Here is a 208,411-nt window from a genome sequence, read left to right as displayed (position 1 = left end):
TAACGTGATCTTTTCCTTCGTTAGGCACAGCTCATCTGACTTTCAAGTACGTACACGCTGTTGTGTTGGAAAACCCAAGTTCATAGCATTGATTCATTTTTCAAATTCTGAGCATTCAAATATTTGCACGTATGATCCATAATTTCTTCACTGACTAATTTTAGCAATACCGAAAATGAATGAATCTGGAAACTGTACTGGTATTTGAAACTTTGAAAATGTACTACTTTCTCTGTAAGTTTCCATATGAAGAGACCTTGGTGATTGAAGCTTTGAAAATATATCAAACACTTAACTACTGATAAAGAAGAATTTTTTTTAAAAATAGCGTCAAAAACAGAAGAAATGGAAAGAATTTCAAACAAGATTCAGAAACAGTATTGACCCCAAAGTGTGGAATTCAAGTTCCTCGAATCATGTTACAGGTATCGAATATCAGAATAGCTTTGGAATTTAGTTGTATTACTGATGAGAGTAGGTAAGCAAGTCTTAAGGTTTGAGTAAGATATGCAATAGGATCAGCACTTAGGGTATGTTCGTGAACGTAACCTAACATGTCATGCATTATCCACACAAAAATAAGTAACTCACCACCTATGTAGGACAACAGGGGTGTAATAAAACAAGGTCATCACACCCTATGTGGGTGAGTGGGAGATGTAATAAAACAATGATTATGCACTAATCCTTGTTTTATGGCACTACACAAATCCTTGTTTTAAGGCACTAATCCTTGTTTTAGTGCACTACCAAACTAAGCACTAGTGCATGTTTTATGCTCTCTTGAGATGAGCTAAAACAACTCCTATAAATAGATGGAGTGTGTGCAAGTGAAAAAATGATGAGAAGCATTAGTGCATACTCTCTAAGTTGGTGTGTGTGAGACAAGAAGTGTGAGTGCATATCAAAGAGTTGTAGTGAGTTTTACACCCACAAAGAGAGAAACCTCATATCTCCCTAAACACTCTCCTTTAGGCAATTCACCAAGAGCCTTGGTCTTGGGTACGTGGAATCAATGGAGTAACTTTCATAGCCAATCCAACGACCTTGGAGACGAGGAACGTGTAGAATCTTGTTGGCGTGTTCGTGATGTGGAAGCATCTCGGCGGGCTAGTAATTGCAAGCGGTTTTTCACTTGGAATCTTCCGCAAGGTATGCAGTACCTTATTCCGAATATATATTAACGATAATTAACAGTGGTATCAGAGCTTGTATGCTTGCTTTTCGCCATGTTGAATGATGCATGAGAATGTGTTTTTTCTTCCACAAGAACTACCATGAAAGCATGAACCAAGAAACTTCGTTTTTTGTTTGATTGTTTTTTTGATGTTTTCTTTTCATGAAGTATGTTCCTCTATGTGATGAGAACTTGCCTTTAATTTTTTGTACAAATTAAAGGAGTGGTTTAGGAGAAAAACTAAAACCAAAGAGCATGAAAAACAGTTTTTTTTTGAGTTTTTGAGAGCATGTTTGTATGCTGTTAAATTGTTTTTCTCTGCTGTTTCTTTGCCTTAGCATATTCTCTGTTGCATGAGCTTTCCAATGATATATCATATGCGTCATTTGGATGCATAACGAAGGAGATAGAGGTCTCCAAAGATGGCCAAATGATCATGAAAATCTGGAAATTTTTTCTGGAAATTTCAGCAAGATGAATAGTGTTCTTCGTGAACAGTGTTCTTTGTGAACACATCCTCTTTGAAGGCGCGTGAGAGCACGTATGCCCTTTGTAGAGCTTCATCTTAGACATACGGAATCCAATCGTGGACTCCTCCCGTCTATTTTCTAAAAATCATTTGGCTAAAGTATCACTTGGAATAAATGAATAATTGTTTGTTTATGAAGTTGCAACATAATGACATGTCATTTAGAAACTAAATATGTTATTAAGTTGTTCATATTTAGCATGCCAAAATATGGACTTAGGATTGGTTGAGTTAATTTATGGGTCATACTGGTGGAATTGACTACCCAAAAATGTGTGATGTCTAGGCAAGTTTTTAAGGAAACACCTTTGGTGTTTAAGAGGAAATGGTATTTAAGCGAGTTCATCTCCACCACTACTCCCGAAACTTACCTGGTCACATTTTTTCGGTGGACTTTCATTGGTTAACCTATTAAATGGATTCCCAATTTTAGATCTATGAGAGGCCATGCGCTTTTATGAAACTGCGCAAACTTTTGTTTGGTTGGAAACTTTGTGTTTTCTAAGTAGAAATTTGTTTAAAAGTAATTGAAAATGTTTATTTAGACTTGCTTTTTTGGGTGATGATTATAAGCATAGCAAATTTTCGAGTCCAAATTTGTAAGGAAGGATAATTCTTTTCAATTTATTTTTGAAACAAATAGAAATGTGCAAAACGCTAATACTAAAGTCAATCCTTGTGTTCTATAGATAATGGCCACAAAAAATGTTGTTGCTGACCTAAATAAGGGAGACAAACTTGAGGGTACCAACTATGATATTTGGCATAGGAAAATTCAATATCTCTTGAATGAGCAGGAGTTATTGGAAACATTAACCAATTCAATGGTCGAACCTGAGGCTGGGCAAACGGCCCAACATCGCCGTGATCTTGAAGCTTATCAGACTTGGTTCAAAAAGGATCGTTGTGCGCGCTTTACTATGCTAAGCAGCATGCACAATGATCTTATTGGGGGATATGAAAGCTACCCTACTGCCAAGGCTTTATGGGATCAACTAAAGTTTGATTTTGGTGGTACGTCCACCACTCGACTTAGAAGTTTAGTCCTGAAGTTTGAGGTATACCGCAAAAATCCTAAGCACACGATTCATGAGCACTTAAGGGTGCTTTCTAGCATGATACGTGACTTAAAGGCTGCAGGAAATACCCTCACTGATGAGCAGCAAGTGCAGGCAGTCATCAGATCCCTGCCAGATTCATGGAGCTCCATGAAACAAATCATGACACATAATGAGAATATCAAGAACTTTTCTGATATTTCTCGTCATGTTGAGCTAGAATCGGAGCGCCAAGAGGCGACCAATGCTACTGTCCTTTTCGCCCAGGGTGGCGCGTCTAAGACTAAAGGGTCTAAGCGTAAAGGAAAAGGAAAGACAGATAAGCAGGATGGGGCAAACAAGCTTGCACCAAAGGATGACAACAAAACCAAGCGCCGTCGGGGCAAGCGTGGTGGGAAGAAAGACTTATCCAAAGTCAAATGCTATAACTGTGATAAGAAGGGTCACTTCGCTCGTGATTGTACTGAGCCGAAGAAGGTATCTTTCTTAACTAAACCTTCCCACATATATGTATGTGAACATGTTTTAGTTGCTAATACATCCTCTGGGTGGATTGTAGATACGGGAGCAACCAAACATGTGACTCGAGATCGAGGAGGTTTTTTGGATTATCGACGAATTCCAAAGGGCACCTCTGGTGTGTTCATGGGTGATGGAAGCCATATAGAAGCTTTGGGAGTTGGTTCATATCAACTTCAGATGCGCAATGGGCGCACATTGCTCCTCAATAATGTGCTCTACGTTCCTGGAATTCAGCATAATCTATTTTCAGTTTTAGAGTGTTTGCGTGATGGATATTGTTTTAAGTTTTCTTCTTCTGGTTTGGATGTGTTATTGGATGGTACAATTGTTGGTCATGGTTTTTTAAGGAATAATTTCTTTTATTTGGATTTGAATGATTCCGATTACTCATCTTCTTATATAGCTTATGCTGATGTACATGTTGATTCTGCAACTTGGCATGCTAGACTAGGACATATAGGACGTGACAGGATGACAAGGTTAGCTAGAGAAGGTCTTTTAGGCTCACTCGCTAAAGTTGACCTACCTATATGTGAATGTTGTCTGGCTGGTAAAGCTATAAGAAAGCCTTTTGGTAAGGCTAAGAGAGCTACTCAACCGCTAGAGTTAGTTCACTTGGACATTTGTGGACCTATGAGTGTGAAGGCACGTCATGGCGCCTCTTATTTTCTCACATTTATTGATGATTACACGCGATATGGTTATGTCTATCTGATCGCTCACCGCTATGAAGCCTTGGATTGTTTCAAGCGTTTTATAGCTGAGGTTGAGAATCAGACAGAGAAGAGTTTAAAGGCTCTTCGCACAGACCGCGGACGCGAGTACTTATCTGAACAGTTTAAAGAACTATGTGAAAATAAGGGGATACGCAGACAACTTACTGTTCCTTATACACCGCAACAAAATGGTGTTGCGGAAAGAAGGAATAGAACTTTATTAGACATGGTTAGGTCTATGATGGCGCAAGCTAATCTCCCAATTTCGTTTTGGGGAGATGCAATATTAACTGCTGCCTACATTCTTAACCGAGTGCCTTCCCAATCAGTCACTTCAACCCCTTACGAATTATGGAAAGGCGAAAAGCCCAATTTGGGGGATTTGCGCCCTTGGGGATCAGCTGGTTTTGTTCATAATACTTTTCACAAGCATGGAAAGCTTGGCCCTCGAGGTAAATAACATATCTTCATAAGGTATTGCGAGCACTCGAAAGGCTATGTGATGTATGGTGAACATGCTGATGGAGGAATGACTGAAATAGATTCCCGAAATGTGAATTTCATAGAGAATGATTTTCCTAGCATTGGTGATGCCCAAAAGAATCTTGACCTCCATGAGTTGGAAGGAAGTGAAGATATTTCACAATCTTTAAGCGAGGATGGGGAATTGACTCCTAATCCAGTAATCGCTAAAGAAAGTGACAATGATCTGCAACCTAGTGGGAGTATACCAAAGGATGGTACACCACTAGAAACTCAAGATTTAATGGTGCGCAAGAGCAAACGAGGAAATATTCCCCGTCGATTTTTTGAAATTGAAGGGGAAACTTTCTTGTGTACTCCAATAGATGAAGAAGAGCCTGCTTCTTATAAGGAAGCGCTATCATCTTTAGCTAGTAAAGAGTGGATGACTGCTATGCAAGATGAGATAAGCTCAATGGACAAAAACAAGGTCTGGGAGTTAGTTGACCTTCCGCCTGGGCGCAAGACCGTTGGAAACAAATGGGTCTTGAAAATCAAACGCAAAGCGGACGGTTCAATTGACAAGTACAAGGCACGTCTTGTGGCGAAAGGCTATACTCAAAGAGAGGGTATAGACTATGATGATACTTTCTCCCCTGTGGTGAGATTTGCATCTATTCGCCTAATCCTAGCTATTGTCGCACAAAAGGATTTGAACCTTTTCCAAATGGATGTTAAGACTGCATTTCTCAATGGAGATCTAGACGAAGAGATCTATATGGATCAACCAATGGGTTTTGAGGTCAAAGGACAAGAGCGCAAAGTTTGCCGTCTCAAACGTTCTATTTATGGTCTCAAACAGGCGTCTAGACAGTGGAACATTAGATTTCATACCTCAATCATCTCCTTTGGTTTTGAGATGGTTGAAGAAGACCACTGTGTGTATCTAAAACGATCCAAGGAAAATGTTCAGATTCTTTCATTGTATGTTGATGACATTCTCATAGCAGGAAATGACATGGATTCCATTGTGGCCACTAAGAAGTGGTTGTCCGCAAAGTTTGAAATGAAGGACATGGGTGAGGCAAATTATGTGCTAGGAGTGAAAATCATAAGAGACCGTTCAAAAGGACTTCTCGGTTTGTCTCAAGAGACTTACATTAAGAAGATACTTGAACGTTTTCGTATGCATCACTCCAAACCCATAGACACACCAATGGAAAAAGGATGTGTCCTAACCCTCGACCAATGTCCTAAAAATGATGAGGAAAGAAACCAAATGACCAAAGTTCCTTATGCATCTGCGATAGGAAGTCTAATGTACGCTATGTTGTGTACACGGCCAGACATCTGTCATGCAGTTGGTATGGTGAGCCGTTATCAAAGTAACCCTGGACCTGCTCATTGGAAAGCAGTAAAGAGAATTTTTCGATATCTGCAAGGTACCGCTGATCTTGTCTTATGCTACCATGGTGGCGATTTGAGACTTAGAGGTTACAGCGATGCAGATTGGGCCAATGACAGAGATGAACGTAAATCCACCTCTGGTTATGCTTTTATACTTGGAGGTGGAGCTATCTCTTGGTGTAGCAAGAAACAGTCTTGCATAGCCCTATCCACAATGGAGTCGGAATATGTTGCTTGCTCAGCAGCAGTTCAGGAAGCTGTTTGGTTAAGAAGATTCTTGCAACGACTAAACTATACAGCCAAAACCTGTGAGGCAGTACTTGTTTACTCAGATAGTACATCTGCTTTGGCATATGTAAAGGATCCGAAATACCATGGAAAATCCAAACACATAGATGTCAGATATCACTATATCAGACAGAGGGTAGCACAAGGAGAGGTTATATTAAAGCATATCTCAAGTGGCAATATGGTTGCTGATCCTCTCACTAAACCCATTGCTAGAGATGTGTTCCTTTCTCATATTAGGAGTATGGGACTACGAAGGTTTTAATATACCTATTTTGTAATTGACTTTATTATTAATGCAATGTTAATCGTTTTTTCCATGGTACTTGTTCTAGAATGATTGATATGGTTTTTGCACAAAGATTTGTCACCAGGCTTGAGTCAGCCCACTCACATGGGAGATTCACCTTGGCGCTGAGATAGCGAGCAAGATGAGACATTTGTGTTATGTTCTAAAATGCTTAGACAACATATTATGACGAATATGTATATCTGCGCCCAAGTAGGCAGCAAGATAAAACACTTCTCTAAATGTCGCCTTAGTTGGAGCTAAGATGAGACCTTGAAAAAGGAAAGAGGTCGATCATAGAAAATTGCCATAAAATCTATAAAGCCTGTATTGAGCCGAATGAGAGATTCCAGACAGGCGCCGAGAGGGTGACTGAGACTAGAACTCAAGTTAGACATTTTCTGTAATGTCTAGACTAAGATTCGTATGACGTATGTCCAATTCTTGGACAAGTGACATGCTCATTTTATGAGAATACGTCATAGCATACATTTTATACTGTATGTGCTAGATGCGATCGAGAGTGGGAGCGATGAATGAATCCCTGCTTCATCACTATGTGAGCCACTTGGATCATTAATTAAGATCCTAAAAATGTACCCTTAGTTGACTTTAGCCTATGTCATGAAGAGGATGCTTGATGTTGCTACTTTAGCTTGTTTCCCTAGGATCAATTATAAGGTCTCAAGGAGCATGTCTAAGAAAGCAGTTAAGTCTAGTTGGATTGATATAAGCGCTTAAGGAAGACTGTTCGACAATACACCATGTTTTTGTGACTCATAGCTGGCCAGCGTCCATGTCATATTTGTTGTTGACATGTCATGAGTACAAAACATATTTGGGGTGAAGCACTGCTTTTATGAGGGGTTAAGAGTGCTGATACCGGTGTAGTCTGAATAAGTCTGGGGTATGTACGAGATGATTTCAAATGATGCACTTTTATTAGTTTGGTGATGACTTAATAAAATGTGCTCTTGTAGCTATACGTTTTTTTCTCGCAAGGTCGCACGACCCATTTCCTGTATGAGAAGAAGAGTGTATACAAGAGGTTTAAGATGATTATGAGGTTATCACACCCTATGTGGGTGAGTGGGAGATGTAATAAAACAAGGTCATCACACCCTATGTGGGTGAGTGGGAGATGTAATAAAACAATGATTATGCACTAATCCTTGTTTTATGGCACTACACAAATCCTTGTTTTAAGGCACTAATCCTTGTTTTAGTGCACTACCAAACTAAGCACTAGTGCATGTTTTATGCTCTCTTGAGATGAGCTAAAACAACTCCTATAAATAGATGGAGTGTGTGCAAGTGAAAAAATGATGAGAAGCATTAGTGCATACTCTCTAAGTTGGTGTGTGTGAGACAAGAAGTGTGAGTGCATATCAAAGAGTTGTAGTGAGTTTTACACCCACAAAGAGAGAAACCTCATATCTCCCTAAACACTCTCCTTTAGGCAATTCACCAAGAGCCTTGGTCTTGGGTACGTGGAATCAATGGAGTAACTTTCATAGCCAATCCAACGACCTTGGAGACGAGGAACGTGTAGAATCTTGTTGGCGTGTTCGTGACGTGGAAGCATCTCGGCGGGCTAGTAATTGCAAGCGGTTTTTCACTTGGAATCTTCCGCAAGGTATGCAGTACCTTATTCCGAATATATATTAACGATAATTAACAAGGGGAAATAGATCTCAAGTACCTACACAACATCTTCCACACCAGCTCTTCCTTTCGACTTATGGCCTCTTGAAAACCTATCAAAGCAAAGTAACAATAAAAGTCAATTTGCATACAACAGACATGGCATTGACATAGCCAGTATATTGGATTATAAAAGAGTTAACTCACAATGCACACAACAAGTAAAAGTTAAAATCTAAAACTAATCAAAGAGGAACGCCAAAAGAGAAGCGTATGTATGGTAGTGATTTTAAACGTCTATAGGTGATTACAAAGGGACGTTATGAGCAATTTGGAAGTGACTGTACTGTTTAGTTGCTGCTGATTATCACTAATCTTCCCCACAGATGGGGAGAACAAAGAATTCCAACGGTTGTTATTGAAAATTGGCCCAAATTGTATTGTTTAATTAATTGTGTAATGGCCACTTTATTATTGTTGTTTGCTAGCTTTCTTCATTTGTCATGCCGTGGGCTTTTCAAATGGGCAAATTATGGCACATGCCATCTTTGTTAAAAGGCTGGAGACAGAGATGGAGTGGGTGCCAGCACTTAAGTGATCTACACCTAAAGCAATTGGAGTCCAATTTGGTGGGCACGTGCGGCTACTTTTGTGGCTAGCTTTGTTTAGGCATTCGGTGGCTTTGCAGATGGGAATGCAAAGTTGATTGGCAGACAGTGGAAAAGCAAAGGCTGGCTGCGCTGTTTCACTGTGTGCATGTGGGTTTGTGTCTGCAGCAAAGTCAAGAAAGAGGAGCGGCTGGCTTCTTTCTCCAATGTGTGGAAGAATACACGAGTCCCACAGAAACTTAACAAAATAGAAAATTTCATATAATAAATGGTTACATTCCTAATAACATCGATGTCTTTTGTATAAAGCCCCACACCTGCTAAATAGGTGGTTAAGTTGGGGACAATATCGATATTGCTAGTGGTGGGCCAAGAGTCCGTCCCTTTGAATTCTTAACATAGTATCAGAGCAGGTCGGATGATGTTGTGTAGATTCAGCTGCACCAAAATGAATTCAGCTGCATCCTCAACTTGTGATACTCGCAAGTGCACGAGCCGTTTGGTAGTATAGCATATGTAAGTGCGAGGTCGATCCCACGAGGATTGGTGATTGAATGATCCAATTCATTTCCCTACACAAAATAGAAATGAAAAAGAAAGGAAATAAATACAACAAGAAAGAAAGAAAATAACTAACTCAAGCAGATAAGTTCCCAAGTTCAATTAGATTAATGGATTGATTCTAGCTAAAGTATGATTAAGCCATGGTGTGTGGTCATAACCTTGTGTTCCTAATTCCCTAATTTGATCATTTGTTGTCTAACCTAAAATTAAGCATTAGGAACCCATTAAGCATAGAAGAACAATTTAAACAACCAAGCATGTATCTAATCCCTGTTGTCGAATGTCCATACATACTCTTCCTATTCATAGTTCAATTCGAATTAAAGCATGGTGTATACTCTTAATTCAAACCAAGATAGCTAACATGCAAGCCTAAATGGTGATCAATCATTCAAACAAGCATATTAACTTATAAGCATAATGAATAAGAACAAAAACCATAATTGAAACTTGGAAACTAATCAAACTTGAAACTAAAGAAAAGAATTTACATAACAAAGAAAAAATAAACTACAACTAAGAAGCAAAAGGAAAGCTAGAATTGAGAACTAGAAAGCCAAATTAAGAGAATTTGAGGGAGAGAAGGGAAGGGAGCTCTAGAGAAGTGTTTGAGAGCTCCCCCCCTTGGGGTGTGTTTACAAGCTCAGAGAACTTCCCTATTTATAGGTCTAGGGGAAGTGAAAATCTGAATTCAATATGGCTAATGCATACAACACTTGTTTTATAAAATCTGAAATGGTTGATGCACTTGTATTAGAAAATCTAATTTGGGTGATGCACTTGTATTAGCAAATCTTGAATTGGTTGATGCACTTCACCAATAGATCCCACCAGCAGCCCTAGCTCATCTTCATGTCACCATGACCAAGCATCCAACCAGCACATGCTGAGGTCAGCATGACCAGCAACTTCAAGGGCTTACAACTTGGGCTTCTCTTAATCAAATTAGGACTTTAAGCACTCGAAATTGAAGTTCAGAATGTCTTCTTTCCAGCCATATGTTATTTGGGCCAATCCAAGGTCGGAGCAAGAAGTTAAGGCCGAAACAAATTGCTAACTCATTTTCCGCGCTGATAAGATCCATCCTGAGCATGGTTCTGTGTTTGCTAGGTAACGGACTCCAGATTTATCCAATGGGGCTGAATTTTGGATATGTTATAGTACACACCAATTGGAACAACTTTCATGAAGAATGTGGCCTCATTCGAGCTATGTAGGTTGTTGAAACAAAGCTTGCAATATGACCTACGGAACTGGACTGGCAGGGGGCTGTAGCCAAAATGAGTTTGTCTTTAAGCTCTTCATCCATTCATCCAAATTAGGCCTTGACATGCTTGAATTGCATGAATTATGCTCTCTTACTCTTTTTGCCTACAAAACACACAAAGAGAGGCAAATAACATAGAAATCTAGGAAACTAAGCAAAAGAAGTAAGTAAATAGGGCATGTATATGTATGAAATTATGAGCTTAACACACCCCCAAACTTAGATTTTGCTAGTCCTCGAGCAAAACAAAATAAAAACAAATAAAAACAAAAAAATAAATAAATAAATAAAAACAAAACAAGAAGTTAACTAGACCACTTTCGTAGGTAACTCGATTGCATTGAGCGTATGCAACAAGCCTTTAAACCTCTAGGCATCCCTAGTAGGAGGAGTTGTGTCTCCTGAGGGTTTAACAGATACGATACCCACAAACGTTTTACTGAGTCTACAAAACAAAATGGTTAGAAAAATTAACTTTGAAATCAACTAATGAAAATGAAAGAAAACTTTAGTCATACCTCCAACACCATAGAATTGCCAAGATAGGTGATCAATCAGTGTGTACAAGTGGAAGCTATAGCTCAAAGGCACACGGTTTCAAAGCAAGCACACTCAAACCTTGAATAGAGAACATGCTTCGACTCTAATTCTCACACATAACACTCAATCACTCAGAACCTATGGTTTAATTCTCTCAAGAAAGCATAAGTGAGTGTATGAAATAGAAGCACAAATTTGGTTAGATCTCATGAAAGGAATCAAATACTAAGAAAATAGATACACATATACATACCAGCACCCATGAATACATCCTCAAAGATCAGCTAGGTCTTTCACAAGGTTGTAATGAAAGGCTAAGGTTTAGGGGAAATGGAAGAATTGGAAGGAAAAACAAGTAACTTAAGAACATACCAAGGTTGCATTCTTCATTAATCTGCAAGGTATCATTGATTTAGAATGGCATGGCTGCAAACTTCATGGTTTCACCTGGCATGGACTTTATTTTTCACACTTAGATCATATCGACACACTTTCTCTTTATCTTTCTTATTTGCTGATTTGATCTGCATCTTCTTTAACTTCATTGCACAGATTCACATCATCTTTCATTTAGGCACATGGCAGCAACTTCCTTGCTTCAAACTTTATCTTGGCACACCTTGGTATATTTCTAAGCTATAGGGTATGGCTACAATAGGTCAAGTATCTCAGATTGAGATACAAAGGTAGGGAAATGATGAGGGTGATAGAAGAAAAAGGCTTTAAGTGTTTGGCTTCAAGAGGGCTAATGGAACACACATATGGGTAGGGTGAAAAGAAAGCACATAGAATGGTTATACACACATAGCCTAGCATCACTTCAATGAGTTCATTCATGAATGAGAGCAAGCACATGATATCTGCAAAAGAGAATCATCCGTAGTATTCAATCAAAATGAAATGATGAGATCAATTAGAGTGAATTGAAGAAAATAAGTATGGATGAGAAATAGAACATTTTAAACCCTCTCAAGAAAGCAATTAGGCTCGATATAGCTCACTAGGGTAGTCTCCACTATTTTCCTTCAAGAATTTGAGCATGGTACTTTAGCCACCAGAATTCTAAGAGCAAAAGCTTTGTGAAGTGCAAAATTCTGATATGAAAACCTCAAATAGCAGCTCCATAGCATTGATTGTATGAAATTCTTAAAAAAAAATTAGTGACAAGAGAACGAAAATTGAAAACACAAATGGATAAGAAAATTGAAATTGAAAACCTTCCCCCCAGACCTGAATTGAACATTGTCCTCAATGTTAAAGCAAAGTAAAGATGACTGAGAACATGTAAATGATAAGGGGAAAAGTTAAGAAGAAGGTTTAGAAAGAAAAAAAAATGAATATATAAGCAACTCACGGATGACCAATTTAAGGGCCTCAGAAAACACAACCAGGGGATCCGGGAAGGTTGGAGGGGTCACAATGGTCCCGCTTAAAACCCAAACTTCTTAGACACCGAAGGTGTCGCCTAAAGAACTCCTAGACACTGTATTGACGGAAGTGCTCACTGGAGTTACCATAAGTCAGCTCATATGAAAAATCTTTTTAAATTTTTAAATTTTTTATTTTTTTAAATTTTTATAAAAAAAGAAACAGAAATTTAAAATAATAACAAGTAAAGAGAAAGGATTGAAATGCTCCCCCTTGAAGCGATTAGGTCGAGCATGGATGCACTTGGAGGTCGCGACTTCTCCCACTGCTCCACACTTCCCATTCTTATGATTGAGGTTGTCATCTCTCTCCATTTATTATTGAGCTATAATAAATTGCTAAAACAAACACACAAACTTGAAATGGAATTAAAAGGATTAGGAAATAAAAACTAAAATGAAAAGGAAAATCAACACACGTTCAATTCCATGCTTCAAAGCAACAAGCACCAATGGGTTGTGTAAGCTGGGACTTAAACCCAGTTCTCTTGCTTGTTGGGCAATTGTCCTTTTCTGTTGGACTACAAACACAACTTGTCCATTAACGTCATTAACTTTAAAACAAGAAATTGTCCAGTTATATACAAAAAATATAAAAAATCAAAAGTAGGAAAAGCAAATCGAATCAAACAATGTTACCGATCCCCGGCAACGGCGCCAAAAACTTGTTGTGTAGATTCAGCTGCACCAAAATGGATTCAGCTGCATCCTCAACTTGTGATACTCGCAAGTGCACGAGCCGTTTGGTAGTATAGCATATGTAAGTGCGAGGTCGATCCCACGAGGATTGGTGATTGAATGATCCAATTCATTTCCCTACACAAAATAGAAATGAAAAAGAAAGGAAATAAATACAACAAGAAAGAAAGAAAATAACTAACTCAAGCAGATAAGTTCCCAAGTTCAATTAGATTAATGGATTGATTCTAGCTAAAGTATGATTAAGCCATGGTGTGTGGTCATAACCTTGTGTTCCTAATTCCCTAATTTGATCATTTGTTGTCTAACCTAAAATTAAGCATTAGGAACCCATTAAGCATAGAAGAACAATTTAAACAACCAAGCATGTATCTAATCCATGTTGTCGAATGTCCATACATACTCTTCCTATTCATAGTTCAATTCGAATTAAAGCATGGTGTATACTCTTAATTCAAACCAAGATAGCTAACATGCAAGCCTAAATGGTGATCAATCATTCAAATAAGCATATTAACTTATAAGCATAATGAATAAGAACAAAAACCATAATTGAAACTTGGAAACTAATCAAACTTGAAACTAAAGAAAAGAATTTACATAACAAAGAAAAAATAAACTACAACTAAGAAGCAAAAGGAAAGCTAGAATTGAGAACTAGAAAGCCAAATTAAGAGAATTTGAGGGAGAGAAGGGAATGGAGCTCTAGAGAAGTGTTTGAGAGCTCCCCCCCTTGGGGTGTGTTTACAAGCTTAGAGAACTTCCCTATTTATAGGCCTAGGGGAAGTGAAAATCTGAATTCAATATGGCTAATGCATACAACACTTGTTTTATAGAATTTGAAATGGTTGATGCACTTGTATTAGAAAATCTAAATTGGGTGATGCACTTGTATTAGAAAATCTTGAATTGGTTAATGCACTTCACCAATAGATCCCACCAGCAGCCCTAGCTCATCTTCATGTCACCATGACCAAGCTTCCAACCAGAAATGATAGCTCATACCTAGCTCACCATGACCAAGCATCCAACCAGCACATGCTGAGGTCAGCATGACCAGCAACTTCAAGGGCTTACAACTTGGGCTTCTCTTAATCACATTAGGACTTTAAGCACTCTAAATTGAAGTTCAGAATGTCTTCTTTCCAGCCATATGTTATTTGGGCCAATCCAAGGTCGGAGGAAGAAGTTAAGGCCGAAACAAATTGCTAACTCATTTTCCGCGCTGATAAGATCCATCCTGAGCATGGTTCTGTGTTTGCTAGGTAACGGACTCCAGATTTATCCAATGGGGCTGAATTTTGAATATGTTATAGTACACACCAATTGGAACAACTTTCATGAAGAATGTGGCCTCATTCGAGCTATGTAGGTTGTTGAAACAAAGCTTGCAATATGACCTACGGAACTGGACTGGCAGGGGGCTGTAGACAAAATGAGTTTGTCTTTAAGCTCTTCATCCATTCATCCAAATTAGGCCTTAACATGCTTGAATTGCATGAATTATGCTATCTTACTCTTTTTGCCTACAAAACACACAAAGAGAGGCAAATAACATAGAAATCTAGGAAACTAAGCAAAAGAAGTAAGTAAATAGGGCATGTATATGTATGAAATTATGAGCTTAACAGTTGACTGGGCCAAAGAGGTGCCGTGAGCACCATTGCTCAGATAGGCTAAAATAGAAGTGAGAGACACTTCCACATGGAGAGAAACACTAGAGAACATCACCATGATGGTGGAGATAAACTCCTCTTTGGCTACACAAGATGTTGAGGGAAGATCAAGCCATTTCAAAGGTTGAGTCTTCTTCATTTGTTCCTTGTGTTTGTGGGAGGTTTATTTCTTTGTATTGTTCTTAGTGTGTCATTTCATAGTGAGCAAGAACAATCCCTGTGTTCTTGGCTCGTGTGTGGTTAGCTTGAGAGTGACTTGAGTGTAATTGGTATTTGGGCTGTGAGAGTTAAACTCTGTAATTCCTAGGATAGGTGAGAGGGTTAATTTCATTTGGTTGTAATTTCTTTTGGGATACTAGTGGAATTTCTCGCTATCTTCGAACTGGATGTAGACTACACACGGGCTGAACCAGTATAAATCGTTAGTGTCATTTGGATTTCTGTATTTCATATTTTGCTATTGTTGTTTCAATGGTTTCATATCCACCATACAGTGCAATCCACTTCCGCCGCACACAACAGTTGTAATTTGGTAAAATGTTGCATAGATATACATTTAGTGGTAAGCAGTTTCTCATATTGTTGTTGGAGAGATGAATTGATAAACAAAAATTTCTTGAACACTAGCAAAGCTTTTAAAACACGAAGTTAATAGAGGTTCTGAAGTTGTTTCAGGCAGAGGTTGCGTTTGGAATATAACATGCCTAAGGTTTGGCAAATGGCTGAGTTGGATAACCGAATCTCTTTCAAATTGAGTGGCAACAACAACAAGCCACTCATCATCCATGATGCCAATTTAGCACTCATGATTTTGACAATTTCTAAGATTTCCAACTCAGGGTTTGGTTGGAGGCCTTCTAATACATCCATGCCCTTGTCGTTTCTTTCCCTGTAATAACCCCACTGTAACGTCAACCCTTGTATATTTGCATAACCAGCTAAATTAGATTCCTGTATTTCATCTTTGTCTCTCACATGATCCAAAAATCTACTACTTAGTTCACCTTCTAATTGGTTTAAGCCACTTTTTTCGTCAATTCCATAATTCCTTTCTTGATGTATGACAAAATATGGGTCAATTATGGTATGAAAAATTAATTAAAATAAAGTTGCTCAAAGTTGGAAGGAAATCGTGCAAGAGAGGATAATTCCAATTAAATGTCAATTATGACGCTAGGAAAAGAAGGAATGCGTATTGTTGGGATTTTCTAATTGATTGAGGAAGTTTGAAGCAATTATGATTCTGTCAAAATTTGTATTTAATTTAATGTTTTATTTTATATTTTGAAGAATAAGTTATCTATTAGGATATTATTTTCCTAATATAATTTTTATTTTCTTGTTAGCTAAGTTTAGGAATATTCTAGAACCTAGGGCTTCCTAAGGTTTAGGGTTTCTTTGTTTTCTATTTAAGCCAACTCATGGCGTTGTATTTGTCAGTTTATTCATCTTATTTTCAATCAATATATTTGAGGTTTGCTCAATTTCTCTGGTGGATTCCGACATTATTACTTGTAGAGTTATCGTTTGATCTCCTATCTCTTATATCTCACTGCATCATTTCGTTATCTAAAATTAAGGAAGGTATTGTTTGCAAATGAGTCAATTGTCTCATCCCAAATGCAACTTCCACATACTTGTCAAAATAAACATGCCTCAAGTTGCATTTGTAGGTTATAAAGCTTGCTAAAAGATTTTGGCAATTCCTTGATTTTTGTTCTAGAAACATTGAACACGCGTAAAGCAATTAAACTTGACCTGAACCTGCACGATTAATAATTGGGTAATGTTTGGGTCAACCCGTTATGACCCGTTTATTAAACGGGTGGGTTTCGAGTCAATCTGACTACCCATTAAAATACATGTTTAACTCCTTTATTAAACAGGTTGTGTCAACCTGTGTAATACCTGTCAACCCGCTAAAAAATGTAGGGAAATGGAGACTTCCATTTTCATTTCTCTCCAACATCTTATTCACTACGCTATAGACAACTTTGTGATTATATGCTACGCCTTTTGATATTTGTAATGTTTCTTTTTCTTTCTTTTCCGTCTCTCTTCTCTACTCTCTCTCTTTTTTTTCTTTCTTTTCCTTCTCTTTTCTCTCCTCTCTCTCTTTTCTTTTTCTTTTCTTTTCCTTCTCTCTTCTCTCCTCTCTTTTTTTTTTCTTTCTATTCCTTCTCTTTTCTCTCCTCTCTTTTTTTTTTCCTTTTTTTTCCTTCTCTCTTCTCTCCTCTCTCTCTCTTTTTTTTTCATTCTTTTCCTTATCTTTTCTCTCCTCTCTCCTCTCTCTGTTTTTTTTAAATAAATTTTTTCAATTGTGAGTTTTGTAACATATATGTTATTATTTATGAAATTTAATCACGGGTCATCGAAGTTTATGGTTCTTTGTACATATTGATGTTGCTTTATTAGTTGCTACCACTTTTTATTAAACAGGTTATTAACCAGGTAACCTGATTAAGATGACCCGAACTAGACACGACACGTTTATTATTCCAACCTGACACGACAGGACCATTGCCAACCTTAAGTCACATTTGTTTAATCTGTGGGTTTGAATATTCTCATAAAGAAATAATATCTTGTGTTTTAGAACCACGCTACCAAATTTGGATGTAATGTTTGTCGGTTTACGTGCCTCACATACTTCTAAATTGAATTTGCACACCTCTCCATAACTAATTTCTCAAGCATACAAAGTTTGTGTAGTGTAGCCCATCAGGTAAATGCCTCAGCTTTTCACAACCCCAAACTGTCAACCGTTGGCAGTTCCCCCCATTTAATTAGAGCTGGGCAATATTCAATCAATAGTTGAGCTTTTCAGTGCTGGAAACAAAGCCACCCGTCTCTTTCATTTTCGTACCATAAAACTCAGCTCCCACACATTTAAGCTTATGCATACCTTCCAAATGAACAAGCCTAAGATTTGGTAAATGGCCGAGTGATGGGACTTCTTCGCATTCTGTGCAACCCCTTATAAGCCTAAGATTTTGGCCTACGGAGGATCGGGAAGGTGAACATTATGGTTTTTTAAGGCATATATAGTGGGTGGCTGATCTGAAAATGGTTCTAACGCCCTTACTGAGTATCTTAGAGGAGTTTATTGCAGCCTTCTCAGCAGATGGTGTGCAAGCACTTCCAGGATTTGTGAAGCTGATTAACCGCCCTGGGTCATGGTAAGGAGGCTGGTTTGAAGAGATCATGGGATGATATAGATGGAGAACCTCATTTGTTGCCTGGCTTCATCTCGTCTTTGCTAGTTCTTTTCTAATGGTGGCAGAGCCCATCATGAGGGGTTTAGAGGCATGTAACTTGTAACCAGGTGAAATGATTTTAATTTCTTAAGGTGCTCAGTTTGTTCTGTAGAAATTTACAAAACTAAAATAAAATATAAATAAAACTCTAAAGACATGCCAAGTTGCAAGGAGTTTGTAGCTCAAGTGGCTACGAGCACGTGCCTTGCACCCGAGGTGCTAGGTTCAATTTCCAGCCTCCCCAAGCTTTTATCAACAACAACAAAACTCAACCATGACTTGCAGACAAAGGGACTTACTTATATGCAGGAGCATAAACTTCAATACAATTTTGGCTACATTACTAAGAATAAAATAAAAGAAGAGATTATCAGACAATAATATCTATTATATTAGACAATTACACAACCCAAGGTTCAAGTCTGTATCCTATTACATAAACCCTTCAAACCTACCAACAAACTGAATGCAATGTTGCCAGAATTACAATTCTCAACTGTCACTACCCGATGGAAACAATTCTCAATCTCAACCATCAATCACTTCGTTGTCATGGAAAGAGCATTTAAAATATCGAACCCCGTTAAGAAAGAACTGGACAAGGAACACTTGAGCTAATAAGGGTATGCTTTGCTTTGCTTGAAAAGCACACTCACATCAATGTCTAAATATATTTGTGACTACGCAACCACAGAAGAGGGTCAACATTTCTAGAACCCTCACAGCTGAACTTACCAATATGAGAAGCAAGCACTGATATTTCAACATCACCTTCATCAAAACCACAGCAATTCCTTGCATCCAAAAGCACAAGTTCTTCGCAGCCTTCTAGTAATGTGGCAAGATCATCCCGATCAATAAATGACTTCCTCAAGATTAAGTACTTAATATGAGGAAGCAAGTTGACAATTGCCAACACATCTTCTCTTCTAATTAAAGCACCCGACACATTTAAACCACAAAAATTCTTGCAGTGAATGTGGATCTGTGAAAAGATTTCCTCAAAATTATAGCTGCTTAAGAAGCTAACATTAGGAATAATATCAGGAACATTCTTATTCCCTTCCCTATTCCTTAAAGCAGCTGGCACATCCATGTTGAGAAAATTCTTGCAGCAGCCCATGCTGAACTGCAAAAGGATCTCCTCGAAATTATGGCTGCCCCCAACAGACAACAACTCCAAATGTTTGCACTTACCAATCAGTTCTGCAACGATGCTTGGTGAACAAAGCAGTAAACGTCTAGGCAAAGACAAACCCTTGAGTCCATGACACCTGCAAATAAAAGTTCACCAAGACTCATTTTTCAGGTGACTATAAAATGGTTTTAATGTCGAAGTGCATGTCATAGAAAATATAGCTTAACCAAAGAGTCACTCTTTTCTCTCTATCTATAGACATCAAAATACATTGGAATGATTTGGAGAAAACTTACACATCCCCAACATATTTCATTGCAGCTTCTGGACAGACTCCAGGTAGCCTCAGGAAAGTTGCATGTCCTCTGCTACGATTGAATACGAACTTTATAAATCCAGTGTCAGAAAAAGAACTATCATCCATTCCATATTGACATGCAAATCTATTCATCAATGCCTCAAAACAGCGACGATCAGATTCAATGTCAATATCAGCTTCAATTTCATTATCACAACACCAAAATTGACGAGTTTCAAGGTCCATCTCAGTTTCAGTGTCAATAAAAATGAGACGTCGCCAGCATGAAGGGTCGAGGCTCGCCCTGTGCCATGACTTGCACACAAAAGGAACATTTAAGAGCAACGACCTCATACCAACTCTTCCAAACACATTCACCAAACAGTCCAGAGGTAAGTCATCCCATCTTGGTTGATCAATCTACAAGAAACGAAATCCAGAAATACGGCTTATTCATATATTAATGTATAATACATAACCAAAATGCATACCAATGACAGCATAAGGAAATTCAACATAGCCAATCTAGTCTCAACTCCCAACCTCAAATTTATTATTATTTTTCCTTCATTATATTCATTTTCAATCTTGCAATCTAAAACCACCATGATGTAATCAATATTTTCAGTAAACTTTTAAGAACAGGATGAACTGAGAAATCCAACAAATTTAATGAGTAAAAATTAAAGAATATATATATATATAGATATTCATTCGTACCCTGACAGTGATAGATTATCGTGCTATAAAAATCATACCTGGTCAAGCTTCTGAAGGTGGGTTAGATATTTTTGGCCATTGAAGTTCCAAGAAAAGAGAGAAGACAAAAACGGTGGAATGAATGCTCGTACTCTTGCGCAAAATAAACAAAGCTTCTCTGCACAAATACCTAAATACCCAAACATCATTCCCTCAGCCTCAGACAAATTCAATGAGTTTGATCTGCAAACACGTAATGAGGTAAATCAATATCAGGTTAGGAGAAGAAGACTTTTTAACTTGAAAACCAAGTAAAGGACTAATTGAAGAGAAAGGGGCAGAATTTAAAACGAAAACTGATAAGAAGTTTCTAAAACCCTAGATTAAAGATTAAAATTACCCGCAAGAAGAAGAACTGAACCAGGTTTTAGTTTGAAGGAAGAAGAAAGTTGAGCCAAGAATCTTAATTCCTTCTTTCTTTATTTTTTTGGGACGCTGAACGAAAGTTGAATTGAAGTGAAAGAGAGAGAGAGTGATGAGAATTGAATTGAGTAGTGGGCTACGCTGTTATGAGCAGTGGGCTGTTCTACCTTACCTTGTGCTGGACAATATGCGAAGGTCTATATATATATATTCTAAGAATTGTCTTTAAAAAAATAAAATAAAAAACTTATTCCTCGAATTCCACCGCCCACCAAGAATTAGATACATTTTAAAGCTCTATTTTTTTCCCTTTTTTTTCTTTTTAAAACAAAAATTGTTTTATGAATATTCAATACAACACAATTTTATTTCGTAGACATGATTTTAATTTATTTTATTTTTAAACAGATAACTTTTTTTCACAAATGGTTTCAATATGAATGGCTTGCTTTGCTTCAGAATAAGTTTAACTTTAATGGGTACTTGTGAATCAAAACACAAATAAACTTTGGAAGAAAATCCTCAAATACCAAATCGAAATGGGAGGGAGTGGTAAACATAACCCTGTGCATGATTCAATGACAAAAAGTACAAACCTCAAAGAGAATAATAATGTCTTCTCCTCAAAAACAAGTTATAGAGGTACTACAAACCCACATATCCTATCCCTCATACAGGGAATTTACAGCACAAAATACTTCAAAGCATATAAAGCATGGTAGTATCACAAAATATAAAGTGTGAAAATCGACACCCTTGCTTTAAGGTGTTCCTTCTTGATCCATGTTTATCTTAAATGAAATTAGCGGTAAAGATCCCTTAATTCATAACCATATATTAATAATGGCCAAAACGGTGTAGTAATGTAATAAACAACCCCAAGGCATCAATTTCACCTCACCAAATCCAAAAAAGAAAAACTGTATATATAATGAAACATCTTTTAACTTAAAGAACACCGAAAAAGGGATTCTTTATTGCAGAGTCTAGCTCAGACCCAGCTGAATTCAGCACTGCCATGTCAACCTTGTCCCTAGGAAGAAACAAGAACTCGCTCCCTTCTACCCTCTCAAACTCACACAACTCAAGAAACTCGATACCTCCTTTGAACGAACCAACCCTATCCTGTTAACGCAATGAGTGATTGATAACAAAGAAAACAAACAAGGAGTTATGTCAACAAACAAGAAACATGGACATTAAAAGAATATAGCTCAATAATGGGGTACAGTCTAGGCAACATTAAACCATTAACATCTGAGTCCAACCGAAACACCTTGTAACGAGTATAAAATCATATAACAGGAAAAGATTTCTCAGCAGATAGCTGTTTTCTGTGCATGATAAGTTGTTCTACCTGGAAAGATTGGTTAGTGAGTCTTATTTTTCTATATTTCTCCTCATCGGGATTTCTGGCAACATTCCCTACAAAAGTTAAAAGAGTCTGGAATGCTCTCTTCACTTTGGCATCGTCCTCCTACGCACAGAAAGAGAAAATAAGGCCATTGCCCACAATCCATACAACAAAACGTTGAACAGATAAAAAGTGAGAGCAGTTTCTTTTCAAGCAATAGCATTCCACATATCTTTTTTTCCTTCTTATTTAAAAAAGTAACTATGGCTGGTATCTAGGGTCATGGCTTAACAGTGTCAGTATGAGTGACATTAAAAATACAAAAATGAGCACTTGAAAGTTGAAACTAAGGAGAATCATGAACCCCTTGAAAGGAAAACTTAATTTTTGGTCTCTTGTACCAGACCTGTATGTGGTTCTACAGAAAGGCCCTCAATATCAAGAAGTTGAAATTTTATTTTCTTATTTTTAATGAGTTATTGACATTACAGGTAACAGTTTTTACCTTGTGATTCTGCTTGAGAGACCGCAAACATTCTCTCATTTGCTCTGTTTTTGTAGCAGGCCTTATGGGCAATGAGCTCTGTACGTCAGATACCATTAATACAACAGAGGTCCATCAGTACAGGTTTCAACAATTTCTGAATGGCATTACATGTAAATAATATATTCAAACAAGCTCATGCCTTTTTCTCTTCCACAACAGGTGCAGCAGGTTTTGCAGTTGAAGGATCTTCTGGTGGCAACCCAAGTCTCCTCCTCCTTTCTGCCTGTACAAACAGATAAGGAAAAAGAAAACTGATTTATTATTATTAAAAAATCAAGAAACAGATACAACAAACTGATAAAAGGGGGAAGCAAGTTCTAAAACAGCATAATGAGGTACTTTTAGGTGTGTATTATATATATATTTTTTCTTTATCTTTCTTTTATAGGAAACAAATTTCAATAAGAGATAGCAGTACAAAACAATGGACAAGATGTACACAGGATTAAAGAGCGAGAACTCAAAACAACATCTGCAAACTAAAAGAAAAGTCATGGTACTATATCTACTAACTTACTTGTCGATCCTAGTTGTCAAGTCATGTAATTAACAAGTAAATTTTCCCAGTGAACATTTAAGACGGGTTACTTGCAAGTGCTTTCCATTCACTTTAAAAAGAGGGTTGAGAGGGAGGTGGATATCTTCTTTATACTAGTTAACCCTCCTACAACATAGAAAGTTCAAAATATGAAAGGAAACAAAAAACTTAGACTAGCTGTTTATGTGAAGCACTATGGGAATTCACTTAGTGCACAGTGCTTTAGCTTTACTAGACTACAGAAACCCTATGGTCATTGCATTTATAACACAAATTCAGATGAAATAATCCAGACTCTATATGCCTACAAGATAGATCAAAAGTTCAAATTTATGTCAAGCCTTATATGGGTCTAATAATTTTACATACTTTAGGGCCTGTTAGGTTTCGCGAATTAGAAGTTTGGGAATGGGTACGTCATTCCAAATATGGTAAACAAGTCCCTGGGAATGTGATACATGTTACATAGGAATTGCACACCCATGAAGGATGGAATCAAACCCTTGGACCCCCTCGGGTATGCAATTTCCATGCCTTGGGAATACATTTATTGCACTCTTGATGACTAAACCAACCACATTATAAATTAAAATACCACCTTTTGTTTTCCATAAAAACTCTTGGCATTTTTTTATTTTTATTTTTTAATAAGGGTATTAGTGAAAAACTGAACAAATTTTGATTTTCATCACTACCTACAAAAACTAAACATGGGAATGGAAATAACAGGTATATCCTGGTTATCACTTCCCAGCATTTTCAAACAGTGGAATGAGATATTGTTTTCACTTTCATCCCCAAGGAATGAACAAAGGAACTTTCATTCCTGAAGAACTCATTCCGCTACCAAATGGCTCTTAAAATAAACTACTCCTACTTTTCTCAACTAATTGGCAATCAAGAATTTGAACAAGGTTTGCCTCCACTAATTCTTTTTTGTCCATTTAATTCGATTGAAGGTTTCTTCTGCTAATAATGCTTCACAGACTTGATTAAAGAAAAAGACATAATTTAGGTGTGAGTTTGACTCACCAGTCTCCGAGTGGAAAGCTTTAGACAAATTATAAAAGAACAAAAACTTAACAAATTGCATGTAAAGCCAAGAACTTAGTCTTAATTAGTTTAGTACAGGATTAAACAAAGTGGCTCTGAATATCTTTACCTTATCTTCCTCCAATTTTTGACGAATCTTTTCCCTAGCTCTTTTCTCTTCTTCTTTTTCCGCTTTTCGCAAGGCCATAATCCTATCAGAAAGAATCACAGTTCCATCCCAATGGAAGATGAATCCAAGTAATGTGAGGAAAAAAGGGCATTGATGTCATATAATGGTAGATTGGAAAACAAACACAAAAGATCACTAGATGAAGATAAACCGTTTTCTTTCATTTTCTTCTTCCATTCTCTTCGCTTCTAAGAGTTCCTTGCCTACTCGAATCCTCTCCTGAAAAAAATAAATAAATAAATAAAAAGAAACATATCATCCACATTTGATCAAAGAACGTAGATTTGAAAATTGAGATAAACTGAAGTACTACATATTGTACACACAGGGCAGGCTTTTGTAGGTTCTTAATAACTTCCTAACATAAATGAATCCAACCAGAATTCTTCAACATATATATCCAGATAACTAAAAAATTAAACATATTTCTCCTTGAACTGAACCAGCAAAAAAAAAAGGATTAATTCAAGAAGCAAAATCTTTTATTGAGAACATAAACTATCAAGTATTAACAAAATAATGAGCAGTATTATAAAAGGGCTGAAGTTTTCAATTAATTGTATTAAAAATTTCATACAGACACACATGAACAAACAATACACGATGATGAAAAGGAAAGGCACGTCCAAGATTTTCTGCTTCTTTTCCTTTTTCTTCTTTTTTTGTTTTTTGTCAGAAGGCATGTCCAATATTGGGATGTAACTTTTTCACAATAAGACTACCAGGCATGCACTCTCATACACATAATAGCTGGAAAAGGTTACTTTTGTAATGCAAGTAAAGATATGAGGGAAGACATTCAGAAGTACCTTTTCTCTTTCTTTTTCCATTCTCTTCTCCTCTTCTTCTTTCTTCTTGCGAGCTTTCTCCCTTAAAGGATGGTTGAAAAGAAGTTTACAAGGCAATCGAATTAAATAGTGAGAAGCATTAAGCAAGTCTAAAGAAATTTTAAAACATGAGTATGGCCCAAATTCATGTTGTCAAAGGAAGTTACAAGCAAGTCCATACAAGGATACCTACAAGATAAATTCAAGTAAAAGGATGAAGCATATGCCCAAGCATGAGTATTCCTCCCAGTTCAATGGAAAGGTTGAATAACCAGTAATTAACTTCTAAAGGTTAATTGCAGAGTCCAATTTCCATACTAGGGAAGAAAGACTTTTGAAGTGATTAGTTTGCTCTCAGTTATAAATGAAAGGAGGAAAAGGGAGCTTCAATCTAAAATTCTAAACCTTACACATGCTAATACCTACCAGCTTCAACAAACAAAATTGGGAGCTACAGCATCCAAGAAAAAGAATGAGATTTATTATGACAAGCAGAAACTAGAATCTGCAATAACTTTGATATCAAGATTATCTCATTTTTTTTGGTATGATCAAGATGATCTAATCAGTGACACTAAGAATGAATAAAAAGCACTACCTAAGCTCTTGTTGCTTGGCTTTCAATTGCTCTGGCGTGAGAGAAGGTTTTGGAGCCTCAACTTTGGTGTTGACTGGTACCTGAGCACAAATAAGCAGGCAAGTTTTACATATTTCTGACGTTCTCTCTCTTTATCTCTTTCTAAAGCAACAACAAACAATAAAAAGCTAAACTATTCACCAAATTCTGAAACTCGGTAACTGAGAAGACATTTGTCAAGCAAAATCATAAGTCTTAAGTTTAACAAACACAAACTGTCCCTAAGAACAATCTCTCACCAAAACCTCTAACCTCCATCATCGAGTTTAGGAATCCCTAATCACCTCAATCATAAGCCTTCTTAAAGTCAACCTTAATAACCAACCCTTCCTCCTTCCCCATCTTTCTATATCCAGCCCTGCACAATCTCATAACCAGCCAAAAGTATGTCTAAACTTTGCCTCTCATTCACTAAAGCACCTTGGGATTGAGAAGTTATTTCCCAAACCGCTGTTTGCTGACTTTCTAAGGTCTAACCTTTCACCCCTCCTACTGAAAGGGGGCAAAGCCGCTTCACACCACTGATAGACTACTTAAGAAACCACTCTCAATTTCAAGGCCAACACTTTAGCATGCACTTTGTATAATCTTGAGAGCAAACTTATAGGGCGGTAGCCGCTAATTGTCAAGGAGTCTGGTCTCTTTTTATTTTTGGACTAAGGCAAATAAAAGTTGCATTAGTAAGATTTACCATTATATAAACAAATCAAAAAAAAAAAAAAAGTCATGGACTTTTCTTAAAGAAAAATAATGCCCTAGAAATTTCCAACACCAAAATCATCCACTAAAAAAATTGTTCAGTTTCCAATAGATAAATTTATAAAAACTAATAGTCATCACTAGGATGTCAAACCTCCTCCTATCTTCCCTAATCGAGATACATTTTTTGGAAGATACTTTCTCAACCAGTAGTATATCATTAATATCATCATAGAATAGATATGCAAGTACATAACCAGTCTATCCAACCTTTTCTGCGGCAAAGTGTGAGTGAGTGAGTGATATTTTCTCAACTAGTAGTATATCATTATTATCATCATAGAATAGATATGCAAGTACATAACCAGTCTATCCAACCTTTTCTGCCGCAAAGTGTTTGCATTGAGTGTGTGAGTGAGTGATATTTTCTCAATCAGTAGTATATCATTAATATCATCATACAATAGATATGCAAGTGCATAACCAGTCTATCCAACCTTTTCTGCCCCAACCATTTCTGCCGCAAAGTGTTTGCATTAAGTGAGTGAGTGAGTGAGTGAGTATGTGTGTGTGTGTGTGTGTGTGTGTGTGAGAGAGAGAGAGAGAGAGGGAGAGAGGGAGAGAGAGAGAGAGGAGAAGATGCACATGATTCATATCCAGGATCAAAATGAAGGTATCATACTGAAGGCATTTGATCTATGTCTGGATCATTCTCATGTTCAACCACCCAATTGACTGCAGCCTCCAGGCTAGCATTACCTAGGAAAAAAAAAGATATTATGAGCTGAGAGAATTAATATTGTCAGGTCGCAAATTTTCAATTATGTGGAACGGTTTCAAAATGAAAAAATTCACAAGCTTACAACCCTAGAAACCATTAAATATAGAACAGAGCTCACTGGTTTTAGCAGAAATAGCTGAATCCTAAGAATTTCATAAGCTGTGAAATCCAATAAATTTAATAAGCACAGCAGGGTATGCACTCGCTCAACTTTTATGAATTCTAGTTCTTCTAATGCTTTCCACTGTGCAGGCTGTTTCTAGGCTCTATCTCAAATGGTATCTACAAGAAGAACAGGCCCCGAAACTATAAACAAATGAACCTGGGTCCTAATCATGCAGTATTTCAACTAATAGATATCACAAGTCTCCTAATAATTATTAGCATCCATCATTTTTCTGATGGGAACAAAAGATGGGGTAAAACATAAACGAAACCACTAAAAGCAAGCCAAATGTAAGAAGCTTCAATATCATTTAATAAATATACAATTTTTTTTTTCATGAGCTCACCAGAATAGTGAAGTGCACGGGTTGCCCGCGCTGTTGAGAATCCCATTCCTTCGAGTTCCTCAAGCAGCTTTTTGTCAACCTCTGGAACAACCATTTCTAGATGAAGAAACATTGATCAGGTAATCATCAAGTCAATAAACAAGAGTAACAGAAATGACTAACCATAAAGAAAAAACCAGCCAATGGCAGTATGTTTCCTATCACAAATAAACAGGTTGTAGAGCCTGACTTCGGAATTAATTTGAAAAGTTAAAGTGCATCTTCCATGTTCATCTACAACCATGATTTCTAATCTAGACCTGAACAAGCAGAAGCACTGACTGCCGACAGCCTTCTTAGTGAAGAAGTTCTAAGAAAGACTATTAATCTTTGTTTATAGGAATAAAGACCATTAACAAAACAACAATGAGAACAAGTCTATGTAGTCATATTACTTTATGCACTTCTGTGCAAATCCATGCATTGGGGGAAGAATTATGCATATCTCTAAAGCTATCATAGTATATATTCAGACTTAATTTGAATAGAACATGGATACACAGAGGTACAAAATTAACGCTCCAAAAAAAACCAAAGCCCTTCAAATAAAACTGATTTCCAACAGCAGGAAGGCATGCAAAAAAAAAAAAGGCACAAAGAAAGGAAGAAGTGCACCAGGATCAAACATCCAAACAACATAAACTCTAGTTATGCATCATATTGTTGCACAGATTTGGTAAATTCATACAGAATATATCATCTACCCAAAAACTGTACAAATCCAACCTATTCTCACTAAAAAGCTTTCCAAATACATAAGATCAAATTTCATGCTTTCACTGAACACAACCTCAAGATATACAAAACACTCAACCGGAAGAAGTACCTTCTGCCTGGCTACTTGCACCAACAGCGTCTTCGGACTCTGAAGCTGTCACCTTTGGAACCTCCAAACTTATCGGCTTTACTGTATCCGCAGTCTTATCAACAAACTCAGTATGCCCCGTTCTTTTGGTATGCAAATCACTTTCCTTTATGATCAAACATATCCAAGCACCAAAAAATCATCAAAACGAGTTTGCTCTATTGCCAAGAAAACAATAGTCTAATCTTCAATCTTCTAAATACAAACACATGCGATAATTACTCATTGAGCTCAGCTTGCTACCACATTCCTCACTCTCTGAGCTCGAATAATCAAAAAATCTTTAATTGAATCCACATGAAACTGAATTTGAATCAACAACCCAGAAAAGCAATCTAATAAGGAGACCAAAATTTTCAATATGACAGTATATAATAGATAATGTGAGGATCAACCCCGTTTTGGATACACACCTAAGTACCTTCGATAAATTTAAAAAACATTGCTGGTCATTAAGTTCAGTATAGTTGAAAATAATGGAAAACAGAACAACCAAAAGTTTCAAAATTTACTAAGAAACAAAGATACTGAATTCCAACTAACGTATATGAAAATTAAACTGAAATCCTACTGACCCAGATGAGCAAATTCAGAGTAAAGACAAAAACAATTGAATTTCAAGAGAAAAAGAAAGAGTAGGGACTATACGGTTTTGGATCGGCATGGTTTGCCGCAAGAAGAACAGACGAGGTTGAGAACAGCTTCGGTTGACTCAGAGAAGTTGGAGTGGAAGGTAAGCTCGGCATGCTCTTGGGCTTCCTCCACGGACTTCAGGAGAGCCCCGCAGTCCCCGCACTTCAGAGATACGCCCGCCATTGATGAAAGCTATCGAGATTGTCTCTCTTGCACCTACTCGGTGGAAATCAGGAGTCTGGCACTCCCTGAAGTTTTCCTCTCTCTTTTGCCTTTTTCTTTCTTTTTGTATTTTTTTCTTTTTTTTATAACTTTTTTCTTTTCTTTTTTATAACTTTTTTTTTTCTTTATTAAAGAGAAAGTGCATTGACAGGTGGGCTGCTCGACCCAAAAGTATGGTGTAGGTGGTTGAGCCCGTGGTTGCTCTCAAATTTTTTTATGGTTTCTTATCACTCATAACCCATTAATTATTATTATTTTAAATACGAGCGTTATACATCAGGCCGCACCACAATGAAAAAGTGAAGAAATAGGTAGCGGATTCAGAATTCTTACAGTATGGAGTCATAATATAAAAGTTCTGAAATTCTTTTTAGAATTAAATAACATTGAAAAATTAAACGATAGCACTTTCATTCATAATCAACTAATTAAAACACAAAATCCTAATCAATTAAGAAAAACACAAACCTTAATCAATTAATGAAAACATATGAAGCACGAATACATGAAGTAATTTTATGTATATATACTCTTTTTTTTTTTTTTAACAGAGAAATATTTTAATTACTCTAGGATTCGAGGGAGGCATATTGAACTCAACCGCAAGGAGCTAGCCAAGTACACGACCTTGATCACTTAGCCTAATTCACATATAAGCAAATTTACATATAATAAATGATATTTGAATCTAAATTCCTACTTAAAAGTTGAAATTGTTACTAAAATAAACATTTATTCATGAACCTGTTTGTGCCTAATAAATTTCGGCCGTAAACTGGCCGAAATGACCTCCCTTGGCCCTAGCACCGGCCCATGAACTGAGACGTGGCGGTTCGTTAGGCATTTGCCTTCTTAACACAAAAGGAAAGCTGCGAAGGCATAATCATCTCGGCCTCGCGACCGCGGTATTACAGGTCGAGGCCGAAGGACGTAAGAGACACGGCCGAAGATATTAAAGTTAAATCGTCACGTGGCAACAGAGTCCCACACTTCATTTAATGAAGTAACGCCTCTGACTAGCAAACCCACTAGCCGCAAAAAGGCATTTAATGCACGAGAGAATAAGGGAAGTGACTAAAGTCAGGATTTGGTGATGGAAATCAGAGTGGTTATGCGCAAACATTCTTATAAATATTCTTACAACTTAAGGTCAGATCACCAACCACCAGACCAGGGCATTAAATGCGTTCCCAAGGCCAGGGGCGCAGAACCCACGATCAGGGTGGTGGTCGAGATTTACCGGGATTTATGGGGTCACACCACCATGCTTCACGATCCCAAATGTCGATTGGACTACCCACTTGCTCTGATCAGGCTCCACCATGCAGATTTTCAGCCTCGATTACTCCTCCAGAGCTCTTCCTATAAATACCAAGCTCGAGCTACATTCAAAGGGTTCAAACACCAAACCAAAAGCCTCCCACGGAGCAAATTATATTTTCCTGTAATGCACTTTCAATACATTTACTTACTTTCCTAGGAGTAGTGATAGATTGTAAGGAAAATCCATTCATCAATATATTATACGACTCTTGATTTTCAAGGCGCCGGAGCACCATCTTTGTTACTCTCTCATCCACCCCATATATCATACGACCGTCGCTCTCTGAGCAACGCGCCGGAGCACCGCCCAAAACCCACCACCAAACGGCCTTGTAGCTCAGGCCGTGAACCTGACGGCCGAGATCAGTTCCTCTCTCGGCCACAATCGTTTGATTAGAAGTCAAACTCAAACATGCGCACCACTTAACCACTTAACCATCTTATCCAACACACATCACTCTCTCGATGCACGGTAGACCGTGCTGGCACGCCCGCGCACAACCGCACCGCATCCAAAAGAAGGACGTCACGTGTTGGCGCATCTCCCCTCGGCCCGGAGCACCAGGGCGTGAGATTTGCACAGCCAACAGAACCAATGATTTTAAACAATCCTAAACACTTTACGTGATTCAATAATATAATCACACATGTCATTTATTTTAGGCTTATTTAGCTACATGCCTCCTGTGCTTTGAAACTTGTCTCAGATTACCACCCGGGTTTTAAAACGTCTCAAAGTACCCCCCAACCTTTAAAAAATGGTCTCACGTTACACTTTCCGTCAGGATTATTGACGTTCCGTTACAACGTTTGGGCCCCACTTCATTTTAATCTTTAACCTCTGCGAATAAGGGCTTTTTCACTTTCAGATGAAGAGAGGAAATAGGGTATTTGGGTGAGAAGGAGGCTAGGGCTTATCAAAATCTGTGGTGGGGTTCGAAATTTGGAAGAATTTGGAGAAGAAATCACGGGTCGCACGAATTGGGAGAAAATGGGGAACTAGGTCGCACGATTTTGGAGGTTCAGTTGTTGTCTCTGTGAAACTAGGGCTTTTGCAAAATCTGAGGTGGGGTTCGAATTTTGCAGAATCTGGAGAAGAAATCACTCTTTGGCGTTAGACTTTAAGGCTAGAAAGTGCGAAGATGGTGGTGCTTAGAGAATCTGGAGGTTGTCAACCCATATGTAAGTGGACCCATTCTCAGTCGATTTTCTTGATTTTGGCATGTGCATTGGACTATTGTTGGAGCTTTTTTTGTTTTGTTGTGTACTTTTTGACTATGTGCTGGTCTGGTGTGGCATTGTGTGATCCCTTGTGTGTTCCTTGTCTGGTCTTTATGTGTTGCTGGATTTTGTTTTGTTTTTTGTTATACTTTTTTACTCTGTGCTATGGCTTATTTAGACTGAACCTTACAAACACCTTGGTATTCAGACTGAACTAAAATATGCCAAATATAATTTTTGTTTTATGGTGTACTTTTTTACTCTGTGCTATGGCTTATTTAGATTGCACCTTGCAAACACCTTGGTATTCAGACTGAACTAAAATATGCCAAATATTATAGTTGTTTTGTCTTTGTTACCTTTATCGACTTGTTAAGTGACTCTTCCTCTTACACAGATAAAGATGCTGACGAGGTTGTTACATTTAAGTTTTTCCATGGAGGTAAACTAGTTAAAAATATAAGGGACAGTGAATGGTCTTATTTGGGTGGTGAAGTCAGTTGGTTTGATTATTGTGAGGTTGACTATATGTCCATGTTAGAGCTATTTGGAATGGCTAAAGATTTGGGATATGGCGATGGGTATGATGTGAGTTTTTTTGGTGAAGAGTTTGGAGCTGGAAGACTTATTCAAATAATATCAGATAGTACACTTTTAGCTTGTATGAGCATGGTACCTAAAAGCAATAGCAGGGTGATAGTTTTGTACTTGAAAGTAGTGAGTCTGACTTCCCTACATTGTTTTCCCACCAAAATACATTATATTACACAAAACTGAACTACTGCTACATTACATTAGCATTTGTTCTCAAATTACAGCCCACTGAACTACTGTTTCTCAATCACATTACACCCACCAAATTACAACACATATTACTCTTAATTCCTCCAAATTCATCCAAATTCATCCAAATTCATCACAATGGCAAACACCACCACCCAGGAAAGCAACATAGCAGCCCACAATATTTTTGACTTTGCTTGAATATTTGCATTTTCCTTCTCCACCCTATCAATCTTCCTCAGCAAACCAGGTATCAAAGACTTTGAACGCTCACACATTTCTGCATCAAACCACTGAAAAAACCCACATCCTTTTTCACGACTTCCCTGTATCAACCAAGAACAATAATTGAAAATTTGATCCATTTGATCAATGACTGAATATTTCATCAATGACTGAATATTTCATCAATGACTGAATATTTCATCAATAACAACTCTATCAATTTGTGATGCCCAAAACAATGACTGAAAATTTGACCTAAAACATTCTTACCTTTGACTTTGGGCAGACTAGAAATCTCCGCCCTGAGTTTGAACTGGTCCACGAAGTCTGTATCTGTGCTAACTTCCCACAATGACACCATTGGGCATGCCTTGCTTCTCCTGTTTCCATCTATTCTTCAATTTAGTGTGTATTCACAGAGAGAACAACAGCTGAACCTCCAAAATTGTGCGACCCAGTTCCCCCTTTTCTCCCAAATTGTGCGACCCCCTTCCCCCTTTCCCAAATCCGAACTCCACTCAAAGATTCATAAACCCTAATCTTCTACTCCAAAATTTCCCAATTTCGAAATCTACCTCAGAGTTTTATCAACCCGTGATTTCTTCTCTACATTCTCCCAAATTTCGAACCCCACCACAGATTTTGGTAAGCCCTAGCCTCCTTCTCCAAATTCTCCCTTTTCACCCAAATACCATATTTCCTCTCTTCATCTGAAAGTGAAAAAGCCCTTATTCGCAAAGGTTAAAGATTAAAACGAAGTGGGGCCCAAACGTTGTAACGGAACGTCAATAATCCTGACGGAAAGGGTAACGTGAGACCATTTTTTAAAGGTTGGGGGGTACTTTGAGACGTTTTAAAACTCATGTGGTAATCTGAGACAAGTTTCAAAGCACAGGGGGCATGTAGCTAAATAAGCCTTTATTTTAAGGTTAGTTACACTTTGTACTAGGAGTGGGCATCAATTCGGTTGAACCAATGAAATCAGCCGACCCAAACAGTAATGACCGGTTTAGTTTGCTTTTGATCAAGAAAAAGTCAAACGGTTTAAAAACCAAATCGGGCCTATATAATTTGGTTTTGTTCATTTTGAGTTTGTATAACCAGCCTAAAACGAATTGGACCGCCTACGTGTATATATTTGTTTATTTTTTTTTCATTTTACATGTGTAGTACTCTAATTAGGTAATAACTATATATAGATATTTGAATTGTAGCTATATTAGTTATTGAAATTTGAAGTTTTATGGCATGTCGAGTTTTAGGATTGTTTGATAATCTAGAAAATGAAAAAAGTATAGTGCAAGTTGTGAATTTTTTAATTATTGTAATTGGGCTAACAATGTTGAAACAATGCAATAGGAAATAGAATTAGGCTTAGGCCCAAGCCGGCCGAATTAAACCAAATCAAACTAAACCGTGTTTAATTGGTTTGGCTTGGTTATGTTTTCTTTGTAATTTTTGTCAAAACCGCACTAAACTAAATCGTTATATTGTAATTGGTCCGACCATTATTTTAAAGTGAAACTGATCCAATCCAGACCGTATTCACTCCTACTTTGCATTATGTCAAAATATAAACTGTCAGTTAGTTTGATATTTTAATGAACAAATTAGCCAATAATGTAAGGATATTAATTTTAAGGTTGTGTTTGCCCATTTTTCAAAGTCATTGAAAAAAATTGTTAAGGCCCTAAATGACCGAGCCCAAAATGTAACTTAGCCTTTGGGAAAGCTTGGCTCTTTTTTTTTTTTGATAGATGTAACCAATGTGGGTTTCACACTTATTATTAATTTGTTATAAATATTTTAGTCATTTTCATTGGAATTTTGCCAATTTTGCTAAAATTTAACCACATTAATTATAATTTAAAAAAAAAAACCTTTTATATTGAGAAAGATGATAATACACTAAACTCACACACACTAACGGATTCTAAAACTCGAATCCAGAAACCTTGAGCCTTTATAACAAAAATTCTTTACACATGCAACCAAACATTCAATCTTCTTTTACTTTTCTTTTCATCAACCAACCACACACATAAATACTTAAAAAAAATGACATACGTAACGCTGTTATTAGATGTAAAGATGAGACCCAAGTATTATTCGTTATTTATTGGGTGAATCTCTTCAAATTTTTTATTTTTAAAGTCTTAGTGGACTCAGAGTTTTAGTTTAAAGGAAATTAAACGATCAAAATTTCAATTTGAGACGAAATTGAAAGTGGGGATCCGGCTCCTATTGCCCTACAGACACGGGATTTGCCAGCTTGGCCATTTCTGACAATTTTCTAAGCACCATTATTAATTAGCACTAAACCAAAACCGGCCAAATATTAAGGAAAAAGAAAAAGAAAAAGAAAATTCCTATATTCACGTTGTCTTCTTACTTGATCAGCAATCCACGATGGCAAACTCGTCATTTTAAGCACGACTCAGGGGCAGCGTAGTAAACCAACAAAACGGCAGGCATTAGGTCTCTCAAAGCAAACCCTAGATATTTCCCCGACTCTCTCAGCCTATAAATAAGTCACGTAGCGCCTCTCAAACCCTGCCCTCTCTTTCTCACTGCCTCTGCCGCTCTGCTTGAACCTAGCGTTTGAGCTTCAGATCTGTGGTATTTTCCTCTTCATTCTCGTATTGCTCTCTTTACTTTGTAGATCTTAGATTTGTATTCGTTTTCATCTGTGCTCTTGATTTCATTTTCGTTCATCTGTGTTTTGTTCTCGGCTCGTTTTGATGCATGCTTTTCTAGTGTGTTCTTGATAATAATCCGAGAAACTTGATGGTCTTAACTTAGTTTGTTATATAATAGATCGATTTCTTAAAACAAATCTGAAGTGTTATAAGTTTTCACAGTGTAGTAGAGTCAATATTTTTACTGAACAAAAGGACTTGAATTTTGGATTACATTGTTATTGTCTTCGATTAAGTTATTCTGTTCATCGGATTAAATTATATGATGATTCTTGCTGAGAGGTTTTTTTCCAAGATTTTTAGGAATTATATGTTTGTTTAAAACAACGAATTTCAAATTTTCATGAACGAAATGTTCAGATTCTTTCTGAAAGAACAAATATACCATATAATTTAAAAGTTATTATAATATATATTTATATATATATTGTAGATTTTGAAATGTTTTGTTGTTATTTGTGATTTTATTTTCAATAGTTTCTTTGTTTTCTGAGATCTAATAGTTGATATTCGTTGTGTTTCACAGGTAAATTTTAATCACTGATAATGGGTAAAGAAAAGTTTCACATCAACATCGTGGTCATTGGCCATGTCGACTCTGGAAAATCGACCACAACTGGTCATCTTATCTACAAGCTTGGAGGTATTGACAAGCGTGTCATTGAGAGGTTCGAGAAGGAAGCTGCTGAGATGAACAAAAGGTCATTCAAGTACGCTTGGGTGCTTGACAAGCTTAAGGCTGAGCGTGAGCGTGGTATCACCATTGATATTGCCTTGTGGAAGTTTGAGACCACCAAGTACTACTGTACAGTCATTGATGCCCCAGGACATCGTGACTTTATCAAGAACATGATTACTGGAACCTCACAGGCTGACTGTGCTGTTCTCATCATCGATTCCACCACTGGTGGTTTTGAAGCTGGTATCTCCAAGGATGGCCAGACCCGTGAGCATGCTCTTCTTGCTTTCACCCTTGGTGTGAAGCAGATGATTTGCTGCTGTAACAAGGTATAAAAACCGCTAATGCTATATGATTTAATTCTCATATGTTATAACTGAGTTTTTGTCATCAGCTGGTTCTGTCTGATAAAGGGATACTCCTGTAGTTCAAATGCACTGTTGGTTGTTGGGATTTGCATTTGTGGACATCCACGGTGTCCAGAACTATGGGTAGTGTCCACTTTATTAGGAGATGTATATGTTTATGTATTGGAGGGATTGCCTGGTGGCATAGTTCTCTGCGAACTATTGAGGGTTCGATTCCCTCTCTCTTCTTTATGTGGGTTTGAGTCAGCGTCTATTAAGCAATTCACTGCAATGTGTTGATATGCACTCACAGTGCTGTTATGATTTTGTTAAGTTTTACAGAATAGCTAATGCTTTATTGTTTTGTGTCATATATTGTTAAATATCTAAATGCTTTTGCCTATTGCATATAGTTACAATTATACTTCCATTCTGGGTCTCTGGTATTATTATTTGATCACTGATAGTGGATGTATTCCTTTCTGTTTTTGTATTGTACATCCTGTGTTGTTGGTTGTGGTTTCTTATTGTACAAATTTCACTGGAATTTTGTTTTTTTTAACTTGTTTGTATTCTTTTACTATTGCTACTTGTAGATGGATGCCACTACTCCCAAGTACTCCAAGGCAAGGTATGATGAAATCGTGAAGGAAGTCTCATCCTATCTGAAGAAGGTTGGGTACAACCCGGACAAAATTGCCTTTGTTCCCATCTCTGGGTTCGAGGGTGACAACATGATTGAGAGGTCCACCAACCTTGACTGGTACAAGGGACCAACCCTTCTTGAGGCTCTTGACTTGATCAATGAGCCCAAGAGGCCCTCCGACAAGCCCCTCCGACTACCACTTCAGGATGTGTACAAGATTGGTGGTATTGGAACTGTGCCAGTGGGTCGTGTGGAGACCGGTGTTATCAAGCCTGGTATGGTTATCACTTTTGGACCAACTGGGCTCACCACTGAAGTTAAGTCTGTTGAGATGCATCATGAGGCCCTTCTGGAGGCACTGCCTGGTGACAATGTCGGATTCAATGTTAAGAATGTTGCTGTGAAGGATCTCAAGCGTGGTTTTGTTGCATCTAACTCCAAGGATGATCCCGCCAGGGAGGCTGCCAACTTCACATCCCAGGTCATCATCATGAACCACCCTGGTCAGATTGGTAACGGATATGCTCCAGTTCTTGATTGCCACACTTCTCACATTGCTGTGAAGTTCGGTGAGATCCTCACCAAGATTGACAGGAGGTCCGGTAAGGAGATTGAGAAGGAGCCCAAATTTTTGAAGAACGGAGATGCAGGTATGGTGAAGATGCTTCCCACCAAGCCAATGGTTGTGGAGACTTTCTCTGAGTACCCTCCATTGGGTCGTTTTGCTGTTCGTGACATGCGTCAGACCGTTGCTGTTGGTGTTATCAAGAGCGTGGAGAAGAAGGATCCCAGTGGTGCCAAGGTCACCAAGTCTGCTGCCAAGAAGAAGTGAAGAATAATGTCACAGTATCAAAATTTCAATGACGCATACTTATGCATCGCTTTTAAAGACTCATATTTAAGTTGTGTGTTTTTAAATTGTTTAGCCAGATTAGTCTGTAGTTCTTTTGCTTCTGCTAGTTCTCTATGCTCCATCTCCGGTGTATGCGCTCAGAATTGGGTGCTGGACAGGCGGTGGTGACATTGCTGGTTTATGTTTGAGTCAATTCCGCCGTTTTAAGGAGGATGTTGAGAGTTGAGACTATTTAATTTTCAAGTTTTGTTGCGTCTGTTGAATGGATAATTTTTTCAACCTTATATATTTGGCTTTGGAGTATTTTTAATTCTTGGTTTGATGGATCCAACTATTGACGAGTCATCTGAGTTTTGGTTATTTCTTGAGATAATATTGTATATATCCTTGAGTGGATAACTTGTGGCCTTTATTGAAGCTGGTTCATTATACTCTTGGTGGTATTTGAATTGGGATGCTCCAAATTGGAGCCTCCAATTGGTTTCTGGTTGGTTTGTCCTTATTATTATATCAGCTTTGCTTACCATTCCGTTCACAACTTTGAAACCCTAAACGGTGTATTAACAGTAGTCAGAATCAACTCTAACATAAGCCGGATCACTCTCTTTTATGAAAGTTATGATTTTCGAAACGATGGTTTTTTTCAATTGAGATTCTGAAAATGGGCTTTGTTTGAGATGAACAAAAGGTTATAGAAGTACACCATTGTATTGGAACAGTTAAAACAATGGTGCGAGTCTGTTTTGCTGTATATGGGATTCTGCTTATGGCTCTGGGCCAGCTTGGTAACACTTGGGTCATTTGTTGAGGTTCGTCATATATGTTTACCTCTTGTTCCCCATTGAAAGCTGTAGTGTGACCCGCAAGAATTCTATAGTTAGAGTCTTATATACAGTCCTTAGATGAGGTGATATCTCTTAGTCGTTGGATCAGGTTAATCAATTTGATCAAACGGTTAAGAAATAGGATTTCACATAAGGACCATATATAAGGCCCTCACTATACAATGACTCTTGTGACCCGTGTCTTTCGGGGCTTTTAGTGCCTTTAGTGGCTGTTGTAACCAGTTTTCGTGACAATTTTCATGAATGAAATATCTCCCCATCGTTTAATTGCTTGCAAAATATGATTTAACTCTTTTTTAAAACACCAAGCATTGTTTAAGAGATATAATGAGTTTTACCGGACAAAGTAAAAATAAGTGCTGAAGCATAATTTAAAGTTGTCCATGGTTTTTTTAAAAAAAAAAAAAAAAAAAAAACTCCCTCTTAAATTTATAAATGACAACTAGTTAGATGTAATTTAAAGTTGAAATCTATCACCTCTAAATTTTAAGTTTTTTTTCTTTTTCATATAGAATTTCTAAGTTTTTTTGTTTATAAATCAAAGATGGATATTGTTATATGTTAATTTATAAATTCTGACTTTTATTTTTCGAGTTTATTTTCTGCATTCAAACTCAGGAAAAGAAGAAAAAGAAGAGAATTGCTTTTTATAGGCTGTATCCTATGCAACCGGGTGCACTTTACTGCAGAGATCTGTTTGTTCTACTGAAATGACATTTATATCCTCGTCTGAATAACTTCCAGTCTTCCTTCCACTTGTCATTCTTTGCCTAACAAACCCTTCTTTCAAACTGGTCTTAGAATTGAAACAACTTTTCCCGAGAAAAAAAAAGAAACCAAAACATTTTCCCCAGAAAATGAGTTCTGTACCCTAGCGACTGTGAGACGATGATGTCGATCCCGGGGCCCCGTCTCAAATTCGAACCACAACAAAATTCTCTCTCCTTTTCTTAATGGAACGAGACCGAACCCTGTCCTCAGAGCCGAAGAAGAGCGATCCCGAAAATGTGAAGGTGATCGAATGGGAAGAATTCGAGCAAGAGCTTGTGAGGTTGTGGAGTCTTTCTTCTGCGCTCAGCGAAGCTCAGGAGAAGAAACAGAGTCTTCAGCGGAAGCTCAAATCTCTCATTGAGGTAGGGTTTTAGTGGATGCTTCGTGCTCTTGATATTGAGGTTAGTTGTATTATAGTCTTATGTTCTGGGGAAAAAAAAAGTGAGTGAATAGGGATATTTAATTTATTTTTTGTGCAGTTACAAATTGGAGTTTAAAAAGTTCTTCAGTTACTTATTTAGATGTAACTTGGTTAGTTAGTTACTAAAGTAGCAGATTTAGAGGGAAAAATTAGATTTTTTCAGGTGTTCGTAGGTAAAAGAAATTTCTTTTTTAGCTGGGCCACTGGTATGTGGATTTAATTTGGTTTCTGAGGGCATGGATATATAAATATTCTTTTTTAGATTAGTTTAATCTAGTTTCAGCTAAACGGGTGGTACGAGGCTCTGAAAATATGAATTGAGGACCTTGTAAGTTGAGTCATTTAGGCTATAAAACTTTCCTCTTTTTTTTGCTGAGTTGATGTAAGAAAAGAACATGCATTAAATTTACATTTACTCATAGTTTCAGAATTTTTATACTAGTTCCTTATTTGTTTGCGCAGTCTCATTTCTTGTTCGTCTATCAAATAAAGCATTGCAGCATAGTTTGTATACTTTAATCTTCAGAAATTAGTAAAGTGCCTTATTGTCTCTGGTTTCTGCTGGTTAGTATTTACAATATTAAAAATGTTGCTTAGTTGACCTAAATTTTAAGTCAAGGAAAAATAGAGTTATTGAGCTTGTTATAATGTAACTATATAAAGGAATGAAAAAAATGTAAAAGGTTCCTCATCCCCCTCCCTTGACTGTGCATTGGCTTTTGGTTACAGCATTTGAAGGAGTTGGGACTAATTGAAAGTGTATTCTGGTTGTGCACTAAGTTGTCATTGACATATTGTGTTGTTACTTGATTGATTGGGTCTTAATTGATTAGCCCGCGGGTTAGCGGGCGGCAATATTGTTGGCAGGTTGAAGCCGAGTCATTGAGTCGATCAAATGAGCTTGAGGAGATGCACCAGAAACTGGAGGCTAGAAAAATGGTGTTGGGAAACATGTCGAGGCATTCTATGCTTGCTGTGGAAGATACTAAAAAGAAAGAGGAGCAGCTTAGTATAGAGCTTAGGTCACTATTGGTTGCTGGGACGGCTCTATCTGTTGCTAGGAAGCGGTTGGAGGTAGAATTGATTATAACTATTATGTACCAAACAGTGGTTGGGTGAAAGAGAACTTATTAGCTTGTGAAATATAAACTCTAGTTTCTTTTGGATTAGCCGTCTTGAGAAGCGAAAATTTGTCGCATTGCAATTTTTTTTTCCAAAAATTCCGTTGCAGTTAATTTAAGTTATACCATTAATAAGGAATGTATATATGACTAGTGTAAATTACTTATATTGGGTCACTTTTGAATTGAAATGACTAGTGTAAATTACTTATATTGGGTCACTTTTGAATTGAAAGTTTTCTTTCATCATTGGTAAACTATTAGTTGTCGTGCATATGTACACATATGTTCTATTCTTTTGTTTCATTTCATCAATTCTTTTTTTGACTTTTATTTTCTATTGGCTTTGCTTTGATCCATTTCAAAATTCAAAACTCATCATGCTATACTTTTCTTAAAAACCTTTAATTTTTCTTGTCTATGTGCCTTTCCAAGGTTAATGGTTACTGTTAAACTTTAGCATTTGATATATGCTGGTAAAAATCTGATTGTACTTTCATTACAGGAATCAAATCGGCTACTATCCACAGAAAAGGGGTATGTTCGTCTTAAAAACTTGCAAAAGATGCTAAGAAGGAGACAACAACATATGATATCACAAGTTTCATTGCTCTATCCAGTAAAGTTCACTATGGGTCCTGCACAAGAACAGGAACTTGATTCATTTCCTAACACTAGTAGATCAGGTATATGCTAGCGAGTTATACCTTGTGATATTTATTTCATGTTGTACAAGACCTTGTTTAATTTGTGCAATCTGAAAAAAGAGTAACCGTAGTAGACTCAATAATTACCCATATGACTAATGGAAGGAAAAAAGGGGCTAATAGTTCAAGCAATTACTACAGCTCCTTCCTATTTATTTATCCACATTCATGAAATTTTGGATATCATGGCAATATTTTCTATCTCAACTATATGTATATATATTATATTTCCCAAGTGCTTAATTTGTATAAGTGCTCAGGAATTTATGGGGTTATGTACTGGTAATTTTTTTCCCCCCAGAATCTCAGTCCTTGTTTCCTTTATTAAAAGCTTGTTTCTTTGGAGTTCTCAAGATAGTCTAAATTACGTTCTTGACCTCGATCTCTATCTAAAATATGGGCAATTTCCTTATGATATTGCTGGTTGGGATTGCGGGATATTTCTTAAGTGAACGTAAGCATTCAAATGTCCTGTGGCATTTGATAGTTACGTTATTTTTGTTTTTGTTTTTTCTTTCCATCCAAGGCTTAGGATTTGGAGTTTGGGCTTAACCCCTAAACCTAACCTTAGAGCTAAATTTTAAACTGTAACCTCTAAACTCTATTAGGCTCTAAAGAATAAACTCTCTGTTGCAACTTGTAAATGAAAACTTTAAAGAAAAGGAAAAATATATCACTTTTCAAACAGCGGGGCTGTCCACATTGTGGATCTTCGCTCTTGAAGTTTTTCGCGTAGATCGTATTTGTATCTATGTATTTATTTATATATTCAAAATATGTATCATGATCTTATATTGTCTATATTGCTTTGTATATTTAATGATTTTCACTGTTATTATTTATTTTATTTGATATAATTATATATTCTTAAGGTTTTGTTGGCTTGACAGTTCCGCAATATCCATTTTCAGGTTTATTTTCTTGTGTAGAGTATTTATTGTGAAAGAATTAATATATTCGTGGTGTCAAGGCTAATAACCTCTTGTAATGTATTGTGCTGTGGCTCTGGTACTTGGATTATATTTTTCTTCTGTTTTTCTTCAATACAGGTAATTCTGCTCGATTTAAACCTGCAAATCAAGGAACGTTGACAATTTTAGGTCTCCATTTAACTATGCTGCCTTTTAAAATGATGAGTTTTTTCACCAACAAGAAGGAGGTTCAGAAGTCTGCAACTGCCCTGGGATATGTCGGTCATGTGCGTAGTACTTTTTCTTTGCTTGATATAAACTATAAAGTTATCAATTCATACATGATAAATTTAGATGATTCTACTTTAAAATGCTGTAATATTTTCCTGTGCCAGAAGAAATTTATATTCTTTCAGTAACAGTTTTTGTGATCATATTGAAGTACATTTCTTTGGGGGCAATTTGTTTTGTTTGTTTAGCCATAGTTGTTTCAAATAAAAATGCTCTATTATATTGATTTTGAATGCAGGCTGTCTTACTTATAGCTTCCTACTTAAAAGTTCCATTGCGTTATCCATTGCGCTTGGGTGGTTCACATTCCTATATTATTGATTATGGACCATCCGTAGAGGCTACTTCATCTGATTTGTCATCAAATACAGTGGTTTCCACGGATGTGAAGCATGTGGAGTTCCCTCTCTTTTTAGATGGTCAAGACACAACGAGAGCGGCATATGCTGTATTCTTACTAAACAAGGTGCAATTTTCTTCATATATTTTCATGGGCTCCATAACACCTATTGAGACTAGAATAGTTTCGTTAGTTTGCGTATAAGTTAGTTTGCGTATGGTTATAATATTTTCATTTGTTTGATCTCTGTGCATTTGTGTGTATTAAAGTTCTCCTTTTGAATCTGTTTTTTTGGCAATGGTAACCGTGGTAACTCAATAATTTAGAACGAGGTTTTCCCTGAAACCAAATTGATGTAGGAGTAGAGAGAGAAGGTAGAAGAGACAACAAAATCTTGCTGCTCCTTAACCCACTAAAATCTGGCATTGTACTTTCAGCATTTACATCTACATGTTGCCTTGAATAAGATACTTTTTTTGTTTTTAAAATTCCGCTTCTGTTAGTGAGTGAAGGGAATGTGTTTTTTGGGTTTTTTTTTTTTTTTGCTTTATTTAATTTCTCAACCATTAAATGTCACGGTTTTGTCGCATTTTATCTATACTTAGTTGACCTTAGCATTTTTTTTTTCTGGGTGTGGTGTAGGATTTAGAGCAGCTTTTGAATTACATTGGTGTTAAGAGCTTAGGACCACGCCATGTCCTGGCCAATTTGAAGGAGCTTGTAAGGACCATTCAATCTGTAGATTATATAGATACGTGATCTCTCAAGTACCAGTTTTGGCTGTAAGTTAATCTCTACTTTGTAAATGTACTATTTGTATTCTTACCTTGGTGCGAGTTTTTAGTGGAGCACCTTGCCTTTTATTTATACCAATCCAGAATTTTGAATATTTGATAGGAAATACGAATTTATTCCTAATTGGTGTTACCAATCCACACAAATGATAACACATGGTGACGAGTTTGTACGGTATTAATATTATGCTTAGCATATACTTGTGAAAACAAATATAAGGATTGGTGTTATTCATCGGAAATGACTCTCGTCCATTCCTTCCTAATTTATGAACCCTCAATTGGAAATCCCAACACTTTTAAAATGTGATAAATACAGATCTGCAAAGAGTGAGAAATATGTAACTGCAACTCTCCAGAGAAGGTTTCATTGTTTTCTTCGCGCGATGTTTGCATAAGTCATAACTATTCTTCCCAACAATGTTTTCAATCTTAGATTAACCAGTTTAATCGGACACAGTGGGAGGAATGGGAATCAAGTCATACTTGTAAGATTTGCAAATCTATCGATGTGGTCCCACAAGATTTCAAAAGTCATCATTTGGTCCTCCACAATTGCTTTGACAAGTGTCCCTCAAGATTTCAAAAGTCATCATTTGGTCCTCCACACATTGCTTTGACAAAGGTGCCCCTAAAGTTGTGGTCACGTGATGAAATTTAACGAAAAATTTGACGGATTGAACGGCAAAGACAACAGTGATGCCTGCCAGGAGCATGAGGTTGAGGACCGCATTATTTGATTTGCAATGTAGAAGACCAAAAATGATTGACTTGTGGTAGGTGAGGATATACAAACCCCTGGAAATAACAATTGCGCATCGAGTTCATAATAGGGAGCTCGCAAAGCTCAACATTTAACCTAGCCAGGGTCATATACAAAAATACAAAGACTGACGAAAAGCTTGGTTCAAAAAGTTACAGCAGAAAAGAGAAGTTGAACAAATTCACACCTTCAAAATCCACAAGTTCACAAAATGGTGAATGGAACTAACTACAACAAAACTTGTTAAGAGTCAACTTTCATTCCTAAGCGACCAATTCATCTGCTCCTTATCACAATGCTCCAAAAAAGCATCAATGTCGTTCATAAGATCTTGATCGTCTCGAACTGCATCGTCCACCAAGTTTAAAAACTCAGTCAAATCTATAATTCCATTGCTATACCTTTGCAGTTGCTTTAGGAATTCGACGAACTTGTCTTTACCAAGTTTCTCCCTTACTTTTTTGAAGAGAAGAAAGCCTCTATCATATATGCTCTTTTTTAACTTCTCTTGAGCATCCTTGAAATGTTTGACTCCTTGTACTTGATTCAGTACGTAGGCCAAGGCATTTTCTCTTGGATTCTCTTCCATCTTGATCTTCTTTCCGTTTCTCAGAAAATTTCCCGGAAAACGAATGCAGGAAATTTTCTTTTTCAGGACAGGATATCAAGGAGAGAAATTTAGTGCCCTGGTTCCTCACTAATGCCTTAGTTCATCAGATTGATGCAACCTGCCATATGAAGTTAGAATCACTTTTAGAGAATAGCAACCAATAACAAAAAAAATTTAAATTATTTTGTGTGTATTGTTGAAACGGGGATACAGCTCTCTCTCTAATCACATGATATTTCACATGATGAGAGATGGAGGGAGTGAGGGTATACACTCGGGATAGCTAAGTTTTTCCCCTTTAGGAGTGGGATTTGTTTTGCAAGAACAGACAGATTGCTCATGAAGCTCACTCTGCATGTAAGTCTTCATTCAAAGATCATCGTCATAATAAATTAACCACACTGAAAACCAGTGAGACATCTAATTGCGATTAAATAAACAAGCGAACACATTGTTTCTAGAAAACACTAAAATCTCATAACGAGAACTACAATGCATGTGTGCCCGACAAACCATCTCTATTTCTAGAGAACCAGATAAACAGAAATTCCTCTCTTGAAGAGTCCTAGGTGAAGCTTAAAAGTAAATAAACCTCCACTCCACCTCTCCAACCGATGAGGTTTTGAAATTTGAAGACGAACCCCATTGTGGTAATTGCACCACATGAGGGCCCCACTCATCCTTAGCCCTTTAAATTTAAAAGACCCGCATATCCCAGCGGCCCCCAGTCCCAATTTTTATATCGTAAATTTAGCAGCACTCAAACTTGATTATAAAAATTAACAATATTTATCAAATACCCTAGTAATAGGTATATACCCAGAAAATTAAAGACAAAAAGAAAAACCCTAATAGACAAAGTGCAAGCATTAGCGTGCTGCAAGTGTGTTAAAAATCAAATCTTGCATACAAAGAAATCAATTATATACCCTTCTCTTCTTGAAATTCGAGAGAGACAGGCAGAAGAGAGAGAGAAAGAAAGAGAGTGAGAGAGAGAGAGGGAGAGATCACCTGGTAAGAGAGTGGAGAGAGAGCACAAGAGACAGTTACAGTGGGGAGCCGAGAGAGAAGGGTTCTGTTCTGATCGTTTTAGACTTGAAAGAGGAGAAGAGAGGGAGAGGTGGGAAGTGGGTTTTTAGTTTTTTTATTTTTTGGTGTTTCTTTTGGGTAAGTGGGTATTTATGAGCGGCTTCCTTGTTTTCTTTGTTTCCCAATCTTGTTAGGAATTAGTAGCCGTTAACTTCTTCGTGGCCAGTTATGGGCTCCCCTTAGATTATTCACTTATTTGGGATCAGATTCTGGGCTCTGTAACTTTTGGTTTGGTTTCATTTTGATATTTGGTTTTGGGCTTGTAAAACTAGCATTGGCCCTACTTGTACAGGTGAGAAAGTCTTATTTTTCTTCACTTGTATGCAATGGCACCTCTTGAGGTTTTCCATGTATACATCGACACCCCTTTGAGGATGTGATTGGAGGAAGGTAATATTTTCTGGACGATGTGGACGTACCACCTCCTGGAGTGTATTGACCCTTGTAACTAGATTGTTAATACAATTTTCACTGGATAAAAAAGAACAAATCAAGCAACAGTAATTGATTAGAGAAAACAACAATCGACCTAAAAAAATTAGTAAACTTGTTTTTTGGACAAACCTAAACCGGATATGAGACAAATTTATTATTAGAAAAAATAAAGAGGTACACGTACTCAGATCGACATAAAAGAGCCAAGAGAGATAAAACAAAACAACACAAAACAAAACTCCAACCTGTGAATCCCATGATATACAACTGATCTTGATCACAGAGAGTCTAGCAACCATGATTATGGCGATGAAGGTGTTAGCTATGCTAGTGGTAATGATGGCTGTGATGCAGGACTCCTGTGCAGCTGTATACAAGAATGGAGAGCCTACTGGATGGACTACCATTGATAACATTGACTACCAAAAATGGCATGCCACTAGGACTTTCAATGGTGACATTATAAGTGAGTTTTTCTTTTTTCCATTTTCTTCTTCGATTTCCTCTTTAGCATGATTTTAGCTATAACCTTACTTGAATATGTCGTACAAGGTTTATATCTAGGATTAATTCTTTGTTGGCGTTTTGATGTGAAGCTGTGAATTTGGTCAAATTCAAGTAAGAATCACACATATAGAACAAATTCATAGTCTCTCAACATATAAGCATTCATTTTAACTGTATGAAGAATTTAAACCATGTGTGAAGAATAGTTGTAGTTCTTGAGGTTATATCATCATAATTACTCCTCTCCTGAAATATGCATTGTGGTGATGCAGTTGTTAAAAGAGGAATAAATAAGAAGGTTAAGAAAGAAGCTTGTTCCAAAAGCACTGCGATGCTCTACTTTCACAGTCCTTTCATTCCCAAAAGTTAAAACTTGATCTGGTTGTACGTTCATTATGCATACGCCTGCTCTTTTCAAGTTTCTTACATGTCTAGAGCTATTTATAACATTTTGGAATGACCACGGTGTAGTTTAAATCCATTAGTTTCTGAGAGAACATCCAAGAAATGACTTCACAATCTACTTTTTGTCTTATGAAAATTGTATCTTGAAAGTAGGGTTTTCTGTTGTTGTTTAAGTTAGTTCTTCTTTTTAGGGATTAATGGACTCTAGCTGCTTTCGTTTAATGCTGATGATTTTGCTTAGTTTCTTCTCAGTAAAGTAAACTAACATTTTCAATAAACAGAAAGCCTCAATCCTTTCATGATGGCTAAGTATCGATTTTCTAGAAGTAATGCAACCGATCCTAAAATTACTGAGCTTTTTGGTTTTATGACTAACTAAATCTCCTACCCTTACAAGAAGATTTCAAAATGAATATCGAAATAAAAGTAGTTATTCTGTCACCGGGTTTTATCATATAATTCTACTTTTCTCAAGCAGCCTGTTAATTCGTAAGTTTTCTTTTAAGGATCTTAATGTACATGTGTTTCGATAGATGTAGAGTCAGTTTCTTTGTCACCCTGAAATTAACTTTAGTTTTGTAACTTTGTTTGCTGGTGTCTTGGTTGCCTTTCACTGAAGAATTATTGTTTGAGCATTCAACAAATAATTTCAGAACTGATATGTATGTGGAGAAATTTTGGGAGGCAGCTATAGTTTTGGGAAGAAAAATCTTTAAGAGAAAGTCTTATTTCAAAGATGGTATTATTGGTTAAATGATATCGTTATGCAAATTTACAACTCAGAGTCACGAGTTTACACAAGAGATGCAACTACTTTCTTTCATTGATGCTTCTGACATCTGAGATGAAGTCAAAGTTGTATATTTTCTTTACGCAAATAGACCTGATGATCATGATCTAAATCAATAGTTTTTTTGGAAGTTTAATTACAATTTTCTTATGATATCGATGCAGCTCTTTCTTTGCTTCCGCAGATGGCCCTTGCTGTTGGGAACTTTCCACCTCTTCTCTATCTGTATTTGCTGGTGCCTGTATAACAACAGTTACCTTTTGTGATTCAGTATCACGGTTCACACTAGGGGGTTCAACTGGCACATCTTCAGACTTCATTTTGTTAGGCCCACATTTGAATTTCAATCTAGGAAGCTTTGTGCTCAGACCAAGGTTTTCAACCTGGGAAGCTTCAATCACCGAAATTTTAGTTGCAGAGCTTTTAGGTATCAGCTCCTTTGCCCTTGTTTCCGGCTGAGATTGACAAGATGGATTTAGAGTAGCTGATTTTTGAGAAGCTCTATGGATATCTTCTCCATGAATATACTTGGGGCAGTTCTTGTTTGTTCTCATGTGTCCAGGCTGATCACATGCTCCACAGTTGAAACTCTGTCTCGCTGACTTCTTCTCCTGAAACCCCTTATCTCCATTTATTGATATTATCAGTTTCTTATTCATCAGATCTGTATCTTCAGTAGTATCAATATTACTAATTCCTTTACATTTTCCGGTCTTGTTTCTTTTGGGAAGATTACCAGCAACTTTTGCATCTCCAACTGGATTCTCTTTTGAAGTATAGGATCCCTTAGCTTTGGCTGCACCAATGATTTGCTTCACTGGCCTCTCTGGATTTTCGATACCAAAACATGTTTGCGAGCCAGGAGCCAACCCTGCTTCCTCCTCCACAAATCTTACTTTCTTCTTCTTCCTCGCAGTCTTATCATCATCCATGAGCAGCCTGCTTTGTTCAGCTGCTTCATCTTCAATTTCCTCTTCTGTCTGAGGGATGGATGGCCGGCTCCTCTTTTTAAGCCCTTTGACACCATCCGGTTTATCATGCTTGGATTCTTGGTCACCTCCTAGGCCTAGACCTTCTTGATCACATTCTTCTGCATCAAGCAGATTTTCCAAATCGCCCGCAAAAGAATCTAGATCGCCATTATTTCCTTCACAGCCATTCTCATTTTCATCCCCACCTATGGCTGAAGAAAAACTCTGAACTTTGACCCCAGATGCAGCTTGCTCACTGGAAAGCTTGCTTATCATTGCAATCCGATGCCATCTAGTCTGCCTCGCAATCAGTTCATCAGAAACACCGAATCTAAGAAGAACCTCTCGTGCAGCCTCCATGCTTAGTCTGCGTGGATCAGTATGATCTGCTCCAGTAACAGTAGTGCGTCCTTGACAAGCAGCAGACTTTTTCTTCCCCAGTGCAGGTTGGGATTGATAAACCTTTATGCCTCTCGCTGTGTGTTTTTTAGAATTTGATTTCGGTTGATGAGCAGTTTTGCTCTTTGAATAATATCTATCACTTGCAACATCTTGCCAACCAAATTGACCTTCATTATCTATCAGCTCAAAAGAATCTCCATTGCTCGGGTTTAGAGGACGAGATACCATCATGGCCATTGAATGAAGCCTTAGATGTTCACTGTCCTTGTTATCCAAAACCTCAAAAAGCATTTGCTCATCTTGAAGATCAATGATAAGCTTTGGCTTCTCAGTAGGTGTATCACTATCAGGGTCCCATATTATTTGGTCTAACCAAGATCCTTCCAGCATGTCCCGGTTTTGTGAAGCAAGTTTGCGAATTAATTGCCTCACACCATTACTCTGTTGAAGCTTCTCACCAGCATTCTGCCTTGTACCGTCTGCACAGTCATCCGCGTCTAGGCACAAAATTTGGGGATGGCATCTGCTTGCTGAGAAAGTAAGTGATGAATTACTAGATGAGCTATTATGCAGCTTATTTTGTGGCCCATTATCAGGTTCTGTGTCATTTTTAACTGAGGCTTCATGATCAGGTCCTGATATTTCACAACTCTCAACGTCACTGTCACTTGCTATAGGAGAATTGCCCCAAACAATTCCATCTTCCCAGTCTTGTTGATCAAGAGGGAAAAATTTAGAAACCAAAGGTGATTGCCTTTCCCTTTCCTCAGAAACATGTACTGTTAGATCCTGTTTCATTGGTTCAGCAACGAAACACGAGTCCTTTAATTTTGTGAAGTTCGAATCATCAACCTTGAATGAGGACTCTGAGATGCCATGTTTCACTGTCAAAGACTGAAATCCTTGCAAGAATGCCTCTTCTTCGTCATCTTCGACAATATCATCAGAAACATCCATGGATTTCGTATGCCTATATTTAGGAACGGAGTAGCTAAGCCTATCATGATCTGCACCAAAGATTTCTGAAAATCGTAAGATGGCCAATCCATCTTCCATGCATAGAACTGGCAGTGGAGTGGGAGTTAAAGTGCAACTCTTATCTGAAAACACTCGACCCTCCTCAGCTGGTAAAGAAATAGTTCGAACATCAACATCAACTTTGTTTTCAGTTACAACCACATGATCATGTTCCACTTGCTCTTCAATTTCCTCCTCATCATAATTTTCATCAACAAACACAGAACCTGTGGTGGTAGTGAGCCCCAAAGAAGCCAATGAGACTTGATCAACATAAAGATCATATTCGTTTCTGGGCAACAAGGGGTCATGGTCCTCCTCCTTAAAATCCTCATCAAAATCAAAATAATCAACTGCATTGTCAGCCTTGTCACCATCATATTCTTGTTCAACAGCATCCGTATGATCTAGTTGTATCAAAGATGGGCCGAGCTTGTCAGAAAACGCAGCAAGATGTTCCTTTGCATCGTCGTCAAGATAATCGACGTCAAGATCACCAGATTCATTGACATTGCCAAACATGAACCCTAGAAATCGATTACCCCTACCAAACTCCTCGTAAACTTCCTCATCACACGAATCGTAACCCATGTTGTTCTTCCTCCCTCGCGCCCTCTGCTTTCTTCAGGCCTGTTAGGGATTGCTGATGGAGCCTTAAAGGTATCCTCTTTTTTGCCCCAATTTTTACTTTCAAAGGTGCTTGGCAAAAGGGTATATGTATATATACATCTATATATGTATCTGGTTCTTAAAGAATCGGTGGTCTTCTCACACAAATGTTAGGATTTAGCAAGTAGAAGCGTTCGTTGCTCTCCATTAGGGTTTTGAGTGAAGAGCGAGAGGAGGTCTCCGCCTCTGCTCTGAGCGTTGTGGAGAAAACTGGGAAATTAGAGGCCCAGAAATTTGGAAGCCTGCGAGGGCCCAATATAAGAAATTCTGATCTCTCACTCATGCGAGGGCCCAATTTTTGTTTGTTTGTTTGTTTCTTCAATAATTATTGGGGACCTCTTTCAAAATTTAGGTAAGTATCTGACAATGTTTCGTTGATGACAATGCGGGATAATCGGCACAAGTTCATAGAAGAAATATAATCCAGATTTCTCTATCCGTCTTTTATCATATCTAATGTTGTGTATAATATGTAGATGTGGTTTATGTCAATTGATCAATGAATTCGTTCTCTTGCAATCAAAGTATTGTGGGTAACAAAGTTATGAGATATCAAAGACTGAAAATAAGCTACATTCCACAAACTCCTTATTGTATTTAATTCATGCAGCAAGGCCAATTAGTTTTGATCCAAATATATTCATATTTTGAAATCAACTTAATAGAAAATAGATTTTCAATGAAGCATGAATTTTAACTCAAAATTACAATTAACCAATTTCATCAGCGATCATAGTTATGAACTTCATATGATTTGATAAATAAACCAGGATATAACAATTTACTACTAGACTTGCAATGGTGAGCTGACTGATAGAAGTTTGAGGGTGTGGCATGTTTAGGAGGTAAAGGAGAAAGAGCATTTTTGCTCACCATTTTAATCTAATGTGTACTCTGATCTCATCATTCTTTTCAACATTTGACACGTGTTTATAAGCATAACCATAGTTCCATAAATACAAAGTAAAAATTTTACTATGGTTAGGACCATGGATATGTGTTAAGAGTTGAGAAGGGTAGTGAAGGTACACATTGGGTTAAAGTGGTAAGCAAAAATATTTTCGAAAGGAGATGGGGAGAGAATTTTGATCCAATTTGGTAAATAAACAAATTGGATGAAGTTACCATTATACCCTTCATTTTGAAATCATTTATTAAAAGTAGTTTTGAAGTTAATTTACCAAAAGAGGGAAAGTCACGGGTCAGTCTCTGAAGTTGGTGCAGCACGTAACCTTCCCAAATCTATTACATTGATTGCACCTCACCTGCTCTTCTCTTCAAAGCTATGTACGTAGTACGTACGCATGAACTATTTCAGACAAAACTTAAATAAATAAAAACAGAAAAGAAAACACAAAGACACAAAGCTCCCAAGAACAGAACTTCTGACTCCAAAAAAAGCTCCCAAGAACACAACACAGTTACACAGAGAAAGGAAAAACCCTAGCTCTTAAGATGTCTAGAGGTCGATCTGATGAAGACACTGTGAAGCTTAAGGTTCGGTACAACGAGGTTTGATTCTCTCCCACTCTTTTCTCTTTTCTCTTTTCCTTGCATGTGTTGTTAATGAAAAATGTTAACCTTGTTTATTTTTCCTTTCTAATTTTCCTTTTCCTATAACGAAATGAAAGGAAGAAATTGGGTTTCCATTAGGGTTACTGGGAGACTTCGGAGGTTGATGGGTTTATGTAAGAACTAAGATGGATAAATTTTTTTCTCTCTCCAAGAAACATTTCAACATTAGCCAAAATTTGGATTTGAAATTGACTAAAACACCCTTCTAGTCTGTACTAGAAAGGAAACACCTTACTTGGAGGGGCACTCAGCTGGTGATTTGCAGCATGGTTCCTAGTTTACAAAAACTCAAAATTGTTTTATACTTTTTATTTTTATGTTTGGATGGCTAACTATTTCTTACAAAAACTCAAAATTACTGTACACTCTCATGATTTTTATATTAATTGCCCTCAATTAACTCAAGCACCAATCATTTTTTCCCCCTAAATTTCAATGTTTTGTTAGTTTACCAATCATCTTTCTTTCTTGTTTATTTATTTTGTTAATTAATTTCTTTGTTTTCTCTGTTGATTGTGTAAATTGACTTTTCTACTCGCCGTACCTTATTTAGTTTCATGTTTTCTCTGTTTAATATCACCAAATTATCACTGAATTATAATGCCATATATTAGAATAAATAGATCCAGTATAGTTTGATGGGATTCATTTGTTATATGATGAGATCCACGTGTAGGATGGAGTTCAAACTCTTTTCCGGGTTAAAAGAAACATCAAACTGCAAAAACTCATGGAAGCGTTCTGCAAAAAGCGTTCCCTTGACCCCAGATCAATGCAATTCACGTTTGATGGCGTCGGACTCAAGAAGAACAAAACTCCGGAGGAGGTAAAAGTTCATAAAAGTTACTTAGAATGTTAATCGTGAAAATAAATTTCATTGTTGCTAGAGTTGTGTCACGGGCCTTGTAGAAACGCACTACTAAGTCCACGCGTGAACTAAATATTATACTTAATCATCTTTTGGGTGGGAGAATGCTCAATGAACCCTCTACGTGTACGGTTTTCACTCGAAAGGGCTCGGTGCAATTAGTAGTGGGTTACATGTAATTGATAATGTAGATTATTGTTGTATTTCTCCAAAGTGGGGATTATATTATGCGTCATGACTTGTATATAGCTAAAAACTACCCTTTATAGCTTGTTGGCTTTGTGTTACATCCAACAGGGCTTAGGTTCGACTACCATCGAATTCGTGATAGGTCTTCATAAGCTGTAATTTAATTGTTGGTGAAATGATTGTTACTTTACTAGCTGATGCCCTTTGATGCATCAAAGCCAGTTTGAACAAAAGTTATGCTTCTTGTGGAATTTAAAGTCAAGCAATATATATTTCTGTTTTCAATCATGTGTCCATTGATTGATCTTATTTGCTACTTAACTTTGTGCAGCTTGGAATGGTAGATGGTGATGAGATCGATGCCCTTGTGCACGTTGGTGGAGCTTGAAAAGTTAAAGCCATCATGATATACATGCAGGAGGAAGGAGTTTGTGAAAATTTGGATATGAGCTAGATTGATAGATAGTAAAACTTTGAATTTTTTCTACTGTTGAACTTTATTTGATTGAATGTGGGCCGTTAGATATTTAGCTGGCTGTTAGTTATTTTGTAAAAAAAAAAAACAGTTTGAACGTGAACCATTGGATAACAGCAGTAAAAAAATATTGCCAGTCCAGCCCATTAGCCTTGGTGGCACTGGCCAGGTACTAATATGATGTTTGTTTCTTTGTTCTTGCTCTGCTAAAGCTTGCGCTAGCAAGTGTAGTTTCCTAATCAACATTGATCTCTCCTTATCTGATCCTTTATCTTATGCTGTGTTAAGTTAATTATAGTTTTTTTTAATTTAATAACGGAGACGGGAGATTCGATCTTGCTCCTCTTCCAACATTGTGAAAAGATGCAAGATTGTGTAAACAGTAGTTAAGATTGTGCTGTGTTCTCATGTCATCTTGTTGCCTCTTATAACGAAAGAGTCTTTAGCAAAGCCAACTAAAGTCCTCTAAACCAACTTTAGTTTAGGAGGGGAATAGAAAAACGAACTCATCTGTTAATTAAGTTTGTTAGGGGGAGAAATTAAAAGTTTCAACTTTTTTGTGAGAAGGTAAAAAATTAAAAACATCACATAACTTGTCCAAAAATAAAAGGTAAAAGGCCGCAAGCTTTCCACACCAAAAGCCAAAAAAGAAGAGAAAAGAAAACAAATCGTGTCATACTCATATACAGGGATGGACCTTTAGTTTGGCAAACCCGGGCTATAGCCCAAGCGGCTTCTTTTTTCCAGCCAAAAAAATAAAATCCTAGCTCACCCAATTTAAATAACCTAACCTCATCTAGTTCTCCTAGTCATTAAAAAGAAGAGGGCTCACCCAATTTAAATAACCTAACCTCATCTAGTTGGGGTGTGGGGGAACACACACAGCACAACAAAAGAAAAAAAAGAGAAAAAAATAAAATAACTCAGACACAGCACATAGAAAAAAAATAAATAAGAAGAAGCATCATACTACCCTTGCATGTAGAGAAAAAAAAAATTTGTCTAAGAATGTGGTTTAGGAAGCCCATTGTGGACGCTCTTATTACCCAACTTTAGCCCACCCTATTTTAAAATCCTAGGTCCGTCCCTGCTCATATACATGTACAAGTTGGACTCCATATGTGGATTTTGGCACTTGGTAATTAAAATTAAAGTTTATTTATTTTTTTAGCATTTTGAAGAAAATCAATCTTTCATTGACTGGTAATACTAATAGGTATTTAGACTAGCTTGCGTTTCTCTCATCTCTCTACAATGGAAAGCAAACTTTGGTTAGTTTTCCAATTATAAAATAAAATAAAATAAAAAATTATAAAGGGTCTTTGTTATTGGATAAAATTGTAGTTCTAAATTGTTAATGGGGACAAATTGGTCTTGAATGGTGTGTTAAATGATGATCTTAGTTTCCTATAGGAGGGAAACATGACCCTTCGTTTGGATGAAGAAATTGAAAATTACATAGAATTCTAAAATGACAAAATTTCGATTTCTATAATTTCAATTTCTGGCAATTAATTGAAGATTTCGATGTTTGGATTTATTTATGTCGAATTTTGTAAATGACAAAATTTTGTAAATGGTACTATGGAACTTGTGAAATGACGCTTATTTTGAGGGAAATTAAACTCGGGAATTTGATGCTCCAATTTCCACGATTTTTTCAACGCGTTATTTAATAAATTCCGGGCTTAACTTGCCAAACAAGGGAATTGTCAATTTCTCCTCTTAAATTCCTGACTTTTACCTTTGCTTAGATCTGCTTGACTTTTGTCTTCCGTACACCACCTCATTAAATATAATATAAGAGACTTTAAAAATTGACACATCATTCTTCAAGCAAAAACCCAATTTACTCTTAATTAAAAACTAGCCTCTCTGCATGCGCATCCGCGCTTGCGAGAGGCTTTTTAAAAGAAAAAATTAAATATATTTTAGAATTAAAAAAGATAATAGGTAGTTGCGTTCCATAAAAAGAGGATTCATTATTTGATTTTTCTTTTAATTTTAAATTTTTGTAATATGAAAAAGTGTAAATTTATCATATTATCCTCACTTAATTAATAATTTCAATTCTTAATGTTTGCATTAGCCAAGGGCATTTTCTGGTATTTTGAATGTTTCACCATTCTCTGCATTTTGCTTTATATATATAGATAATAATTACCCTAGCCCAACTAACGTCAAACTTAACGTCCTGACCCTTTTTTTTTTCTTTACCTTCCTTGTTTACTTTTGCACGTCTTTCTTCATGTCTATGCCCCCCAAAGTCTTATCTCTCACCAACACCAAGCTTTCCTTCTTACTTTCGCACGTCTTATTTCCCTGCGTTTCTATCCATCATATAAACTTTAAACATCATTATTGTTCTTTTGTTTTATCTGTATGTTTCTGAGAAAATGTTCGAATATTTTAAACATATAGCCGCTCGGCTATACTTTCTAAATACATTCGAATATTTTAAAGGTATAGCCGAACGGCTATACTCTTTAAATATATTCGAACAAACACGAAGCTTTCTCTCGAAGATGACGGAACTTGCACTCGCAGTCACTGCTTCGTCCTCCGGGTTCGGCACCGCCTAGCTTCTGCCGCCTAGCCGCCTAGCGACCGCCTAGTGACCGCCTAGCCGCCTAGCGCCCGCCTAGCAACCGCCTAGCCGCCTAGCGCCCGCCTAGCAACCGCCTAGCCGCCTAGCGCCCGCCTAGCCGCCTAGCCCCCGCCTAGCGACCGCCTTGCCGCCTAGCGCCCGCCGTAGCGACCGCCTAGCAGTGAAGCACAACATCTCACATGGCCCAAGTCAGGTCCATAGAAGAACAGATCATTCCTTGAGTTCCATACTTCTGTTAAACCCAGATTCATCATTTGCAGTCTGTTTTGTTCACTCTTAAGGTTTGTTTCCCGTTTCAGCTTCAAGTCTTCAGCTTTCAAGTATATGCTAAATTGAAAGCAAATATATAATATTTGGTTGCATTTGTATGTCACAGAGAGACTCATTGGCTACTGATGAGAGGCTTAATGCTCTAGAAGAAGGGGTTCATATCTTTTTCAATTTCTTTTTTGCAATTTTCAATTCAATGAAAAAGTAGCTGAAAGAGTTTGTTGGATTTGAGAAATAGGCTTTGCAATGCTTTTCAGGTACGGCTTCTGTGGGCTGCATCAAGAAAGTACAACTTTGATCTTCATGTTTTAGAGTCTAAAGCACAAGATGCTGAGGATAGACTCGAAACGGTTGCCTCTCAGGCTCAAAAGGTCATGCACTGATTTACTCAATCCATCTATGGTCTATGGCTATGAGTGTGCGGTGTTCATTTTGCCATTGGCTTCTTGCTCTTTGCTTTCAGATGGCTGACATTGTTACAGAACAATGGATTCAAATTCAGCAGCTTGAGCAGGCTCTTCATATTACACAAGTAAGTTTTTTCTGCTTGAAACGGGCTTCAGGTTCTTTATTTGCTAAATTCATAAGTTTTGCTGATTCACTAATATTTGCTAGTTTCTTTTTGAAAAAAATAAGTAAATAGATGAGGACTATAAGGGTTCAAAGACAATTAACAAGATGCACATTCTTGAAGGTAATATTGGATATCCCACACTCGTGGTAGTAGTTCATAACTTCAGATAGGTTGATATATAGTCAATATAATATTCTGACCATCTGTGAACTGTCACGGGAATTTAAATCCCGTCAGCACTGACAGCATCAAGTCTTTTCGACAATTGACCTATTTTCCTTTTTACAAAATATAGTCTCACATAAACTCAACAAATCTGATGTTTTGCAGTTCATAAACAACCATTCTGCTGACCCTCTGCTGAAGACGCTTGGGCCTAACTTCAGATCCTATATCTCTCTAGATTTTCATCAGTTCAAGAGAGTCTTTGCAGAATTTAAAAGGTCTCAGCATGAGGTATGTGTCAAAAGGCCTTTATTAATTGGTCTGTAACAGCTGTTGGAAAAGGAAAATATTTCTTCAATGTTCTTACAACACTGAGGCCACTCCTGTGATACATCCTTACAGTTTTCTGCCATTAAGTCTGCTGTTGTTTACTTTTTCGTATCTCTTTACTTTTATGGAACAGTTTCCAAATTTTGGTGGTTGGTTTTCTAATTTTCAAGAACTCTGAAGGCACGTGTAACTATATCACTTCAATCTTGAAGATGTTGAGCCACAAATCTTTGCAAAACTTAAGCATGTAATGGATTGTCTCTTCCTACCTCCAAAATTATTAGTTGTAAAACACTGAGAATTACATGACAGAAGCTTGTATTTTAAACGTATAGCCGCTCGGCTATACTTTCTAAATACATTCGAATATTTAGAAAGTATAGCCGAGCGGCGATACTCTTTAAATATATTCGAACGAACACGAAGCTTACACTCGCAGTGGCCGGAACTTGCACTCGCAGTCACTGCTCCGTCCATCGGGTTCGGCACCGAAAAAAGACCCAACCCGCCTAGGCGGCCGCCCAGCCGCCCAGCCGCCCAGCTCCTACCTAGCTACTGCCTAGCCGCCTAGCGACCGCCTAGCGACTGCCTAGCCGCCTAGCAGTGAAGCACAACATCTCACATGGCGCAAGTCAGGTCCATAGAAGAACAGATCATTCCTTGAGTTCCATACTCTGTTAAACCCAGATTCATCATTTGCAGAAGATCCATCATTAGCAGTCTGTTTTGTTCACTCTTAAGGTTTGTTTCCCGTTTCAGCTTCAAGTCTTCAGCTTTCAAGTATATGCTAAATTGAAAGCAAATATATAATATTTGGTTATGTATATTTGAATGTATGTTGAAATATATACTGATGATAGTGACAAGCTATGGGTATCAACGAGTTAGAGTGACGGATTTGTTTTTCAATTTACTTGGAAATAGTGACAGTTTTTAATTGATCGGTTTATCATGTCTGCTATTGTCCTTTGCTCCAAAGAAGCTGCAATTACATATTCTTAGTTCAATTGATTTGCCCAAGTAGTTCAACTTCATCAGAATTAGTTTGTTTGATTAACACGTTTCTTTTTTTCTTTTTTCCTGGGTACATGAAGCATATAATTTTCTATTGCGATGGTCGAAATGTGCCCAGAATACTTCTTAAAGATGTTTCCACTGCAATTCAGTTGGGTCTTTCTCACACAGCTATATGACCAATCCACCAAGTCCCAGTCTTGTTGAAACTTCGGTATAAATCCTTTCAAGCAGCTACATACTGGGGACTTGTCAATACTACATGCACCATTTGGACCACATATTCCATATTTGTCACAGATATCAGTCGGTGCTATTAGATAAACAACCCAACCTTGGTTTCCATCACTCCCGATGTAGCTCAGCCCAAATCCATCTTGAGTCAAAGCCAGCCTGAAAAGAGTTGAGCTGTTGAGAAGCTTATAACCATAATATACTTCATCATCATTATCCAACACAAAATCATATGTTGGATTTATATTATGCATCCCACTAAATTGGATTCCATTCTATGGTGCAGTCCGATATTTTATAACAGAACCCTCCCTCAGAATTAATTCATGGTATCCAAGTTGATGTGCATAATGTCCTTGAGAAGGATCCTGGGGGCTTTTCCAGGGTATAAGATGCCAATGAAAACCTGTGATTTTGTTCCCAACAAGCGTCATAGCTGGTATTAATGTATCACCTGGGTAATCAAAACTCTGCCATAAAATATTATCAGGGTCATTATGACCATTGCCATCTATCACAACAAGATTTCCGGAATCCAAAAGCTGTGCCACTGGATTCTGTGCAGAACTTGATGTGTTGGAAGACCAAACTGTAGTGTTCTTATGGTCGACAAGGACAAGAATTCCAGGGCTGCTCACCTTGAGTACACCTGATGAACCAGTGAGGGGTGTGTTTCTTTTAATCTGCACTATATATGGAGAGTCTGACTCTAATTAGAAGATAATTGTATTAATTTGATAAAGCTTTGTCCGTAACGGTCTCTTACTTTAAAAAATCTCACAATTAGCAGCATTGGCAATACTTGATTAGAAAGTAGAAACACCCTACAGTATATAGTTAAGTTGAGTAGCTGGGAAGACAATTTAGTAAGCTTTCAATACTAAAGTTGAATAGTGGGGAGACAAATTACTAAAGTTTCAAGGACAGATAAATAGGATGAATTTCTCATAAGGGATCCCCTTTCACTATAGCTTGGAGTAGAATTCGTATTGACACAATATCAATTATCGATGTAAACACATTACTTATGCATTATCGACAATATCGATGCACGTCATACCAATTTTAGATGCGTAATTGAATGCAAATAAACATCACTCTTTCCAGTGTGAAATGGAGAAAATTCTCTTCAATCAAAAGTGGGCTTACTCCAAATTGAGTTCAAGAATGATGGTGTCTCGCCTGACAATTGACAATTAGGAGCGTTCCTCTAGTAGAAAAATCTAAATCATTTACTCACTTGGTCAGTCTTCCAGAATCAAATACCAAATCAACTCAAAGGAAGCTGCAATTTTCTGAATTGTATACTTGTTTTAATTCTTCCTAATTTTTTTTCTCGCTTTCAGTTTTTTTTCTCCCTCAAGTTAATACTTAAGTGAGTTGACAAATGGGGAAAAAAAAGAGAGTAGAAGTGATGAACCCCACATTTGACTTTAATAGACAAATGCCCAAGAGAAGTACCAATAAGAGCGTCTCCAATTGGGAGATGCTATCCTATAATTTGACACAGATTTCATTTTTTTCAATTCTAACATCATGTCATCTATATAGCAATAGGCCATTGTAGTTAAATTTTCAAATAACCAAGTTTCTCTCTATATCCTATTGGAAACTGAAGGGGTAGATGACTAGAAAACAACTTACCATCTATTTGGTGCTGCTTCTTCCAAACATTAGAAAAACAGAGCTACACCCAGGAGGAGCCCAGGAGATGACACAATACTGCCTACTATGATTCTTACTTTCTTCACATTCATTGAGACTATAAAATATAACCCAAGTGGCCTAACCCCCAGGGGCGGAAATTGGGTTTTAGCAGGTTTAGCACTGAATGTTGTATAGTCTTCATGATCTAGGCAGGAAATATATTTGAAAGCAAAAAAAAGTGAGAAGTTAGATATTGATAAAGAAAAAAAAAACCTTCTGTAATGTCTATCATCCATTGATCATAACAGACGAATTTTGAAAGAAGAGTTTGATAATTGTGTCCAAATCCAAAATTATAGAGTAACAACCTTTGGGTTTGATATGTTTGACTTTACTTTTTGTACATGATCATGAAGAGATGGATAACTCCCAATTGACTGTTCCATATCCAAAGATGTTTCTTTTTTTCTCTTGTTTTCTTTACAATTTGCATTAACACACTGACTTTTGAGATTAAAAATGACTCCATACCTAGTTCTGATGCTGCCATTCTAAAATAAATATCTTGCCCATTTTCAGTGAAATTTCTTATGTCAATCAGCTCACTAAACCACAGCAGGCACCCACTTCCTCCATCCCTGGTATCCACGTTTGCAAAAGCTGTGCAGGAGCAGTTCTTCATGCACAACATCTCACATTCCTTGATTCCAAAACCTACATACTAAGAAATTACATGATCAATAAGAACACAAGATGAAGATTGAATATTTCCTAATAATTGCTATAGAAATTCAAGCAGTAGGATAAGAAGCTTTCATGGCAATGCCACAAAGGCCTTGCCTAGTATGCACATCTCTTTGAATTCTTACATATCCACCCTCACCCCACTCTGCACCCCATGAGTTTTTGACTAACCAATACTTGGTACCATCAGCACCTGTCCCATACCCAACTACAGTGACACCATGGTTCAAATGAGTTCCATAATCTCCTGTGAGAATCCCACGTGAGTAAAACTGGAATTCGTATCCACCGGCGTCAATTGCAACAGAAACAGGTTGATTGGCCACGGCCTTCAACAAAGCCAACTTGTTGGCTGGTACATCTTCGTAACCTGTGATCTTTGGTGCATGATATGCTACCTTGTTCTTGTTGCAAATTCCATCAACTCCTCTATAAGGGTAGTTTGCTTCAGCTGCCAGGCCTTTGTTGCGCATTACAAACTTAAAGGCATCATCCATGAGACCACCCTCACAGCCTTGGTTCTCACCCTGAGTGTCACAATCCAGACCTAGTTCATCTTCTTGTCACGGTAATTTAAGAAGTTGGACTGTAATTTGTTGATTTTTCAATGAGATATGATGTGCAGTTGGAGCTTTCTTCTCATGTTTTTTTTTGTATTTTAGCCCTAAACTCTAAAATAATATGACAGGATTGTATATTTAAAGAGTATAGCCGGCCGGCTATACTTTCGAATATTTCACGTATAGCCGATCGGCTATACTTTCGAATATTTCACGAAGCTTGCACTCGCAGAGGACGGAAGTTGCACTCGCAGTCACTGCGTCGTCCTCCGGGTTCGGCACCGAAAAAGACCCAACCCGCCTAGCTACTACCTAGCCGCCTAGCGCCCGCCTAGAGACCACCTAGCCGCCTAGCGCCCGCCTAGCGACCGCCTAGCCTCCTAGCAGTGAAGCACAACATCTCACATGGCGCAAGTCAGGTCCATAGAAGAACAGATCATTCCTTGAGTTCCATACTTCTATTAAACCCAGATTCATCATTTGCAGTCTGTTTTGTTCACTCTTAAGGTTTGTTTCCCGTTTCAGCTTCAAGTCTTCAGCTTTCAAGTATATGCTAAATTGAAAGCAAATATATAATATTTGGTTGCATTTGTATGTCACAGAGAGACTCATTGGCTACTGATGAGAGGCTTAATGCTCTAGAAGAAGGGGTTCATATCTTTTTCAATTTATTTTTTGCAATTTTCAATTCAATGAAAAAGTAGCTGAAAGAGTTTGTTGGATTTGAGAAATAGGCTTTGCAATGCTTTTTAGGTACGGCTTCTGTGGGCTGCATCAAGAAAGTACAACTTTGATCTTCATGTTTTAGAGTCTAAAGCACAAGATGCTGAGGATAGACTCGAAACGGTTGCCTCTCAGGCTCAAAAGGTCATGCACTGATGTACTCAATCCATCTATGGTCTATGGCTATGAGTGTGTGGTGTTCATTTTGCCATTGGCTTCTTGCTCTTTGCTTTCAGATGGCTGACATTGTTACAGAACAATGGAAAAGGAAAATATTTCTTCAATGTTCTTAGGAGGACACTGAGGCCACTCCTGTGATACATCTTTATAGTTTTCTGCCATTAAGTCTGCTGTTGTTTACATTTTCATATCTCTTTACTTTTATAGAATAGTTTCCAAATTTTGGTGGTTGGTTTTCTAATTTTTAAGAACTCTGAAGGCATGTGTAACTATATCACTTCAATCTTGAAGATGTTGAGCCACAAATCTTTGCAAAACTTAAACATGTAATGGATTGTCTCTTCCTACCTCCAAAATTATTAGTTGTAAAACACTGAGAATTACATGACAGAGATGCTTGTATTACCCTAAATAATCTCATTTAGCAGGTTTTCTTACCATGAATGCATATGTTATATTGTTGAGGACTGCACCATTATGTACAATCACGACCGCCTAGGCCAATTTTCTTTATGCTGTTACAACATTTCATCAAAGAGAAACTGGAAAAGAATGAATTCACAGCAGCTCTTGCAAATGAGGAATTAGTTTTCTTTATGATATGTAGTCAATTTTATTTCTTTTTAATTATTTCTGTGGTATTGTCCTTAATCGGAGTTGCTCTCATCAAAACTCACTAGCTGAAAGTGTCACAAGTTCTGAATGAAAGAAATTTTCGAGAATTTGATATTGTTAACAGGTATATTTGATAGCAACTGTTACTATGTTGGCCTAAGTTAGGAGATTTGATGCATAGATCAATGCCTACAACAGCGACTGTAATCATTACAAACATGGATGTATAATAGTTTGAAAGATATCTGATGCACGTTTTTGTTAGATCTTCTTATGTTCCAAATGGCCCTAAATCTGTCGCCATATTTCCTTTAATCAAAGACCCTAATTATGAAATGAACTATCCCATCGAACCACTCATCTAGTATATTTTCAATCTGTTTGTTGATGTTGATGTCAAGCATAGAGGTGTCAAACGGGATGGGCCGGCCCAGCACGGCACGAGCCCAGCCCATTTAAATGGGGCACGGCACTGCAGAAGCACGAATATTAGTGGGCTGTGCTCGGCATGGCACAAAAGCTTGGGCCTTTGCTGGGATCAAAAAATTAGTATAATCACTGTGATATGAATTGATCTTTGACCTTCTCTAAAGATAGATGACGTGTGACTGAACATAACATGAGCTTCCATAGAGAATGGAAAGGACGAGCGAGATTTATGTAGCCAACTTAAAGTAGTTGAATTCAGCTTAGCTGATTGTGATGTCAAGTATTCTCGACCAACTGAAATTTTCTTTTGCTGTAACTTCTGCAAGATGGAATCTGTGTATTGACTATTTCAAGATTTTAGATTGGTATATAGTACATACTTGTTTGTAGTATAGCAGAGATAATTCTATTAGAATTTGCTTTCTCCAGTTTTTGTTTGGGACAAAGATTCATGAAGTTCCCAAATTGCATGAGGAAGGATCTCCTAAAATGCCACTGCAATGTGCACGTGTTATAAGGTACGCAATTACAGTCACTTCAATCATACTCACTTAGCCAGTTGGTGATTGGGGTGACCGGTCTAGAATTTTCAAATTCTTTAGAGGACATGTGTTTGGTGTTGTTTTTTACCGTTGTGTGATGTTCTGAGCGAAATGTTTCCTCAGGTTCTAATTTTGCTATGATATTTATTATGTGTAGGATGGTCCGAGATGGCTATTTCAGCTTTAAAGACTATTTTCAATCTCTATGTGATACTGTGGACAGTAGTGGTAAAGACTTCTATTTGCTTGGTTCTAATTTTTAGAGCTATTTAGAGGCTCAGGTAATTATTTCTGTTTACTTGGCAGTCCCAACCCAAAGCATATATATATGCATTTTGAGTTTGGTGTTGTATAACTTACTATGGTGTGCGGGATTTGAATCTATATGACTACAGGCTGCTGCTGATAAAGCATTTGTGGATCCAAATAAATGGACTTAGATGAGCATCCTTAGCACAGCCGGGTTGGGGAGATTTAGCAGCGACAGAACAATTCGAGACTACGCGGAGAAGACTTGGGGAATTGAACTCCCTTCTGATGGCTAGCTCACCCTCACCCTCATCCACACCCCAATAGCAACATTTTACATATTTGAATGGAAGGTGTCGGAAAGAATTTAAATTCTCATTCCCCAATATCGCTTGTACAAAAAAAATAATTGAAGAAATAACTGTAGCCCAATGGGCTAAAGTGGTATTTTAGCCCTAAACCTTAAAATGGTATGGCGAAATTGTATATTTGAAGAGTATAGCCGCACGGCTGCACTTTCAAATTACATTCGAATATTTTAAAAGTATAGCCGTTCGGCTATACGCTTTAAATATTAATATATTCGAATATTTTAATAGTATAGCCGTTAGGCTATACGCTTTAAACATATTCAAAATGAACACGAAGCTTGCACCTCGCAAAGGACGGATCGCAGTCACAGCCATTTCGCTTCTCCATCAACTAAAGCTTCGATTTCTTCGGTTTCGGCTGCTTCGTCCTCTGGGTTCGGCACCGAAAAAAGACCCAACCCGCCTAGGAGGCCCGCCCTGCCGACTAGCGCCCGCCTAGGCTGATTGTTCGAACGCTGCAATTGACTGAAAGTCTAAAACCCGAAATTTAAAAAATTTAGCTGCAAATTTGAGCTTGAGATTGAGATTGGGAAGCCGAAGCAGTGAAGCACAAGTCAGGTCCATAGAAGAAGAGATCATGAGACTCTTAATTCATCTAATTACATTCCTCTCCTTGTTTCCCGCCTTATTGTCTTCTCTCTTGGCTCTCTCCCAAACGACATGTTCACCTCACCACACCAACGAAAACGACGACAATTCCTCCCTTCTGCCAACTCCGCCTTATTCTCTTCTCTCTTCGCATTGACGACATGGTGCAGAAGAAAAAAATACAAAATTTCCAACATCGACTTGTTCGGGTTCAGTTTGGTAGATAGTTCCAAGCACTTGGTCCGGTTAATCAAACTATGCTTAGCCCTAATCACCCTCCGAAACCAATGCACTGCATTGAAATGTGGAAAGTCCTTTTGGTGATAAGGACGATTTGTTTGGTGATAGGACAATTATGGCCTTGCTTGGTTTGGTAATTCCTTCTTAGCTTTAGGCTATGGTGCCAAAGAGTCTCTTGCTTTTGAAAAAAAGGCCCCTACTTGCTTTTCCAAAAGGAAATACTAGAATTGCTTCCTCGTGAAGTACTTGCCTCTATATTATTGCTGGACTAGTAACTAGTTTCCTACTTTTTTGTTGTTGAAATGCATAAAGTGCTTGTTGAATGAACAATTATCCAACACTCCGTCAATTAATTCTCTTGTTTGTTCTTATTATATAGGAAAAGGATTACCATATGATTGTTTTCCCAAGTTTCTTTGTATTCTTTTGAAATTTATGGTTTTTTTTTCCCTTTTAATTTGGTGTTTAATTAATTTATTGTATACAGATGTAGTTATATTAAATCGTTGTTGCAGATGGACGAACGAAGATAGGAGGACTTAGAAATGGAATGCTTGGTCAAAATGTTGGAGAAAGTTGGAATGGAGTCACTGCTTTTGGATGTCCCTTTTGTGTGCAAGTCATGGTACAAGGTGACCCTCAATCCTTCATGCTGGCAATCTCTCATTTTCCCGGACAACGAATGTATTGAAGTCTGGCCTTGGGATGTGTCTGAATGTCTGAATTTTCAAAATCTTATGGACAGATTTGTGAGTGATTATCAAATTGATGGGGATCGTTGCTCTGTCACCGCTTTTCTAAAGTTTGTGATCAATAGGAGTAGCGGAAATGCTACTGTGCTCAAGCTTCCCAAATGCTGCACAGTAGAAGCCTTTGAATTTGGTGCAAATGTGTAAGTTTTCTCATTTAAGTTAATTTTCAAAATTCCAATCCAAGTGTAGTTTAATTTTCCTTGTAAATGTAAATGTAGCATTTTTGTTGTTGTGGAATGTGTGCAGGTGTCCTGGCCTTGTGACTTCGAGTTTACCAGGAGATGTATTGGACAGCAAACACACGACCCTTGAGTTGATTGGCAAGTGGAAAAATTTGGAGGTGTTATCATTGGGTTCATTCTTAAATTTGGTGAAAATACTTGCAATTATACAAACACATTGCAAGAATTTTTATGGTTTAGCTTTGTCCAAAGGCTAATTTTCATGGACGTGAGGCATCCTCAATTGTGAAGTTGGTGCCTAATATGAAGTACTTAAATTTGAAAGGTGCAAAAGTTAATCGGGATAGTCTTGTCATGTTGCTGTGCAGATGCAAAGATCTGGTGATGTTGGACGCCAGAGATTGTTCTGGTTTCAATGAGAACAATGATGAAATATCAAAGCTTGCCTCTCATATTAGTAAATTTATGTGTGAGGGTTCTGAATTTCCTGAATTTCTTCGTGGTATGGACAATTTGGTTCTTCCTGTTGATGGATTCTCATTTCATCAGCATGCGGAGGAGAATTGGGATGAAATGCACAATGATTTGCACGATGCGTTCAAATTGGGCGACGAGGAATGAAGAACTATTTGATTGTACTAAGTGATATCTCATCTTTTTTATATCGACTAACCCTAGGAAACCCAGCCGCCCCTTTCTCAACAAGGGGGAGGAGGAGGTCACTGCCTCTCCTCTCCTCTCCTCTCCTCTCTACTATCATCTCAACCCTCTCCTCTCTCCTCTCTCCTCTCTCTTCCTTCTACCATCCACAACACCCTGCACCATTCTCACCATTTCCCCCCTCTTTGCTTTCTTTGGTGATTTCTTTCCACTCTTGTGGGTGGATCTGAGACTTTATGTCTTATTTTAATTATGTGTCCCCAATTCTCCATCAACCTCTCTCTAAATCCAATTGTGTCCAAGCATCTTCCATCTACCCCTTGGATTCCTTTCCTCCCTCTTCGATCTGGCCTCTCTTGCGGGTTGTAGAAGCTAATCCAAAACGCGATCTCTCGCGTCCCCATCGGAAGGTGTATAGAGCTCTTGCTCTGGTGCTTGCACCACCACCTTCCACTCTCTTGTTACTTTGGGCTTCGGGTTTTCACTTCCCTTGGTCTTGCTTTGATCGGTTGCTGCATTTTCTGTGGGGCATAGGCAGGTTCAAGCTTGGTGGAGTTGGTGATTCATGGGTGGATCTCTTTGAGTTGATATGGCTTCGTGGTTTAGGGAACTTCTGGTTTTGTTGGCAGATTTGTGGGTCTTTTGTGTGCAGCTATGCTGTTTTGTGCGGTGGTGAAGTCTCCTTTCACTTTCTGCTGAGGTGGTGCGCTCCCTGTTCTCTGGTCAACGGCGGCGGCGGCTTTTGCGTGCTTAGGCTAGGGTTTGCCAAAATTCTAGTTTTGGGTATGAACTGGGCTGTATGCTTATTTTTGGGCTCTGATTATATTTGGGGTGGGCCACTGCATTATGTGTGTTGTTTTATTTTGAGTTTGTTTATGTTATTGTACTGGGTGTGTGAACTCTATTCTAGACTTGGTTTGAGTTTAGATGTTCTGTCCCGGTTGTGTTACGGTTCTATTATTGTGCCATTGGTTTGTGCTTTGTACACTTGCCTATTTGACGTTTAATGAAATGAGATATGATTTCGACCAAAAAAAAAGAAGAGCAATTATGCGTGTTGAGTGTGGTGTGGTGTTCATCTTTTGTTTTTGGACTTTGTTACTCTAATGAGGGCTTGTTATAAGTTCCCATCTTAATTTCATTATAAGATGTTTGCTTAATTTGGAAAATGGCCGTTCTAAATTCCTTTGCCACATTTTCTGTAATTTCACATGTGCTCACGATTGTTCTTCAGCCTTGCCTCTACCTCTATTTCTATCCAGACTTTCCCTTCCCACCAAAGGTTTTCCTAGCTAAATTTCTTTAAGGTTCAGGAATGTTGGTTGCACCAGCTTAACAACAGGCACAACCAGTAGACAAAATGAAATAATATGTTTCATTGATTTTATGAAAAAGGTTAAGGAATGTAAGACCAACTATACATACGCAATTTTTCGTTATACTTATTAAATTCTAAAAAGAATTAAGGCAGCCTCTGCTAGGTGGTAAACAAGTTCAATGATGCTAGTTTTGGCACAAAAGAAGCATTTGATAGTAAACCATAGATTGGGAAACAGAACAATCTCAACAGAGAGCTTCATTTTTAGCAGCAAAAGAAAAAGCTTCATTTCAATTCTTCAAAATCTGAGATATCCTACGAGTCTACTACAGTTGGGTGCTCTATACCGCAGCAACTTCAATCTCAACTTGTTGAGCCATCACGCTCATGGCCATTTCCCCGATCTCCACTGCAACAAAAAAAGTGTGGCAGCTTAACACGCCCACAAGCCCTGCAACCAGTCACAATCAAAATGATGATTTTATTGCTATATATATAAGCATCTACATAATAAGTATAACCAAAAAAATTAAACAACACACTGGATTTACTTCATGAGACTAAAAGAGTAAGCCAAAGCATTCTCTCAGCAATAAAATATAAACATCTAAGTGTTGTTCAATTTCATGCTTTTTCTCAATTGGTAAATATCATTTTCCCATGCTTTCTTAATCTCTCTTTTTCCTTATGAAAGCCCATAACCTTGTTCCCATCAAAACCTTCTAATTCAATGCTGCCACCCTGGTAATACAATGAACATTATCTTGATAAACGGAATCATTTCATCTGCTCACCACATTGATCAAAGACTAACCAGAAACTTCAATTGTTCTGGAAGTGTCAGAATACCAGACTTTTTCTATTGCAGGGCAAAAAAGGATGAAAAATGATTAATGAAGTAATCCCCCAAAATTTGGTTGTTTCTCTAACTAAGACAATATTCAAAACTAAATTATCAATAAGATATCATAAGTATTTCCTGGAATGCATCGACTTCTCCACTGAAATGAGAAATCTTAGATACTTTACAAAACACTTTTTGTTGTGATGAATTGAAAGGGGAAATTTGAACTTGGGACCTCAACCAATATCGGGAAAACAAATACAACTAGACCAAGAGCTGTGTTGGTCATAATTTACAAAATACTAACCTGCATCGGATTATCACTGGAACAGGTTTCAAAGCCTTGGGGCCATTTCTTATGCCTCTCTTGTGGGGAGAAGTCTGCACGATATCCAGCCTTAAATATCAAAACTCCACATCTTCTAAAACGTCAATTACAATAGCGCAATGACAACAAAAAAGTAAATGAAGCTTCAGACTTATAGGACATATGATGCCTTCAATTGTAGATCTTCAAAAGGTGATGAAAAACATGGAAACAAAACATATCTAAGAAAGATGATGAGCCAGAACTAAATTAACCATTCAATCACACAAGGGACATTACCTTCAAGAATGACAATCACAGTGGCCAAATCAGAAAATTGACCTCTAATTTCTACTGGCACAAGCACTCTATACTAATTATCTTCATAAACAGTGATGAAAGAGAACACTCAGAGAAGCAAGCTCAAAAATGGTGCCCAATATAGAACAGAGCAATTCTACCATACAGAAGGCAAACGAATTTATCAGCGAAGAGAAAAGGACAGGGATTTACATACCCAATTAAGAATAAACTTCAGTATTAAAAAAGAAAAGAATTTATTATTGTTATTGATCTAAAAAAAAAGTTTTATACAGTAAATAATTTCCAAAACCCAGAACCCTAAAACCCCTAAAATCTCAATCCCCAAATATATAAAGACATATACCTTTCTCTTGGGGACAGCCATGAGTTCCATCGATCCACCGAACAAGAAACTGGGGAACCCGAATCCGATGTTGTTATTCTGCGCTGGGTCCCGATCAGACTCGGGCAGAACCAACTGTGGCGATAAAATCTTACGTTCCATGACTCCATCGAACGGCGGAGGCATGGCTGCGACGTGGTTCCACCTCTTCGTGCCGAAAACGCACGCCATGTTTCCTCTGCTGCTCCTTAGCAATGCCATCATCGACGCCATTTCGTATGAGTTCAGCTCACACGGGAAAACAGTGATACCATGGAGTGAAGTAGAGGCGGCGTTGGGTTAGGAAGATACCAAAGTTTGAAACTGACTTAAACGTTGTCGTTTCATTGTCAATATTGGCTATTTCTTCTTCTTCTGTTTTTTTTTCTTTTTTTTAAAAAAAAACTTTTTTTTTTCTTGTAACCAAATATTGAATGAAAATTAAGGATGAATTACAATTTACACTCATAAAGTTTCGTGTCTATACATAACAGTTTAGCTATTGTCTTTTGAAATTTGATAAAAATAATCTTTAAAATTACAGTGTTATTGATCTCTATTTTTCTTTTACTCGAGGCTCTCTAAACCTATTTATTTAATCTACCTTGATGCTAAAATAATGAGGCACAAGCCATTTTTTCATAAACTTTTATATCTAGAAAGTCATGAACTCACTAGTGTAAAAAATAGAGACTAAAATGGTCACTCACTTCCCTAAAACTAAAAGTAGTGCAAAATAAGAATTGACTACAAAAGGGAATGGAGATGCAGGGGATCGAACCCTGTACCTCCCGCATGCAAAGCGGGCGCTCTACCATTTGAGCTACATCCCCATTTTGATAATAAATGTTACTCTGTTTGACTTTATTGAACTAAAATACAAAATAACATTAAAATCATTTTTAAGGTTTTGCTTTCTATCGGGACAGAAAAAAGACAAAAGCCTTCAGAATGGAAAGTTGGAACCAAAAACATCACTTGAAAACCCATCCAACAGCCAAACAAGAAGAAAATCAAATCTCTGGTTCTGATGACCAGCCCTTGTAAAGTCAACCATTTTCCACAAGGAATCGGAGAGGTTTGACTGAATTTCGCATCCTCATTCTCGATCATTTGGATGAGAAAATTTTGATCCAAGCTGTTGGGAGAGAGAAAGAGACAGAAAGAGGTGGCTTGTGTACCAGCGAGCTAGTGACAATGGCGACCATGCTGACTTCTTTAGCCAAGGACCTGTAAGATTCTTGGACTTATATCTCAAGAAGTAGAGACATCTTTGTGGTCTGAGATCGGAGATTTGTAAATGTTCGTTTTTATTGTTGTTGTGTTCTTTTGTTGCTCATATATGCATATATATACACACACTCTCTCTCATAAGACATAGGAATATGGATGTTGGCTTGAGGATGAGTAGCAGTCAAGTATTAGAATGGACAAGTCTTCCTCTGCCCGTTCTCTTTTTGGTTTTGGATAGGTTGTTAGAACCCATTGACCATATTCGATTTGCTGCTGTTTGCAAAGAATGGTGCGTTCTTGCAAAAGAATACAATCACAAAACGCAGCGTTGGCGTAAGCTACTCCCCATGCTCCTGGTTCCAACAGAATGCCAAGGAAAGCGAAAACTGTACAGCTTCCCTGCAGGAAAAATCTACGACATTGAGTTGCCAGTGCCTTGTAATAGTAAGAGGTATTGTGATTCTAGCCATGGCCATGGTTGGTTGGCGACAATGGATGTGTTAGATAGAGGTGGATTGACTATAACTCTGGTGAACCCTTTCAGAAAAGCAGTGGCGCCCATTCGTCTCCCTCGCTTGGATTTCAAAGTCCGTCGTAAGTACTGCGAGGTTTGCCTCCCGAAGATTATCTTATCTGAAGATCCCACATTGAATCCAGACAGTTATGTGGTTGTAGCAATTTACAAACATGTTTCTGAGTTGGCTTTCACTAAAGGAGGACAAAAGTTTTGGATTTACAGCAAGCGTTTAAGAGGGTGCTTGCTTACTGATGCTATATTTCATAAATGTCAAGTCTTTGCAGTTGGAAAGTGGGGAAACATTCTTTCCTTTGATATCAATAGCAAGCCAATAGAAGCAAAGATTCTTAACCCACAAGAATGTCCGTTCTCGCGTTATGCTGATAAAGCTTATCTCGTGGAATCAACCAATGGAGACTTGTTGCATGTTCGAAGATTTTTGAAAGATGTTGACGGAGATGCCTACCATGAAGAGTTTTGGACTGAGAGATTCATGGTTTACAAGTTGGTGTTCAATGAGAGGGATGGATCCGTTGTGCAGCATGTTGAAATAAAAAGTATTGGGGATGAGGTTATGTTCCTGGGTGACGATTATTGTATCTCTGTTTTGGCTTCAAACTTTCCTGGGTGCCAACCCAATTCCATATATTACATGGATGATTGTACAAAATTGGGAGGAGCACGTGTACCTGATACTGATAGCGATAGGAGACCGAGTCATATAGGCATTTTCAATTTAGAGGATGAAACCATCACACAACATTACTCTTTAAACATTTCACCCGCACTTTGGATTGTGCCCCTGTTTAATGGACTCTGCTAACTTCTTCAAGTTCAGCTAATTACAATTGCACTTGTTCTCCAAAGGCCACCAAGACAACTCTTTGTTTCTGCTGCCTGAGGGTGTTGGTTTACTGGGAAGGGGCAGATGTAATGGCTCCAGATGTTGTTCGCCGTTCTTCCTCCCTCCTATTTTGACAATCATCTTTTGTTTGAATCTTGTGGTGTGCTGGTGGAATATATGTTGTGGTCAAAATTAATTGGGGTCCAGTTTGGTGAAGCTTGAAGAGGGAGAGAGAGAAATATATCCTGAATTAGATCGAAGATGCTGGAAAAGGATTGGTATTTGTATGTGTGAACAAGTGATTGTTGTGCTGCCTAAATACTAGTAAATTTATGTAAGCAGCCTGGACTTGAACTTTACAGTTTCTATAAACTTATATTCCATTATCAAAAATATTGACCGAGATTTTGTCCTTTTTAAAAGGTATCTTCTGGTCATTAATATATTATCTTGTTGAACATCCCTATTATATGATTTTGTTTTCCCTTTTCATTTCAACATTTGTATGTGCATTATGATTGGTGATTGTGATGTATGCATTATCATAATTCGTATGTCATGTGATTGAGGGGCCATACATACCTCAAGGTTAATATGAATGTCTCAGCAATTTATTCACTGTGTGTTTGCCTCCCTCCGTTGTGGTGTTTGCCGTGTATCAATTTGAGCTTGATATGTAGGTTGTCTAGGATGGAAATTATGTGCCACTTGTAAGTAATTAGCATGATCTGTTGTGCAATCCCTGCCAAATTGCATTCAGGAGTGCAATTAGAGAACTTTGTAACTCGACTGATTAGGAGTTGTAGTAGCTATTTGATTGTGATTTAAAAGTGGTTCTATCCTTTCTCAAAAGAACATACACTGTTGGCTCGTATGCAGTTATAAGCTTATAACCACCACTAGCCCTCTTTCCTTGGAGTGTCAACATCATCTATCATAGCTGTGAGATTGTTTTGTGAAGTTGGCGGGCATGTGAATGTAGGTTAAGAGTAGTTGAAAAGAATAAAAATATTTTCCTATTCTTGAAGTTATCCAAATAGATGTTAATAGCTACATTGCTTTTTTGGTTGCTAAATGTCGGAATCATTCGTGTCCCTAGTATTTTAGCTTCCTTTTTGGAGGATGAACATGGTGAAACCTGAATTATTTGATCAGGTTTTCTATCAGGGCTGAGCACGTTATCAAGTGCAACTAGAGATTGCGAAGCTAAGAAAATTTAATAAAGTAGAAGTACATAGTTTCTTTAGAAAAAGTTATATTGGATTATTTTGATGTATTTTACTTTTCACTACAAACGTCTGATCTCCTTTTCATTTTGTAGGTGTGATCAGTTGAACAAGTATGATACTGCGGCTGATGCAAGTTTTTCAAACTCAAATCTCTCCTGGATTGGATAGATTAGTTCTGTGTTTGTGTTTGGTAACTGCCTCGTCAACCTCATGTCAAGATGAAATTTCCTCACTTTTCGGTATTAGAAAAGACCAAAGCTTGCAATTTAGGTTCTGGGTTTCATGTATGTGATACTACAGAGACTCTAGATGATTGTGAAAGAAAGGGTTGATTCTACTTTGGTGGACAACCACATGGAAGACTCTGTGACACTTGAAGAGAGTTCTGCTGGTTTTCAAGATTCAATGCACGCAGCGATGCCGGTTCCTGAATCTGAATGCAAGAAAGGTTTGCTTGCTTCTCCATCTACGTTTGTTACCATTATTGGTAGGGTCCGAGTCGATTTTTTCTGTTGAGAAGATTAAAAGGTTTCAGTCTTTGAAGAGTCTTGATCAGAAGGCTTTGAAAATTTGGGTTTTGTGGCTCTTGCTTCATGTGTCGCAGAAGAGTCCAGAGGAAAACATTGGAGACACATTTGGCTTTATCGGCTGTTGTGGGAGGCAGAATAGGGGTCTCAGGGGAGGTGGTGGGAGAGAATAGGAAGTACCAATTTTTAATGAGAAACCAAATACGAGTGGAGATAGAGAGAAGTACTGGAATAGTGATATAGAAATAAATATTTTACTAGTTGACTAAACAAATTATACCAATCTCAAAAGTATATTTATTTGACTAAAAAAATTCTGATTTGGCAGTTTATTTTGCAGAGATGACTCTTGAATAAAGATCTAAGAATTAAACTGTGAGGTCACATTATGAAGTGAGCCAAACAAATGATTAGCAACGTATTAACTTATATTTGGTAGTGCTTGATCACATACCAAGGGAGAGGAGGCAAAGGAAATATCAACTGGGTTGCCTAAATGAAGTTCCTAAGCATCAGGAACTCTTTTATATATGTTGGGATGATTTGTCACATAGACATTTTAGGGGTGATGATGTGGTGATGAGAAATTAAGCAAACCTTGCTTCTCATATTAGTAGATTCAATTGTGAAGGTTCTACTGATTCATGACTGTAAATTTGATAGCACAAAGAAAGAAACATAATTGGTACGAAGAAAGAAACATAAATTTGTGCTTCGAAGATCTTAAACTTGAACTAGTATTTTAACTGAATTCATAATGACAAGTATTGCCTAGAACATTAATTCTCTATTTCAACGACTTATAGTTTTATATGCCTCGACTTGTAAAGCAAGTGTCTTCCTTGATATCTGGGCAAACATTAGTTATACAGGGGAGTTGCACTTCCACAAGCTGGCTCATCCACAATCATGCTCTCTATTTTTTAGTTAAATTTTAGCTAAAAACATTTAAAAGTTATTTTAGAAGCTCTCTATAAAATTTAAACTTCAATCATGCTCTCTAGTTTAGGGAGTCATAAATGCTATAACTCTTTTTTAATTGGTCAATCTCTATTAAAAAATAATATAAAAATTAATTAACATTAATTAAAGGTTTGAAATACTCATTAAATAAAACAGCATTAAATTATAAGGAGCCACTAGGAGTTCTTTCTCTCTCCTCAGATTTAGGAGCTCCTAGAGGACTCCATATTTTAGGAGGTGGATAGGGAGCATGGTTGGAGTTGCATTTTTCCAAATCCTCTCTAAAATTTGTCTAAGGAGGTGATTTAGAGAGCCCATTGCGGATGCTCTAAACATTGATAATTAAATTACAAATCAAATTAGAAAAACTTAAACACAACCAATGGAAGATCCATAGATGTTGGCATGCTGCCTTTATGTACCAAAATTCAACCTCTGCAAGTGCAACATAAACACCAATAAGTTCCCAATTCTAAAACTTAGTAATGAAATAACTATTCGAATTGTAAAACAAACTCACAATATCACATATTAAGTGATCACTGAAAAGTAGCTGGACTTGAGTTGGTAAGTGCGGGTAAGCTCATAAGATCTACAAATGAGAAACATAAACACATTAAAACATTAGACAAACATGCAAACTATATATATATATATACACGGACCTTTAGTTGGGGGATCCCTCCAATAAGTTATTTGAGGGACACCCTTATAGGGCCACTCTGTATTATATTTCACTAATCCAAACCATCTATTTTGTAGATATGCATTCAAAGATTATCTATACACAAAATCACTTGAATCCGATATTATTTGACCACTCAATTGAAATATCGAAATTTTAGTACTTTCTTGAAGCACTGTGTTCACTGATTTTGTATGACACAATTGGATGTCGAAACGATTTCCGATTTGTCTAATTTATTGTAAGGATGACTTATGAATGTAGACTTTAAAAATAGTTGGTTTGGATCGTTGAAAAAAAATTCGTAGGGGTCCATATCCCTCAATAGAAGGGGAATGTATATATATATATATATATATATATATATATATATATATATATATATATATATATATCATTAAATCATATAAAATGAGAAACAAATACCTAACTCAACCGATTCATAAAACTCCATCCCTTAAATGGTTGGCTCATACTGTAAAGAGGAGATGGCAGAATACCTTAACCAATTTTGAGAACAAATTAAGGCCTCCACAATCTTAGGAGTCAAAGAAGCACATAATGAATTAATTATCCGACCACCTGTGTTAAAGCATGATTTCAAAGCCACTATTAATACAGGGATGGCAAGCACATCCTTTACAATAAGTGCCAAACCCGAATATTTAACCCCATTCAATTTCCACCACTTCAAAATATCCAAGTCGGAAACCACTTTTTCAATAGGGCCAATTATGTACCTATCAATCTCATGCTTCAATATCACAGTGTCATTTGCTTAAAATTCTTTTATCCAACTTTCCTTCATTTACCTTCGTTTCCTTCCCCCTAGTTGTAGGCTAGAATTTATCATAGTCATACTAGTAGCATTATTAGTACCGCTGATACCACTATTAGCACTAGGATTACTACATTAAGTGGTAGGCGTTGGTAAGATGTCATACTCTTCATAAAGCTTCATTAAAAACTCTTTCACTTCATTCTTCTTCTTAATACCATTTTCTGATTTTTCAAACTGACTCTTCAATACAAACTCTAAGTTCCCCAACTTGTATCGAGGATCAAGAACAAGTGCTGTCATCAAAAGTTTGTTCAATTTATCAAGATCAGCCCAATACTTCTCAAATTTCATCTTCATGCTATGCACCATGTCATTTAAAACCATGGAGCGAGTTTCACTTACGAATTGCTCTTCTCCTAAGAACAAATCATCAATTTCACCCTCAATTACAATCAAATCATGAAAGGTGGTGTGAGAAGCGAGATGCAAATAAACACTCATATTCAATGCCATCTCATAAAATATCTTTAAAAAATTAACAAAGATAAGAGCATTATTCCAATCTTCATTAGTTGGTGGCCCTATCCTCTTTTTAGGTTTATGAGATGCAACCACCTTATCTTCGTCAACCAGTTCTTCTTCACCAAACCAAGACATAAAGGAACCATCATCTTCTTCTTTCATTCTCACAAAGGCTTTTTTAAACTTCAAAGCGACATCTAACATCATATATGTGGAATTCCACCTAGTTAGTACATCCAACACCACAAGTCTCTTGCATTCAATTTGCTCCTTTAGAACACAAGTCTTAAAATCCTCTAACCTTTGTGGAGAGGATCTTACACACCTAACCACATTCCTTATTGACAATACAACTTTTCTCTAACTTTTTCAAGTCATCTCGAATTATCAAATTGACAATATGAGCACAACACCTAATATGCATGTACTTTCCCCCCTAACACAAGACTACTATTTCTCCAATGACTATCTTTGACTTCAAGTAATCTATTGCCTTTGTATTTGAAGAGGCATTATCAGCCTTGAAGAAGCATTATCAGCCTTAATTGTTAGTATCTTCTTCATATCTCAAGCAAACAAACAAGTCTCAAGGAGTTTACCAATTGAGTTCCTCTTATGATTAGCAATGACACAAAAGTACAAAACTATTTTGTGCAAGTTCCATTCACCATCTATTAAGTGTGGCGTGATCACCAAGTAATTTATATTTTGAACACTTGTCCAAGTGTCCATTGTGAGGCACAGTCTATGTGATGCTAATTCTCCTTTCAATTTTTGTTTCATGGCATCATAGATGACCATAAAATGTCTCACAAGTTTCCTACGAGATGGCACTTGGAAATGGGAGTTCAATAATTCATATAATCGCCTAAACCCTTTACCTTCAACCAAGCTAAAAGGCAACTCATCCATAATTATCATCTCTTCTCTACGCAAAACTTTAACCAATCTTCTTTACTATGCCCGGTTGTCGAAAGACCACCAATTGCTTGGTCAAAAGACAAGGTCCAAGTGAAAACTGTTATTTGACCCCAAAAAAAGTAAAAGTTGTGATTTGACCACAAAAAAAAACTGAAAACTGTGAGGGTACTCTGGTGCTGCCGGCTCTATTGTAATAGTGATATAAAAATAAATTTATTTGACTACTTGACTAAACAAATGTTTGATCACAGCTAGTATATCTATTTTACTAATTTCATCTCAAATGTATATTTATTTGACTGAACACATTTGTCTAGGAATTTTTATGAAGCGAGCCACACAAATGATTAGCACCGTGTTAACTTATATTGGGTAGAATATGTTTCATTTACTGCGAGAATTCAGTGTTTTCACATTTGTCTATAGGAATTCGACTGTTGAAGAGGAGGCAAAGGAAATTTCAACTCTTTTATATTATATTTGTTGGGATGATCTTGTCACACTCACGTACATTTATGGGTGATGAAGAATTAAGCAAACCTCTTGCTTCTCATATTGGTGGATTCAACTGTGAAGGTTCTACATATTCACGATTGTATATTTGATAGCGCAAAGAAAAGCTGGATACGTACTCTTGAATTCGAATACATAATTCGTACAAACAAAGAAATATAAATTTGTGCTTCGAGGATCTTAAGATTGAACTAGTATCTTTAACTGAATTCATAATGACAATATCATATAGAACATTAATTCTCTTTTTCAACAACTTATAGTTTTATATGGCGCACTTGACCTGGAAAGCAAGTGTCTTCTTGATACCTGGGCAACCATCGGTAGTGTTCTTATAGAAAAGGTTGCGGTCAATCGGGACTGAACAGCTAGATTTTCCCAAGCAATGTTGCTCAACCACCTCCTTAGATACAGGGGAGTTGCATTTGCCCAAGACGTAGCTTCCACATAAGCCAGCTGGTGGATCGCCGAAGCTTGCAAACTCAACAGCAACAACCTTCTTGTTGTTTGGACACTTGATGTCGGCGGATGATCTGATAACATCTAAAACAGGTTGGAAAACACTGTCCTGCCTTGCCCATGACTTGACAGTTGGAGGATGGTACTCGGTAATGAAGCTACAGATAGTATCTCTGTTGACGGTTAGGATCTCAATGTGTTTGGGCTTCCCTGGCTGCTCCTCCAACACAACAAGAAGATTTTGTGTAGGCTTGATGAAAGATCTTGGAATGTGGTACTCGGATTGAGTTGGTTCTCCAAGAGGAGAGAGGAAGGAGATCCAGTGACGGCCGATGCTTTTACCATTAACCCAGATCATTCCCTTTCCCATACCAGTCATTCGAATAGCGACAGGGTTATTACCTTCTGGAGCATCAAAGTAAGTCTTGTACCATGTGAGACCCTGTGCTGATCCCTTTGTCTTATCCCATTGAACTTGTTTTGATCCCTCCTCAGTGAACACTTGAAGCTTTTCTCCATTCAGACCAACCTGATGCCCCCATCCATTCTTTGTAATGTCCAGTGTTCCAGTGTTCAATCCAAGGACCATTATGAGATTAGGCCCTGCATATCTGTGCTCCATATAGGCTCCACCATCCGGGAGTCCCAGTGTCATGGCAAGTAGCGTTATCTGGTTGACACCTGCCTTGAAGTGAACAGGTTTCTCTAAGACGAAGCTCTTCTCATCGTGGCTTCCATGTCCGAAACCAATATACTCCCCGTTGACAAACAGGTGCAATGCATGACCAAGACTGGCAATTCGAAGAACTGGTTGAATGCTTGCCTTCTTGGGCAAGTCTTGTGGATTCAGTGCAAGGCTAGTGGTGTACCATGCGTAGTCTGAGGTATCTTTTAGCAAGGTGTACAGCTCCAGCGGTGTTGGATTATTTACCGGCACTTGAAGGGTGCTTGGAATGGGTTCTGCATACTTCATCCATTTGAGATTATTGGCAACGGTTGATCGAACGAAATTCCTAGAATTATGTTGGGCAACAATCGTTTGAGTGTTGAAGACCACGGTCTTACAATCAGGGAGGATGCTAATGGAATGCTGTGGCAGGTAATAATCCTGACCTCTCCAACTAACAGTTGCTTCCGTTGTGAGGTTATTGTTGGTCAAGAAAGCAGCACAGATGTTTGTGGCGGGCATCTCATAGAAATAAACCTCTGTGTCTGCGCTCATCTTTTGGACTCCAGGAACTCCCCAAAGCAAAGCCTTCCTGGATAGCCTCAAAGCCTTGTGCAAGTCCTTGAGGTGACTCCATTTGGGGTCCCTAGGCAAACCATATTCATCGAGAGGAGCTTCGTCGTAGTAGCGAGTTGTTGTGAAAATAGCACTTGTTCTTCCAAAATTTGTGCCACCATGGTACATATAGTAGTTGGTTAGAGATCCTTTCTTTGAGAAAAAGCGCGCAACTGCAAATGAAATATCCTCTACTGGTCTTTGTGAAGGAGGGTCCCCAAATACTCTGTATTGAGCAGTCCAGTTCTCAGTCCACAGAGTTGGCTTGTAGGGTTTATTCGGGCCCATGAAAGTATCTCCACATTGCCTTCCATTGCAAGTATTAATGACCGGATCAGGAGCGTCCCTCTGCTTGCACATGACCCATGGTACTCCGATGTTCTGCTGCACTGCCATGGCTGCTGCCCACCTCACATAATTGTTTCCCAACTCTCTATAGGCAAGCTGGACCATATTGTACTCATTTTCAATTTGAGCCAAGACGATGGGGCCTCCTTGTGGAGAAAATAGCTTCGCCTCCTTCAACTTGTTTATGATCAGCTGCACATACTTCTCCATGTGGTACTTGAATGCTTTGCTATCGGAACGGAATATGACGCCAGGGACCTCCCTTAGCCAATAAGGAAGTCCTCCGTGGTTCCATTCGGCTTGGATGAATGGCCCAAGCCTAATGGTAGCATACATTTTGTACTCCTGAACCAGCTTAATAAACCTCACCAAATCATAGTTTCCTTCAAAATTGTACTGCCCTTGTACAGGCTCATGAATGTTCCAGAACACATAAGTTTCAATCATGTTCAAGCCTCCATGTTTCGCCTTCTTGATAAGATCCGGCCACATTTCGGGCGTGCTTCGAGTGTAATGGATTGCACCCGAAAACAGAAGCTCTCGTTTTCCATTGATAATCAGTGACCTCCCATCATATGTCACGGGGCCGCCCTGCACTGATTGATTCTGATTCTGATGATGAAGATGCTTCCCTCTGTGCCCATGATGTCCACGTCCTTTGGCGTGGACGATTGTGGCAGAGATAACTACGGAAATGAGGGAAATCAAGAGCACCCGGCTGATTGATACCGCCATTGTATGTATGTTAAGTCTTTTGATTTGGCCAAGAAATTTGTTCCTCCTTAGATGGAGGCCTTGGCCAGAAACAGCTTGCAATGAAACTCCACGAAACACAATTGTATATAAGGGAGATAGATGGATGGTAGTTATAAGCCGGCCTGTTCAATTCTGACTTTTTTTGTTATAATCTCCCTTGTGTTCTTACAATTGTTTTTAGTTGTTTGCTTTGATGTTTACACACTCATTGCTGGAAAGTTATAACAGATTAAGAAGAATGTATTGCTGTTTGGGGTGGTGGTTTTTCCTATTTTTAGAAAATAAGCACCTAATTGATTGATGATATTGTAGAATAAAAATATAGAAGAGACGCCTAAAAGTGGTCGCTTTTCATTTCGAAGCATATAATTTACCAACATTTTTTCAAATCTGAATAAATAAATAAAATAAAATAAATAAAATAAAATCACTTGTCATTAAAAGAACAAAAAAAAACATTATAGTTTGGTAATTGTATCCAAGATTGGGGTCTTATCATTAAGAAGTTTTCGTGTTATGAATAGTGCATTTACTTCTTGTCCTGAAGACTGTCATTTAAATTGTGGCATCACTTTTTATACCTGAGTTATGAATAGCAAACATTGGACTTTCAATTTTCTATCTTAACCATTATACTTCAATTTATCTCTACAAACGGAGTTGTAATGTGTTTTTCTCCTTATACATAGTAGGCAGAGTACGCATGGAGTTTTTCTAATGGCCAAATATGTTAGTTTTTACAAAAACTTAAAAATATAGCCAAAAAAATTACTTTTTTTTTAGTACAAACAAACAATTGGGGGAGGGGGTTTACAAAAATATTCATTAGGTGTTGGGGGTTTCGAACCCTTGTCCACATAGATGTAGGTGGAAGAGCTCAACGAACTGAGCTATATCTAGGGGTGGGCATGGTCCGGTTTCCCCCTTGAATTGGAACCGAAATCGAAACTTACACATGATCTGATTTTTATAGAAAGTGTCTAGAAGAACCAAACCAAACCGGACCTATGTGGTTCCGGTTTGGAAAGATAAATATATAAATATGGGAAGAAGAAAGAAATATGATGTATAAAAAATTGGAAATTGAGCAAAATATGTACGATGGATAAAATAAGAGAGAAAGAGGTAGAAGAGATAAAATAAGAGAGAAAGAGGTGAATAGATAAATAGGAAGAGAAATAGAAATAAATAGGTGAAAAGAGAACGAAGGATGGAGGTGCAACAAGAACGGATATGATTCACCGAAAAGAAAAAGAAATTGGGCTAGAGTAGTTATTTAGTTGGGTATAAATTGGAACTAAAATATTTGAGTATTAATTGGGCTAATATATATATATATATTACTTGGAGTTATTAATGTTATTTGAATATTAATTAGACTTACTAATAATTTTGGATATAAATGAATAAATAAACTTAACATAATTGGTCCGGTTCGATTTATACCGATTCTTCCAAGACAAGAATCGGGACAAGAATTGATCTCAAGCGGTTCAATTCAATTTTTTAGCCTAGGTTGACTTTTATAGTCAACATGGTTTTTTTCAGCTCTATTTTCCGGTTCAACGGTTCAAATGCCCACCCCTAACTATACCCCACTAACAACCAAAAAATTACTTAAATAGACTCAAATGCCCTTAAAATTAAAACTCAATTACCCATAAAATCCACATCAATATAATACAATCCAAGGCTATTGAATTTACACATCATCTATATTATTCAAACACCGAAAAGAAGGATTTTCTTTTTTTTCACATATGGAGTTGGAACTTTTCAAAATACACAAGTACATAAGCTTTCAATTTGTTTCCATTATTTATGTCAAATGGAAAATTTTGCATAAGGAAATGAAGTAAATATGATTGGGAGAAGAAAATATGAGTTGAGAGGTTAGGGGAGTATGACCAAAGATCACAGTTAAAATTTTAATACTAGTGATATTGAAGAAGGGGGAATCAAATCTAGGACTTTGGATAAATGCTCGTAAACAGAAACTGGTATTTTCATTCCATTCTGGAGTTTACATGAAGTGGTATTTTATTTTATTTTATTTTGTTTAGAGTTAACAAAGGGGTAAATTACATAAAAGAAAGAAAAGCTAACAAACGACTCAGCGTCTAGCAACCCTAATACAATATTTCTTTATAGAAGATGGCTAACTGAAGGGAGTTGAGGTTCCATCCCAAAATCAATTGGCAATAAGGGAAGTAGCCCAACACCTTATAAGCACTTGCGAGGTTTTCTAACTTTCTAATGTGGGACATTTTCACCTTCATATTCTCACGCGCCCCTACACGTGTGGCGAATTTTTTAAGCCTAACACGTGGACAACACATATTGGGTGACGTGGAGCACGTGTAGCAGTTGGGCTTTCACAAGTGGGCTAACCCGCTCTGATACCATGAAAGAAGTTGAGGTTCTACCCCAAAACCAATTGGCAATACGGGGAGTAGCCCAACGCCTTATAAGCACTTCCAAGGTTTTCTAACTTTCTAATGTGGGACATTTTCACCTCCACATTCTCACACTAACATGCAAAGGAGAAGTGATCGCTTTTCTTTTCAAATCATGTAATTTACCAAGCTGTGCAACCAGCGTAAACATTTTTTTTTTTTTTTCATATTTGACGAGGGGGTATTCAATTGGGATTTTAAATGTATATTTTAACCCTAACGAACTCTCTCTAAATAAATAAAACACTGAACTTAGCCCTAGCCGCAGCCCCCCTTTGGGAGTGGTGGCCTTCTTCCCCACCCCTCTCCTCCCCTACCCTCCTCTCATTCTCTACCCTCCCTTCCCCTCCTCTCTATCCCTTCCCCTTTCTCCCCTCTCCTTTGGGGTTGTTTACCAGGTTTTTAGATGGATTTTCTGCTTGGATGCACTGGTGATTTCGTTGGCGACTCTTGTGGTTTTATTTTCCTTGGAATCTTCGGTGACAACGAAGTAGCAATGCGTTGGTGGTTTCATTGGCGGATTTGAAGACATATGAGGTGGTTGCATGGTTTTTACTAACTTGTTGTGTGTTTATAATTTCTTGCGTTATAATAATTGCATCAACTCTTTGTGAGTTTGGTGTTTGTTTATAGTTTAGTCTCTACTTGTGTGAGTTTAAAATTTGTTGTTATATTGGTAGTTTTAGGCATTACGATTCATGTTTGGCTTGTTTAGGCTTATGGCTTTTATGCAAAATTTCTTTGGTCTTATGTGGCTATTAGTGGAGGTACACCTTGTGCGTTGTTGTTTCTATGTATCTGGATTGACCCTATGTGGTTACTATGCTTTTATCTTTGTATTACCCTTTATGGGCATTTATACACGCGCTTGTGACTTATGGCCTTTATGCCTAATTTATGAATACAATTATACAAATATCGCTTCTCTCTTTATAAAAAAAAATGTACTTTTAAAAGGGTGATAGATTCTTGTTGAGTTTGCCAATTTTGTTGGACTTTTATGAACTCCAAACTTTGACATAGACTTTAATAGAGTTTGGTTGATTTCAAATGACTTTCATAGATATTTTCGTGGATAATTCAAATTTCAATGGGCCTTTTCCACTAGTTATAATTATTTGTAATCTCAAAATGATGAAGAACTTTCCATTCCAAATTGATTTCTAATAAGGTGATAAAATTTGAAATTACATATATATGGTTTAATAAAACTTTAAATTGTTGTTTAATATGTGCAATATAGTATTGAACATTACGTGGTTGATACAAATCAGTCATCATCTGTTTTTCATGCAAATAAATGAATCAAACAAAAACAGAAAGGATTAATAAATAAATAAATAATAACTGAAGGGATAAGATAAATAATAACTGAAAGGAGATTTTCTTTTTCATTTAAAAAGTCATAAGTACTTGTAGAGATAGTGAGATTGGAATTTTCAAAGAGAGAGAAAAGAGAAAGATGGGTTGCTAACTTGCTAGACTTTGGGTTGTTCTTTGTTGACTCTTCTTTCATTTAGGTATTTTTCCCCTTCGTTCCACTTCCACCCAAAAAATAATAATAAAACCAGTTTACTTTTGGTCTATAATATTACACCAATTAACAAACAGGAACAACCCCAAACAGCCATAATAAAACCAGTTTACTTTTGGTCTATAATATTACACCAATTAACAAACAGGAACAACCCCAAACAGCCATACTTTCTTGTTAAGTAGTTACAATTTTTTATTCCAGCAACGAGTGTGTAAACGCCAAAGCAAACAGCTAAAAGCAATTGTAAGAACACAACGGAGATTATAACCAAAAAGAGTCAAAATTGAACAGGCCAGCTTATAACTACCATCCATCTATCTCCCTTATATATCATTTTGTTTCATGGAGTTTCATTGCAAGCTGCTTCTGGCCAAGGCCTCCATCTAAGGAGGAACAAGTTTATTGGCCAAATCAAAAGACTTAACATACATACAATGTCAGTATCAATCAGCCGGGTGCTCTTGATTTCCCTCATTTCCATAGTTATCTCTGCCGCAATCGTCCACGCCAAAGGACATGGACATCATGGCCACGGAGGGAAGCATCTTCATCATCAGAATCGGAATCAATCAGTGCAGGGCGGCCCCGTGACATATGATGGGAGGTCACTGATTATCAATGGAAAACGAGAGCTTCTGTTTTCGGGTGCAATCCATTACACTCGAAGCACGCCCGAAATGTGGCCGGATCTTATCAAGAAGGCGAAACATGGAGGCTTGAACATGATTGAAACTTATGTGTTCTGGAACATTCATGAGCCTGTGCAAGGGCAGTACAATTTTGAGGGAAACTACGATTTGGTGAGGTTCATTAAGCTGGTTCAGGAGCACGGAATGTATGCTACCATTAGGCTTGGGCCATTCATCCAAGCCGAATGGAACCACGGAGGACTCCCTTATTGGCTAAGGGAGGTCCCCGACATCATATTCCGCTCGGATAACAAAGCATTCAAGTACCACATGGAGAATTATGTGCAGCTGATCGTAAACAAGTTGAAGGAGGCGCAGCTATTTTCTCCACAAGGAGGCCCCATCGTCTTGGCTCAAATTGAAAATGAGTACAATATGGTCCAGCTTGCCTATAGAGAGTTGGGAAGCAGTTATATGAGGTGGGCAGCAGCCATGGCAGTGCAGCAGAACATTGGAGTACCATGGATCATGTGCAAGCAGAAGGACGCTCCTGATCCAGTCATTAATACTTGCAATGGAAGGCAATGTGGAGATACTTTCATGGGCCCGAATAAACCCTACAAGCCAACTCTGTGGACTGAGAACTGGACTGCTCAATACAGAGTATTTGGGGACCCTCCTTCACAAAGACCAGTAGATGACATTGCATTTGCAGTTGCGCGCTTTTTCTCGAAGAAAGGATCTCTAACCAACTACTATATGTACCATGGTGGAACAAATTTTGGAAGAACAAGTGCTATTTTCACAACAACTCGCTACTACGACGAAGCTCCTCTCGATGAATATGGTTTTCCTAGGGACCCCAAATGGAGTCACCTCAAGGATTTACACAAGGCTTTGAGGCTATCCAGGAAGGCTTTACTTTGGGGAGTTCCTGGAGTCCAAAAGATGAGAGCAAACACAGAGGTTTATTTCTATGAAATGCCCGCCACAAACATCTGTGCTGCTTTCTTGACCAACAATAACCTCACAACGGAAGCAACTGTTAGTTGGAGAGGTCAGGATTATTACCTGCCACCGCATTCCATTAGCATCCTCCCTGATTGTAAGACCGTGGTCTTCAACACTCAAACGATTGTTGCCCAACATAATTCTAGGAACTTCGTTCGATCAACCGTTGCCAATAATCTCAAATGGATGAAGTATGCAGAACCCATTCCAAGCACCCTTCAAGTGCCGGTAAATAATCCAACACCGCTGGAGCTGTACACCTTGCTAAAAGATACCTCAGACTACGCATGGTACACCACTAGCCTTGCACTGAATCCACAAGACTTGCCCAGGAAAGCAAGCATTCAACCAGTTCTTCGAATTGCCAGTCTTGGTCATGCATTGCACCTGTTTGTCAACGGGGAGTATATTGGTTTCGGACATGGAAGCCACGATGAGAAGAGCTTCGTCTTAGAGAAACCTGTTCACTTCAAGGCAGGTGTCAACCAGATAACGCTACTTGCCATGACACTGGGACTCCCGGATGGTGGAGCCTATATGGAGCACAGATATGCAGGGCCTAATCTCATAACAGTCCTTGGATTGAACACTGGAACACTGGACATTACAAAGAATGGATGGGGGCATCAGGTTGGTCTGAATGGAGAAAAGCTTCAAGTGTTCACTGAGGAGGGATCAAAACAAGTTCAATGGCATAAAACAAAGGGAGCAGCACAGGGTCTCACATGGTACAAGACTTACGTTGATGCTCCAGAAGGTAATAACCCTGTCGCTATTCGAATGACTGGTATGGGAAAGGGAATGATCTGGGTTAATGGTAAAAGCATCGGCCGGCACTGGATGTCCTTCCTCTCTCCTCTTGGAGAACCAACTCAATCCGAGTACCACGTTCCAAGATCTTTCATCAAGCCTACACAAAATCTTCTTGTTGTGTTGGAGGAGCAGCCAGCGAAGCCCAAACACATTGAGATCCTAACCGTCAACAGAGATACTATCTGCAGCTTCATTACCGAGTACCATCCTCCGAATGTCAAGTCATGGGCAAGGCAGGACAGCGTTTTCCGACCTGTTTTAGATGTTATCAGATCATCCGCCGACATCAAGTGTCCAAACAACAAGAAGGTTGTTGCTGTTGAGTTTGCAAGCTTCGGTGATCCACCAGCTGGCTACTGTGGAAGCTACGTCCTGGGCAAATGCAACTCCCCTGTATCTAAGGAGGTTGTTGAGCAACATTGCTTGGGAAAATCCAGCTGCTCCGTCCCGATTAACCGCAACCTTTTCTTGAAGAACATTACTGATGGTTGCCCAGATATCAAGAAAACACTTGCTATCCAAGTCAAGTGTGCCATATAACCAAGAAGACACTTGAGATATACAAGGTTGTGTTGGGTGATTTTCATCACCCTTAATTGAGTCCAAGATGGCGAAGTAGAATAGCCTAATGTTCATCAAACATTAACAAGTTTTAAACTTTTCCTTCAAATTGCCCAGAATATGTCTTGTGTGTTAATGCGGTCCATCAATGATCAATTCCATCAATTTTTTGTTGAAATTAGTCATGTGCCGCCCACGTGACCATTTTTAGGGGTATTCGCGTCTCTCTATTCTCTCCCCTTCGAACGAAACACCTATTCAAGCCCCGGAAGGAGAGAGAGAAAACTTGAAAATAATTTTGTTACCAAAACTCACGAATTCAGCAGAAACCAACAAAAAATTAACAATATTGAACAAAACCCAATAAAGTTAACCTGTATCTCAAATAAAAGCCAAATCCTACACCCAAAACGCGAAATACACTCTTAAGAAATCGGACAAGATATCAGAACTTTGCCAACATAAACCAGTAATATTAGTAAGAAATGCCAAAAGCCTGGGCTAGAACAACCTTGATCGGTCCCAAAGTCCCTCAAATCACATCAAGAGCTTCTGCTACTGAATGAAGAAAAAAAAATACTAAATAAACCAGAAGAGAAAGAGAAAGAGAAAGAGAAAGAAAAAGTAAATAGTACTCACCAGCAGCCAAGCTTTGAACAGTGAGTGAGAGATAGAGAGAGATTAGAGAAACTTCTCAAAAACCCACAAAGATTTTAATCCCAGTTGCCCACAAAGACTTGAATTTTACTTCATTCGGGAGAATGGAAAGGAAGAGGAAATCAAATGTTGGAAGTTGGACAAAGAAAATCAAATGTTGGGTCCATATAGAGGATGAGTCTCAAAATATGAACTTGTGGTTGCCGTATACAAATAGGCCAAGAGATTGATGAATGTGAGCGTCCAATATTATTATAAGCTTGTTTAACCCAACTTGTAAAATGGGCCTCTCTCTTTTACTTTTAATTTTTATTAAAATCAAATAAAAGGAAGAGTAAATTGAATTAAATTGTTGGTGAACCTAATGCATGATCTCATTAGTTTGCCTCTAAATAACTTGTTCTCTAATCATATATGAACTTGAACTTTTATAATCTCAAAAAGATGATCTTGAACACAGTTATAATCTCACGGAGAATGAAGTTCTTATATAACTCGTTACTATCAATTCTTTAAAACATTATACACAAGTGGAAAAACTAAAACTAAAACAAAACTTTTTCCAAAAATGGTCCAACTTCAATTCAAACGTTTACGCTTGCGTGACCAATGGCTCTGTGCCCTTCCGCAGTTCTCCAAGAAATCCTCAAGATCGTTCATAAGACGTTCGTCAGCTCGAACGAAGTCGTCCACCAAGTTTAAAAACTCGGTCAAATCGACCCTCTGTTGGCTAAACATGTGCAGTTGCGCCAAGAATTCTGAAAACTTGTCCGCATCATCACCAAAGTTTTCCTTAACTCTTTTGCACAGAAGGAATGCCGTTTCAGATATGCTAGTCTCTGTTAAATTTATGTCCTCCTCAGGATCCTTGAAACTTTTCTCAGGCATTTTGCACTTTGCACTTTGTGGAAGTTCCTTTTCTCTTGGGCTTTGCTTGAACTTGATTTTCATTCTATTGCAGAGAGAGAGAGAGAGAGAGAGAGAGGCGATCGAGAGAGAAGGGTGAGTTGTGTGTGATGATTATTTAGAGAGAGCAAGGGTTTGTGACAGTTTTAGTTGGTACTTATAGGTTTCTGTTTTTCTTTTCCTAATTCTATGTGGATTGTGATATCACTTGCGAGTTGGGTAACTCGCTACTTTTATTTCTTGTCCTAGTCCTTTCGGGAAACAAAATCACATACCTCAGCAAGAGATAGAAAAGAAACCGTGTAAAATCAGTTTCCCTTTTTTTTTTTTTCTTTTTTTTTTGGGTTGGTATTTCACATATAACAAAATGTTAAATAAGAAAGAAACTGTAGCTCACGTTGTCCTTTGCACCATTTTCAACTTCTCCTCCCTCCAATATCGTTTGATTTAAATAAACAAAAATTGTTGGATAATTCTATTTGTATACCATTTGTGTTAGGTTTTCCTGAACACATTTCACGGACGCTTAACTTTATAAACACTCATCAATGTATGTATTGACATATAACAAATCAGACTTTGACATGATAAAGAATTGGAATACAACATTTTCATTTTGGAAATACTTTCCGTACAAACTGTTTGATGGAGAGATAGTATGTGATGTGCTACAAACTGACAGTAACATGGTTTTATGAGTCCAATCCCCGCTTAATAAGACAGTCAGATGTTTCCCGTGGCCGAACAAATACTACCACGGATTCAAGGGGAAAAAAATTATAAAAGAAAGGTTAAAAAGAAATGAGAAACATCTACAAACTACCACAGATTCAAGTATCCTATTGCAACATTTAGCAGGCAGTGGACAAGTAAACGACATTTTCAAGCTGGCAGCTCGAGCCTTACATTGTTCTTCCAGCTGCAAAATATCAAAATGAAAAATGAAGTCACCATTTTATACAATTATCAACACATGCTAGTGATATGAACAAAATGTATCAAGCATCTACCTCTGGAAGTAATAGTAGAAGAAATCACCATAGAGCAAAGTCTGGATAGTCCCTGCTATCCAAGCTGCAGGAGCAGAACAATGACATGATTGAGATATGCACATTCAGCAACCCAGACCAAAAAGAAGATAAAAACAACTGGTGGTATTTAGTTGAAATGAAAATGTATGACAGAAAACATGATCACACGTGTTGATCGACCTAAGGCTTGAATGCAGAGCACTCACATGCAGACATGGCCACACTATATAGTGAACACATGAATGACATGCACAGGGGAGAGAGAGAGAGAGAGAGAGAGAGAGAGTCATACTGATCCAATGGACATAGTGTTCCTCAGTAAAGTAGCGGTAGATCCAGTTCAAAATGTATAATGCTCGATATGCACTGCAACAAGAGAATCAATTAAGATATTAAGACAAACTTCTGCCAGAAGTTTCAACCTGCATATAGGCTTTAGACATGAATGAAAATGAATTCATAGACTTCACAGAAGAAAAATAGCAAAACTCTGATCATAATCACAAATACTCCTACGGTTTCAGAAGAAACCTTCATAAAATCCAGAAGCATGTACATGAAATATGGTCTTATATGAAAAGAAAAAAAGCGAAGAAATAAGTAACTCATAAATGTGTGGGTGCACTAGCACCTTTGCACTTGCATCTACTTTTGGATGTGCAGTACAAGAGATCTAGGACTGTCATGCTACCTATCCAAGTACCTATAAAATTTATCTTTTTGCAGAGTGCATTAAATTCAATGCTCAACCCATGGTAAAGATCTTAATCATCCACCTGAAAAAGGCTATACTTCTTTTGCTCTAACTAAACGAGATCACAACCTGACTTGTTCAGAAGATTAGCAGAATTGCAGATACTCCAGAAGAGTAGCAAATTTGTACAGACTACAGAGGCACTAGCGTACATCAGAAAACTCATGACATGTCTTTAAGGCTAGATTATCTTTTTCCATTCTTTCTGACATACCCATCAAGAATAAGAACTTCAATACTTTCAAAGCATATCATAATACAAGTATGATCTAGACAAAAATCACTAGCATGAACTAACTCCTGCACCGCAAGCAAGACCATGTAAACTAGCCCCAATGCTCTTTTAGATTGAACATGATACACGATTCACTTTAAGATTCCCATGGCAAACGGTGATCATTCATGGCACTCAAATGTCCATAATCTACAGTTTCTTATTATTTAACTGCTTGGTTGCTCATCAGCCCACTTTCCAGCCTATGTGGTTGAGTCTTCTGACTTCAAGGTGAAAAGGTTCAAAGTGTTGGCACTGATGGAGAAGAAGAATGCTCAACTAATGAGACTCCAATTTGTTGTGCAGATTGGTTTTATATTTCGGAAAAAAAAAACCCCCGGAAATATAACTTTTTTCATCTTCATTCAAACTTGGCTTACGGCAATTTTACCAAACTAAATTTTGGTCTGCATATTTTGAAAATCGTCCTTCTGTAGGCTCTTACAGTATTGATAATGACAAGTACTATAAAACTTAATTCTGTGCAAGATTATAACTGTGTTCAAGATCATCTATTTCAGATTATAAAAGTTCAAGGGTCAAAATGAACCTTGTTTGTTGAGAATTTTGTTAATGCCTTAATGCTAGTCCCACTGTTGACATCATACTTTTTCATATAAGATTAAAGAACAAATTATTTAGAGGCAAAGTAATGTGATCAAACATCAGGTTCACCAACAATTTCATAAATTTACTCTTCAGTTTCTTTGATTTTATGTGCTATTATATCCTTGATTCATCTCAAACAGACATACACATAAAATATTTTAGTGCAGGAAACCATGATAAGCACGAGAACACAACAAAGTGTTGTGATAGAATTGAAATGTATAATGTATCTAATTACATATTTATTGATTCTAAGCATATGGAAACAACAGTATATGTTATGAACTACCAAATGCAAGGTTAAGTTAGTTTATTACCCAAGGAGGAAAACATATTGCCCTGTTAAGTTGTCAATATTTCTTGTCCTTTGCAACAGCACCAGCTGAGGAAGTATGGCAACTGCTTCCAAATATAAAGAAAATGTCCACAGCACCTGCTCAATCAATTTTGTAAAATCACACAAGAATGTGAGCAATGTGAAAAGCACAGTATATGCTCTGTCATATTTCCAAAGGATGATTTACCATAAAATTGTGTTCATATGGTTCTAGTAAGACATGAAAAACATAAAAGCCACAAAAAGTTGAAGATACAAGGATATCATCAAATTATCCAAAAATAACAAAATGGAATTAAACAGATACCTCTTTAAAAGTGAACCTCTCATTTATAACCAGAGCCAAAAGCAGGCAGGGGAGCAGGAGAAATAAATGGCGAAATGTGTCTTGGTCCTTATCATATGATCTCCGAACAATCCTGTGGCGCCGTATGTACCAAACAATTGAGAAAGAGCTACCCAAAAATATTAACTTCATTATGGTATTATAAAACGAGATGAAGTTGAAAAAGATATCCAAATAGCGGGTTGCAAAAACAAGAGCATAGAGTTCTTGAGTCTTCAAGGAAACACCTGCATACAACATGGGAAGTAAAACTTTATGAGTCAGGACGAGACAATTCGAGTTTCCAACAGGCATCAAATACAATAAAATCTAATAGAGTATAAAGTGGATAGTAGTGAAAATGCATAAGATAAGACATACTACATTGATAACAAAAAACAAAATATTACAGTTTTAATACTATCTTATCTTCAAATTAAAATAATAAACCACAGAGTCATTGCATTTAATTCAAACTGTCATGATCAGTTGCAGATTCTTGCAAAAGTATGATTATGAAAATCTTAATCTACAACAAACATCAATTTGTATTTTGTTTTTCTGCTTTGCAATGTCAAAGATATCAAAAGCTCCTAAAAAGTAATCATATAAACAAGATACAGATGATAAAAACATAATCTAGTTGTATTGATTTTGTCCTTTCTGCTTATCTAATCATCAATCATTTTAAATATATTACATAAATTGTCTTTTCGTGAATGATGTATTGGATACAGTCAAATGTTTCATCACTAATCTCTTCTAAAAGAATCATTTTCCAACTTCGTAGGCTTCGAGGATCTCATGATACATCACATACAATCCATTCTCTTCATTTACAGAAAATCACCACGTATAAGCCTTACACCTTGGGCTTTGACCCTTTCTCTCCTTATTGAATCTGCTGAAGATAAAGACGCGCAGAAACACATTCCTCCATTCCATCACCCCAATTTGCTTGTTCAACTCCTAATATGACTAAATTTATATAATAAAATCTATCATGTCCAAACTCATACAGAACACTAGTTGTGAAGAAGCTCTTTATAATCTTACAATTTGTCTTTCAGACTTAATAATATAGTCCACAAACATCAACCACAGGGCCACCTCTTTGATATGCATCAGTTGCGTGGTTTATCACCTTTTTTTTTCGGTATGCAAAAGTTTACTCGCAAGCACCAAGGGGAAGCTAACACATGTATGCAAGTATACAAAAAAAACAAGGAAAATGAAAGTTAAAACATAATATATGAGGGAAAGCCACTAAAGACACAAGGGCATAAGAGTTAATAAATCATCTCTAGCTCAATTGTATGATAGATTGGGAATTTTGAGGGCACTTTTTTTCCCTACGTCAGTTCCCAGGGTCAATTGTAGCTTTACTTACAGGGTGATGTGGCATATTTGTGATAAGAAAATCAACTAATTTTCAGTATCGCTCCCTTGGGAACCATTTGGCTTGTATGAATGAAGGGAAATAGAATTGTATTTGAGGGGGTGGGACATTCTTTGATGGAAATAGAAGCTCCACTGTCGATGTGTCTGTTTGAATGGGCAATGAAGACCCATTTAACTTCTGTATACAGTTTATGAACTTGGGTACACTCCCATGCTTTTTTTCAGTAAACTCTTTCACTATAAAAAAAAAAAAAGGATAGGTCCTGAAATCGTTTATTACCATGGGATGAGTGCGCTTAATGGGCACAATTTACCAACTACTAGTTATGACTCTAGAAACCCACCTCATTATTTCTCTTGGGATCCTACTATCATTCACTCATAGAAGACCATCTGGCCCTTGCACTAGTGCCCCTTCCCTCCTCCGGAACATATAGCAATCAGTCAAAGGAAATTGACAAACACTTTTGCCCCATCCATACATCTCTACATCACCTCCATTTATTTCAAAGATGAAAAGTAAACTACCAAGTAAAAACTACAACCCAGATGTCTTTTATTGAATAGGAGGTCATGACATGCCAAATAAGCATGCTTATATGGAATCCCATATGAATAAACCATAGAAGACACTCACCACCATAGAAAACTACCCATATTTCGATCAAAACCATTACACTCACACCACTATATTTCGTGCACATAACAAAACTTGAAGTACAACACCCTATGTAAATTCCATAACTCAATCATTTCTATACTCCTATCTTAACCAAAACCTTCATTATCACCCATTCTAAAACTCCATTTAATTCCCGAGAAAAATGTCGCCAATTATGCAAAACGTTAAACCCCAAATCTCATAATTTTTAGCTTAATGAAGTAAACACATTCTCTAGAATAAAGGGAGCTCATTTATATAATCCAAAATACCGAAAACAAAAGGAAATGTTTTAAATCTTTCCTTGTTTTCCGCCATTTCTCAGCAGCAACCAAACAAACCCCAGAAAGAAAAAATTAACAAAATACGGTCAAGTGGGAGCTAAATGAACAGAAGCGAAAAGAGAAAGAGGATACTAACCGGCACAGGATTTGATAGTGTGGATCTTGAGGAGCAAAACCAGAACGCTAGCCAAATGGGTCATATCCCCTGCTAATCTGAATATATTCATCTTTCTCTATCTTCTTCTCTCTACGCTTCTCGCTTCAATAGAAGAATGTGTGGCGTGTTTGGATCAACTGGATAATATTTTCCCGGAAAGATTTTCCTTCAGCGTTTCCAGATCTCCCAATTGATCCGCCCACGCAGCGCAAGGGTTTCTTCTTCGAGTATAATGATTTTGTAATCTTCCCCTTTTTCTTTTTCTTTTTTCCTATATTGTAGTTTCCTGGATTTTAGGACAGCAAGAAGCTAGACGAGAAAATAACTGTTTAAAATGGATTGAGAAAAATAAATAAATAACTAAAAGAAATTTAAATGGATTTGTCCAAAGCGTCAAGGACAAAAGCAAATTTTCATTTTTCTTCATTGCTTCGTTGTTTAATTTTCACAAATATCTAAAATATTATTGGTGGGATTGTCGTCATATAAAATGTGTAGCTATTTACTGCCAAATTTAGCCCACGAAAAAAACTGTCTTGCTACTAAAATAAAGGATCCTTCTAATGCAATGGTGTTACTTGCGTTGTCACGTGCCATATTAGTTGAAAAATAATAATTAGAGAAAAGGTTGGGCTAAATAATAACATAAATGTTATTTAGACACACAACATTGACTACATTAACTGACCATCTTATGTGGCACTGGAAGCTGATATGTCATGTCGTGTTAATTAATGAATATTACCATGTGTGTTCTATTTTTTATTTATTCTCTATAAAAAAAAAACCTAGCGTCCCTGATCTGTAGCCTCGCGTCTATTCTCTACTCTGCTTCTCTCATGACCTCCCTTCCTCCACCAACATTTTGTATATGGAAAGTATTCTACACCATATATATATATATTTTTTGGACGAAAAGTATTCTACACCATAGAAAGCAAAAGAAAAATCAGAAAGAGAGATATAACCTTGTTTTTTGGGTCCTCGGGTTTACCCCAGTGGTTGATGTGCTCCCCCCTCCCCCCGATGACCCACCTTCGAATCCCACAGAGAGTGTGCCCCCTCCCCCTTATCGATGTATCTCAAAAAGAATTTTTTTTTTTTTAAAACCCCCTGTTCTTAAAACGGAACAGTTTGTTAAATAACCGACAGCAGCAGACTATTTGACTAAAACAAACTCATATCATATTTAAGGTCAAAACAACATGTTTTCATGTTTTGAGTGGCACGGGTTTGAACATAAACACCATATTCAATGAAACAAACATAAGCAACTGCACTTTTTTGCTACATATATTTATTTATTTTTGTGTTATATATAATATATATATATATAGGTGGCTTCTGTTGAGAGTATTTGTTACATATTGAAAAATTAAGGGACCTACTTTGGGTCTATAAGGGTTGATTTACTCCTCTCATTGTCAATTGGTTTTGGAGTGACACTTCAACTTCTTTTTTGGCATCAGAGCAAGGCTTCATATGTTAAGCCCAACGGCCACATATGCTTCATTCACGTATTTGTCTCACGTTACAAAGTTAAGCGACCTCATGCACTTTTTAGCCTCCAAATTGGTTGTCCTTTCTTCTACTTTTTCTTTCACTTTTAAATCCTTTGTCCCTCTCTCTTCTAAACCCATCCAAAATATTTTACTGGGTTTCTATTTATTGAACAAATAAATGGGTTTGTTCACGTTGCCCACAGTTGCACTGTTTATTCTGCTCACACTGAGCTTGACATTTGTTCATGGAGGAATTCCGACTACCCTTGATGGACCCTTCAAGCCTGTCACTGTTCCTCTTGACAAGAGCTTTCGAGGCAATGCAGTTGACTTGCCTGAAACTGATCCTCGAGTTCAAAGAATCGTTAAAGGTTTCGAGCCTGAACAAATCTCTGTCTCTCTCTCTGGAACCCATGACTCTGTTTGGATATCTTGGATCACAGGTCTCTCTCTCTTTCTCCTTGAAGCTCCAGTACTTGAGCTTCTGTTGCGTTTTATTTTCTTTTGCATATTAAAACTTCCAAGTTTTATGCTGATTGAGTTTTTGAAATCTAACAATGAGTTTTGTATTTGGTTGTCTTTTCACATGTAAGCTTAAAATGAAATTGTTTTAGTTCAATGATATCTAATTTCTTGGCCAAAGAAGAAATAAAAAGAATATATGTTTAATCATTTTTGTTCAAGAGTTACCTACCTGTTTCCTATTTGGGTCATTATTAGATGTTTGATTGCACTGAAACCAGGAATTGAGTTATCATAATTACTGTCACAATTCAATTGAATGAGGCCAATTTTCATGTATGGAAATGTTACTTCTTTTGGACTGAGGATGGGGAAAGATACTTTTTTTTTGTTTTGGACTTGAGAATGGGAATGTTACAAAATAGAAAATATTGAGTTATGAAGTTGTATGAACTAAAGACTCTATCTCTCTCATGATTGAATTTCCAGGGGAGTTTCAAATTGGGGACAATATAGAACCATTGGATCCGAAAACTGTTTCAGGTGTTGTTATATATGGAAGATATGGATTTCCTATGACTAACAGATCAACCGGGAATAATTCCCTTGTTTACAATCAGCTGTATCAGTTTGAAGGCCTCCAAAACTACACTTCTGGGATTATACATCATGTTCGTCTCGCAGGTATATGATCATTTTAGTGTTGAATCCCTTTTAAACCTTCATGAATAATTTGTATCCTCAAAAAAATGGAATGAGTTTTAAGAGCTCCTCATTGACACTCAATAGAGTAACCATTGTTGATTTCATAATGTTTATGCAATGTAAGAGCAGAGAAATTGAAGGTTGATCTGCTTCATCCCATTCTATATGTGTTTGCTAGGACTTACCTAATTATGATTTTGTTTGCAAGTCTCTCAGTTCCAATGTCTCTTTGCAGGATTGATACCCAACACCTTATATCAGTATCAATGTGGAGATCCTTCTATTCCAGCAATGAGTAGAGTGTCATATTTCAAGACTATGCCGGTATCCGGGCCCAAGAGTTACCCCAGCAGAGTAGCTGTGGTGGGGGACCTGGGTCTTACATACAATACTACATCAACAGTTGATCACTTGTTGGCTAACCGACCCGATCTTCTATTATTGGTTGGGGATGTTAGTTATGCTGACTTGTATCTCACAAATGGAACTGGGTCTGATTGTTACTCTTCCTCATTTCCACATACTCCCATTCAGGAAACTTATCAGCCTCGTTGGGATTACTGGGGAAGGTGTGATTTAACTTCTCTCTGCTAATTTTTGTTGGGAAGCACCTGGTTAATTTTTGTACAACTTTACCTAAAGGGAAATTTATGGTCTGTTTGTTATTAGGTATATGCAGCCTCTAGTGTCCAAAGTTCCAATAATGGTGGTAGAAGGGGACCATGACATTGAACAACAGGCTGGAAATCAAACATTTGTTTCTTATAGTTCGCGATTTGCGTTCCCCTCAGAAGAGAGTGGATCATCATCTACATTATTCTATTCTTTTAATGCCGGGGGAATTCACTTTATAATGCTTGGTGCCTACACAGCCTATAACAAATCAGGTTAGCTCAGATTGACACTGCTATTTCATTTGCTTGCCTAAGAAGAACATTTTTACTTCTTCCACTTAGTTACAAGTTAGGCCATTTTGAGATTACTAGTTTTTTCTCTTACAGCCGATCAGTACATGTGGTTGGAGAAAGATCTGGCTAATTTTGACAGAAATGTGACTCCTTGGTTGGTAGCTACATGGCACCCACCATGGTACAGCACCTACGTGGCACATTACAGAGAAGCGGAGTGTATGAGAGTCGAGATGGAAGACATACTTTATAAGTATGGTGTTGATATCGTCTTCAATGGCCATGTAAGTGCAGTATGTATTGTTATATTTATCCTATGAACAATATAATCTCCTCTGTGCAAGCTTCTAGGATTTCTGTTAGGCAGCCCTTTACCTTAGTTAATCTGTTTGATTCTAGGATTTCATTATTTAGTTAAACAAACCTTTTCAAGTTCCAAAATCTTAATACAATCATGGCATTCTTAGTGGTAAACCTTTCTACTGCAGTTCTTCAAACTTGAAAAAATTCACATCTTCAGTTTTCTCTGAGTAAAATCATTTCAGCAGGAGTTTTTCAAATTGCAACTTTCTTACAACTGCCCTCTTATCTGATCAGACAGTTCACCAATCTTAATCTCGAGATGAATCTCAAACAAAGTTTCTGGACATCGGTGTGACTTTGATAATCATTCAGGGAACATAGCTAAACCAAATCTTACAGATTCTTTTAGAGGTGGGGTGATACCCTGAAGTTCTATTAACATTTCCTTACCCTTAGTAACTCTGTAAGCTAAGCAAGCTGAGTGCTGTGCCCATGCTAACCAAATATCTTTCGTGCTTTTTATAATTTCCAGATTACCTATATCTTAAATCAATGTCCTTGCTTAACCACACCAGCTTTGGAACATAAAACAAAATCTAGTAGGCCAATAGGGCATGGGGCTCAATAATAGAAATGCTTCATACTGTGTACAGAATTGGTGTGGTTTGAGATTATGTTCTAGAGAGCACTGTATTGCAATTTTCTTTTTATGTGCTGCATAGTTTGTCAGGCTTTTGGCAGAAATCCTTGTATATTTGAGTTGAGAGTTGTGACAGTTTGAAAACAATCAACAGGTTCACACCTACGAGAGGTCAAATCGGGTGTATAACTACACTTTGGATCCATGTGGTCCTGTATATATAACAGTTGGTGATGGTGGTAACCGAGAGAAGATGGCAATTGCACATGCTGATGAACCCGGAAACTGTCCAGAACCATGTACAACTCCAGATAAGCTTATGGGTGGCTTTTGTGCATTTAATTTCACATCAGGCCCGGCAGCAGGAAAGTTCTGTTGGGACCAGCAGCCTGAATATAGTGCATATCGAGAAAGTAGCTTTGGTCATGGGATTCTAGAGGTACTTCCCTTTTCTCTCTGCTATGAAAAGTTGAAAACACAAACTCTTGAGAGTACAGATAAACTTTTTATTATATAGTGGACTGAAATTTTAAACCCAAATGAAAATTTGATACAAATGATTTGCTAATGTCTTTCTTTAACAATTGCATTCAGTTTTTGTTGTTATGAGCATTCACTTTCACATAAATGGAAAACATACAACAAAACTTAGAAGGTATAAACATGATCAGCGATGTATAGCCAATGCCTTGTGTAGTACGTTTATGTTCAACTTTAAATGTGACGCCATAAACTGCTAAGGCCTCCATCAGTGCTGTTGCTGACAAAATTCTGTATGCGTATCAATATACCGGACCAACACGGTTTGCATAAAATCACACCGATAACGTGATAAGCAGCATTCTTGTGTGCCCTGCAGGTGAAAAATGAGACTCATGCTTTATGGTCTTGGCACCGAAATCAGGACTTGTACGGAGATGCTGGAGATCAAATTTTTATTGTAAGGCAGCCTGATAGCTGTCCAGTTACGGCAAACGTTACACAAAACAATTGAGAGCAGGAAAATGAAGGAAATTATTGGATAAATGGTACTAACTTGACCACAGCAGTGAACTCTGAGTCTCTGATAATATTATACCGACTGATAGATTCTTGTACACATTTTTGTATGCATCTACAATTTCCAACTTGCGTGCATGAACTCATTTACAACAGTTCTGCAGATCTCTAGTTGTGAGCCCTCAAGTCTTCAACGTGTTGATGTCAGGCGAAATTAGCTCCTGTGTTAACTTTCATTTTGTAATGCTGAAAATTTCTACTAAGAGCAAGTCCAGCAGTGGAGGCTGGGCTCGGGCTCTGGCGGGGTGGGGGGTGGGTGTTTGGGTAAAAACTAGTTTCCAGCAGCGCAGGCAGGCCCGGGCAGGAGGTGGACCCCAGCAGACTGGGCTGGCCCGAGGGGGAGTTCAGCATGAGTTCAAGTCCGGGTTTGCTGACGTCAGTGATGATGTCAGCAACAACAACAACAACAACAAAAAAATCTTAAAAAATTCAGATTTTTTTAAAAAATAAACACTCATGATGGATGTAAAAATGCCAGATTTTAATTTGGTCTTGATTCTTAATTTGTCTAACCTATGCTCAGTTTCCTTCTAAACTCTATAACCTATATTTCATTTTGTTCATGAAGTATAGGTTATAGAGTTTTTTGAAGGAAACTGAGCATTGGTTATACCAAATTCGAGTTTTCCTCACCGGCACTAATGATGGATGTAAAACACGTGGGTGAGTTTACATGTAGAATTGAAGGACTAGAGTTTTTTCAAGGTAACATTCCAAGGTCTGCATCCATTTTAAGGATTAGAATTTGGAAGTACAATTCTGGCCACAGGAATTAGAGAACATCATTTTCGCTTAATTTCCCAGGTTAAAAAATTGAGCAAACTCACAATCTACGCAATGCAATATTATTATGATCTAGGGTCTATCTCGTGACTAATGATTCATCACAAATTTGGCTTTCTACTGGTAATTTGTTTTGCCTGACAAACTAGCAACTATTATGAATGATATATTCATACTTTTCATGTCCATATACTCATGTATTTTGCACATATATTTAGTTATAACAAAAAGTAAAGGTCGAGACTCGAGCTTTCTGATCATAAAATAAGCCGTGGCGTGTTGCTCAACAATGAAATAGCCATCATATATATGTTACCTATTCCACACACGTAGAACGATAAATAAAAAATTTGCTCATATATGCTCATGTCTCTATTCTTCTCCAATATAGAAGTATTTATATAAGTACAAAGATGTGTTAACCCTAAATAAAATAGGAAATATATATAAATTATAATATAAAATAAATCTCTATTACAATAGTACTAAATAATAATTGGTAAGTAACCAAAAATCATAACATAGTAAAGAACTAAAATCCTAACTAAGGACTCGACAACATATTGATGGTGCTTCTATATCAAATCCGGCATATGAACTTTGGCTTGAATGGGATTAGAGTATGATGATCTAAATTAAATCCACGACTTTTGAAGATCAGATCTAGATTAACTCTACAATTTCTGAAGATCTATTGCCTCACATTTTTTGGTGTCGTTGATTCTCGTGCTTTCTAAATATCTAAAAAAACCTAGGATTTACCCTTCTTCTACCAATGGAATTCCATGTGCCACTTGTCCTTTATAGTGTTTAATATCTCTATGAGAGAATTTTTCAAGGTAAAGAAAAAAAAATTCATTTGATAAATAGATAGTAGAATTCAAATGTAAGAAATGAAAGAGCTTAGTAGACTGAGAAAAGAAACTTGCAGCAATTAAATTGAACTATTATTGAATAGAATTTGTGAGAGCTACAAAGTTTGGCACAATATTAATTGAGAGGCTTAGCTAGATGGAAGTGGACAAAGAAGGTTCCAACTTCTAACAAAAAAATGTATAACCTCTTTTCCACGTAGGGCAATGCTACTCCTGCTATAACTATAAAATTATATAAATAAATAAACGAGCCACATGGGTTTAGTTTAGGGTAAATGAAAGAACAAACATGAAGGACACATGCATCAAGATTGTTGGGATCATGGACTCGAGGGATGCTTTTGAGTTGTCGTCAGTGTCGGGGATCGTCGGGGTCATTCCCGGAGTGAATCCAGTAACGCTACCCCCGCCAAATGTTGGTGTCGTAGGCGTTGTTGGTGCACTGAAAATGCCTGTAGATGGTGGCGTGGTTGGTGTAGTTGTCCCTCCAGCCGTGCTGTAAATTTGCATAGCACAAAGCTGTTAGTCCTTCAAATTCATTTATACAAACACCGGATAAAGCACTACTTTTTCCACCAAAGAAAAAGCAATAAAAGATGCAATACTAGGTTCAGCCGCCCAAATCCCACACCCCATACTCAAAAACCTACTTTTATTGAGAATCGAGATATCAATGACATCTCTCTCTAACGTGAACATCAACCTGGATTCATGGTGAGCATTATCACTATGTTAATTGGCGCTGGATGAGTGTGATTTGTGAGAAAAACACTGATTTAAATAAATAACCTAGAATGTGATCAAATGATTATATGCTCTAGGGAATTGGTTCATTTTAAAAGAAAAGTTAAATTAAGTCCACCTTTTTTTAGGACCTTTCCTATTGAGGAAGGGGCGATAATATATTAAATTCATGCACACTATTTAAGACTCGAACTCAAGACCTTACTGAGGAAGTAATTACTCTCAACTACTAAGATAGTGGGTCTTTTGCAAATTAAGTCTATAGCGTCAAACAAAAGACCTTAAACTCGGCTAAACCTTCCCAATTAGCTGCACAAATAGAAAAAGAGCAAAAGTGCATATGGCTAAGTGGACCACTAGCTAGGACACCTACACTTTTGAGACCATGCCTGAAATACCCTGGCCAGCACAAAAGAGAACTTCTCCGGGAATCAAAATGGCCACAACTTGGCTCTGGTAGAACAGAATGAGAACATTGAAATGTTGACCCACATGTTTGAATTTTTGACCGTTAATTGAGGTTGGGCCCACCTTCAAAATTAGGAGGGTAAATGAGAAGAAGACTGTAGGAGGACTGTCCTTATTATGCATTGCTTAAGCAAGGCATCCGAAAAATTATGAATACTGAGATATTTTAATCAATAAATGTATTAAAGTAGCACGAGGAATTTTTAAAGTGAATCATTATTTTCATAAACTAAGAATATTTGTGGAACATTCCACAATGAACTGATCCTTTTTCATATGTACCAAAGGAAATTCTGACCCAACAAAAAAAGTAAAAAGAAAAAGAATTGGTCCTTCCACTATTGGAAATGATATTTTAATGTTCATGCAAATCAAACCAGGGCCCAGAAGTTCAGAGCTTGGTCTGGCAACAACAGCATGAGATAGACTCTGAATCATCAGAATAGTACATGATAGTTGTCAGTCATTATGCCCATAAAAAAGGTTGCGAACCAAGTATGATCTTGACCATTGGTTTCATTTGTACTAAGGACAAATCCAACGGTGGGAAACTAAGGTGAAATGTGAGTTACAGAACCAGAACCAAATACATAGTTCAAACTCCAAGTCAAGCATTGCACCCAGAAAATATTTTAAGAAATCCAAATCTGTAGTACAAAAACCAGTGCGCAACCCAAGACTTCGAAGAGGGAGAGAGAGGGGATTTTGATTTGACGGATGCAAACAAATCAAGGAGTACTGGACGGTCAGATTTAAGATGCCATCACAAAGCATCCCATGCAGAAAGACACGTGTCATACATCCATAAGAAGCTTCACCAGAGAGGCACAAATCTCTCTTTGTTTTGGTTGTGTTTTTTTGGTTCCCTCTCTTTTGGAAGAGGATTCCTTACAGCAACTTATTATCAAGTGGCAAAAGAAAAGAGAATGGTTTCTGGAAAGTGAATATCTCTTTCAATATTCATCATATCAACCAACTCCCTAATAATTTTGCTTCTCAAAAACACTAAAGAAGAAAAAAGAGAAAGACCCAATTGCGTAAACATGAAGAAACTAGTGTACCCTAAATGCTTAATTAATCTTTGAGAAATTAAATTTTTGTTTACAAGAAATTGAAAAGAAAGGGCAGGGCAGCATACCTTGCAGAAGATGGGTACACACAAGATCCATAACCTACACAAAGAAAATAACAACAATAAACAAATCAACAACTAAAGATATGGGTTCATTTTCTTTGAAAATAAATAAATAAAAGATAAAATTGTTACAAAAAAAGAAAAAGAAAAATGGCATACTGGGATCGGTTTGAGCAATGGTGGAAGTGCCAGAGAAGTCACAAGAGCCAGGAGCCATAGCCTTGCGTTGATAATAACTGTTGAAGGCATAAGAGGCATGAGCTTGGATTGTGTTTGGAAGATAACAGAGGCCAGTGGACTGTAATGGGGAACAGTCAGCACCAGCCCCGCATGCATAGTCTAAGGCTGTCTGAAGGGCTTGGGTGGTAGCATCACTTCTTGCCACACACCAAGTTGAAGAAAAAGAAGAAGAAGAAGAAGTTGCTCCATCTACCCCCACAATATTGATGAAATTTCCAAGCATACCCACCATGGATATTACCAGGAACAGAGAGCTTAGCTGATTTGAGAGTGAGAATGATGCCATGGAGAAAGGTTATGGCCTTATAGGGTGGCCAGAGATATAGGCTGCTAACTAGATGGTAAAGGAGGAGAGAGAGCAGTCACTGTCCAGACAAAGAGCGTGAGAGCTTTTTTTTGTTTTTGTTTTTTTTAAGATGTTTCTTTGCTTTTGGCCCTGGTGCTTTTCTTTTTCCTTTTATACTTCCAATCCATTGAATGAAATGCTTTCTCCCGTGGAAAAATAAATAATTGAATGAATCTTCGAGTTAACTAGATCATTTCAAATTGGTGCCTGAACTTGGAAAATCATAGAAAAATAGTTATTTAAACTTCGTAAACTACACAAATAGGTCATTTTGTTACTTTAATAAGTTTGTTAAATGTTGATGTGGCCATACATAGCTTCTAACTCTTTTATTTGTGTGGTATATGTGAGTCCCATTATGACTGTGACAAAATCTTTAATTCATTTATGTTTATTGGAAAAGTGACTATTTAGGTAAGGAAAAAAAGCTATTTGTTTCTTTTCCAAAACAAATAGACAAGGAGTTTAGTTGAGTTTGTTAGGTATTCTTAATCTCTTAAGAAGGAAAGTTATGCCGATTAGTGGTCAGTTTTTCTAGATTCAGGGAAACTATAGCGATAGACAAGGAGTTATAAAAAAGTTATTTTCGAGAACGATTCTCTTCATTTCAGTTTTTCTGCTCCATGTACATTGTCTTTACCCTAGCACTTCTAGATAAGCCTCCTTTTTTTCAAGAATCACTTCTAAGTGCTTTTTCAGGGAACACTTGGATTTTTTTTAAAAAAATCTTCAGCGTTCTTTGAAAGAAGCACTTATAGAAAAAGCATCATGAACACAAGTGCTTGCAATAGACTCAGTCCCAGTGGAACTCTAATAAGAGAACATGTTTGGCCCAAAGGCCCAACTACGACAAAGATATCCATAAAAGGTCGTCATTGAGATTGAAAGTGAAACTTAAACTGTAAATACATCGCCCTTGTCCAAAGGCACCTTGCATGAGGAAAATTGCAGGCCGACAATATTGTCAACCAGATTCTAGTACATATAACGCATGCACCAACCTCTTCGGAGACGAAACAAGTCGTGCTCGCAATGAAGCCTGAATCATTTAATATGCAATGCTTCTTGCCTAAAAGGGATTCTTAGTAAATAAAAAACGGTAACTTAAAATGCTTCAGTAATTGATGCAGCCATGGTCCCTGGGGTGATGGGACTATAAAAAGAAAACCCCGTTTTCTGATGCTATAACTAACAGTATACATCTAAAAGATCATTACATCTTGAAAGAATGGGGTATCAAAACACATGGTAATTGGAGTTGTACACTCAACTCTGGTTTTCCTGTCTCTCTCTGTCTCTGTCTCTGTCTCTCTCTCTGTCTCTCTCTCTCTCTCTCTCTCTCTCACACACACATTGGGGAAGCTCAGCTAGTCTGAAGGCCCTGAACTGAAACTTTAAAGACATCAAGTTGAATGTAGAACAACCTCAACTTTTTTCATAGAATAAGATATAGGCCTCACAGTGAAGAACCTCATCTAGGGAAACTTGACGCAAATGTGCATCACTAGCATAATACCACACATGACCATTATTTTCTTTCTCAGCTTTTCCTCTGCTCCTTTCACCCCCTCTCACATATGCAACATAGTGGCCCCCTCTCATCGTCCCAGAATGCTCCACGACCCCAATTAGGCGGTATTCATACTTCTCTCTATCTGTGGACCTGTAAAGCTCAAGAGGACATCATAGCCAAAAAGTTAATGCGCTTCCAATGGAAAAATGTAACTTGTAATGTATGCTACCAATTAATTCTGTGCAAACCACTACACAAACTAGGAACAAAATAAGTACTATGTGAAGCACAACTACGGACATAAAAATAAGGCTTGATTGTGCTTTAATAGATGCATTGTAGATATCTTCTACATTCTGATAATTGCACAAAAAAGTTCACCCATAAATTGGCTTTAGGGAATAAGTGCATATGATGCAAAATGTAATAATTTGCATAATTGAATGAATCCTTTCAAACATGTGAATCAAATTATGATGCTCCAATTATATACAGAATGACTGACTGATTCCATTTTCATATGGCATCCAAAGAAACTATATGAGTAAAACAACACAAGGGAACATAAATTCAGAAAAGCTTAAACAAGTACAAAAACCAATGAAAAGGGACAGTTCCTAAAGGTTGAATGTGTTATAAGTTATAACATTATAATTCCAAAACTCTTTAGCATTATTGTTGCTTAATTTCTTACAGTCTGTGCTTATGTTAGTTGAAGGACAAAATTCTCTGAAAAATATACGAATAGGAATCAAAATTAACAGGGACAATACTTCTGGACATGCATCATAGATTCATAACTCAATAAAATAGCTCCTAAAGAAGTGTCACTAAATTAATACGTACAAACTAATAAATTAATCATTGTTTTTATTTCATAAGAAATGCCACACAATCAATTAAATAAATAAGAAGTTGCAGGATCCTTAACACTAAAGCAAGTACAAAACAATGAATAAGTTGAGATGAAACTGGAATTAACAGACAAGGCAAAAGGGACAACTACAGGTAGAGATTTTAAACTTTAGATGAAGAAAAAAAACCTTGACCAGAAAGAGATTGGTAGTTGAAAGATCAGCTAAAAGTTACAGGGACCATTGCAAATGTAGACAGGGGAATTGCAGTCAGTATCGCATTTATTACTCAAGGTAACATTGTAAAGGGAAATTTGATGACATAACTGCTGCATGCACAAAAGTAGATATATGCAAACTCAAATTTCAAAATCTTTCTTTTAAAGAAGGCAGGTTCAGTAAACATTAAAACATCCTGCAACTTAGCTCGTAAATTATTAAAGTTAGCAAAGTAGCTCTAAGCCTCAAACTTGAAAGGCAAGCCTCCTCGTATCATCTAACAAAGTAACTAGTTCTCAGTATATTATCGCCAGTAATTTATGGACACAGACACAACCGTCACGTTGCAGCCCGTGCCATTTCTTAAATCAGACATACTAATTTATTAATGTTTTGGTAATATTTCTTTCTTCAGATTTCTATCTATGAAAAAGTTTTCTTTTTTCATGGAAAAACATAAATAGTAAAATATTCTTGAGAGTTCTATACAAACTTCTTGACAAAATCTAATAACTGTATAAAGTGCTAGACTGGGGAACCTAAGTGTCAAGTCCTCAAGCATTCAATATGGTGTTTAGAACAAGCATCTTAGACTTATAGCTTCTTCCTTTGGTGAAAAACTTCACCACTATGTTCAGTCAGTAAGTGCATTGAGATAGAAAAGAAATGGATCTTTGTGCGTTAGATAAGTAAAGAGGCAAGAATGTGTAGTTCGATAACATTTAGGCAAGAGAAAAACATAACTGGCTGACAAGATGAGGTAATTTGGTATTTAACCTATGAAGAGAATCACTACAGCACTCTCTCACAGATATGGTTCCAAAGATTCACTTTGCTTAGTGCAGCCTAAGGTGAAAGAGTGATAATTAAATTTATCAGGCTCTAGAGACTTCAAACTGTTAATTTGCTCATCTCCCCATACTTCCTCAGCCACTAACATTAATTGCATGTCAGACTACAACAAGCACCTTGAATACATCATGTTTATTAAAATTTCAAAGTTTGTGAGGAGACTAATGATCTGCCCAACCAATTCCCACCACCCCTCCAATATCCCTCCTGAAAAGTGATTAGAGATCAAAAGCTGGTGTATTGAAAAGTGAAAACTAGTGCAAATTTTTCTTTAAGATGGTATAAAAGAGCTATCCTCTCATTTTGAGTGCTTATTCCAAGATCTGGCTAAAACAGACTCATGACAAGCAGTAACGTTTTGATGTGGCATTTTGTAATCTGAAATAAACTCTTTAAAAAAGTCAGATATATACCTGGAATCCATATATGGTCTAAGATCAATTTTTTCTCTGAAACTGACATGGCCGTTCAATTTACTTAAGCGGCCACGAGCATCTTGGCTGAACCGCTTGAGATGAATAGTCAAAATAGGTGGGGTCCTGTAAATGAGGACCCTTTTAGTCGCATCCCTCTTCACCTTCACACATTTGGAATTTATTTCCTCGTCTTCTCTTTCTTCTGATTCATGTTTACCATCCAATATCCCAGAATACGTCTGTGGAACATTGTAAGAGGTACATCCAGCAGTTCTAGGCTCGTCAGCACAAGACTCAATTGCTTGATCAATGTAACTTTCTCGACTGCAAGTGTTATTGCAATCTGAAGTATTTGATTGCACTGGAAGTGCATCTTTCATCTCGTTGTTTCCTTCTTGTTGTTGACAAACAGCGGCATTCAGCTTATCTGATTGACCATTCTCAATTGATGAGCAATTTATTTTCCCATCATGCAAGTCTTCACCAAAATGGTTATAACCAGTACTGCTATTCAAATTCCCATTACTAAGATTTCTGACATCAGCAGGGCGCAGGCCCATATTTAAACTCAGTGAATCACTTTCCGCTCTAGTCTCACATTCATTTATCAAAATTTGAGCTGAAGATTTTACCTGCTTCTTTACTTCCAACCTTTGGCGTTGAAGAGTTCTGGAACAGTTCTCACAATGCCAAGCATTTTCATTGGCAAGAAGCTCAGGCTTTATGAAATGAGCCAAACAACTCTCAACAGACACTGGAGAATCACTATCATCAACTTCATCTGGATCAGATTCGCTAGCTACGAAACCAGTTTCTGTTCCTCCCTCACCAACAGAGGGCCTTGCAGTGGGCCCTGCAGCAACCTCCGGCTCATTGAATAAGTCCCCAAAACCATCAAATTCATCTTGTCCACCACCCACAACCGATGAAGAGGCCTCATCTTCTCTTCTTATGATTTCCTCAGTGACAGAACAGTCTTCTTTATATGGAAGCAACAAAATTTCAGAACCCTGAACCTGTAATGGGAGCTCTTCCTCCCAAGGATTCACTGAAGAAAAGTCAGGATTTACATTTGGTTCCCCATTAAGCGTAGAAACCTGATTACCAGATTCAGAGTCAGGCTGTAGCAAGACATCATTAAGTGCATTCTTGTTTTCAGAATCTTGAACAGTTGAAGCATCATTGTTTTGTGAAACGAAATCATTGTCATCTGACATATTTCCCATATCAAGATAATCCAACCATGTACAGTCATTCAACAATGTTGATGTTTGCTCTGCTGCATCCTCAAAGACTTGTTCATTTTCAGATTCTTGGACAGCAGAGAGATTCTTCATAACTAAACCCCATTGTTCAACCACATTTGGGTCAGTTGAACTGGACTGTGGCTGGCTAGAAACCTCACTGCTGGTTGATGGGGTTGCAACACTTGATGATGGTGCAGAACTCTTGTCCTTGTTAATTTTCGACCGAACCTTTCCACTCCTCTTAGGCGGCAACTTTGTCTTCTTTGCTCGAGAGGTAGGTTGAGCAGTCTTAGGTGGGCATTTCCTGGTTGGAACTGGCAGTGACAGATCTAAAAATGACTCATAGACAGTAGAGGAGTGGCCACATTCGACGCAACGAACAGTACTAGATATTTGCCCCCCAAATACAGCATCCACAAAGGTAGGACCTTGATTTGATGAATTCCCATTTTCCCGGGAAGAACTTATACGTTTCCTCATACTCAACTCCTCAGTGCACAAGCCATCCAGTAAGCAACGAAGCAATTCATGACTGTCTTGCTGCTGATAACCCCTAAACTGGGGAGCCTTGGAACAGACACACCCAAAAAACGCTCTTGGGTTTATCACATTCCTAAATCCTGCCTCTGGTTTTGTTTCAGTAAAGAGTTTCTTCAAGGAAATAGTAAGAGCTCCAGAACATGCATCAACATTTAAGAAGTAACCCCGCAGCCTATCTATAGCTAGAATATTCTGTAAGACAGAATTAAAGAAGCAAGTGTTACCAAGATTAACTAACCCTCTCACCATATAACCACCTCTCCCATCCAAATCACTTGATATATTGTTAACTGATTTGATGTCACTTGTCACACTGCCATTACCAAACCACACATCCTCAACATTAACAGATGACTCCTCCGATGAATGACCCTTTATTAATTTCACAACATCCGAAAAGACATCTTTTTGTTCACTATTCTCTTCCATCTTATCAATTTTAATAAGCATGCTACAAGAGAAGCACCACCGCAACTGAGGGTTTTCGAAGTGGATCACTAATGGGTGACGAGTTTGCCTCGCATGCCGAAGTGCATGGCATTGAGGGGTTGTAGGCAGTCCAACCCCTCCACAAGAATAATGACCACATTCCAAACAAACCCAAATGGCTTTTGACTCAGATTTTGAATCCACTGAAGCACTTCCTTTCTTCTTACCATGTTTGCCCTTTCCTTTACCCCCTCTCCTATCAACCGCCCCTTCCCTACAATCTTCGCACCTAACAACTTCTGAGGACCCAATTTTAGCAGACAATTTATTCAAATCTACACCTTTGTCAACATGAGGACAAGGTTTTTTCTCTTTTGGAACTGAAACTGCATCATCACCATTCTTAACACTTGGGTTGCTTGGTTGGGGAGCTTTCTTTGGGGAATCGGCTGCAATCCACTTGTCCTTTTGAGGAGCCGCCCTTGCCTTCTTCTTAACTTTCTTCCCCATCAATTCCTAATTCCAATCCAAAGACACCAAATATAACAATAATAAGATTAATTATAATAACACACAACAATGATGATGATAAGAATAGTAAAGATCAATAAACATTACCTAACTAGAACCATATATTGACACTCTGCAAACAACCAGACATAAACCAATATAAGAATGCAAAACCCAATCCTTTTATCTACTCAATGCAGACATACTGCTAAAAATCATATGAAAAAAGTAAAACCCTCTTCACATAATTGACAAAAACCGAAGAAATGAGGAGAACAATCCAAACCCACTATCCGCAAAACCATACACTACGGAAGAGTAAGAGACGCCTATAAAGATTCAGGTTTTTTCCGAGAACCCAACAAAGATTTGGATTGTAAAGTGTAAATAACAGCTTCTGAGCAATCCTAAAGGTGAAGCAGAAGCATAAATCTAAATGAATTGCATTAAAATATGAAAAGAAAATCCGTTGTTTTACCTCAAAATCTGGAGAAGATGACCGGGAATGCTAGGAGAAACTTTTTCAGGGTTAGCTTTGCATATGATGACAAGAGAGATTGCTGTTTGAAGTTTAGGATCTATCAAGGATGGAAAGACAAAGCGAGAGTGGCGTGCTAATATTTAAGGGCTTTGGTTGGCGCACTCCTAATCTTTTGCTTAGTAGCCACTCTCTCTCAATGAAGGAGAGGGACACAGAGATGAGAGAGTAACAGTGGGTTTTTTTTTTTTGGTCTGAGATTTTTATTGTTGTTGAGGGAGGAACTTATATTTGGTAGAGATTTTTAACTGCGAGAGAGAGAGCCAAAAGACTGATAGAATTTGAAAAGGATTAAAGTTACGTGGGTTTTCTTTTGGCAAATTTGCCCTTGTGGTTAAATATATATATATATATATATATATATATGGTGTGTTCATCAATTAGAAATTCGAATTCTCATCAGGAGGAATTCAATTATTGGGTGGGAGGTGGTATTCTAATTCTTGGAGAACTAACCTATTAGGAATTCATTTTTTTACCCATTATATCTCGCACAATTTTTAAAATTACAAATTTGTCATCTACTTTAACCGAACAACGAGGACATTTTAGTAATTAGTATCACTCATACCCTAATTCCATATAGTTTAGTAAACAACTTCAATAGGAATCTAGAATTTAATTCTCTTCAATCCAACTCCTCCTCAATTCAACTTCTTCTAATGCAATTATGAAATTAGTAAACATGCAATAAGTGGTCTAAGGTTCCAAGCCTCTGAGAATATGGAGAAGTGAAGACCGGGAATGCTAGGATAAGTTTTTCAAGGTTAGCGTTGCATGGGATGAAAAGAGAGGTTGATGTTTGAAGTTTATGATCGATTGTTTGTACCCAAAATCATATTTTTGCCTAAAATGGAAGATAATGTTCCATGAACATCAAAATGGCCAAAATATGGCTAGACATGCATTGCTGCAGTCAGATGAGTAGGCCCAAAATTCAACTTCCAGTGCTCAAATAAAGTTTCATCCTTCACAAAAGTTGTTCAACTCTATGTCTACTGTAACATATCCAAATTTGGGATCATTTGGACAAATGTGGAATCCTAAGAGCTGAAAACTCCAGATGCACAGCGCCAGCAAAAAGCTTATAGAGCTCAATTTGGACCTAATTTGGGCCCAATTCGGGCCTAATTCCAATGCTCTAATGAATTATCTTTCTTCATGGAAGTTTTTCATTAGAATATCTACTGCAACATATCCAAATTTGGGATCATTTGGATAAATGTGGAATCCTCTCGACATCAAACATCAGAAGCATACCAACAACAGCGAGAGCTGAAAACAATGGCAATTCGGGCCTAATTATGGCCCAATTCGGGCCAACTTCCAGTCCTCAAATGAACATTCATTCTTCATGAAAGTTGTTCATTTGGATGTCTATTACGACATATCCGAATTTGGCATCATTTGCACAAGTATTGAATCTTCAGGACATTAATCATGATTTCTGTTCGTGACAGCAGTCTGTGACGACCAGTCAGTTGCAACCATGCTAAATCAGATTTTCTATTGCTCAAATGGAATTAATTTCTTCATGAATGTTGTTCCTACTTGAGAACAACATATCCGAAATTTGCAGCAATTGGATTAATCTAGCATTTCCAATTTATTATGCATCAAGGCATGTTCAGAGGAGAAACTCAGTGGCTACAAATAAAGTTTCACTTCATCAATGGAGGGACTTCATCACAAGTGAGTTGATTCAAAGAAGAATAAAATAATGTTGTGGTAGGTGGAAACAATTTAATATTCTATGTAATTAAGAATATTAAAACAAAACCAAAGCTTAACACGTGAAAAGTCTACATTAAGGTTGAAAGAAGAATAAAATAATATGCAAGTGGGCTTAAAGAATGAATAAATAAAGAAATAGAGATGGTGGTCATTATCTCTCCATTTCTTTTTTCTTTTAATCAGCTCAGCAACTTTTGACTGTCACTCACCAATCAATGGCAAGTGGACTAATACTTAGGATTTCTTTAAGTCTAATAGTGACAACTTTTGTCAAATCTTATCAAAGCCTCTTAGCAACTTTTTTGGGTTTAATTATATTTTCATCAACCCACTCACCAAAACCAATGGCAAGTGGGTACTTCAAATTGGCTACTGGTCCCAACACTCAACTGACCTCCATTCTCTATAAATTAAAGGAGGAATCATCAACAAAAACACACACAACCCAACCAACAAAAACCAGACTCAACGTCTATAAACCCAACTCAAAAGCTTGAAACAACCTTCATTTTTCATTCTCTGAATTCCCAATTGACAACTCCTAAGGAACTTTCTTTATTTTGCTCTGCCAACTCTTGGTATGATTTTTCCTTGTACAAGATTGAATAGAGAAATCTTCAATCTTCATTTTAATTTTATGTATCAGGTCTGAATAGAGAAATCTTCAGGCTGTGTTGTTTATATATTTCCTTTTTCTTTCAAGTTGTATGAATAGAGAAATATTTCGATAAACTTCTGTCATTTCATTATCGTTCAATTTCAGCTTCTATCAGTTACCATTTTCGCACTAGATGAATATTGAAGTCCTCTTAATTGAGGCATAGAAAAGAACTTGTATTGGGTCAGTTCCCCGCCCAATCCACAATCGATTGATTAAAGTCAATATATGTGTGCCTTTTCTAGTCTTACCATTTTCAGTCTGTTGGAGTTTTTCACTGCCAGCAGTGACAGCCTTCTCAATCGCAACAAGCAAACTCCACAGCCAGACCCCACGCGAATGGCCAGCAGGTCCTTTTTGGGGTAAACATCTATCAAGGATGGAAAGACAAAGCGAGAGTGGCGTGCTCGTATTTGAGGGCTTTGGCTCGCGCACCCCCTAATCTTTTGCTTAGTAGCCACTCTCTCAATGAATGAGAGGGACAAAAATGAGAGAGTAACAGTGGTGACTGGTAATAGAGAAAGAGGCGAGAGATGAACTTTATTTGTTACTGGATTTTCATTATTGTTGAGGTAGGACTGATAGAATTTGAAAGGACCCTCTCGAATTAATATGAATCCAAACTGTACTCATTAAATTTCTTTGAAAAGCCAATATTTTGGCCTGTTAATGAAACTTATTTCCGACTTTAAAAAAGGACCTAATGCTCATTTTTCTTGTACTGTGAACAAAATTGCTTTGATTTGATCAACCCTCCCCATTCGAGTACTTGGACAACCCACACTTAATCGCCTCGGAAAATTAATAAAATGAAGAGTATGCAGTAAAGCTAAGATCAAATTAGACATTGTTCAGATTTCTTATTAATTACTGAAATAATTACCAAATATATATACCTTTAATTTGATCAGATTTGGCCTCAATTGAGTATATTTTTATGCGGTAATAAATTTTACACCACATATACATTCTTTTTTGAAAAAAAATATATGCCGTGCAATGCAACCAAACTTCCTATATAGCTCAATATCAGAATTGTTCAAACAAGAAACATGGCCAGACTCTCATGGGTTCCAACTGCTGTTTTCGTCATCCTAGCCTTGAGCTTTGCCATTGATGTTGCTATGGTACTTCTCTAGATCTCATGAATATACTTATAGTGGGGACCAAATCTAACGTATCATGGCCTAACCCATATGCCACAACTAAAGGATGTGGGATGAGCAAACTTCCCTCCCATTAGAGGAGTGCGGAACAAGGGAGACACAAATTGCTCGTTTGATCCCATTACCACGAAGTGGAGGACGGGATGCGCAAAGCTAGGGAAGTGAGGCTAAACCCACGACCTCGGAGTGCTATAAAAACCCAGCTAGACCTCCAGCAAAGGTACGTGAAATTGAACCGAACACTAAGAGTACGTTGCACAAACACTGACTTGAGCGTCAGAGTGACTTTTGCAGGTACTCACCCCCTTTCCATCGTTCGATTTCTGGAACGTAATCCGGAGTTCTCTTTCAACCAAAGGAGCGTGCGGACTTCAGTCAAGAACCTGTGGAGGTATTTCTTCTTGAAAGAAATCTTGCTCCAACACTTATATATATGTCTGTTTATTTGTTCTCTTTTATTTTTTGGGTACCTTTTTTTTCTCAGTGTTTACCCTTTTCACTGTTGGCTCAAGAGGATCAGAATGCCGGTGTAATCAATCACCCTGTAAGTCTTTTTTCATTTATTCAATTTTTTTACCATTTCTTTTTTTTGCATTTAATTACTGATCATGGTTTCAATTTTTACAGACTGAGAAAGAGGGATCACTTCGTCGTGAAGGTACAAATTAAAACTGCAATTTTTCTTTGGGTATACTAGTGATTTACCCCCTGAACTTGTACCTCGCTTTCAATTAGCCCCCTATCCTTTTTTTTAAAGAAAATTAAGGATATGAATTTTTTTTTCTGCCAATTTCCCCCCTGCCGTCTAAATCCCAACATTTCATCCAATTTGCTGTTAAATATGAGGGCAAATTGGTCATTTTCATATTAAAATAAAATAAAACAATTTAAAATTTGAAATAATAATGATAGAAATATTTTTTTTTTTTAAAGGCCACCTACCACCTTTCTCTCTCTCTCTCTCGACTTAACCCCAACAAATCCACCCCTCTCTAGCCCATTCTCTCACCCTATGTTTGACATCCACCAACATCGCCACCCTCTCTTCAATCTCTTTCCCCTTCCTTCTCTTCAACATCCACCAACATCACCATCCTCCTCCCTTTGTCTCTTCTCCCCCCATGTGCCCACCCCCTCCTCCTTCTCCCTCCCACTCTCTCTTTTCGTGTCTCTCTCTCTCCCACTGCCAAGGTTATAGGGAGGAAAAAACCCAAAATTTAATAATAAACATCTTGACATTTTTTGGGTGGTTGTTTAGGATTTTGATCTTGAATTTTTTTTCTTTTGTGGCTGTTTGGCTGTTTGGGTTTCCTAGGGAGTAAGTAAGGTGAGGTTAATAATAAAGATCTTGAAATTTTTTTGATGGCTATTTAGGGTTTTGATCTTGAATAATTTTTTTTTTGGGTGGCTGGTGGCTGTTTGAGTTTTCTGGGAGGTGAGGTTGTGGATGTCGAAGAAAGAGGGAGACAGAAGGAGGAGGGGGTGGGTGAAGGGTAGGCGGTGCTGATGTTTGTGAAGAGAGAGAAGGGGAAGAGAGAAGAGAGAGAGGGAGACGCACTTTGTAGAGAAAAGAAAAACAAAAAAGAAGATCAAAACCCTAAAGCCTAAGGGAATGGGGCGACAAGAGAGAGAGAAGGAGGTGTGTTGGGGGTAGGGCTGGTTGGCCTTGGGAGAAGCATCGGGCAGAGGAGGAGGGGGAGAAAAAAAACCAGGGGGAGGGGGAAGAAAGAGAAAAAGAGAGGAGATAAGGTTTTTATTTTGAGTTATCTTTTTCTTCTTTTTTTCCAAATTTTTTATAATGATTTAACAGAAAATTGGATGAAATGTTGAGATGTAGACGGAAGGGGGGAAATTGGTGAAAAAAAAAAGGGTTCATATCCTTAATTTTCTAAAAAAAAAAGGATAAGGGGTTAATCGAAAATTAGGTACAAGTTTAAGGGGCAAATCACTAGTATACCCTTTTTCTTTATACATCCCCGTATTTTAATTTCAATACGCATAAAATATAATTTCTGGGAATTTGATTTAATTTTATTGTTTTGAAAATAGATTGTCCATCAGCATGCAAGTATCGGTGTCAGAAACTTCACATAAGAAGCCATGCATGTTTTTCTGCAAGAAATGCTGCGACAAATGTCTTTGTGTACCTTCGGGCACATATGGGCACAAGGAAGAATGCCCATGCTACAACAACTTGAAGACCAAAGAAGGTGGTCCTAAGTGCCCATGAATGGCAAACCATTCATTCATGTTGAGAAGAAATGTTTCTTCTGAGTTTTTTTTGTTTTTTGTTTTTTGTTATGCTAGAATTTTTTGATAGAGAAAGTTTGTAGACGGTTTTTCCTTTTTCCCAAGATGTAGAGGTTTGTTTTAGTTTTAGATCTTGAAAGAAATATTATTGATTGGTAATTCTTCCGAGAGCAATAACCTTCAAGTTCAACACAACTTCTTGCTTATATTAAGAGTGTGATAAGGAATCGTTAAAGCTATATTGTAAAACCTTTTTTTTTTATTAGAAATGTGTTCGTCTTTCTTGCACCCGAGTCGAATCTCCCTTCCCTTCTAAAACTTCTGAAAATAATGGTAATTAATCCAACATATTTTGACATTCACCACATTTTGGGCGCCTATCTAGAACTCCATGCTAGATGCAAGGTGTTGCTTATAGAGAGTCAAGATTCACGAACGCTTGGGGGATTTGGTTGCAACGTCCTATTGATCCTAGATTTATGTTTGTGATTGATTTGATAAAATCTAATTTATGTTTGTGACCCTCATTTAAATCCTAGATTCATGTGATTGATTTGATAAAATCCTATTAGAGGTGGCAACCCCTCTATAGACCTACAAGGATGTACGAATTGGTTTATTTGGTCTGGTAGTGAGTGTTGACCTTCTCACATCCAAGGTCATATTCGAATTGTTTTTATTTGATACTTGCGTTACATTAAATTAGCCCTTGACACACGCGTGCAATTTGAAGTCAAAGTCAAACTAGCGATAGTAGAAATTATTTTAAATTAATATAATCTACGGGATTAGAAGTCAAAGTCAAACTAGTGATAGTATAATTATTTTAGATTAGGCAACTGACCTAATCCAAATATGCGTTTTTTGCATTTTAGTTTTAAGAAGGAGAAGATCGGTATTCTTGTGTTGTGTCCCCTCCCCTTAAAACAAAAGCCATGTTCTCATTTTGGTTTTTTTCATTTTTTCATTTCAAACTTCGTTTTTGATACGAAAAACTATTGATTATTATATCATTCTCACTTAATGAATAATTTTAGGTTTTGTAGAAGGCCCTTAAAATCTCAAGATTGGGAACGCCCCCATCCCAGCTGGTGTCTTCGAGATTAATGTTGACAGTTCGTTTTTGGCATGTGAAAGCAGGGACGGGGGTGGGCACGGGTATTCGGGAGCATGCAGGGGACCTTTGTGGTTGCAATGGTAAAGCATTATTCTCACTTGTTATCTGCTGCTCATGCTGGCCTTGGCAGCGTGGGAAGAGCTCAAGTTTGCAAAGAAGCTGTTCACCTCAAAATCTTTTTGGCCAACCAAGTAGATTATTTCGAGTAAAATAATCAAGGGCCGATCGGATATGGGAAGGGCCGAGAGTAAAAAAGAGTATAAACAGAAGCTTCACTTGCAAGCGCTAGTTTTTGAAGGGTGATTTGCTTGGGATGGCTAATGCAAATTAATTATAGTATGGAGGTCCTTTTTTTAATCTGAGTAGGGTGTTTGAGGATGCTCGTCCTCTGCTATATCAATTGTCAGGTTAGACTTTCATTGTATTACCCCCCCGTGAGGTGATTGTTGTTGCATACAGGCCTGCTGGACATGTCTCCATCAAATTGTGGGTGTTCAGCAACTTCACATAATAAGAAGTCAAGTCATGCTTGTTCTTTTGCAAGAAATGCTGCGAGAGATGTCTTCGAACAAATTTAAATTATGGATATCTAAATTTCGTCATTTTAGAATTCTATGCAATTTTCAATTCATTCATCCAAACGGAGAGTAAAAGTATTAGAAATATAGAAGAAAATAAAACTATTGTTAATCTTTTTGTTTAGGAGGCCCAAAACTAATTGTTATATTAACAAAATATCCTCCTCTCCTAATATTGCTGGTAAGAAAATGATAAAAATTTATTTATTTTATTTGCTTTTACTTTACTTGAAATGCATAAAGAAATAAATTGCCATATATATATATATATATATATATATATATATATATATTTGGCTCCAATCGAGTATGGTTTTTAATTTTGCAAGCACACTTTCCTATATATACATGTATATAGGAAGTGATCCTACATTTGGCTCCAATTGAGCTTGGTTTTTAATTTTTATCTCATTGAACATATCTAATCCTAAATACATTGGGATAAAAGAACTATATAGGAAGAAATTACCTTTAAAAATTATATATACATGAATCCTAAATATCTAATCCTTAATTTTTATCTCATTGAAAATATCTAATCCTAAATATATAGGAAGAAATTACCATATCTTTGGCTCCAATTCAGTATGGCTTTTAATTTTGCATATAGTTAAAGAAATATATATCCAGTGCAAACACACCTCCTATATATATGCATGTATCCTATATATGCATATGCATGTATATATGTATAAGGAAAGAATATATATGTACAGAGGAAGAAATTACCATATAGTTAAAGAAACATATATATATGTGCCCTTCCATATACATATATATATATATGTGATGACCTTGCTCACATGCATCATATTCCTGAACAACGTTCCATTCTCCCTGAAACTAGATTGAAGGTAGAAAATTTACAATTAATTAAACATGGCCAGGCTCTCATGTTCTTCCTCCACTGCTTTCTTTCTCATCTTTGCCTTGATCTGTACCATTGATGTCATGGTAATACCTCTCTCTCTCTCTCTCTCAAGCATACCATTAATCAGCTAGCTGTATGTCTATCTTTGTTCTTTAAAAAATAAAATTGCTCATCATATATTTTTACTGCAGGCTCAGAGTCCGGGACGCGCTGTTGGTAGTGTTCGTCCAGTAAGTTTCTTTACTGAATTTTGGAAGCAATCACTTATGCATGAAAGTTAGGGATTTTGAAAACTGTTTACATCAAATAAAAACAAAGTGCTAAATCTAATCAGCGGCTGTCTTATAATTTTACACTCAAATCCTAGAACCAACCTCATCTTGTTATCCATGAAGGTACTCATGACGAGATTTTCACAACTAAAATGGCGGTTATTTATAGAATTGTTATTTTGTGAATATCTTTGAATAATCTCCCTTATTTTCTGTTTTCTTTGTGGTTCGATTTTTTTACAGACCGGCGGTGAGGGATCACTTCGTCTTGAACGTACGTAACTCATTTCTCAAACTCTTACTTTCATTTCAAACATAACCCTCATTTTTTCAAAACAATTATTCCAGTTTAGCTAATTTACTAAATAATTGGATAAGGAAAAAAAAAATTACTTGATACTTGTTGATACCTTGATTTTGATTTTTGATAAATTTTTGTTGGTGTATTTGATGTTTTAATCAGAATGCGGAGGGGCATGTGCATATCGATGCTCAGCAACTTCACACAAGAACCCATGCATAGAATTCTGCAACATGTGCTGCAAGAAGTGTCTATGCGTTCCATCAGGCACATATGGACACAAGGAAGAATGTCCATGCTACAACAACTGGAAGACCAAGGAAGGAGGCCCCAAGTGCCCATGAAACCAAAACAAATAATTAATTTACCCAATGTCTTTCGTATGTTTGCGAGAATAAATGTACGAAAAAATAGACCAAGTAATAATGAAAGAACACATCACTTCTTTGGGGTGTCAATAAAATTTCGCATGTGATAGTCATAATATTCAACTTTTTAGTACTTTTGTCTACCTATTTGTTGATTACATATGATATAATCACCAGAAAAAAAAAATAAATAAAAAATGAGTAGTATCTCTTGTCCTTAAGTGAGCCAAAATTAGTTTGGGGATACGAATCAATGTTCAAGGCGAAGTTTCTTTGCAACTAGCTAACCACGCTTGTGACAGATCATTTTTTATTTATTTAATTTGTTTATTGATGTGATTCTCTTATAATCACATTGGAATTGATATGAGTTTCGGGTTTAGCTCACAGAATTCAAACTTCGATGCATAGGTAAAATGGTAATATTAGGAATGGAACTAATTGAGAAATTTAAACAGGAAAATCAAGGAAATCAAAATCGGATCAACTACTCCCCTAGTTGATTTTATTCTCGATTTTGAGGGCATTCGATTACGGATTTTAATGTGGAAGCAACATAATTTTTTTATTCATTATGTTATTACATGCAAAAAAAAGTAAGAAATTTAAATCATTTCAATACCTATGCGTTAGTAAACACATAAAAATAAATAAGGAATTGGATGAGAGAGTGCTAGGACTAATTGCTCGCACAATTGCAGGTCATTTTTAAGCGTAATGCATGTAATGTCACAAGGCCTCCTCACACCGCATGTGAGCCGTAGATGCTTCAAAAATAAAATAACAATTGGAGACCAATCCAACTAGATCACGATTGGGGTACATCACATATTAGGGTAAAGATTTGGTGCCGCCAGCCTAACTTGCCTACAACTTGCAACTTTGAACAGAAAAAAACAAAAAACAAAAAACAAAAAAAGACCAAAAGCATTTCTACTTGGAACCCAAATCTCTTTCCCAATTGACTTGCGATTGCCCTCGGCCTCTTGCCCTTCTCCGCTTTTTGGCTCTTGACTTTGGCGCTTCGCATCATGACTCATATCCTTTCCATTGTTGATTTCATACATCATGTTAGGCTTTTTATTTTATCTGCTTCAGAATTTCTGTTTAATCTCGTGTTTCTCAACACTTCAATTCTGTTTCGTTATTATTATTGGAAGTAATTTTGGTACGAACAAAAACAAAATTGGTTGTTTTCTTTGATTCTGAGATTTGATCACGCGGCAACCAGAGAGAGAAAGATCGGGAAAGAGCTCAGGCTCGCGGCAAGGGTAGCAAGAACAAGGACGATGGCTTGACCCCAGAACAGCGCCGAGAGAGGTCCAAGTTCCAATCTTTTATCTTTTTCTTTTCTATTTCTTTTTGGGTTTTTATTTTTATTTCTTTTGAGACAACCCAATTTGTAAATATTTTGTTTCTTGAAAAATGGATGGCAGGGATGCGAAAGCGCTCCAAGAAAAGCAGGCGAAGAAGGCCGCGGGGGCAGCGCCGGGAGGGAATTCCTCCGGAGGTAAAAGTACGAAATAAGAGAATGAATGGCATTGTCTAATTTGGGGATGTTGTCTTAACTTTGGCTTGATTAATAGCTGTTGAGATTTCATAGTTTAAATTTGTGGTGTATTGAATAATTGATGTTGGAAAATATGTCATTGTGAGTTTGTTGTATACTTGACTTAGAAATATATGAAGTGAGCCAATTTCATGTACCATTGATTTCTGTAATTCTTATTATTGCATCATGATTTAGAATTGATTGAATATTTGGAATTTCAGAAAACTGAACTGAATTTGTAACGTAATAAAGCAAAATATATCAACTTTAATCAATATTGAGGTACCTCTATAAGAGCTTTAGCTTAGTCTCAACCTTTGAAGTTTTTTGAATCACCATGGACCTGTGGAGATGCTTGTTGGCCAACACAGGATATAGGAGGATTTTAGACACAATTATGTTGGGTTCTGTTACAGATTGTGAAAACTCAGAACTTATTACATCTCTAATTCTGTTTGCCACTTTACAAATCAAGGTTTTAGATTATGTATCTTTTACATCATTTGTGATGTGAGTCGTTAATTGCTAGATATTATAAGCCTTGACAATGGTGCTTTGATGTAGATGTAAGGGGTTGGACCTAAGGGGTCATAGGTTTTTTGACAAGAACAAAAGGCTTATTTTGTGGCTTCATGCCCATGTATGTGTTCTAGTCTCTAGAAAGGTCCCTTGTCCTTAGCTCAAGGATTGATTGACCATTGGCTAAAACATGTCAACTTCCGTGGTTTGTTTTTCTGTCTTCTACACTATTTGCGTTTGTAATCTGTTACTGTAGGAAAGAGTCTCGTTAGCTAGGGATACTGCTTTGATGTGGATTCGCATATGTGGAGCATGTATCATCCTCTAAATGTTTGAGTGGGTTAATATTCTGTGGAGGAGTAAGAGGACTGAAAGGAAACAATATGATATTAGGAGGGAGAAGAGGCAATATCCTTTCTTGTAGGTCATCTCTTGCCTTTCCGTGTTAGTAGGCATGCTCTGAGTGGCTTGTACAAAGACCATTGAGATCTACTTCTGTTAGGAAGCCTTCTTTTCCTTTAAAAGGGAAATAGGAAAAGCGATGCACACCCTCACTGCGGGTGCTTGTTCAACTTAGAAGCATGCCTAGATGCACATTCCACCACAAACCGTCACTGAAAATTGTACATGTAGGACATCAAAACTACCATGCCATGTTTTTTGTAAACGAAATTACAAGATTAGTGCATGGCATGTTCTTTGGGTACTTCAAACATGGGGAGAACCTGTGTTGGCTGTGTTTCGACATGAACGGAAAATTAATCACGTCCTTTGCGGAACAGGAGTGTCTTAATAGTCTTCTGAAGCAAGAGAAGAAAGTCTTTACTCTGGTGGAAGTTATTTAAGGAGATTTTTGTTTTATCTTACGTTCTTTACTTATTGTGATCAGAATCTAGCATTCTTTACAATGAAAAATAAAGATGTGCACAGCAACCCAGTCATTTTAAGAACTATCAAACTACCCAGAGACAATGATCATTAACGTTTGGATGCTTTGATGTTTCATTTGTCTCCATGTGCACTAGATGATTCTGTTGTGTTTCCATTGCAACGAAACGAACAGTCACATGCTTCGCATCCACATGTACACCTAAGTACAATAAAACCTAGTATCATATGCTGTGATCCTAGATGATCTTTATGTTCAAGCATACTGCATACAGAACCCAGATATAGGGCAAGGTCCTTCTAGCAAGAATGAAAATGAGAATTTGAGATAGCTGTGGCAAAATAGATGCCTTTATTACTAGTTTAACATACTGCATACAGAACCCAGATATAGGGCAAGGTCCTTTTAGGAAGAATGAGAATGAGAATATGAGATAGCTGTGGCAAATAGATAGAGGGTAAAGTTGTTGAGAAAGAGATGACTGTTGTAGGAAAAAAATAGGGTCTTCACCAACAGCCATGGAAAAAACCAGAGGCTCCCAAGCCACCCAAATGAAAGCTTAATCACATTGCATGGCATGGTAACATGTCATGATCAGATCTACATTCGTAATTGCTGAAGGTGTATGTACATCTTCATGCAGACAAACCCCGAGCTTCTTTTTAAGTTAACCTCTGCGAGAAAAACTCACATGAAACACAAATATGTGATGGAGAGAGAGAGAGAAGGGATTCATGAATGTGATGGTTAAATTTCTTAAACCTCATGAATGTGAACGATTGTTCTTTTGTACCTCATTGTCTTTTTTGAACAAGGTTTTCAAGAATGGTTGGAACTTCGACCGTGAAACTACATTACGGAACAAACACAAGTACCAGTGCAGGTCCTCAAAAAATAATTCCCGATATGCTAACTATAGACACCTTTCAGTTGCAAGGGCTTGTAGCTCAAGTGGATAAGAGCATTTACCTCTGCATCTTAGGTCCTAGGTTCGATTCCCCCCTTCCCCAATATCGCCTTGTTTAAAATAAAATAAAAAAGACTCCTTCCAGTTAAACACCCTCACGTTTAGAAACCCCGCTCTGAATATGTCACACTGATTTTCTCGACCCCACAAGTGTTTAGACAAACAAAAATTACAAGCAAAAGAAGAATGGATAAAATAAACAAGTGTTAAAACTTTATGTAATGGAGTTGGTGCCATTGTATTGTATGATATATTAAACGGTGACCTTTGTGTTATTTGGTGAACTGAAGGCTTATCCTAAGACTTGAACATGTCAATGGGGAATCAATTTGTGCAAATAAAATGCCATGACTTCATGCAAATAAACCCGTACAGCTAATTGCCAGTTTAGGCACATTTGTCTCTTACAAGTTTCAACCAAGAAAATATATTTAGACTTGTTATTTATTTATGAATTTAAGGAAATAAAGCTATTTCTGCAATTCAGAACAGTTTTGAAGTTTTAACTAAAGTTTTGAAAAGCGAGACATTTTGGGTCCTCCGGAGCGAAGCGTAAGTCTTGAGGCGTTTTTTGAACACCTTGGAACTTTTGACATGCCAAATGTATGAAACTATTTGGATGGATAAATTGCATATTAGAGACAATAACCAAACAGACAATTGATTTCGAAAGAGAGAAACCTTTTAAAATTGAAATTGATAAACTACTACTACCTAGACATGGTCATGTTATGAGAAAGAGTCGATGGTTTAGGGCCTGTTTGGGGGTGCTTCTGGAAGGGCCAAAAGCGCTTTCAGATAACTAAAGGCGCTTCTGACAGCGTTTGGCAGAAAAGTTTAGAAGCTCTTCTGGGTCATAGAAGCGCTTCCTGGAGAAGTATGTGCTTCTTCAGGAAGTACTCCCAAGTGTTTTTTCACGAAGCACTTTAATTTTTTTTTATGAAAATTCAAGATTTTTATAATAAAAACGCTTTTGTTAGAAGCGCTTATGAGCAGAAGTACTTCCTAGAGAAGCAATCCCAAACGAGCCCTTAATTATATAGTAATTAAAAAGCATATTGGAAAGTATAACTAAAAATTTAAAGCAATGCCTTTGATTTCTGCTTACAAATTTACAATGGCCCACATTTTTTCTCTGCCTACCTTAGTTAGCCATGATTAAATTAACTAATGATAAGTTGATAACCATAACGGCATTGGTAATCATGCTTTGTCAAAATAAACGATAAAGCGCACTCCATGCTATTTCTTTAATTAAAATAAATTAGTTTATTTGGATCAACTGGTGGTGGTGGAAGTCATGATGTTACTCATGAACAGATGAGCAAAGTTCAACTTAGTTTGGGATTAAAGAAAAAAAGTACAACTTAGTTTTCAGCAGGATAAGGTTTTCTAGTTCAACTTCCAAGAGGTTTTGCTGCCTGCCTACGTATTGATTTTTATACATATCGCAAAGATTATTAAATTCATGCACGTATATTCATCCATGATTAAGTCTTAATTTGGTTCTTAATTTGGGTTTAGAAGATGGATCCATAATGATTAAGAGAAAAATATAGAAATATCATAATATTTGGTACTTTATGACATGATTGGTACTCAAATTATATTAAACTAAGTATTATCATTTCTTTGAAACGGAAATCGAAGTTGAGACATCTTCCAACATTGTAGAATAAAAATACAACTATGTCTCAACTATCAGATATTACGTGAGTATGTGGCAACACTAATAAATTGCTACAACTTATCTTTAGGAAGAAAAAAAAAATATTGCGATTCCCTTCCTAGAAAAATTCTTTCTTGTGAGCTAGAAAAGATGGAAAGACTTAACTGATGTAAAACAAAAGACGGAATCATTTGAACAAGAAGAATTCCACTTTGATGCAGTTGTTTTCATCTTTTACAGTCTTTTGTCGTGTTTTCATCTTATCTAACTTTATATATATGGTGCTTCTGTGCGCTGTTACAAAAGGATTAGCAGCAGTGAGGGAAATTAAAGGGGGTTGGCGTGGAGGGATGAACTTCCTTGCAAAAAGGTTGATCAAAACCCTTAAATATACAAAAAAGAAGTTGATGAGAAGAATAAAGTAAAAGGGAAGTCATATATACATATAATAGTCAAATTCTTGAAGTAGTTGCACCAGAAATGAACCTGTTCGTTTTTTCTTTCTTTCTGATTTGAGGGTCAGCTTAATTCATGAAACTTTAAACTAATTATAGTTTTGAGGGTAGTTGTTGTTATTGATGTGAGCGAAGGTTATAAACTGTTGACAAGGGACAAATTTCTGTGTCCCCCATATACTTAAATGCACGCAGACACACACACCAGACCACAGATGTAGAATATTCAACATGTTTACAAAAATAAAATAAAATATTTAAATGATAATTACAAATGACTAGATCTGTTGTTTATATGCAATGTACCCCAGTTGTATATGTTGTTATAATATTATCAATTTATCATAGAGCGTAGCCACATGAGCAGAACCACCTCTGAAAGCTCCTATAACATGCATCAGACAACATTAAATAGCTGCAGAAATCGTGAGAAATGTTCTCTTACCGTATCCGGACCACAAATTAGTTTGGTTCTTTTTTAAATGTGGAGTTCAGATTTATGCGAGATAAGTATTTGTCTGACAACATAAGTTTGGTAATGGTATAAACAAAGAAACTGGACAACCAGGCACAATGAATGTGTCTATTTTGCTTTGCTAGGCTGCAAAATTCTTATCTTCAAGACAGAGAAACTGATGGAAGATTGTAAGAAAATTAAGCAAGGCCTGTCACAATTGAGTAACAATATTATATAGATAGAGGCACTAAGTCCCCACTCATGACTTGTCATCCACTCATTGATCAAGCTCCTTCTCCATCTCTAATTTAATCTAAATGCTGTTGCTGATGTGTGTGTGTTTGGAAATGAGGGCATTTATTTATTTCTGTTTCATGGTTTTGAGGTCCAAAACACAGGAAGGAAAAAGATATATATGATCAAGGAAACAGGAAGCAAAAGCTAACATTTGAAAACATGGCCTCGTGCCCTCTGCCTACTAATCCTCCTCAATTAAGCATGTAAAAAAAACATAATATAGGTAGCTTAGCCTCAGCCTCAGCCATAGCCATGTGCTTGTTTTGTTAGATAACATTGACAAACAAGTTAGCCTTAGAATAATATTGCAAAACTTGCCAAAACAAAAACAAAAAGTGAAAAAATAAAGAGAGTTCCTTTGAGATTCTTTATTCTCTCTTTTTCCTTCTCTAGTATAATATATATTTGTATTTTCCTCCCTTGGAATGGTTCCCTCCAAGTGGCGTTGACCCAAATGGTTAGCTTAAAATGGCTGCAAACTTAACAACACCGCACAAATGACAGAGAAATTTTAATCATTTCATTTTCAAAGCCAGCCTCACCACTTGAGGTGGAGAGAAATTAGTGGCAGTGCTTGCTTGCTAGCTATGGCTTTTACCTTTATTTGCTTGAGCTGATGAGGCGCTTGAGTGTCTCCAAACCCTCTTCAAAAGACACATATGCTCATGATGCCCCAAGAAAAAGCCAAACAAGGTATACCTGTGTTGATAGCTTTCATCACTATTTGTTTAATGCTTAGATCCAGAAAAGACAGTCATCATTTCCTCATTCTTATAGAATAATTAATCCAACATCCCGGCCTAAAATAAAATTAATTAACTAACATAATAGCTGAATTAAATTGGGTTTAAGGCCGGTTCAACAGTAATGATTATTTCGATGATAATATTGATAAATGCAGCCTCTGGTACCAACATTTGTATGAGCTTTCCACTAATTTCCTGCAATGTAGGACCAGTCATAAGGTTGGCCATCTCAGTTGGCTTAAAATTAAGACTAATTAAGCAACTATTAGCAGATGTACACTTGTATAAAACAAGCTTAAGTATCAGAAAATGAAGTTTTGTGTTATGTATATTGAAAGGTCTAAACTTTATATATAAAACTCAATTGGAAAGTGAAAAGAAGGGGAATGGGGCATGTGGGTGTTAAAGAAAATCACATGATCAATGACATCAAAAATCCATGATCATGATATATAAAAAGCCATGAAAGTAAAAGGTTGAAATTTTCATGTAGTCACCATCACTGGGGAAGATTCACTGCATAACATGTAGCCCTACATGGCAAGTTAGCTAAGAAGGCCTGAGCTGTCAGGTTCTGATTGGCTGCAATGAGACATGAAAGAATATTGGCAAGCACGAATTTGCGTGGGGGAGGAAATGGAAGGTGGTGAGCTTATTCTTTTTGTCAATTGAACACAGAGAGAGAGAGAGAGAGAGAGAGAGAGAGAGAGAGAGAGAGAGATCTGACTCGGACAATAGCTTTGCTTTATCGACATAAAGTAGGTTCCTTTAATATTCTAATAAAGCAGCAAAATACTTGTCACATGATGAGGAGAGCTTTAGCCTTCAGAGGTAAATATATATATATATATATAGCACAGTGCATTCATGATTTCCATTATTTCTGTGCCATTCTTTTCTTTGTGTGTTCTGTTCGCTCTCAAAGTTTTTATTAGTATGGATGGTAAGTTTCCCAAGTTGGAAACCTTCATAGAAAAGCAATTGCCATCTTATTTTCCAAGAATGGCAAGTGATATTGGATCAAATTTGTTTGGTGATCCAGCCATTTGGGGTGGCAGTAGATCAAAATCATCACTGTCACCAGAGTCTAGTAGTTCTTCAACAGAGGAGTTTTCTTCTTCTGGTTCCAATTTGATTGACAACATGCCTGGATTGACCAAAAGTCCATTTGTTCCTGTAAATTTCTTGGAAACATTTCCTCAGCTGAGTAGAGTTCAAGTTTCTGATCAACCACCTACTTCCCAACCTTCCTTGTCATCAAACAGGTCAAAATTTCCAAACTTAACTTTGTTTTTGCAGGAGCCAAATCTGTTAGATCCCTCATCATCATCATCATCTTCGTCGTCCACGCAAGTTGAAGTTGTAGACTCACTTGGCAAGACCAAAGGGTGTGATGAGCCTAGTATGTTCCCCTATTTATCAATCCCTTCATTTCCTACTCCTCAAGTAATCGACCAAATTCAGCGTCAACCGGGCATGATTGAGTGGCTTAAATTGAATCAAAATTTAGCAAGCCATTCATCTAAAGGCTTCAATGATTACTGGCTAAGCACGACGAAGACGCAGCCAATGAAACACACTGCAAGGTCATCAAGATTGCAGCAGCAGATCAATCAACACCACAAGCAGCCTCATAACAATTTGTCATCAGCATCATCATCACCAGGGAAGCTATTTAGAGGAGTTAGGCAAAGGCATTGGGGGAAATGGGTGGCTGAGATTCGATTACCAAGAAACCGAACAAGGGTCTGGTTGGGGACTTTTGACACAGCTGAGGAGGCTGCCATTGCATATGACACAGCTGCCTACATGTTGCGTGGCGAGCACGCCCATTTGAATTTCCCAGATTTGAAGCATCAACTTAAGGCCAATGCTTTGAAAGGAAGCACAGCTGCTCTGCTTGAAGCAAAGTTACAAGCAATATCTTCATCACAAGCACATCAGAAGGCCATCATGGAGTCCAAATCATCACAATTAGCATCACCAAACAAGCACTCAGCTGATGATCATGATGATCACAAGTACTCAAATCTCATGATCAATAGTAATTTCAGCCAAAACCCAACAAGAAAAGAGTGGCAGTTTGGATTGGAGAGCAAAGTTGGATCTGATCATCAGGTGGTAATTGAAAGCAAGAAAAGCCAGCAGGATTTAGTATCAGCAGATGTGGATGCTGTTCAGCTAAGTAGAATGCCCTCTTTGGACATGGACATGATATGGGATGCTCTTCTGGTTTCTGATTCATAACCTTTCCTTGTTTTTTTCTTTCATTTCAAAAAATGATATATGATACCGAAACCACGATTTCACTGATTAAATTGATGTCGTCTTTTTTCTTTTCCAAATTTTTGCAGTGAATGGTTAGATGATCAGATTTGTGCTTTCTCCAATTTGGTTTTTTTTCTTTCTTAAAAGATGTTCTTTATGCAGTGATATATTTTCCTTTCTTTTTCTTATGAAGTTTAGTTTCTGTGGCTGTTGATTTTATTTCTACAACTTTTCTGTCTCTGACGAAGGTTTTGCACTTCGAAACAGGCATGATGCATGATTTTCCAACTTTGCATTATGAAATGGAAAGATGCCTAATGTAAACATCTTTTAAATAGTACTGTTGCCAAATTTGAAAAGTTGAATGGGGGTTGAAAAAGGATCCCACTATATATATATGAAAAGTATAGCCGCTCGACTATACGATTAATTTTTAAAAAAATTATTATTTATAAATTTAATAATTATAAATAAAAAATTAAAAACTCCCCGAGTATAGCCGGGCGGCTATACTATTTATTTAAACAAATTGCCTATCGAGTGTGAAAATAAGTATCGCCGTACGGCTATACTATTTTTAAAAATTACTCGGGTACAGCCGCGCGGCTATACTATTTAAAAAGGGAAATAGTGCGTATAGCCGCGCGGCTATACTGTTTTGAAAAATACAGAGTACAGCCGCCCGGCTGTATTATTTATAAAAGGGGCGCGTCTAGCGATTAGGCGCCCACGTGTCAAAACAAGTATAGCCGAACGGCTATACTATTTTTAATAAATTATGTCTTTGATGCTTTGGGCCTTAAGCAGGTCCCCTTGGGCCAGGGCCGGTCCTCTCTCCAGAATAGCGAGGTCCACTGCTTTTCACTGTTAAGTCAAAAGCTTTTTTTTGAAATAAACCGATTCATTGCAAAGAAGATTAGCTGAGGCAACAGTCTTGGGTGAGGAGTTCCTGAACAAGCTCAGGGGCCTCACCAAACCAAAAACAATCTTGGTGCAAATGAAAAGCAAACAAGGCAAGCCTGTTAGCGACACGGTTACAAAGCCTAGGCACATTGGCCACGGAAGATGACTGGAAGTGAGAGAGGAGCACACAACAGTCATCAATCAAAACCCCCCCACTAGAAGCAACAGAGGTATCTTGCGAGACAGCTATAGCAAGCTTGGCGGAGCCGCACTCGAAACAAACCCGTTGGAGATTCAACTCCACAGCCAACCGGATGCCCGCCAGCAAAGACACAGCGTGAAGATGATCAAGAGACCCAATATTCCTAATTTTTTTAGAACAAGCCGCCAGAACGCTCCCTGACTCGTTGCGGATCACCACCCCAATACCCCCGCAACGATCGGCAGCAAGCCACGCCCCACCGACGTTGACTTTGGCAAAACCGTCCCTAGGCGCAATCCATCTGTGAATAGGCTGAAGGGGGACTGAAGGTGATTGACCCAAGAGCAGACTATGAAACTCCTGCAACCACGAAGAGGCCTGAAACACTAAACCCGTGGGACTAGTACCCACACACTCCCAGATACGAGAATTACGGTCTTTCCAAAGAGCCCAAAGAAGCATAAGAGCTAGAGCAAACGACTGCTTAGAGAGAAGGATAGAAGCAGCCTTTAACCAATCTGACATGCTCGACGCACGAAGACGAGACAACTTCGGGCCCAGAGGAGAAGCCGACCAGACAGCGGTAGCAAAAGGGCATTGGACAAAAAGATGCAGGGAAGATTCCTCAGAAGAGATACACCTCACACAGTCTGTACCAATATCCACTTTCCGATGATACAACCTTACTCGGGTAGGAATAATGTCCCAAGCAACTTTCCAAGCACAAATTTAACTTTCGGAGGGATCTTGGCACGCCAGATCGCAGACCAAAACTTCTTATCAATCTCAACAACAGCAGCAGGAAATTGAGGGAGGGCCACCTCCCCACTTATCAGCCAATCCCGGGCAACACCATAGGCACTGCGAACGGTGAAACAACCATTTGGCTCGTGGTGCCAAATCCGACGATCTTGAGGCTTGCGAAAGCTCAAAGGGATCAAACTAATAGCCTCCACCTCCCCCACCGGGAAAAGATCATGGAGGAGTCGAAAATTCCAGTTTCCGTCAGCCTCAAGGAGGGCATCCACTCTCAGATTTCGGAAAGAGTCATGGGGTGGGGGGGAGAGGACTTGGAAAGAAGGAAGTCTAGGGATCCACTTATCAAACCACACCCTAATGGAAGACCCATTGCCGACTTGCCAACGCATCCCTCTCTCCAGAACCTGTTTGGCAGCAAAGATGCTACGCCAACAAAAGGAAGGGTTGTTTCCTTCTGGGGCCAATAAGAAGTCAGAACCAGGGTAGTACTTAGCCCGGAATAAGCGAGCCACCAAAGAGTTTGGCTGTTGACAAAGCCGCCATCCTTGTTTGGCCAAAAGAGCTAAATTGAAAGCACGGAGTTCACGGAAGTTCAGACCACCTTCCAACTTGAAGTTGCACAACTTCTTCCAAGGCAGCCAATGAATCTTACGTTTGTCTTTATCCCCACTCCACCAAAATTTGGCAACAGCACTATTTAATTCATCACAAAAGCCTTTAGGAAGCAAAAAGCAGTTCATGGTGTAAGTTGGCAGAGATTGAGCCACTGCCTTAATCAAAATCTCCCTACCAGCCCCACTCAAAAGCTTACCTTTCCACCCTTTAAGCTTATTCCACAACTTTTCTTTGAGGGAAGCAAAGACCATGCGTTTGGCCCGACCCACAAAAGTAGGCAAACCAAGGTACTTTTCATGGACCGAGACACAGAGCACCCCCAAAATACTAGAAAGCACAGCACGAGTGTGATCCTTCACATTTTTGCTGAAGACCACGCTGCTTTTTAGGAGATTGACAACCTGACCTGAGGCTAGTTCATAAGACCGCAGAATTTTCATCACTTGAGAACATTCATCCCTAGAAGCTCTAGCAAAAATGAAGCTGTCATCTGCAAAGAGTAAATGATGTATACTTGGGGCGTTCCTGCAAATTTTAACCCCCTGGATTAAACCATCCCGCTCTCTACTAGAAATCAGAGCAGACAACCCTTCCACACACATAAGGAACAAATACGGGGATATGGGATCCCCTTGTCTCAACCCGCGAGAGGGAACCACAAAGCCTGTTGGGACTCCATTAATCAAAAAGGAATAAGAGACAGAAGTAACACATCTCATGATCATATCAACCCACTGGAGATTCAGACCCAGCCGCAACATCATAGCCCTTAAAAAAGACCATTCAACCCGGTCGTAAGCCTTGCTCATATCTAGTTTAATAGCCATGGAACCTGAATTCCCACCACGCTTGCCATGCAAATGGTGCGCAACCTCTGCCGCAACAAGAGAGTTATCAGAAATCAAACGCCCAGGGACAAAGGCACTCTGAAAGGGAGATATAATAGAATCCATCATTGGTTTCAGTCGGTTCGTCAAAACCTTAGCAGCAATCTTATAAAGCACGTTACAGAGACTGATAGGGCGGATTTGCGACATATCCTGAGGAGACTGAGTTTTAGGAATCAGGGCCACATGAGTGAAGCAGATTTGTTTAAGAAAACCATTCCCCAACAAGAAAGAGCGAACTGCACAGACCACATCATCACCGACGATATTCCAGAATTTTTGAAAGAAGACTGGAGCCATACCATCAGGGCCAGGGGCAGTGGAGGGGGCCATGGAAAACAGAGCCAACCTAATCTCTTCGGCTGAAAATTCTACACACAAAGCATCATTCATTGTACTAGTGAATTTGGGCTCAACCACCTTTAACACCTCATGAACAGCGGAAGTATTCTCTCCCTGCGCCAAGAAAATCTTCCTGAAATGATCCAGAACGATGACCTTAATGCCTTTTTCATCGTCGTGCCAAACTCCTTGAGCATCTTTAAGCCCCTTTAAGCAATTCCTACGTTTCCGATTTGAGGCTTGCTGGTGAAAGTACCGAGTATTCCGATCCCCATTCTTAAGCCACAGAGAGCGAGAGCGTTGTCTCCAGTAAATTTCCTCGCGAGAAAGGAGGGAATCGAGCTGCCCCATCAAGGCCTTCTGCTGAGCATGCACCAGACTAGAAGGGGGCAAATTCCAAAGGACCTCAAGAGAGTTCTGGATTCCTTCCAATTCAGCCTTAAAATGACCGAAGGTGTGCCTGTTCCAGTGAAGTAAAGCAAACCTGGTTGCTTTGAGTTTCTCACACACTTGAGCCATAGGCACTCCGGGAGCAGCTGTGCTCCAGCCAGACCGAACTATCTGCTCACATTCCGAATGCTGGAGCCAAAACTCCTCAAAACGGAATCTGCGCCTTGATTGAGAAGCAGTCCGAGAGACTCCAGTTCGCACCTCGATAAGGACGGGCAAGTGATCAGATTTACTAGGAGCCAAATGCACCACACGATGATGGGGGAACTTGTCCCGCCAAGGAAAGTTAGCAACAGCACGATCCAACCTGCAAGAAATCCCACCAGACCTGGATGAAGACCAAGTGAAAGGACTCCCTACGAAGCCAAGGTCAGAAAGATCACTATCAGCGAGGGCATCTCTGAAGTTATCCATCTGCCATTCAGATCTTAAGAGACCACCGCACTTCTCCTGATTACTTAGGATTTCGTTGAAATCCCCAAAGCACAACCACGGTAAGGAGGACTGCTGACCCAAACGAGATAGGATATTCCAAGAGAAAGAACGATCAGACACTTGGGGGCAGCCGTAGAACCCAGTCAGTCTCCAAACTCCTACCGAGTCACCCGAATCGCACTCAGCATCAATATGATTGAGAGAGGAAGATTTGATGACAATATTCACTTCCTCCCTCCACAGGAGGCAAAGGCCACCAGCACTGCCCCTGCTTGGAACAACGAACAAATTCGAGAACCCCAACCGGAATTTAATTTGCTCCATCTTCGCCATGCTACATCTTGTTTCACTAAGAAAAATCACTTTTGGCCTTTTTTGGTGAATGAGGTTCACCACCGCCTGAACAGTCGGAGGGTTCCCAAGCCCCTGACAATTCCAGCTCAAAAGGTTCATGAAGCTCGACGAGAGGGGGCCTTCCCAAAATAGAGCACAGACCACAGCCAATAGAGGCTAACGAGAAAGAACCAAAAAGGTTCCTCACGAGTTGGACAAGAGTCAGAAAACATGCATCAGCTACTTGACAGAGGAACACTGACAAACACCTGGCGTGCTTCTTCACTAGCCACACTGCACAGACCGACTTAGGAAAAAACCTTGAAGCCCGTCGCAAGCAGATAACCCAATTGCAAAAAGCAAAGGGAAAATAGCATCAAACTAGTAACAATGTAGAAAAATTTACTACACACAGAGCCGACAAAGCGGGAGTGCAGACAGAAAAGAGGGCATCCAAAGAAAAAGAAGAAAAAAAGGGGGGGTAGGGGTTAGATGGTGGATCTGGCAGAGGAAAAGCAGAAAGGGTGAAAGAGTTGAAAAAGAGGGGAAGGGCCCGCCAGTAAAGGAGGTTAAAAGAGATGGGGAGCGAGTCTGGGTTAGGGAGGGGGGGAAAAGTGGGATTGAGAAAAGGAAGAGAAGTTGGGTGTGGGGTAGGTCTGGGAAAATGGCTCCAATCACTCATCCACATCCCGCATTGGTTGCATTCTTTTTTAAAATGTGGAGCCGATTTTGACTATTCACTCCAACTATTGCCTCTATTGGTCTTGATCTAAAGCGAAATTGTAAGTTTTTTTTTTTTTTTTTTTTTCAATTGCGATGGGTAATAACTTATAATCTCGTTCTTTTGAGAAGATAAATCCCATTAGATCAAGAGTTAGTTGATATTAGTTAGTAATAAAAGAGTGACCATCCTTCAACCTGGCATATTCTATTAACTGGCCAAAAACTGGGTCAATGCTCTTCCTTTGATAAACAAGGTACGAAACTGTGCAAGAATTTCCCTCACGCGATTTTCGTCGGTCACTTTTCCATTTAGACAAGATTTTTCTGGAATTTGACGCGGTTGAAGTCAAGCTGCAAGAAAAGACTTCCTCTTTTCTAGGAACATGGAAAAATCAAAATCATAAGATAAATAGAGCCATATATAGGAGGTTCCCAAGTACAAAGATTTACCATCAAAATCAAAATCATTCTCTCTTGTGCTTATTATCCATCGCAGCTTTGCTGGCCATAAATTAACTGTTGAGATTCTCACTATCTTGCTTGTTGATCAAACTTCTGCTGCATGCACACAGAGAGCATGCCAGATAGGTAGTTTCTCTTCTCCTTTTTTTCTTTTTTTTGGATCAACTTAACTTCTCCTCTTATGGTTTGCATATTTTTTTTGGTTACATTGGGGTCAAACGGGGTTCGAACGGGGTTGCCATGGGGAAGGGGGAAGCTACCACCACTGTGGTGGGAACCCATTGGCGTTTGCATATTTTTGTTGCTATGATGCTTGATGAAACTAACAAAAATATAAATTGTCATGAAGGACAGAAAAGTTGCAGAGCACTGGATTTACAGAAGGGAGGGGTTCAGAAAAGTAGACTTCCCAACACACTGCAGTTATGGACCAGTAAATGAAGATGACCCTTTCAAATGGCAAGGTGTGATCATGGGGCCTCCATATTCTCCTTATGAAGGAGGTGTCTTTTCTCTCTCCATTGATTTACCACAAGACTATCCTACCAAACCTCCCACCATCAAATTTTTAACCAAGGTAATGCATCTACTGTCTACACATACATCTTGTCTGTTATAATTTTGCAATTGGATGATGATGCAGGTGATTAAGGTGAAAAAATGTTTTAAGAGTAATGGAAAAGGCGGATTAAACGACAAGCATCACTCTAAAGATCAATGAAAAAGACTGCATTCTGAGTCAAGTCAACAGAAGCCTGTTTTGTTCATCATCTTGGTCTCTTTTCTGATCATGAGAAAGACTCCTAGTTGAATAGTCATGTTTCTAGGTGTTCTAGGGGTTATGCTTTTTTAATACGGCAATCATTATGTGTCTATACCTTTGAATGAATAGTCTTGATTAGAATGCGTTATGGAAGAAGATGGGACAATTTACATAGACATTTTGGATGAATAGTCATGTTGGTGTTATGCAGGTTTATCATCCAAACATTGGTGAGGATGGGACAATTTACATAGACATTTTGGAAGAAGGTGAATGGAACCCAGTCCAGACCATTGAGAGCCTGCTGCTCTCCATATGCTCACTTCTCGATGATCCAAATCCAATGGACCCTCTCAATCCATGCTGCCTTCTCTTCCGAACGAACAAACAGAAAGCCATTGAAATAGCAAAGGACTGGACTAGGAAGTATGCAATGTTACCTTAAATTAATTTTGAATGGCATCCCTTGCCTTTATTGACATGCATATAAACATTGTTCCTTTCCTTCTATAACTTAAGCTCTTGGAAGTAACGTTTTATATTGACTGATTGAGTTTTCATTTGACGTTTTAGATTTCCCATATTTCAAGCAGCAAAATAATCCAAAAACAAAGATCCAGGCCACACTCAAGAGAAAATCACACTGCATAGATGTACAAAATAAATCATTAACCAGCTGGTGATCATTCACCAAGTGAGATGAACATATGCTCCATCTTCTATCTTCTCTTCCCTTAATAAATAGATAGGAAAGGAAAAATAAACATTACTGGAGATTATATAATTAACAGATCCAAAATTCACTATTCACTATACATTGTTTAAGGTTGAAAAGGTGAATTTCAAAGGTTAGGAGGAATATTTTTTTTTGGTCGAAGGTTAGGAGGAATATTTTTTCCGACCAAAAACAAGTACTATTTGTGGCATTGGACACTTATACAAGCACGTGCGGCTCACCGTACAAAAGTAGGCGTCACATAACTGTATGTGAGGGACTTATGCAATGTGCCGGGCGTATCCAAATTTGGAAGTTAGATAGGTAGGCTTTGTACATTCAATATAGGAAGCGATCTCGCTGTACATCATTCATATAAAACATAACAGCTTCGTGCAATTTCAAATCACCTGCGTAAAACAAATAAGACATCCAAAACAGTCCCTGTGAAACCGAAACCAAATTACATAAAGAAAAACATATATAAGCCAGCAAGCGAAAAACCTTTGAAATTGGGGCATAAAGACCAAAGAATTCAATTGCCTATTGCATGACCAACACTCTCAACTTGTAATACAGATTATAAGTCAAAGATGGCAATTACTCTGCATCACTAAGCTTTTCATGTGATCCCTAAGCATACAAGCATGGATCCCAAAGCTCAAGGTCTAGTGTCAAATTTATTACTTTTATTACCCATGGAGTTTCAAGGCATGTACTGTCAGGTTAATGTCTCTTTGCTTCTCAGGGTATGCACGAAAATCTATCCTCTGGACGTACATTGACAATGCTACACTCATTAAATGTACTTTTGAGGCATTCAGAGAGTGAAACTCTTTTTTTTTTTTTTTTTTGGTCTGAACCACGAGGTGGTCCTGGATGGGCCCCAACTATGGGTGGCACCTTTAAGCCTTAACCACAACCCAAACTAATCCCCGCTCACACCGGGTCGGCCCGTAAGGGGTAAAGTGCTGGCCAAAGTGGTGACTCCGTACAAAAGCAGGGATTGAACCCCTGACCTCTCTTAAGGAATGAGAGTGCCGAACCACTCACACCAGTGGCGGATCCAGGATTCAAAAGTCAGGTGGGCGAAATTTACCTTAAAAACTCGACGGTACGAGTGAATTGCTTTTTAGAGGAAATTATCAAAAACTTCAACGAAACTGTCTGGAATTGCACAGTCAAAAGCTATTTGGCTGCCTATAAGTTGTGTTCCCTCTTTTTTTAAAGTTTGACTGGGCCATCCCATAACACAAGAGTGTGGGCTGGTAAAAATTGTTTCCCTTTTTTTTTTCAAAGTTTGAGTGGGCTATAACACATGTGGGTAGTTTTACATGGACTGGATAGGCAAAGGTTTACACTATCACATGTGATGACTAGAAATAACCTTGTTTATATATAGGTTTTTTTTAAAGTGAAAAAAATTGGGGTAGGCAGCTGCCTACCCTGCCCTGGCTGTAGAACCGCCACTGACTCACACCAACCACCTTGGTTAGAGTGAAACTCTTTCACTACCGTAATTAACTACAAACTTTACAACACTGAAAAAGAAAAATTCAACTGTTCCATTTTTCTTTTTCAGTCACACATCTGTCAGAGAAGCATCCACGAACAGCCAATATCGATTAACAGATGTGTTGATACTTTCAAGTATGAACGTTCGCCACTTTCAATGACTGGCTCAAACGAGTAATTAGACAATAAACAAAGAAAAATACTACAGAGACCCAATTATCTAACCACATGATGTGGCAGTTCATACGTTTGATCAATTGATGTGGATAAAAACTCTGACCCCTCCAGCATTACTCATAGACATGTCATCTATAAAATCCGTTATACAAGTATTTACAAATAGATGCACGTAATACATTTATACCTCAAGGGTGATACTAGTAACATTTAATGCTGCCTCTAAAATAACCTAGAGAATAATTATTCAAATATTCATTGCTGCCACTATAATAACTGTTCTATGTTTCACATCCACAGAAATGTTGTGAAAATACATACAAGTGGGATAAATAACACTATTCCTTTACGAAGATGCTACTAAAGCTATCTACACTGAGAACTACAAAAGCCAGGGAAAAGTACAGCTCAAGAATGACAAAAGCATAAACGTCGATTTAAAACTTAACAAACAATGGATAGGATTTTCTAGACTAGAGGCAACATCAACCACTATTAAGCTGTTTTAGAATATCAAGTTTCCAAATAGAACCTGGCACGACTCAGAGATTTACTTTAAGGTTGTTGCAGTCCTATATATTATACGGTTTGAGTGGCTAAAGTGGTTGTGCGGGTAGTATGATTGATAAACTGTGACTGGATAGTTTTAATAAAGGAAAACAAATTGGCTTGCAAGTGACGACTTTTAAACAAGTTTACCTATGTGAAGACACGAGTACAGGGTCATGGTTGTTGGTTGTTCCATGGATCCCTACATTGCATTAGTAAGCAGAAGTTTAAAAAATTGAAGCTGTAAAAATCCTAGATCAGATAAACTTTCAAGGGGCAGCATAGTAGTAACTAAAGGATGTCAAGCTTTTCTCCTACCCAAGATGTAGAATTACATAAGTCTCTCTATGGGTGGTTAAACTATCAATCAGTAGTGTCATAAATGTTCAGTATCTAAGTTCCCCTCAACAACCTCGGAATAAGCAAAGACTAACGGAAAAGCATGCCATCTCTTATGCTTAGGGTGATCTTACATGCTAGCTATGCTGACTAGGCCTGTGTGATGCCTACCATTGGGCTGATACTATAGATTCCTAGGGCATGCAATACTTGCCTCTCTGGATGGCTAGTTCAATTGGTTGCCTTCATGAAGCAAAACATCATGTGTTCATTTCTTTTCATCTCTTCTCTCTTTACTTCAGACAGAATACCAAAGAAACATCTTGCAAATGAATGCCTTCAAAAGTTCAGCTTAAGTAAATGAAGAAGGGAAAGATGCGAGGGGGCCTTTGCATTTGTCCTGTGCACGTTAGATTTGGAGGTAAAACATTTATAGTAATTAACAACTTGGATTGTTTTCTTTTCCAACAATTTCTCAGGAAACATGCAGATGCAGTGTTTGGCAAATTGAGAAAAGCACAAGAATCCTAAATCAAGTGAAAAAAAGTCACAAACTTGAGATATAAGGTAAAATATGTGGAAAGAAATCTTTGGACTGTACTCACCGGACTTAACACCAAGAACCGACAAGCGGTCATTAACGGGCTTCCACGCAAGCAACTCCATGAAGTTCTTTAATATTTGTAACCAAACAACTGCATGGTAAATCTTAGGCTTAGTAGCATCAACTGTCTCCAGTGTAATATGGTACAATATGCTAGAAACCATAGTGTGGCTAGCCCCCAACACCCTCACATATTGAAGATTCTTACTCTACACAAACACAAAAAAAGAAACATTGACATTATAAACAAAATTAAGTAGAAGTGCCAGAAGAAAGAGAGAGAAACCATAAGAATCTCAATAACTACATCTTTGGGGCCAAACACACATAATGTTTAAACCTACCTTACATTAAAACCATAGAATGCTAGCAGAACAAAGGAAATGAGTTTGACAAAATTAACAAACATACGCCAAAATTCACATTTAGTACCATAGAGTAATTTTTCACTGAAACGTTCCTAACATCCCATAAAGATGCATTGGATACAATCTTCTCCACAAAAGGTACACACCCTATAAAGAAACCAAAACGGATTTCGTATAAAATTTAATTTGCCGGAGTTTATGATAATTTATGAACTGGGTTTGGAACAAAAGACAGAAAATTGGCGTAAAGATGGAGAATTTAAAACAGGAAAAGGAAAAAGACCTCTTTGAAATTGTGCTGCTCTACTGCAAACTTGGCGAGTCTGATGATCCAATCATCCTCGTGGGCACCCATGTAAATGGAAGTGCCACCACATGGGGGTGATGTTGTACAACTTTGTGAACCTGAAATTGGATTTGCAGAAGAAAAAGAAGGAGAGCCATGGAGAAATACAAACGCTGAAGAAGAAGAAGAAGAAGAAATGGGGATCAAAGCATTGTGATTTAATAGTGCACAGAAGCCAATATAGGGCTTGAGCATGAGGTGAGTATGGTTGACACCGGTGTGGGTTACTCCGCCGAAGAGGTAACGCAGAGCCATAGAGGCAGGTAATATTGTTGTTGAAGAAGACTGGTGAATTTCGAAAGGCAATGCTTTGATGAAGTTCCGCCCCAAATTTGGAGGGGCGACGTTGGTGGGCTTTTCCAATAAAACGAGCCATTTAAATCTCAAAATCAAAAGGAAGGAGCTACCGTGCAAAATGGTCTTTTTCTATTTATCAAAACCGTGCAAAATGGTCTTATTGCCAAAATTATGTTTCTTTCATGTGGTTAATAATTTTAGGAATTCTTTTTTTAATATATATAATACGAGGAATTTGAACAAAGTACTTCGAGTGAATAGGCTATTTGTTATTAATCACGTGATATATATATTGAAAGATCTTTCTTTTTAAAAGGAGTAATAGCATACTAAACTCACACACGTTACACGGATACTAAGATTCGACCTTTTCTGGGAGAGAAATTGCTCCAAACCACGCTAGTGGGTTCTTTGCAAATTTTTTTTTTTAATACAAGCGATATTGAAAAGGAAGAAATCAAATCTAGGACGAGATACAAATCCTTTTTTTTTTTTCCCAGAAGATACAAATTCTTTAAGAGCCCTGACTTTGTTCTAAAGCAAAGAAGATAGTATTAAATTTCCATAATGTCCTTGGTATTTCTCCATATAGCAAGTGTCGTTATTGGATACAATATTTATTCAATATCTTTTTGTTTTATGTTTTGTTTCTTTTTTTACTTATTGTGTAAGCATGCAACTTGCAAGTTCATCCTACGCTTACAAATCAACAAATAATGAATCTGATTTGAGAGTCCAAACAGGGCTCTATGCATAATGGGCCTGAAAAGGGGCTCTTACACCATGAAATCTAATATATCATAATGGGCCTGAAACCTGGCCTTCCAATAAAAAGTTCTGAGCATAAAAAAGATCTTGAGGTTATGAACTTCCACATTTGCAACTTCAGCTATAAAGGCATGGTTCAAAGATGCATAAAATGACATTATGACAAATCTGGCATCCAATTCTTCGATTGTGCCCATCGTCCCAAATCGTCATAGATAATATGTAATAACATTCTTTCATGTTTGGTAGTCAGTTTTTGTATATGTTTAATCAGGTATTGTTCTAGTTTGTTGTTGTTCTTCAAATTTTGTATTTAAAGATATAATAAATATATGAGATTGGGATAAGACAATTTGATCCAATGATTGGTGTGATATAAAAGATAAACATACTTTACTTGGTTCAAATATGAGATGAAATCTTATCCTGTCAAAATTTGAAATTTTTTATTTATAAAAATGTTCATAAAGAAAAATTAACTAATAAGAAGGTAAACAAAAAATAAATAAATAAACAAAACTAGGATATAATCAAATTACAACCTTAGGGGCCGTTTACTTATCAAGAATGGAGGAAGTAAGGAATCGGGGAAGTAATGAATCGGAATGGGAATAATTATTCTCATTAAGTTGTTTACTAATCATATGGAATCAGCACATGAATGGAGTTGATTCCCATTGTTATTGTTTACTAATTCTCATGAATCATAACCTAAATTAATTTGATTACTAAAATGCCCTACACATATAAATATATATATATATATATATATATATATATATATATATATATATATATTTCACCTAAATAACTTGTGAAAAAACAAATTGAATAATATAAGATACTATATAACAAGTGATGAAAAAAAATTAGTATATAATAATATAAGGAATATAATTATTAAAAAAAACAACAAATATGACACAGTGATAAGAAGCATAACAAGATAAGTAGAGGCTAGCAACCAAGGTGAAAATGGAAAATTTTTGCTCTTTTTAATGGTGATTAATAAACAGCCATTAAATTTTTTAAAAACCAAAAAGGGCTTCAAAGTTTGGTTTCTTCATTTTATGGGATGGAATAACATAACAAGTGTAAATAGTTTTCGTTTTATGTCCATGTTCCTCCAGATTATGGTGCTAAACTAACCAATTTCAAATAATATTTGAACGAAACGAAATAATAATAACCTGAGCATAATCTTGATAATATTAAATTGGCATAAGTTTTTATTTTTCTAGGGTTGGGGTGTTTTGTAATTATCTTAAAGTGGTAAGGGTATTTTTGGAAGGTAGTAAGGAAAAAAAGGAATGAGAATCGGATCAACTACCCCTCCCTAGTTGATCTGATTCTTGGTTTTGAGGGGATTTAATTACGAATTTTGAGGTGAGACCCACATATTTTTTCATTCCTAATTGCAAGTAAATGCAGGAGAAGTCAGGAATGGAAATCATTCCCTTTCTTCCCGTACCCATTAACATGCAATTCATAGTTTTCTACCTCAACGTAATGCTAAGGTAAGAGTGCATTGCTTGTTTGTTTGTGTATTCACTTTTGTACATAAAAAGCTTCACAAAACTTAAGAAGTTATACCAAACTCTACCAACCAAGTGCCAAAAATAACCACATATATCTTAACCATTCTAAATAAATTGAAAAAGTCTGAATCCGATTACCAGAAATAGTACCATATTCAAGTGCCCTACCATTTTTGGCCACCCTAAAGAAATCATGCAGATCCTATATTTATATTAACCACACACAATCTTAAATATCCCCTTCAACATTTAAAACTTGAAGGTTTGGTTGGTGATGATAATTAAAATGGGCATTAAACATGCTAAATTAAGGTGTGTATATAATAAAGAAAAGAAAGGGGAGGGTGGAAAAAATTCTAAGGTGATTTAAATGCGAAATTAATTACCAAAGAAGCTGCTGTTACGGCACCCGTGTCTCTCACCCCCACCCCTTATTTTTGGTTTCTTTCTTTCTTATCCTTGTAATTTTTTGTTTTACTTTTACATACATAAAAAAAGATAGAGATTTGTGCCGTTTAAACCGGAAAGTCAATAGGGCACGTTTTGCTAATCTCACGACACCTTTCACTTTCACCCACTTTCATTATTATTTCTTCACCTTAATTCCATATTTTATTTCTTAATTAATCACATCCCATTGTTTTCCCTTTTTCTTTTTTCATACGGTTCATTGAATTAATTGCTGCGTAATACCAAAACTATCCTTCAAAACATATGGCATGCATCACAACTAGATAGGGGATAAATTTGTCACTTGAAACAAAATTGTATGTTTTATTAGGGTTGGTTGGTTTTTTTTTCTTTTCGTATTGAGCATTCTGAATTTACCAACAAAAAAAAGAAGAGCATTCTGAAATTGTCACCACTCAAATAAAAGAAAATACCAAAAAAAAACAGAAAAAGAAGAGAAGAGTTTGAAAAAGAACAAAAATAATATCCTCCCTTTGGTTATAATACCCAAATAAGCTTTCTTCCTTAATGTCATTTCATTTTGCATGCTCAAATTCTCCCTCTCTCTCTGTCTCTCACTGTTGGTAAGTTTTATTTTATATATATTTTTACTTATTTATGTGAATGACTGGTTTATGTTATGTCTGTCATTTCTTCATCTGGGTTTTATGCAATATGCATTGTATATTCCTCAAACATATATTATTCTATTCCTCATTAATCCAAAGGATTATAAAGCATAGAAACACATAGAATACAATAGACAAATAAAATAATGAATAGTTTTGTTCTATTGAGGGTAATTCTTAGTTTTACATTATCTTACTTTGGCCTCCATGAAAGTGGAAGGACACAGCTCCTCATTTGAAATTTCAAAGGGTACGGGGGTGTTCATTGGCAAAGGTGGAGTTTTGGGTCCTTGTTTCAAAGGGGTGCTCATTTTGATTGATGGGCAGACTGGGCACCCTCAGCCTCAAACCCAACATGGTATTGGTATTGGGTATCTTCTAAATCTTTCGTTTTTCTTGAGAGGAGTGTCAGAAATTTGCAGAAAGGAGATGGAAAAAGCATTGGGCATTGTAAATACAGATACCCAATTTTGTACTACTTATTAGATATGTGATATCTTTGGAATGTCAGGCAAGGCAATATAGGCTTATAATAGGCTTGTCAGTCTGGTTTCAGAGAGAGAGAGAGAGAGCGAGAGAGGGAGAGAGAGAAAGAGAGACTTTTGTATCATCTGAGTCTTTATTGCCATAGCCTAAAAGGTTTTCTGCTTTTAGCCTCTGTGTGCTTCAAAGGCCTGAGCTTTTATTCTCGAGATTTCGATGGGTTCTTGCTGTTACATCCTCGGTACTCTGATGGAATTTATGGCTGTGACAGCTATGCTCAACCTTTTGCTTATCTTGGGCTTTGAATCTCTCCCTTGTTACTGGGAGTCATTTCATCGGCTCAGAGTTATCGTCAAGGCGGTCTTCATTGTTATTTCAGTTTCTCTCTGCTGCAATCTGCATGGTGGGATTTTAAAAACTTTTTGGGGTTTCTCTTTTTGTTCTTTCTTTTCAACAAATATTTATGTTCACTTATCCTTTAAGTTTTGTCTTCTTCCTCTGCACTTTTTTGGCTTTTTACTCATCTGTTCGGATTGTGTCTTTGGCAATATTCTTGATGTGTTTCATGAGTTCCTGTCTGCATTTTGCATGCAGTTAGTTTTCACCTACAACTGTTGCTCATTTTCAACTCTTTTTCTCATTTCATTTTTTTAAGTAAAACCTTTTGTTTTATTCACTTGTATTTATGGTTTTATGCAGTGAAGAACAAGTAGGGAGTGGTCTGGTTAATGTTTGAACAGGAAAGGGCAGGGGAGACTTGGATGTGGTGTGACGGTTTTGGCAATGGCATCCACATCTTGTGCCAGCAAGAGCCCACTGCTCATGAAAGACACATCCTCTCTCTATCTTCCATACCCAGCACCTCTTGCTAAACACGAGGAAGTTGTAGCCAATCCTAAGCTGTTCATGGCTACTTTGGAAAAGCTCCATGCTTCAATGGGAACCAAGTTCATGTAAGCTTTATCTTTTCATCCTCTACCTTCAACTTCTCAGCTTTTTGCTAGTACCAATTAACCTGTAACGTTAAAAAAATTTGCTATTGAAGGCAAGAATCATGAACTAAGGATTTTGCATCCATTGTTTTGGGTCTGCATGTTTGATTTATGGTGTGTTACTCGTGCGTAGTCATCATTTCCAGTTCCATGATATGCCAATCAAGTTCTCACCTTTTCCCAAAATCTCTTTTGATTAAGTAATTGGATTTTTTTGAGATATCTATTTTTGGTGGGTTTTTACATATTTTTCTTTTCTGTCGAACAAAATTTTCTGTTAAATTGTGCTGAACAGAGCACAAAGACCACACTTTTACTTAATAGGTACATGGCCTTTTTCGGTAAGGTGAGCATGCTTCCATCTTGCAAATTTGAAAAGTTAAAGAAAAGTTTTCCTAACTGCTCACTGAAAAGGAACTTTATCCAACTCCTAGATCTGGTACTTTTGTTTTTGAGGATTTTTCTTTATGTATATTTCTGTGAAAATTATTTAAGTCAGCATTTTCCTTTTCATGATTCCTTGAAATAACTCAGCCTTGATGTTATTGCCAATTTGATGCCTACTCATGTGGTATAGGAATGCCGATGTGGCACACATCTACACCAATTTTGTTTTTCGTTGCGGGTTGGTTATGTAGGATTTGTTTAAATTCTAGGAAGGTGAACTTTACATAGCCGGTTTACAGATCTTCAAGAACTTTATAAAGGTAGATTATCAAGAGCTTTACTTGAATTGGATGAGATCCAAATCTTCATATGAAATTCTTCAAGAACTTGGGGTTTCTCAACGATATTTTATGTTCCTGGTACATATCTTATAAACCATTCGGTTAGTTGAGGGTTGATGGATCGTGTGCATGAGCACAATGTTAGGATGACTGTATGAATGTGGTCCAGAATACATTTCTCCACTAGACACTTCAAGCTCTTTGGCAAGTTTATGATGTAATGGTTAAAAAGTCATTTGCTTATTTATTGTTGGCAACCATCATATCAGTTTCAGCATTGAAAAGCATTGGCTGCCTTTTTAGCATCTTTAAATTCTGGAGTCTACTCACTGCTCTTTCATGAAATTGACAATTTCAGATGGAATGCTTTGATGTGGTGTTATGGAGTAGTAGATGTAGATCAGTAGTGTCCAATAGCATATCTCCCCAATATAGTTGACGACCTCCAAATTTAATTTATAGTTTAAGGCAAGGTTGACTTGCATTGGATTGCGTTTGCATGACAAATATTAGAGCTATGTCTTTGTCCTGTAGATTTATAGGTACCGTCTCAATAAACTTTTTGACTAAAACCACTCTCTTGTTTGTTATAATTGTTAGGCAGGGTAGCATGCCTGCAAGGTAGAAGTAGCTTGTGCTTTTTTCGCACATTGTGGAGTACCTTTTATGGGCATGTGTTTTCTCTTTTGTCCTCATGTCTTATAATTCTGGAGTTTCTGTCCTGCTGTTGACGTTGTCTCTGTTGTAATTGTAGGATCCCTATTATAGGAGGAAAAGAGCTAGATTTGCATCGACTCTTTGTGGAGGTAACTTCCCGTGGGGGCATTGAGAAGGTAAGAAATTCTAAGAAATTCTATATTTACATAGTCACATCAAACCTTGTTACATACATTACATTGAAAGTTAAAGGTTATGTGCTTATTCGAATTTGCACGTGCTTTCCTTTTCAATTAGTTTGCTTATAAATTAATCTTATAACTTTCGACCAAAAAAATAAATTAATCTTATAACGGTCAAATGGTGTGCAAAATATTCATGCTTGATTTAAGAGTTGTGTAATAATTGCTTTTATTATATGTTTATCTGCATACATGTGTGTGTGTTTGTTGGCCTCTGTTTGTATCTGATTCTGATTCTGGGTATGGTATGAGTAATCAATCCGTTGAAGTGTGCTCATATAGAGGAAGCCTGTAGCATTCTCTTTACACAAACACACACACACACACCTAGGCACACATGTAGAATGTTATATATTTGTGCTTCAATCCTTGTGAAAATCTTAATGTGTGTTTAGACTGTCTAAAGTTTCATGTTAGTCTGTGTTTCTCATATTTACTTACTTTTCTGATACCTGGTGGCTGCATGTGACAGTTTGAGGCTGTATATGGAAGTTAGAACTGTCAACTTTTATATTTATGACTAGTCTTTTCTTAAAAGTTGGATAGGGGTGCCTAATTACATGTAACAGTTGTTCTTCTTGTTCTCCAAAGAGGAGTACTACATAGTTAACTGATTTTCTAGTCCAATGGAGTTTGCAGATTATTAGAGATAGAAGATGGAAGGAAGTTACCGCTGTTTTCAACTTTCCATCCACAGCTACAAATGCTTCTTTTGTGCTGCGGAAATATTATAATTCATTGCTTCTCCACTATGAACAAATTTACTATTTTAAAGCTCAAGCATGGAATCCTCTCTCTTCTGGTGTGCCCATTGAACATGTAGCTTTCATTTGAATAAGTTTTTTGGAACAGTGCATTTTCATAATGCAACAATTTTTTTGGCAGATAATTCTCACAGCCCTTCAATGACAGCCGTTCCAGCTGCAAGGGGAGGAACTAAACGAAAAGCAGCTGATGCTCATGCTACTATGCATCAGCCAACACAGATAAACTCAGAATTACCTGGAGGTTCCTTCATTTTCTTCTTTCGAGCTTAGTTTCTCTCTTTTTTTTGGGAAAAAATTTGGGGTGGGGGGCTGTAGAGGCTTGTTTAGTACTACCTTTGAAATTCTTGCTGATTTGGTGCTTCTCCTTGTTATTTTCCCCTCCCCCTCTTTTTTTTTTTTGAAGAACTTTTCTTTGGAGCAATTTTTGGTTTGGAGGATTGTTTTTTATATTTTCCATTTCACATTTTGTTCTAGCAGTTGTTAAACCATTATGCATAAACACAGTATGAACAAAGTCTTCAGTCTACCCAGACTTATATGGTATTGAAAGAAATGATTTTGTTGCATATTGCTCTTTCTAATTTACTTAGTAGAGAATGAACTTTGGATACTTTAAACCAGAAATCACTTCAGTTATATGGACTCTGTAGGAGAATGCTTTTGACTTACTTCAGAACTGGTAGGAAACTGGATGTGTTATGATTTTGTTTCATTTCAGTACTGCATGGAACTTTCTTCCCAAGGGAACTGTTTCTGAAATTTCTGTTGAGTTAATTATATCCATTAGTTCTTTTTGCTTGTTGAGATGTTCTGAGAATGAAAACAGAACTATAATTTTTGTAGCACTTCAATTGTAATAAGATTGATTTTTGGTTGATTCATGTATTTTCTGTGGGTAAATGCTAACGATGTATAACTTATAGTTATGTAACATTTCCTGTTGCAGCCAGGACAACAGCATCATCAGAAGATACTGTGACAGGGGTTATTGATGGGAAATTTGAAAATGGATATCTTGTTACCGTCATCAAAGGCTCAACGAAGCTAAGGGGTGTACTTTATCAGGCTCCAATGAACCCAGTACGTGGAGTTCCACAAGTCCCACAAAATTATAGCATGTTGGTTAACAGAAATGAGAGTGCCTCAGCTATTATTCCTGGTGTCCACCGTCGTCGCCGAAGGAAGAAATCTGAGATTAAAAGGAGGGATCCTGCTCATCCAAAACCCAACAGAAGCGGATATAACTTTTTCTTTGCAGAACAGCATGCAAGGCTGAAGCCACTTCATCCTGGGAAGGATAGAGAGATAAGTAGAATGATTGGTGAACTCTGGAATAAATTGAAGGAGTCTGAGAAATCAGTAAGGACCAATAATTTTATTATACGAGTTCAACTCATACAACATCATGTCCAAACAGTTTCAACAGGCACTGACACTTTTGCAATCTATAGGTGTATCAGGAGAAAGCCGTTAAAGACAAGGAGCGATATCGAATAGAAATGGAGGATTACCGGGAGAGGTTGAAAGCTGGTCAAGTCATTAGTGATGCAGTGCCACTACAACAGCGGTTTCCTGAAGCCAATACAAGCATGGTTGAATCAGATGCAAAGATCGAAGAAACCGAGCCGAGAGACTCTCCACAAACACCAGATGAGAGCAATGAGAGTAATTCTAGCAAAACAGATAAGTGATTCTGATGATGATATAGCTGCAAAAAGAAGGATCTGGATGTAGGGGCATCTGTAGGAGCTGGAGCTGGAGTCGGTGCCTAGCATTGTGGACATGGAGATGTTTTCTGATGAGAGTATGCATCTGAGGAAGCATGAGAATGAGGTGGTGAAAAAGAAGAAAGCTTAGGTAGTAATCTAACCTAGACAGAAAGTATCGATAGCGAATGAAGACAGCTTAAATTCTCTTTGACCAAGTAGGACTGACTGTTTATTTCTATCAAAGCAAAGCTTTTGCTTCGAGTATAGTTTTCTATATTTAACTTATAAATTTCTCTTGTATTAGCTTAAGTTAGTATGCTTTCCAAATTTCGTTACTTGTTTCATGGGAAGTGGTGCAGAAATTTGTATTTACTTTGTTCAACGGTTCAGTTATATGTTTCCATGAGTTGCCAAAGATGTGGTCGATTTTCATTCGAGGTTTTTTTCTCTTCAAGGAAAGATGCTACACTTTGCGACCTTCACAAATCTAGATTTATTTATTCTGTGGATTTGTCGGAAATATTGTCGACCGAAATGTCGGGCTATCGGTGGACATTGGCATCCTTGCTCTCATTGAGTTCTACAGTTCTACACCCCCATTTTTTTTCAATGCAATGAGATAATATATGCTTAACAGATGCCAAATAGGTTGGGATATAAAAGTAGGGAGAAAAAGTAAGGTTATGAAGCATTTTCCTTTTTTATAATGGAATGCTTGTTGGATGAAATTTGCACTCCTCTGTTTCAGGTAATTGGAGCCTTGTTCTTCTCTTCCTATTAAATGCAATTTCTAAGACCGTCACTAGGTTCATCAACTTTATCAAATAATGTTTACCAAATATAATGCCACAGTTTCACTTTATTAGAACTCAATATACTTTAAAGTTTATATTGCTCCATCCGATATCTTGCTTGCAACTTGTTGGCGCTAAATCTGAACAGATAGAGATGAGTGCAACTTACAAGAGATGTGGACGATCTAGGAGATCGATTGAGTTGTAAATGGAGATTCCTCCTGTCTTCAGATGCTGATCCTGAATAGAAGATAAGCGAAGCTCGTGAGGTCTATGGAACCGGTGTGGAACCAGCCTAAGACCCTCCGATGCTCAAGTAAGATTGTTTTTAAGAGCTCTTGCTGTTGACCATATAGAAGTATAAAAGTCAAGCTGAAAAGTCTTACCCCTTTGTTGATGGTGAAGAGGTGTATTTATAGAGGGCATTTGGGATGCTTGTGGTGTTCATTTCCGATGTGGGACTCGTGGGAGGGCCCTGTGAGGTTGACACGAGTCCTTAGATATTTCGGGCGGGTGCTTCAAGGCTGATTATGTACAATCGGTATGGGGTGCCGATTGTAGACGAGCTGGGCCTGTATCGGTTGTTTGCAGCTTTGAGACAATGTCATCGGTAGCCGATGCCGATTGTTCGAGGCCTTGGGTACTTGGGTGAGCTTTTCTGATCCACATGTCGTTGTATGAGTGGAGGGTCAGATATGGTACAAACAGTAATCCCCCAAGTTGCCGATTGAGAAGCTTCTCGGTTGGGGACTTGAATATGTCTTCGGCATTCTGACCCGGGCTCGATGGTCTTATTGTTGCCGATGGTGGTATGTAGTCCCCCAAGTGCCCGAGCGAGCGAGCTTGGAAAGAGACGGTATGATGTACAGGGTGGTCCGGGGTGCCGAAGGTCCGCTCCGCCTAATGATGATGGAGTGCCGAAGGCATCGCTCATATGAAATGATGGCGGGGTGCCGAAGGCATCGCGCGCGCCGAATGCTGACGGGGTGCCGAAGGCAACGCTCGCGTCGCATGATGATAGGGTGCCGAAGGCCGAAGGCAGATACCGAATCATTGGGGGGATGTGAAGACATCGCACGCATTGAATGATGCAAGGGTGCCGAAGGTAACGCTCGCGTCGTATGATGGCGGGGTGCCGAAGGCATCGCTCGCGCCGAATGCTGACGGGGTGCCGAAGGCAACGCTCGAGTCGCATGATGGCGGGGTGCCGAAGGCATCGCTCGCGCCGAATGCTGACGTGTTGCCGAAGGCATCGCTCGCGTCGCATGATGGTGGGGTGCCGAAGACATCGCTCGCGCCGCATGATGGTGGGGTGCCGAAGGCATCGCTCGCGCCGAATGCTGACGGGGTGCCAAAGGCAACGATCGCATCGCATGATGGCTATTGCCAATTTTTTGAGAACACTGGGATGCCGTTCGGCATAGAGAGAATGGCAGATTTTTTTGTGGAGTCATCCATGCAATGGGGCTCTTCTTATGCCGCATTCCCATTGAGGATTTTAACATTGCCGTTCGGCACTTGTCTCTTCCGAACTCCAAAGGCAGGGTGATAAGAGAGGTTACCGTTTGGTAATGATCTACCCGTGCCTCTTGACCAAATTATCTTGACTCCACACGGTAAGGGATAGATGGAGTGGAGGTATTGCCGAATGGCACTTTGAATTTTGTTGAGATGGTGGAGTCACTCTTGACTTGGTCATGTAAGCCATGCAAGCCATGCAAAGTATAGCCACATTTTGGTTGGCTTGAAGGATGAGGTGCCAAACGGTACTGTGAGCTTCGTAACCTTTGCATTGATGATGAGATGCCTCTAGGGTGACTTGAGTAGTTACTCAGCCTGTGGGTGCCGAACGGTAGGCTGCAATGACAAATATATAGGCTACTATATTTGGTGTTAAGTGCAGTGCAGATGGGTGCCGAACGGTAGCCCATCTATAATGAAGTAGTGGCTTGCACTCTTGGCCATGCAAACCATGCGAGCCATGCAAAGTGACAATTCTTGGTTGGCATCTTCCCAATTGAAGTTCAAGGTGGCCAAACGGGAGGTTGCTTTTGCAAAGATATGTCTTCCGAATATTGGTGATCATATGTGCCGAAGGCAATGATGCGCATATAGTGATGCTTATGTGCCGAAAGGCAATGTGGTATGAGTTGTACCGCTTGGTATGTGGTATGAGTGACTGAAATATTCCGCTGAAGGCGCATTTATGCTAAATGCTAAATAAGCATGTTAGTACTAGCTGCCGAAAGGAAATATTGAGTGGTGCCGAACGGCATGTCGTACTCTTGGTGTTTTAGAGAAGGAAACCATGAGGTTGTGTCTTGCAAAGTTTAGTTGCCACCACTTGGTTCAGATTTCAACTTGTGGTGGGCCCATGAAAATTGGATTATGGGTTTGGGAATCTTGGATATAACCGTTCGGCAATTGACTTTAGAGATCCATGGGTTATTGGTCTGTACATGGAGCCACATGGGATGCCGTTTGTTAACCTCCGAATATTTCCAAAATTGAAAGCTTGAATTCGGCACTTTTGATCTGCCATTTATTGGAGACTTTTGGCTTGTATTGCTGTTCGGTGGACATGGATGTTCTGTCGACAACACGTTGCCAATGACACCTTTTTAGGTCGACATCAGATTTGCTTTGACCCATATGTGTGAGTGTTGCCGATGAGGAGACTATCTAGGATTAGATATCTTTATCAATTGTTTTGCATGCTGCCGTACGGTAGGATTCTCTCAGCTTGGATGTAGTTGCATGCTGAGTGACTTTTTGGTGGTTATCATTTTGATATTCACCATGTCTCTTTAGTAAAGTATGCAACGTGGACTTTCCTCCAATAAAGCTTTCCAAGGAAGGTGCCAAACGGCAATTCGTAGAAAGTCTGGAGTGCCTTGCAGTTTACTTTTTTATTTGATTGCTGTTTGGCAATTGGCTTCAGCACTTGGGTGCCCAACACGGTGGATCAGCGGAGCTTTGTGTTTGTTTGAGCATGGGTGGTGCCGAACGGCAGCTGGTTATGCTAATGATGATTTCATCCTTGACTTGGGTCTTTGGGTGCCTTGAAGGAATCACTGACATGGATGCCGATCAGTAATTGTCATCTCCGATATGCACGTTGGGCTTGGGTGCCGTTTGGTTCCCTTTGAAAGATTTTCCAAATTTGATGGGCATGAGAGTCCGAGCATTCCCAAGCAATGTGTAGAATACAAAAAGATACGGTAGCAATCAAAAGCTTCCAATCGACAGATAAAGGGCCAAGTCCCCCAGTGGGTCGATAAGGAAAGGCTACCGAACGGTATGTAGGTGGTCTCCATTGTCTTGACTTGGACTTCTTGCTTATCTTGAGCAATTGATTGACATGGGTTGCCGAACGGTACCTCTTGGTTTTTGAGCTGTCTGAAGCAGACGGTTTTGTGGGCATAGGGGCCGTACAGTACGATTGGTCACGCAAGCCATGCAAGCCATGCAAGCCATGCAAACTGAGTCACTTTCTGATTGGCTTTTCCTATATAGCCAATAGGACAAAATAATATTAAAATAAGAAGAATGGAAGGTGACTGGGTCACCGATTGAGCCCATGTTTTATGTCAGCCACTTGAATAATATATGGAATGATTGAATCCCATGCTTATAAATATATTAAAGTATAAGATAAGAAAATGTGCTTTTATCTCTTGGAAATAATGCACGTGGCTTTTCTTGACCCAAAGAATAATAAGTTTCTCCAATAATGCTTTCCAAGGAATATGCCGAACGGTAAGGCATGTCAAGAAAAGATAGGGTGGCCCATGTGTTTCTTCTTCTTCTTAATATTATATTGCAAGGATTTATCTTCTATATGTCGCTGCTTTAGCATTCATGGTTGCTCCAGCATGGTAAGGCTGGTGGCCGAAGGCTGATGCCGATGGCCGAAGGCTGATGGCGCCGTAATGGAGAAGTGTCTCTTGGAAGGTGCCGTTCGGCATGGCTGAAGGCTGATGGCTGATGCCGAAGGTTGATGCCAATGGCCGAATGCTGAATCATTGAGGGGATGTGAAGACATCACACACGCCAAATGATGCAAGGGGTGCCGAAGGCCGATGGCAGATGCCGAATCATTGGGGGGATGTGAAGACATCGCACGCGCCGAATGATGCTAGGGCGCTGTAGGCCGAAGGCAGATACCGAATCATTGGGGGGATGTGAAGACATCGCACGCGCCGAATGATGCAGGGGCGCCGAAGGCCGATGGCAGATGCCGAATCATTGGGGGGATGTGAAGACATCGCACGCGCCGAATGATGCTAGGGCGCTGTAGGCCGATGGCAGATGCCGAATCATTGGGGGGATGTGAAGACATCGCACGCGCCGAATGATGCAAGGGCGCCGAAGGCCGATTGTAGGAGGTGCCGAGGGCATGGCTCAAAAGGGTGCCGAGAGCACTCGTGAAGGAGAACGACATAGCGTTTTGTGTCGTTTCCCACAGACGGCGCCAATCTGTTGGCGCTAAATCTGAACAGATAGAGATGAGTGCAACTTACAAGAGATGTGGACGATCTAGGAGATCGATTGAGTTGTAAATGGAGATTCCTCCTGTCTTCAGATGCTGATCCTGAATAGAAGATAAGCGAAGCTCGTGAGGTCTATGGAACCGGTGTGGAACCAGCCTAAGACCCTCCGATGCTCAAGTAAGATTGTTTTTAAGAGCTCTTGCTGTTGACCATATAGAAGTATAAAAGTCAAGCTGAAAAGTCTTACCCCTTTGTTGATGGTGAAGGGGTGTATTTATAGAGGGCATTTGGGATGCTTGTGGTGTTCATTTCCGATGTGGGACTCGTGGGAGGGCCCTGTGAGGTTGACACGAGTCCTTAGATATTTCGGGCGGGTGCTTCAAGGCTGATTATGTACAATCGGTATGGGGTGCCGATTGTAGACGAGTTGGGCCTGTATCGGTTGTTTGCAGCTTTGAGACAATGTCATCGGTAGCCGATGCCGATTGTTCGAGGCCTTGGGTACTTGGGTGAGCTTTTCTGATCCACATGTCGTTGTATGAGTGGAGGGTCAGATATGGTACAAACACAACTCAAGTGATTAAAGCGATATATTGTTCCATCCGATAGTTAAGACGGTATTCTTCTCCATCAAGGTTAAGTGTTCAATTCTTCCTCCTCAATTATCATTAAAAAAAATCATGATATGTCTATATCAATTCATCACTTGGCCAAGTTAGTTTCCTAAGAAAGCCTTTTGCTGAACGAATTTCGTGATGTCAATAGATTAGAGATTATAAAGTTTTGTTTATCGTGTGGTGTGGGGACTGGGCCGGGGAGGTTTCGAACAGTATACATTGCAGCAAAAGCTGTTAAACAAACAATCAGTTACACAATAATTAACTGAAAAGCAGAAGGCAAATAAATAAATAGTATCTATCTGAAAAGCGAAAAATAAAAAAAGTCGAACAGGTTCCTTGTTTCTCGTCTCCTGATAAAAACGAAAAGCAGGGTTTTCTGCATCAAATTATAAATCCCAACACAAACCAAAACTGATGCTTCGACACTTGGGGCAGCCTTTGCCTTTATTGTTTTGGAGGAGAAAAAAAACTAGTCATGGGACACTTCCGTTTATAAAAAAAGCTATCACCCAGCTGACAAAACCCAAAATAAAGGGAACTATTATGATGGAATATTACTTTTCAAGTGGAACCTACAGTAAACATGGCCAAAATCATAATCTTATACCATCAAGAAGAAACTAATATATTCTTTAATCACCATTATCCAGCCACCTCCTGTTTGTTACAGACTCCCATGAAAAAGGATCCTGCATTACTCATTGGATGTTCTCTATTTATGCGTCAAGTGAAAACTAGGTAACTGAAAAGGCTGAGACTAGGTAACCAGCCAGAAGAAACACTTAGGTAGGGGTGTTGCTAAGCTGAAAGCGCTTCCCTGCAATGTCTGAAAATCAACATAACCAGCTTCCCATCAACATTACTTGTATGAGAGTACAGCTCCTGCCCTTTTAAGTACTTCTATGCACTTGTAGAGGTAAAGTTCGCCATCGTCTTTTCTTGGACATAACCTGAAAATTTAGGTTTCAGCAGTCAGCAACAGCCATTCATGGAGAAGAGACGGTAAAATGGCGATCACTAAAATCAATGTAATCTTATAATATGATAAGGATCAACTTTTCACATATGCGCACACAAACACACGCAAAAAGAAAAAAAAATTATGACATGAAGGTCCACAAAAACTCTTCAATGACCCATTCTTTCTCCAGACTCTCATTATTTATCCATGCTACCATCAAACCATACCCTTGCCTCATTCTAATTTTCAGCAAAAAGCAATATTAAGCAACACCTACGCAGCTACACTTCTTTCTCCAGCCTCTCATCATCTATCATCAAACCACTCCTTTGTAATATTTTAATTTGCAACAAAGCACTTATAAGCAAGACCTACAATGCTACACCAGAAGAGCTAATTACAATTTACAATCCTAGCAACTGGACAAAAGCCAGCAACATAAATGCAGCCAGCTGGCTAAGTATGCCACAGACGAATATCATTTAAGATATTACTAGATACTAGTTAACAGAAGAAACAAGGGTAAGCAAAATAAAATAGTAAATAATAATGTATGCCACATATTTATTGGTAACAATATAGTCAATTCAGAGAGAAAAGAATGCAAATTCTGACAATTCACCTTAGATAGTGGAGGCAGCATTCCAGCCTGGCACTCGGCCTTTCCAGGCTCAGTTAACTGCCGAATCTCTCGAAGCTGGCTTGCTATATCTTCCAAAAGTTGCAGCTGAATTCTTTCCCTTTCTCTGTGCCCCACTGAGAAGTTGAGCTTCTCTCTTCCCTCTTGCACAATCCTTAACCTTTCTCTAAGCCGCTCGACTTCATTATCAATTTTAAATCTTTCATAATCAATTGCAGACATGGAATTTCTCCTCATATCAGAAGGTAATGATCTGCCTCGAGGGCAACCCATTGTTAGCAATACACTAGCCGTGTCTGAACTAACTCTCTGGATTTTACGCTGAGTTTTCAACCCAGTTGTAGTTGGAATATCGCGTTTTCCAGAAATGTCTAAGGTAGCATTCGCTGGTAGCTGTTCACTTTTCTCAGCACTCATTTCATTACACAGATGAGACTTGTCATCAATAACGTGAACATCGAAAACACCAGCCTGTGTGTTAAACACTGTGCTATGTGGATCTTTGCTTCCCTCATCCTGGTTGTTCCAATGCTTGTCTATCTTATCATTATTGTACGGAATAGAAGTCCTATTTTCAGTACCAATCCCAGATGTCTTTGAAGCCAACCCTTCACATATATTAGTGCTACCAGCTAAATTGAATTCCTGCTCAATGGGAGGTACAATATTTTTATGCAAACCAAGTCCCTGGGGATCAGGTGACTGGCTGTGTTGTCGATATACCTCTAGTCTCTGGACATATTTTCCTTGAGAAACTGGTTTCTCATCCATAGACACCACTTCTTTTTCTTGAAACTCGTGACTGATATCATCAGTACTATCTAAGAAACGTGGATGGCTGTCAATGCTTGGATGCAAATGCATGTCAACCTGCTTCAAAGAGTCAACATCTCCCTCCAAGTCCGGAATTGGTAGTTCGTTTCCAAGAGTAAGAGTAAGATTTTTTATCTCAGTTGATGGGACCTCATAATCTGGAGAACTGCGTTTCATTTCCAGCTTTGGCTCCTCAGCGATGGATTCACTCGTCCACTGCAGCATGGGTACCTGATCCTCACTTGAATGCAGTGCAGGCTTTCGTGCTTGTGTAGTAGCCACATCATGCATGTCAAAATCCACTTGATCTTCTCCAAAAAACATTTGTCTGAATTCTTCAACTTCCTTCACCAAGAAATGCTTTTCCCTCTCCCTCCTAACTAAGATCTCTTTGAGAATGTTCATTTCTTCAGCATCATAAGCAGATTTTTCCTCTATCATCCTTTGATATTGCCTTGCCTCCATTTCTATTGATGCCTTCTCCTCTTGCAGGCGCAATATCATGGCCATGGCCTCATCTGCAGCAGTTGCAGCAGCACTTCTCTCCTTCTCCAGTTCAAGATAGAGAGCAGCACGAGCAGCATGCTCTTCTTCAAGAGCCTGTTCCAGTACTCTAGCTGTAGTTGTCTCATTACTGTCAAAACCTTGCTTCTCTCCTGCTTTGCACCCAGAATCTTCAACAACTGATCCATCCTTCCCTGTCGGTTTAGTTTCATCAATAGATTCTTTAAACTCAGGACGTGAAACGCTATCCGGCGAACTAATATATGTAGGAGCTTCAGTGCAATCTAAAAGTACACAAGCATCCACAGAAAAAAAGAAGAAGCAATATTAGCATAATATGTCCAGAAATAAAGCAATGATATGAGTCTGCAAGATCTTACATATCATTTCAAAATAGTTTCCACAAATATGTGTAAAATTTGGCTTTAGGAAAACACCTCAAAACTCAAACACGAAAGGTAATATCTCATAGTAAATCTATAGTTTAGAACTAAGATCCAATTCAATATTTATGAATTTCCTACTATGAAGCAAATGTCTCATACTGTTTCTTTTTTTGGAAAAAAAAAGTAAGAGATGTTGGTTTTAAAAAAATAAATGTAACAAATATCTCTTCAAATGTTTGAAAACATAACAAAAATGGTATAAAGTTCAATTCTACCACATTATTCCTGCCATGGGAATCAAGAAAAGCATGGAACGAAATATGTTTATACTGTTTTAGTAATAAAATAAAATTACTAACTGTTTTCCCCCTTTGTCATCTCTCTAAAAGGTACTACTTATGAAGTCTACACAGGCAATTCAGCATTAATTTACTGGCTCTAAACAATGCCTTAGAAGTACATTATGAGAAAGAAATTGGCACCAGAAAACCTAAAACAGCATTATGAAGACTCAATAGTCAGCTTTAGATTAAATGACTATCACCTCCTGAATTGACAAGACCTTCAGTAACATCATTCCCCATTTTACTAATGCTGGAAGGAGATGTAGAAATGTCCCCTGCATCTGAGTGGAACACGTCATATGATGAAACTGATACTGGCTTTCCATAATCAACAGAGCCCCCTCTGCGGCGGCGGCGAAGTCTCGGCCTTCGACCCGAAACCTTCTTTGGCTTAAGTTCAAAATGTTGTTCCTTCCCAGCTTCCAAGTTTGCTACACCAAACTCAACACTCTGTTCATTCTCGGCAACTGAATCACTCCCAACCATATCTAGCAACCTCCTTTCTGACAATGAGCTACATGACGCTTCACCTTCAAACTCAAAATGCCCATTCTCATAATATGTCTCATTTACGAACTTGGACTTAGAATTGATATTTGAGTCTTCAGACCATAGTACATCAAAAGGGAACTTGCTCTTCACTGCCCATTGAACTGCAGAGATTTTCTCACATGGGGCATCTGCGAATTGCCTTTGAAAGCAGTGACTTTTCCTGGGGGTCCCAAAAAACCCATCACAAGGGCATGGCAGACACAATCCAAACAAACTCACAAATTTGGAGGTAAAAAAGGCAACAGCTGCAGCACAAAGTAAAAGATAGGCTATTGCAAGATCCAGAAAAGCACCCACTAGCTCGTTAAACCTCCACGAATGTATCATTTGGCATGTCATTTTCCTGAAAAATCATTTATCACTGATGCAGCTAACCAAACCAAACAATTGAACCTCTGCTCGAACACCGAACACTAATTCAATAGAAAATCAAAATAAAATTTTCCATTTTGGTAGGTTTCCAATATCAATTAGCATACAATGAACAATAATGAACCAAAGAAATCAGAAGATATCAGAAGTTTGGATCTTGAATCGACCACCATTCAAATGACCCAATCAAACTCCAAATTTCGGTGCTTTACATTGTTATATGAAACCCAACACAGCATACCAAGAAAATTCAAACAATTCTTAATACCCTTAAAAAAGAGAGGAAAAAAAAAAATCAAACAAAAACAGACAATATAATATAATATAGACTACAGAGAGTGAGATACAAACAATAATATTAACCAAACATGAACACAATTGGAGTAACAACAAGCAACAGAAAGCTATGGAGAGTTATTTTGACTCACCGAATTTGACAATACCGAGTTGAGTGAACGATATTTGCTCTCTGAAAATTTCTTTTTCTTCCTTATTTTGGGGAATGAGAGAGAACGGTTTTATCTTTAATGAGTCTGTGTGCCGTTAAGGGATGAAGGTGAAGGCGTTGAGGAAATGGAAAGGCTTGGCCGCTTCGGGCAGTTCCCCAGGGCGATACGGGGCCGTCTTCTGCCACCGACTTCTCTCATCTTAATCCGGTCGAATCACACGTTATGATTTTGTCACTACTGTATATGTATAGGAGCTTCGGATTTACTCTGATGAACTGATTTCAATCACGTTATGATTTTGTTATGATCTCCTCCTGTAACAGTAAATTTCCTATGGTGCGCTTTTATTTTCCGCGAAAATAAAAATTATGGTATTTTGTATAAGTTTATTAAAAAAATATGGGCAAATGAGGAAAAACCCCAAAATACACCATCCACCCTAAAACAACCCAGTGTATATTTTTAAATAGAAAATTATATATAAACAACCCAGTGAGTGGTAGCTGGGCTTAGTCAGGGGGAGGGGTGGTGGATGGCTCTGGCTAAGGTGATGGTTGGGTGAGGGAGGTGGTGGTTGGATGTCGCAGTTGAGGTTGTGGCGACGGAAATGGGGTGGGTGACTGGAAAAAAACTTTCTTATAATGGGGATAACACAATTTTGCTATCTCAATGACACGTGGATCAAGCGTCATTGTTTTATTGGTCGGGAATAAAAAAAAGTGCTATACTCGTTGCATGAGAATTTCTCTTGAATGGGTCGGAGAAGGAGACATTTTGCTTTTTTAGTTTTTTTAAAAGATATTTTGTTATTTTGAACATAGGTACACAAAATGACTAAAATACCCTTGTTACGTTATCAATTTTAAACAGACTTTTGAAAGAAGTTAACGATAGAGGACAGAGTAGAATAACAAACTTGAATTCAAAGGGATAAAACAAGTTATTTGGAAAAGTAAAACATATCCTTCAAATAAGCTTATTTAGAATTAATGGGTTTTACATTATATGACTTGGTTTTAATTAGGAAACACTTCTTACAACTCTGGAAACAAATTTCAAACAACACACTAAAACCAATACTTGTTTTCGCAAAAAAAAAACACAAACACACAACACGAACACTATTTGTAGCGCCAATAAGCCAATAAATGATCGAGTCCTTGTTACTCCATGTAGGTCTGTTGTGGAACCTTCGTGAAGATTCCCTTTATGAGATCATAGTAGAGGGGCAGTTGGGCAAGAGCGAATATTGTAATCGGAATGCAAGTTGTTGCATATAATGGATATGCCACGTGTCTCAGTTGTCGATTAAGGAGAAACATATGGCCTGTGCAGAATGAGACTAACACAGAAGCTATAGATGCGAAGAGTGATGTTAAACCCAGCAAAAGTTTCCGAGGCAAGCTGATGGAAAAATCATCTACTTCGTATCGAGACGTAATAATGGATAGAAAGAAGACCAGGGCAGTTACTGACAAGCAGAGAGCAAGCAGCGATGAGATGGTGAAGGCATTGAATGCTGGTTTGTCTTCGAAAACCGGTTCACCGTATTTATCGAGTCCGCCCGGTACAGATGCTGATGTTGCGAAGGCAACTGTTGCAATGAGCGCAGCAACCACAGAGCATGATTCGGAGGTTTTGACGAGCCAATCACTGCCTTCTTTTCGAAGATCTTTGTGTGAAGTTGTGAAGATCTCCTGTGGCATCTCCTCGTTTTCGTTGCGAACAGATGAACGAGGTGGCATGGATTTTTTGACAACCTGCATGCAGCATCGTAGAGAGATTTAACTTTAGGATTGTTACGAGATAGGCATAAACTCATCTATTTTTAAACTATTATCAAAAACCCAAATTTGAATATAGGTTAATAATTGTCTTAATATTACAAAATATTTACACACCATTTACTTTACTTGTCAAATCCCTTATATTTAGCATTTATATTTAATTCTTTTTAATTTGGCACCTATTTAATTTTGAAACGTTTTTTTAAAAATAAATCAACGAATACATAAATAATAATGTAACACAAACCATACACTAATATACTACGTACCTAAGTAATAACAATATTAAACAATGATAATATTACAATTAATCTTTTCTTGTCTAAAAGAATATTGATTAGGTAATTGTATATTGGAAAATTATGGTGATACAGGCAAAAAATAATTTACCTACATATCTAATACAAGAAAGGTATATAGATACATACTTATGTTTTAAAAAAATAGGTACAATAAATTACCTACATATTAGATAGACAATTCGAAGAATTTATAAATTTGTACAATTTTCATATACAATATAGGTACATTATTTTTTTTTTCTCACAAAACAAATTAAAATATCTATGTACATTATCTTGTAGTAAAATAGTAAAATATAGGTACACATTTTTTTTTCCTACAAAACAAATTTACATATCTAGGTACATTATCTATAAGCAAAATATAGGTACATTATTCTTAAGAAAAATTAGGTACATTATTACGTTACCCTATTAGATAGACAATTCGAAGAATTTATAAATTTGTATTAGGTATATTATCCTATTATTTGTGTAAGGCACATAGGAATATTTGTGTGTGCAATACTTACCCAAAAATATATATTTGTGTGTGTATTAATATATAGACACTAATGTTTAATAACTCATGAGATTGTATGTGCCAAAAATTTTGAAATTTAAAACAATTAATGTGGAGATTTTCTATTTAAACCCCACACTTCTCTTAGTTCACCCCATGTTCTAAGTTCACCCCAATTTTTAATTTAAATTTTCACAATTTCTAAGTAAACCCCACTATCTTCCCAAACTACCCTTAAATACACAACAAGCTGAAAAAATAAGAAATAAAATAGATTTTCTATTTAAACCCCACAAGCTATCTTTAGAGGAGGAAATATGTTCTGGGCATGAGAAATAGTAAGTATTAAATTAATTTTTTGATGATATTTCAGAGTTTTATTCATTGTCTATTTTCAAGTGCATAAACATGCAAGTGATCAAGAATATAAGAGCTATGGTGGTTTTGGGTTTGCTGGATCACTAGACGTTAATTATAGCAATGGGACAAAATGGATGAATAATGATTTTGAAAAATATCAGAAGTGTGCAGGACCTTTTCAGACTCAATGTACTGTACCAAAAGATGTACTGCATCAATATTAATAATATTATTAGTTTATGGTGATGAAATTTGAACACATGTGCTTTCTATTTTTACGTGGGTAAAGATGGATCAACTTGTACTGTACCATTCATACTCAGTTTTGCAGCTGACCACCTGTGTGGCTTCCCTGGTTTCGTGTCTTTTGAAAGTGTATGTCAATTAATATAATATGAAGAAAACTTCCCTGATTTCGTGTCTTTTGAAGAGTTGTGGGGTGTGTGGGGTGTGTGTATAGGGTTAAGTATTAAGTTGAATGATTTTTTTGTCTTTTTACACAATAATAAAACTTACAGCTTAATAATTTAAGTATTGGGGTGAACTAAGAGAAGTATGTGGTTTAAATAGAAAATCTCTTAATGTGTGAGTACTCAAATTTGCAATAAATTCTAAATTTAGGAGGAAAGAAATCAACACAATAAATTGAGGAAACTAACATTTAATACAGCCACATAATAGGGCAAACTCTATTTAGGGGTACTTTTGGAATATGAAAAGCACAATAAATCAGATTTTAAACTTAATTAGGTAACTTGCTGAGTTGGATCCTAGACACCAGAATTTACTTATAATAAATTGGGTTTTCTTCATAGAAAAATAAGACGATGGATTGTAGTTAAGAAAACATTAATTTGAAGGGGAAAAGCCACATTTGCTATTAACTTTTTACTACGTACGGTATAGTACGCTTAAAGGATCGATCATGTTCAATGACCTTAGTTGTTTGAGCCGAGTTTGACAAGATATTAATTAAAGATTAAGTATCAAAACCTATATATATATATATATATATATATATGAATATCAATAATAGTGTACATACCATATACCACTTGAGTTCCCACTGCATTTGCAGTGCCGCACCTGGAGTATGCCATGGCCGATAACTTCCACATTTAGCAGCAAGATGCAATGCATTGTTGCCTTTGTTGTCCACCTGACGTAACAAGCTTGCGATTGATTTCTTCTTCAGCAGTAACTTGAAAACATGGGATTGCCTGTTCTCAATTGCCAGGAGCGCAACATTCTTGTTTTCTGAGTCCACATCGTGAATAGCCACTGGAAATTTTATTAGGATTTTCTCCACCATTTCGCTCACTCCCATCTTTGCTGCAATTAATATTGGTGTCATCAGCTGCCTTTTCATTTTCATCGTAGACCCACTTTCCTCCTCTAATTTGGGCTCCTCTAATTCGGGAGGTTTAGGAATTCGTCCAATTTTTGTTTCATATGTTGGTCGAGTTTCTTTGGGATTTTGTGCATACATGTATGAAGAAGTTCGGTCAAGCAATTTATTCATGACCTGAGTAGCCCATTTATGTTTCCTTTTGTCTTGGTGGATTTTCTGTATGCTCGAAATTCCTAGAAACACAAATGACATTGTCAATTAAAAGCACTCTATAAATATGTATTGATTTTTCTCTATTACATTAATTTTCTTTCAATTATAACGATGCTTTTTATTTTATATATGGGCAAGTTTATTGGGAGAAAGCATTGGTATAAATTGATATATATAAACGAAAGTGTAAATGGATTCACCCAAAAGTCCTCGCAGAAAACGATACATCCCTAGCAAAGCCTCCGTGATTAAGTAGAAAATTTTAACAAATGATGCATAAATATAATTGGGATGACTTTCTCTCCCTCGTTTTTCTCGTTGGTTTGTAACTGCAGTTGGAAAAAGAGGAAGGAAAACAATGCTAAAATAATGAGCATCCAAAAGACAGTCTTAAACATATTGTATTAATAATATATATATATATATATATATATATCTTAGAATTGAATTATTGACTCTTAAAAGATGCACTTGGTGCAGTTGGGGATAATTCGAAGGATGCTATATATTTGTTGTGAATTGGCTCTCAATTTGGACATAAAGTTTGGAGCCATGATTCAAGTCTGGTACATTACAGTACAGGGCTCCGACTGTCATCAGTTTTTGGAGGACCGGCAACTCCTCATCAGTTTTTGTGGCAGTGTGAGTGACCGATCAGTCTAGGTAATCGACTAATTGGTTATCGGGTTTTTGGTTATCGGGTCTAATTGTAACATAAGTCCTATTACCCAACTTACCTTGCCTTGAGCTGTTATTTTGTTGGGGATTCTCTGCATCTCTAACATCTTCGTTTTTATTTCCTCTCTTAGGTAGACATAGAGAAGAACACATCTTATTTCCCCATGATTTAGCTGGAATTAAATGGAGAAACTATTAGACTTGTGGTAAGTAAATATGTACGGTGATAAAAAAGCAACATAAAAATTGGATAAGTGACGAGCACTCACATAATGCTTGATGAGATTCAGAACCCGTATTGATGATTTTTCTTCCTCTTTTCTGGAGGGGACAAATAAATTTTTTGTCCTCTTTTCCCCCTTTTAGCTCTTCAACAATTAAAACTGAGAAATGAAATGGAAAATTTTCTTACGTATCTATAAAGGAGGTACATAAATTAAAAGGGTAACCTAAAAAACATCTTACGTACCTATTACTGAGGTGATTAAAAAAAAAAAGCATTTTCCTATGCGTTATGCATATTTGTTGTTGTATATAATGCATACCATGAAATAATTCCAAAAGCTTGATCGTTACCGTTAGAGATTCTTACATTGGTATATGAGACGATCCAACAGTGAAAGGCGGCTACTGCTTTTGAATGCTGATGGAGTATTGGCTAGAATATGGAGGGGAGATAAACTTCCCTGATTCAAAGAATTAGCAAGATCTGGGTGCCGCTCAATTATCCAGAATGCCAAACCTATACATTTAAAAAGAAATTAAATTAATAATGAAATCAAATTAAATTAATATTTAAGCAGTACTGGGCACCGGGCATGGCCACACACTTACTGAAGTATTCACCCGACATAGCTGCATGGAGAATGGTATCAGCATTACTTGTTCTAAACGAATAGCATCTTTTTTCATCACAGTGAGTATGAAGGCAAAGAAAAACCTTCTCATGCCCATTAAGAGCTGCCAAGAAGAGAGGGGTCGCATTCTCATTGTTGCGAGACGACACGAGTTTGGGGTATTTGGTGGCCATTGCATGACACGTTTCCACATCCCCCACTACAGCAGCTAAATGGAGAGGTGTGTTGCCTTTGTTATTTTTTATCTTCAATGCATTTTCTCCAATGATCTCCAGCAAATCCAGTACAATTTTTGTTTCTCTATCCGAAGCAGCGATATGTAGAGCAGTGTCCCCCATTTTGGTGATACGCAAATCATGAGAATTCTCTGATGATCTATATTCCTCCACAACTTCTTCCCACTGGCCGTTCATGGCTTTATCGAACAGGTCATGGGCCAATTCATATAAAGTGGCATCTTCGGGGGTAATGTCCACTTCCTCCCCTCTACCCACCACTTCCTCCACTCTCGCCATGTCTGGCCTCTTTCACTAGCTAGTCTAATAATTACGTGATATATATATATATATATATAGGGAGCTTCTCCAATGCGAACTCCAAGATGCGAACTCCAATGCGAACTTGTGTTTTAACCGTTGGATGACTTGTGTGCTTTATTTTCTTTCTTTTCGCTCTTCATCCAACGGTTAAAACACAAGTTCGCATTGGAGTTCGCATCTTGGAGTTCGCATTGGAGAAGCTCCCTATATATATATATCTATATATATAAAGCAAAAGGCAGAGAATTGTGAAACATTCAAAATACCAGAAAATGTCCTTGGTTAATGCAAACATTAAGAATTGAAATTATTAATTAAATGAGGATAATATGGTAAATTCACACTTTTTCATATTTTAAAAAATTAAAATTAAAAGAAAAATCAGATAATGGCTTATTTGTATGGAACACAACTACCCATTATCTTTTTTAATTCTAAAATAAATTTTAATTTTTTTAAAAAAAGCCTCTCGCAGGTGCGGAAGCGCGTGCAGAGAAGCTAGTAGCAAAGAAAGCGTTTGTGACACCACGGTAGAGAACTGTTATATATACATTCATTTATAGTGGTTTTTTTTTATAATTAAGTTTTCTTTTAAAGATAAAAAATTGATTAGCCATTTAATCATCATACCGTACGTACATAGGATTATATTAGTGTTTTTATTGAACGTCAGTGTTCATCCATTTATAATTCATTAGATTTAAGTGACCAGTAAGAAATTTACTTATTTTTTTCAAGAATGATGTGTGAAGAGAGCATTAAAAAATAGATATATAGTTCGGATCATGAAATCTCATTGCGTGTACATATGTATAAAATATATGCTAATGTTTATGCTGTATTAAGTTATATATAGTGGTGCATGAATTTGAAATTTGTTTGATACAATATTGTTCGCTGTTACTTATTTTATGCTGATGGAGTAGAGGTTAATTATCTCCAATTAACTAACTTTGATTAATAACTAATTTCTTTTTTTTTTTTTTTCTAGAAGCATCTGCTCTCCACAAAAAAAAAAAAAAAAGGAATATGGCAGAGAACTCGGGACAAAAGATATCTTGGAATGTTATCGCTAATTTTCCAAAAAAAAAAAAAGAAGATATCTTGGACTGTGCTCATTCTTTATATATTTTCTGAGAAGGAAGGCATTAATTGCTTTGTTCCTTCCAACTCCAAGCGCGATAAAAGCCTTGTATACCGAAAAACAAAAGAGAAAAATAAAAGCAATCAAAAGCGAAATCGTAAAGCGGATGCTTGTCCATATACAAGTAGAACTCATGAAATGTGACTCATGAAATAACAAGTTATCATTATGTTCTCCTGTCAAGTCAAGTTGATCGTACTTGGTTGTCTAAAGTAACAGGAAACTTCAAAATGACGACGTTTAAAGTCCTAAGCTAGGTAGCCCAATTGTACCCAAAAAGCAATCAAATTGCTAAATTGTGCAAGCCATGCTTATGATTGTGCTGTGCTCTGCTCATGAAATGTGATTCATGAAATATATGCTTACCTATCAAGTTATCACTTTGTTGATCTCCTGTCATGTTCATCCTCATACTTCTTGTTGACGCTGGGCACTTGCCGAGCCCATCCGCCCAATAGAATCTCGACACGTGGACTTCATAGGATACCTACGTGACTCTACGTCAATAACAAGACCCTCTCTGACTACCAACCCGCCTCACCTCGTAAAATGTGCCCTGTCCCTTCACATTCATCCTCATACTTGTTGTCCGACAGAGGAAGACAAAGCTGGTACGTACGTAGTAGTATAGTAATTTATTTATATTCCTCCTCGTCATCACTTATCAGCCTTCTTGTGTGCATTCTCCTACACTAGAGGCCTTGTAATTGGGGCTGGGCGAAATCTGGTTTAATCCTGTTTTGACCTAAAATTATTGGGAGAATCAAACCAATTTGGACCTGTCCGCTTCTTGCGGTTTTTCAGTTTGGGCCTGAGTCCAAAATTTTATTCAATAAAACAGGCTTGAGCCAATTTCATTTCACCTTCTTCTGTTTTCAGCCTTGTCTTAAGCCCATTGAAATTAATTTTTCCTAATAGAACTTTTCTGTATTCATTTTCTAATAGGCCGAAGCCCAAATTCATCCCCCAACAAACTTTTAACACTTAGACCAAAAAGAAAAAAAAATGCAAACAGTGTTTGCGTAAACTAAATCCATTTTTTATTTTTTCTTAATGACTTGAATATTAAGAAAGATGCTTGATTTGACCCAATTACAAAACCCATTTGCCCAAAATCTAAAGGTAAATTGTCTGCCATCTATAAGAGCAAAGCACTAATGGTTAGTCTAGAAAACAAGGATGTCATTCATACGTCTTTTTGGCTTCTACTTTCAATTACACCAAATATTGTTTGTAATTTGCCTAATTGGATGGGTTCTCTTCTGCCGGCAAATTGAGACTTGTGATGAGTCATTCAGGTCAGGTGCAAAGTGGACCACAGCTAATCTAGATGTGATATGTAGGGGGTATCTTGGAGACTCGCCTGCATCCCACATGTATGCGCTCCAAATTGTCTCATGTGTAGTTAAATCCGTCAATTTTTCTTTCAAATTGATGGCTATTCTTTATCTATTCAGTAGACATTGCTAGCAAAAAATAACATAAAATATTAGAGCATCCATAATGGGCTCTCTAAACCACATATTTAGAAAAATTTTAGGGAGGAATTGGAAAAATACTACTCCAATCATGCTCCTTATCCAACACCTAAAATATGAAGACTTCTAGAAGCTCCTAAATATGATGAGAGAGGAATGATTCCTAGTGGCTTCCTATAATTTAATGCTGCTTTGTTTTATGCATAGTTTAAACTTTTAGTTAATTTTAACTATTTTTTTTTTTAACAAAATATAATTTAGTGGCTTCCTATAGTTTAATTCTTTTTTGTGTGCTCGAAGTTGGACGAACTTCTCACTACGCCTTACTTCAAAGAAGTAGAAAAACTCCAGCAAAGTTAAGCCCAACCTAAAGAAGTGATTTAGATTCCCAAAGCATATCATAGCATGGTAGACGTTTGGGTTACACTGGCTGGGAGCGCACTTCATGGCATGGAACACTTTCTTGAAGAATCTTGACAAAGGGAACTTGAAACCCAAAGAGAAATAGAATGAATGAAACGTGATGATCCTTGCGTCCGAGTCGTTCGGATCCACAAGAGCCACGTCATCTATCAAAGGCTCTGCGAACCTCACATGCACATTGCTGGGTATGGCAGATAAGAATTGGATCGCCACTTTTGAAATTGTGTCTCATCCATAATGTTGTGCAAGTTGGCCATGAACCTCTTCTTATGAACCCTAGAGCCACCCCACCCCACAAATATAAAGGCACTTGTGAACCAGATGATCGACTTCCTTCCTCAGACGACATGACAGCTGAGCAACTAAGAAAAAAGAAAGAGTGGAAGCATATCAAAGTCGCAAGTCAGGAATTGCAAGTCAATACTGCAAAAGAAAAAAAAAACTACGTAGCTTGCAGCTCAAAAAAAATAAAAAAGGCCCATTCGGCCTGAGCCGCAAGCACAACCCAAGCCACAATCACGGTCCAAGCAGCAAATGCAGACCAGAACAGCCTCAGAATGCGGCACCAGCAAGGCCCAAGGCACCAGAGCACCCCGATCTGCTTTGGCGCCCACACCTTGTCGACCTGCAGCTCGGTCGGGCTCGACCCATCAAGCCTCGGTGCGGTCTGGGTTCTAGCGCCTGCTCCAGCAACAAAAAAATTGAGGGAAAAACAGCTGCATGAGCCACAGCCGTGTGGTCGCCGTGCAACCAGCTTGAGGTTGGTTCCCCCAACACGGCAGCTAGCGCAAGACACCAGCCGAGGCCAACAGCTGCTCGCAATCCAGGCGACAACCCACAAGCCTTGCTGGCTAGTCCTTGCTGAGAACAGAAGAAGGAAAAAAAAAAAAGCTTCCCCTGGAATATAGGGTAGCTCTTCTCCTCCACGACAAAAATTGTCTCCTCCAAAATCTTTCACTTCACATAAGTTAGAAAGTAGAGGAAGATGAAATTGCAAGGTGTAGAGTCAAGAAGAGGAGCCCTTATTTATATAGATATTTATAAAAATACCCAATCCTAGACATTTATTTATAAAAATACCCAAGCACTATTTAAACATAGAAACATACCCAAAATGAGTTTTGGGTATGTGTGTAATGATGGGTTTTGGGTATGTTTATAAATGGGTTTTGAGTGTGTGTAATGATGAGTTTTTGGTATGTTTATAAAGTGTTTTGGGTGTTGGGTATTTTTATAATTTCAGCCCTCATTTTGGGTATTTTAGTGAAACTCCCTTATTTATATTGGTCGGACATCCTTGATCAAGAAGGAATCTCAAAAGCCTATTCCAATCACGAGCCCAATTCCAAGATGGAAACAAAAATCCTCCTCCAGCCTGAAGCCCAATTCACAAAAAGAACCCAACTCACATAAGGAGCCCAAATACAATTAGGAAGCCCAATAAATATTTCACATCTCCTCCATGCCATGCAGAAACTGGGAGGGCATTTGTGGAACATGAATTTTGGCAACAAATCACAAGGTGACATGTGGAAAAAGGAATATTCCTTAAGTCAATTAATTATCCTAATTAAATAAGATTTAATTAGATAATTAGTTTTTATTTAAAATAGGAATATCTCCCTAAATCAAGGATGAAGATTTCCACAAAATCAACTTGATTAATCCTATCACCTATTTTTGGATAAGAATAATTCCAATTAAATGAAGAATTATTCTTCAAATCCTAGCCAAACAAGGGGACTGACTATAAATAAATGGTATCTCACCACACTTGAGGTAATTCTAAAACCCCAACAAAATTGCTCTCAACTCTCTCTCTCTGACACACACGGCCACGCGCCTCCCATATAGGTGCAGTGCCCCTCAGGGCTTTGTAGTATTTTTTTTATTTCTGTCTTTGGGTCAAAATTCTGATGCTGTCGCATCTACACGTATACTAGGTTGGCCTGTGTGGATATTGTCGTCGGCATACACTAACTACTATGCAACTAGAGGGGGGAAGCGTTTGTGGAGAAAAAGCAAGAAGTGTAAGTACTTCTTTTTAACCCTAAGCCCTAGTTCTTATCTTTTATATATGGCATACAATTATGAGAGATCAGGCATATTATTTGGTAAAAACAATTTTTGTTTATTCTTCATCTTTTTATTCTTGAAGTTAACATTACATCATATGACTTAGTTTTAATTAGGGCACACACTTCTTACATTAACCTCACCGCACTCTGGAAACAAATTTCAAACAAGACACACTGAAACCAATAATTGTTTCCTCCCAAAAAAAGAAAAAGAAAAGAAGACTATATTGGAAAAACACAATTTTAATTATAGCGGCAATAGATGATCGAGTCGAGTCCCAGTTAAGTTAATAGTGTCTATATTCCTTGTAGCTACGCTGTGGAACCTTTCCGAACATGACCCTTATGAGATCATAGTAGAGGGGCAACTGGGCAAGAGCGAAAATGGTAACCGGCAAGCAAGTCGCTGCATATAATGGATATGCCACATATCTCAGTTGTCGATCAAGGAGAAAAATATGGCCAGTACAAAATGAGACTAACACGGATGCTATGGATGCGAAGAGTGATGTTAAACCCAGCAAAAGTTTCCGGGGCAAGTTGATGGAAAAATCATGTGCTTCGTATCGAGATGTAATAATGGAAAGAAAGAAGACCAAGGCAGTTACTGACAAGCAGAGAGAAACCAGTGATGAGATGGTGAAGGCATCGAACGCTGGCTTGTCTTTGAAAACCGGTTCACCCGTTTCATTATCGAGTCCTCCTGGTACAGTTGCTGATGTTGCAAATGCAACAGTAGCAATGAGCGCAGCGACGACAGAGCATGACTCGGAGGTTTTGACGAGCCAATTACTGCCTTCTTTTTGCAGAGGTTTGTGTGAAGTTGTGAAGATCTCCTTGGGTGTCTGACCTTCAATGTTGGAGCGAACAGATAGATGGGATGGCATGGAAGTTTGGACAAACTGCATGCATGCAAGACAAAGATTTAACTTTACTCTTCGAAAGGTCGATCATGTACAATCAAAGATTAATCAAAGCCTATAGTTATAATACTAATCAAAGAGTAATGTTGATATTAAGATGTCCATTAATCAAACCCTATCATATATACATAATTATAGGCCCGAGATATATTCCCAATTTCTTGCACATAGTAATTGAATAGGACCATCTAGTTTTCAAATCTTTATTCAAAAAGCAGACATGAATTTAGTCAAGTTGGCTACAGCTGATGTGCTCCTACTTTGCAACCGAGTTCGAATTCCCCTCCCCGTAATTTAAATTAAATTAAAGTAGAATATCATTTGTATAAATAGGAAAAAAAAATTAATTAAAAAAGATTTAATTATTTGATCATTATCATGAACTTTCAGTGTTTAGTTGAAATATTGCATTTTGATCATGATAAGATGTTTGAATGATTTTCAATTTTCCTAATTTTTGTTTTAAACGATGATAGTTGAAAGAAGGCTTAAATATCTATGGTTCAGAGCGTCCCCCTCCCCCTCCCTAGCAAATGACAAAAAAAAAAGCATTAAAATTAATAAATACATAATTGTCAATCCCCACAAGCTATTCTCATTATTGCTTGCCAACAAAAGACTAGTACTGAAAAATGTAGTGTAAAGTAGTTAGATATCGATAGCGTACATACCGTGAACCACTTGAGTTCCCACTGCATTTGTAGTGCGGCACCTGGAGTAAGCCATGGCCGATAACTTCCATATTTAGCAGCAAGATGCAATGCATTGTTACCTGTCTTGTCCACCTGACGTAACAAGCTTTCGATTTGCTTCTCTCTCTTTAGCAGCAATTTGTAAACATGGGGTTGCCTGTTCTCAACTGCCAAGAGTGCAACATTCTTGTTTTCTGAGTCCACATCCTGGATAGCCACTGGATAATGTTCTAAGATTTCGTCAACCATTTCACTTACTCCCATCTTTGCTGCAATTAATATAGGTGTTTGCCTTTTCACTTTCGCATCAGTTTCATTATTCTTATCTTTGTCTTTCTTCTTATCACTTGTACTTTTAGGGGTGTATTCAATTGGGATTTTAAAAGACTATTTTAAGATAAATAAGTCTTGTGGTATTCAATTAAGATTTTTAAATAATCTAAAAAGTCTTGGGGTATTCCATTAAGACTATTAGGATTTTTTAAAGAGGGTTACTAAATCTGGTGGTATTCAATCAAGACTTTAAACAAGTAAAAAAAAGTCTCATGGTATTCAAAAATTTGCAAATTTTGAAGGATTTTTTAAAATAAGGAATGTGTGAGATTTTTTAGTGAGAGGTATAAATACCAAACCCTATCTCAAATCCCACCTCAACCCATCAGATTTTCACGTGGGACTTTTTTTATTCATTCCTTCCTCACCTTGACCTCCACCCAAGCAGTTGTGCACTGGCCCTGACGACCAAACCACCAATACCTAGAGCTACTTGCTGTTGGGTGTAAGCAACGACCTTCCTTCCATCCCCATCTCCCTCTCTGTTGCATAATAAAATCTTGTGAATTCTCCATCACCTTCAACCCCCCAATTCACCAATAAAAATCTCAACTTTGTTCTCTGATTTTTCTGTGGTGGGGCAGTGGGGCGATGGGATGACGAGATAGAAGACATGGAGGGGCACATAGAGAGTTGTTTTTCTGTTTTTTTTCCCTCTGATTCTAATTCACCAATAAAAATCTCAATTTTGTTCGATGACATGTTTGATTCTAGCTCTGTTGATTCTCCGTCATGCACAGAAATAAGAAGTGGGTTTGTTGCCAATGTGTATATTGGAAGATCTTTGGTAAGTTTTATGGTAGATGCAGTGAGTTACAGACTGCCTATAGGGCGTTTGATGAAATGCCTGTGAGAAATGTGGTGTCGTGGACATCAGAGGAACCTGTGCAATTGGAGCCAGAGTGTGGCGACATGTTAACAATTGCACATGGGTAGAACAACCTGTGAGAAATGTGGTGTCGTGGGGTTTAACAACTGTACTTGATGTTAACAAAAGTGACTCAAATGGAGCTGTCTTGGGTAGGCTTCATGAGGATTGTGGAGAGCTCCTTTCTGGTTATCAGAAGGCTTGACCATGTGCCAAGGAGCAGTAATGAAGTAGCCCACAGACTTGCAAGATATGCTCTGACATGTGGTCAAGATTATGTTTGGGTCGAGGAACCCTCTGTTTTGATTCATGATATTTTGTTTTAATATTGTACCCCTATTTGAGTTTCAATGAAATTTCGTCTTTTATCAACAACAAAAAATAGATTTTGATACAATGTTAACGGTTCATTTTTAATAAGGGTCTATTGTTTCTAAAAAAATCTTATTTCGACCCCGAAAGAAATCTACGTGGTCCTTTCAAATCTTATAAATCATATTATTGAAATCTTTAAAATTCATAAGTAAAAAATCTTGATTATAGAAATCTATTAAAAAAATCCTATAAGTAACTATATTCTGCTTAAATCCGCAAGACTTTTTTTAATCCTAAATAGTCTTTTAAAATCTCAATTGAATACACCCCTTACTCTCCTCCCCTGATTCGGTAACAGGTTTATTAGGAACTTCTTCAAAACTTTCATCATCCACTGCTCGAGTTTCTCCGGGAGTTTGTTCAGACATGTATGAAGAAGTATTCTTAACCAATTCCTTCATGACCTGAGTAGCCCATTTATGTCGCCTTTTCTCGCCGTTGATTTTGTCTATGCTCAAAATTCCTAGAAATACAAATGACACTCTAAATTAAAAGAACTTTCCCCCTCGACCCCCCCTGGGGGTGAAAGAAACCAAACTCAAGAAGGAAGAAAAAAGATGAGAGATAGAACTGTAGAGCAATTGAAACAACAAATGTACAGGGGGTAGACTTTCTCAAGTCTATTTACAGAAAATAAGCAATACAAGGTAAGTACAGTAAATCTCATATATGCCAGAATAAATTATGAATCAATTCTAGCTGATATGCCGTTGGTCTTGTGATGAAGAGTCTGCCAAGGCTGATTTTGGGGGATCGACTGATTTCATGGGATTATCTGTAGTGGTATTCTCTTTTGGGGTGGGAGGGGGGATCATGGTATGGTATACATCTAGATGTGGCAAGTTTATTAGGTGAGATAAAACATTGGTACAAATATAAACGAAAGTGTAAATGGATTCACCACAAAGTTTTGATACTGACCACTTGGCAAAAAACGATCGATCTCTACCAAGGCCTTCGTGATGATTAAGCATAAAAAGTTAACAAATGAGGCATAAATATAATTGGGATGACTTTTTCTTTCCTGCTCCGGTCGTTGGTTCGTAGCTGCAGTTTAAAAAACAGAAAAAATGCTTAATTTTATCAAGATACTCGTAATATCTTAGAGCTGTTATAGAGTTATTTTCACAAATGGTTTCTGAGTCCCCTCTCTCTCTCTCTCTCTCTCTCTCCCCCACACAAAATTGACCCAACTCCCCCGCGTTATGGTACCCAACTTACCTTGTGGGGGATTCTCTGCATCTCTAGCAGCTTCGTTTTTATTTCCTCTCTTAGTTGGACTGGGAGAACAACATATATTTCGCCATGAATTAGCTGGAAGTGGAGAAACTATATTAGACTTGTGGTAAATATGTGTGGTGGTGATGAAAAAGCGTATAAATTGGAAGTGACTAGCACTCACTTAATGTTTGATCAGATTTTTTTTTTGTTTTTGGGTCAAGGGATGTTTGATCAGATTCAGAACTCATATTGATATTGCTTTCTGGTTGTTTCTCTTGGGGACAAATTTTCTTTATGTCCTCTTCCCCTTTTAGCTCTTCAACAATCAAACCTGAGAAATGAAATGGAGAATTTTCTTTGGACGGAAGTAAAGTTGCAAGATATAATTAACCAAGGTCCCTTCATGGGGAAAAAAAGCACTAATTAAGACATCCCTAATAAAAGTTATTTATGACAAAACTTAGGCTAAAAGTCACTTTTGGTCCCTGTAGTTTGGCACTTAAACCACTTTTGACCCTGTAGTTTCAATTCCGTCAATTTTGACCATGTAGTTTCATATTTGTAGCAATTCAAGGACAAGTTAATATTCCTGTCAATTTCTTTGATGGTGCAAGGGGCACTTTCGTCAACCCAAAATCCTTGAGCATAAAAGCTCGTCTGAAACTACCCTAATTTCATATTATGGCTTGAAATTGGTCATTTGGGTTTAGGGTTCTTCAAAAATTGGGATTACTGGTTGAATTTCGAGCCCTAATATGAAATGGAGAGAATTTCAGACAAGTTTTTACGCTCAAGGGTTTTGAGTTGAAGAAATTGCCCCTTAAACCGTCAAAGAAATTGACAAGAATACTAACATGTCCTTGAATTGCTACAAATACGAAACTACAATGGCAAAATTGACGGAATTGAAACTACAGGGTCAAAAGTGATTGAAGTGCCAAGCTAAAAGGACCAAAAGTGACTTTTGGCCCAAAACTTAAAAGTACAATGACCTTTGTTTGTTTAGATTATTGTTAACAATTCTAGTCATTCTTCTGAGAAAGTTATTTAGTATAATCATTGATTTACTAATTAGTATGCGATACTTAATTAGAGGGACTGAGTTTTTCTTCTGGAAACATGAATAACACACCCTTATTATAATCAAACTATATATATATTTTGTCTTCAAAAAACAAGTACATGTACACACAAATATATATATATATATAAGCATTATAGATGTATATATGTGTCCAAATCGTCTATTTTTCAAGTCTTCATTCATAGATCATGCTTATGAAAAATCAGGCAAATTGAAAATCATTAAGGCACCTAGTTGATACCAACAAAATAGACGAACACAGTACTTTAAGAAAACACTATAATAACAAACCATCTAATTGAGTAAACAAATGGTTTCAGATTTAAGTGATTTTTTGCAGAGATGATCTTTAAAGGAATATCTAAAAAATAGACGGTTCAGATCATTGAAATACAATATATATACCTAAAAAGGGTCATATATAAAATATCATCATAGTTCTTTCTTTTCATAAGTTTGTCCCCTGAAAGCCTCGTAATTACGAAGTGAGACATGAGAATGCAAAGTGCAAATCCATCATGCATGTGTATGTGTTGTATACCATGAATTAAATATCTAAAAGCTTGACTCTTGATCATAATCGATAGAGATTCTTACATTTGTATATGAGACGATCCAACGGCCTAAGGCGGCTACTGCTATTGAATGCTGATGGAGTATTGGCGAGAATATGCAGCGGAGAGAAGCCACTCTCATTCATATAATTAACAAGGTGTGGGTGCCACAGAATGATCTGGAATGCCAAACCTATATATTTTAAAACGAAATTAATAATAAAAATGAAATAAAGTTAAAAAATTATATTTGAGAAGTGGGTGTAGGCCACACACTTACTCAAGTATTCACCGGAGATAGCTGCATGGAGAATGGTATCACCATTTTTTGTTCTAAACGAATGGCAGTTTTGTTCACAGTGAGAATGAAGGCAAAAAAAAGCCTTTTCCTTTCCATGAAGAGCTGCTAAGAAGAGAGGGGTTTCATTCTCATGGTTGCGAGACGACACGAGGTCGGGGTCTATGGTGGTCATTGCATGGCACATTTCCACATCCCCAATTGTAGCGGCTAAATGGAGAGGTGTGTTGCCTTTGTCATTTTCTATTTTCAAGATGTTGGACTTGGATGCACAGTCTCCAATGATTTCCAACAACTGCAACACAATTTTTGTCAGGCCATACGAAGCAGCGATATGTAGAGCAGTGTCCCCCGCTCTGGTGATCTTCATCTTTTGAACTTCGGAACTCTGTGATCTATAGACCTTCTTAACGGCTTCCCATTGGCCTTTCATGGCGTTTAGGAACAGGCTTTTGCCCCGTTCCTCCTGTGAAGACCCTGGCATTTGGGAACAAGCTAAAGTCCACTTGCAACTTCTCACCTCTGTATCTATGTCCGTCCTTCTCTAGCTAGTCTATGAGTGATGTGATATATACAGCAAAGAAAAGCCTTTAAAGTTTTTGATACCACTCTAGAGAATTGTTATACATGTCCAACCATCCATTCTTTAATAAGTTTCCCTTCAAAGACAAACCATGCAAAAAGTAAGATAATAAAAAATTGATTAGCCATTTAAACCAAAGTGTATCCTCACCACCCTTCTTAATACTTGACACGTGTCGATATGTATTATTATGGTTAGCTTTTTATTTTGTATTTATGGAACCATGATTATGCATATGAACACGCATCAAGTGTTGAGAAGGGTGGTGATGATACACCTTGGGTTAAAGCGATGAGCAAAAATGTTCTTTATTTATAATTATTCATTGAATAATACTACTCTTACCACATTTCCTTATCACATGATGTGACACCTTACTTGGACATGCCACCTCATTTAATTTCATTTTAAGTTGTCTTATTTTTCATTCATTTTGGTTAATATATTTAATAATTATAAATAATAATAAACTTTGTCAGACTTCTCATATTCTTGCGTCCTCCTCCATCACTCTTCGTCTCCCCCAATCAATTTCCTCCTCCCTCTTGAAAGTCCCTCTAAACCCTAAACCCTTCATCCTCTCTCCCTCCTCCTTAATTTCTAGAACAAATGGAAAAAAACATTGCAAAAGATACAAAAGAGTAAATTATAAAAAAAAAAAAAATTAAAAAAAAGCAGGATCAATGCAATTAATAGGAAAAGACCAATCATCGTAGATAGATCTGAGAACTTTCAGCCATGAACAATGGCCCAAAACCCTTAACATGATATAGACATTTTTCTTCCTTTTGACTCCTTTAATTTTCAATGAAACAATTAGACAACATCATCATTCTTTATAAAAGTAAAAAGGAAAGAACAGATGGTTTGCTAGAAATCAAATAAGAATCAACTAAAGAATGGAAAACGGAGAATGGCTGAAAGGACAAGAAGGGAGGAGGCTGAGGCGGTGGGAGAGAGAAGAAAGAGATGGAGTGGAGAATAAAACGTAAGATCTAATCAATTTTTTTACTAGGGTTTTTAATTAAAAAAATAAAAAACGTAAAATTAAATTAAATGACGTGGCATATCCAAGTTAAGGTGCCACATCATGTGGTATGAAAATGTGGTATACAAAATGTGATAATAGTGGCATTATTCTTATTCATTATAGCTAAATGACTTTTTTTTTTTTTTTGTACGAATAATATTTATAGTTCAGATTATGAACCAACATTGCGGATATGCTAAATTTGGTATCCTATGTTACACTGATATCCTGGGATTGAGCTTTTTTAAAATAAAAAAATTAGTGATAATTATATTCAATAATTGGGACTGAGCTTATTCTTTATCCTACTTTTCCAAAAGGTTGCTTATTATTATATATTTTCCGTGAAGGAAGGCATTGCTTGTTCCAAGCGATAAAAACCTCTGTACCTAAAAACAAAGAGGAGAAGCAATCAAAAGCAAAATCGTGTAACGCATGAGCTTGTGCTCAGCTGGATGCAAGTTCAATTTCTCTCTCCATATGGTATACTAGTCATGCAATCAATGTGACTCATGAAATACGCTGGAATAATTACATATCAAGTCATCACTTTGTTCTCCTGTAAAGTTCCATATGCCTATGGTACTTGTTGTCTAAAAACAGTACAAGTATACTCTAATCATGATTCACGTGCATCTAAATTAATTAGCCCTTGTTTATATATATATATATAAAATGTTCATCACATGGTTTATACAACAAAGTTATACTGGTGTAACAACAAAATTGCAGATACAATTTTATATAATTTGTGTCTATTAAATTTTGAAACGAGATTGGATACCATATTAGGATTTCTGATTAGACTAAGGATGTTTTTGGATGAAGAAGCTCGAAATCAGTAACAGCAAGTTTCAAAATGAAGACGTTTAAAGTCCCAAGCCAGCAAGTTTCAAAAGAGAAAGCTGCCGCTTCATCATCACTTATCAAACTTCTTTGTGTGCACATTCTCCAAGAGGCATTATACTCGAAAGGCTTGTGGAACACACTGCATTAATTTGGTGAGCGGAGGCTAACCCCAAGAAAAAAAGAGGCTCCAAAAGAAACTTGATGGAGGAGTTCGATCAGCCTGGACTTCTTGATTTAAGAAGAAAAATAGGAGAGACTAAAAAGAAATCGAAAGGGCAAATCGTACAAACCATATATACTTTGCTGGACTCATGTTGCAGATTCGATTCACATAGGAGAAGTTATGCACAGATAGTGGAAGACTTCTTGACTGCCGCAGATCTCTGAAAGTTACTAGGGCTAACTAATTAAGCTACATATCAGTGCTGAAATGTGTTTCATGAAATGCTAATCTTTGTGTTTTTTTTGGGTGTGTGAATCTTGGTTTATGAGGATGTCATTACATACATATATGGAGCCTTTTATAGGAGAAATATGGCGTCAATTAGTAGAATTGGTGATTTTTTTTCATAGAAAAAAATGATAATTGTATTAATAAATTAGGCAGACCATTATGGGAACACATATTTCGGCAACCAATAGATGGACGACACGTGGAAAAGAAATATTCATTAGGTCAACTGATTACCCTAATTAAATCATATTTAATTACGAAAATTATCTTTGATTTAAAATGAGAATATCTCCCCAAATTGAGGATGAGATTTCCATCAAATCTCCTTGACTAAAGCCAATCTCCTATTTATGGGTAAGAATAATCCTAACCGAATAAGGATTATTCTCCAAACCCTAGCCTACAACGAGCACTATAAATACATGACTACATCACACATATGAGGTAATCTAATTTCTACCCTTGAAAAGCCCTCTCTCTCACGCCACTCTCCTTCTTCACGGCTCCGGCCACCCTCACACACGGCTCCTGCCACTCGATTCTCCCCGTGAGAGAAGACCTCCATCCTTTCCATTATCTCAGTATCTTTTTTAAGAACATTTAATTGACTTAGACATCGGAAGACCTTTGGCCAACACCCCCCAAGTGTGGTATATTTACTCACGTCTTTTTCGCTTGAATCAAGGAAGATGGGAGAGAAGGAAGCTCGAAGGGTGAAGAATCAACCCGCGAATATTTCCCGTGCGGAAATTTACTCAAGCAACCATCAACCGTAATGACAAATACATTAGGCAGACCATCCACAAATAGTAATACAAATATGGAAGCATAGGGCAGTGAGAGAAAACCCTAGCAAAACATCCTTAGGGGCCAACCCTTTGGGGGTGGGTGGCTTCCCTCTCCTCCCCCTTCTCTCTCAGCCCTCCCCCTCACTCTACTCCTCCCATTCCCTTTGCTTCCCTTTTGGCTTCTTGTTGTTGTTGTTTTGCCATTTTAGCTGGTTTGTTGACTGTGCTTGGTTGTTTTGTTTGTCTTCTTTTTGCATGTTGGGAGCTTTTACTTTAGGTCTACTTCATATCTCTGTGGCTCCAAAGAAACTTGATGGAGGAGTTCGATCGGTCTGGACTTCTTGCATGCTAGCTCTAAGGGTAAAACCGTACTTCTTCATCTTAATAACATTTTAAAAATTGCTCACTAGGTGTTTGATGCAATGCCAGAATAATGTTTTGGGGGAATTTAATAATTGGAGAGGATCGATCTCTACTTCAATCGTCTTGCAGCTCTTGGGGTAAATATTGTTTATCTGTTCGTTGCATAATTATGATTGTATCCTAACTTCTTCTTTCACATATTAAATATGCTTTCTTTCGTTAATATTTTTGAAAAGTGTAACTGCTTTTAGTGTGGGTGATGATAATATGCAATCCTCCTCCTTTGCAACTTCTCTGGAGCAGTTTGATGACTCCATCAATGTTTTGTTTTGTTTTTTTCCATTTCATTCATTGTTTAAATTACATATCATCTTGTTGAGTTGTATTCTAGCTAGTAATTCTTTTAGCTTTCCTTGCCAACTTTGTAATAGGATATGTAATGTAATTTCTCAAGCTCAAGGTTATTAGACTAGGTTACATTTGTATCTGTAGGGGTCTTTTTCTTCCAGTAGCCAGACGAATGGGCTTGGGCTGCTGTAAAGGATGAGCAGAGGAGATTGCCCTTGTTCCTGAGTTCAAAGACCGGGCTCCAAGAGAGTTTTGAAAGGGTTTGTGAAAATCTTAGAAAACACCTTGGTTCCCTTCACCAATGAATCAAATAAACGTGACAGATTAGCGATAATATGGCTTGGCATGAGGAGCTTGTGGCATGGGAGCTAAGCTTTCACAAGTTTAGCAATTTGAGAGAGAGAGAGAGAGAGAGAGAGAGAGAGAGAGAGAGAAGCACGAGAGAGAGAGAGAGAGAGAGAGAGAAGCACGAATTTCTTACAGAGAACAAAGGTTTGGAGTAGGGCAGAGGAAAATTAGGAGGATTTCTTCCTAATGGGAAGATGAAACAACTAGAGGCGAAAATTGGGTGGCTTGGGTAAAATTCCCAGTTTGCTTGACAAAGCTTGGTCAGGCTCTGGATGATGATTTTTGCTGGGTAGAAGAAGCTCCCTTTTATAGGCACAAAGAATCCCTAATTTCATCTAACCTTCTTCTCCTTTTTCGTTGCTCCTTCCCATTTGATCCTATTTGATGCAATTTTCCTATCCAAGACGCATGCGTAAGGAGCCCTTTGTGGTTCCAAGGTTTTGACACAACTGGTCTTCTCCATAAGGGTGAAGCGCCACCTGCTTTCCCTCTGATTTTTCAAGATAGAGCTTGCAGTGGAAAAGAAGATGGATAGAGGCTTTTGTCTGATGGGTATTCTTCCTACACTCATGGGTTTCCGTTGGTCTCTGTCATGGCTTCCTATTCGACCATCTTGGAGTCCTAACAACGGTGGAGTACGGTGACAGCTTTTCTACAAGTTGCTGGGCTGGGCTCGTGTACAATATTGGGCTATCAACACGTTATTTCCAGCGCTTAATGGGTTTTCGTCAAGCTGCTGGGAATAACCTATTTAATTTTGGGCATTTTATTGATGTTGGCTTTGTCTAAATGCTATGGCAGACTATTAGATATCCTCCTAAGGCATTGGATCATTTTCTCCCCTCTCTCATGCTAACCCATGTGTTTGGGCTCAAGAAATGGGCTTGAGTTTGGGGGCTCCCAAGCAGCCCAAAACTTCCATTTCTTGGCTCATCAATGGGCCCCATGAAAGCTCGTTACCATCCATACCACAACCCACTCAAGCAAGCCCCGGGCATTTGCGTGGCTTGGGCCTACTTAAACTTGTAGCGTGGCTATGTGTGAAATAATGATTTCCTACTTGGCATGGCATGTCAATTGGTGTGCTTGAATTTTATAGTCTTTGAAAAGAGACATAATGCTTGACAAAATAATTAGCATGAGCTTGTAGAGCCGATGCCTTTTGTAGGCTCATTTTAATTCTTAGCGTGATAAATTGCATATTTATTTGGCATGGCACGTGATCGTGGCTCGTGAAAGCGTGCATGATGAATTCTGCATGTTCCAAATCGGGTCTTTTCTTAATAAGGTGTCGCATTAGGCCAAGAATTTATTTGGGCCCAATCCTGGATTTTTTGGGCCTCAACAATATCTAGTTGTTTACATTTGCAGAGTTGGGTTGTATTCTCTTTGGCTTACTTAGGGTGGAGAAATAGAGTAGAGGCCTGCTTGTATTTTTTTTCTCTCCTGCAACTTGCTTCAAAGAAGATCTTTGAAAGAAGTAGATTGAAGATGAAAAGGAAGAGGCGAAGCGAGTTGTTGGAAGAGATACATACAACTTGTTTTTCTCCAGATAAGGAGGAAAACTGAAATTTACAGCAGCTTCTGGATTCTTGTCTCTCTCTTTTGTTTGGCATGAAGCCCCCAAGTCATTTGGAGTTTGCATGTGTAGTTTGCTATGATGGATTTGCCTAAGCCCCCATAGGCCTTTTGCAAGGTATTTTGTCAGAGAAGGTATATCTACAACATAAGAGAAAATATTAGAAATTCTTTTGCATCCATTTTTTTTTTAGAACAACTGAACAAAGCAAAATTGAAGAGAATGCTCTTATCTTTAAATTTTGTTGTAGTGCAGTTGCATGAATAGAGCTTGTGATTTTTCAGGAGCCGCTACAAGAGTAATGGCCTAGTCCCCAGCAGAGTCGTCATTTATGTTGGGGTCTTTTTCCATCAGAAGGCTCATCCGGGCTTGTTGATTCTCGGACTGCCATAGAGTGGTGGATCAACCCTTCATTGCCCCTTTTTCTGAGTTAGCGAGGACTAGGCCCAAAGCATCCCGAGGGAGAAGCAAGTCTTAGGAGAGTACTCTGTTCTTCTTCTAGAGGCTGCATGTTTGGTTCTAATGTTTCCGGCAACTTGACGAAGAGTTGAAGATGACTTGCTAATGTTGATATGAGATTATATGAGCTTGGCATGAGAGCTTGGAGTGTGAGAACTAAATATCCATAAGTTTAGAAAATGAGAATGCATGTACTTGGCTTGGTGTTGGATATGCTTGAGTTTGGGTGTTGATAATTTGTTGTTTGTGGCTATGGTGTTTATAGATTGAAAGGAAGGGAAAGCTTGGAGTTATGCTTGGTGAAGCTTTATGGATTTAAGAGTTTCAAGAAAAGGATAATGGGAGGAAACGCTTGAGGTTTGAAGGCTATGGTGTTTATAGCTTGGAAGGAAGGAAAAGCTTGAAGTTATGCTTGGTGAGGCTTTATAGAGAAGATGATGGATTTCAAGAGGAGGAGGTTATGGCTGGGGTGCTTGCAACAGCTAGGAAGTATGTGTGATGATTGAAGAAGGGGGTTTATGGCTGCTGGGATGCTTGCAGCAGCCAAAGCAAGAAGTTGTTGTGCTGCTCCAGCAACTAAAAGAAGGGCCGATGGCTGAAGAAGGGGGTTGATGGCTACTGGGATGCTTGTAGCAGCCAAAACAAGAAGTTGTTGTGCTGCTCCAGCAGCTAAAGGAAGAGCCGATGGTTGAAGAAGGGGGTTGATGGCTGCTGGAACTCTTGCAGCAACTGAAGAAAGGTGAGTTCTCATGGTTGCTGGGAGGCTTGCAGCAACCAAGAGATTTTTTTTTTTGCTTGGAAAATGCCTTCCAATTTATAGAAGGGGAAGACTCTCTTTGGTTTCCAATAGGTAAAAGAAAGTGTTGGAGCTAATCTATTTCCTATTGGTAAAAGGGAGCTTTGGGACATTCTTATTTCCAACGAGTAAAGCTAAGCATTGGAAAATGACTATTTCCAACGGGTAAAAGGAAGTGTTGGAATTGGCTTGTTTCCAATGAATAATAGGGAGTGCTGGAAAAGACTTATTTCCAACGGGTAAAACTAAGCATTTGGAAAATGACTATTTCCTATGGATAAAAGGAAATGCTTGAAAAATATCTCATTTGCTTACCCACATTAGGAAATGCTTGGAAAATATCTCATTTGCTTACCCACATTGGAGAACTCTAAGTAATGGGCTTGGACTTTGGTGCTTCCAAGTAGCTAGCCCAAAGTCTCCATTATCCAAGAGTTTCCGTGGGCCTTGTGGTCCTCCGTAACCTTCCACACCACAATCCCTCGTGCAAGCCCCGTAAACCACATGACTTGGGTTCATGTGAGCTTGATAGGTGATTGACATATGAAAAATGTATTATTGGCCTCTCATGACATGGACACTATTATTTATTTAATGAATTAATTCACAAAATACAGCTTGGATTAATGCATGACCAACATTTTATGTTATATTGGGCTTTAAATGTCTTTGGGCTTCTCGTGACTTTTTTGGGCCTCAACACTTAGCAATCCCCGAATTCCAGAATTGTGACTTAACACGTATGAGACATTTGATATGAAGGGCAAGACATGTCATTTTTCATGCACTCATAATAGGAACGTTTTTTTTTTTTTTTTGGAATCTAATATGATTTTATTTCCTTGATTTTCCTTGATTTTAATCAATTAGAGTCCCTTTAGGAACCAAAAGCCTTGAACATAGAAACCTTGTGAGCACAACAGTAGATAAGGCAAGTGCGTTTTTTTTATTTTATGCTCATATTTTATTCTTCTCCAATGTAGAGGTATTTATACAAGTACAAAGATGTGTTAACCCTAAATAAAATAGGAAATATTGTCACATCCCGGGATCGGCTCCGCCGTAGCACGATATTGTCCGCTTTGGGCCCCCCTCTCTGCCCTCACGGTTTTGTTTCTGGGAGCTCACAAGCAACTTCCCAGTGGATCACCCATCTTGGGATTGCTCTAGCCCCAAACTCGCTTAACTTCGGAGTTCCCATGACTCTGAAGCCAGTGAGCTCCCAAAAGGCCTCATGCTAGATGGATGCGGGTATGTACATATAAGGCACATCAACCCCCTCTCCGTTGGTCGATGTGGGATCTTACAATCCACCCCCCTTAGGGGCCCGACGTCCTCGTCAGCACACTCGCACCACACGACAGAGTGGGTCTGATACCAAATTGTCACATCCCGGGATCGGCTCCGCCGTAGCACGATATTGTCCACTTTGGGCCCCATCTCTGCCCTCACGGTTTTGTTTCTGAGAGCTCACGAGCAACTTCCCAGTGGGTCACCCATCCTGGGATTGCTCTAGCCCCCAACTCGCTTAACTTTGGAGTTCCCATGACTCCGAAGCCAGTGAGCTCCTAAAACGTCTTGTGCTAGGTGGATGCGAGCATGTACATATAAGGCACATCAACCCCCTCTCCGTTGGTCGATGTGGGATCTTACATCCAATTATATGAATTAACAGGAGTAGATGAAGAGCATTCATTCATTCATGCATTAATATTATTAATGTGATATTTGGTTGTGTGATTGCATGATGCTTAATTTGGTTATATCAATCTACTGTGGTAAGGTCTCATGTCCCTACTGAGCGGTGGTTGCTCATCCCTCACCCTGTTTAATTTTTCAGATGAATTAGTGGGCAAGACAATGACTAAACAAGTTTAGGCTGAATTAGATGAGAGTAATAGAGCTTTATTTATTTTTTGTAAAGTTGTAAGATTTTGGATTTATTTTGATAAGAAAAAGTTTATTTTAAACCCTGTTTCGGCTTTCTTTTTATTTTATTTTACTTTTATTTTCTCACGCACCGGGCGGCCACAGCGGCTACAGTAGTAAGGTAGGCTGCGACGACGGTAGCAAGGTAGACGGCAGCGGCGGACTAGGATTATAGGCTAGATGTATAGTGCAGCGGAAATAGGTAGTGTTTAGAGTTGGGGTTTTTTTTTTTTTTTATGTTGTAGAGACGGATCAAAACACAACAACATGATCGACAATGACCATAGCAACATTAAGTGAAGCAAACAAAGGCAACATCAAAGGCGACCACAATGGCTGATACAACAGCAATGACCACAGAAACGGTAGATGAAAACAAGGACAAATTCTTCCATATCAACTTTAGCTAATTCACAAAGACACAACTTCTTTTCACTTCCCCTCTTCCCCTGAAGAGAAGGGGTCATCGGAGCCAAGAAATAAGCAATTTCTTCATGGGAATACGTAAAGGTAATAGGGCAAGCAACACATTTGAGAGAGATAAGGTATAAGAAAGAGAAACATATCCTTTTCCTCCTCCCCCTCCCCCCCCCCCCCCCCCCTCTCTCTCTCTCTCTCTCTCTCAAAGAGGAGGGGAGGAGAGCACTTAAATTGAAAGAAGAACGTAAGCACATGTCACAAGAGAACTTAGCTCTCATCATTTAGGCATATTTTTCAATATCTTTTGTTTATTCCTTGTTTCCTTTTATTATTAAATTCTTCTTGTCTCTAAAGTATTTTTGATTTTCTATCACGTTTTGGCTGCTTAGAAATCATGTTTCAATCATATGACAATATCAAGGAGTCAAGATACCCTTAATAGTTGACTAGGCATATAAGGATTCATTTGAAATTGTGATTGATAAAAATCTTCCTTTCTTAAATATCTCATCTCCTATTGGTTGGACTACATGTGACCAATCTTTAGAATAGGAAAAATACTTTCGTGATTTTCTGTCAAGCCTTAGAAATTAGAGATTTGGTTTTCAACGTATTTTCTTTCTTGTAAAGAAAAAGTCTATAAAATAAGACCTTTGTCTTCTTTGTTTAAGAGAGCTTTCACGATCATATTTTTAGTCCATAAACTTTGAAAAGCTGAGTTTTTATTTGAGATAAATAATCAAGTGTTTCATGTTTACTTGGTGATTTATCAAACACTTTTATATTCATATTGCATTCATTTGCATAGTTCGGTGACTCATATGGTTGAGGGCACTAAGACCGTGGTGATGGTTTTTCTCCGGTGAGCTTGAATTTATCGTGACCATTATCAGATTCAACATAAGAAGAGTTTGAAGAACTCCGGCGAGCTTGAAGCAATCGTGACCAGTATTGCGTTCAACATAATGAGCGTCAAAAGATCATCCCATGACAAAAGTTGAGTTACAAAGAAGTCAGTAAACATTATCGAGAATGTGTATAGGATAAGTGTGTGAGTATTTCTTGTACTCTGTTGGGGTCTTTTTCTTCCAGCAGCCAGACGAATGGGCTTGGGCTGCTGTAAAGGATGAGCGGATGAGGTTGCCCTTGTTTCTAAGTTCAAAGACCAGGCTCCAAGAGAGTTTTGAAAGGAGTAGTGACAACCTTAGAAAACACCTTGGATTCTTTCACCAATCAACCAAATAAACGTGACAAATTAGCAATGGAATGACTTGGCATGAGGAGCTTGTGGCATGGGAGCTAAGCTTTCACAAGTTTAGCAATTTGAGAGAGAGAAAAGCATGAGTTTAGCATAAACAGAGAGAAGGCTGTGAATTCCTATGAGGAACAGGGGTTCTAAGGAAAGGGAAGTGATTCTAAGAAGGTTGGATAAGGGGGGAGAGAGATGAGGAGAAACGATGGGTGGTTTAAGTAATTTCAGCTTGACGAAAAGTCTGTCAAGATCTGGAATAGCTTGCCAAAAGAGAAAATTGGAGGAGATGGAGAGTTGTGGCTCGAAATTGAAGGGTTCTAGAGGTGAGAGATGATGCTTGCTCTCTAGGTCTGGTTTGCTTGCCTTCGATTGAGTTGTCTTTAATGGGTAGAAGACACTCCCTTTTATAGCCGATGGAAGCTCCTCCTTCCCAAGAAACCCTAAAAGCTTTTCTCCAATTTTCCCAAGTCTCACCTTCCCTTTTTCTTCTCTCATTTCGATTCATCCTCTTTTATGCCATTTTCCTTAGTCCAAACACACCAAGACAAGGTTTTTGGGAGCTCTAAAGCCTTCCCGCAGCTGCTCCAGCGTTGAACTCCTATTTTTGGTTATCATCTCACCTTCTTTCCTTCCCTCTTCTATGGCCAGACCTGGTGGGAGAAAGAAATTGGTAAGGGTGCTGGTCTGAATGGTGTTTTGCTCAAGTATCCTTTGGTTTTTTGGATGGCTTGTGTTGGGATTTGTCTTTAGCCATGTGCTGGAGGCTCCCAGCAGTCCACTCACATGGGTAGCTTTGGTTTTGTCGTTGTTTTTGTTTCCAGCTAAGTGCTGGAGAGATGGCAAATATTTTCCTTGGTTACTTGGGCCTCTCTAAGGTGATGGGTTAGCCCATTAAGGGGATGAGCTAATTTCCTAAAGTGATGGGCTATTTTATTAAGGTGAAGGGCTAATTTTTCTAGAGTATTGGGCTTCCTTTTCTCTCTCTTTTATGCTTACCCACATATTTGGGCTCAAGAAATGGGCTTGAGTTTTGGGCTCCCAAGAAACCCAAAACTTCCATTTCTCGGCTCATCAATGGGCCTTATGAAAGCTTGTTACCATCTATACCACAACCCACTCAGCAAGCCCCGAACATTTGCGTGGCTTGGGCCCACTTAAGCTTGTAGCGTGGCTAGGTATAAAATAATGATCTTCCGCTTAGCATGGCATGTCGATTGGCGTGCTTGAATTTTATCGCCTTTGAAAAGGGATATAATGCTTGACGGGATAATTAGCATGGGCTCGTAGAGCTATGGCATTTTATAGGCTCATCTTGGTTTTTATTTAGCATGACAGATTATTTATTTGGCATGACACGTGGACTGTGGCCCGTGCGAGTGTGTGTGACGAACTTTTGCGTGCTCCAAATTGGGTCTTTCCTTAATAAAGTGTCGTACTGGGCCGAGAATTTATTTGGGCCCAACCCTTGATTTTTTGGGCCTCAACATACTCATCGTTTTATAGTGGATTTGTGTTGGACTGAGGAGTCCGGTGAATTTTCCCCAAAGGTGAGGTTTTATCACGTAAAATAATTCTCTGTGTGATCCTTTATTTTATATTCAGCATGTTTCAGGATTGATAAGCCATATCAATCTTACTACCGAAGTTTATTTATATTTATTGATAGCCTATTCACCCCCTCTAGACATTCTTAGTCATTCTACAGATAATTTCAAGAAGAAGGGTAAAAGTACTACCCTAATTAACCCTAGTTTAATTATCTTTTAATATATGTCATCATGCATATGGCATATAATGATGAGATCAGGCATTATTTGTAAAAACAATCTTTGTTTATTCTTCATCCTTTTATTCTTGAACATACATATATCTTAGACTGGGTTTTACATTATACTTCTTACAAAAGCCTCACCTCACTCCGGAAACAAATTTCAAACCACACACTCAAACCAATTAATACTTGTTTCCTCAAAAAATAAAAATAAAAACCCACACACTTGGAAAACACACAATTTATTTATAGCGCCAAATAGATGATCGAGTCCCACTTAATTAGTGTCTATATTCCTTGTAGCTGCGCTGTGGAACCCTTCTGAAGATGACCCTTATGAGATCATAGTAGAGGGACAACTGGGCAAGAGCAAAAATGGTAACCGGCAAGCAAGTCGCTGCATATAATGGATATGCCACATGTCTGAGGTGTCGATCAAGGAGAAAAATATGGCCAGTACAGAATGAGACTAACACGGCAGCTATGGATGCGAAGAGTGATGTTAAACCCAGCAAAAGTTTCCGGGGCAAGCTGATGGAAAAATCATGCGCTTCGTATCGAGACGTAATAATGGTTAGAAAGAAGACCAGGGCAGTTACTGACAAGCATAGAGCAAGCAGTGACGAGATGGTGAAGGCATTGAACGCCGGCTTGTCTTTGAAAACGGGTGAACCAGTATTATCATCGAGCCCGCCCGGTACAGATGCTGATGTTGCGAAGGCAACTGTTGCAATGAGCGCAGCAACCACAGAGCATGATTCGGAGGTTTTGACGAGCCAATTACTGCCTTCTGTTCGAAGATCTTTGTGTGAAGTTGTGAAGATATCCTGTGGTATCTGACCTTCTTTGTTGTAGCGAACAGATGAGCGAGGTGGCATGTATTTTTGGACAAACTGCATCCATGCACAATAAAATTTAGATCATTTAAAACTTTATTCAAAGATTAATATCTGTTCAATTAATGACCTTATTGGTTTGAGTTAAGTCTCATTTTCACTATTTGATTATCATTATAAAATTTAAGTGTTTAGTTGAAATATTGTATTATTCTTGATTTGTCTGAGTGATTGCAAATTGAAAATCATTAAGGCATCTAATTAGGACCAACAAAATAAACAAATACCGTGCTTATTAAAAACAAGTAAGATTATAGTTAGATATTTACGTACCTTGTACCACTTGAGTTCCCACTGCATTTGTAGTGCGGCACCAGGAGTAAGCCATGGCCGATGACTTCCACATCTAGCAGCAAGATGCAATGCATTGTTACCATTGTTGTCCACCTGACGTAACAATCTTGTGATTTGTTTCTTCCTGTCCACTAGTAAACTGTAAACATGGGGTTGCCTGTTCTCGACTGCCAACAGTGCAACATTCTTGTTTTCTGAGTCCACATCGTGAATAGCCACTGGAAATTTTTCTAGGATTGTTTCCACCATTTCACTCACTCCCATTTTTGCTGCAATTAATATTGGTGTCTTCTTATCTTCCAATTTATTATCTTTGTCCTTCTTCTTCTTATCTTCCAAATTATCCTTCTTCTTGTCTTCCAAATTGTCATTCTTCTTATCTTCCTTATTGTCTTTCTTCTCTGTATGACTTGTACTTCCACTTGGCTCCTCCGGATCCAATTTGGTAGGATCAGGAACATCTCCAAATTTATGTTTATCGTCTGGAGTTTCTCCAGGATTTTGTACGACATTCTTGTATAAATTACTATGCTCAACCAATTGCTTCATGACCTGAGTAGCCCATATATGTCGCCTTTTCTCGTCTTGGATTTTATCTATGCTCCAAATTGCTAGAAATACAAATGATGACATTCTAAATTAAAACAACTTTAGCATGCCTGAGGGGGTTTCAAACAAATATGCGCAATAATGACATTAATTTTCTTTCATTTGGCTCCTTAAGAGCTCCTCCTCAGAACAAATGAGATTTTTTCTTTTTTTTTTCTTTTTTTTTTCCTTCAAATTCTTTTAATTTTCTTTGTTTTGGAATTTGCCAAGTGTCAAAATTCCTTCTTTTTTTTTTAAGATGAGCTCCTCCTTACTTTTAAGAAGCCAAGCCTTGCTCTTAAACCAAAGTGTAAATTAACGGATTCACCACAAAGTTTGATAGTACTGACCATTGATCGATACCAAGACAGGTGTGATTAAGTTGAAAAACTTAACACATGAGGAGTAAATATAATTGGGACGACTTTCTCTCCCACGTTCCTCTCGTTGGTTCATACCTACAATTTGAAAAACAGGAAGGAAAACAATGCTAAAAAAGTTGCACATATTGAAATTAATGGCAATCCAAAAGTCAGTCTTAAACATTTTATCAATGTATTCGTAATGTCTTATAATTGAATTATTTTCCTTGACAAGATGCACTTTGTGCAGTTGTGATCACAGAAAATTTTAAGAATGCGTAAATATTCAGAGTTTATTAAATTTCAATTTCAAGATTATCATGGAGTCAACGAAAATTCGGATTCGAGGATGAGTTTTTTCTGACTAGGGGGAGTTTGATATAGGGAAAATCAAAGGATTCTCATTTTAAAAATTTAATGTTATTTATTTATTTTCCATGTTTACTTATTAGACGAAGAAATTATAACCATTTGAAATTGAGAGAGAGGATGATAGGGGAGGATGGGAAGAAGGAGTAACAAAAGTGAAAATAAAAACTTGAAAGTGAAAATAATTTCAAATAAATTTCAATTTTTAGTTTTTGTTTTCACTTTTGTTAGTCCTCCCTCCCATCCGCTCCTCATTTTCTCTTTCAATCCCATCTCCACACGTCTCATCCTCACTTCCATTCTCCCTCTTTTTCATCTATACTCTAGCACAAAAAATGAAAAATGAAAACTAAAAACTAAAATTGAAATGGTTATCAAACGGGGCCTTAATTTTCAGTTTTCAATAAAAAAAATTTGAAAATTGAAAACATGTTTGGTAATAGATTTCTTTTTCTGTTTTCAAAATAGTGAAAATGAATTTTTTTTTGGCTTATGTGCATCTGTTTATGTTTATTTTCTCTATTTAAGATATGTATTTTACAGTTTAAGGGTTGTTTTCCATAGAAAACATCATGAATAACACCATTCATGAGAAGTGATAAGGTTCACTACAAGTTCAAAGGACATTATGGTTACCCAACTTTACCTGGCATTGAGCTGCTCTTTTCTTGGGGATTCTCTGCATCTTCCTTTTTATTTTCTCTCGTAGCTAGACTAAGAGAACAACACATGTTATTTCCCCATGATTTAGCTGGAAATGGAGAGACTATTAGACTTGTGGTAAGTAAATATGTACGGTGATGAAAAATCAACCTCTAAATTTGATAAGTGACGAGCACTCATTTAATGCTTGATGAGATTCAGAACCCGTATTGTCGATATCCCTTCCATTTTTGCCTCGGGGACAAATCTTTTTGTCCTCTTTTCCCCGTTTTAGCTCTTCAACAATCAAACCTGATAAATGTAATGTAAAAACTTATACGGACAGAAGTACAGTGCATGATATACCAAGGTCCCTACAGTTGCAAGATATAGAGTATACTGATTTACTGATTCTAGCTCCGCCTCTGGATTTACTGATTGTATGCGATACTTTTATTAGGGATTGAGTTTTTCTTTTGGAAACATGAATAACACCCTTATAATGATCAAACAAACTATATATATTTTTATTTTCTCTTCAAAAAACAGGTACATGTGTGATGTATATACTTACTTAAAAAGGACTCATAACATCATAGTTCTCTTTTTTAATAATTTTGTACCCTGAAAGCCTAGTAATTACGAAGTGAGACATGAAACTGCCAAGTGCAAATGCATTAGCATTGTATTACATGAATTAAACATCCAAAAGCTTGATCATAGACCAAAAAATAAAAAATAAAATCAGTAGAGATATTCTTACAATGGTAAATGAGACGATCCAACGGTCTAAGGCGGCTACCGCTTTTGAATGCTGATGGAGTATTGGCTAGAATATGCAGGGGAGAGAAGCCACTCTGATTAATATAGTTAACAAGTTCTGGATGCCACAGAATGATCTGGAATGCCATACCTATATATTTAAAAAGGAAATTAATAATAAAAAATGATATTAAGTTTTAAACAAATAATATATATTTAAGAAGTAATAATAATACTATTTGTGTCACATTTATTGATCATTTTGCTGAAGTGGACCCCACCAATATATATGAGATCCACTTGTATTCGGGATATGATCAACAATGTGATGGTACACAAATAGCAGCACTCTTTAAGAAGTGGGTAGGCCACACACTTACTGAAGTATTCACCGGAGATATAGCTGCATGGAGAATGGTATCACCATTACTTGTCCTAAGCGAATAGCATCCTTCTTTAACACAGTGACTATGAAGGCAAAGAAAAACGTTCTCATGCCCATTAAAAGCTGCCAAGAAGAGAGGGGTCTCATTCTCATTGTTGAGAGACGACACGAGTTTGGGGTCTTTAGTGGCCATTGCATGACACGTTTCCTCATCCCCCACTTCAGCAGCTAAATGGAGAGGTGTGTTGCCTTTGTTGTTTGGTTTTTCCAATATATTGTTTCCAATGAGCCCCAACAACTGCAGCACAATTTCTGTTTCGCCATCGGAAGCAGCGATATGTAGAGCAGTGTCCCCCATTTTGGTGATTACCAAATCATGAACTTTCTCTGATGATCTATAGACCTCCACAACATCTCCCCACTGGCCTTTCATGGCTTTATCGAACAGCTGTGTCCCCTCTCTATCCGCCACTTCCTCCTCTCCATCCACCACTTCCACCACTTTCTCCATCCACCACTTCCACCACTTTCTCCTCTCCATCTCTGGCCTCTTGCACTAGCTAGTCTAATGATTACGTTCTATATATATATATAGCAAAGAAAGCGTTTGTGACGCCACTGTAGAGAGTTGTTATATATACACATATACATTCATTTATAGTGTTTTTTATAATTAAGTTTTCTTTTAAAGATAAAAAATTGATTAATCATTTAATCATCATACCGTATGTACGTATGATTATTAATTTTAGTGTTTTTATTGAAACCTCTGTGTTCATCTATTTATAATTCATTAGAGTTACGTGACTAAGTGATTTACAATTTTATTTATTTTTTGCAAGAATAATGTTTGAAAGGAGGCCCTAAAAAATAGATATATATAGTTCGGATCATCAAATCACATTGAGGGTACATATATAATATATGCTAATGTTCCTGCTGTATTAAGTTATAGTGGTGCATGAATTTGAAATTTGTTTTATATACAATATTGTTCGCTATTACTTATGTTATGCTGACGGAGTAGAGGTTAATTATGTCCAATTAACTAACTTTGATTAATAACTAATTTCTCTTTTTTTTTTATAGAAGCTTCTGCTCCCCAAAAAACAAAAAAGGAAATTGGCAGAGAACTCAGGACAAAAGATATCTTGGATTGTGCTTATTCTTTATCCTAGTTTTTTCCTATTTTCCAAAGGTGCCTACTTCCTATTATATATTTTCTCAGAAGGAAGGCATTAATTGCTCTTTGTTTGTTCCATCCAAACTCCAAGCGCGATAAAAGCCTTGTATACCAAAAAACAAAAAGAGATAAAAATAAAAGCAATCAAAAGCGAAATCATAAAGCGCATACTTGTGCTGGACGTCAGTTTCTCCGTATACAATTACAACTCATGAAATGTGACCAAAGATAGATCCAGGATTTCAAATTGGGGTGAGCTAAATTTACTTTATGCATATAGCTATTAACCTTGACAATACAAAGTGAAATTCATTGATAACAAAAGACTTCACCTAAGAGCATCTCCAAGAAAGTCTCCAAATTTTAGCCAATTCTGGCTAAAATAGCTAGAAAGTCATTATAGCAAACTATTTAAAATGTGTTTTCTCCAGCAATATTCTCTATTTTGACTAGTCTCAAATATTTTATTATTTTCTTCTCTCTCTTGCAAATGAAATATATTAATGGCATGTTTACTAATCCGGAATTGAATTAGGGGGAATTGAATTGAGGATGAATTGAATTGAGAAGGAGTTGGATTGAGGAGAATTAGATTCCAGATTCCTAATGAAGTTGTTTACTAAACCATATGGATTGAGGGGAGTTAGATTCCGAATTCTTATTGAAGTTGTTTACTAAACCATATGGAATTGGGGTAAAAGTGGTACTAATTACTAAAATGTCCTCATTTTTTAGTTAAAGTAGATGGCGTATTTGGAATTTTGAAAATTGTGTGAGGATATAATGGGTAAAAAAGATGAATTCCTAATAGGTGAATTCTCCAGGAATTAGAATACCACCTCCCATTCAGTAATTGAATTCCACCAAAATCAGGAATTCAATTCCTAATTTTGTGTGGGGCCCGCTTACTTTTTCAATTCCTTATGTGAAGTAAACGCAGGAATTCTCCATAGGCGAAATTCAATTCCTGATGAGAATGCCAATTCCTGATTAGTAAACATGCCATAAATGGAAAAGTTTAAAACCAACCCCACCAACCTCCCAAATCTCTCTCTCTCTCTCTCTCTCTCTCTCTCTCTCTCTCTCTCTCTCTCTCTCTCTCGCATAGCTTCCATTTGGCGAGACTCACTTGCATGTAGCAAGCCAAAAGTTGGTTCTCCAAAATAGAGAGCCAAGTAGGGAGTCTGCTGCATTTAGGATTTTCCTTCTTTTTAGCCAAAATAGCTAGGGATGAGAGGATAGCAACTCTCTTGGCGATGCTCTAATCATGATGACATAATGAGTTTTACCTCTAAAAACACATCTAGTACATAGTTCTTTTCTATTTTCTATGTGCAAGGGTGTGTGAAGTGAAGGGGGTTATTTTCTACCAAAATAGAAAATAAGAGGGGTTGTTGTCGAACAAAAGATAAAAGAAGCATGGGTTGTTTGTGTTTGGGCTTTGGCCCCTTTTGTACAAAAAAGAAAAAAGAGAGAAAAAAAAAATAGGTGAAGGGGGATTTTGAGAGTGCAGGGCTATTCCTTGGGTGGGATGGGTATATTAATTTAGACTTAAAAAGACAAAGTCACTGGGTTATGGTCCAAGTTAGTCAAAGAATAGGTCCGTCCTGAATATGACTCATGAAATATGCTCGAATAACAAGTTATCATTGCGTTCTCTTGTCAAGTCAATTTAATCGTACTCGTTGTCTAAAGTAACAGGAAACTTCAAAATGACGACGTTTAAAGTCCTAAGCTAGCTAGCCGAATTGTACCCAAAAAGCAATCAAAAGCTACATTGTGCAAGGCATGCTTATGCTTGTGCTATGCTCTGCTCTTGATGATACTCATGAAATATATGCTTTACATATCAAGTTATCACTTTGTTGATGTCCTGTCACGTTCATCTTCGTGCTTGTTGTCCAACAGAGGAAGACAAAGCTGGTACATACGCAGTAGTATAGTACTTTTTTTAAAATTCCTCCTCGTCATCACTTATCAACCTTCTTGTGTGCATTCTCCTACACTAGAGGCTTTGTAATTGGGGCTGGGCGGTTTGGTTTGATCCAATTTTGACTTAAAATTATTAAGAGAACTGAACCAATCTGGACATGTCCGATTCTTACGGTTTTTTGGTTCGGGCCTAAACCCAAAATTTTATTCAGTAAAACAGGCTTAAGCTCATTTCACTTTCTTCAGTTTTCAGCCTTATCTTAAGCCCATTAAAATTAATTTTTCCTAATAGAACTTTTCAGCATTCATTATCTAATAAGCCCAAGCCCAAATTCATCCTCAAACACTCAATTAGCTCCGAAAATTAAATTTTATTAAAAATTATGAGAATCTTTTATGTACATTGTTCTTGTTAGTAAACTGGACCTAGCTTTTATGTCAATATGTATTCATGTTATTGTGTGGTGTGGTGTTAAGAAATTACGTACCAACATTAGTTATAATGCTATAAGCATCAATTTTTCCTTAATCAAATTCCATATTATACATGGATATAAATTAGGTCTGCCAGTGTGGATATTGACATACACGTTTGCACATTTTTCACATGAATCTCCCCTTGACTAACTAGTATGCAACTAGAGGGTGTTTGTGGAGAAAAAAACTGGTGAAAAATCAGTCACAGAAGAAGGGTAAATGTACTACCCTAATTAACCCTAGCTTAATTATCTTTTAATATATGTCATCATGCATATGGCATATAATTATAAGATCAGGCATTATTTGTAAAAACAATCTTTGTTTATTCTTCACCCTTATAATGATCAAACAACTATATATATTTTTATTTTCTCTTCAAAAAACAGGTACTTAAAGAGGTCATATCATCATAGTTCTCTTTTTAAATAATTTTGTCCCCTGTAAGCCTTGTAATTACGAAGTGAGACATGAAACTGCCAAGTGCAAATGCATTAGCATTGTATTACATGAATTAAACATCCAAAAGCTTGATCATACACCAAAAAATAAAATCGATAGAGATATTCTTACATTGGTATATGAGACGATCCAACAGTCTAAGGCGGCTACTGCTTTTGAATGCTGATGGAGTTTTGGCTAGAATATGCAGGGGAGATAAGCCACTCTGATTAATATTATTAACAAGTTTTGGGTGCCACAGAATGATCTTGAATGCCAAACCTATATATTTAAAAAGGAAATTAATAACAAAAAATGATATTAAGTTAATATATATATATATAAGAGAAGTAATATTAATGCTATTTGTGCCACATTTATTGATCATTTTGCTGAAGTGAACCCTACTAATGTATATAGGACCAGCTTATATTCAAAATGTGATCAACAATGTGATCATTTTGGCTCGCTATTATTTTTTTTATGCTGATGGAGTAAAGATTAATTCTGTCCAATTAACTAACTTTGATTAAGTATCTTATTAGACCGTTTAAACTAACTTTTCTTAAAAAATTAAAAAGAAAAAAGAAAAAAGGCAGACAAAAGATTATCCCGGGGAGTGATGAGCTTATTCTTTATCCTACTTTCCAAAGGGGTGCTTCCTATTATATATTTTCCGAGAAGGAAGGCATTGCTTGTTCAAGCGATAAAAACCTCTTGTACCCAAAAGCAATCAAAAGCAAAATCGTGCAACGCATGCTCGTGCTAGCTCAGCTGTGGACTTGAAGATGCAAGTTCAGTTTCTCTCCATATGGTATACACTCACTCATGCAATGTGATTCATGAAATGCGCTGGAATAATTACATATCAAGTTATCACTTTGTTCTCCTGTAAAGTTCCTCGTGCTTCTTCTTTAAGTATACTCTTTAAGTTATATACTTTGCTGGACTTCATCATGTTGTTGCAGATTCGATTCACATAGGAGGAGTCATGCACGGTGGTACACTTCTTGATTGCCACAGATCTCTGAAAGTTACTATAGAGTAATAGAGAGCTAACTAATAAAGCTACATATCAGTGTTGAAACGTGATTCATGAGATGCTTATCTTTGTGTTTTGTTTGGGTACGTGAATCCAGGTGCCTTTTAAATGATCGTTTAAAATTTGATATATTGAAATCCATAGCTTAAATTTGTTTTGGCAACGGGGTCTAGCCTAGTGGAAAGGGCCTTAATTTGTAGATAAGAAGTCTCAGGTTCGAACCCTCATAGCATCATTTGTGTGTGTATAAGAAATCCATATCCTCTCTAGTTTAGACTATCGCTTGTACTAAAAAAAAAAGAGCATATATATTTGAAATACATAGATTTGAACTAAATGGGCTTCAATCCAAATCCTTGGATCCTAACGGGCCGTAAGTATTTACACGTCCATTAAGCAAACAAGAAATGGTGTCACCACCAACGTATGTAACAATCCACCTCATGATTCTTTGATAAAAACAGACCAATAAGTTTCTCAATAGATTAGATGATAAACTTTTCACCTCCTTTTGAAATGCTTATTAAATGGATCCTTAAATGGTAAGATTACGTGACAAGTTTTTCAATGTGTGACTTTGTGATGTTCTACCCACCTATTGGGGGCTGCCTTGCTATTGTGAAAAATAATTTAGGTGGGGAAATTACGTAACAAAATTAAGTAATTAGATGAGTTCATAAAGAGGTGATAAGTTAGGCAAAAAATTATGTCATAAAATTAAGTAAAAGAGGGGCGCGCCCTACTAACTGGAGGAGGAGGAGGGGGGGTCAAAAATTTAGGTGGGACTTCTCCAACATTCGGTTAAAAGAAATTATTTGAGTACATATATACAAAGAGGGAAAAGTTTGGGTGGGAAAATTATAAATAATTTAATTAAAAAGATTAGGCCGTACTTGATAAGTTCAAAACCATGTAAAATTGTGTAATAAAATTACAAGAATGTTAGTAATCTTCTCTTTTGGATCTTTCTCTTCATAACATGTGTCACTTTTCTTTTATTTAAAATAATTTTCTTTTCACTTAAAACCCTTGAATTAAATATTCCAATATAAAATTTCCAACATAAGACGATACGCTTGTTAGCATTGATGTTGTACATGGGGACTAGGTGGGGAAATTAGAGGAGGGAGGATAGGGGGAAAGTATTTGACAAATTGAACAAAAAGATTTGAAAGAGAAAATGAAATGACAATTTAGGTGGTAAGATTAGGTGACCAGTTTTTCAAGGTGTGAGTTTGTGATAGAGTGCTGCTATTTCTAGGGCCGGCCCTGACTTTTAGGTGGTCCTAGGTTAGAAATGAAAATGAGGCCCATTTCTCTTTCATTCTCCTGAATATAATAAACTAACATGGAAAAAAAATTATGCAATTAAATACAATTTGGATAAATAAACACGGCTCTAGTATTGGTCATATAATCGTTGCCCCAATCTGAAAATAAACAAGAATGAGGATACAAATAATTTGCACTCTTTCATATTTCCTTGCAAAATAATCTACTAACAACAATTTTTTGATAAATAAAAGAATTTCTAGTCCCTATTGGCTTTCTTTCATTAATTACTCCTTTTAGCAATTAAATACTTAAATACATGCAATTGATGTTCGTATTATAATTTTCATTTGGACTCTTCAGAAACACTTTGTAATCATATTTAGGGCCTCCAAATGCCAAAATATTGAAATTATTCTCCTCTAAAATCATATTCTTCAACTTGGTACATATATATATATATATATAATTTGGGGCCCTACAAATACGAGGCCCATGGTCATCGCCCTCCTTGCCCACC

General features: G+C 37.7%; 27 protein-coding genes, 1 long non-coding RNA gene, 1 other non-coding gene and 3 pseudogenes across 36 annotated transcripts; 15 read left to right on the top strand and 17 right to left on the bottom strand.

Annotated features, from left to right (window-relative positions):
• Nucleotides 1-18,482: 18,482 nt before the first annotated feature.
• On the bottom strand, nucleotides 18,483-20,878 carry LOC110772702 (uncharacterized). The gene is made up of 4 exons (XM_021977156.2): nucleotides 20,666-20,878; nucleotides 20,325-20,508; nucleotides 19,565-19,986; nucleotides 18,483-19,404 (listed from the first exon to the last, which is right to left on the bottom strand). The coding sequence occupies exons 2-4, from the start codon at nucleotides 20,472-20,474 to the stop codon at nucleotides 18,795-18,797; spliced, it is 1,182 nt and encodes a 393-aa protein (XP_021832848.2). The 5' UTR covers nucleotides 20,475-20,508; nucleotides 20,666-20,878; the 3' UTR covers nucleotides 18,483-18,794.
• A 612-nt stretch (nucleotides 20,879-21,490) lies between these two features.
• Nucleotides 21,491-29,630, bottom strand: LOC110754018 (ubiquitin-associated (UBA)/TS-N domain-containing protein). Its single transcript, XM_088245286.1, has 12 exons — nucleotides 29,358-29,630; nucleotides 28,671-28,815; nucleotides 27,806-27,901; nucleotides 27,195-27,271; nucleotides 25,775-25,854; nucleotides 25,159-25,219; nucleotides 24,501-24,568; nucleotides 24,290-24,371; nucleotides 22,729-22,812; nucleotides 22,548-22,625; nucleotides 22,046-22,165; nucleotides 21,491-21,813 (listed from the first exon to the last, which is right to left on the bottom strand). Exons 1-12 carry the CDS (start codon nucleotides 29,523-29,525, stop codon nucleotides 21,637-21,639), a joined length of 1,236 nt encoding a protein of 411 aa, XP_088101412.1. The 5' UTR covers nucleotides 29,526-29,630; the 3' UTR covers nucleotides 21,491-21,636.
• Nucleotides 29,631-35,580: 5,950 nt separating this feature from the next.
• LOC110754027 (elongation factor 1-alpha-like) lies at nucleotides 35,581-38,650 on the top strand. The gene is made up of 3 exons (XM_021955016.2): nucleotides 35,581-35,735; nucleotides 36,342-36,823; nucleotides 37,438-38,650. The coding sequence occupies exons 2-3, from the start codon at nucleotides 36,362-36,364 to the stop codon at nucleotides 38,317-38,319; spliced, it is 1,344 nt and encodes a 447-aa protein (XP_021810708.1). The 5' UTR covers nucleotides 35,581-35,735; nucleotides 36,342-36,361; the 3' UTR covers nucleotides 38,320-38,650.
• A 1,291-nt stretch (nucleotides 38,651-39,941) lies between these two features.
• LOC110754039 (UV radiation resistance-associated protein) lies at nucleotides 39,942-44,634 on the top strand. Of its 2 annotated transcripts, none has more exons than XM_021955026.2 (6): nucleotides 39,942-40,318; nucleotides 41,245-41,451; nucleotides 42,004-42,184; nucleotides 43,255-43,403; nucleotides 43,646-43,873; nucleotides 44,390-44,634. In XM_021955026.2, the coding sequence occupies exons 1-6, from the start codon at nucleotides 40,139-40,141 to the stop codon at nucleotides 44,504-44,506; spliced, it is 1,062 nt and encodes a 353-aa protein (XP_021810718.1). In that variant the 5' UTR covers nucleotides 39,942-40,138; the 3' UTR covers nucleotides 44,507-44,634. The 2 variants fall into 2 exon arrangements, with proteins under 2 accessions (XP_021810718.1, XP_021810719.1); XM_021955027.2 differs by having other exon boundaries at nucleotides 40,220-40,357.
• A 4,430-nt stretch (nucleotides 44,635-49,064) lies between these two features.
• Nucleotides 49,065-52,397, bottom strand: LOC110754021 (transcription initiation factor TFIID subunit 1-like). Its single transcript, XM_021955009.2, has one exon. It carries the CDS (start codon nucleotides 52,119-52,121, stop codon nucleotides 49,248-49,250), a length of 2,874 nt encoding a protein of 957 aa, XP_021810701.2. The 5' UTR covers nucleotides 52,122-52,397; the 3' UTR covers nucleotides 49,065-49,247.
• Nucleotides 52,398-53,532: 1,135 nt separating this feature from the next.
• On the top strand, nucleotides 53,533-55,500 carry LOC110754032 (small ubiquitin-related modifier 1). The gene is made up of 3 exons (XM_021955022.2): nucleotides 53,533-53,711; nucleotides 54,451-54,600; nucleotides 55,163-55,500. Exons 1-3 carry the CDS (start codon nucleotides 53,655-53,657, stop codon nucleotides 55,217-55,219), a joined length of 264 nt encoding a protein of 87 aa, XP_021810714.1. The 5' UTR covers nucleotides 53,533-53,654; the 3' UTR covers nucleotides 55,220-55,500.
• Nucleotides 55,501-57,831: 2,331 nt separating this feature from the next.
• Nucleotides 57,832-60,229, top strand: LOC110754022 (uncharacterized). The gene is made up of 6 exons (XM_088246895.1): nucleotides 57,832-57,852; nucleotides 58,160-58,195; nucleotides 58,291-58,338; nucleotides 58,442-58,555; nucleotides 58,648-58,878; nucleotides 59,089-60,229. Exons 1-5 carry the CDS (start codon nucleotides 57,832-57,834, stop codon nucleotides 58,825-58,827), a joined length of 399 nt encoding a protein of 132 aa, XP_088103021.1. The 3' UTR covers nucleotides 58,828-58,878; nucleotides 59,089-60,229.
• A 2,665-nt stretch (nucleotides 60,230-62,894) lies between these two features.
• On the bottom strand, nucleotides 62,895-63,431 carry LOC148297099 (senescence-specific cysteine protease SAG12 pseudogene; annotated as a pseudogene).
• Nucleotides 63,432-63,840: 409 nt separating this feature from the next.
• On the top strand, nucleotides 63,841-64,316 carry LOC148297098 (uncharacterized). The gene is made up of 3 exons (XR_015835556.1): nucleotides 63,841-63,959; nucleotides 64,055-64,102; nucleotides 64,206-64,316. It is a non-coding gene; the product is annotated as an uncharacterized LOC148297098 (long non-coding RNA).
• A 3,352-nt stretch (nucleotides 64,317-67,668) lies between these two features.
• Nucleotides 67,669-70,007, top strand: LOC110754038 (uncharacterized). Its single transcript, XM_088252816.1, has 3 exons — nucleotides 67,669-68,021; nucleotides 68,135-68,281; nucleotides 68,388-70,007. Exons 1-3 carry the CDS (start codon nucleotides 67,990-67,992, stop codon nucleotides 68,578-68,580), a joined length of 372 nt encoding a protein of 123 aa, XP_088108942.1. The 5' UTR covers nucleotides 67,669-67,989; the 3' UTR covers nucleotides 68,581-70,007.
• Nucleotides 70,008-70,490: 483 nt separating this feature from the next.
• LOC110754020 (uncharacterized) lies at nucleotides 70,491-72,445 on the bottom strand. The gene is made up of 3 exons (XM_021955008.2): nucleotides 72,120-72,445; nucleotides 71,453-71,526; nucleotides 70,491-70,752 (listed from the first exon to the last, which is right to left on the bottom strand). Exons 1-3 carry the CDS (start codon nucleotides 72,369-72,371, stop codon nucleotides 70,665-70,667), a joined length of 414 nt encoding a protein of 137 aa, XP_021810700.1. The 5' UTR covers nucleotides 72,372-72,445; the 3' UTR covers nucleotides 70,491-70,664.
• A 452-nt stretch (nucleotides 72,446-72,897) lies between these two features.
• Nucleotides 72,898-72,970, bottom strand: TRNAA-UGC (transfer RNA alanine (anticodon UGC)). Its single transcript has one exon. It is a non-coding gene; the product is annotated as a tRNA-Ala (tRNA).
• Nucleotides 72,971-73,072: 102 nt separating this feature from the next.
• On the top strand, nucleotides 73,073-77,225 carry LOC110754019 (putative F-box protein At1g44080). Its single transcript, XM_021955007.2, has 2 exons — nucleotides 73,073-75,065; nucleotides 76,053-77,225. Exon 1 carries the CDS (start codon nucleotides 73,523-73,525, stop codon nucleotides 74,708-74,710), a length of 1,188 nt encoding a protein of 395 aa, XP_021810699.1. The 5' UTR covers nucleotides 73,073-73,522; the 3' UTR covers nucleotides 74,711-75,065; nucleotides 76,053-77,225.
• A 756-nt stretch (nucleotides 77,226-77,981) lies between these two features.
• LOC148297097 (zinc finger BED domain-containing protein DAYSLEEPER-like) lies at nucleotides 77,982-79,600 on the bottom strand. Its single transcript, XM_088246880.1, has 3 exons — nucleotides 79,080-79,600; nucleotides 78,636-78,875; nucleotides 77,982-78,042 (listed from the first exon to the last, which is right to left on the bottom strand). The coding sequence occupies exons 1-3, from the start codon at nucleotides 79,598-79,600 to the stop codon at nucleotides 77,982-77,984; spliced, it is 822 nt and encodes a 273-aa protein (XP_088103006.1).
• A 1,461-nt stretch (nucleotides 79,601-81,061) lies between these two features.
• On the bottom strand, nucleotides 81,062-83,804 carry LOC110754023 (beta-galactosidase 13-like). Its single transcript, XM_088247197.1, has one exon. It carries the CDS (start codon nucleotides 83,694-83,696, stop codon nucleotides 81,138-81,140), a length of 2,559 nt encoding a protein of 852 aa, XP_088103323.1. The 5' UTR covers nucleotides 83,697-83,804; the 3' UTR covers nucleotides 81,062-81,137.
• A 4,176-nt stretch (nucleotides 83,805-87,980) lies between these two features.
• LOC110754028 (beta-galactosidase 13 pseudogene) lies at nucleotides 87,981-90,718 on the top strand (annotated as a pseudogene).
• A 2,154-nt stretch (nucleotides 90,719-92,872) lies between these two features.
• LOC110754029 (ER lumen protein-retaining receptor) lies at nucleotides 92,873-98,431 on the bottom strand. The gene is made up of 6 exons (XM_021955018.2): nucleotides 98,100-98,431; nucleotides 95,600-95,865; nucleotides 95,273-95,388; nucleotides 93,611-93,684; nucleotides 93,298-93,361; nucleotides 92,873-93,206 (listed from the first exon to the last, which is right to left on the bottom strand). Exons 1-6 carry the CDS (start codon nucleotides 98,188-98,190, stop codon nucleotides 93,170-93,172), a joined length of 648 nt encoding a protein of 215 aa, XP_021810710.1. The 5' UTR covers nucleotides 98,191-98,431; the 3' UTR covers nucleotides 92,873-93,169.
• Nucleotides 98,432-99,758: 1,327 nt separating this feature from the next.
• LOC110754036 (purple acid phosphatase 15-like) lies at nucleotides 99,759-103,906 on the top strand. The gene is made up of 7 exons (XM_021955024.2): nucleotides 99,759-100,065; nucleotides 100,574-100,768; nucleotides 101,025-101,358; nucleotides 101,459-101,676; nucleotides 101,791-101,981; nucleotides 102,795-103,079; nucleotides 103,500-103,906. Exons 1-7 carry the CDS (start codon nucleotides 99,801-99,803, stop codon nucleotides 103,632-103,634), a joined length of 1,623 nt encoding a protein of 540 aa, XP_021810716.2. The 5' UTR covers nucleotides 99,759-99,800; the 3' UTR covers nucleotides 103,635-103,906.
• A 1,501-nt stretch (nucleotides 103,907-105,407) lies between these two features.
• LOC110754035 (Carbohydrate-binding X8 domain superfamily protein) lies at nucleotides 105,408-108,360 on the bottom strand. Its single transcript, XM_021955023.2, has 3 exons — nucleotides 107,864-108,360; nucleotides 107,708-107,741; nucleotides 105,408-105,853 (listed from the first exon to the last, which is right to left on the bottom strand). Exons 1-3 carry the CDS (start codon nucleotides 108,228-108,230, stop codon nucleotides 105,619-105,621), a joined length of 636 nt encoding a protein of 211 aa, XP_021810715.1. The 5' UTR covers nucleotides 108,231-108,360; the 3' UTR covers nucleotides 105,408-105,618.
• Nucleotides 108,361-109,411: 1,051 nt separating this feature from the next.
• Nucleotides 109,412-115,616, bottom strand: UBP2 (ubiquitin-specific protease 2). Of its 2 annotated transcripts, XM_088244716.1 has the most exons (4): nucleotides 115,349-115,616; nucleotides 114,979-115,003; nucleotides 112,142-114,876; nucleotides 109,412-109,953 (listed from the first exon to the last, which is right to left on the bottom strand). In XM_088244716.1, exons 3-4 carry the CDS (start codon nucleotides 114,868-114,870, stop codon nucleotides 109,716-109,718), a joined length of 2,967 nt encoding a protein of 988 aa, XP_088100842.1. In that variant the 5' UTR covers nucleotides 114,871-114,876; nucleotides 114,979-115,003; nucleotides 115,349-115,616; the 3' UTR covers nucleotides 109,412-109,715. The 2 variants fall into 2 exon arrangements, with proteins under 2 accessions (XP_088100842.1, XP_088100841.1); XM_088244715.1 differs by lacking the exon at nucleotides 114,979-115,003.
• A 5,420-nt stretch (nucleotides 115,617-121,036) lies between these two features.
• LOC110754037 (gibberellin-regulated protein 12-like) lies at nucleotides 121,037-121,315 on the top strand. The gene has a single exon (XM_021955025.2). It carries the CDS (start codon nucleotides 121,071-121,073, stop codon nucleotides 121,194-121,196), a length of 126 nt encoding a protein of 41 aa, XP_021810717.2. The 5' UTR covers nucleotides 121,037-121,070; the 3' UTR covers nucleotides 121,197-121,315.
• A 2,475-nt stretch (nucleotides 121,316-123,790) lies between these two features.
• Nucleotides 123,791-124,699, top strand: LOC110754043 (gibberellin-regulated protein 12-like). Its single transcript, XM_021955039.2, has 4 exons — nucleotides 123,791-123,865; nucleotides 123,974-124,012; nucleotides 124,298-124,328; nucleotides 124,518-124,699. Exons 1-4 carry the CDS (start codon nucleotides 123,791-123,793, stop codon nucleotides 124,697-124,699), a joined length of 327 nt encoding a protein of 108 aa, XP_021810731.1.
• A 919-nt stretch (nucleotides 124,700-125,618) lies between these two features.
• On the top strand, nucleotides 125,619-126,432 carry LOC110754017 (uncharacterized). The gene is made up of 3 exons (XM_021955004.2): nucleotides 125,619-125,761; nucleotides 125,944-126,043; nucleotides 126,160-126,432. Exons 1-3 carry the CDS (start codon nucleotides 125,755-125,757, stop codon nucleotides 126,248-126,250), a joined length of 198 nt encoding a protein of 65 aa, XP_021810696.1. The 5' UTR covers nucleotides 125,619-125,754; the 3' UTR covers nucleotides 126,251-126,432.
• A 6,713-nt stretch (nucleotides 126,433-133,145) lies between these two features.
• LOC110754026 (Integrase-type DNA-binding superfamily protein) lies at nucleotides 133,146-134,717 on the top strand. The gene has a single exon (XM_021955015.2). The coding sequence runs from the start codon at nucleotides 133,211-133,213 to the stop codon at nucleotides 134,519-134,521; it is 1,311 nt and encodes a 436-aa protein (XP_021810707.2). The 5' UTR covers nucleotides 133,146-133,210; the 3' UTR covers nucleotides 134,522-134,717.
• A 741-nt stretch (nucleotides 134,718-135,458) lies between these two features.
• On the bottom strand, nucleotides 135,459-136,172 carry LOC148297096 (uncharacterized). The gene has a single exon (XM_088246853.1). The coding sequence runs from the start codon at nucleotides 136,170-136,172 to the stop codon at nucleotides 135,459-135,461; it is 714 nt and encodes a 237-aa protein (XP_088102979.1).
• Nucleotides 136,173-140,514: 4,342 nt separating this feature from the next.
• LOC110754041 (uncharacterized) lies at nucleotides 140,515-141,961 on the top strand. The gene is made up of 3 exons (XM_021955038.2): nucleotides 140,515-140,779; nucleotides 141,008-141,230; nucleotides 141,628-141,961. The coding sequence occupies exons 1-3, from the start codon at nucleotides 140,754-140,756 to the stop codon at nucleotides 141,859-141,861; spliced, it is 483 nt and encodes a 160-aa protein (XP_021810730.2). The 5' UTR covers nucleotides 140,515-140,753; the 3' UTR covers nucleotides 141,862-141,961.
• Nucleotides 141,962-142,124: 163 nt separating this feature from the next.
• LOC110754040 (uncharacterized) lies at nucleotides 142,125-146,404 on the bottom strand. 3 transcript variants are annotated; one of them, XM_088246422.1, is made up of 4 exons: nucleotides 145,967-146,404; nucleotides 145,317-145,524; nucleotides 144,523-144,574; nucleotides 142,125-142,541 (listed from the first exon to the last, which is right to left on the bottom strand). In XM_088246422.1, exons 1-4 carry the CDS (start codon nucleotides 146,282-146,284, stop codon nucleotides 142,538-142,540), a joined length of 582 nt encoding a protein of 193 aa, XP_088102548.1. In that variant the 5' UTR covers nucleotides 146,285-146,404; the 3' UTR covers nucleotides 142,125-142,537. The 3 variants fall into 3 exon arrangements, with proteins under 3 accessions (XP_088102548.1, XP_021810729.1, XP_021810724.1); XM_021955037.2 differs by lacking the exon at nucleotides 144,523-144,574 and having other exon boundaries at nucleotides 142,125-142,575; XM_021955032.2 differs by lacking the exon at nucleotides 144,523-144,574 and having other exon boundaries at nucleotides 145,967-146,402.
• Nucleotides 146,405-149,577: 3,173 nt separating this feature from the next.
• LOC110754025 (HMG (high mobility group) box protein with ARID/BRIGHT DNA-binding domain-containing protein) lies at nucleotides 149,578-155,721 on the top strand. 2 transcript variants are annotated; one of them, XM_088252355.1, is made up of 7 exons: nucleotides 149,578-149,666; nucleotides 150,894-151,147; nucleotides 152,669-152,747; nucleotides 153,453-153,615; nucleotides 153,699-153,821; nucleotides 154,527-154,939; nucleotides 155,032-155,721. In XM_088252355.1, the coding sequence occupies exons 2-7, from the start codon at nucleotides 150,978-150,980 to the stop codon at nucleotides 155,269-155,271; spliced, it is 1,188 nt and encodes a 395-aa protein (XP_088108481.1). In that variant the 5' UTR covers nucleotides 149,578-149,666; nucleotides 150,894-150,977; the 3' UTR covers nucleotides 155,272-155,721. The 2 variants fall into 2 exon arrangements, with proteins under 2 accessions (XP_088108481.1, XP_088108477.1); XM_088252351.1 differs by lacking the exon at nucleotides 149,578-149,666 and adding an exon at nucleotides 149,832-150,597.
• A 6,076-nt stretch (nucleotides 155,722-161,797) lies between these two features.
• LOC110754031 (uncharacterized) lies at nucleotides 161,798-166,534 on the bottom strand. Its single transcript, XM_021955020.2, has 4 exons — nucleotides 166,197-166,534; nucleotides 165,045-165,739; nucleotides 162,780-164,398; nucleotides 161,798-162,146 (listed from the first exon to the last, which is right to left on the bottom strand). Exons 2-4 carry the CDS (start codon nucleotides 165,733-165,735, stop codon nucleotides 162,087-162,089), a joined length of 2,370 nt encoding a protein of 789 aa, XP_021810712.2. The 5' UTR covers nucleotides 165,736-165,739; nucleotides 166,197-166,534; the 3' UTR covers nucleotides 161,798-162,086.
• Nucleotides 166,535-167,188: 654 nt separating this feature from the next.
• LOC110754024 (uncharacterized) lies at nucleotides 167,189-172,783 on the bottom strand. 2 transcript variants are annotated; one of them, XM_088254912.1, is made up of 7 exons: nucleotides 172,245-172,783; nucleotides 172,003-172,152; nucleotides 171,680-171,793; nucleotides 171,470-171,583; nucleotides 170,933-171,061; nucleotides 170,214-170,752; nucleotides 167,189-167,977 (listed from the first exon to the last, which is right to left on the bottom strand). In XM_088254912.1, exons 1-7 carry the CDS (start codon nucleotides 172,780-172,782, stop codon nucleotides 167,381-167,383), a joined length of 2,181 nt encoding a protein of 726 aa, XP_088111038.1. In that variant the 5' UTR covers nucleotide 172,783; the 3' UTR covers nucleotides 167,189-167,380. The 2 variants fall into 2 exon arrangements, with proteins under 2 accessions (XP_088111038.1, XP_088111042.1); XM_088254916.1 differs by lacking the exon at nucleotides 170,933-171,061.
• A 5,244-nt stretch (nucleotides 172,784-178,027) lies between these two features.
• Nucleotides 178,028-184,847, bottom strand: LOC110749617 (uncharacterized). Its single transcript, XM_088246844.1, has 8 exons — nucleotides 184,260-184,847; nucleotides 184,023-184,172; nucleotides 182,523-182,672; nucleotides 182,342-182,434; nucleotides 182,042-182,167; nucleotides 181,376-181,583; nucleotides 179,524-179,896; nucleotides 178,028-178,831 (listed from the first exon to the last, which is right to left on the bottom strand). The coding sequence occupies exons 1-8, from the start codon at nucleotides 184,759-184,761 to the stop codon at nucleotides 178,217-178,219; spliced, it is 2,217 nt and encodes a 738-aa protein (XP_088102970.1). The 5' UTR covers nucleotides 184,762-184,847; the 3' UTR covers nucleotides 178,028-178,216.
• A 12,470-nt stretch (nucleotides 184,848-197,317) lies between these two features.
• Nucleotides 197,318-202,138, bottom strand: LOC110747378 (uncharacterized; annotated as a pseudogene). Its single transcript, XR_015836458.1, has 7 exons — nucleotides 201,540-202,138; nucleotides 201,161-201,310; nucleotides 200,569-200,709; nucleotides 200,402-200,464; nucleotides 199,375-199,482; nucleotides 198,416-199,047; nucleotides 197,318-198,139 (listed from the first exon to the last, which is right to left on the bottom strand). The product of XR_015836458.1 is annotated as an uncharacterized LOC110747378 (transcript).
• Nucleotides 202,139-208,411: the final 6,273 nt, after the last annotated feature.

Source organism: Prunus avium, chromosome 1 (genome assembly GCF_965620075.1).
Source record: "Prunus avium chromosome 1, drPruAviu1.hap1.1, whole genome shotgun sequence".
Lineage (NCBI taxonomy): Eukaryota > Viridiplantae > Streptophyta > Magnoliopsida > Rosales > Rosaceae > Prunus > Prunus avium.
The sequence above is the reverse complement of the archived record's forward strand: the minus strand, read 5'-3'. Positions and strand labels throughout refer to the sequence as shown.

Excerpts from the sequence above, each read along its gene's own strand:
- LOC110754039 (XM_021955026.2), top strand. The coding sequence starts at position 40,139 with ATGGAACGAGACCGAACCCTGTCCTCAGAGCCGAAGAAGAGCGATCCC. Across the intron at positions 41,452-42,003 it reads TTGCTAGGAAGCGGTTGGAG|GAATCAAATCGGCTACTATC; the intron begins GTAGAATTGATT and ends CTTTCATTACAG. Across the intron at positions 43,874-44,389 it reads CTGTATTCTTACTAAACAAG|GATTTAGAGCAGCTTTTGAA; the intron begins GTGCAATTTTCT and ends GGTGTGGTGTAG.
- LOC110754038 (XM_088252816.1), top strand. The coding sequence starts at position 67,990 with ATGTCCCTTTTGTGTGCAAGTCATGGTACAAG. Across the intron at positions 68,022-68,134 it reads TGTGCAAGTCATGGTACAAG|ATTTGTGAGTGATTATCAAA; the intron begins GTGACCCTCAAT and ends TCTTATGGACAG. Across the intron at positions 68,282-68,387 it reads TTTGAATTTGGTGCAAATGT|GTGTCCTGGCCTTGTGACTT; the intron begins GTAAGTTTTCTC and ends GAATGTGTGCAG.
- LOC110754035 (XM_021955023.2), bottom strand. The coding sequence starts at position 108,230 with ATGGCATCATTCTCACTCTCAAATCAGCTAAGCTCTCTGTTCCTGGTA. Across the intron at positions 107,742-107,863 it reads CATTGCTCAAACCGATCCCA|GTTATGGATCTTGTGTGTAC; the intron begins GTATGCCATTTT and ends TTCTTTGTGTAG. Across the intron at positions 105,854-107,707 it reads GTGTACCCATCTTCTGCAAG|CACGGCTGGAGGGACAACTA; the intron begins GTATGCTGCCCT and ends GCAAATTTACAG.
- LOC110754026 (XM_021955015.2), top strand. The coding sequence starts at position 133,211 with ATGGATGGTAAGTTTCCCAAGTTGGAAACCTTCATAGAAAAGCAATTG.
- LOC110754040 (XM_021955032.2), bottom strand. The coding sequence starts at position 146,284 with ATGGCTCTGCGTTACCTCTTCGGCGGAGTAACCCACACCGGTGTCAAC. Across the intron at positions 145,525-145,966 it reads AGCAGCACAATTTCAAAGAG|AGTAAGAATCTTCAATATGT; the intron begins GTCTTTTTCCTT and ends GTGTTTGTGTAG. Across the intron at positions 142,542-145,316 it reads GGTTCTTGGTGTTAAGTCCG|GTGATTTGAAATTGCACGAA; the intron begins GTGAGTACAGTC and ends TGTTTTACGCAG.
- LOC110754019 (XM_021955007.2), top strand. The coding sequence starts at position 73,523 with ATGGATGTTGGCTTGAGGATGAGTAGCAGTCAAGTATTAGAATGGACA.
- UBP2 (XM_088244716.1), bottom strand. The coding sequence starts at position 114,870 with ATGGGGAAGAAAGTTAAGAAGAAGGCAAGGGCGGCTCCTCAAAAGGAC. Across the intron at positions 109,954-112,141 it reads AGACCATATATGGATTCCAG|GTCCACAGATAGAGAGAAGT; the intron begins GTATATATCTGA and ends TGAGCTTTACAG.
- LOC148297096 (XM_088246853.1), bottom strand. The coding sequence starts at position 136,172 with ATGTCAGATTGGTTAAAGGCTGCTTCTATCCTTCTCTCTAAGCAGTCG.
- LOC148297097 (XM_088246880.1), bottom strand. The coding sequence starts at position 79,600 with ATGAAAGAAGAAGATGATGGTTCCTTTATGTCTTGGTTTGGTGAAGAA. Across the intron at positions 78,876-79,079 it reads TTAATGAAGCTTTATGAAGA|GTACATAATTGGCCCTATTG; the intron begins GTATGACATCTT and ends TGAGATTGATAG. Across the intron at positions 78,043-78,635 it reads TGTTCTCAAAATTGGTTAAG|ATCTTATGAGCTTACCCGCA; the intron begins GTATTCTGCCAT and ends TCTCATTTGTAG.
- LOC110754023 (XM_088247197.1), bottom strand. The coding sequence starts at position 83,696 with ATGGCGGTATCAATCAGCCGGGTGCTCTTGATTTCCCTCATTTCCGTA.
- LOC110754036 (XM_021955024.2), top strand. The coding sequence starts at position 99,801 with ATGGGTTTGTTCACGTTGCCCACAGTTGCACTGTTTATTCTGCTCACA. Across the intron at positions 101,359-101,458 it reads CGTTGGGATTACTGGGGAAG|GTATATGCAGCCTCTAGTGT; the intron begins GTGTGATTTAAC and ends GTTTGTTATTAG. Across the intron at positions 101,982-102,794 it reads ATATCGTCTTCAATGGCCAT|GTTCACACCTACGAGAGGTC; the intron begins GTAAGTGCAGTA and ends AACAATCAACAG.
- LOC110754022 (XM_088246895.1), top strand. The coding sequence starts at position 57,832 with ATGACGGAACTTGCACTCGCA. Across the intron at positions 57,853-58,159 it reads TGACGGAACTTGCACTCGCA|ATTCATCATTTGCAGTCTGT; the intron begins GTCACTGCTTCG and ends TGTTAAACCCAG. Across the intron at positions 58,339-58,441 it reads TTAATGCTCTAGAAGAAGGG|GTACGGCTTCTGTGGGCTGC; the intron begins GTTCATATCTTT and ends AATGCTTTTCAG.
- LOC110772702 (XM_021977156.2), bottom strand. The coding sequence starts at position 20,474 with ATGATGTTTGGGTATTTAGGTATTTGTGCAGAGAAGCTTTGTTTATTT. Across the intron at positions 19,987-20,324 it reads ACCTTCAGAAGCTTGACCAG|ATTGATCAACCAAGATGGGA; the intron begins GTATGATTTTTA and ends CGTTTCTTGTAG. Across the intron at positions 19,405-19,564 it reads ATGAAATATGTTGGGGATGT|GTGTCATGGACTCAAGGGTT; the intron begins GTAAGTTTTCTC and ends TTTTATTTGCAG.
- LOC110754032 (XM_021955022.2), top strand. The coding sequence starts at position 53,655 with ATGTCTAGAGGTCGATCTGATGAAGACACTGTGAAGCTTAAGGTTCGG. Across the intron at positions 53,712-54,450 it reads TTAAGGTTCGGTACAACGAG|GATGGAGTTCAAACTCTTTT; the intron begins GTTTGATTCTCT and ends ATCCACGTGTAG. Across the intron at positions 54,601-55,162 it reads AGAACAAAACTCCGGAGGAG|CTTGGAATGGTAGATGGTGA; the intron begins GTAAAAGTTCAT and ends AACTTTGTGCAG.
- LOC110754025 (XM_088252355.1), top strand. The coding sequence starts at position 150,978 with ATGGCATCCACATCTTGTGCCAGCAAGAGCCCACTGCTCATGAAAGAC. Across the intron at positions 152,748-153,452 it reads CCCGTGGGGGCATTGAGAAG|ATTATTAGAGATAGAAGATG; the intron begins GTAAGAAATTCT and ends TGGAGTTTGCAG. Across the intron at positions 154,940-155,031 it reads TGAAGGAGTCTGAGAAATCA|GTGTATCAGGAGAAAGCCGT; the intron begins GTAAGGACCAAT and ends TGCAATCTATAG.
- LOC110754024 (XM_088254912.1), bottom strand. The coding sequence starts at position 172,782 with ATGGCGAGAGTGGAGGAAGTGGTGGGTAGAGGGGAGGAAGTGGACATT. Across the intron at positions 171,794-172,002 it reads GGATCGTCTCATATACCAAT|TTTTAATTGTTGAAGAGCTA; the intron begins GTAAGAATCTCT and ends TTCATTTCTCAG. Across the intron at positions 170,753-170,932 it reads TTTTCTGCGAGGACTTTTGG|GAATTTCGAGCATACAGAAA; the intron begins GTGAATCCATTT and ends TTGTGTTTCTAG.
- LOC110754027 (XM_021955016.2), top strand. The coding sequence starts at position 36,362 with ATGGGTAAAGAAAAGTTTCACATCAACATCGTGGTCATTGGCCATGTC. Across the intron at positions 36,824-37,437 it reads TGATTTGCTGCTGTAACAAG|ATGGATGCCACTACTCCCAA; the intron begins GTATAAAAACCG and ends TGCTACTTGTAG.
- LOC110754018 (XM_088245286.1), bottom strand. The coding sequence starts at position 29,525 with ATGGCGGGCGTATCTCTGAAGTGCGGGGACTGCGGGGCTCTCCTGAAG. Across the intron at positions 27,902-28,670 it reads TGCAAGTAGCCAGGCAGAAG|AAATGGTTGTTCCAGAGGTT; the intron begins GTACTTCTTCCG and ends TTCTTCATCTAG. Across the intron at positions 24,569-25,158 it reads TGGAAAAAGAAAGAGAAAAG|GAGAGGATTCGAGTAGGCAA; the intron begins GTACTTCTGAAT and ends TATTTTTTTCAG.
- LOC110754041 (XM_021955038.2), top strand. The coding sequence starts at position 140,754 with ATGCACACAGAGAGCATGCCAGATAG. Across the intron at positions 140,780-141,007 it reads ACAGAGAGCATGCCAGATAG|AAAAGTTGCAGAGCACTGGA; the intron begins GTAGTTTCTCTT and ends CATGAAGGACAG. Across the intron at positions 141,231-141,627 it reads CCATCAAATTTTTAACCAAG|GTTTATCATCCAAACATTGG; the intron begins GTAATGCATCTA and ends GGTGTTATGCAG.
- LOC110754043 (XM_021955039.2), top strand. The coding sequence starts at position 123,791 with ATGGCCAGGCTCTCATGTTCTTCCTCCACTGCTTTCTTTCTCATCTTT. Across the intron at positions 124,013-124,297 it reads CTGTTGGTAGTGTTCGTCCA|ACCGGCGGTGAGGGATCACT; the intron begins GTAAGTTTCTTT and ends ATTTTTTTACAG. Across the intron at positions 124,329-124,517 it reads GGGATCACTTCGTCTTGAAC|AATGCGGAGGGGCATGTGCA; the intron begins GTACGTAACTCA and ends TGTTTTAATCAG.
- LOC110754017 (XM_021955004.2), top strand. Across the intron at positions 126,044-126,159 it reads CCAGAACAGCGCCGAGAGAG|GGATGCGAAAGCGCTCCAAG; the intron begins GTCCAAGTTCCA and ends AATGGATGGCAG.
- LOC110754037 (XM_021955025.2), top strand. The coding sequence starts at position 121,071 with ATGTTTTTCTGCAAGAAATGCTGCGACAAATGTCTTTGTGTACCTTCG.
- LOC110754029 (XM_021955018.2), bottom strand. The coding sequence starts at position 98,190 with ATGAATATATTCAGATTAGCAGGGGATATGACCCATTTGGCTAGCGTT. Across the intron at positions 95,866-98,099 it reads CACTATCAAATCCTGTGCCG|GTGTTTCCTTGAAGACTCAA; the intron begins GTTAGTATCCTC and ends TGTTGTATGCAG. Across the intron at positions 95,389-95,599 it reads AGAGGTTCACTTTTAAAGAG|GTGCTGTGGACATTTTCTTT; the intron begins GTATCTGTTTAA and ends TTGATTGAGCAG.
- LOC110754031 (XM_021955020.2), bottom strand. The coding sequence starts at position 165,735 with ATGACATGCCAAATGATACATTCGTGGAGGTTTAACGAGCTAGTGGGT. Across the intron at positions 164,399-165,044 it reads AGGTCTTGTCAATTCAGGAG|ATTGCACTGAAGCTCCTACA; the intron begins GTGATAGTCATT and ends GTGTACTTTTAG. Across the intron at positions 162,147-162,779 it reads TGCTGCCTCCACTATCTAAG|GTTATGTCCAAGAAAAGACG; the intron begins GTGAATTGTCAG and ends CTAAATTTTCAG.
- LOC110749617 (XM_088246844.1), bottom strand. The coding sequence starts at position 184,761 with ATGCCAGGGTCTTCACAGGAGGAACGGGGCAAAAGCCTGTTCCTAAAC. Across the intron at positions 182,673-184,022 it reads GGATCGTCTCATATACAAAT|GTTTGATTGTTGAAGAGCTA; the intron begins GTAAGAATCTCT and ends TTCATTTCTCAG. Across the intron at positions 178,832-179,523 it reads GGGAACTCAAGTGGTTCACG|TTTGTCCAAACTTCCATGCC; the intron begins GTATGTACGCTA and ends GCATGCATGCAG.
- LOC110754021 (XM_021955009.2), bottom strand. The coding sequence starts at position 52,121 with ATGGGTTACGATTCGTGTGATGAGGAAGTTTACGAGGAGTTTGGTAGG.
- LOC110754020 (XM_021955008.2), bottom strand. The coding sequence starts at position 72,371 with ATGGCGTCGATGATGGCATTGCTAAGGAGCAGCAGAGGAAACATGGCG. Across the intron at positions 71,527-72,119 it reads TGGCTGTCCCCAAGAGAAAG|ACTTCTCCCCACAAGAGAGG; the intron begins GTATATGTCTTT and ends GATATCGTGCAG. Across the intron at positions 70,753-71,452 it reads CCAGTGATAATCCGATGCAG|GGCTTGTGGGCGTGTTAAGC; the intron begins GTTAGTATTTTG and ends GACTGGTTGCAG.